Genomic DNA, 288,358 nt, shown 5'->3' with positions numbered 1-288,358 from the left:
TAATGAAACGAAAGATGTGGAGAAATCCATAAATTATGTTTCATAAAGCAAAAACGCAAACTTGAATACATTTATTCAGTATGGAAAACATTCTACAGTAAATAGCAAGTTTTTTATTACAGAAATGCCAGAGGCACAAATATTGGCATCTCAAACAATCCCCACCAAAACATGTGCAACAAAAGAATTCATTTAACTTTCTGCTCAGTTTTAAAAAGGTCAAAAATGTATCTAGGAATTTTTTTTTACTTATTAATCGATGACTTCCAGTTTCCCTGGCTTGTGAATATTACATAGCACATAAGCCCACTTCAAAATGGGAAAGACAATTTTCTGTGTATTCAAATTTCTGTGGACTCCCCTACACTAGCCCATGTCTACAGTCATAGCAGTAATTAAAAACCCAAACCTGTGAAAAACGGGTTTGGCTGAGAACCCAGATTTATTTTCCCACAAACGATGATGGAGCAGTTGACAGGAGATGTAAAAGTTCCCTTTTAGAGAACTGCACCAAAAGGTGGCATCTAAAAACCACTGATTATCCAAAAAATAATTTATAGGAAAGCTTTCTATTCCTCTTTACCAGGAGCGTCAATCACAGTGGATGCTGATAAGACAACAAATTTACCAAATCCAAGTGAGAGCAACATGGTCTAATAGAAATATCATACACCACAAGCAAGGCCATATTTGGGATAGATGATATGTTTTATTTGGAAATGGATTTTTCCAAGCTCCCAGCTGGAAATACAACAAGAACACATACACACACAAAAAATAAAAATACAGAAGAAAAGTCAGACAGCCTCTAGTTCAATATCTAATATGGCTACTAGGGATATAAATTTTAATGAAAGGTCCATATATATACAATTTATTAGCAGCCCTCATGGTCTGTTTGTCAATAAATAAGCAGCGTACAGAGCTGTACATCATCAGTGAGTGAAGATGCTCTTGTAATGTTTGTAGTGCCACCAGTCCATAACAATCCCACTGGTTTTCCAACTCACAACTTTGGTGCGGTCTGTTTATACTCAGAAGTCAGATCTTTCAGGTTCCCAGTCAGAAATACATAAAAAAAAGGTTGGACTTTTGACAATGCCATATGCCCTCATCACATATAAAAACATGGTGAACTATTTTTAGCCCCTCTGACAGTTAATATGAAACCAGTGCGACACAGAGCACAACATCTCTGTGTCAACATGTTGCTTCAGTGCTTGAAGGCATACAATGGAACGAAGCACTGTTACCAACTTGTGCTGTCATTAGCTCGACAATTAGCAAATCTCACTGATTTTCCCCACATAATCTCCAGATTAGAGTCCTGAGACAATTGCACCACAAAAGTAACAGGAACGACTCGACATCAAGCTCTTCATGGAATCATTGGCCTCATTTAGGATCATTATAAACAAATCACTCAGTACACAAGATGGCTGGGTTGTTAGTGGTTCCTCAAGGAAACAAAATGGTGGTAGTTTTCATGGAACAAGCAAAGCTGCATCCAGAGCTGGAGTGTGTTCATGTGAGACCCTGCCAGTTGCTTGCTCCTTCATCCTCCATTAGGTAATTAGCATTTAAAGCTGTTGAATGTGTTGCTTTGCCTCACTGCCTCCACCACCTAATTGTTTCCATTCCTGTTAATCAAAAGGGCACGAAATATTGTGGTTGTGTGACAAAGAGGTTTTCTCAAGCCTTCCATATTCATCAAAAAGGCTCTAATAAAGTGGGAGTGGGCTTGTTTACACATTCAATTTAATCTGGGTTTGTTGTGAAAAAAAAAAAAGAAAGAGTAATATTATGAAATTGATTATTTTGGCTTATACAAAAACGCAGTGGGGGAGCAAAACCTTGGTGTGTCTGCCTGCTAGTGTGTTAAGTTAGGCAGGAACACAGCTTTGGGGCATTCTGTGCAAAAAAGGACAAATGTGCTCAACTATTTAAGTCAGCTGCATTAAACTGCCTCAGTGTGAGCGCTGTTTTACAAGCTAAATGCTTCCAATTTACTTTCCTTTTGAAGCCGGACAACTGCGAGACAAAAAGGTTCTGCTTGCTCATAAACCCCTCTGACATTTGGCTAATGTTCAACATAGAAATGCATGTCTGCCGCATGGCTGCGGTCCAAACTGCTTTCAGAAAGTAGATACAAGCACACTTTAACCTTGCCAGTGTGCCAACAGATGATAAATGCAGCCATCAGTCTTGCATTCAAGCAAGAGTGCTGTTCTCACTTTTGCTTTACTGTGACAATGTGGGAAATGTGCTTATTTGCTCTCTTGCCAATGGTAAAATGAGAGGAATATTAAAACTGAAGCATCTGTATGTTGAATTTAAAGCTAGTGACAAGAGCAAATTAGCTCAGCTCAAGGGAAATAAGGTAGTTCTACAGTTTATGTAAAAAGAAAAAAAGGATTTTTCTTTAACTTAAAATGTTTTTTATGTATACAGAAGTGTAGTGAATTAATAAGCAAATAAATACTTGGGTAGATTTGTGCATTCAATTTCTGCTTGACAAGTGTAGAGTAACTCTGCAAATGGAGAACCCATTAACTGGCTTCACATAATCTACAGTTCGCAGGGCTGTAATCAGCTTTTAGATAAAAACAACTGAGTTCAACAATCTCAGTTGTTGAACTGAGATTTTTGAATTGCAGGCGATATGTAGTTTCTGTGAAGGCTTAGCAGGTGATGTACAGAACTGGAGATTGCTGTATCCTAAATGCACAAAGGAGCGTTATAGCAGATCCTTCCTGCCAGCAGCTCTTCGACTCCACAACCATCGCTGCGCCCAACAAACTTAATGAGAGTATAGATCTTTGCTGGCATTAGCACAATCATTTGCAATATTTTTTTCTCATTTTAGTAACATTTCTGCTGCTGTTGCGCATCTGTTTTTTCTGCACTAACTTACTGCATCGTAAATAGTCAGTTGTGTTTTATAAAGTTCATTACTCAGGCATATTATGTAAAAAAAATAGCCAACTCAGATGCACATCCTTTGGATCATGACTATGATATTTCTATTCTAATAACTGCAGAATCTCTCCATGTTATAATCTTACAAAGCATAAACTACTACTATTGTTAATCTTTTTTTTTTCCACATATACTTTTTAACACTTCTGGAAGTTTTTGATGTTGTTGTTACATCTGATTTCCCCTTTTTGGAACAATAAAGGTTGTTTATACACATCTACTGTGAATTGAAACTGAAACCTACTAACAACTGGTGTATTCAGCTTCAAAACATGAAACTAGAAACCAAAACAACGGAAGGAGGTGACAGGTCTGTAAACCAGTGTACAGTAGTTGCCTTGTGTAAATGCAGAACAATAAGGGAAATGATCATCTTCAGAACTTCTACTGGTTCAATTAAGTGAATGTTCCAGTTTGAATTTTTCCAAATTGATTTGTTTTCATTCTGTTACCACTCATCTGTAAATATCGTATTCTACGTGCATCCAATCAACTAGTTGTTCGAGAAGGTGAGTCGAGACACGTTGCATAAATGCCAAGCATGTTTGGAATATGTACAAATCCACTATATGGTAGAGAATGGACAAAACCTCTATTCTGAATAACGCCAGATTCTGACAAAGAGAAGATCACATACTGCTCATTCATGTTTCAAAATACTCATACGCACACAAGAGTTTAAATGTACTTCACAGAATAGGCACAACATGAGTCCAGTTAGGTGAAACCAACCTGCAAAATTTCATTCGGTAAAAATAGAAACTCTAACAGTGTCTTCAAATAGTTCCAGTTTAATTAATATCCAACTATTTAATTTGCTTTGTTTAACCCTGAGGGGATTCAAAAATAACTAAAAGTGATATAATGATCATTTGAAAAAAAAAAAAAAGTAAAAAGGTGCCAGAGCACTAGCTGCTGGAAGAAAGCCCCTGGGCTTTAAGAGCAGGAAAAGAGGAAAAAAAGAGAACTAGCTACTGTTTTTACGATAATGTAATGGACTGAGCGTTATTGTTTGTCAGTTTTGCTTTCGAAACACATTGGCCGTCTGTTTTATATATTGCACAATTTACTCTCAGAGTGCTTTATCACAACTGGTATGTGCTGAGATCTAATAATAACAACATAGATCTTAATAAAAGGGACTGAACCAGAGGAAAGATTTGACAGCAAGAGCCCAAGCTTGTCAGCTAACAGCACAACAAACCAACACTGTTCCCTCTCTCCTCTCTCTCTCTCTGGCTCTTTTCTGCTACTGTCGGCAATTAAGGGCAGCAGAGACAAGTAATCTCCTTCTGGGCGACAGGGCCAGACCAGAACAGGCATGTGGAGTGGGCTGTGCAGTCAGGAGGGGGATGTGGGGTGGGTGAGGGGTTGAGGGACTGTAAGACTGGCCCCAGCATCAGCACTATAGCCAGGCCCTGCTTGGCTGCACTCAATCTCAGCCCAATAAAAAGCCCTTCATTGGCAGAGAGCAACTGAGCCAGACGGGCTGGGAGCATGTGGCTTTTAAAAATGAGGAGGGCGGATAAAGGAAGGGGGGGTAGGGAAGGGGAAGAAAGGGAACTAGAGATGGGAAAGTGACAGAGTAAATATGAGGAATACGATTCAGCAAGAAAGGTATTCTAATACGAGTCTAAGGCGACGGAGAAACACCAAGACAGAGATTTTGACAGATACGGGACAACAGAAAAACCATCTGTGTCTTCCCACATAAGACACTTGTGAAATAGTGTCTAGGCAGCTCTGTCAAGGCTGGCCTTACCCTGGGAATGGAGAAACAGATGGGTTTGTCTATGAGCAATGGGCTACATGTGAGAGGTGAAAGGCTGTTGTTGGGAAATGGATGCAACGGCGTCGTTCACCAATCGCTCTTTAATTCATCATGTTCCCCCAAACAAAACAACCTTGTTCCTGGCATGCATCAAGCCACAACCAAAAAGCACCGCTGCCCTGAGGAAACTCGGACTGTAACCCAATAAGATTCATGATGCATGAAGCGTGCATGCATGTGCAATTACAGATGTGCAAACACCGCACACACGACTAACTCTGAAGTTTAAATTACTTACAAGACATACAATGGTTGTTTTTGCAATTCACAGTGGGTCGTTATCATCTCCATAGCTGTAAGCTATAGGGTATTTTAGTAATTGAGCAATCTTATCGAAAATATCCTGAAGTGATCAAATCATCTGATAAATTAGTTTGTTCTTTAAAAGATGTGTCCACCTTTCACCATATTGTTTTTTTCTAACCCAGCCTTTAATTCACAGCCAGTTTAGTAATCTTGAAAAGTTGTATGTGCCCATTTTAATCTTTGTTGGGAACATGTATTGAAGTATATTGTTCCATAATATTAGTTTTACAACAGTATTTTATAGTGGTTTTAGTACAGAAAAATGTGCAACTTCAGACTAAAAATGTTACGCTAAGGTAACTCTGTTTACGATAGAAATTGTTCGTTTCTCTGTTTTGATACAGAAAATAAAGGGAATTGAAAAGGTTTTGTGTTTTTTTTTTCCCCCCTTATAATCTTCAATATCTCTTAGTCACAGTTAATATAAAGGCAAGGTGTGCAGCGATAAAACAATCATCTGTAAAAAACATAACTGCTTAGGGATGGGGGGGAAATAATACAAAGTTAAATGAAATAAAAATTATGTTTTTTGAGGAATTGTCACAGCCCTGTATACCCCTTTATCCTTTATTTATTTATTTATAAAACTGGGTTTAGAATCAGTTTATTAGTAAAATTGTCCATGTGTCCATAATTCCTGCTGTTTAGACTGTTTATATTTTTTAGTATGATGTCAATCAGCAACTGTGGTGCTGCTTTTACAATGTTGCTCCAGTTCTGTCATTACCCTAAAAACCTGCCCTCCAGCACAACCAACGAGCAACATATCATTACTTATAAATCTTGTCATCTTATCAGCAATAGGACTTTTCTTTTTTTTTTTTAAACAAGCCTCTGGCAACGGTACTGAGAATGAGTGAGGTGAAAAATAGGCAGTCAGGCTGGGCTGTGCAGTTGATATTTCTGCTGTCTCCACTCCTCAAGGGGACAAGTCAGCTAGCGGATATGAAGCAATTTTAAAGTAAAGCACCTGCTTTTTCCTAAATTGGCCTTATGCTTGTTATTGCAAATGATGCAGCAGCTGAAATACATCCAGAGATCGATTCTCAGATGTTTCATCTTCATGACAGCTTTGCTTACTAGCGTTCTTGTCAATTACGACTTGTTAGCTTAACTTACAAATATCAAAAAGTTATTAAAAGGGAAATTAGATCTTAAAGTTAATCTTCGTACTTTTAGACAAAGATTATATCAAAAAAACACACAACCAATAACCAAAAAACACAAAACAATAGGGGCTTGACTAGTCGCACAACAAGACAGTAGTTGTGTGCAATATTGACCAAAAGGAACAGACCACGAACCAATAAAGCTTTTATTCTAAGATCATTTTCATACTTTCAAAAGATTCCTGAGTGTTTACTGATTTACTCCAATCTGGCCTTTGCTGGTAATGCAAACTCCCTCTTCCATCTGCTTCACATTAAAAAGCCTGCAGCAATTCAGCAGAAATACTCATTCACGTCACATTTACTGTGAAACATCTGTGAAGCAAAGTGTTGAGTTTCGTTAGAGGCAACTCAAAATGATGAAACAACTGAAAAGCAGTGCTGATCAGAACAAATAAACAAATGTGGCTTTTCTATGAAAACCCCCCCAAAAATTAAAGTGCACGTTTGTCGAAAACATAAAATCCCGACAGCCGTAGCAGAGGATCGAAAAAGGTTTACAAGTGAACTTAAGCACTTTCTCTGTACTTTTAATTTTTACCGTAAATGAAACAGTCTTGTGTTCATTCTGATATGTGCAGTTAATTTTTTATTTAACTGCACATATCATGCACTGGAAATGTTTAAATACAAATTTTTGGAAATGTTCAAATACAAATTCTTTTCTTTAGTTTAAGCGTGTATAAAAGAATAAGAAATGAACAGCTCTTCCAAAAAAAGCAAAATACAGAAAACAAGCAAGACGTATAGTGACGTATAGCTAATAGCCAAATGATATCATGTATGGAAGAGTACTTGAATGCACCAAGTCAAGCATAATTTCATTACTTAATGAATAAGAGTTTTCTCTAAAATATTAAGTGTTCTTATGAGCTATACCGGTTCCTCTTGCTTCAAAGCAACCTCACTACATTATGCTGCCACCCCCATGTTTCATGGTTGGGACTGTGTTTCCAGGTTTACAAAGGTTCTCCAAATCTGACAATGGGCAATATGAACAGACAGTTCCACTTCAGTTTCATGAGAGCGCAGGACGTTTCTCCAATGAAAGTGTCTGTCCCAGAGTGCATCTGCAAACTCCAAATGATTTTTTATCTTTCTTTTAGAGTAATGGCTTCTTCCTCGATGAATGGCCTTTCAGCTCATGTTGGTACAGGATACGACTCACTATGGAAAATGACTCTGTCTTACAAGCTACCAACAGTCCTTAAGTCAGATCTCCTAATACAATATATATGTACAATATAAATAGAGATTTTTGTTTTTACAATCACATTTCCTGCTATTACATATCATTCAGTAGTATAGATTTTTTCTAAAACAGGTAGCAAGTGGGCAGATACTTTTTTATTTTTGCTAATATCAGGCATAGTTATTAGATCAAACAGTGACAACCCCCCCCCCAAAAAAAAAACCCAGCCACCTTTCCACATAAAACAGGGAGCAAATGTAACACACTCCAAGTTGCACGGTGGCACAATTAAATATTTAACACACTCCTTCACCTACCGAACCAACTGGTGTCAAGTTGGAGAGTGAACATTAATTATCCAGGAGTGTCCAACACCGGCTCCTGAATTTTTTTGTACATTATTAATATCCTCAACACAACAAGAGCCATGTCTCATTATTAGAAGTTCAGTACCAAGGCCACAATTTTCCAATTACTGCTCTAGTGTCTGCTCGACTGAAAAAAACATGCTAATCCCTTTTTAAATGCTTCTGAGCAGTTAAAAATGTCACGATTGGGTAGAAATAGAAACTTGGGCCTATTTTCTGCATTTCTTTAGTTAAAAGTAAAGTCAAAGTTTTTATTTTCTTTAACAATTTATAGTGTGCGACAATGAACCATCATGAATCCTGAAGGTTTAATGGCATTAACCACCTGTTATATTTGCACAGTAATATATTTAGTTTGAGAACACATCTGTAAGTCAAGAATTATAGTTATTTGCATGCAAAATATAGTCAAGTTGCCAGAGTTCCCTTCAAAACAAAAGCTGGATGAAATTAGGTTAAACTTAAATCTTTGTGCTTAATGTGCACAACAATCTAGCTTAATAGAAACAGTGTTGGGAAAGAGAAAGCCACACATTGGCCTATTTAGTCTGCACTCGTGCTGACAGGTGTTGTGAAGTCATGTGTCTTTGTAGGGAGATTCACACAGAGTTCCTCGCTTCTGCCAGTTCCACTTTCCCAGCCATGTTTATGACTTCACCTCCTGTGGTGGCCCTCTGGCAAGAAGAAAACAAGACGGCCTCTCAACAGTCAGAGCTTTTTAGACTCAACAAGCGAGCGGCTGGAACTTTCCGGCGAAAAGGGCTCCTATCTTGTGCTAACAACTGAGCTTCTGTCTGATGAGAGCAGGGGCCCTCACCAAATTTGTAAAAAAGTACGCTGATTTCTAACGTGTGGCACAGAACGGAGTTTAGAGAAAGAGACGGATTTTATAAGAAAGAGAGTGTGCGGTGAAAAAGGGGTAAAAAATTCAATAAAAGGTTGTGTATAATAGATTCTTGAGTAAAAGTAGATTTCATTGTTGGGAAATCTAAACAGGAAAACTGCTCCTCTGTTACAAAATAGAACAGAGAAGAGATATTTTGATGTCTGGCTTCAAAGAAAAGAAAAAAAAGAAATCTGGTAATCAAAGGCACTCAAACTTTTTTTTTTTTTCCACTCCAGTCTCTTTCATCCATGTCCCCTGAACACAGGTGCTGTCAGCAAAGCTACAAACCACTTCACAGTGGGCATTTGTTGTCATAAAGTGAAAATCGAGAAGGATGGTAAAATGTATAAAGATGTCTGTCTCTTACGGTGAATATTTGCTTTGATACACTGACACTGGAGTGCAACCCCTGCCATCTGTGTTCACTCAGTCACTGTGGGAAATAACTGCTCCTTCCTATGGAGGATGGCAGTCTGCACAGTTTAGGCGGGGGGCATCCAGGGAAGGCAGACCGTTGACTTTTATCCCGGGGGAAAGTTTAAGTTATCTTCATCCGTCTCTACACAAACTTACAACATATTAAGATAAACTGACTGATGTGTGGAATGGAGAAGAATCTGTTAAATTATGCTTTTACCTCCCACGAGAGCTCAGATTTTTAGAATTCTAAAAGCATGGGGTCTGGATAAATACTAGTGTATTAAAAATGAGACTTTTATTTTCATTGAGGGAGTAGAATTTCATCAACCAGACCTCTCTAATCTCTCCAGGCACAACTTTCATTATGGCAGTCTCTTCAGGTATTACACCAATGCCAAGAAGTCTGAATAAAACTCCCAAATTTGTCAGAAAATTGCCAAAATTGGCAAGTTCACAGCAGCCTCTCTCGCTCCAGGAAAAGGAAGTGTTTTTAAGTGGGCTTTTTGGTGGATATCCTTTAATTGTGTGTGGAAGAGACTGGATGGCTTGCTATGGAGGACAAGATGTCTGACTAACTCATCAGAAGAACTGCTAATAAAAACGTTATTAAAGTCTTAAAAGGCTTTGTTGTGATGACATGCTGGCGGCAAGAGCAGAAGCTTCCTAAAGAGATAGAGGCACATTTTCAAGGCTTTTAAATTGTGACGTCAAAGTTTTTATAATTTCATTCGGTAAAAATAGTTTTTATAGCTGACGGCAACATAGTTACTTAGTTGTGCTATGAAATGAAACTATGTGCCCGGAAAATACATAACGCTGCCCCTTTAAATTATAGAAGAATTAAGAATTCACTTTGATTTGATCCAAATAAAAGTGAAACACTTTTTCTGTGGCCTGTCTGAAAATAACACAAACAGGTTGAACTAAAGGCCAGGGAAGAGAATGGCTCTGTTGCTTTTGGGAAATTCCAATGTTATTACAGTGACATCTGGACTCAAAATGACTGAAGAAATTGCTCGGCAAAAGAGCTGCTCATTTAAATGGAAAAAAGATGTGTTCTTCCATAGTGATAACATGCCTGTTTTCCAAACACAAAGCAGAAAACACCTGGAATGCTATCCGTGCGGCGCTGACCACCAGCAATTTGAAAGGTAAGAAAATGGTGTTGCATGTAAATCAATACTCTGCTTCACACACTGAGCCTGCAAAAGCAATTCATGTCATATTTGCCCAGTGAAGCGTGGCAGGGGGGCCGGTGCACCAGAGCTTTAAGAGACTTCACTAAACGTGGGAGACGGACAAGAATGAAATAGTCATAGCTTTCATTCAAAGGAGTGAAAATGTGAGTTTTCTCTCCAGTTTCACCATGTGAAAATTGCAATATTGTTGATAAATAGAAAACAAGAATTTGCTTTCCGTGTGTAATGTCAGATTATCTCTTTTTCTGCAGTCTCTGTATCTTCATGTTTTTAAACTGGTACATTTTAGAAATCTGAATCACTTTATGTTTCACCAATGCTTTAATGTTTTTTCAGTAGAAAGCTTACTTCACTAAATCCTTATAGCAGTAGTAGTAATAAGGTTAGGTGACCGTCAGGTAACACAAACCAAAATATTTTAACTCAAAATTTTAAAAATGTCTCAAATCTTTAAGGAAACTTTAAAACGATGTATTTAGACTGCATGTTTTCTGTAGTTTTATGTTAGTATCCAGCAGTTCAGCGGCTTTCCAAGTATTAAAGCATGTCTTATTCATATATCACTCTCAAATAGTTGAGAATATGGGGCACACTATCTTGTCGATGAAACTGCTTTTACTGGGACAGACATATGTATGAAGAAACATTGCTTAAATTGAGAACTTTAATTGAGCCCATTTTTGGTGCTCACTTTTGCGCACCAAACATAAACTAACTCCAGTTTATGTTTCTTTACTCACAAGAGTAGCAGCCTTTGGGGTATTTTGCTGCGTCAAAGTTCAATGTGTTTTACTTTCAAAGACGGCATTGCGCCTAGCTTGGCTGTGACAACTGGTTCTTTGAGCTGCTATTCTCTTTGCATCATCGTGAACAAAGCTGCCCATTCTCCTCTGGCTTCAGAAAGTTGTATTCATCAATTGCTCTCTGCATCGCTTCCCTTTTTTGGATCACTTTCTGTAAATGGAAGCGATCCCGGTCGATCAGCAGTTTCTGAAATACTCAGAAAAGCCTGTCTGGCACAGACAGCCACGCTACATTCATAGTCACTTAAATCCCCTTTTGTTGCCATTCTGATGATTACAGAGTAGTCTTCACTACATCGAGATGCCCAAATGCAGTTAGTTGCTGCCATCTGATTGGCTGTATGTGTTCCCAGCACTTGAACAAATGTACATGGGAAAGTGGGCATTGGGTGGACACACACACACACAAGCACGCGCACTCGCATACCCCTATGCACACACACACCGTCATGTTTCTGTCCCCTTATATCCACCGGATTTAAAGAACTGGTTTTTATTTTTCCTTCAAAGAGCAAATTTAAAAGAAAAATGTCAAACAACAACAGCCCACTGTGCAAAGAACCCTAACTAATAATAATATTTATTATTCATAGAAGTCCTAATGACTTTTACTGTGAATGCCAGCTGAAAATAAGTCCCACTTAGTGGTTTACTGGACAAGTGGAGGCTATATTTTGCTGAACACAATGAGAAAAAGATTAATGGCACTAGAAGCACAGTTGGCCTCTCGCTCTCTCTCTCTCCATACTTTCCTCTCCTCCGCTGTCACTGGCAGGAAGTTGCTGAGCAGACATGTCACCCAGCAGAGTACAATTGAGTTTGTAATCTCTGACCCGCAGTGGCAGAGAGTCTCTCGCTCTCTGTCTTTCCAGTTCTCCCTCTTGAGAAGAGATTGTCGTTGTAATACTGCTGCTAGGCTGTAGCTTGGAGGGATAAACATCCCTCTCCAATGAGCACACACTGACTTACGTGACATTGAGCAATTGCATAAACACGCCTAGAGAACACAGAAACCCCCATAATTATCTAGATTCTGTGAGGGGTAATATCTGCTCTCACATTTAGAAGGGAAAAGGCATTACGCTAAGATCTTTTACAATTCCTGATAACATCATAGCAGGAAAACATGGTCGCCTGCTGGCTTTGTGCAAAGTACTTACAGACTATGCCACACAAGTTGACACAACCTTCACTTGTTTCCTTCTTCCGAAACACAGAGCTGGCACACACGCTGGCCTCATGAGGAGCCATTTTGGGGCATCGTCAACAAACACCAGATGTGAAGATGGGAGATAAATGTCAAACATATTGATTCCATGCTTCATTAAAGCTTATTATAGGGAAGGGGAGGCAGAGTTCTGCCTGCGGCAAAGCATTAGGAAGATCACAACATTAACATCTATAGAGGTCTTGTTTTATGCAAACATTGTTTAACATAGTTGGAGCTTTATTTCACAAAAAGAGCACAAACTGGCAACCCGAAGACTGTTTTCATACAGACAAAAACAAAACGGATGCTCAGCTGTAAAGTTAGGACTGGGCAGGGACTGAAGTGGGAGTCACCAGTATATCAACTACAGGTAAAAATATGTTTTTACAGCACTTGACTGAAATTTAAAACAAAAGTGTGCCAAGTGATACATTTTTCTTGTTTAACAACATAAAAACTTGAATTGGTTCTGCTTATACACAGTACTGATTATCACAGGTATATTATGCTTTTATTGTTTTTTCTAATTTAGATGCTTTCAGAAGGGAAAAGCATCCCTTTAACCATTTATTTACTTGATAAATAAATAGTTTTATTCATCAAGTAAAACTATTAATGAAGAGCAATTAAATACACAGGTTATAGCTAGCTCACAACTAGCTGTAGCTATGAAAAGAAAGCATTATCTCAATACAGATTCATGGTTAGTGCTGATTTAGTTTTCAAACCACAGCTCTTTTAGCAACCAGAATTATTTCAAAGTGGTCATAATGTGTCTCATATGCAGAAGAAAATGTAAATGCCTTGCTTAGGCAGCAAGCCAGCAGGCTACAGCAACTGATGAAGAAGCAGTGATGCGCTATTGCTTCCCACAACCAGAGAAAACTTTGTTAATTCTCACACTTTTACTTGGAAAGCTTTTTGAAACCTTGGCGTACCTTAATACCTGTAAGTGCTCCCTACTTATTTGGGACTACAATATCCTCAGCAAACTCAAGTATTTACAAAATACAATAACTAAAAATGCTGATATGCTTTAAACATTCATTAAAATTTCACCTGTAAACAGTTTATGCTGGTATAGTGAGGATATGTCGTAATGCTAATGGCATTACGTCAACAGTATGGAACACCCTTAATATTTATATAATTAACACCTGAACGCCCACTTGCACTAATTATATGATGTTATATGTGTATGTGTGTATATATACAATTAACTGATTCCGTAATATTTATAACACTGGTGGTGTTCCAAATTATTATCCAAGTGATATTTTCCCAAATTTTCTTAAATGGTCAATGCAAATGATGATCAGTATAATTTAAGTCATGAACTATTACAGTATAAATCAAATTTTACTGAACAAAACTCCCCATGAGAATAGTATATTTTTCAAAAATAAAAAACTCAAAATGTTCCAAATTATTATGCACAGCAGATTTTCTAAACATTTTATGGATTATAAAGAACTGCAAACGGTCATTGTTTGAATGTGCAGCATTAAGTGGTCACATGTACTAAAATCAAAAGCTATTTCAATCAAAAACATCTTAACAGACAGAGTTACATGTTAACATTGGACCTTCTTTGGTATCACAGCACAATTCTTGGTCCATTGAACTTGTGAGTTTGTGGAAAGTTTCTGTTTGAATTTATTTGCAGGATGTCAGAAAATCTTCCCAGAGCTGCTGTTTTGATATGAACTTCATGTCACCCTCAGATCTTCTGCTTGAGGAAACTCCAAAGGTTCTCAATAGGGTTGAGGTCAGAGGTCAGAGGAGGATGGTGACCACACCATGAGTTTCTCCCTTTTTAAGTCTATATACTTTACTGAGGTCATTTTCACACCTTCATGGACTCTGAAGGGGTCGACCAATGATTCTCTCCCCATGATTTCAGCCCAAAGCATGACTCCACCACCTCCTTGCTGATGTCACAGCCGTGTTGGGACGTGGTGGCCGTCCACCACCAATCCACTACTGCGTCCATCTGGACCATCCAAGGTTGCACAGCAGTCATCAGTGAACAAGTCTGTTTGAAAATTAATCTCCATGTACGGCTGGACCCACTGGGACCGGTTCTGCTTGTGAGTTCTGGTTAGGGGCCCAATAGTAGGTTCATGCACCACAAGCCTCTGGAGGATCCTCCACCTTGAGGTTCCAGAGGCACCAGCAGCTTCAAATCACTGTTTGCTGCTTTAAGGGCATTTTAACAGCTGCTCTCTTAATCCGATGAATTTGTCTAACAGAAACCTTCCTCATTTTGTCTTTATCTGTACAAACCGTCTTTGTTCTGAATCAGCCACAAATCTCTTCACAGTACGACAATAATGCTTCAGTTTTAGTTAAATATCAAATGTGTTCATACATTGTCATACGGCACTACACTATCTGATGATCTTCAGCAGCAGAGAGATCCTTTCTCTTTCCCATATTGCTTGAAACCTGTGGCCTGCTTAATAATGTGGAACATCCTTCTTAAGTAGATTTCCTTTAACTGAGCTCACCAGACAAACTAATCAACCAGCTCTCAGAAATTAATTATAGTGATTCAAAGAGCCCTGACACACAATACCATCTATAAATTTAATGGCACAACAAAAAAAATTTTATCTTAATGAAACTTAAATCCAATTTGCATAATAATTTAGAACATGGTGTATCATCACTGTTTTGGGACTAGCTTTAAATCTCATTGTACATGTGTACAGTGACAAACAATAAACTCTAACGCTATTATTTGGCTTGATGCATCAGCAATCTCCCTCATGCATAGATACTTCATGACCCAAATAATTGGCAAAAATGCAATACCAAGTAAAAAACATATTCAACTGCTCTGATTTCTAAATGTTGGATTTGGGCATATCAGTTGAGCGCCACCATCCACAAATATCAAGTTTATTAAGCCGACAAGACAACAAATATTTATGAACTTTATCTGAAACTCTAAAACCCAGAGCTGAGTTTTTGCAAACTAACTAAAGAAGATCTGCCATCACTTGTTTACCATCATCATTCCATTTCCTGTCAACAATCAATAATATCAGTCGACGGTGCAACAGTCAGGTATACCCTGCAGGCTTTCCTGTTTATAGTCTCAAGGACTGTGAAGGAGTAATGACTACATAATGACTATAACCTCAGCGCCGTTTTCCACTTAAGCAGAGAGAGACAAGACACTGCTATAGTTTAAAAATATCTGGAGGACGCCGTTTTTTTACACAAATGAATTAGTCAAATAGAAAAGATGATGAAAATGTTGAAATTTAGTCAACCTCTACACAGATTGGTGTTGAGTTACCTCTCCTTGAATACGAGTTGTTTTCATCAAGCAAGCATCAAAGAAAGCTGCCTGAAACACGTATGGTTTTCTTTATTGCCTCATATTCCTGTGATCAGCATACAGAACGGGGAACAAAGGCTGCTAAATGAGACCACAGCGAGGGGACCGATAATAAAGGGGCTTGGGTGTCAGCATCCCAAACGACAGGGACTGTGACATTTAATGAAGTGGTCTGTGGACAGCAGTAGCAGGCCATTTTAAGTCTAGCAGATGGTTCGATGTATTTTTCATGCTGTGGAAAACCTGCGACTGAGGCTTGTCTGGTCGCCGTCCAGTGCTGAGGGGGGCTCTTAGCTGAATGCATTCTACACACTGCTGCAGAATCACATGATGTCTGACCTCCCTGCCATGGCAAACCGCCCAGCGAGGAAGAGGGAGGAAGGGGAGGAATGTCAGCGTATGAACGAGGTTCACTAGAAAGGCTGAAAGATACTTGACTGACAATAAGTGTGCACGTCTGTTCAACAAACATAAAATGAATCGCCTATGAAGTTTAACAGTTTTACACCGATGACCTGGGGTGAGGTTGCAATGATAAATGGAGCAGCAAAAACGAAAAAAAAAAAGAAAAAAAGAGGCAAGTAGCCATCTTTACGGACTCGAACAACGTTCCAGACAAAAACAGGGGAAGAAAAAAAAAGGAAGAAATGCCTGACTTCCCTTCCATTGGAATGCATCCAATATATCCTGTGTGTGTTAGAGAGACAGAGTGCTCATGTGTGTGTGTGTGTGTGTGTGTGCGTGTGTGTGTGGGAGTGTGAGAGGCATGCTGGCAGGAAGGCTTTCAGCATATAAATATCACATTACCACACAAGGAAACTCAGGCATCAGTCGGAGCTTCCAGCTCGTCTAACAAGCACGGGAGCTCCACTGTGGAGGTCAGGAGGAGAGCGCACACAAATGGAATTCCACAGGAACCAGCACTTCTTTTAACAGATAAGTGGCTACGGGTTCAGAGATGTGTGATGTGGTCCTAGCCTGGCTCCAGTTATCTCACATGTGCTTGTGCGTTCGATCTTGCCGAGCTGCAAAACAAGAACGGATTAGAAACACGCGGTGATAAAGTATTATACCCAACAACTTACAGCCTTGTTAAAATTAAAGAACATTGCTCTCATAAAAAAAATAAATAAAAAAAATTATAATAATAAAAATGCCAGTGAGTGAGAGGGAATAACCCAGAACAAAACAAACCGTTTAAAGTATCCGACACACATACACACTCCGTTCATTGAAAAAGACATCTGATGATTCCCAGTTTAGTCTGCAGTAGAACAACTACGTCAAACAAAACCATCTCCAGCGCCGAGAAGAACGAGGAGTCGAACACCAGATGGCCTGGCCCAAACAAAACCCCTGATCTCATCAACACTGAGTCAATCTGGGATTACACTAAGAGACAGAAGACAATGAGACAGCCAAGATCCACAGAGGTACGGCGGTGCTGTAAATGGCCTACCTGCCAAAGGGTGACAACATTAAGGACTGATTTGATTCGGGTGTTGTGTTTTTGCATGTAGGTGTGTGTGTGCGTGTGTGTGCGTGTGTGTGTATTCTCCGCACTTTGCCTGACCTTATAAGAGGATTATTTCAAAACCATGCATGAGTGTAAAGGTTCTTCAATGATTACCAAAACAAATGACTGATAAAATCTTTCCTCAAACATTTGCGCTAAGGTCAAGGTCCAATCTTTTCATTTACAGGAACCGTGTGTGACAATACCAATGTCATTACTAAAGTGTTATGTTTTTGTCCACTTTTTCCATGGAAAAAAAGTTGACCGTTTCAATTGTTGGAAAAACCAAACATTCTTCCAAATGTTTCTTCTATCTGGAAGTAAGATTAATGTTTTGGAGTGACCATGCCAGTATTATGAATCCATGGAGGGAGACAAAGATTAAGGTTTTGTAGAGGAAGCTTTCCGACTTAAGATAAATCAGCAAAATATCAATGGTAGCATTCTAAAAGCGGATCAGCAATTAAAAGAGGTTTTTGACTGCTGTGACGCCAATAAAAATGTTTACACTGATTTTTCTTTTTGTCCATTTGCAGGGCATTTCAAAAAATATTTCTATATATAGACATTATTTGTTGTAAAGTGAAGTTTAATCATTTGACTTCTTTACTTCCATTTACTTTGTTCTATGCTCCAGTTCCACCGGCTGCTAAAATGACCCTCAGCAGTTTTAACCGCTATGCTCGACCGCTGGTGCAGCTTTCTTGGGGTTAAAAGCCTCCCCTACACTTCTGCAAACATACTTCTTGACATTGTGGCCAGACAGCTCAATTTCTTGTTTCGTCTGACCATAAGTCTTTTCTCCAGAAGTCTTTTGGCTTTTCTGTGCGAGTAGCTGCCAATTTAAGTCAAACTTGAAGGTACTAATTTTGGAGCAGGCACTTCTTTTTTGGTCAACAACCTCTGAGTCTATAAATATGACACACTTGCTTCACCGTGGACAGCAACACCGATTCCAGGTTATGATGGACTTAATTCTTAATTTCACCTGGGTTGATTTTTAAACATCCTGGCCATTTTCCTTTAATGTTAGCATGACGGCTGGGGTCAGATGGTTAAAACTTATAACACAATGCAATTTAGGTTATTGATATGGCGACAATTCACAACAAAAGTCGTCTCAAGACGCTACCAAAAAAAGAAAAAAATTATTTCTCTTCAATTACACATTCATTCCAATTGCTCATTGTTATTAAACTTTACAGTATGCTGAATTAAGTCAGCATGCTGTAATAAAATTCAATGTTCCAACAAGACAATGATTCCAAAAACATCTCAAAATGGGTTTTGGAATGGATAAAACTGACTTCTGTCAAAGGCTGTACTTAAACTGTACATTTTTGAGTCTATGCAAGCCTCTATATCTTTGATTTGATAAGAGAGCTCTTTTTGATAAGAAAAAAACGTGAAGGAAAAGTGAAGGAAAGGCAAAGCGGTGATGACAAAACTCTTAAAGAGACAGAAGGAAATTATTTCAAGGTGTCAGATACGGCTATGATGCTAAATCAAATTTCCTTCAAGTTGTTTTTGATATATACACACAACATTTTCTTAACAACAGAAATTGCTGTTGTTAGGCAGCATTTTAACAACTTAGCAGACGTTAACAACCTTTTGTTGACCTTGTTAACAACAGAAGGTAACATAGTTACGGCACTGTTTCCCTGGAGAATATAGAACGCCGCTGCTTTAAATATAAAGAAAACACAGATTAACAACTTGATTTGTTAAGCAAGAAGCCTGGCAATAAAAACACCAAATACCACAAAAATTGTCTTGGTTGAGTTTTGCTTCAAAATATTACAAAAGTGCACTGGGGTACTCCTTTATACATGACACCAATACAAGCAAACGCAATCAAAATTAATGGAAAGCGATTTATTTCTGAAAATGTTGTTAACTGGTCCCAGTCGGCGATGACAGTGACAGCAGGACTCTGAGCAAAGCAGCTAAATTGAAAACAGCTTTCTTTCTAGATTATTCAAACATGTGCTTATCCTCTCACCACAACCTAAATAATCTTCCTCCTTTTACTCCGTTCTGTTTGTTGTTGTTGTCCTCAGCCAGTAGAATAAAATTAGCTTTGTTCATGCAGCGTGTGTTTTAGAGGTCAGACGTGAGTCGACACCAGCTGGAACCGGCTGATGGAAGCCATTCAGAACAAGTCATTTCTCAAATATGTGTGTATCTCACATTTCCTCCCAGGATGGGGGGATGTGTTATGTCAGACTTCAACGCTGAGCACCTGTGGTTAATAAAATACATTCATGAGCTTATTCGACATCTGCGAATGATGCAAAACTGTTTCAGCATCATTTCATACTGAGGGTCTTTGGATAGTTACAAAAATCCCACTTGACTCTGCACAAAACGGAACAAAAAAAAAATAAATCACAACTTGTGCCCAGGCAAACCTCCTTTAAAGCCCTTCATGTGATCATCACCCTTTTCCAACAACTGCTGTCTTATTTCCAAATTTCCCCAAGCTAAAAGTCGGCTTCATATCATTAAAAATAAAAAAAACAAAGAGTATATCTCCAACCTTCTTTACTCTCATACCTTTAAACGAAATTACTTGGGAAGCCGCCTGACTGGTAATCACAGTCCACTTCTTTGTACTTTAATCTCAGTTTCTACATAGGTTTGAAGCAAAGTTAAGCAATAAACAAAAACCCAAGAAAATCAGCAAGAAGGTTCTGGAAAAGCTGCAGAGATCTCACAACTCAGCTGGGAGAATCTGATGAAAGAGTTCACAAATTTGGCATTTATGGAAGAGCAGCAACGGGGGAAAAAAAGCCATTGCAAAAGAAAACCAAAAGCCAATTTGCAGTTTGCCTTGAGGATAGATGGAAAACATGAATGAATGTGTTCCAAAAGGTCAATTTTTGTAGCCTGCATGCAAAACATGTGTGGAAGAAAACTAACACGACACTACCTGAAAAGCTGTTGACCGGAGTAGAAATGCACTTTAAATCACAGCAGTGACCCTAAACATGGAGCCAGAACTACAACAAATCAGAGCATATTCATGTGCTAGAATGGCCTAGTCAAACTCCAGAACTACATCTGTGGCAACATTCCAAAATGGCTCCTTCTAGATGCTAGCTATTCTATCTCGCAAAGAAGAATAAGCGTTCCACAGGTAAGTTGGTTCACACATGCCATACTTTTCAGATTCTCAATCTGTCAAACAAGGTTTAAAAATCAAATAAAACTCTGAATCACTTTTACACACTACCTTATGTTGGTCTATTGGATAAAATCCCAGTACAAAAAATTTAAACTTCGGATTGTCATGTGACAGAATGTGAAATCGAGGGTTGTGAAAACCTTTGCAAGACACTATATATTATCCCAAACCAACCAACCCCTGCCAGTCATGCCTCTCCACCCCGCTGCTGAGGGAGCAGTGAGAGAGAGGAGAGAGGCAGCACAGATCATAATGGCTCACAAATGATCAGTGCTAGTGGGGGATGGGGAGCTGGATGGAGTGAGAGATTATCTGGAGGACGGATCGATACAGCAGTCAGTTTCTAACTGGAGAAAGAATCGGTGCAAGTCAAATGAACGAAATCCCTGCTCAGCCGCAGGTTTGCTTTCTATACAGTCTTGCAGTTGTGGTGCTGATTTAAACAGCAGCGCCCCAACAGGGGAATGACTGCTATGGCACATGGATGGCATTAAGCAGTGATACCCTTTATAGCATTGCTTTTTTTCTTAAAACATATATAAATTTTTAGTGCCTCACTCGTGTCTTTCCTGATCTACCCACATTCTACTTTCTCTGAATACATTTCAGACATCACTTGAGACAGATTTAGAAAAGCCTGAAGAATAATGGCTGTTTGTCCTTCACCACCCCTCTTTTAACCACCCACAGCTGCCAGCTCAGGACAGTAAATCCTACACCTCACCCACTCACACTGCCTAGCAGCACAGATATGTGCTACTATGCACCAACACAACGCGCCTCCTTGGAACTAGAAAGGAAGCGAGATTAAAAGGCTAAATGGATAATAGATGCTACTTTTTCTACCAAGTTGAATGAAATGTGTGTTAACCTTCAGCTTAACACCATCGTTAGACGTTTGGTGGTGTTATTTCTCTCTGGTAGACTCTTTTTTTTCCCTTTTTTTAACATCTGCCTTGCTTTCTCTTCTTTTTTTTTTTTTTTTACGGGGGCCATTGTATGTGTGTGTAGGCGTGTGTGTGCGTGCGTGGGGAGGGGTTATTTATGGCCGCTCAGTGCAAGTGGACACATACGCACAGATGCACACACACACCCTTTCACGGGATGAAAGGGCAGTCACACAGCCTGCAAACATGATTTTACAGCCCTGGGTGGAATGAGCGGTGGAGAAGAGAATGAGAACGGAGCACAAAAGGGGGAAAAAAAGCCCTTAAATTTACAGGTCCCGGCAGTCAGAATGCAATCGTGTCGCAGCACACATTCTGAAAGCTTTTCAGGCAGAAGACAACCGGCTGCATGCAGAAAGACGCATGTGAGGGTGTGTGTGTGTGTGTGTGTGAAACTGGGTCTTAAAGACACATGAAAACACAAGTAGAACACGGCTCAAAGAAAACCAAGGATGATTTTTTTTTTTATTATTCCTTTTTTTCTTTCCCCTCCCTTGAGTCTGTTTTGCAACAAGAGACAATTTCCATATGTGATCTAATATAATAAACAAGTGTGTGCAAACATCTGTGAGAGAGCTGGTAGCTCTGCAAGACTGGAGTATATTTGTCCAACATGTTTCCCAGAAAAACGTGCCAGTACACAGGACCTTCACAAAAACACTATTAACCGCATAATTAAAATGAATTGCATCTGATTACTTTACTTCATTTACTGAAACTGTGGAAATAAAAACAAATTAAAAACGGTCTCCACAGTATTTTTGCATCGGTGTCAGTTGGTATTACAACATCAAACTTTGTTAGAGGCATAAAATAGAATACAGACAATTTAATTGGCTACTAATTTGATGACGTTTCAAGAATAGAATTTTGGAAGCCTTTTAGTGGATGTAAAACATGAAGAATTTAGTAGCTGACGACGCAGCAAAGGAAATTTACACTAGTCTTAGTAGCAGCATTGCTACTAAAGTCAATATTATTTATTCATTTATTTAAAAGGTCACAGAGACCACAATTTTCAATGACAAAAAAACTGTTGTTATGAATATTAGAAGCTCTTCTTAAATCTGTAATACGCATTCAATATATCAATGACGCATAAAATGGATGGAAAACATAGAAACTTTTAAACAACAACAATTATTTCAGTTTCAGACGCAAATCAGTTCAGATTAGTTTTAACTTGCCACCTGTGCCATAATTTATGCTAAATACAAATAAAAGCTTAAGGTCGCGGTTTGTAAGCTCTTGAAGGCAGAAAGCAGAATCACAACACATATTTGGAGAAAAGCCACTTTCATCTAATTTAAATACTTTTTTTTTTTTTTTCAATTTCCCAAACAAAGAGTCACTGTTGGAAGTACTGAGTGTTTAACTATCAGATTTTTATTGGTGCAGTGAAGAAGCTAGCTTTCAGTTCCTGTGGCGCATTCTGCCTCTGGTGGGTGAAAATATGATGTGGCAAATAAAAAGTAGCGCATGCTGACCTCTGCTGGCAGGACTTTATACTGCAGCCATCGTTTAAACATTATCACACTTTCTAGGTTAGTAGATCGTATTTTATTCTCATTATTATTATTATTATTATTATTATTATGGTTGGAAATATTTAGAGTCAAATCACCTATTTTAAAACTGTGCCCTTTCTGAAGCTAGTCAGAAAGTGTGAGAGACACAATTTTCCAGTCTGTGGTGTAAATACTGAGCATGATGAAACATGAGAACAAAATCAACAGTTCTTAACTTCTATCATGAAATAGTGTTCAAGTGTTGCTGTGCCTTTCAAAATGAGTATAATCAGAGGATGCGATTCACCAACCTGTTCTCTAAACTGCTCCTGAGACAGGCAATCGGTCACGTTAACGCAACCCAGAAGACATCCGGTGGGATAATCTTTGGGAAAGTTTGGCTCTGCAGAGACGAGGAGAGCAGCAACATCAGTTATGGACACGTCTAAAACTATTGTTCACACCAGAGTCAACCTATTCCCATCTGAGCATGTTGTCATCAGAAGGCCTAATAATTTGCTGTCTCACTAATAGGCACTCTCCAAAAAAAAAAAAAACAGTATGCTATACAGCATTCAAAAATAGCAGAACATTTTGAGAATTACTGAAATTAAAAGTAAAACATTAACACATTTAAAAAAAATTAAATAAAATCACGCTATTAGAGCTTTTGACAGTATGTGGAAAAGAAAAAAATTACTTAACATAACAACCCTCTGCTACATTATTCACAAGTATTTCTTTTTTAACTTTCCAGTGAAATAGTCTTTTTGAAAAACAAGTAGAAATATTGAGGTATAAAATACTTATCTACCTCAACCTTTGACCCCAATACAGTTGTGAATTAAACATGCTTCTACTGGTGTTTAGGGGCTTTTCAACATCATCTGTTTAAAGGTATACGCGTTTCTTTTGTTTGTTTTTTATTTTGCGTCAGTAGCTTTTTAATGATGCTGAACACAAACAGATTCTGTTAGTAATTATGATCAACTCGGTGTTGGTTGACTTACTTCTGTTGTAAGTTAGTCCTACCTTTCTTGTGGATGTGGCGGTACATTTGTTCCACCTCAGCGATCTCCTGAGCTGTGGGTTTTTTGGCCGCTGCAGCTATCCAAAGGCGACCTCTGTGTGACGTGTACCAGGTGCGACCTTCTACCCTACATTCACACAAAATGCAAAATCTTTAACATAGAGTGTATTCGTTTTATTCCTAAAAGGCACTAAATAAAATGCTTTGCCTATTTTGAAAGATGTATATCTGGCTTTCTGTCCTTGGTTACCTCTTAATGCCTTTGACCAGCAGTGAGGCCCACGGCTGATGCATACTCAGACACCAGCCTCCATCAGAAATCTCCTGCAGCTCTTTGTCTTGGAGTCTCAACCTGTGGCGCTCCTCTCCTCCTTTTTCTTCCGTCAAATTTTTCCTCTGCTCCATGGGTTGCTTTTGGCGTTCCCTGCCTCCAATGTCCACCCACTAGGTAAAAAAAAAAAAGAAAAGAAAAGGAAAAAGTGGCAAAATGTATTGCAAATCCTTCTTATAGCTTAAGAAGGATTTTTCGTGTAAGAGATCCAATGATAAATTGGCTGATTTTCAGTTTTATGAGGCCTGATTGATGATCAGCCAAGCAGAAACTTAGAAATCCCTTTTCTGCTCACTACATTAGCCATGTTAAGAGCTATCTGAGATAGCAACTCCTCTTTTTGATGCATCACCAAGGTGTTTAAAAATCAATACATGGGAAACATACGGCGTCTGCTGTTATGGCATTGAAACGGTTCAGCTGTTGCTTCCCAATGACTTTCTGATCCCTTGTTTAAAATCTTCTAAGACATTTAAAATGCTGCAATATTCGTGACTCACCAAACTTACAGTATCTCTGACATAGATTCTGAATGCATTGAACGCAAATAAACAGCCAATATTTATTGCACCTCAAGCAGCTTTACACAATATGCATCTTATCGAGCACACGGACCCAAATAACAATAGAGTGTGATACATTGTGCAATCAGAATCATCACTGCTTACCTGAACAAGTTACGTTTCAGGTCATTTTCTAAAAATATAAAGAAACAACATAACTGCCTTTATCTAGTTACTTTGTCCTTTTAATGCGACTTACTTCCGGCGCAGACTGCATAATGTTTGGGTTGACCAGCTCTCTGAGGTTTTGCTTTCCACTTCTTCTTTCAGGATGTCCAGGAGTCTGTGGTGTTGACCCACTCTTCATATTTTTGAGGTTCTCATCCAGCCTAAACAACAATTCCAAAAATGTTGAATCTTTCTGTTGTTTGGGTTTCAAGCCAATGAAAAAAACATTAAAGCCCAGTCGTACTTGCTGTAATACTCGTTCATATCGTTCCCCTCATCGATGACTCGTCTGCCAGCGAAATCCAGAGTGATCTTCCTGTCCTTGCGAGAGGCGTGGCGAAGTTCTCGCAAGTCTTCTTCCATTTTCCTCATCTTCTCTCTCTCATCGGGTGAAAGCCACGGATTGGACTCGGCGGCAAAGTAATCCGACTCATCATCCAGCACCTGCGTCCTCCTGACACTGCAGTTGAACGGGGCAGTGAATTAAAACAGGTAGGTTTTGATCAGGTGGCATGTATTTACAGCAGTAAACCTGCTCGTTTCTGAGCAGCAGTGCGTTTTAAGATACCTGTTCCTGTCAAATTCCAGCAGTTTGTCTTTGTGCTGAACTGCTTTCTCCAGCCCGGCTTTCAGTTTGGCTTCCTGATGCGGAAGAAGCTCCCTTTCTCCAGCATCTGGCAACGACATATAAAAAAGACAACTTGCAGACGACAGGACTTACGAACTTCATATTTCTGGAGCTTAATCTGAGAAGCTTGGGCTCTGACCTCCCATAAGCTTCTTTCTGAGTTTTTGACTTTTGTTGGAGTCTCGCTGTAGAATCTCCTGCTCCTCTTTAGTGCAGACCTGAAATAAAGACGCACAAAAACAAAATCGTTAACAAAAACTAAAAGCTAGGAAAGTTACTGGAGCTAAATTTGCTCACCAGGCTTCCACAGAAGAGGCAGGGTCCCGAGCCCTCCTGGTCACACACAATTCGCCCGCAGCTGAGGCAGTTGTTGATGAGCGCGTGCTTCTGGGCGAGGCACTCGCAGGCGTGCCGACCCGGAAGCAGAACAGCCAGCTTGTCCTGACCCTCTTTAGCGTAGAGATTGACGAACTTGGTTTTCTTCTTAGTTGAAGAAGTGTTGCTGTTTTCCTGGGCCTGGAAAGACATTGATCAGTCAACTGATTGCTAACCGTTTACCAGTTTTCTTTGTAATCTGAAGTAACTAAAGCATAAATATAAAGTATATAAGAAAACTGAGACGTGTGCTCACCCTCATCAGATCCATGGGGGTTTTTACTGGCTCTGGTTCAGGCTCTGTTTGGCTCCCAGTCACCACTTCCTGTTTGTTACGTCCTTTACGTTTGGACTTCTTCTGGGTATCTTTGGTGGAGTCTTGCATATCTGTAAAAACAATAATATAAATTTAAGAAACAAAAGATGTTAATGTTACAGGTTCTTTCGGTCTTTTTAATGAAACTGCAGGTTATCAGAGTAGACTTTTTTTTTTTTGAGAAATACGTTAACTGCACACTTATTGTCCTACCTGTTGGTGAAGCGGGCTCTTTGAGAAGGAAAAGACCGGCTGTATCTGCACTCTGTCTTTGACTCTTCTTCCATCTGAATAGGAGTTCGTCTATAAACTGGCCTTTTTTTCCATCAGTGCCCTGAAGAAGATCTCCCACGTACTCCTCGATCTCCTCAGGTTTTTCAATGGAGAGAATGTACCTGGGAGACCACAGAGATTTTTTTTTCCAAAAAGTTGATAATCTTCTCACAATTTCTTATTAAAAGTTATGCTTCCTTTTTTTTTCTAGAAAGTTCTGAAAGATTCATGAAGCAAGAGAGAATTTATACTGTATGTTATTATAGATATGCAAGGCAGAAGGGTATTTTTTTTCTCAATTAAACTTTGCGTGGTACGACAGATACATTTTAAAAATGTACTTGTAATCCTACAACCTGATTATCAAAAGAAGTAAAGAAATGTAGCTATTTCAAACTGTATCATATTTTATTTTTGAAGTAGAAAAGCCTAAACACTAATGACAGCAATACAGCTAGAGGGTACAGGATTGTCATTTACTGACATTACAGTCAATAAATGTTCATAGAGATATGAACATTCAAAACAGATTTAACAAAAGCCGAACTTTCAGAAATGAGGAGCTAACTGTTAGCTGGATGATAGCTAATAAACGTGTTAGACAGCTGTTACATTAATAAAAAAAAATTTAAAACATTAAATTGTTCCACAAAACATCTACTCACGTAATTTCCCTTTACATAGAATCTATTTTTATTAACAGGCCATATCAGTAGAGCACCATCATTCAATTAGCTAGCTTTCAGCTTGTGATAGACCGTCTAAAAGGAAATATTTAACACTTACTGGACAATGTCTTCACATGCCTCCAGGCCAAATTTGTGATGTAATTGGTCCACGCACCACTGCAGCAAGGCTTCGGACATTTCACCAATAACGCAGCTAAAGCGAGCTAAGAAATACCAAGAAACCAAAGCAAACGTTTATTTCGTGAACAAGTTTCCAGTCGGAAAGATATCGATGGCGCACACAGTGTCGCTCGCAACTGAGCCGACTCAATCTGATAACTTTGTTGAATATTAAAACTTGTGACCATCAAGTACTTTGGATTTTTGTCTTTTCTCTTTTATATTCCTTCACAGTAACCTCATTTGAATCTAAAATCATATTGGCATATATACAATACATAAACTGGGACTACTACATTTCTTTTTACAATAAATAAACACTAAATAAAATGAAAATGTTCCTGTACACGAAATGTTTGCCCAAACTATAAAATGTTTTTTTAACGAATGCTTAGTAAAATGGAAAAAAGAGGGGGAAAAAATTAGCAATAAACGTGTACTAGGGTAAAGCTTTCAGTGAAGACAATAATCAAGGCCAAATTACTTGGATCTCGGAAGCAGTCCCAATTCCCATCAAAACTTTCCCGAGTTTTTACCTAAAGATCGCCTTCCAGTTTGTTGGGTCACACGTGGAACATTTAGCAGTCTGAAACTTTTAAGACATTATAACCTAAGAGTATATTTTCCTTTAATGAGGATCCACAAACTACAGATTATTTAAAAAAACATTTTATGGTTGTATTTGTTATGTACAGCCACAAGATGGCAGGTTTGTTTCGCTAGACATTTTTTAGTGCCAATGGTATATAAACATTTTCTTTTAATCTAAGTATTTTAGATTTTGCTCTGACAATATACAGCACCTTTTCACACCCTTTGAAACAATTTACATTATAACCAGAAATTCCCATCAATCTGAAAAATTTTAGTTTTTTTTTACTCAGTTCCTAATTCATTATGACAACACCAAATTAGTAGACTGCTTGTGTGTTCTTTAATCTCAGTACAATTAAAGCTGTTATGTGAAGGTCTCAGAGGCTTGTTAGACAATAATAAATAATCAACAACATCATGGTAGTCAGGCCAGGGACAAAAGAGTGTATGATCTCTCATCTCAAAATGTCTATCAAAATTGTTAACTTTTAGTGGACATCTTAACTCTGGAAGATGATACTACTCAGATAACCTTCTGCTTTAATGAAGGCATTGTTGGAGTGAAATGAGTTTTGGTATATTGCTCTCAAAATGTCTCACTACACTGAAGCCTTGTTTATAACTACAAACAGGAAGAAAAAAAAATCTCACTTTCTTAGTTTTCCTTTTTCAGTATGCTAAAGCTCAAATTCATGGTTTAATTTCTATATGGAATATGGAGTGTAAATCCATGTCATTTTTGAAGGTACAGTACCAATAAAGGACTCCAGTTTCAAGACAAAAAAAATCACATTTATTATTAAATTGTTCAGTGAACAAGAGCAAACACTGAAATGTAATAATAAAAAAAAGGTCATCATTCTTTTGTCAATAAAGTCCTAGAATAAAATTCTGGTGAAGCAACAATTAAAAACAGACTATAGCAAGGAGCTTATGTATATAGAAAGGCAAACAACATTGCAATTTTTTCTTCAGTTTTGAATATTTACATGATGCAAGATACTGTAGCTTTTTTAGGTATCATATATCCAATGTTAAAGCTGACAGCAGTATGATTTAAAAGTGAGTAAATTTCACCATTCTTATAATAGCTATTATTTTCACGCACACAAAAGCATCGCAAACACTATTAACATTCTGCTTTAAATCAACTTATTAAGAAAAACATCAAATTTATTCTCAGTCTATAGAAAGTAAAGGTAAGGAACATTGAATCGTTTAACAAAAAAGCAGAGCCTGCATTGCTATTTAATAACTGGAATCGTACTCATTTTCATTATGTAATGTATTGAAAATGGTTGAAAATTAAGCTTTCCTGTGAATTAATGAGCTAATATTGAGCTCCATTTCTGCGGTTTTTGAAAACTGCTTCACATCAGTTTTTAATGAACAACCAACGTCTGGAACCAGTGAACAGCTATTTCAACCCAGGATGGTAGGACTCTATTCCACAATCTGACATATCTTAGTTCAATCACTGAAACAGCATGTATGATGTCACCCTACATGATTTTTGTTGAATTAAGGAGCAGGCATTGGGTTGGCTGTTATACAACATTATGTTGTTGGTTTGGGGCCATGAAGCGGCTGGTTTTACTGGTGTGTTTGGGGTCACTATGTTGTTGAAACATCAATCTCAAGGGCACTTCCTCTTTGGCAGAAGACAACAAAGCCTCTTCTAACACGTTTATGAATTCAAACTGATCCATGATATGCAGTGATGTGTGATCAACAGCCAAGACACCATAGTAAGAAAACATCCCCATAGCTTGATACCCAACCCACAAATCCTCACAATTGGTCTGACAAGCTTTCCAGACTCAGATGGAATGATGTTGGTTTTATCGGTTCTAAAAAAAAATTGGCGGCATTTTTTTTGGGGTCAGTCATCTTGTATTTCTGGCTAACTAATGATGAAGTCACCAGAAGTTGCTCATGATGGTTTTAGTCCATTCCTTGTTTAAGAAGTTGATTGGAGAGGGGATGAAGGCATATAATGAAGCATGGAAAACAATAAAATAATCTTAAAATGGAAACCAATATCAAAAAGACACTGAAGAGAACATAAAACTATTGTGCCAATGGACCACTGAGTAGACAAGGCAGCTGAGATTCAGCAAAATGTTCAGCTTCATGTTGGCTAAATAAAGCCTACCGTTAATTATGATAACTATGATAATCAGAAAACACCAATGTGAAGCCAGCTGCTTGTGAGACAAACCTTTGGGGGGTAAACATCCTGGGCTGAAGGTGACCCGACGGTGTCATGACGACACCGATGTCCCCATGGACCCACTGACTTCCACTTAAGTGTTTTTGGCGTGACAGTGAAGGGCTTTTAAATAATGTAACATACCTAGTAATACAAATGTTTCAAACCCGAATGGCGTCACTGTTTGAATGCAATCCCCACCTCCTCATCCAATTGCTGATAGCTTACACATAATCAACAGCTTGCAGGTGATGAGAGCTGCAGGTTTTCTATTACTCTTCTACACCTTCTGGTAAAATGCCATGAAGATATCAATATTTCTGGTCTTTAATGTTGGACTCATTATATTTTAGCAAAACTGTACATTACAATGAAGAAGTCACATAGCAAACCGAAGCTACATTTTTCACAAATTACACTGATGATAGCAATTGGATTTATAGTCAGACAGTACAAAGTGATAGCATTTATTTTCTTCAAAGCGTGGGGTGGTGCAACATTACAATGCAATGGATTTGTTTCCTTCTTTTCACACTGCAGACTGAGTTTTAATTTCACTTAGTTTTGAGAAACCGTGAACATTTTACCATAATACACATTTGTAAACAGAAGAAATGGCTGTATCCAGATTACTGCCCTGTGAATTTATATATATCATTTCATTAGCAGCGTGCCAGACTTCTATTTATTTATTTATTTTTTTTTACTTTAAAATTTAATTTCAACCTCCTCATGTAAAAAAGTCTTTGGAAATGGCTTCTACAAAATTGGGTGCCGACATGAGGATCCCGATGGTGCAGAGGATGGTGAAGAGAGAGAAAGCCATGAGGCAAAGCCTGTCGATGACAGACGCGGCAAACTTCCACTCGTTGCACACGGTCTCGTCCTCGTCTTGGTCACGAAACCTTTTGGCGATGTACCGCACCTCGTCCAGGATCTTGGCCAGCTCCAGCTCCATGTATCCCATGCTGGGGCTCTGACTCGATGGTAGGAGCAACTCGTCCTCGCCGGCTCGTCCGATCAGCCGCCCGCAGAGGACCCCGGAATCGGGAGAGGTGGCGGCCGTGGAGCAGTGGATGCTCTCCAGGCCGCGGACGCCGACGTAGAGCATGTGGCCGTTGGTAGACTGGGAGACGGAGCTGCTGGCGTTGAGGTCCATGCTGGTCAGGCTGCTCCGTCGGGTCTTGTTGTGGCAGGCTGAGCGCACTCTGTCTTCACCGGGGCGCTTCATGCGCAGGAACCAGGCGCACCAGTTCAACAGGATCACACGGGTCTACCAGATCACAGAATAACGGAGACAAACATTATTTCCTTATGCGTCGTATGGAATGACTCTGTTGAGTCTACATAATTTGTGTTTTTATTGACGACAGTGATGATGATAAGTGCCTGAGTCGTTCTCAGGTAGTGAAATTACATATTTTATTTTTTCTTTGTCAACAGCTGAAGTTAAAAGAGCTTAGTTAAAATGTAAATGTAATGATTGTAAAATAAATACCACACAGATTGCAAGCAAATATAAAAATCGCAAGACTCACCCATTTTGGCATCTTTCCTCCATCAGGATCATGGTGGTGATATTGCAGGACCAAAACAGTTGCAATTACAGACAGACCAACAATGACCATGGTTGTGGCAAAATATTCAGCTGAGGAAAGAAGAAGTGAAAACCCAGAAAGTTGCATTAGAAGCCAGCTGAGATAACAATCACAAGGGGGGGGGAAAAATCATAAAATGAGACTGCTTTGTGGGGAAATTAAATTTCAACAATTAAGAACCACACAATAAGAATGCACAACATTTTTCAGATTACTGTGCATTACATAACTGTAAAATAAATGTTCTCGTTTCACATCAAAGTTGAGCGCTTCTTCGGGTTGGCCTCTTACATTTTCAATTAAAAACAAAGTTTTGTGGTGGAAATGTGACAAACTGTCGAAAAGTTCAAAACCCCTTTTGTAGGTTAGATTTGTCTGGAGTTTCCTGAGTCTCACAAAAATGGAAAGAGAAAAGCTTTCTCTGTGTATTGCAGAAACATCACTTAGGATGACTCATCTCTATATCAAAGGAATGACCAAATCCAGGATGGCTGCTCAAATTGGCCACACTGTGATTTCAGAGAAACACACTCAACAAAAATCATTAAAAAAAAGATGACAGGGGTTTTCACCCGGGCCTTTTTATTGATTGTGGTTGACAACCGTAGCAGCTGCTTTCAACTTCAGCCGGACTTACCTATTAAAGGCACAGAGTCTGATGTGGCAGGCATAATCTCTGCAACTAGCAGCATAAAGACCGTCAGGGAGAGCAGAACTGTAATGCCTGGGAAGGAAAAGCAAATCTCAGTGCAAATGTGACAAAAAGCATTCAAACGGCTCTTGCAATGATGAAGGTGTCACAACCTTTTGAATTAGTTTTAAGAAGAATTAAGACCTCGGAGTTGAAAGCCTCATCTTGACTCCTCATGACATTTTACTAATTGTGCCAAGTAGCCACATTTATGTCATGTCTAACTATAAAACACGTCGCCAGAAGGTGTTTGATCTGTCCATGTGAAAAGCAGCAAATTTCAGTGTTTAAAGTTGAAGTTTTAAACACTGAGCTTGGAACAGAGACAACTTCTCTTTTCCTCAGCACCCTTTTAACCAGCAGTGGTGAGACACTGGCTTCACTGCGAGCAGAAGGATTGATAGTCCAACAGTCTGACAGATTAGAGCCTTGATGCTCCTCTTGGTGCTGTTCCTAAAAATCCAAACCAATTCCATTTCATTTGAGGTTGACAGCTTGGATCAGATTGTTTAAAACCTCACAAATTTTGAGTTTCAAAATGGTAATAATTGTTAAAGGCTGAATGAAGACAACTTTTGAATGGATTAACCAGGCTAAGATTAAGCTTTTGAAAAGATAAAACCCTCTGGGAAAATAAAGGGATATTCTTAAAAACCTGGGTTGGTGTGAACCAAGTCAAAATATCTGTAACAATAACTTCAAGAAGAATGTCCATCCATTTTCTGTTCACCCTTGTCCCTAATGGGGTCGGGACCCTTGTCCCTACGTTCCGGGTGAGAGGCGGGGTTCACCCTGGTCAGGTCTCAAATACACAAGCATGAATAATTTGGGCCTGTATTCTGATCTTGTGCATAGGAAACAAAAAATATATCATGCAAACCATTCCTCAAATCTGGAACAAACTTCCAAAAAACCGCAAAACAGCTGAAACACTGAACTCCTTTAAATCAAGACTAAAAACTCACCTGTTTAGATTTGCTTTTGTTCTGTAGTAAATGTAAATTTTACCAATATATTTGTGCATTGATGATTTCGACGACGGCACTTCGTAAAAACGTAATATCTGTTATTAGCTTCCAGCGCTGTTGACCGCATGATGTTTTTATGATTTTTATGTTTTCACGATGTACACAACTGCTAATGGATAATGATAATGGGACTGGTTTCTGATTCAAAGTTTTCAACTTGGTGTTGAACGGATAAAAGTTTCTGATAAGTTATAGTGAACAACTACTGGGGGAGTTAAGGAGCAAATGGAGCGGCTCGCCCCGGGGACGATTCATGCAGGAACCATCAGTAGCTATATGGGGTCGTTCTCATGGCTGAGTTACTGCAGCCATCACTCAAAAGTGTTCAAAATGTCCTAATAAAAATGCTATTGAGTCGGCAGGTTGATGTGTTGACGAGTAGACGTGCCAGCACGTAAGCAGGCAGCTTTAACATAAGCTTTAGCTCCTCAGAGATCCATCGTTTGAGATGCGGAGCTTTTCCAATGTGATCTGCATAATAGTCTATCATCAACTTCAAAGGGGCGAGTCTCATTTCATATTTCCTCCAGCAATCAACACATCAGAGGGAATGTGTATGAGGGGGAAAACACACACACAGGTTCGCACATCTGGCTCCGCAGCACAGTTAATGATGGAAACCAGCTGCAGGGTATTTGAGGAAGCTGCATAAGTCAACGCCCTTCTCTCCCGCAGACAGCGCAGACTGTACAACAAAATCACTATTCAACCACAAAACCTGCCTTCATGCAGCCTTAATCACTTATTCATAAAGCTCTGAGTTCAACTGTGACAACCGAGATGAGATTTCTCTGTTTTCCTGATCAGACAATTAAGTCAGGCAGCCAGCGTTGATTGTCTGCTCAGCTCAACAAGGCTACAAAGGAAGTGAGTGAATAACAAACCAGTGGTTCAGCCTGAATGGATGATTACCCAGAAGACAAGTAGAAAGGGATATTAAGATGTTTTCGATGGAGAAAAGAAAAATAAAAAGGCTCGGTTGTGAAGTCTGAAGTGCTCTGGTCATAAATGACTTAATCATTCGACTATTTTTAACCAAGAGGTTAGTAGCATGCACATGCCACAGTTATAATCAGCCTGGCAGGAGGCCAGGATAAAGCGGCGCCTGACAGGAAAGGAAGTAATAGGAAGCCTCAAAAGAGGGGAAAGGAGCAACATTGAGGTCTGGTAGGAGTAAAATGGATAATAAGACATAAAATAATAGTGTTAAAAAAAGCAACCTTGCAGGTCTGACAGGCTTAGAAAGTCCAAACATAATTATATTATAAAATGGATGTTTCTGAACAACATCTCGGTGCAGATTTTAAAAAAAGAGAGAAACTGTCAGAACTTTCAAAAACATGTCGTAGTGTCATACTTTACCAGAAAACAAACTTACCAATCGAGAAATGTTGTTTGAAGTCTTATTTTATCATCTAAGGCTTTAATGTCCCCATACAAATTCATTTGTTCATTGCTTGTTCTCTTCTTGCTCTTTATGTTGATTTTATACTGTACCACTTTTGGCTTGGCTCAAAAGTCAGTGAAATTAGCTTTTCTCACTGTGATTGAGAGAAATTTGTTTAAAAAAAAAAAAACTCAAGGAAACAATTGGATCGTAAGGATGGAAACATGCATGCTGCAGACTAAGTGTTAGTGTTGGTGTGTCTTTGGAGGAAGATGGATGGGACTGAAGGTTGGGGTTTAGTGGAGTATTAGTTTGCTTGAGTTGGGAAGGCCCAATAATGAGAGAAGTGGAGAAAAAGCAGAGAGAAATATATAATCTATCTAGCAGATACCTTCAGTGAAGTTGATCTAACCAACAACCAGTTTGCTTGGCAAAGCTTCAGCCTTAGTTCACACTTTATCCTAAAATAATTCATATTAGACCAAGTCTATAGTTACAGTGGATCAACATTTCTATAACAAAGTGATAACATTGTCATCAAAGTGATGACAATGTTATCAGGTACACATGTAGACATATACTGTCTACAATTATGTGGACAAGCATAATTCAATGAACAAGTTACCAATTATGAACACTAGAAGAAACACACAAATGCACAGAACTTTCATTTACAAATGAATATTTACTTGTTTCTCCAAGCTCTTTAAATCTGACCCACACCGATTGGACATAACATTACGACTTACTGGCCCGAAAGTGAGTTTCCTATTTGCTACCAAAACCGGCCGGAGTCAAAGAGGCATGCTTTATGGTGGAGCGCTCTATGATCCATGAAGAGTCCTCTGCTATCGGAGAACAGTGTGTCCACACCAGCAGCTATCCCACATGCAGAGACTGTGAAACACTCGGCATTGCTAAAGCCTTCATTCATAAACAGCATTAAATTCTTCCCCAGTTTAAGATCCAGTAAAATCTGTAGCTCTTTCATTGTTTTTTCAGTTTCATCCAGGAACCAGTTTCTATATATACTGACATCACAGGTTGGTCCTCGGAAACTAGCTCAGATCCTTACTTTTTTTTCTCCTTTTGACAAAAAAACCCCACAAAGGACTAAATAAAATATCTTCCTTACTAACAAGCACCATGATGAAGAGGTAATCAGTGTTATTCTCTTCACCTGTCAGTGATCATAATAAAAACATTGGTTGGCATGTCTTGTTCAGTGAGACAGTAAATGAACAAAGCAACAACGCGTAGAAGTAGCCCAATTAAAGGCAGAGGATGATTATGCACTCTGTTGACAGCGGTGTATATTTATGCCAAATATATATCTCTGAAGCGTCCGATATCGCATCAGGACATTGACTGGCCCTGCAGACATCGATACATCTGGTTACAAAACCGTCAGATAATAAACCTGTACACCCATTAACGCTGAACACAAACTGAACCCCAAGAGCCGCAACTTCAACTTGACTTAAAGAACTGACAGAAGAAAGAAAAACTTGTATCAACGGCTCTCTTCTGACAACCCGTCAACTACTGACTGTTTTCTCTGAATGACGTAGATGAAATGTGACTCAGGATGCAGCAGAGCTAAATAAGACATAGACTGAACCCACATTTTATTACAGCTCTGCACCAAAACAGCACTGACCCATAACACCAGAACAGAGGAGGAGCATTGGTTTTGCTTTCTCAGTCACTTCATTTCAGTGTCCTGTCACTCATCTGCTGACGATGACACGAAGATGAATACGAGACAAAATTGAAGCGTTTGTATTTTCTGCAGTTTCACACTGTCATATTAAGCGGAGAAGTGGTGTTACCTTGAGTTGTGCAATGAATAAGGTTTTCTAAGTACTTTCTCCTCCTCAAAACATCTTCAATATTTAGTTTGGTAGGTTATAAAGTTGCAGAAGATTGCAAGATTTAGTCAGGCTAAGCGTTTTCAGACAACTCTGCATAATTAATAAAAGCCAGCTAAACCCAAACTTGAAAGGCATTCGATAATTATTCTAAAAATTCAGCTCTGCACTTTCTTACAGTACGCGTTCAACATTTTAATGTTCCTCTGGAAGACGACAACCTGCAAAGGTTTCTAAATGTGCAAATCTGCACTATTTTGCTCGCATGTCTGTGCGAGTGTGTTCCCCAAACCCAGTGAGATCTTTTCCCCAGAGTCGGCCGGCAGGAGGAACACGAGCAGAGCGAGGGTGGAGATCAGGACGCATGGGATGAGCAGGTTGAGGCCGTAGTAGAGCGTCCGTCTTCTCATCACCACCGTGAAGGTGATGTCAGGGTAGGGCTCATCGCAGCATTCGTAAAAACGCTCGTTCCTTCGACCTGGTACCTCTGTGAAGCAAGAAAAAAACAAATGAACAAGCAAAAAATATATATAATCTGTCAAAGCAGCAGCGTGATTAAAATAATGACAAATAGGCCACCCTTTTACCAACAAGATCCCACTCTCCATTGGCGATGTAGCCAGTGATATCTGCCTCCACCATCTTCAGATCCAGGGACCAGCCTCCATACGTCCAGGAGCCAAACTTCAGATCACACCTCTGGACGTCAAAGGGGAACCAACGGACATCGATGTAGCAGGTGCTCTTGAAGATGCCTGTTTGTGGTGACGGACACAGAACACACCATTGATCTTGGACGAATATATGTACATTAAACACTTTAACTTGATATTCTCAGTTTCCTGGCTCACAGTTGTAAGCCAGGAAACAGGCAGAGAGAAAAGGAGAGAAGATGTGCAGCGAGGATCCCAAGGCTAGGCATCAAACCCCAGATGGCTGCGTCGAAGACTAATAGCCTCCGCACAGAAAGCGCCCGCTCTGCCGCTTCAGAACGTGTCGTCCCTCAACGCCTTTTCCTCCTTTATCATTATGTGTAACGTTTACAATTCAACTAGCAAACAAGAAAATCTCTTTGAGGGGAACTAAATTTCAAACAGAACAACATCTGCAACAACCTGGGTGTTTAAGTGGGAACATTTGTTTTTATTTCAATGTTTATTCTTCCTTTTACACCAAGGCCAGTGAATTTGATGAGCCTAAGATAAAATTCAAGGATGCTCCCAGTACTTGCTTGCATGAACAAGAAAATATGGAATTTTGTGATCTTTCTTTTTTTTGGCAGTCAAAATCACAGATTTTGTTGTGCTGCTTCAGAAATATACAAGTAATTTTCCTCTGTTATTTTTATTTTTTTTTTAGGTTTCTTCTTCTCAACTATTAAATTTTTTTTTCATTTGACATGGGTGTGTAAACTTTTGAGAGTCAGTATTTCGCACCACTCCCTGGCCTGATAAAACGCAATAAGGCAACTCAAAAAACCAAAACAAACAAACAAAAAAACACATGGCAATGCTACAACAATGCCAACAGGAGAGGCAGCAGAGAGTTTTTATTCCAGGAAGACATTGAGTCACAGTTTCATCCATCCAGTGAAGAGCCACTAAATTCAAATAGACAACAGGATAAAAAGAAGACTAATTCTTCCAGACAGCCACAGCAATTCCCATCCATATTTAAGAAAGATGAGCTGCTAGCAGTAAACAAGATCTCTTCTCTCGCCCACTGCAATGAAAACGAAAGAGATGGAAAGGAGATGAAAAGTGATGGGTGGCAAACAAGCAGATTCGCTGCCATAAAACCCTCAACAGTAAAAATAAATGTCAGGAAGCTTCAATGATTTATCTGCAGGCTTCGGGCCACATTTGCATACATTTGACTCATTTATTACAGCCACGCGGCCGCGTTCAGCGTATCATTATTTTGTGCCAGTTTTAAAAGAGGGTCAATTCGGAGTAAAGTTGAGAGGTAATTTGCTTTTGCCAGATGCAATCAATTCGGACTAGGTTCAGTGATGGAGCTATTTACGTTGGTATTGATTAAGATGCCGCAGCAGAGCAGGCCAAGGCTTTTTGCATTGTAAGGGATAAAGTGGGAAGAGGAGCCTGCCAAAGGGGGAGCAGTAATTACTGGCTGTGTCAGTGAGGCCTTCAGTTTCAGTAAGTTCCCTTATGTAAATCAGTGTTTGGGCATGCATGTGTTATTTATGGTTTTAGAGAGACTTGTATCTTTAACCAGTCTACAAGATATTGATTGGGAAAAGAGTTTCCTCACGCAGAGTATAGTTCCAACACTTCCTGTAGTGCTCCATCAAGGTGTTAAGGCTCTTAGAAGTTATATTACATCATGCAAAACTACACAGAAATAAAAAGCACATATGAAAACTTTGTTGACTTTAGTCCACATTTGTTATTTTATGTGTGACTCAAAATGTCACGAGGTGCAGTGAACTCGTTCTTCTGATTATCTCCTGTTGAGCAAATTAAAAGAAATACAATTAGTGTGGCAGAGAAGAGAGAAATAAAAATATCATCAGAAATAAACTTTCTATAAGCAAGTAATCATTTGAAGTAGCACAGCTATTTGTGATGGGAAATGAGAAAAGTGAGAGTTTTAAACTAACATGAGCCATTTCTGCAAATATTTTGGGAATAATTTATGAGTTGTTTGAAGACATGTTTGTGACATTTGGTAACAATTAGGCAGCTAATTACACTGGTGAGTGAACATATAAGGGAATTACGCAGAATTAGTTTGAGGAGCTTTCTCAGCAAATTTTAGCCAACATGAAAACAATTTGCCACGCAAAGACCAATATCCTGCCAGAGTTAAAAAATTTCTTCGAAATATTAATGTTGAAATATCTGAAATGTTTTTATTAGCCATGTTAGTTGGCGAGACTACTTGTCTTTTTTTTTCATCTTTGCTTTTGATTGTCTGTTCGAAATAAATGAATAAATAAATAATAAATTAGTCAAATCATTAGAGCCACATTTACCAAATTAACACTCCAAATTACTGTTTTTTTCTCGTATATAAAAAGTTGAAGTTCCGCTTAAAGTTCAGACAATATAATTATATAACACATGTCTGAAACTATCAGGTAGTCGGCTTCTATTCCAGAGCTGCCAGTACTTATTTCCAAACTAATTAAACCAATGTATTTAAGCTTTGCATCAGTATATAACTACAAGAACTGGCTTTTTAGGATCAGAACATTCATACTTGCTTGTGCATTTTATACTTTAATCTTTAAAAATGCAAAGAAAAAGTGGGAGAGAAAAAAACTGTCATTATTAAAGCTGCCGTTTTGTTTTTTCCCCTCACACTTTGGTTAGTTTTTGTTATATAAATTATGACATCAGAGGGTCAGTCTGATATATAACTGAACTTTGAACTCATTGGGGTTCATTGCAAACTTGTGAGACCAAAGTGAACTTGAATTGAAAAGAGAGGTAGAAAAATTATAATTCTCCTAGGTGGATTAACTTATAGCTGTAAATTCTGTACAGATAGTTTAAGTGAACTTTTATCTTTATACCCTTTCTTTTGTAAATAATGTAATGAAACAGCATAATTTTGTGAGCTGGATTCATCTTGGTTGACTACGTCAGAATGAAACATTTAAATATATTCTTGCATTCTGAGATCTAAGAACTGTAAAGAAGCACGTACTTTCCAGAGGTGACTGAATCAAGTGACAAGTTTTCTCTGTGAACTACATATTTGATGCCTTGTAAAGGGACGATTTTTTCAAAAATTTTTTTATCTTGAAGCGACACCAGTTAACTGAAGCAGAAAACAAAACTTAATGATCAAAACTGTGTGGATCATAATACATATTTGATGGGCCGCTTTATAATGCGTCCAACGATTCTGATGCAGCAGAAGTTCGCTTTGACGCAGTTTGTTCAGCAGTTTCCTGTACCAGGATCTAAACTTCTTTTTTTTTTTAGAAACTTTTTTCTCTCAAACTAGAGCGATAATTTATTCTTCCTCCTCCAAGTCATCATCTCCCAGTCCTTGTGTGCATTTTTTCCATCATAAGGCATGCAAAATATTTTTATAGGTGGCATTTCTTACAGGGAGTCAGCAGGTTTATTGCATGGAGTAATTTAAGATCAGATGTGGGCAATTGATTGCTTAAAACAAAAGGCTTGTAGAGAAAAGATGTCATATAGATTGCGTCATATTTTTCTTTTAACACCACATAAATCAGCTAGTAATAACACTTTGATCTAGCCGGCTTATCTGAAACCAGAGGGCACTACAGCACCTTATTTCACAGTCAAGCTGTGCATTAGAAGCATAATATAATGTTTAGTCATGGGTAAGCATAGCAAACTTATTTCAGAGTAATATTTTCACAATGATACATGAAACACCAAGGTAATAATGTCAAATTTCCGCTGGTGGTTAAGGTCTGACAACGAGCTGAGATTAAAATTCTCACCTGGAGGAAGATACGAACAAGCGCCTGAGGAGTTGACCAAAATGTTGGTGTGAAATGTTGCATCAAACCTTTCATCTGCACTGCACACAGGATACAAAAGAAACACAGTGACAAAGTCAGGATTTTCCAGAGTTTCACCTGAAACCAAGCCACGGCTTCAAACACTCTCAGTTGTTGAGAGCAGATGTTCGTATCTATACATCGCCGTGGGTACGAGGTGCAGCACTAATTACGGTTCTCTAGCGGTTATCCTCGTCACTTCTGAATGAACTCCCCTGACAATGACAAAATGTTAGGCCGAAGTTAAAACAGAAAGCAGCTTGACCCCAAAAAGTCTGACTTTGGACCACAATGAAAAATAAGGCCCGGCACTTTTTCCCCTTAGTTGAGTGCTTGTAATTTGGTTGTTCAGAACCTTTAAACATTGATTAATGGTGATCTCTGGTGCTCTTTCCATTAGGGACCTATAATAAAAGCCCCTCCTCCTATCTCCTCTAATAGAATTTTATTCATTTGTCAAAATGATTTACTGCTCCAGATCACAGATCTAGATGGTCCTGAATATATGAAAAGCTAACCTTGAATTGTAATGTTCTTGTCTTAAATGCTGCTTCCATAATGAGCGAGTCATGACTTTGGAAAATTAATTTTATGTTCTTAGTTTTTGTTTTTTATGTGTGCAAAACTGTCAACATGGAGCTTCTGAGCGCTGGAATGATCAGAGGATAAATAGAACAATACATCAGTAGGGTCGATTGATTACAAATGTATGTAGACCCGTCCGGTAAAAATGCATATATATGTCATGAATTTGTTCAAATTAAAAAGAAAAGCACAAAAATAAAAAGTAAAAAACACAACAAACACAACTAATTTGTAAACTATAACCTAATCAAAAACAATTGTTATTATTTGAGACCTTTCACAAGTAATACTGCAGTGGCATAACCTCACACTGAGGAAAAACAAATGAGAAAAATAATTGTTTTCAACACAAACACCAGCACAACTCACAAGAATTCATTTCACATAAACGTAACTAAAGCGTTTCTATCAATCTGAATTTTACTATTCTGGAGAGTGACATAGAATAGAGTGGCTAGAACATTTTAATTAGTAATCCGTGACTTCCTGTTCCCATGCTGTGTAAATGTGAAGTGACACAAATACCAATTTCTCTTCTTGGAAATGGGAACAAGACAGCATGTCATTCAAGTTATGCAAATGTAGAACCTTCATAAGAAGGGAAAAGGCTTCAAGGAAAATAGCTTCTAACCTAAACCCATAAAAGTTTTTTTTTTCTTTTTACTGGAATAAGTGGATCAAGGCTAGATGAAGATATATGTATCTAAAAAGCTCTGAACGGCAGCATGGAGAGGCATTAGGGTCTGTAAGGCTGCATAGCAACCTCAAGATGCCATCTAATTGCATCTAGAGGTTGTTTCGAAAAGCATGGCAGCAAAAAGACCTTTTCTGCCCAGTCATCAAAAAATGACTGGGCAGAAATGGAGTTGCATGGAGTTTGGTGCAATGGGGTCTTTAAATGGCACCGTGTGCTTTGGTCAGATGAGTTCAGAATGGAGCTTCCAGCAATACTACAAAAGATGGCTATGTGGGAAAAGTACCTCATGCCCATTGTGGTGGATCTTTTATATGGGGAGCCAATTTAGAGGTTAGTGTCTTTGCAAGAGCAGCACATTTTTAATAAAAATTTGGTGGCTGAAAACAGCCTGTAAATGGATATTTTTCACATCCAATGAACAAAGACATGTAAAAATAAATAATCATCTCTTTAAGTGAGCTAAAAAGCATTGGGCATAATCTAGAAAGTTGATGGAAAAACAAGATGGCCAAAACTTGCCTGCTCCAACCTAATTTACCCATACAGGAGATCTATCCTGTGTTCATAGTGTTAGCTGTCAGGAAGCCAGCGTCTAGCTTGTCATTTTACATTTTCATTTAATTTATTAAATGTGGAAATTGCTTCAAGCTCAAAATGTTACACAGTGGCACAACAACAGATCCTGACATTCTTTTGGTCAACCTCATCAATGAATCAGTCCCAGGATAATAAATGATGCAGCGCTAATCAACAAACTTCAATTTATGTCCAATTTGTGTTGCATCAATATTGTCTGAATGACAAACAAAAAATAAAAAAATAGACACAAGACTCAGCTCTTTCAAGCTTCACTAATAGATTTGTGAATGAAGATTAAACCAAAGTGCACATGTCCAGTGTTTACTTTGGTACACATATTGCCTGATGCTGATTGTGTTGCCATTGTGCCTCTTTTTAACTGGCTACGTTTGGGGTCACGACTCTCTTATATTTACATCTTTTTGAGTCAGAAGCTTGAAAGCTTGGGAACCGCTGATTTATGGAGCCACCAGACAAGCAGTGCGGTGTTTTAAAACCAACCTGTTGTAAAGCAGGATGTCTGGTTTCCAAATGAGATGGTCGGGAAATCTCACGTTGGTCACGCCTGGGTAGTCCAATGGGTTCCACTGGAGGTAATAGTCATTCCAGTACTGTGAAATGTAAAACCATAACATGTTCATCAGGCACATGTTTCCTCAACATTCTCTACATGCGCGGCTCCACTTTGATAAGCCTGGGATTTAAGAAAACTCTTCATACCGTAGTGACATTTTAACCCGACAGAAAGCGACGCTTGTGGGTGAATTTATACAACCAGGAGCCGGGTTTAATCTTCAGCACGGTGTCTCAGAGAAATTATGTTTGTCATTACGTACGCCATGTGAAAGGCAGTTGAGATTTTGACATAAAAACAGCAGAAGAAGGAAAAGTGAGGGGATGAATATAATTACTTTCATTCGCCGGGAATGTTTGCTGAGAGAGATTGGAGCGATCTTCTCCAAGCAGCTAAATCCTTTCACCCATAAATAACAACTGAAGTTCTAAACGGTGCCTCATGATAAAAACACTGATCCAAACCATTTGAGAAATTTGATCTAACAGAACGCTGCTCTATTCCGTCTTTTGTTTATACGGTCAAATCGATACGTTTAGGCAAAACCTAAAAGTCTGTAACAGGATCAGAGCGCAGCAGGCCCACTCGTTATTGATATTTCTTGAATTAATACCTTTTAATAAAGGACCTTTTTGAAATCTGCCCTGTAGTCCAACTTTAATTCATTCACACCACGGCCTTCAAACAATGGCTGTCATCAGCATGAAAGAACATAAAGGTCGGTGTTTAAAGGCTGAGTAAAGCACACTGAAAGACTCACTGGTCTGGTTTAAAAGCTGAAACCTGAAAATATCTTTTTTCACAGAGAAACTTGCTTGCTAAAATGCAATATTTTCTAAATACTTGCGAGTGTGTGATCCAATTAAACAAAATGCAGCAGTGCATTAGCTCAGAGACATTAATATTTAGATCTGAGTTTTTAAAAAAAAAATCATATTGTGTATTAATAAGCATATTATGGTAATAGATGAAGGCTAAGCATGCATTATCTATTTATGGAAACTCTTTGATCAAGTTTGAGCTTTCGGAGTTATCTTGTGATATTGAATGAATCTTTGGGAGATTCAAGTTTTTTCTCTTGGGTTTTTCACAAAGAATACTAAATCAGTGCCAACAAATTGTAGATCCAAAGGTTTCTGTCTGAGTTGGTGCTTCTGTGTATGGGTGCGGGTGTGTGTGCCTGTGTGTGTGTCAGACTGCTGCTGTGATTCCACAGAGTGATTTAAACCAGGCCAAGCAGCATTGGGAGAGCTTGCTGACGATGCAGCAGAGGGGAAGTATGGTGTCACAAAACGGACAAGCCGCAATAAAGCTTCAGTGTTCATACACTTCATTTCACCACACAAGGGAGAAAGGCTTTTATTGCTCCTGTGGAAGATGGACAGAAAAGGAAAAAAAAAGGCTGCTAAAATTTAAATGTGAATAATGCATTTAAGCAGAATTCATATTTATGTTCTAGTAGGAGAACAAACCACGTCTCTAAGGCTCACTGATTAAAACACCCAACGGATAAAACATCAATCTGTTGAGTAATTTTGCACCATAAAGAGCTATAAAGCCTTAAATGAAGAAGCAGAATTGTTCATATGAAATTATCTGCAAATAATTTAACAACTGAGCAGGCTGCAGCTTTCCCTCTCATCCTGTGCAAGCTCGGGTGGCTTCGGATCGCACAGCTACTCACATGATAATTGATATTAAGGAAAATTCTGATACAGTGCATAAGAGTTCACATCCCCGAAACATGCAGGGGAGGGGGATAGACCTAGAAGCAGCAGAGATCCGAAAGCTCCAATGGGACAATCAGGGAAGATACAGCAAACATGTCAAAGGTGATCTGGTAAAATAAAACTAGGATGACATGATAAAAGTTTAAAACAGAATTTAATATGGTAAAACAGCCTAGTCAAAGTCCAAATGCACTTATCCTCTCCACGCCAAATGACTGACCTTGAGCTATTTTGCAAAAAAGAACGGACAAAGACTTTCTTCTGTAGAAAACACGTGCAGCTGGTTTTTCATTAAAGTATTGCCTCAGGGCGCAACATAGCATAGGCATACCACACATTTTGTAAACAAAAAAAGAAAACACTAATTAAAAATTTAAAAATGGGTTGATCTGTCCCATAAAATCCAAATAAAATTCACTGAAGTCTGTGGTTGTAATGTGACAAAATTTGTATACATGTTGTTGCTGAATCATAAACATACACCTTATCTTTATTGTGACTTCTATGGATAAAAAATAATTTCTTACCAGCTGAAGCCAAATGTTGGTAGTTAGAACCTGGTTCTTTTCATCCTGTTGATAAATTAATAAATCGTTATTTGCACACGTTGCTGTTTGCTTTAATGTTTTCTCTCATTTCAGAAACAGAAAACAATAAGTAAGCATCCAGGCTAGCAACACAGATGGCAATTTTAGTATTAAAATGCCTCCAAGGGAAATTTCTGTCATATACAAGCTGCATGCCACAATTTGAAACTTGAAAATAACATTTCTCACATTTTTCCAGTTTCTAATTTATACATCAGAGTGGGTGTTAGTTGCTACAGATGACTATTTTAGGAATATTTTTTATTGCAACAGATCATTTACGCACCACATCCATGATCTGCATGAGGCTGAGGCCAAAGTAAACCGTGAGGCTCTGAGAGTCGTTGAAAACCGGTCTCTCCAGCGGGTTGTACCCGGTCATCAGACTACTGTACAATTTGCGCTGAGATGGACCTTGTTGAGAAACTGCAGAAGAAAAGAGCAAATAGTTAATCAAAACTCTCTTAATTACAGATGTTCCTTAGGGTCGCAGGCAGTTTTCCTTTTTAAGCAAGTATCGAATTTGCTTTCCATTAAATCCATATTTCCGTATTAAGATTTGATTTGATATAATATTTTGAATATTACATCCAATTTATATGTGTTTCACTAAATGAATTGAGAGGCTGGAATGAATGAACTTTCCAGTAATACTCTGATTTATTCACAATTACATAAGAAGTAATGCTGTTAAAGCAGGTTGAGTTGTCATTAGACCCTTGTGTAATTGACTTGGTGGTAATTTTTATATACTTTACTATATTCTGGTAACAAATTTTATTCATAATTAATTTGTGAGATGGATGTTTTCTTTTTGTTTTGTTTTTTGGATGTTTGGTAACTATTGAAGTAGACCCTGTAAGACTCAGAGCAAATTTTGCCCCAGATCATACCCATTTACCATGAGTTCAATGTTGATTTTGAACCCTTTAATTATTGTTTCACCAAATATATATCCCATAGTGGTTTTAGGATTGACCCAAAAGACAAATGTCGTCATATATTCAAATTTCTTTCGTTTTAGAAACAATGAACAATAAGAATTGTACTCCGAAAAGCTGGACTTATCAGAATTCTTTTTTGCCTTACGACAATAAATAAACGTTTAAAAACAACGCAAAGACCTGCAGATTTGTAACACTCCTCAAAATGAGTAACGTGTCTATGGTGTTGGTGGAATGGGATGAACAGATTTGAATATGGTGCTTTGTTCTTCATATTACATTCAGCAAGGATGAAAAGAGTAAGGAATCACTGCATATAAAAAGAGTAAACATTTAATTTAATTTAATCAGCTGTAATGTTAGTGTTGCTTTCATAACAGCTTTCTGCAGCATTTCTTCCCTTTCTGATTTATAACATTGCTTTTGGCAGGATTATGTACAGCATCGGATGTTTTGATTCACTTTCCAATCACGCAGATTGACATTTCAATGATTACCTTAATGGGAAAATAGATTATTTCTAGTAAGGCGGGAACGATTGAAAGCAATTTTCAATGTTCAACATCGCACAGAACTTGAGAAAAACCAGAGTAAGCAGGTTACAACAAAGGCTCAGATGATGCATACATTGACATACATTTATAAAACATCTACGCAAACATGATCCTTGGGATCTATTTACACTAAAGAATCCAAAAATGCTGAAAAGCAAGCATAAAGACACGAACGCGTCACACTGTCGCAGAAGGCCAACAGCACAAACTAAGTTATGTGGCTCAGACTGAGCTGTTCGTCCACGTTCAATCAATTTCTTTAGATCAAGAGCAAAAGCTGTCTATCAGAGATAAGAGGAAATGCATTAGCTACAGAAAACCTACTGAAAGGACTAAGCCTCAAACGTCATGAAGAGCAGAAGTCCCCTCTACTCTGATAACCAAAGAGAAATTCAGTGCTTCACAGCTGATCTGGGAAGGGCTTTGAGGATTTTTGAAGAGCATTAGCTAACAAACAACATCATTGGGACCAAAGAAAAATCCAGACATGGCAGAGGCGAAGTTGTGAAAAACAATTTCAGCAGAGACAGGAAAGTAGAAGAAGCTAAATATAGGGAAACGCTGGATGAAAACCTGTTGAGACTGCAGATGATTTAAGATTTCGACACTAAGAGCTACAGTCAGTCTCGTGGTTTAGATCAAAACATCCATGGCTTTGAATGGTCTAATCCAGGGGTCTCAAACTCCAGTCATCAAGGGCCTCTGCCCTCAGTTTTTAGATGTGCCACAGGTACAAAACACTGGAATGAAATGGCTTAATTACCTCCTCCTGGTGTAGATCAGTTCTCCAGAGCCTTAATGACCTAATTATTCTATTCAGAGACACATCTTAAAAGTTGCAGGGCAGTGACCCTCCAGGACTGGAGCTTGACACCTGTGGTCTAGTCAAAGACCACTTAACACGAAAATGTAAAACTGAGGTTTATAGATCCTACGTCCCATGTGGCTGACCTTGAATTAACAAGAAATCGCAGAAATTTCTGTCTCTAGATCGACAAGGTATGTAGACAACTATGTAGACAACCAAAAGTCTTACAGCTTTGATTCCAGTACATAGTGCTTTTACAATAAGATCTAGGCGGGTATGTGATTTAGATTTATAAAAGAAAGAGTGGAAATCATTGATGATTATTCTTCAGTTTCAGTTATCCACTTTGTGCTGTTCTGTTAAAATCTCAATAAAACACACTTTAAGGAAAAAATAAAAAGCTTGGCACCGGACTCAATTTCTGGTTATTATTTTGATCAATCCTATGGCTAAATCTTGTTGGATCCGCAGGTTTGGTTAAAACAGAAAAGAGAAGAGGATTTTAGGATTGTATTTGACTCAGAAGTTACCGACATGCAGCATGACTCTATATTTTGGGTTGTAAAGTTTCAGCGTGTGGCATATCCAAAGTGCAAAGGTCCATCAATGTCGCTATTGTCACATTCAAGGTGTTGAAACACACCCGGCCGAGGCAAAACCAATCCACCTCCAAAACCTGGATGCGATTCATCTTGCAGTGGAAACTCAAATCCGACCTGTCACTCATTTTAACACACTCTCGTTTCCTGTCCTGAGTTACGAAGTGTTTCTGGCACCGTCCTTTCACTTCACTAATGGCCACAGCCCAATTATCCGAAACCACCTATGAGAAGCGCATTATCCTGATGATTTGGCAGAGAATGCGCTCTTGGTAGACGTCTCTCCGGTCTCCCTTTTCATCCACTTCTTTCGTTATAAAAGATTCGCTGAAAGCTTGTGGGGGACAAAAGCCCAGTTCATGGTTCCTCCTCTCTCTGATCCCACCATAGTCAAGTTTCACCCTGAGAATCAACGAGGTGTAATCAGCTCGGGTTGCTGTAGTACAATGCAGAAACATTTGAATAGTTCCTAACTTACTATTACCTGTGATACGTTGCTGGAAATCAGCTCAAACTTAAAGGACAAAAGCAAATCATTTTGACCATATAATCAAATTCACCCAGCACAGCAAAACGAAAGACAAGGACTTTACTTAACCAAGACGTGCTCGGGCATTTATGTGTGAAGCAATGTGCATGCACTCGTTTCTTTCCATCTGCCTAACATTCAAGTCTGCTTGAACAAGAGCCAGTAAAGTATAAAATTGAAGAGCAACAATGGGTGATTGCCTTTTAGTGAATTGCTATTCAAAATTCAAAAACAAGTCAGTTTAAGAGTTTGGCTGATTTAAATACGTCCTTCTAGACTGTTCTAGACAGACATTGCAACAAATGACACAATGGAAGTTTTTTTTCTAAAACTTTCAATCTCATAATGAAGATTTGGTTGTTGTTTTTTCTAAGCTGGAGCTTTGCCGCTGTCTCTGTTTGCATCTGCGTTTCTGTCACCCAGAACACACAGGCCATCTTTAGGAAGATGCCGTGCTGACATCTTCAGACTTAGTGACTCATTGGTGTAGTCCTCTGCAGGCAGGCCCCTCTTTAAATCAGTCACACAGAGAGTGCATCAGCAGAAGTTGCAACAAGTTCGGTGCTGACAGACTGAAACTTACACCCACAACAAGCAGGAGTGGATTAGAAAGGTCATTAGAAAGGGGAAGACCTGATGGGGTTGGCACAAAAAAAAAAGGAAAAATGAGAAGTGGAGTGGCCTCTTTCCTGGCTGCATCACAGTTTCATCAGTTCACAAAAATAAAGCCAGGCTAGTGGCAAATTAACTTGTTGTGTCATTAATAGATGTTCTGCAATGAGATCAATTAAAAACAACAACAAATCAAATGCAATATTTACAACACTATAATCACGGGAAAACAGGATGATTATTTTTTTTTTTGGGATGAAGATCTGATGATGAATTTATGAAGATATTTAGTTTAAACATTTAGTCTTTTTTTTTTCTTGCAAATGCATATTTCCCCCCGTTTTTCCATTCTTCATTTGACTTAAATCCAGCAGGTCCCAAAAAAGGATGCGATGTATACAGTTGGAACTAACTCCCTAACGTATTTAAATGTTTTAAAATTCAAATTTACCTCTTAACAACGGGATACACTGTAGATAAAATAAGACACGCTGGCTGTGTTCAATAAGGAAATCAACCCAGCAACACTTTACTCAAAAGAAAAGCAGAAATCCTGGAGGGGAAAAAAATACCCACGATCATCTGCTTTCAAATAAATTTGTTCTCCATCTTCATCTCTGCCTCTGGAAGTTGTTAACTGATTAATGAGAGTGCCTACCTTTCACTGTGCAGAGGGAGATTCCTACAAAAAGCATAAAATTCAGCAGATCCATGTTGAACCGATCAGCTTTCCCCACAGATTATCGCTGGAGCTGCGGGAAGATGCGGGAATGATGATGATACTGAAGGTGGCGTGAGAGGGGGCAGCGGCTCAGAGACAAACTCCTCCTAATAAACTAAACGCGGCCGGACAGTTTTTGGATAAGATGAATCCTCCTTCGAGAGTTTGCCTCGCCTTTTAACAATCTTCTGAGGATGTGTGGGAAGTTATTTCATCATCAATGGAACCCATCAAACCACTTACTACATTACAACAAGTCCCGTAGTCAATTCCTCGTATAATTCTCTTTCCGTACTTCTTTAAAAAATTGCAATTGCACAATAGTAAAAGAAATATTAATGAACAAATACGTCGAACATCACCCAACACTTTTCTTTTTTTAAATTGACGCAATTTTGTGCAGTAGATGCCAGGAATGCAACGCATTACAGTCCTACGTTAGTGGAGCAAGGAGACATCTGCTGGACACTGAGAGTATTGCAGTCTGATCCTACAGATGTAACAGTAGTCCAAGACAGTCCACAAGTCTGCCCTTCGAGCCATTTTAAACGTTTTTATCAAGTGCAAATATACAGATTTTTATGGGCATATATATGTATTACGTTGGTCAAGCATATTCAGCATTATCTACAGAAAATATCTACTTTGGTGATTTTAAAAAATAGAAGAAAAAACACATTGCACCCTTAAAGTGAAGATAAGCAAAACAAACAAACAAACAAACAAACAAACAAACAAACAAACAAAACACAGCACTAAATAAAGTATAATATTATTTGCGTACTGCACGTTGATGCAGTTGGTAGCAGTGTTGCCCTGCAGGAACAAGGTTCGGGATTCAAATCCTGGCTTGGTGTCTTCCTGTTTGGTGTTGACATGTTCTCAATGTCCATGCATAGGTTTTAACTGGGTTATAACTTCTTCCCGCAGTCCACAAAAATAATGACTATTAGGTTAATTCAGGGGTCACCAAACTCGGTCCTCGAGGGCTGGCATCCTGCACGTTTTAGTTCTCTCCCTGGTGGCACCAACAACCTTTTCAGCATGTCAATGTTCTTCTTAGGCCTTCTAACGAGCCATAATTTGGTCCAGGTGCGTTAAACCAAGGAGAGAACTAAAACATGCAGGAGGCCGGCCCTCGAGGACCGAGTTTGGGGACCCCTGGGTTAACTGGTCTTTCTAAATTTTCCTTGAGTGACATTGAATGATGACCTGTCCATGTGTATGGTTACTGCATCATGCAGTTGTTGCACACCCATGATTTGCATCCGTCTATTAAACAGAGTTCATTTGACTGTGGAGGCAGTCGGGGTACAGAGAAATCAGTGTGATGTTCAAGAAATAAGTCTGCCATTTTTTTTTTTTTTTTTTTGCTGACATCTTCAAAGGATTTTTATCCACACAGCAGTTTCACTGAGCATTTCCTTAGTTTTATTGCCATTACCAGCAAATCCCAGTAAATTATTAGTTTCTGAAACAATCAAACCAACCTGACCAATGAGTCAGTGATTTGCAATTTCTCTTCAAAAACAACTGAACTGGCCAACCTAATAAAATGGCCAATAAGTGTGCATGTTGCTGTTTTTTTCCTGTTTTATTGAGTTTTTAACCAAAAGTCAACAACCAGGCAATTGCAGACGTCCACATTTGTTTGATCATAATGTGCTTTTTTCATGTCCAACTTTGCAACAAGCATATCTCACATAGCTCAGTCCTACATGAAGACAGTTAGGGTCTGACTCATGGATTATGTACTGCAGGCGTTTAGTGAACCTTACCCTCTGAATGGAACTGACCTGAAGGTCTTTAAGCATCAAAGATAATTGTTTACTTCCAATATGTTGCCAACAGATTCACCCCAGCAGACAAACCTTAAAATGAGCAGAAATATGTGATGCATATGGCGTAGCTGAATGTGACCCTTAAGTCAAACATTACTTTTCATCAACTTGTGACAAGGTTAAATAATTGCACTGCATATTAAATTTTAAAGTGACTGTTCTTTGTCACTCATGACAAAGTCTTTATAATTAAATGTTCACATAGGCCTGAAAGCGCAATAACTTATCTTTAGCTATATTCTCACGCTGTAAGGTAGAGATGTAAGAAGTATTAAAATATACTGAACCTGAATTGCCTCTCTGCAGCTCAGTGACATCAATTTTCACAGGCTAAATACACTCTGGCGTTGGAAAGTAAATTTAATTTTTCAGCTGAACTTTATTATTTATTCAGAATCATTAAACTTGGATTAACCCAATGCCAATGTTTCAGAACCACAGCACTCCAATAATGCTCTGACTACCAGTTGCCAGGAGTGGATAGATGGAATCATTTTAGAGTTCAAAAAGAGTAATAACACAAGGACTGGATTTTGGGTTTTGAAATTGAGCAGATAGCAATTTAATTTTGAGACGTAGAGTCTATGGAGGAATTTCTGGGATTTGAAATACCTGCAAAATTATAAAGAGATTAAGTGTCAGGTATGAGATTTTTTCCCCTCAAGATTTTATTATGCAAATCTGGATTCTACTGCTTACTGTGCCACAATATGGCAGAGCCTGGCCTCCCAAGAGAGCAGCCTGTACCCAGGGTTGACTTTTTTCTGACTCTAGTTTGGAACTTAGCTCTATTAGCACTGACCTCAACAGAGCAGAACAATGCGCTCATTACTGAAGTCAGTGGTTTCATATTTTTGTACAGGTCACGTCGAAGGAGTCAGTAGCTGTTTCCTGCTTGATGTAAACAGGTTCTAATTTAGACTGCTCTTTAAAAGATTAAACATTGCTAAACAAAAGATAGAAATAGGCTGGATTTCTTAAAATGTTGCATGTAAGCCAGATTTAATTTGGCATCATGGTAACTTCTGTGTGAGCAGAAGTCCTTCAACACGGTGACTTTCAGAATAATAGTTGATACTGAAAGCCTCACCGGACTGATTGAAAGCTGTAATTAGAGGCCTGCTGATCACAATAAAAGTTTTATTCTAGTAGTGCAGCAACATCAGGGTTTCTTAGGGTGTTAATTTCTTAAATTAAAAGAAAGTGTTTTTAGGAGCCCTACAAAGGTAAATAATCTCAGATGAATGGGTGATGTTGTGCAATGTGGTGAGAAAGGCATTCATAAGAATCATTAATAATTTTACCAACACCATTAGTGCTGTTCCACAAACAAAAATAGATGTTTGGATGCAGATTATTTATCTAATGGCTGATTCCTCTGAAATGCAAATAGCTCCACAGTGCCAATAAGTCATTTATATTTGCAAATTGTACTTCATGTGATGTTAGACGCCAAACCTTCCTAATTGGGATTCCAACTTCGAGGGGGGTTAATGTTGTATTTCCAATTATGAACTATGAAAAATTAAAATGCGGCATAAAGTCTTTCTCTAAACAAATACATACATTTCAGTTTAGGTGAAGGTTTGAGGCTAGGTGGAATTGATTAGATTAATATCTGGTCCAATTAAAATGAACATAGCTTTAAGTAGAAATCTTTTAAATGAATTTCTTCAAATTTCACTTATTAACAGCAACCCTGAAATAATAATAAAAAAACACTTTAAATTGCCATTACCCACCCACACACAGACAAACCTTATCTGCTAATTAGAGAATAAACTGCAGGTCTATTAAAACAACATATTTATCTGCTACCAAAATCACAAAACAGCCCACATTAGGTTTCTAACGGTTAAAATGAAGCAAACATTGTGTCCACCTTAGCTTAACTGTAAGGGCTAAAAATTATACTCAAAAACTGATGTTTTTTTTAGTAAACTATGACATTTTTGAAAGGTTCAAAGGTTGCTGAAAAAGCCTTCATTATGACTTAACACAATATAAAATAACATTTTACTTCAAACAATGATTGAAGTAAAATGTTTTTGCAGTTCTCTCGAGCTCTGTTCCTGGCCTTGAAAAATTTGCTGCAGGTTTCTTCTACTCTCTTTGTCCAGCTGTGAATAAATAAAGAACACAATTGCTACAAAAAAATAAAAATAAATAAATAAAAGTAAAATAAAATAAAAATAAAAAATTGACCTCGAATATGCTTCCGTTCATCATCTTCTTCCTGAAAAATTTGCTCTTCTGTTTTTGTTTCCACCTGTAGTGGAGACAAGAATTAAAATTTTTCAGACATCGCACAAAAGATAATTAAAAATATATGCAAGTAATAACAACAACAACAACAACAACAACAACAACAACAACAACAACAACAACAACAACAACAACAACAACAACAACAACAACAACAACAATAATAATAATAATAATAATAATAATAATAATAATAATAATAATAATAATAATAATAATAATAATAATAATAGTACGTTTCTGCTTTTATTTCGAGTTTAACAAAAAATCTTTTGCTAATTTTATACCTTCACAGTAGAAATTCTTTCTTAAATCCTCCCTTTTTGTGAAAGCTGAGCTTTTTCAGGAGAGCTCCGTACTTTTAGAAGTGGGATCCAGAGCAGGTCTGTGATTGGTATTACTTTATCTGTATAGCTATATAATGCCCATTTATTAATTAATTATGTGTTCAATACATTTTTGCAATTTACTTGAAGTTTTTTTGATTTGTTTTGCCTGCTCATTGGCTAACGCTGCTTTTATCATTTTATTTCGCCGCTACATTCTGATTGGAAGATTGCAGTAGCTAATGGGCGGAGCCAAGAGGAAAACAAGGAAGTGAAACGTCGGCCATCAGAGTTTCAATGAATTTAAGTTCCTTTAATCTCTTGCCGTTTGGACATTGGTTTGTTTTATGATTCAGTATATAAAGAGGGGGAGAGTAGACGGAACTGGCAATGGAGAATGTGCGAAAGCGTCGAGGCAGCGACTTAGACAGGTTTGAACCGTCTGTGGTGTTGTGGTTTGCTTTATCGAAATTTCTTGACTTTGGAGACACATAAAGCTGTATTACATAGTTCAACTGAAAGTCCGTGGTGTTGTGTTGAGTTGTGTTACCCCGTTAAGAGTTTTCCACACGGGTGCGATGTGCAGCCGCGCGACCCTGGGTTCTGAATCTTGAATAAAAAGGGGTTGCTCATTTACTCCGTGTTTTATGGCATGGTACAGTTACACATCGGAAACTGGAATATCCATGTGCAAATACTTCTAAAATGATCCAGATGATTTTTTTATTGCTTTCAAATGCTTTGTCACCCTCATTCAAAAACCTCACAAACATCACGAATCAAGGGGCTTCACTATTGTTATTTTGTTTTTATTAACTGACCAAGCTTAACCTATAACCTCCAGTCTGCTCCATATAGAACCGCTGTTAAGCGACAAAGCAATACATTTGAATCACGATATAAAAAAAGTGAGTTTCTGAAATTCGATATGGATTTAAAAAAAACAAAATGCCCAAATTCAGTTGCAGCTTCAGCATGAAAAACAAGACAATTTCTATGTCCACTTATCAACTCAAATGTCAACTCAACAAAAAGGGATCTAACTTATATCTAAATGTACAGAATACAATTTGGTACAAATTCAGATAAAATCGATCAATGTTATTTAAATGTCGTTCGAAGTCATTTGTATACAAACATACACAACAATTTTGAAGATCTTTTAAATGTTAGCTAGCATAGAGCTGACTGAAATGTTTGTATAATTTACACATTGAATAGATCCAATACAAAACAGTAAAATTACTTAAACTTTAATTGTTTTTTGGTAACATTTGTGATTTTGACAAATAAAAATATCATTGTGGAGTTATTTTCTTATCAGTAATGCAGTATATAAGCTGTAATTAAATGCAGCCTGGAGTTGGTAGCAGCCATGAAACTGTAAAGCAGCATAACTTGTCAGGGAAACTCCTCAAAGCAGAAGTTTCCCACAAGTGTAGCAGTTAAAGCGGGTGTCCAAAGTACTGCTGGAGGCCAATTCAAGTCCTGTGAATAGTTTTGTTCAATTCTCCTGACCACAAGTTTACACCGTGTTCCAAATTATTATGCAAGTGATATTTTCCCAGATTTTCTTAAATCGTCAATGCAAATGATGATCAGTATAATTTAAGTCATAAACTAATCAAATTTTACTGAACAAAACTCCCCATGAGAACAGTATTTTTTTTTCAAAAATAAAAAACTCAAAATGTTCCAAATTATTATGCGCAGCAGATTTTCTAAACATTTTATGGATTATAAAGAACTGCAAACGGTCATTCTTTGAATGTGCAGCATTAAGTGGTCAGATGCACTAAAATCAAAAGCTATTTCAATCAAAAACATCTTAACAGACAGAGTTACATGTTAACATTGGACCTTCTTTGGTATCACAGCACAATTCTTGATCCATTGAACTTGTGAGTTTGTGGAAAGTTTCTGTTTGAATTTCTCTGCAGGATGTCAGAAAATCTTCCCAGAGCTGCTGTTTTGATATGAACTTTATGTCACCCTCAGTTCTCCTGCCTGAGGAAACTCCAAAGGTTCTCAATAGGGTTGAGGTCAGAGGTCAGAGGAGGATGGTGACCACACCATGAGTTTCTCCCCTTTTATGCCCATAGCAGCCAATGACACAGTGGTATTCCTTGTAGCATTCATTGTGATGCATGAAGATGATTTTGCTACTGAAGGTTTGGCTCTACTTTACTGAGGTCATTTTCACACCTTCAGGGACTCTGAAGGGGCCGACCAATGATTCTCTCCCCATGATTTCAGCCCAAAGCATGACTCCACCACTTCCTTGCTGATGTCACAGCCGTGTTGGGACGTGGTGGCCGTCCACCACCAATCCACTACTGCATCCATCTGGACCATCCAGGGTTGCACAGCAGTCATCAGTGAACAAGTCTGTTTGAAAATTAATCTCCATGTACGGCTGGACCCACTGGGACCGGTTCTGCTTGTGAGAGCCCTGACAGACAATACCATCAATAAATTTAATAGTACAACAAAAATTTTTATCTTGATGACACTTGAATCCAACTTGCATAATAATTTGGAACACGGTGTAGAATCCAGCGATCTTTATTCAAAGCTGGCTTGAATGGCGAACGTTTAGTGGCTTTCTATGGTTTGATTTTGACTGTCATGGCAACAAGTTTAGGCACCACTGAGATGAAGGCTGAAATCTTTGTGGTTAGGTTACGTAGTTTCATTAAGTTTGTGTTTGTCATTAATTGGCACCTATTTACAGAAATGCAAGTTATGAACTAGTGCATTTCTGCTATATCTTTGTTCTGTTGAACTAAAAATATAGCAGTGTTTGACCTCATGTTGCACAAGTGCAATGAAACATCCAAGATGTGAGAAACTGTTTTTTTTTTCAGCACTATAAATGCAGATAAGTGGTTTGTTTTTGTGGCAGCTCAGAGTTTTAACCCTCCGTGTAGAAACAACAGATATAAATATGTAATAGGAAATTTAGTCCGACATTTTTTATTTTTGAAAACAATAAAATCACATTTGTATGTATCTGTTCTTTATTTGAGCAGTTTCAGCTCAAACTCACTTGAACTGTTTTGTGTGGATTCTGAAATTTAAAAAATTAGATTCCATCCTTTCCTTTTCACCAATTTTCTAAATATTCCTAGGTGGGAACCAAACTAGAATCTTGCCGACGGTTCAAGTGAACACCACCTGTTGGACATATATTTAATAGATTCTCTTCAATATCTTATTGCACCGACTATGAACACTGAAGCAGCTGTTGGGTTAAACCAGTGACCAGTCAGCAGCCCTCTGTCACGCTGTCAAACATAACCAACAACACACAAATGAAACATCTGTGAGTTGGTAAGTGCACAGATGGAGCGTTTACTCACAGAGAAGATCAACATCTTCGGAGTCCGTCCACATTTCCCATCATAACACAGAATACAGGTGTGAACAGATTGAGGACAGATTCAGATTTGATTCTTTAGGCAAAGTTCAAAATGATCAAGGGTGCAGACATCACACACACTTTAAATTGAGACGTATTTTAGGTCTCAGAGATCTGACAGGATTCTGTGAGCAAAGTGCGCCATCACCAGAATTTCATTATCTCCATCTGCGTTTCTACGGCAGATCAGAAAGCTCCGTTGCTGCTGCCCAAGTGAATATACAATGCAGTTTTAAAATGTCTGATAATTTTATTTATTTTTAAAACGTTAACCAGATCAAGCTACCTCTATGTGAAAACAATTTTCACCTTCGGCAGCAGCAATAAAATGATTTTGGATAACTGGGAGTTTTTATAGCATTTTGGCCCTTTTTTTTTTTTTTTTGGCAGAATTAATTTAAATCAGACATCTTGGAATTTTTTCTAGTATAGATGCCCTGGTTATGGTTGTGCTATTGCATCAGATTTGAGTCTGGACGTAAAGCTTTTCTAGGTGTTAATTTTGTTTCTTTTCTGTTGTGGATCATTTTTTTTATATTCGGGGTCTATTTGCTGCTTGTTGAGATGTTTCATCTTAGTTCATGTTGTCAGACAAGTTCTAGTCCTGTATTTTGAAAGGTCACGTAGGTAATTAGGCCTGATTGTGCCTGGTGAAATTTCATTCGAATTAAAAAACAAGTTCAATTACAGTAAATTTGAGTTTTAACAAAGGAGGCAATTAAGCCTGTCACACTAACAAATTTGCTAGATGATAATTTGTCCCAGAAGTCGTTACAATAAATAATTTTTTTTTCTTGACCCTTTTAAAGTAGTATAATGGTGATGGCATAGTACCGGTAATGCAAGAACACATTCTCAAAGATCAATAAACTTGAAATTCTAATGAACATTTAACACTAGAACTGGAAGACATTTTAAATATCCCCAATAAATAAACAAAACAACAAATAAAATTGTTGTTATGAAGTCTCTGTAAAGATAATTTTCAGGCAAAGTTGAGACCAAAGCACCAGACTGAAGACGTTTGCGATCCAGATTTGGTAGAAAGAGAAAAGCATTAAATAATGAAAATGAAAATTATTGAGCTTATTTTAATTTACAGTTACTTTTTTCATGGGACCGGTGGGATTATGTGCCCCTTTTTACCTTTTTAATAATAAAATCATTACTTAAAGGAGTTTTTTAAATTAATGTGACACATTTTATTTAAATAGTGTGATAAAAATAGAAGAAATAGTATTTTGTGGCAATGTATTGGTAATCTAGTTCAGTTTCACAGACAAGCAGACTGTGATTCTTTGACATTGCTTAAGTCCTTGGCAGACAGGGTTGATTAGCCACTAGTGCATTTGTCTGTACTCACCCATTTTGGCACAGCTCTGTATTTGGATAGACAGAAACCTAAGGCCTTTTTTTCTCCCACGGCTCCTCAGGAAATTGCACAGCTGTTCACGATAAACATGGTAAATTGCATCAGTAAGCAAATCCACAGCTGAAGTAGCACTGTTGTACTTAAAGCCTGCAGGAACAGAACTGATAGAGTGATTGATATGAGGTCATTAATTAAAATTTTATGATTAAACGTGTATGTTTGTTGTACTTTGTGTTTATGAAGTTATGTTCCTCTAGTCTTCATGCTACTGCTTAACTATGCACTGTACATAAAACCAGAGGGCAGTAAAAACCTATCAGGGCAGCTGCTTAATCTGAGTTATTGCAGTAGTACATGCAGCAGTACAATGTAATCCAGAATGTCATCGGAATGTGAAATTTCCGTGGTTATTATTGGAATGACTTATTGTTATTGCAAATGTGTTTTCACAGTACTGCTGGTGTTTGCAAAGAAAATGCCCCAAAGAGGAAAAGGCAACCTTTTCACTTTGACCTTTGGCTCTGTCTGACTCTACAGAACTGGATACTTGACTTTGGAAGACCCATCGCCATGGTATGTAGATGTTTAAACTCCTACTTTGTAATTGACATGGTTGGACAGATGCATCCAAAGTTTAGGGATGAATAAAAAGCAAAATGTTTCCACATGTTTTGTACACTAGATTGCCCTTCCTTTGGAGTTGTTTCCTCTGAACAAGCCAAGTGTTGGAGATTATTTCCACATGATCTACAATGTTGTCACACCTTTCCTGCTGCTCAAGGTAAATCTTAGCCATATGGCTCTTTGATGATAATAAATCAGCCTTTGCAGGTTTGACTTAACATTCATGAAGAAATTTGAATCTGTCTCCACAGTGGATTCGGAATAATCTTTGTCGATGTTCTGCAGCTTTACAAATTAAAGCTTAACTCTGACAATTTTGTACTTTTTTGTTTTATCAATGCATGACAATTATCTTAAGCAAAGACTGATCTTTGCATGCTTGCGCCTTACAAAAACAATTTCCAAAATACTTTCTTTTTTTGATCAACAAGTTTTATTGCATACCCTTAAAAAGTCTTTAAATTCATGTGTCTAAAATTACCTTATATACTACACATTTGATTTAGTTTTCTTTTTATTGTTTGATTTTATTGTCATGCAAAACTCTGAGTTGCTCGCAGACGACATCATTGCATTCTGAAACTCCAGCTTGTTGGTGCTACTGCTAACTAGCTGCTAATATACCTTTGCTAGCTAGCCAGCTTTTTTATGTCCATCAAAGGTAAATGCAAATTTATTGCCACTTGACTGGATGATGTTCGTCTTAGCCATTGGCTCACTTCTGTTGCCAACCCATACAAATTATTTATTTGCAAATTTCTATCGTTCATTTCTGTTGAGATACAGGACTTAAATGCCATTCATAATGGCCTTAAAAAGTCTTATATGTGAAACCTGCAGAAACCCAATTGCAGGAAGTGAAAACTAACTGCAAGTGAAAACTAACATGTTAGTTTTAGTTGGACACTATCATGAACAGCTTGTCCATGCAGTGTTGCTCATTAGGTAAGAGGTGGAGTGCACCCTAGACAGGTTGTGAGTCGATCACAGGGCAGCACAAACACACACAGAACCACTTTGCACACACTCACCTCTGTGGGCAATCTGGAAAGACCAAAAAAAGAGACTCATAAGTTTACAGGACTGTAGTAATAAGGTAGAGTATCCAGAGAGAACCCATACATGCACTGGACCCTAGACTGTGATTTAACCTTCCTGCTGCATAGCAGCAACTGCTACAAATTGCTGCATCATACATCCCTGAAAAACAAACAATATCTTCTAAATCAACATAGTGCCTAGATAAGAACGACTACTGAATGTTGGTATTAGTAAGTTATGTAGAAATACACGGCTACAATCAATAGCAAAAGAAAAAGAAGAACATGTTCAGTTTATCTCTGCTGGAGGTATGTGACCTGTTTTGACTCACTTAAGGTGAGACCAGAAACTTGTGCCCTTTTTCTGTCTGGATTTGCAGCTTCTCTGGTTTATCTTTGCTCTGCAGGCGCAGCAGAGGACTGCATTGCCAGCTCTGCTGAGATAGTTTCCTGCCCTAACTTTGTGTTTACTTTGCCTTCTTCTTTTTTTTTTTTTTTTTTAAGCAAATATATGAGTTTAGTAAATAACGGTCTCCATGAATATTTTTGTGAGATGCTGAGATTAAAATAAGTACATTTTAGCATAAACACTAAAGCAAAGTATTTTTTTCCCTCTAAAATGAAGTGTGTAGATGTCCTGAACTCCTGAACTCAAAACACGCAGTTAAGTTTTGTTGATGTACCTGATGGCAGAGACTTCAGATCAGTAGGTTTTACGTTTATCAGTCGTTTTGGGAATGACTAAAAGTGATAATTTGTGAAAAAATAGACTATTTTTTGTAGGAGTTGATGACATAGTTTGAGAATTATTAGTATGAATTGAAGCCGGAGCTATATTAGAGAGTTTAATTGCTGTCAACAAGGTGACAGCCTGTTTGTTGTTGCCAGTTACATCGGCCTCTATTGGAAGAGGTGCTACACCACATCCACTACTGCATTCTCTGACATTTAGAAATTGTCAGAAAATGCAGACACAAAGCACACATAGAATAACTGACTTAAATTTAACCTAAAATGCAATAAACTAAACATTAAATATCCATATGGCCCTTGCTTACTGTAGAGAGATGAAACAGAACCAAAATGAATAAACCTGTAAAACTGTAAAGTCTTTTTCTTCCTGCCCTGACTTTACACATAGTGTCCTCTGTTCTTTTACATGGAATACAACAACATAATTTTTCTTAATGTTATAAAAATATCAAAGATGAGAGCACTCTGGGTGACTGGACTTGATTATCTGCCTCAAAGAGCTGTAAGCATCCTCCCCATGTTTGCTTTTCTCCGTGTTGTAGAACAAAAATCACTGCTGCTAATTAGGAGATTGTTTTTGTATTGCTGTTATTCTGCACGCCCTAACACTTGGAACAGAGTTAAAAAAGAAAAAAGTGACTTATCTAAAATATGAAGGCAGATGGAGTTTTAATTACTCGGTATCATAAACAAAGAACAGGAGAACAAAGAGAAAAGAATAGAAAACAATGAAGAGTACCTGCAATCAAGCTCGCATTTGACTTGCTCTTACTTTTGGGCTGGAGGTTTTCTTGTGAGACAGCGTTATTAAACCAAAAACAACCTCCTCGCTATGTATTATTCATGACATTTACGGCAGATGCTTGCTTGAAACAAAGGAAGAACCAGACGGCTGACAGTAAGAACAAAATCCAGTGGAGCTTAGTAGGAAAATAGGAGTGCTGCTTTCAGTAGAAAAGTCCAGGGGAAAATACATCACATTACCATAAAATTGTCTGAAAAGAAGCCACAGAAGAACTACTGTCCACATCGGAGCTCCAAAAGAACTTTTTTTTTGTTTTCCCTTAAATAAAGGGCATTAAATAAAGCAAGCTGGTGGTTCTGCTCCCTGCAGCTGATCGAGCGCGCTCCCAGGCCCGTTCCCCACACAGCCGTCCACCTCTGCATCATCACGTTTGTCATGGGGGCCAGCATCCACCTGGTGGGAGACTCCATCAACCACCGGCTCATCCTGAGCGGCTACCAGCTGCACCTGTCAGTCAGAGAAAACCCAATCATCAAAGACCTCAAACCGGCTTCACTGGTAAGGCGCCCGCAAGCTCCATCATATTCACACTGGCATTGAAATTGCGATGATTTGTGAGTTTTACCCATCACAGGTGTATCTGGTATCTGCGCCTCGTATAAAACTGGAAAGTGACTCTGGTTTTCCTCCCAGCTCAACGTTATTGTTTTCTCAAAGATTATAAAACGAGCTTGTTCGTCTCTGTCCGCCAACACGCTGCCCATCTGGAGATCAATTATGATTCATGCAAGTTTGTGCCGCAGAAGGGAAGAGCTTGTTTCCCCTCTGCCCGTCACAGCCATCTGACAGCAGGAGATGATGAGTTTGATATGCAATTACTCCTCTTGATAAGTCTGTGACCTGTGAGGTAACTCAGGACTCCTGTTTGAGTCTGTTTTCTGAACGTTGTTCTTCAGAGCATCGCTGTTGCTCTGACAACAATCAGAAATGAAAGTTGGCACTGAAGCACGCACTCCCATGAACTCACTAACAATCTGCTTGATTGATAATAACGCCTCCTTCTTGGAAGGTTTTTCAATCTCAGCGGCGACAGATTCTTGGAAATAACACAGGGCAGCGCCAGGAGCCATAATTTTATTGCGCCACGTCTCCTTGTGTGTGTAACAGCTCAGGAGGAGGGAAATTTTTAATTTAGTGGAGTGTTTTACCAGAGCAGGTAAAACACAGAGATAAAAATGATTTATATCATTTTTAAATCAGATTAAAAAGATTTTTTTTTAATCATGCATGAGGGTTCTGCTGACAAAATAAAAATAAAACCTGAAACTATTTTATTTTGACTCATTACAGTCACTCTTGGATTTTTTTTGATTGTCTTTGTGATTTTTATGCAGTCAGAATCAGATTATTTTTTTGTGGGTGCTACTTTTGCTATGTTTGCGCTTGCATATGACCGTGAATGAAATGTGACTGTAATGCGCCATGTAGATCATGTACTTGACATCAGGTAAGGCTGAGGGATCATAGTGGAAGACGGGAGTCACTTCAACCTAATGTTTGTTTTATAGATTTTGCTGAAAATTTGCAATAAACACACAATTAATTAGCTTAAAAAATGTTGATTTTCAAAATTTCCAAAATCGTGAAATTGAAAAAAAACTGAGGGAACTTCCATGAATAAGCTTTTTGATAAATAAATAAACTTCAGTCTCCGTAGAGCCTCTGTGGCAATAACATCGACTCTAGTCAGACAAACCCAGAGGCCAGTACTTCACTTAGTGTTGGTACGGCAAGCTGCATGAAACTAAATGTTTAGTAGCCTTCATTTAAATGGAGGCGATCCATGTATATCTGGAAACTTTTACAACTGTTAATGGTTTTTGTTTGTTTCACTAAACACATAGCAATCTGCTTGTAAATCATTAATCCCTTAATTTTCCCCAAATATGCTGTCACTGAGAGTACAGCAGCACATCATTACTGAATAGCAAGAGTGCATCAAAGCATTAGGACATTTATAATTGCATGTTTTTAGGAATTATAGCCAGTTATGTCAGCAAGAACTATAAATAAAATGGCTATTTGGCCACCCAAAGGTTAGAGGGGGGAAATTGTAAAAGGATAGCTGGTTACGAACAAGAGAAACCAGCTTGACTCTACATGAAATCATGACCCCTTTCCTCCCCCCCCCCCTTTTTTTTACAAGTAAATATCAGATTGCAGAATATTTTTGTTTACTTAGGTTGCATTTCTTGATGATCTTAAACATCTAAGTGCCACTAAAAAGCTGGACGATTAAGAAAAACAAATCAGAGGCATATTATAAAAAAAAAAACAACTAACTGCTGCAATGTGTGAATTGTTTTATAGTTTGCTTAAACGCCTGATGGTTTGTTTGTTCTCCCACAGGCTTAGTTTGTGAAAAATCGCAACACGAGGGGCCAACTATGACTTGTGATGTCCTCCTAATTAATCCCCTGTGCTGAAAGAGTGTGCATCTGTCATCTTTCTTCACACTTTTTTTTTTCTCATATGTTTCTGCTCCCATTTCGTGTACTGTCTCTAAATGTGTTTCTGAAATAAAGTGCACAGCATCAGTAGGTGGCAGTGTTGCATAAAGCTGAAGCACACAGTTGGCTGAAGGTACTCGCGGGTTTTGGAAGGAGTTCCCATCTCTGATTCAGTGTTTTTGTCCTTCCTTTACAGATCGATTCATTTGAGCTGTTGTATTATTACGATGAGCAGCTGGGACACTTAATGTGGTACGTATTTGGGATAATTACATACATGATTTATAGAAGCAGTCAAATGGCGCAGGATATGTTTGAAAGCAGCGAGTCATGATTTATTTTCCCATTACTGTTTAAATGTATTTAAGATTACAAATTTGGTTTATAAATAAGCAAGAGTTCAAACTCTGAGAATGTTTTAAACAATTCTTTAGCTCATGATCAAACATATCGCAGAAGCTATTGTGATCTGCCACCATTCCTTACATATTATGTTATTTCCAAAGGCTCCTGGCCGAGCTCGAAGTAGGCAGTAGCATTTACATTTGCCCTAGTCCTGAGGAGAAATTAAAGGGAGGAATTTATTATCAAAGGCATGTTTTTATGCCTCATCAAAATTCAGTTATAATCTCTGCTGGTGTGTCCACTCCCATGTGTGAAATTCAGCAAAATTCTACAAAGTCCACTCATGGTTAGGAGTGACAAACACAGTTCTTGTCAAATAGGTGGGGAAAAATGTTTTTAAATAAGTTGAATTTATTTTTATAGTTCAAGCACATTCTAAAACTTAAAACTAAGCAATGCTCCTAACTTACATCTGAGTCCCATTATCCAGTGAAATAAGATGTGATTCAGGTTTTTTTTTTTTTTTTTTTTTTGAACCTTTTTATTCAGATTTTCCAGTGCATGTCACATCTCACACGTCTTACAGGTTACATGTATAAGTACATGTTATCTTTTTAAAAAAAAGGTTTTGTTTGTCCAGGGTCTTAAAGAAAAAACAAGAAAAAAAGATAAAAATAAATAAATAAATAAATGAGAAAATAAAAAATAAATAAATGAAAAAATAAATAAAATGAAAATACAGAGGAATCTCCCATTCATTAATCGTAATTTCCATCAGTTGGGTTTGAAATGAATGCTTGAATTGAGGACCATTTTTCTATAAAGATGTCACTTTTCATCTGAAGTTTTGCCGTAATTTGTTCCATATGGTAAACCTCCCTCACTCTATTCTTCCATTGGGAAATCGTTGGGGGCTGAGGCTTCAGCCATGAGACCGTAATCATCTTCTTTGCGAGGACAAGTAAGATCTTTAAAATGTAAATCTTACTGTGATCTTGAATTTTATTCTGGAAAATACCTAGTATTATAAAGGATGGTTCTAGGGGGATTGTAATGCCCAGGCAGTTGTTAATTTCCTTTTGTATTCCTTTCCAATATGTTGATCATTTTGGACAGTCCCAAAATATATGAGTGAAGTCTCCAATTAGTCCACAACCTCTCCAACATTTATCAGAGGTGTGGTTAAATCTAGATATAAGAAGAGGAGTCCTAAAAAATCTCATTTTGATTTTCCATTCAAATTCTCTTAACATTGGGCTATTTGATATTCTATGACCTTCCTTAAACATTTTTTCCCAATCCTTATCATTAATTATGATATTCATTTCCAGTTCCCATTTCCCTTTGATATCTTTTGTATCTGTTATTACTTCCTCTTGCAATATTTTATAAATATAGGATATGAATTTGGTGGTTATATTTCCTTTTATTACGGAAAGAAAGAAACTTTCTATATTTGAAGGGGGCATTTGTATGTTTTCCCATTCCTTATGTTTTTGCAGGTAGTGTCTCATTTGTAAATATTTATACAAGTCATGGGTTGGAAGATCATATTTTTGTTGAAGTTGCTGAAAGGACAATAGACTTCCGCCTTCGAACATTTGATTTATTAGAATCAATCCTTTTTCAACCCAATTTTGTAGTCCAGATGTAGGAAGAAATTCAGAATTATGGTCGAGCCTTATAAGTCTACACAAGGAATTGGGTAGATTTAGTATCTTTTTAATCTTTGCCCATGTCAATAGAGTAAACTTAACCCATTCGTTATTAATTTTATTTTTTGTCCATGTGTTTTGATTAACAAATGGAACAGTATCAAGAAGCAAGTCCTGGGAGTCACCTTGTTCCATCCTATACCAAATCGAATCTTCATCTTGGCGTATCCAGGTTATTATTGATCTAGTTTGTGCGGCCCAGTAGTATTTTTTAAGGTTTGGTACGTTTAGTCCCCCGAGTTCTTTAGAGCACATAAGAGTTTTCAATCTAATTCTGGGGCGTTTGTTTTGCCAGATAAATTTCGAGAGCCATTTATTCAGAGTATTAAATATGGACATGGGTATTTTTATAGGTAATGTTTGAAACAGGAAGAGGAGTCTTGGGAGGATGTTCATTCTAATGGTTTCAACCCTTCCTACTAGTGAAAGGGGTAGAATGTTCCACCTCATAAGGTCTGTCTTGATCTCATCCATTAGTTTTCCATAGTTAGTTTTAAAAAGTTGTGAAGTTTGATGAGTTATGAAAATTCCTAAGTATCTAAATCCCTGATTAGATATTTTAGGTTTAAATCTATCAGTTAAATTTGCGGGTAGTTGACCGTGTAATACCATCGCTTCAGATTTGGATTGATTGATTTGGTAACCCGAAAGTTTACCATATTCTTCTATGACCTCCATGAGTGGGGGTATAGAGTTCGCCGGATCGCTTATGTAGGTCAAAATATCATCTGCAAAAAGTGAAATCTTGTGTTCTGTATAATTTTTATCTCTAATGCCTTTAATATGCTTGTTCCTTCTAATCGCTGCCGCCAGGGGTTCAATATTTAGTGCAAAGAGTAGGGGACTAAGGCAATCTCCTTGACGAACTCCTCTTTCAAGCATAAAAAAATCAGTGATTCAGGTTTGATGTGCTTTTCCTACATGTTGTCTGATGTTATCTGTGAAAAGCGCTACATAAATAAAGTTTTAAAGCTTAACTCAACCCCCTTGTTGAAGCATGTGGGTACAGTTTCCTTATCAGCTTATATTTTAAAAGGATTTAATATGAAATAAATAAAAGGAGAAGGAAAAGTAACCCGATGAAGTCGCAGGTTGAAGTAAAGTTCTAAATTCCAGCCCATTGAACGAGATGTACACCCACCCTGCTGCACATTATTCAAGAACATCACAGAACTTTATTCAAGAACATCACAGAACTTTATGTTCCCACTCCTGCTGTGAGCTTGTGTGGTTACCTAGCTATGGGGGTGAAGGGATTCTGGCCTCAGGACGGGGTCGGCCTGTGCTCTGCGTCCCGTCCCCTTATCTGTTTGGCCTCAGGGGTTCATCACACAATTAAGATTCCATCCCCAGGTTCGCTTTTCAGAGCAAAACCGCCTCGGCACATGCAGCCCACCAGCCTCTTTCACATGGTACGCCTGGAACGCAAAGGCAGGATGCGGAAAAAAAAATACAATAAATATAAACTGGAAAATGAGTGTTATAAAGCAAGCCTTTTGTCCTTGTAGATAATAATCCTTTTATTTAATTTTCATTACACGGTATCTAACTGCAGACTGACTCAGCCTTCATTACAAACCAGGCTGTCATCGCTGAAAACGCATAGTGGCATGTAAATTCACTTTTTTATATAATGAATGAGTTAGCAGGACTCTAATGACACTGACTGTGAATATCTCCTCAAGTTGACCTTTAGTATTTCATTAATTACCTGACATTAGGTCACACTTTTCAAAGATGGGAACAAAAAGGAATAAAAACTCTGAGAACTATCATCTTAAATTTTTTAGAAGTCCTTCTCCTTGGCCTTAACGTTATTCACAATTGGAGGGTTATTAGGGTTGAATATATCAACTATGAGCCTATACTTATCTTTAAATAGAAGTTATTGGAAAACATATATATATAAGAAGTGAACCAAGGCGTGTGAATATAATATCCCTTTTATTATGTTTGAATAGATGGGAGTCGATTTGGCAGGTTTATAACTGTTGTAAGAGCTGCATAATTTCCTCTCAGCAGGAGAGATGTCCGACTTTGATGTTTCAGAGAGCAGTGATCGGTATGAATCTGTGTTTTACCTGTGCTTAAGAGTAGTTAGCATGATTTAATTCCCAAAGTTGCAAAAGCAATAACTTAGAAACATTCATTCAAGACAAAAAAAAAGTTAATTTCTGATTATTTTTATTGTAATATCAGTTTATACCAAATAAACAGATATTATATACAAAGTATTAATTTAGAAACATCCATTCAAGACAAAAAAATACTATATTTCTGTATATTTTTAATTTAATATCAGCTTATGAAGACTGGACAGGTTCTGCTTCAAAAATATTGTCATTTGTTTTTAAGCCTGCTGAGTTTATTTTCAGCAGTTAGTCGTGTAGCTCCGCTCTCCCTGCTGTTTAACTTACAACTCAGGAAGGTTGCTGCTGAATGAGTTTAGACAATACTTGTGTAGATGTTTCTTTTGAGTAAAGTATTTAAAAGTTTCACTCAATGCTGACTAAAAAAATAATGTAATTTAATGAAGGCTTTTGGTACATGCTTTTTATCTTGCACTAATTGTGCTGCAGCTCTGACTGACGGATTAGTGTAGTGGTGTGATGGGTTCATTTGGTGAATTTATGTGAATAAGATATCATACTAACACTACTAACCAGATCATCTCTTTCTGAAGCAAATATGAAAAGATAAAGATGAACAAATGTAGTTTATGACGGAGTCTGCTTCTTTTTTCCAGGTATATTCCATTCTTCATCATTGTGCTGATCTACTTCAGTGCCAGCTTCTCAGACTCTGAAGATCAGGAGAAAATGCCTCTCTCTGGTTGGCTGTTACTGGGACCCATCTCTCTCTACTATTGGTCAGTTTTTTTTCTGGTGATAGCTTTCTAAATCATTCACATTGAATATCATTTTAAATGTATAAAATTAATCTGCAATGTTGCATGAATTAAAAACAGATTGTTTTTACATTGATTCATTAGCCACATGAACTATAAGTGTGCGAGAGACTAAATGTGTGTCATCAGTTCATCTTAAAATGAGACTTGTATCAGGTTGATTCAGACTGACATATTTCAAGCTTTTCATTACATTAATTATGATGATTCTGGTTTACAGCTAATGACAACCCATAGGAGCAATGAAAACATTAAAACGGGAATGTCTGAAAATTCTGGCCTTGTGCTGAACGGTATATAGTTACAAGTTGTGCAGCATCAATAGAGTGTGGCATGGAGCAGACCAGTCTGTGGTTCTGCTGAGGTGTTCAGGAATCCCAGGTAGCTTCTCTATTGAAACCTACAGACATTAAGTCTGCTGTCCTTCATTTGTCCCTCGACAATTCCCCATAGGTTCTCTCAGGCTAAGGTCAGGCCAGTTTGCTGGCTAGTCAGTCACATTGTCCTTAAAGCCGGTATTGAGACTTAAGTTTTAATACTTCGGCAGGTATCAAGTCTGGCTTGCAAATAAAATCAGTCTCTCTGTGAGATGACTCAGCAGTAGGAAGCTTGAAATGCTTCGAAAGTTTTCTGAAAAATGCCACTGCTGACAATAGACTTGATAAAACTTTGTGGCACACGTGCTCCCCAAGGCAAAACTGACTAGAAACCTCTCACTGGACTTCATGCAGCTTGGATTCTGTTCCCCTTCACTCTTCCTGCAGCCTCTGGAGGTTTGATTTCCAAATGAAATATGAATTTTGCTTTGATCTGAGGAGTGTACTTTGGACCTCTGAGCAACCAGGCAATTCTCTTTCTCCTTAGACCATAAAACATTTCTGGTCCAGGGGTGTCATAACACAAGAAATATGGCACTAGTAGCCCATTACTTGTATACATTTCTGTCTAGTGGCTCCTAAAGCTGCAGTACACAACTTTTGAATCTTCCCAAAACTTCTGAATGGACTTTGCTTGGGCACATATTCTCGCTTTTGTTTTTCCTTCCACACAACTTTCAATTAATATGTCTGGACAGTATCTTTAGGCTTACTCTCCTCCTGATGGGGAATAGCATAACCTTAGCATAAGATTTCTGTATTGAAGTTATGTAATATTTTTGTTTTTAGAGGGACTGAATTTTGCATTTTTATTTATGTTTAAGCCATATTCTTCAATAAATGACTTTTTCAATAATATTTTAATGGAATGAGCTGATACCTCGGTTAGACTTTTAATTAAATTAAGCTTATCTCATTAAAGAATCCGCAAGAAATACCGCACTTCATACACACTTCAGACACTTGACAGAGCATACCTCCCCAGGAAGACGCACACTGACTCACAAAGGGAAATGTTTATGGAGACAAATGCAATTCTATTTGCATCTTTTTTGGATTTCTTTGACTTATGCAGATGGAATAAGTTTATGCAGCCAAGCTCGCATGCAGTTTTCAAAATGTGTGGAGTCGTTGGAAATGATGCCGAAACTCAACTTTAAGCATAAAGAAGACGATTATGTCAGATTTCATCACGAAGGGACAAAAGTTGTAGAAGGACATTCAAAATGTTGCATAAAAAGCAGCAACAACACCGTCATCTCACTATTTCTCTTCATCACAGAGTCCAGTGATAACATCTGTTTTTTTTTTCTTCTTTTTCCTCTGCTGTGAAATGAAGCCAAATAATAAACAGCACTAATAAAATTAGAAATAGCTCGACTGTTTCTAAATTTTTTTAGGGCCGCCTGCTGCAGTGACATGCGTTACAAAACAGTTCAAACACCAACACAGAGTATCAGAGAATTACGCCAGCAAACAAGCCTGTTGCATGTGAATATTTACGCACCGTAAAGCGATTTGATGTTTTGGGAATAATTTGGGACAGTCTTGTAAAGCAGAAACGGGCTAACAGCCCCTCGGCTTTTACATCTGGTGCTTCTCGCTCTCTATAACGTACTTCATCTCTCGCCAAGAGTCATGACTGCATGTCGTAACGTTGCGACATAGAAACGTACATCTCCAAAATTGGCCGTGACAAACATGTTTGTAGTTCCCGTCGCAGTGGCTCACGTCGGGGGGCCACATAATGGTGACACTCGGAGATGCTGCTGCCAAACTGCACTCTGTGAAAGTGACTTTTCAGGATAAACAAACGGGGCGTTTGTGGACACCATCTGCTGACATAATGGTGGGGCTCTGCAGCTTAGATGGAACGATGTAGTTGGTGCACTTTGCTGATGTGAGTAAAAAGATTTCTTATCGCTTTGGAGGACCATCAGGAACAGCAACTTTTTATCAAGAAACTTTCAGACTATATTAATTAAAAAGTAACAACAGCCAACATGGCCAGGTCTTGCTGTCGAAGCAAGTTCATCCTCAAAGTGGATTGCAAGACATTAAAAGGAGTGTCCAAAAACTCTGCAGAGGTTTAACTTCTGTGGGAAGTGTGCAAGGAAGAGGCCTTTGATGTCGATGGGAAAACATGCAGGCGAGACTAAGGCTTATCAGGGAGGAGTGAGATGAAGGCCAGGACTACTGGAACGCACTAACTTTACCATAAATTATGCTTTGCGTAATAATTCTCCTTTTAATGCAAAGAAAGATTCTTCATAAAGTGATAAATGAAAGCCAGGGAGCGAGCCGCCGGCGCAGGGGATACAATGCTTGTCCATTATGAGTGACGGAAGAGATGAATTTAACTTTCTCCTTCTCTATTTGCTCTACGCTCCTGGTTTAACAAATTAAAAATAAGACAATAAAATGAGATTAAGCAAATAATACAAAAATAAAGTTGGAATGATATGAAAATAAAGTCATTATGAGAGAATGCAGTAATGTTATGACTTTATTCTCATACAACTTTATTGTTGTATTATTTACTTAATCTCATTTTTATTTTATTTTCATTTTAAACTTTATTCTGGTAATATTATCATTTTTTTCATTTCTTCGTTTGGTCCTAATACTCCGTCATACTCATCAGCTACTCGGTTGTTAAAAAAAAACCAAAAAAAAAACCGATACCCCAACTTTTTTTCTCAGCTAGGAAAAAACATTTAAGTTTTTGGGGTGTAATCATTTTACTTTTTTTTGTTTATTTAATGTTTAATTTTTTTTTTTTTTTTTTTGCCTTATTGTGGATCCAATTTAAACTCCCTTTTTCTTGAGCGCATGTTCACCAAATCTGTTTTGGTTTATAATAATTGTACCTGTAATTAGGAGCTGTTGCATAGCCTATGGAAAAACAAATGAGATTTAACTTATTAAATGTAGCCATTTTATAGCCTTAAACAAAAGTAACTCCTGCTGTTTTTCTCTTTTTCGTCCCAAAGGTACTTGGCCACCGAGGCTCAGATAACTGGACTGTTCCTCCTTGCTTTCCTCGCCATGTTCACAGTGATGATTTTCCAGCAGCGTAAAGGCCTCGCCCCAGACAGCAACGGCTCCTTTCTTTTTTATAGCTTCAGCGTTGCTCTGCTGCTCGTGTCCCTGTGGGTGGCCTGTCTGTGGGACGACCCGGTGCTACGCAACAAATACCCCGGGCTGTTTTATGTTCCAGAGCCCTGGTCCTACTACACCTTACACATAAAGGAGAGCCACTGAACCGAACGTTCAAATTTTAAATGCAGGAGCAACCCGTGTTTTTATGATGTGACTGATTATTTCTGAAGCGCAGGTAAAGCCTACTCCCAGTATTCAGGTAATCCCAAAAGCCTGCTGTGCACCGGCTTTCTCCTGGTATTTTTAGGTTATGAGAAACAAACACTTGTGTGGAGAAAATGTTATTTTTCTTTTTCTGTAAGATTTTTGCATTTTTTAAATGTTTTTTTTTTTTTTGAGGCCTGTTGTGCTTTAGTCTATTAAAGTTAAAGAGTATTTACTCGCTAAAGAAAAAGGAGGATGCTCCCGTTCCTCATTAATCTGTGTTGCTCATTATCACAGTTGGTCTCATCCGGACCTGAAGCCTACTGTATGTTTAATGTGTTACTGACATTTTCTGATGATGCGTACCACCATGAGAACAATACATCAACTCGCATTTTTAAGTAAATGTATTCAGCTGCTAAATCTCGCACGTCTTGAAAAACAGCCTCATTAACTAGAGTGTGAGACAAACAAAGTCTCACCTCAAAGGATCCTATTATTCTCTTACTGAACCCGTTGATATAAATCTTTCAGCATCTCAGAGGAAACAGGGCTGCTTTTCTGTGGCTTACAAATGGGAAACAAAAGGGATTCCTGACACATGTAAGGAAAATAATATGCATACTTTGTACCGTTCTTGCTGCAAAACATAAAAATAAGAGTCAAAGGGTACGGGGGACATTTTTTTCCTCCACACCATCTGTTTCAGGTCAAACATTTACTAGGCGTTAACACAGAGGGTAGTCGCTGTGCTTGGCGTTTGACTGGGAAGCCGCCTGTATTAATGTGCCGCTTGTATATCCTCCACTGCTCTGTTTTCACTCGACGCACCAGATGTCGGCGGAAGGGATTTAGTAACATTCAACTTGTGTTTCTCAGAGATGTTGCATAGCAGAATGCAACATCTCTTAGCATTCTTGGAATAAGACGAAACTAAGTTGAAAGTAACTTTTCAGCAAGATGTAGAATCATTTTCAACAATCAGGAAGTCAGAAGATTAGGATGTCTGACGACTTCACACGACTTGGAGGAAAACATTTGTTCTCCTGACAAACTGGTCCCTAAGTTGACGGAAACTCATAATCCCCTGACATATTGCAAAAATGATCAGTTAAATAGGGCTGCTTCTGACAACATTGTGTTTTCAGTGTGTGTAAAAAAATTTACATGAAAGACATTTAAAATCAAATGTTCATGTTACTAAATGTAAACGACCCCAAAATATTACTTTGTGTTATAGAAGATTTCTAATTACTTCTTAAAAAATGTGATGCACAATGCTTACAGTTTGAATATTACTTCTTTCACTTTTTGTTATTTATGTAGACCAGACTGTCCATGTCACTTTTTCCTCACTGCAAAAACACAAAATCTAATATTTTCGGTCTAATGTTTAGTGCAAATATCTTAGTATTCATGAAATAAGAAGAACCTAACTTGAAAGTAACTTTTCAGCAAGATATAGAAGCAATTTTAAAAGTCAGTAAGTCCTTGATATTGATGGAAAAAGTACTTGTTCCATTGGCAGATATTTTCACTTAAAATGTGGGAAAAATGAAAAGTACTTTTTCCATCAATATTAAATATTTAGTGACTTTTAAAAAGCTTCGATGTCTTTCTGAAAAGACACTTGTAAGTTGGTTTTGTCTTCTTTCAGGAATTCTAAGATATAAAATATAAAGCAAAAATAGTTTTTTTGCAGCAAGCTAATATTATAGCTAAACAACAGAAGAAAAAGAGGCATCCATTTTTTTATTCATTTTTTTTGGCTTTAAACAAAGCACCCTCACCCCTTCATTTTGCAATTCTGCCATGTTTTAAGCTTCGGCTAGAAGACGGGAAGTGTTTTTCATCAATGCATTCTGTCACTAATCCCTCTCTGTTGGCCTAGTTTCTCTCCATTCCACCTGCTGTACGGCTGCAGGGGTTTGGAGCCTACAGCAAGCAGCAGGGTGCACAAACCGCTGGGATAAGACTTGGAGACAAACAGCCCTTCAGCTTCTCATCCCGGGTTATTAGTAATGTACCTTGATTTGAATGAGCCTTAAGCATATAAGCCTTTGTTTTCCCACATAGTCATCCTTTCATGTTGAAGTATTTGGGGATTCTGTGCTATTGCTGACTTCTTCTTTATGTGGGAGTGGTAAGGAAAGGGCCAGTGTGGCATGTTGGATCTGGTATCAGCGTTTCCACAGCAACACGTATTAAATTGCACTGCAGTCCATCGCAGCTGGACTTTAGACAGGTGGAGGCACAGGTGACGTTGGTAACAGAGGGCACTCTTCTTCCAGGAAGGAAGCGCAACAGCTTTAGAAATGGTAAGAGAAAGAAAGTATTTCCCTAAATCCTTCTTGTATTTTTTTATATGAATCAATCCATCTTGTTTATATGACAGCTGACACAAAGCTGTTGTTGTTCTGCAGGCTAAATTCTTCACACCAGCTCAAATCAGCGGTAAGAGCGGTTTGTGTTTTGTTTCCCTTAGCACTTCCTTATACAATCATTTCACCGTCTCTTGATACTTAAGGATCAAATTCCACCGTTAGCTAAACATCTTTACTCAAACCAGCTTCTTTGCTTCATTTAGGAACACATAGCATCATTTCTACCGTTTTCTCTTTGCAGAGTTCAAAGAATGCTTCTCCTTGTACGACAAAAAGCAGAAGGGTAAAATCGAGTCAAAAGATCTGATAACAGTTATGCGCTGCCTGGGAACAAGCCCCACGCTTGGCGAAATAGAAAGGCATCTTCAAGTTCAAAAAATTGGTACGTACACTGAGAATAAAGATCAAAATGTAATGTTTAACAGTTAACCCTTAAGGTGCTCCCCTCACGACGCTTTGGTTGGACATGAAAAACTAACCTTCTCTTAAGCATGATTCGATCATTGTTATTCACATTTTTGCTTCCTATTACTCACACTTTCTCAGAATACGCAAATGTCGTCGCTGTCTGTTCTCCAGGGTTTCATTAGTTGCTTTTTCCATGTAATTTTGAGTCCTGACCCAGACTATTTTAATAAGCTACTGAAATTAGACCTTAAGGCACTTTGCTCCCAGCAGTCGGTCTCACAGATCCTAAAGATTTTGCCCAATTTATCAATCAGGAAACAGGATTTTATAACCAACAGTGAGAGACTAGCTGGAAGCTTGACATTTCTCAGGCTCTGCTTTGATTCTTTATTATTATATTTTTTAAATCCTTAACTACATAGCTTTCAGGTAAGGTGCTTTTAAGGTGGAGCCTTCGTAGCGTCTTGGTTCACTTTTCTCATTCTTTTGATACATTTAAAAAGACCTGTGTAAATCCTGGAGAGACATTGATCAAAACCACATGTGGGTGGTTTAAAATTCTGTTGAAATAAGAAAAATGTACATACACACATGCACATAGCTTTGTAACACTCATGGTTCGACTGCATCTAGTTAATGAATATAATGTCTGTTTAGGAAAGAAAGACGAGGTGGACTTCTCTACCTTCCTGATCATGATGCACAGGCAGATGCAGCAGGAAGACCCGAAGAATGAAATCCTGGAGGCCTTCAGGATGACGGACAAGCAGAAGAAAGGACAGATCCAGGCAGCTGAGCTACGGGCCAAGCTGACCACCTTAGGAGAGAAACTCACAGACAAAGAAGGTAAATTGTTCTGGAAATCTGACTCATGTTGAGTTAATTTGGCCAAAATCCTTTGATTAGCAACAATAACATGCTGATTTCACACGTCACTGTAGTACTGTAGCAGTGTGTTGTAATTAAATTGACTGTTGTAAGGTAACGGGCAGGCAAATTTAACAATATTGTTTAAAGTGGTTGGTATTTTTGAACATTTTGTTCATCTGAGTGAAAAGCACAGATATCTTTAAAACTTAAATCCTGCCAGAGATGGGTTGACTCAAAGGACTGATCAAAAAGTGTACGCCCTCACATTTCCTTACATTACTTTAGATAAGACAAAAATAATATTAGTAGTAAAAGTATTAACTTTTTCCAGACTCCCTCTCTTATCTAAACTGACAATTCACCACATTTCTGGACGCATTTATTGTATCTTCATCATGTTTTGTAATGACATAAAAAAAAAAAGCGATCAGAATCAGTTTGGCTTTTGAGTTCAGCTCTGTGACTCCCAGAAAACTCGCAAGCTGTTTGCCTCAATTCAAGTTTGGAAATGTTCTTTCCCCAAACAACCTCGGTGTCTAAAAAAGGAGGTTTTTCTATCAACCAATTATCTTTTTTTTAACTGCAATTGGATTTGAGGGGCTGCGCTCACCATGTCATCGTGGTGTTTTCTGATGGATACGCCATCTGAACAGAAGCAGCAGCAGCAAATGGACGTTGCATTTTTTTTTTCTTACAAGTTCAGGCACCGACAAAAGTACTTTCATCATATTAAAACAGCAACAAAAATAACAAACTGAAAATGCTGATTTTGCATCTTGGTTCCTGATCATGTTGAATCTTGAATTTTTGCTGCAGGAGGTTAGAAAAATAGCAGTTTATTGCAGCAGTTATATTGAGAAATGTTCAATACCGATAGATTTCTGCAGAGAAGTCTGTGGTGCTTAAATAAATAAAAAAAGCACGTTTTATAATTTTTTTGTCTTTTACACCAAGAACTTTTCTGTGTGAACCTTTATACCTGATTTTCCCACATTTGCTGAAATAGAAAGACATTTATTTATTGTCCTTTGCAGTACAGTAAAGACTGTTTTTATTCTATTTTACCTTTTTATATGGACTTTCTTCCTATGGAAGTGGATTTATTTATTGTCATTGCTAAAAAAAAAAGAACGACGACAATATTAATTCAAACCTTTTCATCAGTTCAATTCGTTGGAAGACCGGTCCTTCCTTAAATTTTATTATTTCCTTCCTTAAACATCTGCAAGGTCTGATTCCAAATGTCTTTTTGTTTTTACTACAGAGCATTGGTGCGTTGAGGAAAATTGAAAGTTCTACTAAATAAATTCATAATCAGATTAACCCAGTTTAAATATTTCTGGGATCTTGTAAAATATATGGATTTCTTTGCTGACTATTAGACAAGATAATGTTGAGCAATTTTCACACAACATAAAACAGCTTCGAGCGACGCTCAGGAAAGCCCAGCAGAACCCGTCCTTTCAGCAGCTCTCAAAATCACATTAAAAGCACAAACAAGCACATTTGCAGGATGCCACTTTGACAGCTTTCATCACCACAAATCCAGCTGGTTAAAAGCAAAAAGGTTCTTTTTTTTGTTACTTTGTCTTTATTAGTAATTAAAAGAAACCAGTTAAATTTGTTTCCAGAAAAGTGCCTTTAAAAACAAACAAACAAAAAAAGACTATTCTACTATTCAAACCCTAAGCAACATTACTTATGTACTTAAAATAAAAATGTAGTACTGCATTCCCACAACTGCCAAGCCATTATTTAAATATTTCCCTTTTTTTTTCTTTTCTTTTTTTTTACAGACAGTAGAATATCTCTTGTGTCATTTCTATTGGCAACAACTATGAATCCCAAGCTGTGAGGTTTGATGGGACGACACACAGAGGGGATGCTAAAGTCTGGGTAAATCTCCAGAGGTGTTCGGAGCCTTTCAAAGCCTTCTTATTCAAACGGTTGCTGGCTTCATGTAACTCTCAGCACTGTCGGTGGGTGGGTGTCACTGGGTGGGTGCCATGCACATTAAGCAGCTCACAGTTAAAAAGCCTGACTCAGTCTCAGCGGGAAAACAACCATCAAGTTAGTGGATCTCTGAACTGCTGAATATTAATGCCCCTCCACTGAAAGAGCAGACAACAGTGCTTTGGACTTTGACGAAAAAAAAAAAACACAAAAAAAAAACGGAAACAGCAGAGACAGAACTGGGTTCCTGTACTGCTATAGTGCAGCTGTTTAAGGATTCTGGACTCATTTGCAGAGGTTGCAAGGCTTTGTAAAAAGCCAGATTAGAAAGACTTGTGTGTCTTTTTTTTTTTTTTTGCATGTGTGTGTGTGTGTGTAGGACATGCTTAATCACTCCTTGGTCTCTTTTGATCATCCTGGTACAGATTATCTCCTGGAACATTATACGTGCAAAAATAACATATATGTGCAAAAATAACATTCCTTCATCTTGTAGAATGTTCAGATTAAACACTTCACACAAATTACCTAAAAAATTTACAATTTAGTCCCAGTTTCTAAGGGACAGAACACAGTGAGTTACTAGTCAGATTTGTGTTTGGCGCACAGCAGTAAATCTAATACCTATCCAACTGCTTTATCCAAAATACAGAGTATGTAAAAAGCGGTGGGTTCATTTTTGTAAAAAAAAAAAAAAATTGTTACATTGCTGTGTCTCCATTATTGGTTCATTTCTATGAAAGCAATAATTTTGTGAGACTAGAGGTTTATATGAGCAGAACTATAGGAATAATAGACAATTTCAGAGAAGTCATTCCTATTTTTTCTTTCTCTGTTTTGACATGGATTCAAACTTCAACTTTGCTGGCAACATAATGAACCGTAAAAAAAAAAAAAAATTAAAAAAAGAAACTAAAAAGCCTTACATGACTGAAATACTTTTCCGAGCTTGAACAACATTTTATTCTTTTCAATACGTGGCTTTGAAAGCTTGCTTGGTCTAAAAATCATATTTAAATCTGTTATTTCTCTTCTCTTTTCTTCCTTCAGTGGACGACCTCTTCAAAGAAGCAAACGTCAAGTCAAACGGCATCATTAACTATGAAGCGTTTACTCAAATGGTGACACTGCCACCAGTTGATTATTGACGATTTCAGCAAAAAATAAAAAATAAATAAAAAAGTGAAAGCGGTTTAAATCGAACTGGTGACACAATAAACTTGAGTTTTGCAACTTGTGGAAATCCTAACTCTTCAGTGCTTCAGACGGAGGCCCTTGATCAAATCAGAAGATATTATTTACCTTTACACTTGAGTATTTTCTTCATGAACTAGCACTGCATGCATACATCGTGATATTATCATGCTAATCTAAATTAACATGCTCACATTTGGTTTTTAAATCTGTATTTTAAAAAAAACTGACTTCTAATATTTCTTTGGGATTGGACATTTGTAAACTTACCATTGGATTTGTAATTCGAAAAGAACAATTTTTCTTAATGTCTTTCTTCATAAATACATTTCTAATGCACCTGTGAAAATGCCTGTGAAATAAATACAAATGAAAATAGGAAAAAAATAATTAGTTAACTGAAAAGCTTTTGCTCACCATGGCAGCTCAGCCGTAGCTCTCTCCTATGTGGACAAAATATACGCATGCGTTGTTCAGACAGCCGTTATTTTGAAACATCTGTCCTTTGTCCTCTTCTTTGTACTTGGATCTTCAGCTCTTGTTTTTTTTTGTGCTGATTTTCAGTTCCAGTCAAGCAGATCTTTAGTCCTTAGCTGTGGGTTCAGTATCACTGTATGGCTGAAGAAGAAGAACACAGAAACCTTTCATTTTCATATTTTAGCATTTAGCAGCAGAGTCTTATCGAGAATTTCCTGCTCAATGTTTCCACTCACCTTGTCTTTATTTACATAAAATCTCCCACTGGCATAAGCCAAAACACACAACTGATGTTCCCACGTCTTCACTCTCCTGTTAGTGTTTTTCTTCTGGTGGTAAGCAGTCCATTTTTCTCACTCTTGGTCCAAGTAGACCAACATGTAGTCCACTTTGAACTGCCTTGTTGCTGAAAATGTGCTATATAAGTAAAATTACCTTATGTTGCCCACTTGTTCTCCTGGAACTTCAAAAGCTTTAGCGAGATTTCTTCTCATCAGTGCAGTTCTGGATTGTTTGTTGGGAGTTCACAGCAGCTGAGGACACAACTCTCAGTTTTCCCCTTTATTGAGAGATCTTCATAAATTTCCCTGCAGGTGGTTCTTTGAATTATTCTGATTATTGCTTTGACTCCAAGCATGACCAGCTTATAGCATCATTGGAAAGTTGCACAAAACTGCTGAGAGAGCACTTTGAAGTTATCCATCCATCCATCCATCCATTTTCTTACACCCTTTGTCCCTAATGGGGTCGGGAGGGTTGCTGGTTCCTCTCCAGCTGCGTTCCAGGCGAGAGGCGGGTTCACCCTGGACAGGTCGCCAGTCTGTCGCAGGGCAACACAGAGACATACAAGACAAACAACACACTCACACACACTCACACCTAGGGAGAATTTAGAGAAACCAATTAACCTGACAGTCATGATTTTGGACTGTGGGAGGAAGCCGGAGAACCCGGAGAGAACCCACCATGCACAGGGAGAACATGCAAACTCCATGCAGAAAGACCCCGGGCCGGGAATCGAACCCAGGACCTTCTTGCTGCAAGGCAACAGCTCTACCAACTGTGCCACTGTGCAGCCCTTGAAGTTATCCATTATGGGAAATGACAAACCATATACATCACTTCCACATTAAAGCTCCGCAGTTTTTAGTAGGTGATAAAGTCGTTTAACAGCCTCTGTAATCCTCTTTAATATTTCACAAACTGCAAAGAAAAGAAATATAATGAACAGAAAAATATTTTACAGCATCAGCAGCAACGTCGCCTTTCCCATGTGGCATTCCCTCTGTGACACAAGATAAACTGCAAACACCAAAATGCTTTAATGCTGCTTAAAGAGGCTTTATAAGAGAAGATCATTACATCGCTGTAGGGGGTTAATAATTTGAAAACTCTTTTATGTTGGTATAAATACAATCTTTAGGACAGAATCATTCAGCACCTATCAATTAGGAGATTGTTTTAGCTTTGGTGTCAGTTTTTCCCATGTTGTGAACACTTTTGTAAATAAAAACTAAGCTTCTTGACCTTTTCTTTTTAAATCAGCTTTTTTTTGCACAGTATGAAAAATGTTGAACATAAACCCTTACGCTAGACAGGAGACAGAAAAGTGAAGTGTGGATCGATGCTGGGATATGTTGCTATTCAGAAATAATCAAGTTTTCAAAATGTGTCTGAAATTATGCCTGAAGAAATAATTCTCCACCATGTGAAAAATGTGAATTCTTGTTGAAACTTATTCCATCATTCAAATTACTTTCACAATCAATTGTACTTAATATTAATTGGTTGCAGATGATGGCGAGGTGGACGATGTGGTGGAAAAGGCGTCACAAAAAAAAGTTAATACAAATCAAAAGCAACTATATTAGTAATATTAAGAACCAACATGGGGGGAACAAATAAAGCCTGGAGTAAAATTTTACTATTTGCAACTCGGCTTGGTGAATTACATGTAGAGGACGCACTAATTAATAAACCAGCTGTTCAGACGTACATATATTTCACCCCAAAACACAGAAAACACCAGAACACCAGCAGTCAGATAAGAGGGAGACAATAAACGGGAGGATGGATGATCTCAGGTGTATTTCATAATAAGCTAATAAAGTGAAATGCAACTTAAACATGATTTAAACAATAAACTGACACTAATAATGCACTACTGAATTTGAAGTCAACTTTCAAACAAAATCTAAACTGATTAAAGGATAAATTTTTATCAAACATTCCACTGGTGTACTGAGTTTAAAGGGACTCGTTTGGTGACTTGACAGAAATTTGGTAAGGAAGACAAAGGAACTCATCGAAACATTAAACAAACTGAGTCACAGCATCGAGGATGGAACAGGAAAAGGTTTTTACCTACTGACGGTCACACGCTGCTTTTCTGTAGTCTCCGTCAGCTTGTCCAGGGCATTCTTGGGGAACGTCTAATTCCAAGTCACTTTTTGCATAATTTGGAAAAAAAAAATCCGGATCAAAGTTTATTCCTTCGGCATAGGTACTGGACGCACTAACAGAAACTTCTGCATCTTTCTGAACCCAACTCTTCTGAAGTATCAGGAAAAGGCTTTCTCTCTGCCGATGAGAAAAAGGGAGCTGGGTGTCTGGACAAAGAGGAGATCCTCTCTTGAAGATAGCATGTTTGCATTTTTTTTCTTTGCTTTAAAAAAGGAAAAAAGCACTAAAATATATGTTTTTGACTCTTATACAGGGTGTAAATACACTCCACGGGTTTAATTGTATTTTATTGAGTACAGTTGACTGATAATAGCACGTAGAGGCTAAAATCACATTTTCTCCATAATTTGTATTCTCCATGGCACCGCTTCACCTGAAGCGTCAGAAAAGAAAAAAAAAAACAAAACATGCAATACACGGGACAGTTTCACAAAAGGAGACGTTTCTTTTGTTTATTTTACAAGGTCTGTTGAAGATGAAAAAGGAGCACTGCTTTTATCAAGAATGATTTTCTTTTCAGAGGAAATGTTCATCTGTTTAGAGAAACCGTCAGTCACGCGTTACATCAAGTTACGTGAAGGCCGAGGTACAGAGATGTCCTGCGACGTCTAAGCGAGTCCGTCTTGTTTGACGTTGTTTACACTTTACATGTTAAAGAAACATTTGAAGGTACCGCTGCAGCTTCGACAGGATCAAACAAACATTTTTAAAGCAGAAACCAGAGCTTGTACATATATGGAGTACTACACGTGTTCACCCATCAACAGTTCTTATGTAACATGATAAAATCTAGTGTCTTTTTTTTTTTTTTGAGATGTTTGACAATCATTTAAAACAAGCAGTACTCTAACACACTACATTTACTTCAAAGTAAGAGCTTGACCAGGATTAAAAACACCAAATGAGTTGAAACGGCACTGGGCCCGCCAATACCTGAAACTGGCACCAGAACAAGTGGAGCCTGTGCAGCTCCTAGCACCAAATATACCTGTAGCTTCTATTTTCTTAAACATTTACTCTGACAGTTTAAAAGAATAAAAAACAAACCTGTGTGGTAAAGCCAAAGGGTAACAACTGTAACCTCTTAGACTATTTCATGTAGCCTTTTTTTTTTTTTTACAAGCTGCTGCAGACATTTAACAAGCTGAAGCGTTGATAAAGCCCACCCCTAGTCTGTCACTGCTCTGGTACATCTTCACAACCAACTGCTGTTCAGCCAAACTGAGAAAAACATGACAGAGACAGCGGCGTCAGGAACACGCTGCATGAAAAGGGCTCTGAAAAATAAACCCAGAGCATGATAAAGAAAAAAAAAATTAAAAATTGGGGCGTTTTGAACATAGGCATTCATTTCTGCTTCAAAGACTGCATATAAAAACTTTACAAAACCACCGAGCTTCAGAGATGAAGTCAGAGCAGATGTTTCTTTGAGTGCAAGCTACCCGATTACCTCCAACATTTCTCTGGCTTCTTTAGAGGTTATCTGCACCAAAGCTGGAAGCTTTGGACTAGAGGTGGAACTAAAACAGCTTTTCCTGAGGCTACTGTTGGAAAATAGGAACCTTAAAAGCTAAATTAGTTCATCATTTTCAAGACAAGTTACTCTTCCTTTGTGGCTGTAGTTGCCTGAATTGATCCTTTAGAGTCATACCCCGCAGCCGACTACGGGTGTTAAAAACTCATTTAGACCAAAAAGGAGAATTTATTTTTAAGGCAACTCTGATAATGAATAGATTTAAAAAAAAAAACATAACAAAAAACAAATAGTGATCCAGCTGAACCTCTTAGTTGAATGCTCCTGAGATTCTAAATAAACGAGGACTAAAGTCACTTTCAGCTTCGGTTCAATATGACTTTAGCTAACAGGTGCAGAATAAAGGTCTGAAATTCTTCCATTGTAGCTGGAAATTAGATTTTTAATGGCGCTCACCGACGCTTTGGTGGAGGTTCTGTTAATTAACAAGCCACATAAAACTCAATGTGTCAGGGCAAACTGCTTAGCCTCTATTGAAGCTTTCCAAAGGCGTCAGATTTTCACATGAAGCTGTTTGGAGGTTCTGTTATGTTCAGGTGACGCCGGGTCATTCAGACTGCGGAGCTGTGCACCAAGAGTCACGTAAGGATAAATCAGTCACGGCCGTTTTACCGAGACCATGAAATGTTTTGTTTCTGAATGAGTGCAAGCATGAAAATACAAGAGTGTTTTTAACTGTGGTACAAAAAACAAAAACAAAACAAAAAAAACCTCTTCATTAGTGGATTCCAGCTGGTTGATCAACACATGATGACTATAAGCCCAGAACATTTTTTTATTTCTTATCCAGACTATAAATATCTGGTGATTTTTCCCCTGTCGGCTCCAAACCAGGTCTGCTGAAGATAAGAAGCACCGACTCACACTGCGAGTGTTTCTAGCAAACTCTCGCTCAATGATTGAGAAACTTCTGTTGTAAAAGTAAAAACCGTGATTTTAGGCAATAAAACCTGTAACCAATGATTCTGACACAACAGCTATGCTTTGCAGCTCATGTAAAGTTACTACAAACTTTAAAATTGGCTCTCGTTAGAACTTTTCAATAAAGGTATCTTGGTAGGTTTTGTTCTATTGCTACAAAACCTACCAGTCGGAATTAAAACCTGGTTTTCTGGACATCAGCCTTGTGACCATTTCGCAGTGTTTAATTGTAAAACTGAATTAGTCTCTGCCAACCTGGAAAGCCTTAGACAGCAGAAAAAAAATCCCTGGTTTCTGCAAAAGGTTCTGGAAGTGGAAGCACGCCTTTTGAGTGTTGAACTTTGGCTGTAACTCGATTCATGTCTAGACAGAATTTGCTGATCTGATTAAAAACTTCAGCCTGACACATGAATACATTGTGAATTCAGGGGTTCACACGTTAAGATAATTATGCCAATTTTTGACCTGACTTCTCCCTTCTGTCAATCTTATGGATATTCCAAATATTATGATGGCTCTGAAGATAATCCTCTGATTTATTACAAACCAGAAAACCAGGTTTTAATTCCGACTGGTAGGTTTTGTAGCGATTGAACAAAACCTACCAAGATGCCTTTATTGAAAAGTTGTTAATCCTCCATCTTGGACTAATAAGGCAATCCAAGATGGAGGATAATTCAAAATACAGAAAGCCAGACCTCTGCCACGGCACACTAGAAAGTGCCATGGACGTCTACCGTGTTTTTATGAACACAAAACACTGTTAATTCTTCCTGGTCGGCCATGTTTGTTTACTCTGAACTCAAGTTTGATCGCGATTGGCTCTCTCAAAACAACTTTAAATCGTTTTGAGAGATTCCATGAGTAAAATTTCAGAACGCCACACACTGTATAATCAAACTTGATATAGCTGTGATTTTTCAATGTCTTTTGGGGACTCTGAGGTTTTGAAAACAGAGTTGTAAATTTTAACTTGTCGCTGTGTGAACCAGGCTTTACACTTAAGCTTTAGCAGGTAGGACATGCTTGATACAGGCAATAACACAGTTTCACTCAGGTACTATGTATCCGCACTTTAAGTCATACAGCAAAACATTTGAAAACGATTTTAGCAATACATAGCAATCTTTGGAAACCTTCTGAAAGACCTCACATTTTTGACCTGACACATGGCTCCCTTTTTTAAAAAAACCCTTAGTCGAGCAGGTACAGTTTGAGACCCGTAATGCAAAAGATTAGTGCTTAACAGAAATGCAGTGGGCTAAAAGCATAGGACTCAATGAAATGATAAATTATCAGCTATGCATCATATGTTTTGCTTCCCAACACAGGAACCACATATTAAAAGCTTCTGAGCTGCATATTTTAAGACTCCGCTGCAGTCATCAAAAATAAAAACAAGCATTACAACAGAAAAGATTAGCGGTTTGTCTAAATGTGTTAATGCATTGCCACTGGGTAGAACGAAAAAAAATCTCATCTTCTGTAAAACGACAGACGTCGTCAAAATGCGGGACGCACAAAGTGCAAACGAATGTTTAAGCTCTTTGTTTGTTGCAGTTCCGTCCTTCACACCAGCTCCAAGTGAACTCTGTCGTCTGTCAGTGACTTGATTGTTAAGCGTGAGCAGAGGTCCCGATGGTTGGCTCCCTGTAAAGGCCCGTGGTTTATTACCTCGTGGTTGAAGCAACGCGAGGAGAGTGGCACCTTAGCGGAGAGGCATGCCGGAGTCCCGACTGCACGTCTTGCAGCAGCGTGCCTGCATGCTTGACTGGTGGCAGTGACTGAGCGAGCGCAGAGTGTGACAGATGCGAGATGCCAGACGGTCGCGAAGGCAAACCGCTCCTGTGTGGATGACAGAAAGAGACGCGCTCAGAAAACGTCAGAGGTCGCTGAGAGAAGAGGCTGCATTGTTTATGGAGCAGGTGACCAGTAGAAAAACTGAACTGGTCAGGGGGATTTTCAGGATCTTGTAACACATGGGGCTTAGTCCAAAACCCAGAACTAGCTAAAGTTTCCAAACGACACCAGCATTATGTTTAGGTGATTAAAGTAGTTAATTAATTCTGAGCTAACTTTCTGCCCAGTCTAGGTTTTGTTTTTTTAATGAATGCAAATTAATGTGGCTGTATTGTGAAATAATGTATGTGCATATGAGCTACCCCTCACTATAACTCAGTTAAGTCTAAGTGAAAAACTTTAAGTGAAAGTAACATGGACAGAGTTAAGTCAGGAATCTGTGGAGGACAGTGAAGATCAGGATGACGGCAAGAAGGCCATCCAGCTTTAAAAACCTAGGAAAAAAACAGTTAAAATACCAGTAGAAATATACAAAACGTTGCTCTGTTAAAGTAGCTCAACAAACGAGACAATCAACTGTTGCTTTCCCCAGATTTTATATCAGTATATTTTTACTAGACTTCAGCAGATTTTGTGAGCTAGATGGTTCTCATGTGGTTGGATTGAGTTAAACATTGAACACCATTTGGGAACATTTATTTGCTTTGTAACTTTTGGTGGGAAGCCGACTGCTTTGATGGAAAGATATGCGAAAGAAATGGAAATAAAAAAAGAGAGATCTTTGCTGTGGAAATTAAATTGATAATAGCGAGTCCTGGAAAAGGAAACAAAAATAAATATGTAAATGAACCAAATTGGACATCTGCCACAGTTGGATGAGAGTGAAATTCAATTATCTTTCATGACTGATTTACTTGTGGGAAAAATTAAAATGCATTATTTGAGAAAGTGAACTCAGAGAGAACCGACTCGCCTTTGATGCTTATATTTGAGAAAGGACCTGGGGGCTGCTGAAAACCGCCCTTGAAAGACACCCAGAAATATGTGGAAAGCTCTGTGAAAATGGGCTTAGAGGCTTCCTGTATTCCTGCAAACCGGTGTGAAGGACGAGGTTTGGATGCTTGATCCAGCTGAAAGCAACATCAAAAGCAAACGGATGAATAGCATATTAAACATGTAATTCGGTCATTCAGCTGGAAGTCAGACTGTCTGGACTTCTAGAAGAGAGTTTTTTTTACTTCACTTTTCACTGTCAAACAATAAGCAAATCGAAAATTAAACTGTTGCTCAACAAAACAGTTGATGTGTGTCATTTGATTTTTTGCTTTTTGGGTGACATAAGTAGTCCAGAAAGTGGCAATGAAAGTGCAGCAAGGTGAAAAGACAAAACTGAAGAAGGCATCTCACTGTTTGCAAAACAATATTTACCCACAGGAAATTGCACATTAAATACTTCATTAGTTTTGCAGCCTTGCACAAAGAGCCATGATATGAACCACATTTTGCAAAAACAATATATATATATATATATATATATTTTTTTTTATTTATTTAATTTTTTTTCCAAATACTGACTGAGCTTAACCTTTCATTTCATCCTCCCTCCAGCTGCAGTCAGACTGGACTCGCTCCAATTGAAGTATTTCACGAAGGTGACCGAAGTCTTGGTCAGTTGTAAAATGCAATTTAAAGGTACAAAACCTTTAAAAACCTTTTTTTTTTTTTTTTTGTACATTCTTCTAATTCTGGAACTAGACATAAAGACAAATTTGCTTCTTAAAAACCGTCCAACCAGCACGCATGTTCTCTATGCAGTGACATAGAGAACATTTCTCTACATTTCGACAAGGCATTTTGCATGCAACAAAGCAATTTTTAAGCAAAGCATAGTGTCAGTTTTTAACTTGGAGGTTATTGTTGTCTCTGTCAGTTTGATTCAGAGTAATTAAGCTGCTCTCTTTCAAAGCTACATACTTCCAACATGGTGAAACTTCAATTTTAACGTTTCTGTGACAGTGCAGAAGATCTATTAATACATCATTTTTTTAGTATAGATTTCCGCTTCTTAAAGTCCTTCTGCATTAAATCAGTATTGGCACAGTTGGACTTCCACAATGGGAAACGTCTATTTTTGTCACTGTAAAAGATTTCTGACCTTCGCTGTTTTCAGAAAGCAGAAACAAAAGCAACAAACACCAGAAACCAAAAACCACCGAGCCACTAATGACACTTTTTTTTCAGACGTATGAAATCTTCATTCAAACCTTCTTTTAGCCTGCTAAGAATAGTTATTCTTATTCATCCAATTTCCTTCATTCAACATGACTCATGGGGGGGGGGGGGGGACATATTAAATGAATACAATATTGTTTTTAAACAAGACATAAGAAACAAAAATAAGTAAGAAACGTTCAGCAAAAGATTCAAAGAAATTTATTGCCTGTTTCTCCATTCAAAATTGTGAATCATTTTCACTCTTTTGGAGCTCAATCTGTCCTTGTAATTAGCACATTGTGTTGTAGGAGTAAAGTTTGTTTTACCATCTGATGCTCATCTTCGCTTGAGCACAATAAAAACCAGGCAAAAACCCACACTTTCCTGCTGTAATCCGATGATTAATAACACGCCTGCAACAGAAAAGGACTTTTAACAGACCACGTTTCAACTTGACTCTCCCTGAGCAACAGACACCTGTAACTCTAAGAGTGTCAAAAGTTTTCCTTTAAGTGAGCACGCTTTTAATCAGGCTAAATATTTAACCGCCTTTGTGCGCATCAAGAGCAGCATCAAATCGTCATCATCATCACAAAAGATTAAAATGTTTTCATTTGTAAACCTTGAGCTCCAGAGCCGCGGGAGACGGCAGACAGCAGGTGGCAAATGTTTGAACCATCTGTTTCAAAGGGGGAAGAGAAGTAAAGAAAAACAGAGAAATCGTCTATTTCAATAACTGTACGCACATAAGGAGGAAGCAAACTAGTAAAGACTGTCAATGTTTATGTTTTTTCAAAGATCTGCAAACGGTCTTAAAATGAATTCATCTTTCAGTGCAGAATCACCTCCTCATAAGTATGACCTTTAATTAAATGGGTGGTTTTTGTAAAAAAAACAAACAAAAAAACAACAAAAAAAAACAACTAATTCCCAATCATTAAAATATGCAAGGATTGGATTTTATTATTTTCTCTTGTATTTTTTATTTAAAGCTTGATCAAAGTTTGATGGAGCTTTTACTTACAAAAGTATGAGGCTTACATAAGATGCTATAGAAAGCTCCTTTTCTCAAAGCCATTTGTCAAAATGGGAGCACAGCATTCAAGTGCGGATCCACATTTGTTGATCTTCATAACTCAGGAACATTAAGATAATTACTCACCAGAATTTGCCCTTAAATATAATCTGAGAAACATGGCTTATCTTCTGTGGATCTTGCTGTGACTTTACTCCTCTAATCCTAGAAAATGTCTCCAGGTGATAGAAGGCCGACTTTGTTAATTATCTTTATGCGTTTCTGAACGGTCGGCTCTGAGTCCATCACCCAGAGTTCAGGCCTGATCAGCAGCTTCTAGCTTTAATTTCCACAGCATAGATCTCTTCTAGCTTTTGACATCTTTTCCACTGCTGGTAATAATCGCAGGTACTGCACTGCACTGCATGTTTTCAGACCGCCAACAAGGTGGCTATAAAAATGAAAACCAGTCAATTATTGAAATGATAAGAAGTAATGCTAAAGTTAGTTTGACAAAGTCCGACTAAATGTGGAGCGCACTCAAAGTCAGTGTGTTAAAAATTGAGTCAGCGATATAAAAAAAAGAATAGGAAGATTTTATTGGATACATTTTAACTGGATGCAACTGTTATGTCGCGTCAAGGACACATAATTTTTCCACATGACGTTCCCCAAAACGGCTCATTTGTTGCTGCGTCAACTGGTGCGGCTCACAAAGGGAGGTGGTAAGGCTTGGCTAATTCTCTTTCACCAAGTGAAAACACAACCTTAAGTTAGATGATGGACAGTTTAAATGGGGCTCTAAAAAAATCCAGGCATTGTTCAGGTCAAACTAATTATTTTAGAGCTTAACGTTCAATAAAAAAAAACACAAGCTTTAGCTTTGAACAGTGTCAGAAGACGTACTTTAGGATTAAACATCTTTTTTTTCACAAAAGGATCTTTATGAAGCTGTATGTCTGCCACCGGAATGATTGGACCTCTGTGTATTTTGTTTGTAGTTTATGCTTCAATGCATTTTATCTGTTTGTGACAGACACAACAAAAAGTGTTTCACAAAAAGAACTGGATAAGTGTTAATGCATTTTTATTTAATCCTCTCTTTTTCAGCCTCGAGTCTTTTGACGCGTGTCGTTAAGGGTCACAGACATTTAGAAACTAAAGATTTATCCAATCTTCCTTGGGAAGCAGCTCAAACTCAGAAAAAATACAGAGGATCAAGGAACAGTATACCGCACACTCTCAATGGGCTTTATGTCTATGGTTGTATAAAACATTGATCTGCTTTGATCTAAAGCTTTACGCTTGTGGTCTGAAATGTGAACTTTTGCCTTCGTTTTGGGTCGGTTGCCGTTTAACAGGTTTTATTCCAAGTTTGCCAAAGCTACTAAAACAAGGGCGTCCTAGTATGGCAGGTTGTTTTAACATAAACATTGTTTTTATTAATTATCAGTTAATTTAGACATTTAAAACTGAATTTTGACTCGACATGCCCACATTCTGGCTATCCTGAATGGTAATTTAGGATATCTGCATTTAAGGATGAACAGTTTAAGATTTCTGCCGTCACATTTTGACAAATCAAAAATGGCTTTCGAGATATCTCGACGACACTGATGGAGACGTGATTTGAAAGGTCTGTAATTTCAATCGAAGATATCTCAAACTTAATTGTGACAAATTGAAATTACATTTTTAAGATGTCTAAATTTTAAGAAATTGAGTATAAAACATCCCAGTGCTGCCACTGAGTTGTCCAAAAAGTTGGCTACAGGATTTTGGGTGGCTGCAATGACGCAGGATTTATTTGACCACATTGTTAGAGTTAAAAGTGCTATTATGAACCCATTTCTGTCCTTAAACGTGGTGTATTTTCAGTTTTCTTAGACATTTTCCGCACCTGTTAATAAGTCGCTTCAGATAAAACGCTTACTTACAAACATTTCTGGTTCCAAATATCTCTAACTTTTCAACTTTTGTGCTGCACTCTGATAAGCTTTTGATTCACAAATGTTCTTCTTGGTTTTGCAAATAAATTTATTTATTGGTAAATGAGGATTTATACATTATATGGAGGCCACACGTTTTACCTTTTTATTTGTGATCATTTTTAAAAGCATATTTGATTCTCATTTTACTTTTCAGTTATGTGTCGCTTTATGTCGATTTATCAAATAAAACCTTAACAGGACAGGATGTAAAAAAAAAAAAGACCTTCAACGTTTACTTTCACGTTTGAAAGGCAATGTCTATATTATTTTCACATATGTAATACTCAGAGAAAGGAGTTGGATTTAAGAAGAAATCCAACTCTGTTGCCTGAATCCAGGTTTAAATCCATGACTTGAAGCCTGAACCTGTTTGCTAAAAACCACTCAAACTTGCAACTTGCAATAAATATTTCTGGTACTTTGTGGGTGCAGGAGAGTTGGGCCCTGAGCACAAAAAATTTTTGGGCTGACGGTGACCTTGTTGGGAAACTTTTCCTTATTTAGGGCAGTTACAGATGCAGAGATCAGCGCAGAGTCCCTGGAAAAGTGCAAATGTCAGGGTTTACTTTCCAAGACCCGCTGGGTGAAAAAAAAAAGAGAGAGAGAGAGAGAAAAATAGTAAAAACATAAATAAATAAAAACCTGAATTGGATCAAAAACAATAATAATAATAATAATAAAAAAAAAAAATTTATATACCTGAATGTGAGCCTATGACTGCAGCTGAGCCTGACACAGTAACACAGGTTGTTGAATGAACTCCTTTAGGAATATGTGTAACATGACCACAAAGTGTTTTTAACGACAGTAAGCCAAGCTAAAAAGGTGAAAACCTGGTTACCATAAATCATATAATAAAACACAGAACCTCAAAGTCTCTCTCTTAGCAATAATACATGACAAAAGTCATTCCACATATAGCATATTAACATTAATCAGTTTATTATTGGTTGTAATAGAGAGCGAATTCACCCATTAGTCGTTTTTAAACTTCATTCAAGATGAGAACAAATGATAGTAAAAAAATCTTCAGCCTGGATTTCCACTAAAATGGACACATGTCCAGAAAGGACTGTTTGTGATAAATACAAAATATGAGTATATTTATTTAATAAGAATCTCAAAATACAAGTGTTTCTGAAAGGATGACGTGGGACCCAATTAAGCAGAAAATAATTTGCAACATTGCTGGTGTTAAATAAATGTCTATGCACTTTGGAAAAACCTGCTCCCAAAATAGCTCTTGCGGTCTGCGCTCATTTAAATGAGTAATTATTGATGCACTTAGTGGAAAGTATGCCAATTAAAAAAGTGGCACCAGTGCCCTTATAGACAGCTATCAAACAGGAAATGGGCAGAGAGAGAAGGACGGCATCTTTAAGCAAAGGTTGTTTTGTTTACATTAATAACAACCAGAATCTTTTGCTTTAGATTCTGGAGGACTACAGGTCTCATTTATAAAACATTATGCAGGATCTACAGTGGGCATTGACCAAAAGCTAAAAATGTTGTACATACAAAATTACAGTGATATAAACCCACGCGTACACCCACCAGAAAGCAATTTTCCTTTAAAATGTTCTGCTGCACCTCAATTTTTACGTACAAGGCTGTATGTAAAAATGTTCTGCCCCTACTCACCCACATTCAACCACAACTACTCAATGCAAATTACCTCGTGAATGTCGAGGTTCACTTAAGCGAGCCGGCTGACTAGTGTCATTTCCTGGAGAACAGTTGCAAACGTGGAGAAGGATTTAAGAAAATCTCGCAATTTTACGAGGCAGAAATCGTTGTGAGTGGGGCGGAGAGCCGAGCCGTGACAAATAAAAAAGGAACACACTGCCACCGGCATTTTAGGAGGCTGATGGCACGCTCGACAGTTTACCACGGAGTCAAGGTTACAAAAGCCTTTGGCTGAAATGCTGCAATGTAGCTCTAAACGTGAGGATATGCAACTTTTCGCCTGAGGACACAGACGCCTCACTATCACCACCAGAAACATCCTGAGAACTAATTAAAAATGTTTTCCTACAGCAAAAAAAAAAAAAAAATCCAGTTTGCAACATAGTTTATTTTCAATCCATAAAACCTGTTAAACAAAATGGCAGTGGGTGGGAGTAGATAAAAGTCAGCCTGAGAGGAAACGAACACGGCCTTCGAGAAACAGCCGAGGACAAATTAGACTAATCTCCTGCTTGTTTCTGTTTATTTCAGTGACTCACTTGTAACATAAGGTCCCTCATAGATGGATATTGGCAGCAATTTAAAACAAACAAACAAAAAAAAAAAACTTGCTTAGTTGTCCCCAGATAACCTGGAAGCAGAATGTCTTAAAAAAGAAACTAAAAATATCCAATCAGGTTTAGTAGATTCTGATTCAGCTAATCCAAAGAAAGTCTATCAAAAATTTTATATGAGACAAGTTATAAAAATGTCAATTTTATGAAAATTTAAATTGAATTTAATTACAGTTAAGTAGTCACCAGTGTAAAAACGTCTAAACATGAATTTGTATGTTATGATCATTTAAGCTTGTTTAGTAAGGTGTTTTATATTACTGATCCTTAATAAATGTATTTATGCTGAAAATAGGATGAGTAAATATTAAACTCGTGGCATAAAGAAACACAGAAATATAAAACAATTCAACAAATACTAAAATAATTCTTAATCTTCATTAAGATCTTTTTTAAAATATACATGCATCTGAATCACTTATCTTACCACATTAACCTCACATTTGAATTATTTCACTTTTCTTTAAACGTGTATTTAATAAACAAACATAAGAAATAAATATTTAAATAATTACAGACATTTATTTTTGCATACTTGTATTTCCAACCTGTGTTGTGGGGGGTATAAACACTCTAATTTACAAATTTGTATTATATGAATTAATGTTTAGATCTCCACACTGGCATCGTTAGGCTGCAGGGTCTGCACCTGAACGCTGAGGTGAAACCTGTAAATGCCACACAACCACATCCTCATAACATCGCGCAATAACTTCAAATCTAAATTTAACTCCAACAACAACCAAGACATGAGCTGTTTGGAAATCCACCATGCCGCCTGTAGCCACACGCTGCGTTACCGTCTTATAAAGTTGTGGGAAAATGCAACTTATTTTTAAATGCTCTGCACATCGTCTCCATATTCAGAGGTTCGGACGCTGCAGCTGTTTTCTTTGCGAGCTGAATATTCAGCTTAGACTTGCTGGACAGCTGCTGCAGAAAAAGCTCCGCTCTCCGTTCCCTCCTCCTCTGGTTGATGACGCAACGCTACAGAAAAGACCTGCAGCCCTTCTGGGACGCACCTGCGCAGATCATGTCTTGAGGAAAGTACAGAGTGGATTCCATTAAACCGCTTGTTGACTTCTAAGTGTTGTGTTTGGAGGCGTTAGTAGAATGTTGTGCTACTATTGAAGCAAAAATGATCCACAGGGACCTTCTGATGGGCAAAACCAGCTAACGGAGGGGAGGTTATACTCCCTTTGACAAAATACTTTAAACTCTGCATCAGGAAATGAAAAAAGAAACTTTATCCATGAAACTCCTGCTTTGACTGACGTACAGCGACCTCTGACGGCTCCTTTGTTTTTCACATACAAAAAAAACCAACTTTCTACTACAAACCATATAACCACATTCCACCTTTGTGTGTCAACATTGTGCTGCCTTTCTTTCTATTTCACATTACTGGCATGAAAACCTCTTTCAAATGTCCATAAATAAACTGGCCTTGATTTATTCTTCTTCAAAAAAAAATGTCCTCTCTGATTTAATAAAATCAATGTTGCAATTAATACACCATCCTTAAAAATCTTTTTAGAGGAGCAAAAAATATCATGACACGTTTACGCATCCAGCTTCTTCATGTGGTACACCGAGGCAGGAAATGTCACAGGACAATCAGAACAACAAAAAACTAAAAAGTGATATCAAGTAACGGAAGAGAGAAAATACGACTGCCAGGGAGATTTTTCTTCCCATTAAATTTGAGATCAACGTCAAAGAGGTCACCCGAAAAAGTGCCATAAAATACCATAAAATAACTAGAAAATACAGTAAAATGAATAAGAATGTGACTATTGACCTCTAAGTTAGAATTTGACATGTTTTGTAATACAAAGTTTTAGATTTCTTAAAATAAGAGGTAGCATTAGGTACGTGTACGTTGTTGCATTTGGCAAAGTGTTGAGCATTTTGCCAACGTGAGTGATGTTTGCTTGCCGACAGATTTCAGCAGCATAAGCTGCAGGGCACCGTTTTGTTTGGTTCTCATGCAATGAGAGAGGAGAACCACATCTTTAGAACCACATTAGAGCACATCTCTCATTTTACAAGGCTGTTCAAATAATACCTTAGGAAATGTCATTTTCTTTCAAGTCGGATCAGATCCAAATCCAGTCACCTTATTTACAGACTGTAGGTGGTTTTGTCGTTGGCCACGCTCCCAAAAAAAATCTCCTGTCTCTCCTTTTTTGCATCAGTTCCTGCTTCTCTTCTAAAAAGAGGGATGCACCTTTTGGAAAAAATAAATCCTTTGTCTCTCAAAAATCTTGGCGGTCATTAAAATGTCCATCCAGCAAATACGAGGTGAAAACTTAAATTTCAAATTCATTCGTCACAATTTGATTGTAAATTATTTGAAAAGATGCGAGCCCCTTTAACTGTGACAAAAAAAAAGCGCAGACCTAAAGGTAAATCAGTAAAGATGGCAAATACATGTTAACATCAATGTAAATTTGGCCAATGATTTGTTTATGTAAAACCACAGTTTGTGGGTCTGGATGTGATGACAGGATTGCATCAGAGGGAACATGGATGATAAACACTTCAATTTCGTTCAAGGACGCATCGCTATGCAGCTGAAACAACCATAAACTATGCTTTAAAAGTTTGGACTTGAGCTTATTGTGCAGTAAAGTGGAGAACTCCATTTAGTTAAGCAATTTACCTCTGAATTATAAATTATTCAAGAACAAAACCACTCCTAACTTCGAGAGATGAACAAGTGCCGTGTCAATACTCGGAGAGCTTTAAACTGGATCATTAACCATGTGGTGCTGGCAGCCGCAAAGTCAAAACTTTTCCCTCGTAAAATACCAACTCAGTTGACAGATGGAAAATATGATTTTAGTAACAGAGGTAATTTCAGCTGAACAATCTGGCATGCAGAAGATAATTTGAAGAGTGATTCATCTCCGAGGTTCTACTTCAGATATCTGCTCAATCTCTTCATTGTTACAGTCCTATATGTTAGATAGTGTTCAACTGTATCAGATTTGATTCCTCTTGTTTTCTTCTCTTCCTTCAATTTAACCCAAGTTCTTGGATGTAGAAAATAAGCAAAAGTCAAAAGAAAAACAATGACGTCTTCTTGAAGCCTCATGTTGTGCTTGTTTCCTTTATGTGGTCATCAGTGACCCGACGAGGATAATTCTCCAAAAACTTCTAGATATTTTCTAATGGACAGTTTTTAATGTTAAATTAAATTAAAATGTTATCAAAACAAATTAATCCCTGCATTGCGTCAACCTGCTATTCTGTAGAGAAACTGCAGATGCAAATACTAATAGAGGAATAATATCAGAGCTAATACTTTACTGCATGTCTCTTTAAAAGAGGCAGAGCTGCCAACCATGATTTATGCTGTTGAAAGAAATGGATTGGAAAATGAGACTTAATAGGTCCTAATAACCAAACTTAATGTCAGCAGTGGTGGGCAACGCTTTATTGACCTCCGCCTGATGCAAGCAGATGTTCAGTCAATGTGAAGAAAGCACACACAGTAAGCCTGCCTTTATTTTTTTAAACATATATGCATTTCAAAAGCTGTTTCCTGCCTAATGGGACATTAATGGCTTACTGGTCTGCTTTATTGTCTGGCTAAACAAAGATAAGTCCAGGCTTTACTCAACTGCATTTGCTCAAATTTTCTTGGTATTATAGCATAATGCGCATTACGTTGCATTCACGACACAGCTGTTGCTCTTTTGGCTGAATGACAATGCATCCTTATGGGTTAATTAAAAAAAAAAAAAAAAAAAAAACTCAAACAGCTGTTGTCTAAAAAGCTTTTAGAAATGTCGGAATAAGTTGCGAGCAGCAATGTTATTCTGACATAAACCGACCTAGACACGGAGAGGCGTGATGTGTTTATACACACCGAGTTTTTAGAAAATCTCAAGAAAGGTCAGAACCGTTATTGGCTCTGACATTTCATTTAACGGTATCTACGTATGGCTTTCAAAATTATAAGCAGAATTTTTAATTATTGGACAGTAAGGCTGGAATGAGAAATACATACAATGTTGTATGTAGACAGAGCTGATTTATCTTGTTAAAAACTAAGTGGTAGATTAATGGACGTAAATTAATACAACAGCAACTGCCTTTAAACACAGTTCAAAATGTGTGGTTTTGTAATGCAATGGGAGAAAGAGGTGCAAAGATCACCACTGATAACTTATTTCTTTGTATTTAATTATTAAATACTGTATTAATTTGGTGCTAATGGATGAGCGTTTTTTCTTTTTCTGGTAACAAACTATCTCGAAGCATAAATCAAATTTTTACTTTTGTGTTCAATGTCTGTGTACCATTGATGGCAAAAAAACATTTTCACTTTTCTCCAAAATTCACCAAAGTGACGATTTGTAAGTATTATAAGATATGTAGTGTTTCAAAAGAGCAGAGGAAATCTTATGTTTTTTGAACAATAACAATACTTGTTGTTAAGCAGTTGCTAAGAGATGACAGCGTTTTCTGGTAACCAAGGCCACAATGTAAACATTAGATATTTTAGTTTTTCAAAGTTTACCAACTCTAAATTTGTTGTCTAAGCATATAAGCAGTATTTCAAAAGAACTTATGTTTTATAAACAACAATAATATTACTTATTAATTTGGTGCCAAGAGATGAGCGTTTTTTTTCTTTTTCTGGTAATAAACTGTTGCGATGCATAAATGAGATTTTTACTTTTATGTTCAATTTCTGTTTTATAGTATTTCTACCATCAACAATAAAAAAAAACAAAATAACTTTACTGTAAAATTCAAAGTGACAATTCTTAAGTATTATAAGATACGTAGAATTTCAAAAGAGCAGAGGAAATCTTATGTTTTTTGAACAATAACAAACTGCCATGAAGTTTAAATCAGATTTTTAATTTTGTGTTCAATTTCTGTTTTATAGTATATGTACCATCAATGATAAAAAAAACAAAAAAAAACTTTACTGTAAAATTCACCAACTTGACAATTCTTAAGTAGAATAAGATGAGTAGTATTTTAAAAGAGCACAGGAAATCTTATGTTTTTTCAACAATAACAATATTTGTTGTTAAGCAGTTGCTAACAACAACTGCTTTTTGGTAACCAAGGTCCACAATATAAACATTACATATTTTAGTTTTTCAAAGTTTACCAACTCTAAATTTGTTGTCTTAAGCATATAAGCAGTATTTCGAAAGAACTTATGTTTTATAAACAATAAGATTACTTATTAATTTGGTGTTAAAAGATGAGCGTTTTTTCTTTTTCTGGTAACACACTGTCTCGAAGCATAAATCAGATTTTTACTTTTGTGTTCAATGTCTGTGTACCATTAATGGCAATGAAAACATTTTCACTTTTCTCCAAAATTCACCAAAGTGACGATTCTTAAGTAGAATAAGATGAGTCTTGTTTTAAAAGAGCAGAGGAAATCTTATGTTCTTTGAACAATAACAATATTTGTTGTTAAGCTGTTGCTAAGAGATGACAGCGTTTTCTGGTAACCAAGGGCCACAATGTAAACATTAGATATTTTAGTTTTGCAAAGTTTACCAACTCTAAATTTGTTGTGTCCAAACTGATGAGCAGTATTTCAAAAGAACTTATGTTTTATAAACAATAATATAACTTATTATATTATAATAAGTTGGTAACCAAGTTATATATATAAAAAAAATATATTAAGTTATATTAACTTATATAATAATATAACTTATTATATTATAATAAGTTATAATATAATAACTTTTATATTAAAAGATCAGTATTTAAAAAGAACTTATATTTTATAAACAATAATATTACAATAATTGGTGCTAAGAAATGAGCGTTTTTTCTTTTTCTGGTAATAAACTGTCACGAAGCATAAATCTGATTTTTACTTTTATGTTCAATGTCTGTGTACCATTAATGACAAATATATATATATATATATATATATATATATATATATATATATATATATATATATATATATATATATATATATATATATATATATATATATATATATATATATATATATATATATATATATATAAAATTAACTTTATTAAATTGGAAGCATCAGAGTAGACTGTCATCTCTAGTTTTGAAAAAGCACCAAAAAACAACTGGGCTTCATTAAGTACCTTTTCACCCACTGTGATTTTATTATACCTTTCTGTTAGACTAAATTTAATAGCATTTGAACATTTCTGTGTGACATTTCTGCATTTGATTGATTTTGATTGGATACATTGTTCTACATTTTGTGCATGAATTTAAGCAAGTTTCCTTGTATGCTGAATTATTATTTATTTTGACTGGTATGCACATGAGCTCAACTGAATCGAATTGAAAGGAGTTTAAATTAAACAACTTAGAAAAAAGCCGATCCTGCAATTTCCCATGTACTGGAAAACAATGTTCTTTAAGTATCAAAACACACAAATGATTTATTTACAAACTGCGAAAGTAAAATCTTAATCATGTGGATGTTGACTCTTGAATACCTCAATTTTTCCTTCTCAGAGACACGATCAAGGTGTTGATGCTTGTTGAAGCAATTAGTTTGTACATTTCTCGTAAAAAATGATTGACGTAAGCAAAAATGAAAAGCGTAATTTGAGAAGCCGGCCTTTGCATAAATAAACAAATCTTGTTTTCCACTACCCTGTCAGATGTAGGCCACCACTGTTCATTGGCATTTCTGCTTAAACCATCAGATATGAAATTAGTCTTCCTCAGAGGGCAACCTGCTGGAAACCGAATGCCAGCCTGGCTGACATTTTGAAAGCATAGAGGTATAAAAGTGTTATCATGAGTATGTGAGGCGTCTGATAGCAGCAAACGGCGGCCTGCGCTGTGCTTGTGTGTTCTGAGGTGATGCCTCTTTATTGGAGCCAGCTTGTGTCAGTCACAATTTAATTTGTATCATAAAGTAGTTTCGATAGTTGCATTTCTTTTTATATTTTTTATTTTTTTGGTAATTGTATTGGCATGTGTTGATGCCACAGGTCTGTGTTTGTTCCGCTATAACAAATCATGGTGAAATTAATAAATGGGGAGAGAAATGTTGAGATGACTGATGTCCAGACGACCACGTCTGAGGAGTTGCATCCCATCATACTTGGTAATGAATATTTTAATGTTCCCCAAACAATTGGAAGCGGTACAAGATTGTGCAATCTAGTGATTTGCTAATGAAAGCGGTTAATAAAAAAACTAATGCATACAGAATTAGCAGCTACCGGAGAATATTGTTTTTTGATCATAATTTCTCTATAATATGTAATGTGTAAGATGTTGTTTACGGATTAAACAAAGTATATTACGTAGTTTAGTCAAAGCCCTGTGCATTACTTTTTTAAACACACTGCATTTAATCAACTGGAAGTTGGCATTTTCTTTCAGTTCTCCCTGTTTATGGAATAAAAACATTCCCATTAGAAACCGAAATAATCTATATAATCTAGAAGGTTGTAAACCTGATCTGTTATTGACAGAGCTCAACAAGAGCCAGTTCATTTCACACAGGGTGAAAATGAATAGATCACATTCATAGTTCCTCACTGAAATACTAGGAAGCAATACCTGTACGTTCACTGTTAGGGCACTGAGAGGAAGGTTAGCAACTCATAATTGTAGGCCCATTAAATATTGTTCCAGAGCGTATAACAGGTCTTCCAAAGAAAAACATCAGTCAGATTTTTTTCTCCTCTTTGTTCATATACATTGGATTTTAAATTCTTAAGACATCTGCTATTATTTGCACATTTTCTAGCATTATTTGTCAGAAGGAACAATAAGTCTTAACATTTCGACAGAAGGTTTTGTTTGTTTGACTCCAGCCCACGCTAAGATTGAGGTTTCTAAATGATAAAATCTTGACTCCCATTAACCTGAACAATACCACTAATGTGAATTAAACATAACTCATCACCTGAACTCAGGTGGGCTCAAGTGTTGAAACAGAGTCTATGTACCATAAATGTATGAGTTGTAGAGACTCAGCCTTCAGTTTAGAGATTAAACAGAAGAGTTAGCTATGTGTGTGGGATACTCTCAACTGTCTTATCTGCAGACGTTCAGATGCATACAAACACAGGAGCCACCAAAGTCTTTGGCTTGAAAGTTCTCAAGTTCATCGTGTTAATTCCTTCCTCCTTGCAGGATTTCAATTTTGTGCCTGTAAAGCTTACAAAAAAGTTGCCCTGAATTACAATTTTATACTTTCATGTTGAATGTCTGTTTTGATGGCGGATCTCTAGGTCAGTGCCAGGACGGTCAGAAAGCATGCAGGCTTTCTGTCAACAAAAATCTGTCAGCATGAGGCGATTCAGTCATTTGAATGCGGTGCGTTTGACTAAAAGTTGCAGAAAGCTGGCTTTCGACTACTTCGATTGGTCTGTAGAGTCCCGGAGTGACCCCAAAGTGGTCAAATGATTATCGGCAGAGTTAATCAGGACCTGAAGCCATTTCAGCCACTCCTGGTGTTCAGCTTGTTGAAGTGAATAGGTCTTCGTTACTGCAGACGGCGTCAAAAACGTGGGATTCAGCAGTAACACTTATGCACCAAATGATGAAAATTTCAAAGCCGTGGAAAATGTTTGAAGTGTACAAAGACTCTGGGTTGCAATGTTCGTCCTGTACAATGTTTTTGTCATTTCAAAAAGAGATCAAATTAGATGAGCCACATTCTCAAATGCTACATTATTTCATACACCACTGGAACTAAAAGCATTTACATAATGGTCTGATGAAACCAAAATTCATAAACACTAAACCTCAGAAGCAAAACACACACAGTTTGTTGTTGGCATAATGTATGCAGGATATTTCCTCTGTATGCTGTGAAATATTTTTCCAAAAGTTGCTAATATTAAAAGCGGTATTCTTACAATTTAGAAATTATATTAATTAACATATTAAGCAATTCTAAAAGAAATTGTATCCCAGTTTTGCTATTCGTCTTTACTGCTTTAGTAGCGTTTCAAAGATGGGTAAAGGGCTTGTCTGTCAGGAATGAAGTTTTTTTTTTATATCTGAGTTTCTTTCAGCTTAATATAAAAGTGTTCGTGTATAAATTACTGTCAGTCATTAGCTTTCTGATAGACTTGTCTATTCATTCGTACTAAGTGATAATGGTTGAAAATAGGCACTCAAATGAACCTCTCCAGCAGACACATATGTTGTTTTTTAATGCTGAGGGAGGCGGACAGGGAGATGAACAGTCGGCACCGTGGCTGAGCATTTCTGCTTTGAACTGCAGCAAGGAAACGCAGCACTCCAGATGGTTTGCTCCTGAGAACCATTTGGAGAATCTACAAGGTGAGCAGCTTCAGGTTGATGGTGAATAATTGATTATTCTTTGGATATAAAGTTAAAGCCAAGCATCTGTCTGAGCAGAGGGAGCCGTACTTTAAAAAAAAATTTTTTATTGGATCTATTTTGCGAGAGCTGAAACTACATGTTTAGATCATAAATATTAAAGTAACGCTAACATGTAAAGTGGATGAATTTGGTCTTAATCAGCTTCCCAGTTTGCACCCAAATTATCTAGTTTCAGTGCAAAAACTCAGAAAAATGTTGCTTATTCAATTTAATTCAACCCTTTGCATCTGACAGTAAATGAGACGGCCATCTCTCAAAGGATACTGTAAAAACTGAATTACTTTTACACAGGTAAATCTGGTATATGTACATTTTAATAAAAACATTCAATGTCAAAATCTTGTTTGGGAATACAACAATCAAACCCCTCTGATAATTAATGACAAGCTGTTTAAACGGGTTTATCTTGAGTGACAGCTCCAAGTGTATTACTATTATTATTTTGTTATTTTTGCTTTTTTTCAGAAAAAACCCTCTTATAAATTCATTGATTTCTTTTGACTATTCCTCTGCCCCTTTCTTTCAGAAACAAACTTTTTGAGTGAGTGATCATTGATCAAAAAATGTCACTGATCAACAATTCGAGCGAAACTTTATCATACAATGTTGTAAGGAGTTGAGAAGATAATAGTATTTTATTGTTTGGGAAAAAAAATCTATTTCAAATTCAGTTTCAAAAACACAAAGGGAAATAAAATGTTATTCAAGGTTTCTCAAAGTTGTTGTTGGAGGCTGCTGACTGTGGGTAGGAAGGATGTCCTGTAGCAGTCTGTATCGCAGCAAATCTGTAGAAGCCTGTCAGTAAAGACACTGTGATGCTGAATGATAACATACAACGGTAGGTGCAGTACACCTGTCAATTGTACAAACATGAAGAAAAAAATTATGTCCTCCTTGTTAATATTGTGAAATTATGTAACATTTCAAGATATTTAAATGTAGTTAATCATACGCAAGTTATATTATTGCTTATAAAATATATGTTCTTTTGAAATACTGCTTATATGCTTAGACAACAAATTTAGAGTTGGTAAACTTTGAAAAACTAAAATATGTAATGTTTACATTGTGGCCCTTGGTTACCAGAAAACCCTGTCATCTCTTAGCAACAGCTTAGCAACAAATATTGTTATTGTTCAAAAAACATAAGATTTCCTCTGCTCTTTTAAAACAAGACTCATCTTATTCTACTTAAGAATTGTCAAGTTGGTGAATATTGGAGAAAAGTGAAAATATTTTTTTTACCATTAATGGTACACAGACATTGAACACAAAAGTAAAAATCTTATTTAAACTTCATGGCAGTTTGTTACCAGAAAAAAAATGCTCATCTCTTAGCACCAAATTAATAAGTAATATTGTTGTCTATAAAATATAAGTTCTTTTTAAATACTGCTTATATGCTTAGACAACAAATTTAGAGTTGGTAAACGTTGAAAAACTAAAATACCTAATGTTTACATTGTGGCCCTTGGTTACCAGAAAATACTGTCATCTCTTAGAAACAGCTTAACAACAAATATTGTTATTGTTCAAAAAACATAAGATTTCCTCTGCTCTTTTAAAATACTACATATCTTATAATACTTAAAAATCATCACTTTGGTGAATTTTACAGAAAAGTTAGTTGTTTTTTTTTATCATTGCGGTAGATATACTAGAAAACAGAAATTGAACATAAAAGTAAAAATCTGATTTATGCTTCGTGACAGTTTATTACCAGAAAAAGAAAAAAACGCTCATTTCTAAGCACCAAATTAATAAGTAATATTATTGTTTATTAATCATTAGTTCTTTCGAAATACTGCTTATATGCTTAGACAGCAAATTTAGAGTTGGTAAACTTTGAAAAACTAAAATATCTAATGTTTACATTGTGGCCCTTGGTTACCAGAAAAATGCTCTCATGTCTTAGCAACAGCTTAACAACAAATATTGTTATTGTTCAAAAAACACAAGATTTCCTCTGCTCTTTTGAAATACTATGCATCTTATAATACTGAAGAATCATCACTTTGCTGAATTTTATAGAAAAGTTTGTTTGTTTGGTTTTTTTTATCATTGATGGTAGATATACTATAAAACAGAAATTGAGCATAAAAGTAAAAATTGATTTATGCCTCACGGCAGCTTGTTACCAGAAAAAGAAAAAAACGCTCATCTATAAGCACCAAATTAATAAGTAATCTTATTGTTTATAAAACTTAAGTTCTTTTGAAATACTGCTTATATGCTTAGACAACAAATTTAGAGTTGGTAAACTTTGAAAAACTAAAATATCTAATGTTTACATTGTGGCCCTTGGTTAGCAGAAAACTCTGTCATCTCTTAGCAACAATAACAACAATTATTGTTATTGTTCATAAATCATAAGATTTCCTCTGCTCTTTTGAAACACTACGTATCTTATAATACTTAAGAATCGTCACTTTGGTGAATTTTTTAGAAAAGTTTTTTTTTTAATCATTGATGGTAGATATACTATAAAACTGAAATTCAACACAAAAGTAAAAATCTGATTTATGCTTCGTGACAGTTTATTACCAGAAAAAGAAAAAAACGGTAATCTCTTAGCACCAAAGTAATGAGTAATATTATTGTTTATAAAACATAAGTTCTTTTGAAATACTGCTCATCAGTTTGGACACAACAAATTTAGAGTTGGTAAACTTTACTAAATTAAAATATCTAATATTTACATCGTGGCCTTGGTTACCAGAAAATGCCGTCATCTCCTGGCAACAGCTTAACAACAAATATTGTTATTGTTCGAAAAACATAAGATTTCCTCTGCTGTTTGGAAACACTACTCATCTTATTCTACTTAAGAATTGTCAAGTTGGTGAATTTTGGAGAAAAGTGAAAATATTTTTTTTTGTCATTAATGGTACACAGACATTGAACACAAAAGTAAAAATCTGATTTAAACTTCATGCAGTTTACCAGAAAAAAACACTCATCTCTTAGCACCAAATTAATAAGTAATAATATTGTTTATAAAACATAAGTTCTTTTGAAATACTGCTTATATGCTTAGACAAAAAATTTAGAGTTGGTAAACTTTGCAAAATTTACATATTTAATGTTTACATTGTGGCCTTGGTTACCAGAAAACGCTGTCATCTCTTAGCAACTGCTTAACAACAAATGAAGCCTAGGCGCAAATTCAAACTGGAAGACTCTTTAGCCCCACCTGGCTCATCCTATCGGAGCATCCGTCCATCACCGCTGTCCTATCAACGCTGGACCAAGCCACGTCACGTCCAATCACCTTCCAAGGCCCAGCTGAAAAGGACCTCCATCCATGGCGTCTTCCGCTTCCCAGTCGCACTCAACCCTCCTCCACCCCTCCTCCACCTTCCCTCGCCCGGATCCTCAGGCTCGCATCCTTCTCCGATCTCCACCACCAGTGTCGGGTCCCGGGGGGATGACATTCCTATCCTACATCGGGAATGCTCATCCGAGCTTATTGCAATTCACAGTTCGATGACCACAGCCGGGGCCCGAGCGCCACAGAACTTTAAATTTATGTCTGTCAATACACCTTTCTAATCGCTGTTCATTTTCTCCGTCTGAGTCTCTCCAGATTGAAATATTGTTATGGTTCAAAAAACATGATTTCTTTTGAAATACTACTCATCTTATTCTACTTAATAATTGTCAAGTTGGTGAATTTTACAGAAAAGTGAAAATGTTTTCTTACTATTAATGGTACACAGACATTGAACACAAAAGTAAAAATCTGATTTATGCTTCGAGACAGTTTATTACCAGAAAAAGAAAAAAACTCTCATTTCTTAGCACCAAATGAATAAGTAATATTATTGTTTATAAAACACAAGTTCTTTTGAAATACTTCTTATATGCTTAGACAACAAATTTAGAGTTGGTAAACTTTGCAAAATAAAAATATCTAATATTTACATTGTGGCCCTTGGTTACCAGAAAACGCTGTCATCGCTTAGCAACAGCTTAACAACAAATATTGTTATTTTTCAAAAAACATAAGATTTCCTGTGCTCTTTTGAAACACTAGTATCTTATAATACTTAAAAATCGTCACTTTGGTGAATTTTGGAGAAAAGTGCAAATGTTTTTTTGCCATTAATGGTACACAGACATTGAACACAAAACTAAAAATCTGATTCATGCTTTGAGATAGTTTACCAGAAAAAGAAAAAACGTTCATCTCTTAACACCAAAGTAATACAGTATGTTTTAAGCTCTACCAGCTAAAATTGTGACTCCTGGAGCTCAGCGTTTGAATCATGCAGCTGATCTGGTGGTTACTTTGTGCTTGGATTTCTCCATGCCAATAAACTATTGCTGCCTTCTTCCTGCTGTTAACTTTGAGTCAAATAAATAAGTAAATGCATCGATATACACAGCATGCGAGCTGGGTGGTATATTCATCCTACACAATGGATCCAGTAAAACCCTCAGTAATCAGGGTATCGCTCAAAGCATTTACCTGAGCTAAAGAAAACGTCAAACCTTGTGCACAAACAGGAGCTTTTTAAAATGTATTTTAGACTTCAAACATCCATCCACATCAAAGCCAGGAATGCACTTAGCTAAAGTTCAACTTGTACATCTGTAGAAAAGTTTCTAGCACACACACACACACAGCCTGTAATTTCACTGTTCTAAGTAGTCGCCTTGTTCACACCGTTTTCCTCATGCAGAAGAACTTCAGCTTATCAAACGCGGGCCTCGTTAACAATGAAGCTCATTGAGACGGATCTAGTCAGCTCCTCCTCTGGTCTTGTGATGTGGCCTTTGAGAGCAAGAGCGGCTGGATTCCTAAAGATAGCAGTAATGTTGAGAGCAAATGTAACAGAGTTCATGCAGTTAAAATGCATAAGATAATCTTGCTATTCCTAAAGCTCAGATTCAAAGTACTGTTGTTGCACCCAAACAGTCCTTCCAGCACCACATTTTTGCAATTTTTCATATCGTATGTCAATTTCTCGGAGAAGAAAGACGAACTGCGTCCTTTGAATTATGGAGGTTATCTTTTACATCCTGCTTGGTGCTTTTGTCACTTCAGCCGTTAACCATAACAACTTTGATTGATATTGAAGGAAATTGCTTTTTTTTTACATTTGCTTTATCATGCCGAGGTGCATAAACATTTAATGTTTCCTTGGAATGTTAATGAGCAACAAAACAATTCATCAGACCACAGCGTCTTGTTCCACAGCTCCGTGGTTTAATTCTGATGCTTCCTGACCGGTGCGTGGCTAAAGCAACCATATGTGCAACAGACTGCGATGCACCTTCTATCAGAGCTCGTCGGTGCGATCGAACAGCACAGGACAGCATGCACTCTCCCCTCCATCAGAGACCCTGGAGTTGGTTCACCTACAGGAGACCACCCTCACAAGAGCAGCAGCTCCGGAGATGCTGTCCAGTCTGCCCCTTTGTCAAACCTGCTCAAACTTACATTTCATTTTACCTGCTCCTGACACATCAGATCCGTAGAGTAAATGATCAGTTACTGTTTGAAATACCCCACCTTTTAAATATGCCACAAAGAGGTAATCAAAGTTATTCTCTTTACTTTCGGTGGGAGGGATTTTTATTTTTTTTTTTGTCCAGACATCCATCACAAGTAGATATCCTATTTGTGGACTCTTGTATAGCCTTTAATAAAACACAATGAAAATAAGCAGGAGATGGATTATTTCATGAATGCAAAAGTATTTTGTAAATGTTGCTGACCTCGGGCGATAGTGAGCAACATGGGGAAAAAAAACCAAATGTCACTGATTTGATTTCAACCAAAGCAGCATCATAAAATATCAAGCCTCCTATCAGGGGTGACAGGTGAAAATGACAGAACGTGGAAAAAAAAAAAAATCACCTTATGTTGACCTTTAGAAACAAATTTTCAGGTCAAAATCAAGCATAGAGAACAGTAGCTGCTGGTAGGTAATTTCTCCACATCCTCTATTGTTTTGGAAAAAAATATAATAGAAAAAAAACAAAACAATGAAGAGTCTTCTCAGCTCTCTGTGATGCTTAAAGCAAACAGATTACTGAGAAAACTCCAGAATCCATCTGTAGGTTTTCCACTGTTTGAAACTGATGTGAAGTGGATCATTTCAGATGCCAAAGGATTTCTGACCATTTCCTCCCTCTCTCTGCTTGTCTTCCCATCCCATGACACAAAATGCAATCAGTGACTCGAGATCACATATTGCCCAGAAGAACTGGATGTTTTGTCTTTTATTATTATTATTATTATTATTATTATTATTATTATTATTATTATTATTATTATTATTATTATTATTATTATTAATCTACAGAGTCGGAGTTCAGCTTGCAACAGAACAGTTTCTTTCACAACCAGGAGAAGTTATTGTGAATTGGATGATCCCTCTTATGTTAAATAAGGATTAATCTGGAGGAGCAGAGCTCTTAAGTGCCCTCAGCTGCTGGCATAATGTGTACAATTAAATTCAATTCTGTCCACCTGAATGATTTTCTTGGAGTGAAAAATTTTCTGCAGTGCAGGAGGTAAAGTAACAATAGAAAAAATTAATAAAATTATAATGTGATTTACTCACCAGAGGGATCACTCTTGCAGTCCCCGACGTTGCACTTTTTGGTGTCGCTAGGCTTAAGCTTGTGGTCACACTGAACCTGATCCACCTCCTCTGAAGCCTCGGTCCTGGTGTCGACGCATTTGATGAGCCGATGCTGCAGTCCTCCTCCACAAGAAGCTGAACACTGCACGCGGAAAGATTTCACAAAATTTTCACAAAGCGAAATAATCCAGTTCACTTTTTTTCTCTCTTGTTCGAAATGGTCAACGTTGACAATTTATCATTTAGCTTTGCAGCGTGATTTCCAAAGTCAGAAGCTTGAAACCGTATTATCTCTAGTGTGAGCACTTTTTGTTTCCATTTAAATTGATTCAGAACCAGAATTTACATAACACTGATCCTGAGTGCTTTAGATGATGCAGTACGTCAACTGAGGAAAAGAGTCTTCATCTTCACAAAAAGAATGCTGGTGAAATAAATTATTACTTGTAATAAAAATTTGCCATGTGAACCTACAACTCTGGGATTAAAAAGATAACATCTGGGGAAAAAGAAAAAAAAAGATGTCTCTAATAATTATGTTTAGATATTCGGGGTTAATTTCAACAGAAGGAAGACATTATATTGAACAAAACACTCTCTCTTCAGTGAGAAATCACTTTACCGTGCAATGAAATGTAAACCGTGGACAATTTTGAGATCAAATTCTAGACTTCTGAGCAAGAAGGTTTCACATTTTCCAATCTAGCCTCGAAGAAAACGTGTGCATGTGTAGGAATATTACAAGATTTACCATCTTCTACATAAAATGTTCATGGCAGAGATTTTGTTTTTTTATAAAAAAGGACAGAAATTACAAATTCATTGGCTAATATCCATGATGTCAAAAAAGGGATTCTTCTGCCCCTTTAGAATTAAGAAGGTATCAACAATAAAATTGCTCTTAGCTGAAGTTGGACTGGATATGGCGTTAGAGTACCTGTCCCCACGACCCAGTGAGCCACTGAGCACAAGGCTGGCTGTTGCAGGACTGAATGGCGCTTGGCTGAAGGTCTTGGTCGCATCGATCATCCTCTGGACAGGTGACGATGCGCTGCTGCTCACCGCCTCCACACACCTCAGAGCACTGAGAAACACACACCGTCAGACATGAGTAGTCGGAACACATTTGTGGTTTGGGAGGAGTGATCAATTTGTCGCCTGACCGTGAAAAAAAAAATAAAAAATTGAGGTTTTAAAAATGTATTGCACACACGTCAAACGGACAGGAAACCTGCTTTAACTCCTCGGTTCGATAATAAAATCTGTCTCACAAAGAAGAATCACCAACGTCTTGCATGAATGTGATTCTGCTTCTTTTTTTTTTGTCTCCCTCCATCGGGTTTTGGGAGGCATCTCATGGAAAAAAAAAACAAACAAAAAAAACACACACTGCAGCTTTTGTTCAAATCTCTGTTTTGAAGTCACACAGGAATGACTACCATGTTTGTGCAGGAGAAAGAAGAGAGATGGGCTTGTTACAGAAAACAATTTCTAAACTTCTAAAGAATACTTTTTCTGCAACATTTATAAAACTCAGGCTGTGCCTCAGGACTTACAGCAGCTGGAGGAGTCAGAACCTTGCATACCAGGCGTCTTTGTTAGTCAGACAAAGCAGAAACATCACTCTGTGGTGAGTTTGAGTCTTTATCGAAACCACTGAAATCTATAGTGTGGCGACACATTGTTCAGTGTAAACGCTAGACACAGACTGAACCACAGAATACTTTATTCCTTACAAATAGAGAAAACTTCAAACTTGCCCATGAAGGCCAAATTGCAATGTTTTGTGACCAAAAAACATAAAGCACAGTTAGTGAATGAAAAAAAACAACAAAAGTCTCCCTTTGGTGGCATGCAGATATGAGACAGAAATATGGGGGATATTTTAATAGAGATCTGTCTATTGATTTATAGATTGATAGTTTATTGTACTTGAATCAAATGAAAGTTCGAAATCGAATTCACCTCAAATTTAAAGTTAAATGGAGTCCCTATTAACTTGAAGCCTCCAGGCGTTAACACTGACTAAGATTGAAAATAAAAAGTATTTATAAACATAAAGAAGAGATAAGACCTTTTTAGACAAAGGAGTTGTTTATGATGAGTAAAATATATTTCTTATATTTCAGAAGACCAAGGATATTTCAGCAGTAGTTTATAACCAAACACGCATTTTTTTACGTGATTGTTCGGCTTAATTTATTTTGTAGTTATGATGTTTATATATATTTTAATTTTAATTGTAAATTTCCAACACTTGCACATAACTTTAGACTTTTTGTTCGTCTGATGAGTTCATTTCTGAATAATAAATCAGATGATCTGTTCAATTACTTTAGTACGTCAAATACTTTTTGTTGTATTAATTATAGATCAAAAGATTTTGCCACATTAGTTTATTCCTTTGTATTTCCTGAATTTTGTTCTTTGTGCTTATTTTATTCCTTTTCTTGGTTTATGATGTCCTCTTCAGTTTTTCTCTGCCTCCAGGTTCTGTTGCATCTACTCTCCCCTTTTCCATCCACTTCTTTATCCCCATGTGTTTCACCTGATCTGCCTCTCATAAGAGCTCTTGATTCTTCCCTGTTTGGCGCCGGATTCTCTGTTTTCATGCCCAGATGCACATCTATTTCTTTGCTCTGTTCCATATGTCGTTTTTCCCGTTGTGCTTATTAAATTTCATGCCTCTCATCAGTGGCTGTCTAGGGATTGACGCTGTGTCTTTTCACCACAAAGCTTGACAGGTTGTCATGGTGCTTCTGTGTGCGAGCGGAGCGCTACAGGATGGGAGTGGGAATGTGTGTCTTTCATGCTGTTGTTTGTGGTTTTATTTATTTATTTTTGCACAAAGTGCAGCTGTAGGAGGAGCACAATGATGGGGAAACGCAGACTAATATAACACCTGTTATAACTCCGGAAAAATGTCTTGGTACGCACCGAACTTTGGGAAGAAAAAGTCCTGGAACGGTGAGGGATAATGCAAACCGGTGCATGCTGACCCACTTAAAGTAGCATGTGTAGCAACTGAGAGTTACATTTGCTAACAATTTAGGACCATTTGATTAAAGCATCTCAAAATTGGATATATTATGATGATACAGGTGCAGGTGGATGTCAAAAATGTTAAGGCTTCACAATCTGAGTGAACTGCAGAGAACAGTCCTCCACAGTCACAAGGCAAGCTGAAAAAGGTCACTGCTGGACAAGCTCACTGAAATAATGGAAAATTGAGTGAATGAAGGCCAACAACCAGGGTTAAGATGCAAACCCCAAATAAGACTTTGGGAAAGATTCACCAGGTGTAGGCTGATGTTCTTCAAGAGTCACCACACAGATGCAACCAGGAAAAGGGCAACAAATGTTGCATTTGTTGTGGTAAGCTAATCCTGAAGCAGAGACGTCATTAACTTCAGCTTACTAACGAGAACATCTCAGCTGAGCCACAGGCTTATTGCATGCATTCCACGATAATTCACGCAGAAGAAACTCAGAGTGTGTGTTCTGCACCGTGCATAGACAAGGGTCCATAGTGCTGATTTGAGAAATATTTAAGCTTTTTTCCAACATTTCAAGACATAATTTTCTTGTCGAGCTATTAAAGAGGCTCGTCTGGACACGCTTACGACAGCAGTGACTGTGTTGGAGCTGACGGCACTGTACTGAGTCAGCTCCCTGCTTTTCCACAATGCCAAATCCCTCACAAATGCAATTTATTTCATCCTCTCCAAATGAACACACACACACGCACACAGCAAAAGCGCCAAGCAACAACAGCATTCTGACAGTTCAGCATCCGTCCCGTCTTGCATCAGTGTAATAAATGAATATTCAGGAATTCCCAGAGAAAGGTTCACCAAGCTAAAACGGATCTGACAGCAGTGTTTCGGCAGCGCAGCAGTTCAGTGCTTTACAAAGATGAGAATGTTAGCGACACAGAGGCAATCTGTGTCTTATGTAACACTGTGCAACAAGGAAACAAGCAGATTTAAATATAGCTTAAGGGTCTCCAGGTATATTTCAATCAAACCATAAAAACATGCAGATATTTTTTCTATATCATAAAATACCATACAGTTTTTGATAGATTTCCTTCAGAGGGTTTTCTTTTTTTTTGAGAACTTTGATCACATTCAACAATTTTCAGCACAATTCATGGCCATGACTGCATATTTTCAGCTTGTTTTAAAAGAATGGGAGAGGTGGAAAATAATAGAAGACATCTCATCTGCAACTGATGAGCAGATGATTCTGAGAATTGCATCTTTCATAAAATCCAGCAAAGATTTACTACAAGACCTGACAGATGAGTCACTTGCTCTTCATCAGCTCTGAGAATCCTGCTCCATGTTTGTCTCTTAGGCCCTTTTTTTAAATCTAGATTCAGCTGAAGGCATACGGATAACTTCTCTCATTCTGACAAGCTGCTAGGAACACAGCTTCTGAAGGAACCGTCCAATTTAAAATTGGTTACATATAACTTCAATTCTGAGTATTCTGAGTCTTTTTAGCCCGAAGATTCATGTCAGAGTTAAGAGGCTGAAAGAAAAAGTTCACTCTTTGAAATAGTTGGGTGACTTTGAAAAAAGATGTTTCCGTAATAAAACAATGACGGATATTGTTGCCTCTGTGAAAACATCCGTAAATTCCCGGCTAATTCCAAAACAGATTGCTTACATTACACAAAATAAATTGATTGGGAAATGTCAGCTGGATGTGTGAGCGCTAATTAGCAACACAGAAGAAAGATTAAGTGAGCATTTTTGCTACATAAATTATCCAGAAATCATCCAAGAATAATAAGTGACTATGATGTAAATGCGGAAAAAGCTCTTTGCCTAAAACCTTCTGTTAAGACGCGTGCAGGAATTTGAAATCTGGGATCACAAGAAAAAAAAATAAAACCTGAGAAGAGGATGCAACTCAGCAGCCAAACCATCCAGGGTCCATTTTTGTGTCCTCAGGTAAAAATACTTTTGTTTCTGCCGATTGTGTTTTTAAAAACTCCAGCAACAAAATCTTCCTGCATGTGAATCTTCAGGGCCCAAACATGTTGAGGGAAAAATCAAACTTTAGCTCTACTTATAGAGTTTAAAATGGATACCATTTTTTCGAGGGGTAGCTGGACAGGACAAAAAGGCTGATAGAGAGAGAAGAAGAAGACATGAAAATGGCCCCGGGGACGGGAAGCAAACTGGGCACCAAAAAGTAAAAAAAGTATAGTTCTCCTCTGTTCACTATAATATAATACTACAGCCGCTATATGTGGTGCAGCTGCTCCAACAATGAGCCATGTGGAGCCCCAGTCATCGCCGATCTATTGTTGATAATCCATCACGAGTGAAACATGAACTGATTATGTAAAGTGAGCCTGGCTCAACCACTTCCGACAATAAAAACGTGAAGGACCTCAGACGGGTCTTTTCCTGTCTGAGGAGTTTCCTGTCAAAGCCCTAACGAGGACGTTGTGCTGAGGACAGGTGCAGCGGCTCATGGAAACTCCGTGTTTCTCTTGTGGTTTGCTTCCACACTTTTCTGCAGCGCGATGCCAGGAACCAGAGTACTTTGAAATATCTTACTTTTGGACAGTATGCTGCTCTCCACCAATTATCAGACTGCTCTCACAACATGTCATATTTTGTCTAAATATAACATTTTCTTTTAATTATTATTATTTTCTTTTACATCTAAATTAAATCAATTTTTTATTTCAATCATCTTATCAGAACCAAAGAAGAAAATATCACTTCAGTCTCCAAGATACTGCTCTTATCAATTTTTATTACTTCTTTCCTCTACATATATTATCATAAAAAAATACATTTTTTCAGATGACATTAGATTTATGTATTTTTCTGTCACTACATTTGTCTTAGGTGGCCATTGAACTATGCATCAAGATCAGATATCAATGTTTCTGCTGCCTTCAGCTCATTTTTTTCCTCAATTTATAACACAGAAAGGAAACCAAGCATCACTAGCAATGAGCCTGAAAACATTTAAAAAGGAAGAAATGAGTATATGATTCCCTTAAATGAACTACTCGATTACCAAAGATTCGACCAAATAATGAAGTATGACTACATTTCATAACTCTAAACAGTCTCGTTATTTAGCTCACCTGGCCCCAGGAGGAAGTGTACCAGTCCAGGCATGTCTGAACGTTGCAGGGCATTTGTGTTAACGGCCTGGCGAACATGGCCCGGCAGTGGAAAGGTCGAAGAGGTCGTTGGTTTCTCAGGTCAAAACACTGGACCTCTCTGAATCTCATTCCACCTTCACAGTTCTTGGTGCACTACGGGGTCAGAAGGGAAGCACATAAACCAACGAGGCATGAGAAAGCAGGACGACTTTTCCTTCCCGACAATAATTAGTTTGGTGAAACCCAAAATGTGATGGTTCAGAAGTGAAAAGTCCAACATATGCAGCGGAGTTTCATGCCGTCTCACCCTACTCCACTCCCCGACCTTCCACGTGGAGCACGGCCTCAGGTAGCACTGTCGGGCAGGCGCAGGCCTCTTGGTCTGATCGCAGTCAGATTCTGAGCCCGTACTGCAAACCAAGGTCCTCCAGACGGCACCCAGACCACAGCTGGTGGAGCACTGTCCACAGACAAAGTCATTTAAGAGAGAACAAGTCTGAAAGCTTAAAACCAGAGAGACATAAATCACATTTCCCCAGTTTGTCATCTACACTCCACTGGTTTTACACTTTGAGATTTAAGGGGTTAGAAACATTAACCACACCAAAAAGCAAAAGAAATATGTTTGAGGATGAAGGTTAAAAACTGTATGTCGTATTGGTCTATTTATACATCAAACATTTGATGTTTTAATTGTCATTACTGCACGATTAAAACAGGTAGAATGTGGAAAATAAGTCAAAAATACGCACGGTGCTCCAGTTACCAGTAACCCAGAAGGCGGGCCCGCTGTCTGACATTTGGACTGGATGCAGCCACAGGCCCGGCGGATGGGTTGGCAGAGATCTGGGCATAGTCGATTTTGTGCGCTGGGGAGGAGCTGAGCTGAATTTAGGAACGGCCGATGTGATCATCGACCGGTATGAAGGGTCAGGGTGACTGTTGCCGTGGCCCTGCGTCACTGAGGGAACGGATATTTCATTGTGGTCAAAATCGGAAAAACGAAACGAAGGAGGCTGGAATGTGGGGTCTGTTCCAGTTGTCTCGGAGTGTAGAGGTATCTGTTTTACATCTGGAGGAATATTTGTAGCTCCCTGAAGATTTTTATCCGACCTGACTTCTGTTTCAGTTACAGATATGGAGTCGTCAGATGTGCTTTGTGTACCTGAGATTAGAAGGAGAGGAATGGCAGGAGGAAAGGGTTCATGAGAGGGAAGAGGTGACCGTGTGCCCAGCTGGTCCCACCAGCCATCATCACTCGTGGCAACATTATTCTGATTCAGCATCCAGTCCTTTATTGTGAAAGCATCTGGTGTAGCTGTGTCCTGACTGGCTGTTTGAGGTATTTCTGATACATTACTGTCTAGTTCAGTCACAGCATGAGTTGCCTTCTCTGGCAACGGAAAGCCTAAAGGTTCTGAACTCCCTGCGTTTTTATCTGCAGAGATGTAGAACTCGGCCTCCTCTCGAGCGTTCGATTTTGTAGCAACAGCAGTGGTTTGATGTCTGGCAGCAGGAGCGCTGTGTGTTGGACTCACGGCGAGACGGTTTAAGTGATTTTCCTCTTCACTGAAAGCGGTGCCGTTATTTTCCACCTCCTCTCCAGATTGACCCCATGTTTCATCCTCCGCAGGTTGCTTTGTGCTGAAAACCAGACTCTGCATTGTGCTGGCGCCTCCAGGCCACAGACTTTTGCCTTTTTTTCCCGCTCGTGTATGCGAGTTCTTGGAAGGCGGCGACGGTCGGGTGGCAGACACAGGAAGGAAGTGATCTTCGTAAAGGAAGTCATTTATTTCATCTTGATTTACCTCCTCAGACTTCGCCTGTGTGTCATCTGTTTTTGTGCTTTGTGGCTCTTGACTTTGCAAGAGGTGGAGCTCTGTGATTGTCACAGCTGGAGAAGTAGCGGTGGGAGCTTGTGGAATCTCTGTCCAGGCATTTGCTGTCATGCTGTGGGTTGGCTTGGCTTCCTGTGGAGAGTTGTCCTCCTGCTCCTCCCCGAAGCGCCCAAGTTCATTCGATAAGTCTTCATGAAAGTTGATAAAGTTGTAATCGTAGTAAAAATCATCAATGTGAACACTGGTTTCATGAGAGGGCTCGTTGTCGTCAATGAAGCGGTTATTCTCAATGTTGTTGTGGTAGTGAAAATCATCCTCAACCGCATACTTATGGTCGTTCTGACTCCTCGGCTGACCTTTGGTGATGCTGAACTTTGGGGGAGGCTTGGCTTCAGGTATGGTATTTATTTCATTCAGCACTTCTTTGCTCGACCAGCCACTGCCGGACCATTCGATGTCTCCAAAATTACCCAAAACCTGGAGACAGTCCTGAACCTGGCAGCCCGTGACAGATGACGGTTTGTTTAGAGGATCACAATCAGCCGCGGTGTTTCTTGAGCAGGTGACATTGCGGTGGCGCAGTCCAGGACCACAGGAGACCGAGCACTGCAAGCAAGAAACACAAGACATATGGCAATTACGAGCATTTACATGTGCAAATTCAAACTGCGATTCAAAATAACACTGTGGAACCAAAATAGGCTAAATGGTGGATAAATGGGTTGCACTATTGCCAAGCAGCAAGAAGCCCTGGGTTTGAATTCCAGCCTGGCATCTTTCTGCAAGAAACTTGCGTATTCTTCTCATGGGTTCTCGCTGGGTACTCCAACATACACTCCAGAACTATGACTTCTAGATTAATTGGTCTCTCCAAAATTCACTCCTTAAATGCGAGTTTATGGCCGTGTGTCTTGTGCTGTACAACACCTCTCACTCACTGACCCTGGAGATAAAAACCTGGGACCCATCCGTCCATCCATTTTCTAACACCCTTGTCCCTAGTGGGGTCGAGAGGGGTGCTGGTGCCTATTCCCAGCGAACGTCTGTCGCAGGGCAACACAGAGACAGACAGGACAAACAACCATGCACACACACGCTCACACACCTAGGGAGAATTTAGAGAGACCAATTAACCGAACAATCATGTTTTCGGACTGTGGGAGGAAGTCAGAGAACCCGGAGAGAACCCACGCATGCACTCTGAGAACATGCAAACTCCATGCAGAAAGACCCCGGGGCAGGAATCGAACCCAGGACCTTCTTGCTGCCAGGCAACAGTGCTACCAACTGCGCCACTGTGCAGCCAACCTGGGACTCACTGCAGGACAATAGACAGACAAGATCTATATAGATCTATAGACATCCATATTTTTCCTTTTTTTTATTTCAGTCATAATAATGGGATAATATTCATATTAAATGAATCTAAGCAGTTTTACGTAATACGTGCCGTTCTTTAATCGGGCCAGAAAACATTCAGTTATTCAGTTATTTGATTACAGTTTATTAACTGTTATCAAAATTTAAAGTTATTATAAAAATGTTTGTTTAACATATCGCAATCTTCTAGATAATTAAAGTAATGAAGTAATATCGTACTGCCATACAATATTTAGTAGAGAAAAATAGACCCAAGGGGCAAAGAAGAGCTTCATATTCATGCTTTTATATCATTGCAAATAATTATTTCTGTATAATGCTATAATGGAATATTCAAATTAATTCTTTTAACCAAGAAAATTATGACACCCCTAGTCTAATTACTTTATTTAAGATAACAAATAAATCACATTATGAAATACTGGTTATTATGCTTTTCCAGAAATAAAAATAAACATTTGGGAGGAGCCCCAAACTTTTCAGAAAAACAATTACAAGCAAAAAAAAAACAAAAAAAAAAAAAACCAACAAAAGTGCAGGTATTCCTCTCACTGATTGTTAGACTACCAAAAAAATATATTTTTTAACAGGCAGAATGTCTTTTTGCTTGTAAAAGTTGACGGTTTAACGTATTTTCCCTATAGATTCTCCTGTTAGAACTAAAAATATGTTTACATTTTATTCAAAAGTTCACTCACAACCGCAGGCAAAAACAAAATGAATAAATAAATAGTTCAGCATGTGGGCAGGTTTTGAACATTTGGGAATCCATAACCACATTCAAGATGTTTTGTACATATTTAATTTATTTTACTGTAAGGAAACAGTTATGTAACTGTAATAAATCAGCTCTAGCAATAGGATGTTGCCTAATATGGTTTTAAAATCATTCAGTGTGCAATGAATTATTGCACATTATTCAATGTAAGATAACATTATCTTATTCTTGCAAATGAATAAGATATTTCTAAGATATAAGAAATGAATCATATTTCCAAATGATTACAAATTAGTTGAGTTAACAAGTGTTCAGTTTCAATCAAATTAAACATTTAAGGTACTTGTGCTGGAGATCAAGAAATAAATATTTGAATTATTTTTCATTATATTTCAGTTTATCCTAACGTTGTGGTAGAATATAGGTTTTATGTATTTGTAAATGCCATAAACACATCTTTTAATCACTTGTTATAGTCACATATGATTAAAGCCATTTACAATTGTATTCAATTAGGAAACACAGATATGGAGAATCTGGGAATAAAGAGCAAAACGGCTGAGGTTATGACCTGGATAAAATCCCTCAGCTTAGCTTTGAGTTATCTGTATCCCTGACAGGAGGGAAATGAAATACCTGAGCCATTTCTCTGGCATTTTGAAAAGTTTGATGTTTGAAAGCACAGAGAAATATGAATTAATGTGATGCACAAGCAAAGAAACAAATTTTGCATCTTTCTGTCTGCCTGCGGACAGTAAAAACTGACCTTTGACCAGCTGCCAGCATTCCAGTCAGCAGGGCAGGGGATGTGTGTGTTGCAGGCGGACGTGGACTCAGGTTTGGGGATGTGCTTGCAGTCACTGGGATCCAGAGCTTCCTGCTCCTCCGCACTGACAGCTTGAACACAGAGAACCGTCCTTTTAGCCTGGCCCAGGCTACCACAGCTTGCTGAGCACTTATGCCAATCTCCAACCCACCATCTGCACAGACGACACAAACAAAAGCAACGATTTCCAAATAATCAATCCGGGATGAAAATGACTGTGCCTTGCCGTGGTCCTAATGTGAACCCGCCAATTCGGCAGTGCAGTGAAAGGTTCTGTGAGTCGCTTTCATTGTTCCCCACAGAAAATGTTCATAATGTGTCAGGCAAAGGGTAAAAGAAAAGCTGCTCAAAGAAAAGGATTCAAATTTTGTTCAAGGAAGGAGGCTTTTGCCCAGATGATGAACACATATCTTTCTCCACATTGTGGTGAACTGAAATGGTAAAAGAGGAAAAAATAAATAAAAAGGATTTTCACTGCAATAAATGGCAGTGAAAGAGAGGAGGACCTCTTAAAGGTTTTCTCTTCCATATTTTCATGCAGGTGTCAAAAGAGTAAGAAAATGCAACACATTCTCACTCCCTACTCGTCATATATTGACGACTTGGGATGACTTCTAAACATGCGTCACACGTTTACACATCAGGTACCCCCTTCGCATCAATAATTGATGATTTGGGAAGGTTCCCTCAACGTCACATGTTTTCCTTCAATTATTGACGCAAAGGGTTCTCTCAACTGCTCCCTAAGCATGCAAAACCCACGATTTGGTTAGGTTTAGGGTAAAGGTTACGGTTAGGCTTAGGGTTGAACCCCTTGTGTTAATTACTGGCGCAAAGGGGGTACCCCACGCGTCAACATGTAACGCTGAGGGACCTTCACATGCGTCAATATATGACGAGTAGGGAGTGAGAATGGGTTGGCAAATAATATGGGTTGGGTTAGCATCAAAAACAAATAAATAATGGCTTAATGTTATACTTGCAATTGACGGAACGTATAAAAACACGAAATGTCTTCAAACTGAGAGCTGTAACTTTGGTAAACACACTAAAGTAAAGGGAAATGAAGAGCTAATCTATTTCAGCCACATAACTCTTGGGTAAAAATATGAAATCCTCACTAAGTCGGCTGTTTATTTCTGTTCCAAGCAAATCTATAAATGAATAATTTAATAAGTGAAAGAATGAATATGGACACATGAACCGAAGGAAGTACTTAGTAGTGCACCCATAGCTTTTCTAATAATACTTAAGGCATGGATATGAACAGAAAACAATGCCAGTTCCAGCTCTGTCGTGTTGGCGGTGACAGAAAAAACTTTTGGCCAATCAACTGGGAAGGTTTCCACCAGATCCAGACTCTTTGGTAGGAATGTCATTAAGTTCATTTGCTTTCCCTCAATAAAAGGTTCAAAATCTTTAGTTCAGCCTGAAGAAACACTTCCCTATCAACACAGCTGTTACTGACTGCGGGAATGAGAAAAGTCTCAGAAACTTTAAAGTCCGTCTGTGTCCTTTCCAACATGGGTAATTGCTGCCATCTGCCCCGCTCCTCTAGCTGAAACACAGCTGCATGTCATCAGCAATGATGAAAATGTGCTTGTCAAATTTTTATGCATCACTGCCATGGCAACAAATTAATGTTCCCACATGATTTCAGGGGCAATCTCAGAGTCAAGAGTCACAAAATCATCAACAATCTCTATGTCTGCCTCCCTTCAGGACACTGAAGATTGTTTTAGCTTGATTTTTCAAATATATATATAAATTTTTATTTTTGTTTCATTTCTGATCATTTTCAATTTTATTTCTTCCAATTTCTCTTCAACATCTGTGTACATTTTCTACTTCAAAGAACTTACTGCCAGGCTGTGTTGACGTCTTTATTGCACATTTTAAAATCTAAACATTTTGGGGGTATTTGGTGCCAACTTAAAAAGCAGCCAGCCAAGAACGATCAACATCTTTTACTCAATTCTCTAGATTCATTTTCTTGAATGACTTCTACAATCTTTTAATTTGTTTCAGCATACAGATAGAATTTTTTTAGGCATGTTTTTTGTCATTCACCGATAACAGTGGTGATTCCATCATTCATTTCTCTTTACACAGAATGACTCTCTAATGTTCTCCTCTGCCTTGCCTGTAAAAGAATATAATTTATTATTTATGACAACTCAGAGAACATTCTGTAAGAATACAGATTGTATATTTCTCTCAGGAATCGTATTGATCTTGAAACGTTGTCAACGGCAGAAAAATCAAACTAACTGCAAAACACAGATAAAAAGCCGAGTTTCTTGAGTGCAGACTTCAACAGGTAATCACAAGGGTAATAATCTTTGGAAGGTAATTTGACCTTCTAAATAAATGCTACAATCGCTCTTTCTTTGGTTTCAATTGCAACACTTAATGTGTGAGAAGCCCTCGATGTCATTATCCGTGCTCTAGTTAGCTGAGAAGTGAAGCAGGTGAGATGCGTCACTCCTGCCTGGGATCCTCAGATGTAAAAAACAAAAACTGAACTCAAACTTATGATGAACTTCATAAACAAGACATGAGAGAGAGAGAGAGAGAGAGAGAGAGAGAGAGAAAGAAAACAGAGAAATGAGTGAAATGGGGACAATTAGTGAGTGCGAATACGTAGAGACTAAAAATGAACAGGTAACAGGAGCTAGAAATGGAAGCGGCTTAAAAAATACTGATGACAGGGAGTAAGAGGCAAATCATACCCCAATTTACATAAGGTTTAAAATCAAATAAAAACACATTTAATCTCCAAAAGGTTAAGACGAGACCTACACAATCATGTCCGCAGTGAAAGCAAAGGGGATTTCAGTTCAGAGCTACTTTATGTTTCGAGAGAAAATGGAGTTTCTTTTCTGAGTCTACCAAAGTTAACAAGCTACACTTTGGTACCAAACAGTGTGTGGAAGTAAAAAAGAAGAAAAGAAAAACATGTTCTCTGATCTTGAGTTGTATGGTCCATTATGAAGTAAGAAAACCTACATTGATGGTGGAATGATATGCTTTCAGAAATAACCAGGGCTGGTTTCACGTAAACGTGGACAAATGCTACAGAAAACCTTCAGTTTCAGAATCTGATGTTAACAGAGTCATAAGCTGATTTAAACATTTCCTCTAATCTGAGCGAGTGGGAAAGTCTTTTCGCATTGACCATCAGTGAGAAATAATGTTTGTGTTTGCTCCATCAAAGCATGTAAACCCTCCATGTAAAGTGTTTTTAAACCCCTATAACAACCAGCTGAGTGTTATAAACAACATTTCATTATGTTTAATGAAATTTTATATATCATTAAACATAGTGTCAGATTGTGAAAGTATTTTCCAGAAACTTTTCAGGGTAACTGCATGTCATTTTCTCCTCACCTTACTAAAACCAGATCATGCTTTCTAAAAATAAACAGACAAAAATGAAAGAAAGTACTTATCCTCTGAGATCAGGGAATCTTTATGGAGCTAGGATGAAAGTTGTACATATATATATTTTTTAAAAAACTAAATATAGTACCTCAAGTATTACTTCTTTTTTACAGTATGAGTAAGGTGCTCTTGTCTGGCAAGACATCATATCACATAATATAATTTGTAGTTGGGCTGCCATGTAGATGTAAAACAAGTTGTGTTACATGCAGAAGTCAGGAAGGAAATGAATGAGGGATGGATAATCTGAAACGGATTCTCCTCAGGATGGCATACAATCAAAATACTTATAATCCTACTTCAAAAGCCAAAGCGATAGAATGATTTACATTTCGCCATTAACGCCATATTAATACAGATTCAGGCTTTTTCTTATTTTCAGGGTAAAACTATAGAAGCATGGAAAATGCAGCAGGAAACAAAACGTGCCCCGTTTGTCTGAGAAAGCGCAGTGTGTCGTAAGTTACAGCATGCCTGGATGGCCGACTCACATGGCCGGGCACGGATCTCTGCGACAGCTGGTTTGGTTGCCATCAAGCCGAATGGAGGGGTCACAGAGATGCTCCTCAGCTATCCCGGTCGTCTTTTCCACACAGAAAACAATCTGCCTCTGCACACCTGGAAAACAAGTGGGAGCAGAACGAAAAAAAAAACTTTTCTGACTGGGCCGTGACACGGAGCAACAGCAGTATGCTTTTAAGTTACAGCCATGGGAAAAAGAGATTCCCATAGCAGTACTGGCAGAAAAAGAAAGTAAAAAAAAAAAAAAAACCCCACTAAATCAGACACTGCTGCTACCATATGCCATTATATGGCTAAGGGGGGAGAATGGCAAGTACTTCCAGTTAAAGCGACGAGTAAGTATCTCGGGTTTTGGCAGCAAGCTGGTCTGCAGTGTAGAGACGTGTGTTAGCACAGTGGCAGGAAGGAAAGACATCATCAATTACTCCAAGGAGGAAACCATTGCTGCCTATGGTGAGAGAATCCTTCATGCCCTCTGGTTGGTGCTTTTTACGCTCCTGCTCGGAAAGCAAATAGAAATGAAAATTTCTACTGCCATCAAGTTGGTGAATGCTGAAGGCAGCCTGTGGCAAACAATGATTTTGAATTATTCATTAAGCTTTTAGAAGAACCTTCCCCACAAGGTCCAGGTCATGCATTTCCTGTTTCGGTTATTTAATTGTGAAGCCTGTCACTGGAGTAATTTAATCTGCCCTATGTGTCACTGACATCTTGCATTCCCAGATTCTCTTCCATCCAAGAAATTTGCAAAGTCATCAGTTGCCACTGAGCCTTTCCAGATTTTGTATGAAGGATCATTTGCTCTCCAAAGCCTCCGTTTAGAGTTTCCAAGTATCATTTAGAGAGAGTTAGGTTGATTAGATCAATTCTGTTTTATGATTTGATTATTCTTTACTACTGAATTCATGCTGCTACTTAACCCCGCTAACCATATGCAATTCTAGATAATTTGAGGACGTTCAATTATTTGAGTGCACGGTTCATAAATTTAAAGGAGGTACTCAAAGACAAAAAGTTTGTAAAACAACACCACTGAGTCTCCTTGAGAGTCTAAATAGTACCTGGCTTACAGTCCAGAGCAAGTTGTCAAATAGAGGTAGAATGACCAGCAACGGGTGAGATCTGTGAAACCTAGCTGACATTTCTTTCCAAGACTTTTCGTCTAAAGCCGTTTTTGCTAAGACTTTTTATTCTGATACCATTTAGTCAGAGCTCAGATGTTTTTTTTTTTATGGTCTGACATCCGAGGATGTTTTCCTGAGAGCTGAGGATGTCCTCATGTACACCGTACAGCTGCAAGTGTTAATCTGTCACAGAAGGGAGTAAATTAGGTTAAGATCATACAAAGTAACTTGGCCTATAACTACTATGAAAAGGAAAAGTATTATTTTATGTTTAATTCAAGATACAAACATTTTTCTTCATACGCATCAAACAGACAGGCACTGCCCAGCATCAGCAGATATTTCCAATATGCTCACATTTTTGAAAAAGACTAAGACATGTTGGGGAAATGCTTAAAAAAAAAAGTTATGAAAATATCCTACATTTACATTGTGGCAGTGGTGATAGCACATTTTTTTTAGATTTTCAAATCTAAATGTAATGCACATACCCTCTAAATAACAATAAATAAAAAAACTAACATTTTTCTTAAAGTATAAATGCTTTTCTTTTTAAGCTAAAGCAGGAGCTGTGACATTTTACAAATTAAAAAAAACATTGCTTCAGTTAATAAAAATACATTTCAAAGCATTATTATTATTATGAAAAACAATCTTAATTCAGTTTTGTGGACAATGTCACAGTTTTGTTAATGTATTTTCCCCCCCCTTGTGTACAGAAATGACTTAATTATTTTCAAGTAATTTAGCCTGGCATTTCCTGCATTAGAGCTGTTTGCAGAAAACACTGGTTTGCTGAGAAGAAAAAAAAAGAAAAGACAAAACATAATAATACATACCAAACAAATGATAGGCTGGCCAGAAACACATTTCAGTAACTAGCCCCCTTTTAGAGAGCCAACTATGAACTATATTACACACAGCAGTACATCTAAGGACACCTCTCCTTAAGCTCTGACAGGTTTATCTCCAACTCCATGCACATTTCCTCTCACCCTCCAGAGGGTGAGAGGAAATGTGCAGGAGATTTCACTCTGCAGGAGCAGGAAACAACTAACAACCCCCCGTTCTGATCCTTCTCCAGGCCAGAGTGCAAGTCTGATAGCTAATTTACAAACAGCAACTCCCAAAATGTCAATAGGACCAGGTTAGACTGAAAGCCAGACAGAGAAAGAGAAAGGAAAACAAAACAACTGGAAGATCTTCTTGGGGAAATGTTTATTCAGAAATACATTAAATTCATTTTGCGTGAGGGTACAGTCAGTTTTTTTTGCCACCACTGAGAAACAACCACCATTTTTCTCTCTATGAAAAAAAAGAAGTCCAGAGAAAGAAAATATGGTTATTATAATTTGTTTTAAGAGAACAAATCTGGTTGGATGCAAACTCATGTATTTAAACATTCTTTGTCGCACACTGACGCGCGGATAAGTGCAGGCTCCCCTCTGTATCACTAATGTACCAATTTCCCAAACAACTATTTTAATATAAGAGTTTAACAAAAAATTTACACCATTTGCTGCAAAACACTTCACCCCTTCAACCTCCAAATATTTAGTGAGCCTCTCATAAACCGCCTACATGAGCAATTTCAATCAGCACAAGACTTTCATGACTGATTATGAGGAGGCTGCTGAGGAGAAAGACTGATTCTTGCATAGAGTGATAGCTTATAAACAACAGACCCTCTCTTTTAGTTTTAAAGGATTGAGAAAATAAAAAAAATAAAAAACAGTCTAAATCACCACAGGAGGTAAACCTGAAACAAGACAATCATATTTTGTTTATATATATATATATATATATATATATATATATATATATATATATATATAATTTTTTTTTTCTTACTTTCAGTTCATGTTTTACTCGCAGGGTTAAACGGCACAACAGTAATATACAGACAATAACTGTGATTGCAAGAACATACTACTTAAAGTCTATATATAAACATCTGCATGTCTGTGGAAAAAATGAACACTGACGCAAATTTAGTTCCCAGCTGAAGTCGATCCCCTCAGTCATATGAAAAACAATTGTAAAAAAAACAAAAAAAACTACTTTTCATGGCTAAATATGCAAGGACTTTGCTTGAAGAGATTAGCCACTGATTTCCTAAATCTGTGGAAGTTGGGTGATATTTGTACTAACAGAGGAAACAAAAAGTAAAAAACTGATCTAAAAGAAAGTACTAAGGTATGTTGTTGTTTATGTGATAGAAAATCCTACTGTCTTGCTGTTTATTCAAGTGGCATTCATGCATGTGGTACTCATCGTTGCTGCTTTTCACTGAAGTCTTCGAAGGCCTGTTTGTTTTCAAAAAGGCATTATGAAACATTTTGTTCTGTATTTTTAATTTTTTTTATTAATTATTAATTTATAATTTATGAATTATTTATTAATAATTTCAATACTTCTGAGGTTAATGCCTCTAAGACATATTTGAATGTTAACGGCAGAAATAAAATTAGTGCACTATGTCTACAACAGACAGGAAATGAATTCATTAAACTGACTTCATGAAAGCACACACAAAATGCATTGATTTTACTTATGTGCACTGGAATGCATATTTTACCAAAAATGTAAAGAGACACAAAATGAATGAGAACATGATGGGAAGCATTATGGAAAACTAAATGCTATAAAACTGGTTACATAACCGCATCTAATTATAATCATGGTTTAATTAAGGTTTAAAATCAAGTCCCACATATATAAAAAAAAAGATCTGATGGTTGCAGCTAAGATGGGGCGTAATTATCTAAAATATGGTTATGAGCTGCTCCTATTCAGAGGCAACTCAATATCTATTTCTGTGCTGCTGGATTAAACAGAGAATCCCCCCAAGGTGCAGAGGGGGACATGTTACAAATACTGACTGGAAAAGGCCTTTTTATTTATTTTAGGAGCAAGTAGGGTGAATGCATCAAAGTAAAAACAAATCAAGGACTCCCTCACAATGCGGACAGCTTGCTGTCTTAGTGAGCACGGGCCCAATCAGATTTGCCACGGCTGAACTGGTCAAGCTGGACGGGGGTCCTTGAAAAATCCTCTGAAAGTCAGAGTCACCAAACAGATTAGATTTCACTGCTTCAAAGTACTTTGTTTTTTTTTTTTACTGCTGCGTCTTCCAGGAGGAAAACGTGTCATTTGGACAAGATTTCATGTCCATCTAGCAAGGGAGGTTTGAAAAAGAAAAAGAGAAAGCACCGCACTTTTCATCTTCGCAAATCATCTTTTGAGTCATATGTTGTTTTCTTTCCACTTCACAACTGGATATCACCTTGTGTTGGTCTTTCACATTAATGTCAAATAAAATATATGCATGTTTGTGGGTGTAATGTGACAACATATGGACAACTTTAAGGGGTATGGATACTTTTGATTCATAAAGCCTGTATGAATCTACAGAGAATGGATTCTTCTCTGGATTAAGATTTCTTTATGGAAAACTCACTTATTTGAGGCTTATTTCACAGAGTGCATTTAAAACATTTAAAGGAAAATTCAGACTGGGAAGGATTCAAGTAAGAAATGTAAATACATCTATCCCTGATCTGAAGAATTATATAATACAAAAAATGTATAGCCTCTTGAATCATAAATTGTCAAAATGACTTAAAAAACCTGCAGGAATAAGATTGTTCTGTAGGCTACAAGACAACAACAAAGAAATAAAAACAAGCCACAAACATCTCAAACACTCCACAATTACTTACTATGTACGTAGAATGGTTTGAAATACAAGATATTTTAAAATTGGAGAAGCACTTTAATCAAATGTGACTCTGCTTCGTCTTAGATCATCTACAATCTCAGGCAGTCGCTCGCCTTTCACCTTTCTGCAGAGGTTGTTTCACAATGAGATGATTAAACACTAGTCGGAATCAGAAATGAGTCATCATCATTCGTTTATATCCAGATTTAAATAAAATAAATGGAGAAAACCGAGAACGAATGTACAGGAGTAGTCTGGGAAAATATGGAAAAAATACTTAAAAAAAAAAAAAAATTTTAAGGGGTTTTATGAAAGTTTTCAATAGATGCTACTGCAAAGTTACCGCACCCTTGTGAGGATCAAACTAAATCTCCAAACAGCCAAAGGCACTTGGTGAGAAGACTTATCTGCTCAACGACACAAGCAACTCTTCTTCATGTCTCCACCTTATAGCAGAATTAGGCCAGTAGCTTCTAATATTTATTTCTGGGATGTACAAAAAGAAAAAAATACAAACAAGGGCCCAAATGAACATGCTTCTCTCTATTTAGGTCTTTGAAAAACTCTGCAGTAAACAGAGTAAAATGATGCAGCTGGTGACGCAGGTTTGATGACGTAAAGCTCCTGCTTTAGTGTGATGTGAGAAAAAGGCTACTCTTTTTTTCTTTTTCTTTTAAGGTTCATGAGAATATCGGCACAGGATGTAATCAGGCCGCGTGCAACAGCAGGTGAATATTACACGAGACATTAATACCTCAGCACAAAGGCGGATCGGTGATCAAGTCGTCAGCAGCACCAAGTGGAGGAGCTGATGTGGTCAAAAGAGTCTCCTGTTAGACTTCTAACAAGTGGCTCTGCGCACAGGGAGATAGTGCTGGAGCAGATTAGACTGCACTCTGCAACCACCATCAGCAACACAGCTGATGAGGGGAGCATTTTTATAGAAGGAATTTCCAGCCCTTCATCAGAGCATCAGAGAGTAAGCTGCTTTGAAGCTGAAGGGTCACCAGGACACATTTTCTCCTGCGTTTTCTAGTCTGCATGAAAGCAATTTCTGGAGCAATCTGTGTGGATTTCTGCCCGACACTTTGATACCTGACATGTTGCAGCCAGCGGATCAAAGGCGGCCCTCAGATGTTCGTTTTCACACACCACTCGCCACCTGTAGCGCACGTAGCTGTAATAGGTCCATACTTAAAGTTGCCGTAGTCGCAGCATGCAGCGGTTAGGTTTGTGAAACCCCCCCCCCCAAAAAAACAACATAATTTCAAATGCAGCACAAGTTTTTTTGTTCTAAATTCTTGAGAATGAGTCACATATGGAAACCCCCCCCCCAAAAAACACCTGCAGGTAATCTCCTCCTCTCTTTTTTAATCTAGCTTTTAAAGTCTGAGGCTAAACCTAATCTTACCTCTTCCACAGGTAACACTGCACTCAGTCCACGATCCGTATTTCCAGAAGTAAACACGCCCGGGACTGTCGCCATCCTCTGAAACACTTTGACTGACTGTGTACTCATATCGCACTCCAGGATTGGTCTCCTGGAACAGAAGCTGGGACACGAGGCGGAATCGTTACAAAAGTCTGCTGTTGGTGTAACCAACTATTCTAAGCAGCACAGAACTGAGGAAAAGTAAATGACACAAAACCAAAATGAAACAGAGATGCTGCGCCTTAAAACACACAGATCTGAGTTAGGAAACTAGAGATATTCGAGTTCTTCTAATAATCTTAACCTAGAAGTTCGGATGCGGCTCATTTTCCAAGAACTTTTAGAGCACAAAATAAAAGTAATAAAAGGAGTAAGAAATGCGTTTCCACCAGTTTTTCTGTTCAGCTGCTGTTGTAACCCCATTCTTTATCTCACCAACCTTTGCTGTCAATTTAAACAAGGATAGCTGGAGGTAGCAAACAACTGTCACTTCCAGGTATGATTTTAAAAAGTTATTACTTTTGGTTTCCTGGTACTGATCAATAAGTGAAAACAGAAAAAATAACAGTTGAAGCACTATGATCGCTTCAATGGTTATCCATCAACAACAAACCTGCAAAACATTTTCAAGGACATATTTCTTTTCGACTTAAGCTAAATTACAGTAAAGAGAACCGAGTTAATTCCAGGTCCAGAAAATTAAAACAAGAGGTAAATAAAACCTGATTGACTGCAAACGGACGGAAAAGAAAAGAACACTGAAGATTTTGTGAAGTGAATGTGTTTGAAAACTTTTGTATTCCCTCATCGGAATATGAACAATTGAGCAAAAAGTTAAAGTAAAAAAAACCCAAACAAAAACAAAAACAATTTGGCAGTAAGCAGAAATGCAGAAAATGGGATAATATTTTCAATTAAATTATCAGGTTCAACTCATTTGAATTCCATAATGCAGACTGTTTCACAGTCATTTATATACAAACATATTACCTTGTGCCAGAAATTCAATTAAAATACTTCTATCACAAGGCAAATATGTGATTTGCTGCTGAATTGATAAGTTTGCACACTTTAAAGCAGAGGGAAGACATTGTTGGATACTTTATGAGGCATTATCAAAGTACAACATATTGCCAACTGTGTTCATAACATTCAGATCAATAACAACTTCCTCTGGTGTAGCTTTTCATGATCATCCTCTCTCCATTAGACCACTGCCAACTGATTACTCCATCAGCTTTTATCTTCTCTAAAGCTTTAAGGCAACATCCCAGAAACTTCCCGACTTGTGTTTATTTGCGTTGCCAGGTCTTTGGTCCCGTCATGATGGCAGCGAGGTTGGAACTCAAGAAACCGATTCTGTGGACCGATGAGCTGCAGAAGTGAAGCGCAGGAGTTTCTGTACATGATCAGCCGAGTGATTTGTGTGAATCAGAAACGTCCGTCCACAAATCCAAATAATTTAACAATCATGTTTCTCAACTGTAGGAGGAAGTCAGAGTACTCAGAGAGAACTCTGTGAATACAAACCAATTCTTAACTTTTACGTGATGCATCTTGTCAAAACCTTTCATGGACTGGTTCCCTGTCTCTGCATCCGAAATAGATTTGAACTCAGCATTTACATTTGAAAGTGAGAAAACTGGGAGAATCAGCTCTGAATGAAGGCGGCGAATGGTAGTTTAGTCATGAATTGTGCTTTTGTTGGTGGAATAGAAAACTCCAACATGCTAGATGTAATAAAGGAATCAATTAGATACAAGGAAACACATTTTCCCTCCATCTGATACCAAATATGAAAATAGAATAGCTTCTTTAAGAAAATGGGGGAGAAAAAAAAAATCCCCTCCAAATTCACAACAAACGGCATCAAGAAAAAGGGTTGGAGGTTTTGCCACACCCCTCCACATTAAACGGACTGATACACCACCTCAAAAGAGCAGCGCGTGCAAAATAGTCGAGGAAGCTCAAAGTGTTTTGCAAGAAGCAATTCTAACTTGCCGAGGGCTTTGCAGCTGAAAAACATGGAGATGATTTAATCTGCTGGTTTTTTTTTTGCTGCCCTCGGTAAGTTTTCAGCCAAACTTTAGTGCGCCGCTCACTCCAAGTTGGAGAGAACTGTCACAGGAAGAAGAAAGACGTAAATCTAAGTTGTTTTTCTTGTGGTATGATTTAATCAGTTCCTTAATTTTGCTATGAAGAAGTCTTGGCTCACTCTTCTTCCCTTCACTTTATTAAGGCTTTCAGACATTCCTCAATGCTGAACTTTTGCATTCCTTCTGCACCATTTTAGTTTGCAATGTACAAATTAATCGGTCAGAAAATCTGGGCCAGTTTTCCTTAATCCACCCAGATTTTTCCGTCCATGATCATCGGTTCAAACCTGGAAAACGAAACACGTGCTGCTACACCCTCCACCCAGAGGAGGCTGAGTCTTTGCAGCTGAAAATACATGTTCTCCTCTATGAGCTCTTTATTGTCCAGAATGATCTTCTTCACAGTTACATACGAGAATGTTTGACTCTGACCTTTAATCGGTTTACAGATTGACGACTATTAGCAATTGCTTCTCTAAGGTCATTACTTTCTCCTCAGCACTGTCTCGGTTGACAACATTTTCCCTGACTGTAGGAGCAAAAACAAAATAATCCATCTGTTGCTTTTATCTATTGACCTGCAGCGCTCTAAACAAACAGTGCACTGATTTTAAGCATTGACATGAAGGGAGGTGTTGCCTTTTAAGGGACAATCCTACCTGGATCCACAGCGGCTCCATCGTGGGCCCAGGAGACGTCAGGTTCTCCAGCTGCCCCGTCCTCTCGTAGGTGAACACGGCTCCCGCCGCCTTGTATTCCCCGTTCCACTGGATCGTCCAGCCTCCATTCAGAAAATACTTGTTGGGGATGTCACTCCGTAGCGCCAGGAAGTTTCCAGCTTCAGTGACCTCTTCGATTAGGATGTCCCAGGCTCCCTCCGGGATCAGTCCAATGTCTACATAGCCTAAACAGCAGCACGTCTGTTAGATTAAACATTCACCAAGACATCCCAGGAACAAATACGGACAAATTAAATGAACATGCAAGGGTAGGAATTCAGAAAATTTATAAAATATATAGTGTGAGTTTTAGTTTAAGCAGAAGTTCATATTTCCAGAAGTTATTTTTCCTTCTTTTTTGTTTTTTTATAAATTGTAAATTTGCAACTGTAAAACAATGCTGACCAATAACATATCAGGGGTAAAATAAAAAGAAGAATAAAAAATCTTCATCAGTCAAATAAAATCCACAGAAGCCTTTTCCTTTTTAATCATATCGTACAAATTCACCCTTTTATGGCGTGTCAAAGCATCCTAATCTGTAGAGAAACATACCAAAACCTTCCCTCTCTTCAAATGTTCTCCTGACGGTTGTGCAGGTGGAGCCGTTGCCGTTGCAGACGCCGCAGCGATCCTCGACAGAGCTGGAGTTAATCACATAATCGCAGCCGATGCTCTGCAACAAAACAGGCCCAAGAGGTGTCAAACGGCATCCTATCAGACTTGAAGGGAGTGGGAGGCAACATTTACAGTTTGTCTCTAGAGAGATAAGCTCTTGAAAAGGATCAATTTATACTTACTTTACCTAGAACATGAAAAAACCCCAAAACAAAACAAAACACAAAAACAGCTCATTCTGCGTCATTGAGAGCGTTGAGTTCAAGAGGAGAGCAGACACAAAGGAGAACGTGTAGTTCTAGGTTGTTTTTTTTTCTGTGTTGCTTTGCTGTTTTTATCTCCCTCCATGCAGAGTTGCTGCTCCCACCAGGTGCAAAAATGATTTAAAAAAAAGGCACGATATTTAACAAAACAGAGAGAGACGCTCAGCGGTAGACGTCAGTTCATTAAATTAAATTATACGAGCAAAATATTATTTTAATACAGTGCGGATGTGTTCATGCTGGTTTCACACCATTCCAGGTGAAGCAAAGATAATGAAACTAAGAAGCTTTTAAATTAGTCGATCAGGTTGTTTTTGATGTGGGAAAACCAGCAAAAAAGTATTTCTGAAGCGCTTTAATTCGATTTTTTTTCTTTTTTTGTTCAAAATGTCGGACTTGTTTAAACCTCCTTATCTGTATATGAATAAATAACAGCGGCAGGTCAACATGGCATTTTAGAAAAACGGCAACAAAAAGTTTTCAAACTTTTTTCCTGATTCAACCCTTTAACATCGCTAAGAAAAACAAAAACAGATACACGTCATGCAACTAAATTGCAAATGCAGACGCTGCCTGGAGTATGCTGAACTGTTTGTTTTATCTCCAACACATTTTTAATAATTAATAAACGCAACTCAGAAATAAATGAATAAAGCTGTAAAATGGGCACTTTTAACAAAAAAGAAGCTGTGAAGTTGATGATTAAAGTAGAAGAAAACAGGTTATCCTAAAACTGCCTTAGGAATGTTGCAGTCTTATTTTTCCACAACAGAATAAAAGTTAAGAGTCTCATTGGTTTGGAGACACTGATCTCAGTCAAACAACGTAAAGGAGGAATAAACGACGCACACAATAAAGATCATTCTTTAATATCGCAGTGACTTTTCCGTTACTAAAGCAGGCAAGTCAGAGAGTATTTGGGTGAGTGACAAAAAATGTCACTAAATGTCAAAACGCCAGGTCTGACTGGTGTCCACTCAGCATACAAACATCGTCTATCAGCGGCTGGCATTTTAGCCCGGGGTGAAAACACCATGTTGCGCTCTCACCTATCTAGACGGATAACGGCGGCTCATTCTCCTATCAGCATGCTCATCGTCACGCGGAATGTCAAATACGCCGCATGTGGCCGCAGAGAAAACGAGGTGAGGGTTAAATTAAAGGCCTGCATAATTAATGTTGCGATTCTGTCGAGCAAAGGAGATGCTGAAAGCTAAATCTAAGCAAGTAAGGTTCAACAAATGCAGCTGGGGTTGGGCTAAAGCGATCAGTCAGTAAGGAAAACTAATCGCCAAGCAGCAGCCATTGGACAGACACTTTATGTAGCTCCCGTATCAATATGAATGCAACATTAAGGTTAAGGTCACAATGAAAACAACCAAGGCAAGATAAGAAGTTTAATGCTGGACTGCTTGGTAAAACACAACTGGAAAAAGTAGAAATAGTGATGCAAACTGGTGTTAATGGTCAATTTAGAATTTCAGAATAAGTAAAACCTTATAGCAACATCTTTGTGAATCTAATATTTCAGTATATTACAAATATGCTCTTTTAAAAAAAACTATTTCTCCTAGTATTACAAGTCTTTTGCAAGAGAAATGCAACAGAAAGTACAGGATTGCTGAATGGTGCTGACAGTAAAGCAATAACTTTCCCCAGTCTGCTGCACTCTGCTGATTGACAGAAGGCTGGTACTCTCTTCTGTTTATTACTAAAAAGACAAATTTGCTGCTTTTGAAATATTTCTGATCGGAACAAGAAATGAGAGTTATGCCATGGAAACTCCAGGCTGGCATCTAGAAACATAGTTTCTGTCAGGCACAAGACTACAGACGTCATCCTAGCAAGGACACAGAGAGATTTGGGATATTTGGATGGTATTTATTGTAGATGCTGCTTTACTCTATATATTAAAATTAATTGATAAATGTTACGGGCAACAACATAATAATCGCTGATTTGTGTTAAACATAGTACACTTTTTTGCTTTCTTTTTCTGCAAATACTGTGAAATCCCCCCCACTATATTTTTACTCAAGGTTATCAAAACTCTACCATCTCATATCCATCCATACCCAAAGCAGAGAAACAAATGAAACCAAAGTGGAGTTTAGAACATGTGGTTCATCGATACCTGACAAACGCCATTGATGCACATGTCTCTACTTTTGTTGCCTTCGTAACACGGAGTCCCATCAGCGACGGCGTCTCGCATTTTCTCTGAGAAGTTTTCATTGAAGGGCCGGCAGTGAAGTTCACAGGGGTTAACTGTCAGGGGGAAAAAAGAGCCAAACACAAGAAATACAGGGGCATTGCAAACATATTCTAGGTGAGTTAAGATGGAGGTATTGCTAACAAGGTAAAAAAAATAAAAGAAAATGTTTCCAATGATAACCGTCTTATGCACATCCCTCAAATTACAATGATTTATTGAGGCAGTTTAGACAAAGTTTCACATTTCTTATGTTGTGTTTTGCTTACAGAATAAAAATCCTGCAGGCACTGGAGAATAGAAAGTAAGAAAATTATATTTACATCTATAAAATATTTATTCGGAAATGTGTAAACAGGTTAACAAATATGTTCATGTGAGGCTTTTCAGCAAAGCATTTTATTTTTTGGAAATAATCACAGTTTGGGACACCAGGTTAAAACTGAACTTATGCAGTAGAAAATATTAGATTATGTTTTTTTCAGGCCCACATTTCGTTCATTTAATCCAATAAATAAAATCAGACTTAGGGACACCGGAGACAATGATCTTGAATAAATAATGAATAGAAGTTTTCGACAAGGATAAGGCCTTTGTTTTAGGCATAAGCGGGGGAAAAAAAAGCTAATCAATAACCAACCTTAATTATCCAATGCACAAAACAGGCACAAACCATTCGAACACAAGCTTGTTATGAAAGACAATGGCAGCCAAAAGATAGCAACACCAGTTTGTGTCTTTTTAAAAATAGAAGGAGGAAAAGTGAAAGAGCATACCTTTCATTGGACGAACTCACCTTTGTTGGTAACTGCCTCCCACTTGTAGAACTTGCCCTTGTAGGGCAACGTGTTGAAGTGAGTACACTGAATATTTCTGAAGGAAGGCCAATCAGCTTGACACGGTGTGGTGTTACACAGCCTGTACCGCCGCCGCTCTCCCAGACAGTAGTTTCCTCTGTGCTTTGGACTGTGGGAAATTTAAAGATGTGTTCATATTGATGTTTTGACAAGGAGTTAGATCTGCGCAATTTAGAATGCAGGCATTATAAAATGTCAGATCAGCATGCAAGAAAATGCAGAAAATTATGATTGTAAATGACCAAACACCCTTATTAGAGGAAATTACCGGTGGTATTTTAAGACAGGACTTTTCCTACATTCCATTATACAAGTAGAAAAGATCTGCACTTTTTTTAGTATTGGGGTTGGAAGTCAACTCTGACAAGTGAGACATATGCCTAAGGCAACTAAAATGGAAATCTCCACAATATGTGGCATGTCAGACCTTCACAGGTGGAGACGGGGAAGCTGAATCACTTATTCTGCTTGGCATTCACAACTATTTTCAGCACATAGTTCTCTGTTGTCCAGAGAGTCTTCTGCCTGTTACCAATGATTAAACAGGGGAGTTTGAGAAATGACAGAATGTGACAAATGTGTCACTATTTGTTTTAAATATCTCAGAAAACAGCTGAATTTGCTTACATGCCAGTGTAATAAATTAGCTTTTAAAAAAGCAGCTGTTTTTGGAGAGAGCTTTGGCTTTATTCCAGTATGTTTCTTTTGAAATATTTTTTCTTTCTTTTTTGCAGCAGACCAAATAAAAACTGAGATCTACAACAATAGTAAATTTTTAATGTCTCAGGGAAACATAGGACATTTCAAATTTTATTAGTCGCATCCATTGACATCTTGTTCACCTTTCAAACAAACACCTTTTGTCCAAGATAGATCTACAAAATTTGTTAAAAACTTTGAACTCTCAATGTTGGCTTCAAAAACAGGCAAAATGGTCTTAAATGACATCCGAATGAACAGAACCGAGCCTTGTGATGAGCTGTGACAAAAACAGTTTTCCATCTGCAATAAGCAGTGATGACGAGAAAGAAACCAAAAGTAACCAAACCATTTTTGTATCTTATTGCGTTTCATCTCAGGACATGAAGGCACAGGTAACATAATGAACCACACAGATATGACCAAACGAGTAAAATACAATCAATACACTACGGATCTATGGAACTGCATTGTTCAACTCTTGGGTTATAAAACCTGGTAACCCAAAATTTGTTCCCAATCATTGTCAACTTTGTAAGCCCAGCGGAAATGACCAGCTGGGCTTACCATTGGCCTTTGTGAGGATCCTTTGGTGCAACTTGGTTAAGGAAAACCCAACAGCTGGGTTGGCCAAGTCCAGTTCTAAAGAGCTCGCGCAACTCTTGCATGAATTACCTCATCAGCGCAACATTCAGTCCTTCTAATGAGGTATTAATTAGATTATTGGTGTGTTGGAGCTGAAATACATCCAAAATCAAGTCCCACTTGGACTTGGCCAATCTCCAGGATTGGACTTGGCCTCCCTTTATGGCAAAACTGATCCATTGTAGGATTTTTCTCATAATCCCACTATCTGATTGAGCTGGAATGCACACGGATTAAAGCCGCCATTTTGGATTGTAGAATCCCTAGTGTCCCACCTTCATCCCCGGGGGAAAGAGCTAAAACTGAAGCTGCATCAACAGAGTCACTGCCATCACTGAGGACCTCCATCAATCAACCAATCTCACTTGCAGAAGAACAGAAGTACGAGCTGAAAAACTTAGAGGATGCTTAATGGCATTCTTCGACAAGATGGAGGACTGATAAACGGGAGTGTGACTCCTCAGCATTCCCTGCATACGTACATCCAACCTTCAACACCTCTCCAAAGGGTTCACAGTAAATAATCTGTCAAGGTGAAACAACTTCACTGCGACTGTAAATCAACACACAAGGGTGAGTCTGTATTTAATTTCTCCATAAAACTTCTGTGGTTTTATTTATTACACAACAATAGTATTTCTTCAGCATCTACATTATTAATATCTAGGTTTACCTTACAAGTTAAAATGATTATAAATTTAATGTATAGCGGATCTTATATTTAGTGAAATGCTTTCCAGCTGTCATAAACTCTGATTTATCCTGTTCTGACATTTAATTTTTCATTTAGTCTTTTTTTTAAACCAGGAAAATAAAATCCTGAAGGAAATGTCATGGGCTACACAATGGCAGAACAATATAAAAACCATTCCAATCTTTAGACTCGTAGATACAACATTTGACTTTATCAAAACAAATCCCATAAAACATCTAGAGCCAGAGATTGTTCACCAAGAACCCTTTAAAACGGCTCTATGAAACCATCTCTATCTTTAGATCTGTTTGCAATTGGCTGCAGAAGTTAGGAGCAGCATTTTTAAAAGTTTTCTTTCCCCAGTTGTTTCCTGGCCTTTGGTACACACAGAGAAAAAGCCTCGGACCAAAGACTGTAACCGGTTGGACTTTGCCTTTGGACACGGTCCTGAAGAAACGGTCTTTATAGATTCAAACCCATCAGCCTGCGAGAGGACAAGTCACACCATCTGACAGATGAATAGGGTTTGAGGTTTGAGACGAGTCTTAAAGCTCCATGGTAAACTGTGTCCAACATTTTAAGGCCAGGTGATGAAGCGTGCATATGAATTACAAGCATAATCATAAAAGAGGCAACCTTCTTATTGGTATAAAATAAAACACTTAGTCAGAATTTAAAAACAAAACCCAACTTCAGCTTTAGTCTTTTTAATAACCGTTGAATTTATAGGGAGTCATTGATTGAAAGTCCAACATACAAATGACAAAACTGCTTTAAGATCAAAGATCAGCAATTATTTACATTTTGTTCTACTCAAAACAAAATAGATCATGAAAAAAATCTTGTTGCTTTATGATTCGCTAAAATAAGACGGTTTGGTTTAAGGAAGTTATGTCTCTCTGACAGTTCCAGTGATGCAGTCATCACTGATCTCATTTGAAGAAACGAATCCAGTTCTATAATTATGAGGAGTGTTCATGATTATGAATTAACGCAGATTGTTTCAGTCTCTTCATATGTTTTTCTCTAATAAATGACACAGAAGGATGTAAAATGATGTGAAACTGGCTGGGGCCAATTCCATCCAGGTCATTGTCACAGTAAAGACAGACCTAAAAGCTACTAAACCCAGACAACTGACTTGTCTGGACGGTGGGCTAAAAGATCATAGTGAAATGAATAAAATATTAGAACCATTTGACCAGAGAGGAAATCATGAATTAGTAAAAGAAATCTTTTTTTTTCCTCGTTGTCTACGGATATACGACTGTGTAAGAATTAGTCAGCATGGAGCAGGAACGAATTCAACAGATCATTGGAGAAGGAAGAGTGCGTTCAGAAAAAGATAAAGACCTCTTGGTTAAGGTATTTGAACCACTGACACAAAGTAAGAATATTTAAGTAATTTTTTTTTTTAATGAGGTATTATGATTGTCTTTAGGAGGGCAGGTACTGATGAAGTGCTGACTGAGTAGCGTCAAAGGTCAACGGTCACGCCGATTCACTGCAACTTCGTATAAATTTAATGTTCAACTGGTTAATTTCTGATGCTATCCTGTTTCAGTTGCCGCAGCTTTCAGCGTTAGTGACCAGGGAGCAGTCGAGTGCAATTAGCAAAAGCCAGCCATGTGTGAACCCTCTGTTGGAAATAACTTCAAGTCATTGATCATAATTAGATGTGCGTTACAGGGTGAGACCAGCAGCTTTGTAAAGAAACACACACAGAGGCAGTTGAATCTCAAAGAGTGCGAGTGTGTGTTCCACATCTCATCCTTTGCTCCACAACCTCCGCAATTCACGTCCTCCACCATAGTTATATAATGTATACCTCATGAAAATGTGCCCTGGTAGCCGCTAACAAGGACAGCTATTATCGGACCTTCTGGTGATAAGACGAGGGATAACTTTGAAGTTACGTCTCTTTGACCGAAAGTAATAAGAGCGCAGCCTCTCTCACCCTTCATTAGTGGGCAAGTTGCTCTGCCGTCTCTTACATTTTTAATTTCTCCTGCTATCCAGGGACTTACAAGCTGAGAGTGAAGAAAATATGAAGTAGAGCATTAGGTTTGATTTCTCTAATAAAATACACAGTATTTTCATACTCTTACTAGTATCACCAGATGCTTATTATGTTACATTTTAACTTGAATTAAAGGAATATTATTTTATCTTTGAGTATGTCAAAGTATGTCACTGCATTTAATGAGAGCAGGTCAAAGTTCATGGTTAAATCCAGTTGACAATTACTGCAAAGTTATTAGAGACATGCACATACAAACAAAGCAATTGCAATTATAAAAGTGGCTTCACAAAGAATCGATGGAGCTCATTACATGTCCGTACTATATTTTCTTTCTTTTGTTCCTGTTTTACTTGTCTCCTACAACTTATAGATTTGTCTCTGCTTCGACACACCGTGTCAGATAATCAGTTAATGAGCAAACCTATGGAGAACTTGACTGCTTAGTGAGGAGGTAATTCAGTCATGCTGGACCAGAGACACACCTAATAGTTGCAGGACACCGGAGCTCAAGGCCTGCATGTGAAGAACCCTTTTTTGGAACACAAAGTCTCTCAAAAATGACAAAGTTTCCTGCTGTAACGTGACAAACAGTAGGAAATGTGAGGGATTCAAATCATTTTGTGTTGGTACATCAAAACAGTTTTAAATCTGATTCAGAGCAAAAACGAAAATCCAAGTGGAATAGTGAAGATAGCAGATTTTACAAGTTTAAATTTTTTATTTTGTAGAGGAGAATAATTACTCTGCCGGAGTTAAACAGAAGCAGTCAAACTCACACAGGATTGTCACAGTCTCTCTCTGCACTCTGGACACCAGCTCCACACGTCCTGGAACAAGCCGACCACTCGCTCCACGAAGCCCAGCCGCCGTGAACACTCTCCGGCCTGAGGCCTGACGGCACGCACTCCCCATTGATGCACCACTGAAGGAACAAACCCATGTTTACATGAAAGACAGACCTCTATAATCTTTGCATTTTACCCCATCTACTTTCAATTTCCTGGGAAATGAGTGCGGGTTCGTTTTCATGCCGCGTGTGTCTGAACTGGGTGGGTTTTTACTCCAGAGACAGATGAGGTTGTCTGGCCCTATTTTAAGTTATAAGAAAAAAAAAAGTAGAAGAAAATACAAGGAATGCAGAAGTTGAGATGAATCGCAGACTTTGACGAGAAATGACAGAGCTGCTATCGCTCGCGTTCATTTACTAAATTTGTAGTGGCAAGGAATGTCAGGCTGGGACGTGAGCAACATACTCAGCACAATTCTGGTGGGAATCCAGAAAACTTCCAATAAAACGCTTTCCTAGAAACACAAAGTATTGCTCTGCTTAAAGGGGGATTGTATTTCGTTTAATTTAGACTTAGTTTAATAACAGAATGACAAGATTTATCTCAAGTATTATGTTGTTGAAAGAGACCGGTCATTTCAAACATGTCAAAGAATCTTATTTTAGGTGTCAAAGTAGAATTATTTTCAGCTGATGTGTAAGAAATCTCTGGGGATTCCTGTAATCTTCACACAGTGTAGCTTCCAGTGCAACACTCCTCACTTCGAAAAAAATAAAATAAAAAAAGATTGAGCAAAGCATCCTTTGAACTAGAATAGTTCCCTGTAGAAATAAAAGATTGACATTTTTGACTAGCAAAGCCTTCAGATCTGTTTCGTAGTCATGAATCCGAGTATTTACCTTGTCCTCCCCGCAGCTTGTTCCATCCACGGCGCCATCCAGCTTTGAGTGGCAGGTCGTTCCGACGGTGCACCACAGAGTGCTGCACACATCCTAGGAAGGCAGAGAGTGATTAATGTGTCACTTCACAACGTGCTGCTTAATTAGCTCGACAACACGTCTTTGTGGGGTTGCAGATTTCCATAATAAATCTAAAACTAATTTAGATTAAGCTATAGTGACTATATGTGATCAAAGCACAAAAGCCAAGCTAACTCATCAAGGTGTAAAGTTACTCCTAAACTGTTTTTTAAAAGCACCCATTATTTAAGGCTGACCATATTCTATAACAAGTAATTAAGAGTTGTCTCTTAATAAACTAAAAGTGCTTCTAATAGAAATGATTTTTTTTTCTGTCATGTTGATCTAAACTTTTTCTTCAAATATATATATATATATATATATATATATATATATATATATTCACATGAGATTAGAATGTGCAGTGAAGAAACAGTTTGGGCTTTTCCTCTTGGCTGACCAGCGTTAGAAACCGAGGAACGGAAAAAAAGGGATTCGAAATTTCAGCTTGAAAGCCTCAATGTCAATTTAACACTGTTTATTCAACTGAACTGCAAAAAAACCCAAAAAAACAAAAGTTGGTTCCATACAGTTTCTGATATCTAGTATACTTGGTGTACTTCAAAAAACTAAAGTCAGCAGCAATACTGCTAGCACTTCCACCATGTAGTCCTCCAAACCATATTCCCACTACCAGGTTGGAGATGTTTGGAAAGACGTTTGTGAGTGAAATGAATCAGTAATAAATAGGATTTGTTTCACGCAAGTGGAAGCAAAAAATATATAAATATTTTAACCATGGAGATGCCAATAAACCAGATGGCATCAGCAACTGTTGAAGCAGAATACTGAAATAAAAACCAACATTACTGCTTGTGTGATACATGGACCTGGTTTGGGAACCATCCATCATCTGTACCACTTATTCTTAAAATGAGTTGAAGAGGGCAGGGTACGCCCTGGACTGGTCACCAGTCCATCACAAAGCTTGGTTTTTGAGTCTCAGGCTCTTTTTGTTGCCTTTCACAGACACCGTGGTTCTGTTGACAAGCTACAAGCTTCCCATGTGCACTGGAGAAGTTTTGAGCCGAGTGTGAAGTAGCTGCTGAAGTAAGTCTGATGACATTCTTCTTAATCTAAAAAAAGGTGGATTGCTTCCTCTGAAGATGGAGGGATAAACTTCCCCACTGGCCTGAGATTGCCTTTGGGATCCCCTAGAAATATCTGCAGAAGGATTTCTGGTTTTCCTTCCTGTATTTGTTACCCCCAGTGACCTGACCTCTGACGAGCAGAAGACAAAGAAATGATGGCTAGAATAGCTCAGAAAATAAATTTACACGTCTTGCAGTAAGTTAAAAATGCTGCAGTTTCCAAACTATTGCGCAATATATACATACATACAAATATATATATATATATATATATATATATATATATTTATATACATACAATACATAAGGACTATGCCCAGCAGCGTTACCCCTGCCGTCAATACTACCGGTGATATGTTTTGTATTGAATTTCAACAAGAATACTAGTTTTATAAAACCTTATGTCCCTGAAACAAAACACAAGCATAGATGATAATTGTTCACCTGTGATGAAGTTTATTCAGGGGACAAAAAAAGAAAAAAAAGAAATCATCATTTGCAAAACCTTCTACAGATAAAAGATGTTTGAAATAAAATTAAAAGTTAGTTATTCTTACCGTAGGTCAATATTTAAGGTTCATGTTTATTCAAAAAGTACTTTGCACAAATGTGCTTACTTTACACTACCTCTCATACTAAAGTGTTGCTATTAAACCAAGAACCTTGGACTTAATGTACGGTACTCCTTTTCCCACGCTGTTGGCCTTTAAACAATTCGTTCTTAAAATGAACACAGTAGAGGTTTCTAAACATGCCGCTCTCTGAGACATTAGGTTTCCTTTTAAAGGGAGATAAGAAGAGACTCAACAAATGAATGGTTGCCAGCCAGAAGTTAATTAGCTGCACTTAATCGGCAAAGTAAAACTGAGTTTGGTCACAAAAACAACCTTTACAGGTGATTGATTTACATTTTATACAGTCCTTGATCTTTGCTCAAGATATTATGTTTTAGAAGACCAGTTACTTTACTGGAAAAAAAATTGTGATATTTTAATTTTGCTTGCTACTATTCATGTTTATTTTAAGACTGCTCCGTTTAATTTGCTCTTAATATTTACTCTGCATCAATATTTGATGCAATACCGTAGAGATTCAGCTTCATAGCAACACCAAGAACACCAAAGAGCTCGTATAGATTTTATTCCTCCAAAGAAATTTATAAATAAAAATGCCAAAAAATATTTTCCATTCAATACTTGTTCTGTGGTTTCGAACCATAATCTGAGCCTCACTTCATGTTTTCAAAAATCCCCAGCACACAAACTGACCATATGCAAATGAGGCAAATTCAAGCTTGCTTAAAATTTCTCTGTTTTTCAAACTTTTCTGAGGAACGTAAGCCAGTTTTTGTGCAAAACAAAATATTTAAAATTCACAGCAACTGTTCAACCCCTCCATAAAAACACTTGACTCTGTTGGGAACTCTGGGATTTGTTTATAAAAAGTTTCAGTGCATCTGCTTAAGACGGTTGTAAATCTGTTGAAGCCCTGTATGAACTTTATAGAAAAAGTGTACAGCTAAGCTCTACTACACAGCGCATGGAAAAATGGGCTTAGTCTTAATTGGTGCGGCGTTAAAAACATCCACTGTTCACGTCCCAAATACTCTATGTGCTTTATGCTTAAAGAAACACTGACACTGAGTTGAGATTTACTGGGAAGAAGCTATGTTGGCACAAAAATCTCCAAAAACATTTAGTATAGCTTTAAGACTCCAAAGAGAGTCCACCTACAGAAGACTTTAGTCAGATTACCTCAATGTCAGTGGTATTCAGTCAAAGTTAATTTTCCATGACAGCTCTAATCGCTTATGCAATGACTAATACAAGTTAGCACAACATGCAACAAAAGATCTGAGGCTAACTTGCAGAAAGAGTTTTAAATTAGTTTAAAATCCAGGTCATGTCATATGATTCATAGAAGTCGGAGGCTCCATGTCGGGCCCAGATGAAGTAATTATAGATACAGAGGTGGCAACAAAGCCGTAGGCTGTTTTCAAATCCACAGTGACTATAAGGCACAAGTAGATCCCATTAGATCTTCCTGTCAGGTGGTCAGAGAGCTTCAGAAACTCTCATTACCCTCACCTTTTAGAAAGTGGAGAGAGGGATTATTGTAGAAAATATTGCATCCCCGTCAAACTCAGGCTGCGATTTAAAGATGCAGGCCGGGTTGGAACATTCAGTCATTGTTTAAACTAATTCCTGGCACACATGTTTCTCTCATTTCCTGGAAGCATGTAGAAATGTTTTTGACACTCCATAACATCCTCCTATTTACACCATGTATACGCAGAGCCTCTTCAAAATGCAAACATTCACAAGATGCAAAATGCTGCCCGTGCCAATAAGCATTACTCCTGAAGCTTAATGTGTCCCTACTTTTGCTACACAGGTACTCCTGAAAGAACACAGATCTGGCTGTTAACACTGAGAAAGACTAAAATATATGAAGTTCAACAATATTTTTTGGCAAAAAGTCAGAGTGAGTCACTGTTTCTGACAGATAGCAGGAATATCCAAACATTTATGGCATTTTCATTAGTATTCTTCTACATGCCTAGTTGCAATTGATTTAGTCTTCTTGTTTTTTTTCCCATCTATGATGGAGGAATAAACAATGGGGCTCAAAGCAGTTGTTTTTCTGTTCCCTTTCCCACAATTGCACTCAGTTAGATTGATATGTTCCTGTAATCTGTTCTATCAAAGTCCCACAACCGCCGTCACCGCTGAGGCCTTCATGTCATATTCCTGCTACGTCTTTGTCCTGTTGGTATTTCTCAGGTTTCTATTTGTTCCTCTTTTAAGCATTGCCGTTGCCCTGGATTATTAGATCCTTTGCATCCTACTTGTTTGGATGTTTTGTCATCATCTGTTTGTCAGTCTGGATGTGGAAGTCCCACTAGATCTTACAGTATCTCTGTTTCTCAACCCCTGTACATGTTTGACAGAAATACTGGCAATAGTGCTTCATGCACATTGAATGTGGTGCCCTAGTTAAATTAAACCATTTCTCCATTGTCAAGTTTTACTATAACAATTGTCGGTGTGGTTCAGCTCTACCCCAGTTTACAGCAAGTTCTGCACTGTTGTGGCTGTGGTCAACTCTGCGAATGATTGTAGCAACAATGGGAGAATCTTGAGGTTGTGGTTTTGATGGACTTAAAAAGCAGGGATTTTTAATTTTGTATTATAGAAATTTATTGCTGGCCCAAACATAAAGAAAACAGTCCAGATCATCTCCTTATTCAAGTGCATGTATAAATCATCTTCTGTCATGGTAGCAACATCCGAGCCAATGGCTTAGAAATTTTTTTTAACAAGCTGAAAATAAAGGGTTTCTCTATGCTGGGTACTGATTGGAGCCAAACAATCCAAGTGGGGAAAATTGATATTTTTTTTTAAACATAAAAAAAACACAAAACAAAAAAACTACAGGGATACAGGGCAAAATGCCCCGTAATCCTGTTTACGTATATTTACATAAACGCCCTGAAATAGGGCCACAGATAATTACAACTGTTTGCTGTTCTTTTTAAGAGGAGATGTCACAATGTGGTGCATGCGTTTTGCGTAATGATGGTGAAGCATCTTGTGTTCTTTAGTCCTTATAGATAATCAAACCAAACCAGGTTTTGGTTGCAGGTTAGAAAAGCCTGGAGAAAGAGACAAAGTTAGCAACAAGAGAAAATAAACGTTTGTCTCTTTATTATATGTAATGGAGAGCTGAAAGACCGACACAGGTTGTACGTCTGTTTTTCATAGCAGAAGTTTCTCTGTTCGAAAGGCTGCAATATTGAATTTGTGGGCAGTCAGAGGGATTGAGAAACCTCAATCTTCCTTCCATAAAATGCTAAATTCAGAGGCGATTCCTGTTTTTCTCCACTTACTTCTTTGTATATAAAGCTGCATTCTTTAGTGTCTTTTTTTCCCCTTCCAAGAAAGTAAAAATTCATAAGAACTACTATATAATTTTTTGGACAAAACAGAAAACAGAAAAAGTTCAATTCTTGCTGTATTGCCGTTTGAAAATGTGTTGACACTATGAATGAACTAGAAAACCAACTCTGAGAAATAATATTTAATGCAATGCTCTAATGAAATTAAAAAGCATATATTTTCTATATAGGGTTTAATCTTAAATTACATGTTTCTCTTCAGATCAACTAATTTAGTTTCCATCATTATCTGGAGCCCGGAGCCAAAGTTGCTCATAGAAAGGCGGGGTTATGCTCTTAAAAAAGTCCAAGCTTGAAATTCTGGATAAGCCTTAAACCTTTGAAATGGTAATTATTCACCAGTCTCTGTAGAAATGCACATTCTGAGACTCCTACCTCTTCTAAAACAACACCACACCTGGATGTATGTCCAGCCTGACAGAACTCAATATTATTGTGTTTCTTGGTCAGGACAACTTGTACAACTTTAAAAATGTATTTATTTATTTTTCTTATTTGGGGTAGCAAAACCATGACAGAGGCAGCTTGCCTTTATCGGAGAGCCAATATTTGAAAGGTCACAGCAAGCTTTGAAGGTCTTATCTGGACAAATGACTTTATGAAATGTAGTGAAGACGAAAAGCCACGCATTAACTTTGATGGATAGGCGAAAAGAGAGGATCAAGAGCTCCCACTTTTCATTTCTGTAAAAAAACAGGAATTATAAATGCTAAGGCTCCGATCAGAAAAAAATAATAAAATAAAAAAATCATGTATTACCACTGCTGTGACTGAAAACATGTCAAATGCAGAGCTTTGAGGAAGCGACACAACAATAATTGGTTCAAGAACAAATAAATTCAAACATTATTCATCCACAACAGAAAATGGGCCTTCAGTGCTAAAGGGTATTAAATTATGTACACATGAGAAAAAGATGCCTCGTCACACACATTCATGGCTCAATGCAACGCGGGGCTGACATTCGGTGAGCTGCAGTTTGGAATGAAGACTGGAAGGAGTTGATTTCTTGCGGATATATGAAATTGAAATGCTTTTGAAAAACTTCATCAGGAGGTTCCTTCACATTAGTAACTTGTGTCTCCTTTTTCTCTTGACTTTAGTTTTTTTTTTTTCTACCGATGGAGAAGTATATTTCACACAAAGTCGCTGCAGTTCACTCAGAGCGATCGGCTTAAAGGGAGGCAGAAAGAGAGGAAGGGAGTTTTTTTTTTTGATCATTTCTCTGCTGGACTTTGCTTCTGTATCCTTGTCTGAATGTATAGAGTTAGACTTTCCTGATACATCTCTTCTTCTAATGAGGACAGGGTCGGTATCACTTCAACCATTTCCAACACTAATAAGAGTAAAAAATTACAAATACCGAAGCCGTCTTTACACTGGTTATTTAAAATTCTTACCTAAAAGTATTACTTGGTGCTTGCAATCAAAATGTTTTATCAGAGACATAAAACAGACTGCAACATCATAAAAGTTTGAACAAACCCCCAATGTGGTAGATGATCCACATCTATTTCATTAAAGTGCATAGGGTTACACAGAGACTTATATTTTACATCTCAATAAAACAGAATATTAATAAAAAGTACAGCTGATTTAGTGACTCATTTAAAAGGGAAATTAATAAATATTTCATGAACAAGCTGTTATATTTCCAAAATGTTTTTTCCTCTTTATTTGGATAATTATGGCTTGCAGCCAATACCCATTACCTAGTCATGACTCCATTTTGAATAATTTACTGCATCATCGCGGCGATCAGCCTGTGGCTGTACTGAGGTCTTAAAGTTCAGAATATTTTGATTCTGGCGATCGGGTCATCGGTAATGTTGGTCCTGGTGTCTTCCTATTCACAATGCTCAAGGGAATATATGGTGACTAACCAGGTTCTTGGTACTTTTGTGTTTATGTTTTAGTTTAATCTTTATGAATGTTGTTGTACGACCCGGATAAGTAATGTTTTGATTAAGCAAAAAAATAAAAAAAAACAATTACGAACAGCAACAACACAAGCAATTTGGGGTTTGGATTTGGTGTCAATCATAATCAAAACAAACAAAAAATGGCTGCTTGAAATATATTGCTACTATTCGTGGATCTACATTAAACAGAAAAGGATTGTAATTTTCTGATCAATTGATCAACGTTTGTCTGTGTTGTCGCTCGCACACAGTTTTCATCTTACATCCACGTCATCGCAGAGCCGAGACCCGGATCCGTACTGCAGGCGACACTGATGGGCCGCGCTGTACAGCTCTCCAGGAAGCATCAAGGTCAGAGACAGCCCGTCCTTCACCGGGGCATCGTCAAGACACCAACCCCAGCCGTGACTGTGAGGGCAAAATAAAAAGAAAGGGTTGATTTTTATTATTATTATTATTATTACTATTATTTCGGAAAGTTTTGAAATGTCTCCTTTTCGAGGAATTTGCTCAACTCCGAAACTTTTTCGGCTTCCACTCTCTGCAGAGCAGCTTCCAGCCTGAAAACCTACAGAAGTGTTTTAGAAATGAAAGCAGAAGGCATTTAAGAGTTTTCTATGAATTATTCAGGAATGCTTCAAAAGGTTCTCCTTGAATAATCAGCAACAAATTAATAAAAAGAATTTCTTCACCCGCAGGCAATTACATACGACACAAAACAAATGTCCTTATTCTTAGTCTATCGAAACAATAAGTGGAAGATACAGAAATGGAACAGAAAACCTCAAACTTTGTTTTTTATTAAACTGTTTTACTAGATGCGGTTCTGTAAATAGACAGCTTTAAAAAAATTCCTTTTATGAGTGAATCCACCTTTATTTTGCCAGTGAAGACACACAAATTTGTTGTAAATTCAAACACAAAGTGGAGCTTGGTGCCATTGGGTTTACATTACTGCAGTCACTGGCAGATGGAGGTAATGAAGCAAAAATCACAGCAAAGTGCCAGAAACAGCGAGCAAAACAAGCTCACGGCTAAATAGTAATGTAAAGAACACGGATCACGTCTTTTGTTACAAAGTTTGAATAAATTGCATGTTAATGCCCTTGTTGAGGGGCGCAGAATTCAAAAGAAGTGTAAATACAGCCATAAGAAAAAGAAAAAAAACGGAAAAAAAAAAAAGAAAATATATGGCACGTCAAAACAGCAAAGAAATTCTTTCACTAACAAGATAAGAACAAGTTGACAAGAAACTAATTCGGATGTCTTGTCAAGATTCAATACTAAATGGTCTTAAACTGGAGGGTTTGCGTATTAGCAAGTGTGTGACAGGACTCATGGATGTTTGGATAGTGCTTCGACATAAAGGATCTACTGCAGGGGTCTCAAACTCCAGTCCTCGAGGGCCGCAGTCCTGCAGTTTTTAGATGTGCCACAGGTACAAAACACTGGAATGAAATGGCTTAATTACCTCCACCTTGTGTAGATCAGTTCTGGAGGCCTGGAGTTTGAGACCCCTGAGATTCTACTCTGATTACACCAAAAGTTAGCAAAGTCTTTGTGCTCCTCTGCCTTTGACCTCAGCTTCCAGAGAAAACTGTGGAGCTCTCCTATCTGCGTCCACAATCAAAGACCTGTCGTTTATCTTAATCTGCTTTCATTACCTCCACAACCTAATAATCCATATACAAACAAAGTTGGAGTGTTTTCAATTCAAGTACATGAATGCCAGTCTGAACAATTCTTTATCTCTTTAAGATTAATTGCATAGAAGTAGCAGATAAATATATGACTAACAAACAAACATCGTGTTTAGTTTTGGAGGCTTTCGACATCCATTAGTTTGTAATCTAGAAATACCATTGCTCTTCAACGGAACATTCTTAAGGTCATTTTTTGTTTGTGTAGTAAAACCAATCCATCTTGAGAAGATGACTGATTAACCCAACAGAAAGGACAAACCCAAACTTTATTAGTCAATTTGTTTTTTCATAATGGTCCAACAACTACACAGCAAATTAAGAGAAAATTTTCCACTGAATGAAAAAGAGTTTGTTTTGTATAAATTTCCTGTTATTTGCCAAAGTAGGGAGCAAAAAAAAAAAAAAAAACCATAAAAAATTAAATACCATAGTCGATAAAAGGTCGAGTCCACAAGCCGTTTTAAAGCACAAAGCCAAAATTGTTTTTTCAGTAAAAATTATATTGTTAGTCTCACAATAGAGACATCAATTTATTATCCACAATGTATGAAACACTTTTCCTGTACAGAAGTATATGGAAGTGGATTTAAAAAAAATTATAACTGATGCAGATATTAAAATAATGACTTTCTGTATCATAAGTATAAAATTGTATTGATTGAGTTTTGTTTTCTGTAATCAACAATGTGCGCTTGTTTTAGTAGGGAAGAAATGAGCCATTAAGAACTCTGATCTGACGAAGTGAGGTAAATTCTCTCTATTCAGGGTTTTTCTTTTTCCTCGTTTTCAGCTAAAAACTGAACAGCAGAGCGAACTCTTACCGATGGCTTTACCTGTAGGTTATATTTTGATTTGCAGTTACTGAACATTTTCTTCGTGGGTCCGAGGTATTCTGGCTGACCCGATGAGAGTCATTATAGGAGGCAGAGCTGGTTGCTGCCTCCTCGACAACGAAAGGCCTGCAGTTTACTGTGGGTTGTTATTTTTCCATTTGTCAGCCGTTCAATCTTAGCAAGTGGAAAAGTTTAAATTGGCTCACAATCTGGGTACATATGCTGGATAAAATATGTGGTGAACTAAAAAAAAGCTTGGTAAATTTTAGCTGAAGCAGCTCCAATTGGTGCAAAACATGGCGTTGTCTAAAGTGATCGATCATAGTGACCATTTTGAGACGGATGGATTATGGACAGATTTGTCCAAATGGACAAAATGGATACAGTTCCAACTGAGAAGCAGTATGAGAAAGTATTGTGCTGTTTTTCCATAAGTAATTCTACATTTGTGCAGTCTGTCTCAGTGAATTAAGGTTTTATTGTACTCATCAATTTATAGCTTTTCAATCTGCACCAACTAATGAATGGTTGTATGATAAAAGTTTACATCTAGTCTGGTCTAAACATGGAAGGGTGTCAGGGTATCAGTAGATTTATTATTAGGATAGGGGGAGACAATCCTTTATACTTTTTTTTTCTTTTCTTGAAAATGATTTGGTACTTAGTTTAACTAATTGTAAAAAATCATTTTTGACATGATAATATGATGGATATTAATGAAGCAAATTAGTCAGTTACCTGAAACAAAAAGTACACGATGATGTTTGGATGGGTTTGCCTAATTTTAAATAAATAATTCAGAATAACTTGACCAGGTCGATATTTTTCACAGCAGAAACGGTGATTAAAACAAGTAGGTATAACTATATAACCAGCTGGCTAAAAGGATGGTTCCCATTTATCTGCTGAAACAGCCCCGACGCATCGTGACAAACTCCAAAAGATCCCTGAACATGATATTCCAACCAAAATGTTGGCAACAAATCCTTTAAGGTTTTTAGTGAGATCTCTGAGGGTCTGACGTTTCCTTCCACCACATCCACAGACGCTCCCCGGAATGACATAGAGGAGAGTTTGAAAAGCAAGTCCACTACTCACTGTATTTTGGATGTCCCCCTGAAACCATTTCTGAATGGTTCTTGCTTATTTTTGCTCATCACGCAAAAATCTCAGAAATCCTCACATTTTCTTATTTTACCTGCTTCTAAAAAATTACATTTGGGGGCAAAAGAGTCACTTGCTGCCCAGTTTATCACTTTCAACAGCAGATGCCATCATGAACAGGTAACCAATGAGACACACTTCGGATATCATCCCTGATTGTTGTGCAAGTAGCTTGAAATGACACACATTTTGACATAGAGAATATCAATAAAAATCTTTTCTACAGCCATATTTTCTTCTTTAATGATTTAATAATGACTAAGCTGGTTGGTGTTCCATCAGCTTTTATCACCTTTATTAGATTATTCTATCAAGCGATTATGAAAAAGCACTTAATGCACACAAAACCTTTACTAAGGCTGGAATTAATCAGCTGCGGTGCATTTAAGCATCAAGGATTTGTTGCGATCAATGTTTTGCTCTCATAATGATAGTAACATACGAGATAAAGCAAATTGAATAGTTAAGCGTGCCTACAATTTTAACCAATCCTAAAAGTTTCACAAAGCAATTTCAATGCAAAGTCCAATTTTTTTCTCTATCAAAAGGAAAACTTTAGAAGGCCTACAGTTTGGCAACTTACATTTTTGTGAGTTGCCAAACTGTAGAAGGGGCTAACACATACAAATCTGTGAAAAAATATGTACTCCCTGTGTGGAATTTATTCTGTTTATAACACTTATGGGCCAGGCAGCTAACTGCAGCTACAAAAGTAGCATCAGAAGAGTGTCCTTTTAAAGAGTCTGAGGAGTGAATGAAAAACAGGAGGCAGTACTTTTAGTTTTGGTGTGTGTATATATATATATATATATATATATATATATATATATATATATATATATATATATATATATATATATAGAATGGTTTGAATAAAAAACAGACAAGAAATGACTCAGAATAAACTAATTCCAAAATTATAAAGTCCATAGTCCTTTTTCTAGCTCGCCATCTTCAGATCCAGATGAGGATCTGATCCACCAGGAAAAAAAAAAAAAAAAACGACCTAAAAGGTCAGAAGAACCCATTAAGTGTTTTATCAAAAACAATCATGTACAAACATGCAATGAAAAAATTATTAAATGAAGGCATATAGTTTATGTATATTAAATGCAAATGCAATTATTAAATTTCTAATAATTATGCATAAACATTTCAATAATCAGGTTAAATTAACCATAATTTAAATAAAGTAAAACAAAAAGAGAATCAATCATATTTCAAGCTAATCAATTTAAGGTTAAATGCACTTTCAAAATATAAATCAAGAAAAATAAAATAAACTGTCAAATACTCAGAGTGAGAGAAAGAAAAAAAAACAAATAAATATACTGCGCAATATCAAACTTAAGTGTAGCTACATTCTGTTTTGATGAATTTCATTTTAAATTTCCCTGCCTCTGCATCAATATAAAAGAGCCAGAGCTCACACAAAATCAGCAAACAAGTTACCTTCTCAAAGAGAGTGGGCCGTACTGAGCCACAACCAGCTGTGACAGAATCCCGGTGACGGTCCAGGCAAGCAGCGCCGATAATTCTAATAAAACAACGCTCCAATGAGCAATAGAGCAGAAGTTTCACATGTAAAAGCAATACTGCTGTCAGATAACAAACTCACCAGGCAATCAAATCAGCAAAGATTTGGGAGAGTTTGTTTGGAAGACGCCAGCAGCAAGCCCCAATCACAGTGGAAACAGGTGAGGATGTTCAAACCGCGCTCTGGAGTTTGGGGCCGGCAGAGTTTGGGGCAACACAGGAAGTGGGCCCGCAAAAATAAAAGCACTTGCTTAATTGCGGGTTACATGTTTCTGATTTTTTTTTTCTTTCAATTATTCTGAAAGAGTTGGCAAACCAGTGTTCAGGTTTTCTTCAACTGATAGAAACATCCAACCTTATTCAAGTGACTCTAAAGTGTTTTTCAAATTACATGTCTGAATTTCTTAAATACCTGGCTAAGGCCTAAGTGAAAGTCTTGAAGGAAGCGAGGAGCCAGAGAGCTGCCTTATCGGATGGAAAATAAATAGTTATTTTGGGTCAAACACTATTTACTTTCTGGGATCCAAGTTGGGCTTCTGCTCCGGGTTCCCTCAAGTCTCTTGGCCTCGTCTCTCTTCCGATCGTCTCACACACAGGTGCTGCCTGACAGCACCTGACACAACATATCTGACTGAAAAATTAAAGGATGTTTAAGACAGCAAAATCAAGAATTGTGACCAGGATCGTCCAGGCTTAATCCGTCTGGGACGGATGTTGTATTTTGGCTGATCAGAGATGAATCACTGTGTTAATTTTTAGCTCCGTCTCCCATCTGTACTTCATTACTCTTTATGTCTACCTTCCAGACTACTTCACTGACTCTTCATTACTTTACATCTGCTCTCAATAGTAAACAGAGAATGTTTTTGCCACAACTACATTTGATAGTTTGAAGAAAATTATATTCCACTGCGATTTTCTAAACTCACTTTTTGTCCTTCCAAAACATTTCCTGACATGGCTGATAAGAATATCACCATCTGGAGACTGTGTTCCTTCCAGGTCGAGAATAAAGAATAAAGAGAATACCTTTTGACATTTTTTAAATTAAAAAAAAAAAAAAGACCATTGCATTTTGAACAAATCAGTAGCGCAGTCTGAATTTAACACCTGCAAGTGTTTTTCCAACAGGATATTTAAGGGGTTTTCATCAAAGTATGATAAATTATGTTTGAGGTCTTTTGTATTCCTTAATGCAAAATTTCACAAGAACATTCCTGACATTCCTGGAAAAACAGCAGATCTCTCCACACTGTAGACTTTTTCTTTTTCTCCTCACGATCTAACATTTGTTTTCTTCATCTGCCGCGTGTCTGGTGCCGTCCTCTGACTGAAGTTATTAATGTTTCCGCCAAAGCAGACAGACAAAGCAGACGAAAAATGGTGCTGCGTGTCAAAGGCTCTGTGGACAATAAGGCACTAGGATGTATGAATTAGGCTTAAAATGTTTCAGTCAGACAAACTGTCTCAGAAAGCAGGTAGAAAGATTAGATTTCAAATTATGATTTTGTTTTTTGAGAGAAAAATAAATAAATATCTGAACTAAACTGCTTCCATGTGAAAAAGTAAGAACTTTCACCTTTGTCCAAACTGAACATTCTTCTGTGAAATATATATATATATATATATATATATATATATATATATATATATATATATATATATATATATATATATATATATATATATATATATATATATATATATATATATATATATATATATATATATATATATATATGTATATATATAAAATAAAAAGATTAAAAATTATAATAAAGTAGCAACTCATGAGGTTGGGCTGTTTTCATTCATTAAAACAATTACTCAATTACTCTTAGATGTCTTGTCAATAATAATATGTGCCACTGTCCTGCATCTAAATCCCTCAAGTTACATTCATAATCAGTGCATCACATTATAAAATATATTTTAATTTGCATAGTGTGCCCAAGTTTTCCAGTTCCTAGGGGCAGTGAGTAGAAGAAGTTGGCCTTTATGGCCAGTCAGACGCTGGAATGTTGAAAATTAAAGGACGGCTCTGTTCACGCTCAGCCATTCCAAGCGATAATATCAGCCCTCAGCTCAGCATGGCCTCCCACACTCCTGATGACACCTACAGATCAAACCTCCTTGTTAGCATGAGTGGTGGGCCTTGTCCTGCACCGAGTGGCACAGACCGAGCAGAGAAAAGGGAGGCGAATACGCAGTAGCGTGGAAAGATGTGAAAATATAAGTTGTGGACCCCCTGTTAGCCGCCAAAATCCATTGCTGGTTGATCAGCCCCCTGCAACCATTCCTGTTCTGGAAGATGCATCTGCTGAGAAGCTTTGCTATATTCGAAAAGCACAGCCAAACGCTGAAAAAAGATTTTTCAGAGTTTACGAAGGGCAGAGCCAACCCACTGTGACACTGTTTCGATCAACTAGTGCAGACTATGGCTGGGACAGATATTTTCGTTTGTACACTTCTGTTTTTTTTGGTTAGACATGCAAGACTTTGTCTTCATTCTCTTGTTTAAGCTTCTGATAACCATTTTTAAAAGTTTCCTATGCATTGAAAAGCTATATCTGCTCCAAAGAGTGAAAACCTCCAGACAGTCAAAAATGCAGAGGAAAAAGAAAAACTTGAAGGCTTTATATTTCCTGTAGGCAAACATTTAGCCAGCCAAGCAGCCAAGAGTTGGAATCTGACCTTTGCTGGCAGTTGTGGAAACATGCATCTGGAGAACCCATCTTAGCTGCAAAGACAAAGGTGATCAGCAAAATGTCCTGAATTAAAGTAAATTGTCCTGTCGATTATCTGTGAGTCTACTGCAATCTGGCCTATATTTAAATGAGTTTAAAACACCAAAGTTATGCTTTAAGACTGAAAGCCTTTTTGTATATTTTAGTCTAATCAGCTTTAATTATTTCGGCCCTTTTTCAGAAAGCACTGTGCAGAATTAGTTTTTCTGTTTTATTCAATAGTTGTTTAGCTCTACTTTCATTTGTCATCAATTTGTAGCTAGCGAAGCAGTAGCAGTCAACTAATTTACAGTATATGTAATTCTAGGTTATGGTTCATATTAAAATTGATCTTTTTACTCTAAAATATTTAATTAATCCCAGGAAAACAGAATTCTTCAACTTTTAAGTACAAGTGTTAACAGAGAGAGAGTTATGAATTATAACTCTCCTTATTCAGAGAAATTTCTGACAGATCATGAGCTTGTTTTATTTATGTACTCTTGTCAGACAAATTTTCTCCAGTGTGATTTTTTTTTATATCACTGTATGTCAAATTACAAAGAAATGTGTAAAAGGCTTTTCCATTACACATATATCCTATCAAACCAAGTTCCACATGCAGCTACAGCATTAAAATACACCAGAAAATACTTATTTTTACTACCAAATATTTCACCAATACAATTTTGAGCGTAATGAACAGAATTCATAAGCCGTGTTTCCCAAGTATTTCTGCCTGTTCCAACTAAAACGTTATTCCAAACATCTCAACAATATGCTCAGACAAGGAGCTTTTGTGACTCCCACATGTGTAAATATTACCCTGCAACTCTGTTCTCCACCTCTTACCATGGAGTGAAGAGCTACCATGCTGTCAAATAGCTGCGCAGCCTCTGAATGAATTCCAGATGCTTAGAGCTGAGAAACTGGGGCAACGATCCCGAAACATTTCAGACAGTCGACACTTGTGCGGTGGAAGCCAGAATCAGAACTTTGATGTCAGCAGCTGACTGTATAGCTGACAGAGATACAAACCGTACCCTGTAAAAATAGATAAGCAAGCGGAAACATACTCTGGGTGCTCGGCTTTAGTCGCTCCTCTGAGGCGAAGAACAAATGCAGCATTAAACAGATTGTAATATTTAAACAGATTGACTCTACAATCAGTTTTTGATCAAAACTTTGACCTCCTTTAATAATCAGGCAATTTGGCAACTGAACACTGTAAAGCTTTTGCAAGCTAAATGTAGAACAACAGAGAGGCATTAATCTGGTTGGGAATTTGAACAGCTTGAAACTGGTAACTCATTGGAGCCGCTTGATTATGCAGAATAATTGAGTCTCATTTGATATAGTGAACATGACAACTTGAATTTGCACGTTTGTCCCATTCAGCTTGTGCAAAGGTTTTCCCATCTATCAGACAGATGTCCGTTGTCTGGAACCCGCCTGTATTGTTGGATGTTCATTGGGGAATTGTTCCACTTTTAGACGTCGCTGCGTCACTATTTAAACGTCACTAAGATCTTGTTTGAAAAAGGGTCAGAGACTCCAAACAATAGTGATTTCAGTTCTCACAGAAAACCGAAGTCGGGGCCTTTGAACATATCGCCCGTGTGCAACCTTCGTTACAGTCTCCTCGCCGATGTACTGGCTAGGCTGGGCCATTTCCAGCACTGAAATATCTTCTGGTAAAAGCCATCTCTTTCTTGTGATGAGTGTTTGCACAATCTAACTGTGTTGCTGGGAAATTAAATCTCTCTTAATCAAGCAGAAACGTCAAGGTCTTGGGTTAAAACATAGTGCTCTAAAAAATATATAACATTAGGTTGTATCTGAATTAGTTCCACATCATGGCACAGACCCCATCACGCTTCACTGCATACTTTCATTGATGCCTTGTGTTGAGATTGAGTTCATGTTTGGCTTCATCACATTACGACACATTTGTCCACAAAGTTTTGGGAGATTTTAGACAGGATTCATCAGCTGACAGTTGTCACCAGTCATGCTATGTATTTTTTTTAACAACCAGAAGTGATTTGCACAACGAGATTTTTTAAAAATCTTGCTTAACCTCTCTGCAGCTTATCACTTCATGTTCACCATACGCATTATTTACGACAGATTTGAACTCAAAGAGGTTGACGGCAGAAATTGAATCTGAATTTGTGCAAAGCTTTGAAGAATTTCTTGATGTTTTGCTTACTATAGGTGGAAAAAGCTATAAAAAATGTAATTATTGTGTCTATGTGTCAAAAATTTTGCATTGATTTTGAGAGGTTTGCTTCAGTTACAGAAGATAAGAAAAACTATACAAACCTACAAAACTCCAGTACTTTGTAGTATAGTAAATGATTTCAAGACTCAAACAAATGCCTGATTTAATGCAAGCATAAAAAGAAAAACATTTGTCTCCAGAAGTCTGAGTGGAAAAAAAAGCCTCCTCATTCCCTTTATCAAATGAGCTACAGATGAAATGAAGACTGCAGAGATTTCACCCAAATTAATTTCAAGCAGGAGTCCCTGAACCGCCGCTGAGTGACATCCATGCTGCTCTATTTTGAAAGGTGTAGACCTCCATTGTACATAATTTTATGCCACAATGCTCACGAGTAAAAGGCTTTAAGATATCAGAGCCACAGTGGGAACATTTAGCAACAACAATAGTTTATGAGAACAGGATGTGCATATTAAAGGTTTCCCACTGTCTCTGTCGTCTACAGGGGCATGTACCGTACTTGTTGAGTCATGATGAAGTATCAAAGTGTGCTATTTTTACCAAAGGATTCAAAGACAGTTGTCAATGTTTTGTGATAAACAAGAGGATGAGTGTTCAGAGAGCAAACTTGGAAGTATGGTGAAGGAAATACTTCTACTTCTGTGAGGTAAGCAGTCATCATCTGTAACTCTGCGTATAAGAAGACTTTTTATTTCACAACCTGAATGGATGAGCACGTCAGCTAAGGTGTAAAACATAAGCACCATTTCACACGTTCATCTAATTCAGGTGGCAATAGTTCAGTTTTTACAAAAATGCACAATAATTTCAATAGTTTTGTTACTAGATGTTATTAGATTCTGACAACAAATATTTGCATATTTGAGGGGGGGATAACCCTCATGATGTATTTTTGTGTCACCAAACAGATTGTTTTTAAGAAAAAATTTGTTCCCATGAATGTTTGGGAACACAGCAAGCATGGATCACTGTGGTTTTCACGACTCATTTTAATCTGTGCTGATGCAATTCAACAACATTAAGTGCATCTAGCTTGTGTGCGTGTGTGTGTGTGTGTGTGTGTGTGTGGGTGGGTGGGTGTGCACTCGCATGTGCAGAGAAACTGAGTCATTTAGCCCTCCCTTAATGTGTAGTTTATAAGCTGCACTGGTTCTAGATGAGCATTTACTTTGAGCTGTTGCAATTGGTGTCAATATCGTTAGTTTTATTACATATATTTCAGAAGTTTTTCTCTAAAAGCAAGAGGTTTAAATCTTGGGTTCCCTAAAAAGTTATCCCAAAACAAAGTTTACTTGCAGAAGTGCAGCCATCTTTTGATTTCGTGTTCAACAGAAGCAATAGCCCGTTACATTCCCTCAGCAGCTAGAAAACTCCAGTTATTGGTGAACCTATGGGGAAAGAAACGGAGGTAACCTGCAGGGAACCAAGCTACTACACTCCTTATTTGCCAAGAAGAGAAATTCTGAACATCAGAAACAGAAAGTTGCTACATTTCTTCTCTTCCTTTCGGAGGACCTATTGATGTCGATTTGGCCACAAGCCCACACACTCAATCACAGAAACTTAAAGACTCCACAGTAACCATATCGTTTCTGGATTTTTAAAATTGTTCTAACTGAATTAACATCTGCTGTACCGTATAAAAAAGTAGTGTGTCAATATTTGTGTACATGATCTGTGGTTTCCTAAAGCTTTAGGTTTTTTTAAGATACCTCTACAGAAGTCATAATGATAAAGACTAGGCCACAAACCAAGAGATATTGAAGACAGATACTTTGTTTCTCAGTAAACAGTTCCTTGTTTCCAGTTAGAATATTTATTTTGTTGATACTTAATTGTATTAATTACATTACATCTGCTAATAACCTGACTCTCCTTTGGTCAGCAACATGCTGAGGCAATTTACTGCACTTTTGCGATGCCTGCTTTAAAAACCCCCGGTGAAAAACAGGGAACCCCCACTCAGTCTGGCATCGACCTCAGCAGCTAGTCTGGAGGGGCTGAGAGAGAAGTGAAGCTCGGCTGGCGGCTGAAGCTCTGAGGAGGAGCTTTGGGTACGTAGGCGGCGCACTGCATGAGCAAAGGTTCAGGCACCCCAAAATGGCTGCCAAGGCAGGTTAAAATATTTCTCAAAGATGTGTGAAAGAATCAAAGCAACATGTTTTCGATGAGGGAATAAGATTACAACATGATATAAAGCTCAAAAAGTCCATTTCACATTATACCCCACTTCAAATTAGGTACATAAGAAGTACCTATGTACCTAAATGTACCTAAAAAGTTATCCCAAAACAAAGTTCACTTGTAGAAGTGCAGCCAACAAAGTATCTTGGATTACTGTGTTGTTGGCAACAAGAAAGTAATCCAAGACTTCCAAGCAAGCAATTTATTCCACAACTTATGTTATAGATGCAAACAAAGCGGAAATATTGAGCAGACTTAAGAAATCTATAAAATACCTTATTATAAAGCAGGTTTTGGGGGGTGATGGTACCTGTAATAAGATTTGTGTGCACTCTCCACAGTGTTGCTCATAGTAGATTTTGAACCCATGAGCTGTTTCTTTAAATCTCAAAGGTTCTGGGGATCCATTCCATGCAACCTGATCTTTACTTCTTTCCGTAGATTTCCAGCTGGATGCCATTCAGATGGTTGAGAGAGGTCCACTGGGAGTTTTAGTTTTTTTGTTTAAAACTAATTAAAAGTTTCTTTGGCTGCAGGAGTGGGATTACTGCCCGGAAACACATCCGTCTACTTTGAAATTCTCATTTTGTTTTATGAATGCCCATATGCTTTATGATAACTCACATGAATTTAAATTTGGGCATGTTTGATTTTGTGTGTTGGGATGGTGTGAAGAAACTTCCTTTCTCCAGACATGATGTGCGCAAATACATCAAAAATAGTTCAGCCAAGGTCATTTGAGCTGATTGTTTTCTGCCAGCTTGTCAAAATCTTCTGCACAAACTTTAAAAAGCTTCAACATGTTTTTTCTTCAGGAGTGGAGAGTACAGACCAGTGAATGACGATAAGATCTGTTATATTTAGATAATCTTTGTCGTTTTCACAGGAAAAACTGAGTCTGCTACTTTCAGGTCTTTAAGACCTTTGTGAGTTTTCCTTAGGGCCCCTGACCTGAGCTGATTTATAGTGAAATAATGTTATTTCCACCTCTGCATTATGGCTCCAATGGGACTTAATGAAACGGTCAAAAGTTCATAAAAACGGCTCTCAGGCTGGTTTCAACTCTTTTTGTTTGCTCAAGCTTTCTTCCAGTACTACTCCACTTTATTTCACATGTCACATTTGGACTAATTATACATGTTATATCTTAAAGCGATAGAATTACTTGGGTTGTTACAGACATCTGACGTGAAATATTAGAAAAGAGGTAGTGAGAAAAATGCTGAGAGGTTTAATACTTATTTTACCCACTAATTGAAGTGGGGCAAGTGGAACATAGGAGATAAAAGGGAGGTGAAATATTGAAGGAAGAAGAGTTCAAGCACCAGATATCAACAATCTCAGATGAAGATGGATAGTTTCAACGGTGAAAGTGAAAGTTAGATGTGAGATGTGCCATGATGTGAGCTGTTGGAGATTGCAAGTGTAAGAAAAATACGAGAGGCAGAGTAGATATCAAGAAATGTTTTGAGGCGTTTCCCTAAATAGACAAGTTGAGAAGTGAATGAGTTGGATACACGGGACAGGCTGAGCCGTGGGGAGATAATTTGGAGAGACTGGAGTTATTGAAGACATGCTGAAGAAGGAAAGTGCAGGACTACACAGAAGGTTAAAGGATGAAGTATTGCTGGATATGTAGAGGATTGGTGTGACTTAATGTTAGGGAGAGAGTGAGATGAATTTATATGACAAGGTGAAGAAACTCTGAAAGAGCTGCTGGAGGAAGACGTAAAAGCAACCCATCATGCTATTCCATCAAAGCTGAGATAATGTTTGAAACGCTGTATTGTTTTTGATTTCTTTTTTTTTTTTTGCACAATATTGATTACAAGAGTTATTCATTGGTACCAGCCCCTACTGAGTCAAATAATGAGGTCATTAGCAGGACTCTGGAGAACCTGACTGCACTGAGGAGGTCATTCAGCTGTTGGATTCAGGTGTGTTGAAGCTGAGATACATCTAAAAGTTGCAGGAGACCGGCTCTCGAGGCCTGGAGTTCCCTACCCCTGCTCTAGTGGAAAAGGGCCGTAAAATACCCCGGTGTGACTTAACATGGGTAGAAGAGAAAAACTTTTTGAATCACAAAACCTTGCACATTCAGACAGATGTGCGGTCAAACATATCAAGCAGCACTCACTCTAGGAAGCGGGTGATATACTGACGGCTGCAGCGGGACCACCGGGGCAGGAAGGTGCCGTACAGGAGCTGTGGAGACATGACGAAAGGTCGTTTCCCAATGGGTTCACAGTCATTACCGTTGCCATCATGCTGAATCCCAAAGCTGCGACATAAAAGCAAATCCCACAAAAGGGGAAATTAATGTGAGTGGGCATGGCATGCAGTACATACATCAACATAAAGCTACTTTTGGTAACAAAGGAGACACGTCTGTCTGTCTGTCTGTCTGCGAACTGTTTGGATTCTGCAGCTTTGAAGTTAATGTTTAATGTTCAACTCATTTACTGTGGAAGCAGCAGTATTGACTCCGACAGCCGCTGCAACAAATAAAGTCTGTGCAAACTGGTGATATACACGAGCCTATTTGTTCTTCACATTGTTAGCTGCAGCTCGTTTCTATCGAAAGACTTTCAAGAAAAACAAGGTTGCCGTCACATTACAGGTGCAGCTGCGCTGTGCTCTTCTTGAGGATAAAAGGCCAACAACAAGAATACGCCCTTCAGAATTAAGTTTAGCCCGGCGTATCTATGGTTTTTCTGAAGATGCTCCTTGAAAGGAAATTCTAAATATATGCGGAAAAGCCAACTCCTCTGAGCCTAGTGCATATGTTTCATAATCTTTAACAATTCTTACCAGTCTCACAAGATTAATTTATTTTCATTTAGGTGCTTTATCACCTGGCGCACAGCTTGCTTTGATATTCAAACCTTTGTAGTGAATTTCTACAGAGGAGAAACGGGGTAAATTTCCCTGCTTGCTCTGCTGCATGTACACTACAAAAAGTTTCCAATTCAGGGAGCAAAATCGTTTTATTAGTATTTAAATGAAGCATACTATTAAACTAACATCTGTCACAGTTTAAAACTTGGCCCAACTGCAACAACTGTTGTAAGAAGGAGCCGAGATGCAAGGAAGCGTCTGTGAGGTGAATAGGAAAGTGTTTAATGATTGTTGGAATCTACTAAGAAAGGCTGAGAAGGACATCATCACAACACATTGATTGCTGTTAGATGCTTCACTTTATTCAAACTTCATTTTCTGCATTTTTGCTGCCACAGCCCTTGATTCTGAGGTCAATACTAAGAGTTTGAGGCAGTTTCTAATGTACTTAAAAAGCCAAAAGCTTTGAAAGATCGAGCGCTGCACAGGTTCACTGGTGGAAAAGGTCAATGTTTCATTGCAGTTATTTTTGAAAGACTGACCCCTAAATGCAGTGTAACTTTAAGACTTTCCTTTTAGGGTGTGCTGCCATGTTCCACAGGTTTTATTTACACAAATACTGCTAGATAATGTCTTAAAGTTTGTAGCATTATGTATTTTCCAGGCAAATAGTGTCATTTTATAGCACAATTAAGTACCTATGTTACCTTTAGTCGTTTTAAGATTTCCGTATATATCAATCATAACTTAGAATTTTGATTTCGCACCACTGGGTGTTTGCCAATCGCTGCTGTTGCTAATCCTAGAGAGGCTGTGCAGAGGAGGCATAGGGGAAGGGTGCTCTGTCAGGCAGAAAGTAAATTTTGGGTAAATAGGCAGTGCTTGATACGTCTGAATGGCTCCTATGGGTTCAAGGATTCTTTAAACATTCCTAAAAGAATCAGAGCAACACTAGATATGTCTTTGATGAGGGGATAACATTATTTATAACATGATATAAAGCTAAGGAAAGTTAACGTTACATAATACCCCCTGCTTAATATTTTGATTTGCAATGATAGAAAACAACAAACTAAATAGCAGACAATGATGCTTAAAAAGCCATATTCATGCCACAACTTTACAGGAGATGCACCTCTGCCTAAATGTCTTGTTGGTAGCAACACTGACTTGCAGACTCATTTCTATTTTCATTTGGCACTTTAGCAATTTACTTAGCTCACGTTTTCAAAAAAAAAGCAACGAGTTAAATGAGATGATGGTAATGTAACAGGTAAAATGTGGAGGTTATTCATTTTGAAGTGAATGGGCAGAACAGCTTTTTCTCACTTCTTTCTACTCTGATGAAAATAAAACATCTCATTTCACACACGAATACAGCTGACATGTCAGCTATATTTTTTAATCCGACTTTCTTTCCAGTGTAAATAAATGTCTGTTTTTATAATACCATCAGATTGCCTAATTATAATAAAATAAATGTAAAATACATATGAACAAGACTGGCCTCACTGGGGTTTCAGCTGTAAAACATAATACGACAAGCAGAAGAAGAAAGGAGAAGGGTAGCCAAGAGGCAAACAGATGTTAACAAGTTGACAGTGTAGCGCAATTACATCGTCTTTTGAGTCACCATCATAACTCATGAAAGCACTCTTCACATTTGTTAATGTTAATGGTAAATATGTGTAGGTTCAGGAAAATGAATATCAATAAATAAAACTTTGGTGGTTATTCAATGCAGTTGACAGGACATTTTTCAGAACCCAGAACAGAGCTGCAATTAGGGAGATGGAGTGTGTTTAGGGCGGCTGTAACAAACATGGACTGCAGTCACTGCTGAGAGTGTTGGGCACATCCAGGTTTTTAATGGTGTAATAAGCCTAATTTATTCCACACAGTCGAAAACAGGGTTTTGCAAAAGGTCCGCTAGTTTGACAAATCCAGTTTGTGAAAGGAAATGGATTAATTAAGTTTATTAATTACGGTCACCGAGATCCACAGTATAATTCACTTGGCTTGTCTTGTCATATTAAATCACGTTTCAACACACATATTGAATCACATATTGGCTTACTCTCAAATTTCTGAATTGATTTGCATCTCGATATAGTGGATCATCTGATACTATATACGTATTTTATTCCATCTGTGGATATAAAATGAAAGATTACTGCCGATGTCTCAGGATACATTTCACACACAGAGTTTTGTTTTTTTTTTTAAACAAGATGCCATACAACGTGTCTGACTAGATTTTTCTCCCACCACCTGTTGCTGAGCATGGCTAGTCACCTGGCTAAAAGACAGTTATTACACTTTTCTCTTGCTCTCAATAAAGACATTTTCAGACGTTGGGAAATCTTTCTTCTTGCTAAAAACACAAAACACTACAAACACTCTTAATTAGTATAATGCCGTTTTAAATGCTGGCAAGTTGAGAGCAGAATATCTGTACAACTGCAGAATCCAGGCTGGCTACAGCAGCAGAGAGCCTGACAAAGCATTCAACTAACAGCAGATTAACTCTTCTAGTGTTGAAAAGTCAAGTCATGATGAGTCTATGTAAAAATAAACATAAAATATTATGCTGATAACATTGTTACAATAAGTAGTGGGTTGAATTTTTCTTTGCTTCGGGGAAATAATTCTATATGTTTCAAGTAAGATCAATGAAATTGAAAACACTGATATAAGGAAACAAAAGTATTTCCATTTAAAACCATCTACCATAAGAATCCCATAAGGGCACACACACGCACACACACACACACATATATATATACAGCCCTGTAAAACGAACACTCAAAAAGATTTACTTTTTTCGACCTTTTCAGACGTCTTTATTAGGGATTCATGAAGGATATTTTAATAAAGCATTTATATTCTGTCAGAATCGAGATTTGTTTTTTTCTTGATATTTTTAGTTTGAGGCGAGGTAATAAACATTTTGCATATAAACACAGTTGGCAGCTACCTCATCAACCTTCCACTTATGCAGTGAACCAATCAGATAGTAAAACAAAAAGCTTTTTGCACACAACAACAGGCAGCAGGTGTCATAATGTTTTTAGTAACCATAGACAACCCAAAGGGGAAATGAGAATCCAAGCCGAACCGATCGTAGCTCAGTGTGTTTACCTTTTTCTTTGCAAGAAAGCTTCTTGTACTGTCACACTTTCAACCTCTGAATAACAGTTTTTGACTGTGAGCCCACTGGAGAATTAATGAATACATTTTCCCTTTTTAGAAAGGCCCAGCATTCACAATTGGCTTCTGTCAATTCAAGACTTGGTAACACGTTTGACAAACACCCCAAAGATTCACGCAGAACCAACCGTGCAGTTGGAGCGGGGAAAAAAAAAGCTTCTTCTTAACATATAATCAAGGGTAAAGTGCTGAAGGTGACTTTGAGTAAAGTTTATAGTGGCAATCCAACCACAGCAGGACCTTTGCACAACTAAAGTCCTGTTTGAGTGACTGAAGGTCACGATGCAAAAAGACAGACTCATGAAGTGCAGCCAACGTTTTATTTAATTAAGGTTTCATATAACAAATTAAATTTGTTTAAATCAATATTCATTTGAGTAGATAATTGGTTCCTAATTCATACTTTATTACCAGTTTGCGCATACCCACTGCATAATTGAATGAAACTGAATGATTCATAAAATGAAAAACTTTCATGCAAACAATGTTGAAGTTTTTAGAGCACTGCTGTTGTCATTGGGTTGTTTCTCCTGTAAGTGGAGGATTGGATGTTTTTTTTTAAAGCTAAAATCTGTTTTTAGTCACTTCAGGAGTAAAAAAAGAAAAGAGACCCAATCTGAATTAATGTCATAAAATCTAATGAACCAAGAAGGAAAACACTCAGTGAAATAAAGTGGAATACATGCAAATGAAATAACCAAACCCTCAATGGTAATGGCTTCATTTAAGAGAACATTGAGAAAATTTGGTGCAACAGCAAGTTCATGTGGAAATGGAGAAAAAAATAAAATAAAATAAATCCCATCAACATCATCATTAGGAATGTGGACGAAGCAAAATTACAAGCCCCCTGAGTAACCGCACTCTGCAAATAAAACCAGGCTTCGTTCTCTGAATAGCTGAATGCCCATTTGTGGCGGAACAAGAAAAGTAAACGCCACAGGAAAAGCAAAAAGGCAGGTGAAAGCAATTCTTAGACGAAATCATTTAGACAAATAGTCACTTAAATGTAGACTGAGTTACTCCACAAAGAAAATTGCTTATTGCAAGAATGATAGTGCACAACAAAAGCCTTACTTGTGTCCCAGCTCGTGTGCCACAGTGAAGGCCATGGGGAGGCCCGTGTCTTCGCTAATGCTGCAGCTGCGATGAGGCTGACACATTCCCCCCACATGAGACAGTCCCAGAGTCTCACATGGCATGTTGATGGCTGCACATATGTCCTTCCTTTGAGAAGCAGAGAGCGAGGGTTAGTCATCCGCCTCTTCACCCGCCAGCTGAGCCGATTTATTCATTCAGCGATTACATGCTAAGTGATATTTTTATTTCATTCAGCGTCCAGATAGAAAACAACATAATATGTCAATTTAAAACGGAAAGAAATGAATGCTGCTGTTGCCAAAAAAATTTTTTTCAGCATGCAGAAAAGGTGACTCAGTCAGGGCAGAACACGGCGTCGAGAGATTTAACGCATTGACCTGGAAGTGAGCGAGGACAGAGGTGGCATCTCGGGTGATGTGAACATCGGGCGGGGGCGGGAGAAAAGTTAAGCACGAACGACATTATCTTAGAGCTGAAGAGGGAGATGAAAGGACGACATCAAGAGGAAAGGACTCAGAAAGGTAAGATCTCATTTATTTTTCGCTAAACTTTGATCTTTCTACAAAATTCCCCAACTTTCTCATTCAATAGGTTTGCTACCTTTGAGTTAAAAATCCAGTAATTGGCATCCTCTCCAGTTGGGTGCCAATTTTCTTGTTGCTTTGTTTCTCTAAGACATTGGCTCATAATTTTGTCTTCAATCCAACTAAATTCTGTTTTCAATGCAGAGCCCCAGAGTAAGCTGGTGAGCCACTTTTGTCATGCCGTTTCTGACTTTGTAATTGTTTTCTCTTGTGACATCAGTAGCAAGGCCATTTGCATAGGTGTAAAATTAATCCAGCTGGATTTGGACATTTTAATATCAAGGTTGAACCTGGTTGTAACTTGCAATTTTGAACACCTTCAGCTAGAGCAAGAGGCTGAGTCACTACAGAGTTTTTGTCACTGCTCAGAAGTTTACATTTAGTCGCTACGGACACAAAAATCATTAATTTGGGGCTTTGCAATGTGATTAAAGACTTTGTTGAAAGGTGTAATAAATATACAACTTAAATTTTTAAAGACAAATTTGGGTGCACAATTTTGAATTTTTCTTGATTTTCTCCAATTCACACAAGGGCATATTTATTCAAAAAAGGCTCAACTTTGTGAAGTCATATTCAATATATTTGAATATTACTGAAAAGTTAAGTTATTTCAATAGGTCAATTAACTAAGTGAGGCACAAAGTAAATTACACAGACTGATGTTTTCAAGCGTTTCTGTTAATTTGCAGGTAATGAAAATCTGACATTTAACAGAATGGCAGTCATACAAAAAAAACAAAAAAACATTTTAAGTACAAAAATGTGGTCTTAATAGAAGATTTAATACCTGCTCCAAGGTTACTATTTTGACTTTTAATTTAACAAACAAACCTCATTGGAAAGCACATTTTTATTTACTGAATATGTCTTGCCAAGTTCAACTCAAGTTTATTTTTATAGCAAATTTCAGCTACCAAGCAATTCAAATTTGCTTTAATTGACTGGCCGTACGCCTCCTCTAACATCCGGGTAACTTTTACTCCATACGTTGTTTCATCAGGAAGCTTTTTAAATAATTCTGGGCGGACAGATTGGTCGGCTCCTGGCACAGATCTGGCTTTGAAACATCTCAAAGCTTAACATAGTTTGACTTTTTGGAAGCCCGTTCTAGAATATACAACATGGGATCCAAAATTTAGATTTGTGTTTGGGATCACAGCCCCGTTTGACTGTCTCAAAGTTTCAGCAATTTGACCTGAACTGTTACTGCTGGTTGAAGAGAATTGGTTGGGATGTTCAAGCAATCCAGGAATGATCAAAGCTGAATCCGTAACTTCTGGAACAGCAGACGCCATCCACTGTAAAGAGAGTTCACCACCAGCATGGACAAAGACGATTCTAGAGAACTACGTGAGAAGTCCATTGCCTCAAAAACCACACATTCAGTCTGCTTCAAAATGCCCAAGTGCCCAAGAGCTGAGATGAGCAATTTTCCCACAATGACAAGAAAAATGCTTGGATGAGACGAGGGGAGACCAAACCAAACTGGAAAATACTCAACCAATTGTAAAACAGTTGGTTGACAAGGTGTTTGTTAAAAGTAACTGGAACGTGAAAATATTTTAACACCTTAAAATTAACCCCAAATAAATGACAAGAGGGTTAAAACAAGAGACACTGCATGAGTACAAGGAGATCCCAAATTTAATACAACTGAAAATGAATGAACTGCGTTAAAAAATCGTTAAAGGCAGAAAACAATACTTAAAAGAGGGGTGCTTAAATATTCAGAAGTCAAAAATGACAGAAGCTTGTTAATGGCCGCCAAAATTGTGTTAAATCTCTGTAATTTACAAATGGATTGTCCTGAGTTATGGTATAAATATTGTACATTTGAGCTTGAATGTGCATATTTTGACCAGATGTCTTAGTGAATGACAGATAATCCACTACAAACTTTGCAAGCTAATTTGAGATCATATTTTTATGCTTCCCCAGAGGAAAGAACCGCTGAAGGCATCAGTAAAACCTAAAGAAATAATCTAAACAAATTTATTTCTACTCATCTCTGAGTTGCATTCAGAGATAGTTGTTGAAAGGAAAATTGTTAGGTTAAACAGGGTTTTACAGAATTTCTTTCCTGTATGTTTATAATCTCTAAAGTCTATAAGAGACACTTAACCTTTGTTATGGTTGCTAATTTGCAAGGCTGACTTTCTACTCCGTATGTTCTGCAGTAGTCAATACAGAATCTAATTACTGTGGAAATCTCAGTGGCAACATCTTAGATAACCATCCAGCAGAAACACTCTGTTCTTTGAAACGTTAATGAGGATGCTGTTTCTATAAGTCAGGCAGAGACACATTTTTCACTTTCCTTTGGTTTGGGCAGTGACCCCTGAAAAGAGATGTGTGAAAAAAAGACTCATCTCAACCATAATGTGAGTATTGCTCGCATGCAATTTCTTTGAGTTTGCATAGTGACAGGTAAAAAATAGTCAAGGAGAGCGGAAAACCTAAGAAGAAATTCATCTGAGCAGAAGATGCATCCCTGTAGTCTCAGACAAATGATTTAACTTTTGAAGTCAGCCTTAATGACAAACGTTAGTTGTTCATATTTATACCCATGTTTCATTTTAACGCCAAATTATTGCTCTACTTCAAGAGATGTCGTATGCGTAATGCACAATTTTTCATCTCAGCTTTTGAAGGATCATATCAAGACATAAGATATTACATAAAACGGCTCTAAACGGAGGGCAGAGATGTAGAAAACTACAGAGACGCTAAATCACTCAGTTCCTACAGAGGAAGGCAGAGCTTTCAGTTAGAACTAGAGAGACGCCACCTTGGCAGAGCACTTACTACAGACAAGTATATATGTTTTATAACCATATATATATATATATATATATATATATATATACATATATATATACATATATGTTTTTTTTTACTTTTCTGCAAAATTCACCAACTGCACAATTCTTAAGTAGTAACCCCGGCGTAAGATAAGTATTATTTCAAAAAAGCAGAATAAATCTTACGTTTTTTGAGCAACAATATTTGTTGTTAATCTGTTGCTAATAGATGAAGTAAACATCTGATTTTTACTTTTGCAAAATGTACCAAGTGTAAATTTCTCGTGCCTAGGCAGATAAACAGTATTTCAAAAGAGCTTATGTTTTATAAACAATAATTAATTTGATTTTAAGAGATGAGCTTTTGTTTCTGCCAACGAACTGCCACAAAGTATAACTCAGATTTTAACTTTTGTGATGAATGTCTGTTTTATATTTTACCACAAGGCTTGACAAATTTTATTTTATGAAAACGTTTATTTCTCGGTTCATAGAGATGTTCCATATGAAATAATGAAATGAAATAATTCCCTACATGTTCAGCCTTTATTGGTAATCCTATGCTTTTAAGTTTTTGCTAACCTTGGAATTAATAATGAAAAACCTCAACATCACATTGGCCTTGAAAAGTGAATATCTGTCACCCCAGGCAAAGTCTGAAAGATGCTTTTATGCATTAAATCAGGTTTATAGAGCTGAAGGCAAATTAGTCAGATCTAAGACTAATTCAGATCACTGAAAACAACACTTTATAATTTAGTCAACCTCAAATATGTGCAGAATGCATTGTGGAACGAGAGAGGGAGGGAGAAGGGCATCTGTGTTCTCTCTGCATCTCTGCAATTAAAGGAATGCAGCAAAAAATTCAAGAAATCCAGTGAGTGCAACACTAATGAGTTGGGTCTATTAACCGAAAGGCGTCAAGAAGAGTATCTTTTAAAGTCATGTATTCAACATATATGTACATAGCAGTGTTTTACTTGTGTCCGCTCGAAGGCGAGAATAAAAGTTACTCTTAAACACTTTATTAACTGGGACAACCCAGATCTGATTGCTGTTTTCTCAGCCATTAATTATTTAGGGCAGACTGGGACCGTGGCAAATGTCTGAAGTTGGCCGGGCAAAATGACCGCTGACACACTCCCACAATAATATCACATTACAGATCAGCCATAATTAAGCATAAAGAACTCCCTAAAGATCACGAGGCATGCCAGGCTCCCCGCTGTCCTACATAGGATGACATGAAACTGATTTTATCCATGAATGAGCTGAATAAAATCTCTTGACAAAAGGTCAATATAAGAAGCTGTTCAGTCTGACACGGGTGTTCAATAACAAAATCATTCCTTTTTCTATATTTTGGAATAAGGAGGGCTGAAAACAAATCCACATCCTTGTTTTTGTTATAAAAAAAAATAATAATAATTTAAAAAAAATACTTTTCATCACTACCTTTCAAAATCCATAACTACTTTGTGTTGGTCTATCAGATACAAATCACCAAAAACACATTGAAGTTTGGGGTTTTAATGTGACTAAATGTGGAAACATTTCAAAGGGAATGAATGGTTTTTGCAACCTGGTTCATCTCTAGAAGTACAGTTATGGGCATATTTTCTGTTGATGCTACAAAAGACACACTTCTCTGCAAAGCCTTATTACAACCTGCAGCAACACTCAAACCGACAGTGAAGTTATGGTCAAAATCTTTCCTCCAAAGTTAGCACAACACACCCGGCGGCTGACCTCAAGTATCTCCTTATATTGTGTGTTGTTTTATGTATGACGCCCATCAGAAGGTAAAGCAAAGTTCACTGCTTTCATGACTGCAGACATACTAAAGCAAAGCCAGCAAAAAAAACATATGCAAGACATGGTTTCGCCTTGTGATTTACAATATATTTTAGAGAGAATGAGTTCTCTGGGAATTACCTGGTGAGCAGAACAGCTACGTCATGGTGCAGCGGGTGTTCGTCTCCTTTCATGTTGAGTTTCTTCTGCCACTTACAGAAGCTGTTCAAGCTGTTGTCGGCATGGTGTGTAATCTTTAGGTCATCCTTTTAGGCATCCATCATAAGTACAACAGAAAAGAAAAAGAAAAAGAAGAGAACAAAATGTAAATATTCCTAAAACGATTCAAGTTCAACTAAACTACAGCAATCTGATACTTTAACAGAAACCTTTTGTAATTACGCATCATGGCAACTACTGATGTTTGAGTGTTAAATGCTCCAAACAGCATAGAAAGATTAAATGACTAAACTTAAACATACTACTAGAAGAGATAGTCATGGTTAATTCAGTCAAATTAAGCAGCGGCATACAATTAACTTTATCTGCGAAGGAAAAATGTTTATCCACGTCATTTTAATTGACACTATAAACTCTCGAACGTCTGAGGCACAGACTCACTCTAATTAACACCTCCGTGCAGATGCTTGTTGTGCATACATTTTTCATTAAATTATTTCTTTCTCATGGCATCAGACAGTCGCAAATAAATTGAAGCTCAAACAGGTTTATGTTCCTCGTCAGACACATTAAAATGGTCGTAATATCTCACACTTCTATGAGAACACTGTAAAAGAAAAAAAAAAAAAAAGAAAGAAAGTTGAAGGGAAGATGGATCTACTGCATCAGATGGGATTAGATGAGATAAATGCATCTCTCAGATGAGGACATTTATGTGCAGCTGCAGCCAATTAGAAATATTTATTAGTGATATGCGGGAGGCAAAACCACACCGCAAAAGTTAAGATATGCATTTATTTTGTACTTTAGTTAGGTATGTAGTTTAATCAAGTGAAAATGATAAATCCACAAGTGCACCTCATAATATTAAAATAAATCAAAACGAGTCAAAAGCAGCCTGAAGCAGGCACTGAATGTCTAGACCGCACAGTAAAAATGCATAACTTTTTGTGGGCCAACATATTTAAATGATCCATTTTTATAAATTTTTTTTAAAAATATATTATACATAAAGGCGTAAAATATTCAAATTCTCTGCGAATCTGAAATTGGGGTTTTATTGGTTGTGAGGCGGAATCATCACAGTTATTAGAAATAAACATTTGAAATGTATCAACATGTTTGCAGAAAATCTAAACAGCAGCGTATTTAACGTTTTAGATTTTAATAACTAAAACAATTTCCCTTTTCCAAAGATTTCGTGATTTATTTAGGCATGTGTATTTAGTGTTTCATGGTGGCCTGGTTTTGTGCAGACATGTATAGTGAAGAATTAATTTGGAGAAAATGTATCTGACAGCACGACGTGACTTAAACTAGTGGGAAGCTTATCCATAAATTTTAAAATGATAATAAACTAAAAAAAAAAAAAACATGGAAAAGCTGTGACGCTTTCCTCACCCTAATACGAGGTAAAGCATCCAAACCAGACCATCATCTAAAGCTCGCCAGGACTTTAGATGTCAAAACATTAATCTTCAGTAAAGATGAATGTTGATAAGTCAATGCTATCAAAGTTATTGCGCCATAAAGGGATCCATACCAGAAAATTCTGATGACGAAAGTCAACAAAATGTTTCTTGGAAAATTTGAACTGGGCTTTTGTTTTTTCCAAGACTCCAGGAAAGATTTTCTGTGGAGTTATGAGATAAAAAAAAATAAACTTTTGGGTCTGGTTACATCAGGTGTAAACTGCCACAGTACAAAGAGAACAAACATGAGAACAAACATGTATTCACAAAAGTTCTCTGTCTGATATATTAATAACTGAAGATCAAAAACATGTCGGTTTGACAAAAAAATAAAACAACAAACCCTGTGAGGAGGCAAATACTTTTTCACAAACCTGCATATTCATGTCTATGCAAAGAGATAAAAAAACAAAAACAAATTTATGTTTTCAATAATCTTAAACATTAAAAATAGGTTAGGAATTTAAGGAACAGTCAAATGGGGCAGTCCTATGTTTTCTATGCTGGCTTTTTAAACAAGCAAGGCCACGAGGTTATCAAATAAACTAAATTTAACTCGAAGGCTCTGAAATCCACGCTGTGACCTGCAGTGATTATTTTTAATTAACCATTTCACACTGCAATCAGTGTTGCCTTGTCAAAATAAGTTTAACCTTGTGCAATCTTACCATCCTCTCATCAAAGCACAACCAGGGCTTACCTCATCCTGCTCCAGAAGGATGAGACGAACAACAACAACGTTGACTGCATTCCCAATACTCGCATCTCTGAAGAGACCTGCCACCTAAAAACGAAGACGGAAAAAAAAAAGAACCACATGATTTCTTTCTACTACGACACTTGCAGTGATATCCAACCATCAAAACTCGGTTTATCCTACAGAAGGTCACATGCATTCTTCCTCAAATTAAACCCCAAGGACACACCCACACACACACGCACACACACACACACACACACACACGCACACACACCCATATATGCCTTTGGCATGTCACAGAGAGAGAGAGAGAGAGAGAGAGAGAGAGAGAGAGAGACAGAAAGGAGGAGAAGATCTACAAAGAAAAATGAAAGACAAAGTAAGCTTCATGCTGCTATGCTTCCTGCTGATCAGCAGAACACGTAAAACACGCTGCATGTACGAATGTGTTTACTGCATATAAAGTGTAACCTGTTTTGCTACATACAGTGCAACCATAAAATACTGACAGCACGTCACTTTTTCTATACTTTGTTGTTTTACAACCTTGATTTGATTTATTCATTTCAGACAGGTTTTTAAAAACAAGCATTTCAAAAACAAGCCTATCCCAAATTTCTTAAAATTAATCAGTTTCGTACCCCCATCCTGGCACAGTGGATAAAAGACTGGCATTTTTTAGAAGTAGAACAGAATAATATCTCAATTATTTCACATCTAACTTTCAAAGTTAACATAATGAGCCAGTGTAAACCCTGCACAAGTCGCCAGTCCATCACAGTTCACAGGATGAAAAATAAAGACATGCACACATATACACTCAATTTAAAGTGACTAATTACGTAATCTCAAGTTGTCGTGTTTTTTTTTTGTTTTTTTTTTTACTGTGGGAGTAAGACTGATTACCTGCAGAAAACACACACATGAATGGGGGAGAATATGCAAACTCCATTCAGAGTCACACCAGGCCAGGATATGGACCCAGAAACTAAACGCTGCAACTTTGTCCTTCCAAAGCCAGTCAGTGGATAACACCACAGAAACGTGCTGCCTTCCTACGGCATCCAGTTCACTCTATATGTATTCTAATCTCATTCTCTCTGTTTTTATCCATCATATACTTAATAAAACTATCTGAATTATTCAGAGGATTCAATTTCTTTGGGAAATTAAAAGGACAAGCAGGAGAGGTTTGGCATGATGCACATTGATTTGTTTTTTTTCCCTCCCCTAAATATTGATACACCAAGTCCTCATACCTTTCACTGTCGGATCACGTCAACATAGCTTGTTACATAATTAACCTTTCAGTCAGTTCATATCTGTTACCTCCAGCTCTGAGGCTGGAGCACGATGAGATGAAAGCTATGAAATCTTGAATGCTAAAAGGAATACTTGATTTCAGAATGAGATGATGTGCTCAGATGTTTGGCATTTTCTACTTTAAGGCATTGGGAACAAAGTGCTGTCGAAAACAGTACAACACCTGCTCAACCTACAGCGTCGACTGCGACATGTCTCGGTTTGAGGAAGGCTGTGGTTAGAAAGCTGCTTCAGAGGCTGCAGGAGGTAAATTGAGGCTATTCAGAGAGGAAAGGAGATGAATTAAATGCTTAGAGATGGGCGATAAAAATGTGAGCCTCAGCATCATCAATGCTCAGACGGCAGCAGGAAAGCTGCTGAACCCTCATCACAAAACCACCAAATTCTTAAGGACTCTTGTTTTTAATATTACATGCGTTACTGCAACATAAATTACATTAGATGACAGGTTTGGATTAAAAGTAAGTTCAGTACTGCAATAAAAGCAAGAAGCTTTTTAAGCTTTGTCGTGGAAAAAGTTGACATGCTAAACTATATTAGCTTAGATTTTCTTTCACAAAAACAAGCTAAATGTGCCACGGAGATATGAAAACTTTCACAAATTCTTAGGGTTTTTTTTTCTGGCCCAATCTAAGTCAGTTTACATAAAAAAGATAAATGAAAGCCCAGAAACTCCCTTGACTATGCAGGAATGTTTAGATACATTTTGTCGTACGTATCTAGTGACACATGGAGAACTGAGACAACATCTGCAGAATTACACACCGGGGCTGGACTGACATTTTTATAAAAGAGAACAATTGATCATGTTCTATCTAAAGAGGAATCATACTCCTAAAGCCTATGCAAACTTTTCCAAACAAACACCACAAATGTGCAGGATTGTGCTTTTTTCCCCTCCCAATTAAAACCACTTAAAATATAAAATTGTGAGGAGACCTATGTCTCTCTTGAAACATAAATGTTCTAGAACTTTTTAAAATAACCGATTTTAATAAATCAATCAATCAAATTTTATTTCTATAACACATTTAAGCAGCAAGGCATTTCAAAGTGCTTTACATCATAACAAACACAAAAACACAAAGTCATGCCACAAAGAATCAACAATCAAAACAACATTAAGTCAAGTGCCATCATTAAATTCGTAATTGATTACGTTTCAAATACAATCCTAAACAAGTGGGTTTTTTAGTCGAGATTTAAAGAAAGTCAGTGTTTCAGATGTCTTACAGTTTTCTGGAAGTTTGTTCCAGATTTGTGGTGCATAGATGCTAAATGCCGCTTCTCCTTGTTTGGTTCTGGTTCTGGGGATGCAGAGCAGAACCAGAACCAGAAGACCTGAGAGGTCTGGAAGGTTGATACAACAACAGCAAATCTTTAATGTATTGTGGTGCTAAACCATTCAGTGATTTATAAACTAACAACAGTATTTTAAAGTCTATTCTTTGAGCCACAGGGAGCCAGTGGAGAGACTTTAAAACTGGAGTTATGTGCTCTATGACTAAAGACGACTTGGTCAGGAGCATTTACATCCCCTGAAGGTGAAACTCTACTGCCGGTAGTCTAGCAGCTGACAGGAAACTTGTTTCACATTCAAAGCAACTTACCTGCCACAGGTTGATAAAAGAATACAAATAAAATCATTCACAAAACCCAGGAGAAAATTCTCAAAATGTATGTATGCGGACTGTAATAAAGTCTGTATTCAGATTCACCTTTATAGAAGACATCTAGCTGCCCTTCAGACTATATAACACTATAAATTTGTCTTCAAGTGTTTTTAGATACATTTCATCCAAATAGCTCAATTTCAGAGACACCACAGTACAAAGAGCTGCAATTTCAGTTGAGGGTATGCTAAACCTGGTGATCTGTCATGACCGTGACATTTTTGTCCACACTCCATAATCAACGCTGCAGAATAGTTTGCCCAATATCAAACAAATACAGAAAACAAAAAGTAATAAAACATATGTTTTAAAGTCCCCCAACATTGCTGAAGATCATAAACATGCAGAGTCGTATTGTTTCTTCATGTTCAGCACAACAAATGCAAGAAGCACATTTCAGTTGAAGAAATTGGTTTTACACTTTAATGGTGGAAATAAGAGTTTAAAAAGCAAAGTTGAATTTCATTTGTGCCTGCTAAAAACTGCAACAGATTCAATCCGAGGTGCAAAAGAGAGACGTTGATGTGGTGCAACCTATACCGGCATTTTAATATAAAAGAGGAGTGTGGTCAGTTATTCAGGAAGCGTACATTAAGTTGTTGAATCTGCAGCTCGAGACAGTCTGGACATAAATGAAGAAGTTAATCAAAATGCGGCTCCAAGCATCACAGTTATCCCACTCGAGTCGGTAACAATAAATGTGCATGTAGGCTATTTTCAATCCATGTCCACCTGTCACTGTTTCTATTGTTTATACGTTGAGTTTTATAACAGAGCGGAGGTTATTTTGAACTGGTTGAAATTTGTTTGGCCCCACAGCCGTTTGTACCTCTTAACCCAGTGGGCACGTTTTGATTGGGCCCAGAAACCATTTGCACTTTGGTCTTGAAGTCCACATCGTGTCCCAAGAATTTTTGTAGAGTCATTTACCTCAGCTGCCACTTTTAATTAAACATATTGATCCTAAACATCCTGGAGGGACTAAAATAATTAACCATCAGGTCATGATATGAAGGAAGTTGGTGAAAAACTCATTTGGTCTAGCCGCTGTGGGCACACAGGACAGCACGGCTCCAGAATATGGATGCGCTGCTGGTACACTCAAAGACAAACATCAGTGATGAGACAATGGAGCAAACTGTGTCGGAGGAAGATGATGACATTATTGTTTAGATACCAGAAAGAACTTGCTTCCCTTGAGGCTCTGCTATATTGTTATTGCAAAACAGGATTGTGCGGTGCTTTAATGTTCAAAGCTTTAAAAGACCTCAAACAAGAACCAGGAGAGGAAGTAGAGAATAATGCCTGCTTCCTCTGTGTAAAATTGTCTGCTAAGTCAGTTAAACCGTCTCCGTTTCATCAATGAATTCCCCTTCCTGATGTTCTCTCAACTCTTATATCAGCACTACAGTTTTTAAAAATATGAAGTGTTCGGGCGTGCTGTGGTGGCGGAGGGGATAGCGCGACCCACATTTGGAGGCCTTGAGTCCTCAACACGGCTGTTGCGGGTTCGATTCCCGGACCCGCCGACATTTGCCGCATGTCTTCCCCTCCCTCTCTCCCCCTTTCCTGTCAGCCTACTGTCATATAAGGGACACTAGAGCCCACAAAAGACCCCCTGGTGGGGAGAAGAAAAAAAATGAATAAAAAATGAAGTGTTTATAGTAATCCACTAGATGTTGTAAAAAAAAAATATATATATATATATATATATATATATATAGAAACTTCCCAGTAGATTAAATAATAATTGAAACCTGATATAGATTGTTGTTAAGACAACCACACTTGGATCTTGGATTGGCTACTTTGCAAATGCGTGTATAATAGCATTGCGCACAATCATGTCAGCTTTCCAAGCTGCATTTTCTATATTTAAGATATTCTCTGCGGAAAACCTCTACAGAAATGGATTTTCTGAAAATAATTTGGAGTCAAGTTCCACTGAACACGTCAAAGAACGGGGATCCACTGTTTCGGTTCGACAAGTTTTACTTAAAGATGGTGTATGACAGCCCAATTCAAGATGTCGCAGTCCAGATGCCTTCAAATACACAGGGGTGTATGTGACAGTGATCGGCAGCACGTTGCTTTCTTTCTCCACGCGAGAAGACGACCTCTTCAAGATCCTGCAAAGCTAATTATGTTCTAAATGAGGTCAACTATTTAAGATAAAACTAAGGAGTATTCTCAGTTTAATGGTTTCAAGGACATTCCCAGGAGACATAAATGACTGACTTGCTACATAAAATACAAAACTTTGAATGTTTTCCTGTTTTGATGTGACCTCTACTCCAAGCTAAAAACAAAAAGCCCTTACACACCAGTGTCATTGAAAATGTGTTGATTAACCTGAGAATTCAGGCTTTTAAAACCTCGATTTTTGTTGTTTGAACCCAGCCCTGTGGCTGTCTCTGCAGCTGAATGACTCTACTGGAGAACATTTCAAAGCAGCAGGTTTTTTTTTTTTTTTTTTGTTTTTGTTGTTTGTGTGCTTTTGTTTTTTGGCTGTTGTACGCAGCAGCTCTGCAGGAGAGGTCCGAGGAATTACAATCTGTGAACTGGAAAGTCTGCAGCGCTTAAGGCTTGCTGATGGGAATGCAGAATGAGGTGTGATCTCCGCTTTGTGTTCCAAAACAACAGATAACGAAACCTGTTGGTAGTAACTACTAGATCAGGCTCCTGTCAACAAAACATCCCTCCACATGAGCTGCAATACCAGACCTTGTGTGAAGATGTGCATTTAGGGAGATGAAGGCTGCCACTGGACTAACACCAGCTTATGGCTTTCTTAAGCAAGCCACAAGAAAGCAGAACTGCTGGCTTGAAAACTAAATTACATTAAAGTTCATATTCATTTTTTACATGGATTATGAAAACAAAAAAAAAACAAAAAAACTTGAAATTGCTACATTGGAGTTGAAAATGGCTGGAAAAAAATTATCTGGCAACTAAAATATTGAATTGCCTTTGCAAGTTTAAAGAACAGAGCTGCATGATTTCATTTCTTTGAAAAACAATGGATGAAAAAATTGCAAAGCCAATATCTATCAACCCTCTGCTTCTTAGTCAATAAACATCTGAGAATTAAGACCAATCCAACCAGTGAGCCATGTAATCAAAACGCAGTGCCTGAGACCTCAAATATAATATCCCATCAAATACTGCATCCAGTATGTCCTTTGAAGTAATTATACTCCACCCACCATTGCTGCAATACTGAATGCAATTCAACTGTATGCACCTCTGGTTATTTAGGTCTAGTATTTATTAAAACACTATATTTCTTACATTAACGTAAAAAAAGTGTAACTTTTATTAAGGCATGTCATAATTTTAAAGAGTCAACAAATTGAGGACCACATGAAACAATCTCCTTTACTGTGCTTCATAACAGAAGTACAAGAAGAAAGTACAGCCTCTTTCAAACATCACCTGAAGGAGGGATTTGAACACCATGTCATGGTGTCTGTTTTGTTCTTTTTAAAGTGGGTTAATTCAACCTGCCAGCGTTGCACGCCTCGACTCGCGTCGTAATCAGCTCGCTGCATCATTTGATTTATGATACGGTATAGTTGCTGTTGCACCTCAAGAGTTTGATGTAGTAATTAAATCTGGGCTGTGCAGCCAGATGGTCGGGGGATTTTATTTGAAAAGAAGGAGGAGAAGAAGGGGGAAAAAAGGGGCAAGACAACAGATCAGTGCTTGAAAATAGAAAAAAAAAAGAAAAAAATCCAAAAAAAAGTTTTATACACATTTATGTGTTCAGCCTTAAGATACTTCTTTGCCGTGACCCTGCCGAGCTCTACTCTGTGCCTCATTTAGTTTTACGATGGCGGTTCGATATCTGAAAGTTCGTCAGTGCTTGATGAGCAGCAGCTGAAAGAGTGGCTCTTCATTCGCAGAATGTTCTGCGAATGAGGCAATCTGTCATGACCCATAAATGGTGGTGGGTTTCTGTGTGCCTTCTTCTCTTTCTCCACTTCTTTCTCCCTTTTCTCCCTTTCATCTCTGTCAAGGGTAGAACTGCTCCTCCGTTACTATCCAGGGGTTGCAGCCATTTTTCTTGTTATGCATCCAGTCTTGAACCCTCTGCTACTCAACTTCTAGAAATCCCTACCAGGAACTTGGATTACGCCTCCACCAGAGCATCTCTTTGAGCTTTTATTATAGTTTAAAGGTGACCTATTATGCTTCTTTGAAAAGCTTAATAGGTTTCTGGGCTATACAAAAAAATTTTCATTACATTTTGTGTGCAAATCCATTCTTAGGTGATGAGATTTTAGTCTGACAATTTTGAGCGCCATTCAGAATGAGCTGTTTTAGGGCCTTTTGTCACTTTAAATCCAAATATGCTGCTGCTGACCCCTCCGCCCCCTCAGCTCACACATAAAAACAGTTGCATACAGTTGTGCAATTTTGTACATCTTTGAAGAGCAGAAGTAGAGCCTCCTGCATAACCAACAAGAAAGCTGCAAGCAATTTCTGGATGGTAAGTCAATAACAAAGCACTTGTCTTTTCCAGCAGTCATTGTACAGCGCATACAATGGTAGAACCAGCTGACCAGACGGGCTGGAGTTCGACTTGAGTTGCTAGGTAACTGGGGTTGCTAGTAACAGCACAGTACGTAGTTTGTGACTTAATCGGGAGGTTTTTGAAATGACTTACTTTCCAGACACCAAAAAAAAACAAAAAACTTTTTGCCAAAAAATGTCTGGGTGTTATTTTTTAAGCGCTTTGGAAGCTTTTAGATGCAGTTTCCACCCAAATAAAAGCAGAAACTAATTACTTGTAATCATATCGGGAAAATATTCCTTAACTTAAAATATTTTACCATAGAGTAACCTATTGGAATATGTAGTTAAATGCACACCAATACTTCTCGGCAAACAAAAGTAGAAAAAAAAAAAAGGCTATATTTCTCTGTTTAAAATATATGATAAGGAAAATACATTAGTCTTATGGACAATCCTTGGAAAGAGGATTAAGGCTAAATCACCTTTCTTTAGTGCTCCATCTCAAGTTCAATGAGTAAGTGCAACACAAGGCTATGATCAGTAGTACACTTTCGCACCCAGAACTGCTAATGTTGCCACGGTCATTCATCCTGCCTGTATTGACCAAAGTCCACATCCACAGACAGTGCAGTCTACTGCATTTCAGGGAGACTAAGCTCTGCCTGTGATGTGAGAATTTGTAACCTTAATGCCTAAAACAGCTGTGAATGTCAACACTCCCACATGTCTTCATTGCCTTTAGCAGTCCCTTTTAACTTCTATCATTTGTCAGATTAAATGGGCCAGTTTATCAAGCTGTTTAATTCTTGGGATTGAGAGCTATTCCTGCAGCTTCTCATTTCTTTCCCTCAAGGAGTAGCTTTTCTAATTCCTCTGTGACAACTTGACATCGATCATATCGCCGACACAAACAAAACTGATCAATGTCGAATTCATGTCTAAGGCCTCTTTTTTATTTTGGCCACCATCAGACCCTGGGAAGCCCTCCACCTTCCCGCCTGCACCTCACAGCGTTTTCCTGCCTGTATTGACCAAAGTCCACATCCACAATCTGTTCACCCTGCGCCACACCAATACCAGCCTCCAGATATAGAAAGGCGTCTGTTTCGATTGTGTTTATGTACAATTCTAACAGGAGAGGAAAACATGTGGCACATTAAGTGTTTATTTTGTTAGCCCATCTTTAACGTGGAATATCTTCCACGTTAATGATTAAGACAATACACACACTATTACAGTGATAATGATTGTGATTCAATATTTTGCATGTCTCTGTTAAAAACAAGCATGTAGATTTGATTCCACTGCAATAATAATTGTCCTTCAAAATTGGTCTAAAGTAAAAAAATAAAATAAAATAAACTGTCATAAACATCAGTTGTTTTTGTTGAATGATTGACCGACCTTTGGCCCCAACAGGATTCAGGAAAAGTATCGCACACCAACAATTTTTCAAAGGCCACGAGTCGAGGACTGCATGAAGACAGTCACTGCCCTTCAAAATGGATGCTAGCACATTTCAGACTACAGCCACCACCATAAAGGGAGGTATTGCTTTTTTTAAAGCACATAGTGCCATTTTCTAGCACAATCAAGCCACTGTATCACATTCAGCTGTTATAAAAATGGTGTCCATATATCAAACATGACTTCAAAGAAATTTGATTTCATGGCGCCTTAAAAATGGGCCTCTGTCTCTTTAAGAAGCTGTTACTCTTTCCAGCACTCCACTTTAAGGACAACTATATAATCACAACACTTCTCGTTTACAATCGTTTTAAGGAGCATTGGACTGAAGTTCCCATGATGAGCTCGGCAGATGCGTAGTTCCACCAGGTGTTTGCTAATTGCTGCTGCCGCTAGTCTGGAGGGGCTGAGTTAGGAAGGTGAAGTGGAGGGAAAGAAAGAGGTGCTCTGTGAGCTCACACGAGCAGCTTTGTGCAAATAGGCAGAGCATTGATGGGGGCAACCATTTAGGAGCCCCTGAATGGTTGCCACAGGACACTGAAAGAATCAAGACAATTCTCCACATGTGCTTCTGACAAGGGGATAATATTCTAATGTAATATAAAGCTCAAAAAGGTCGTTCTTACAGAATACTTCCTCTTTAACTTCTCAACAACTATGTAAAGAAATAATGACATAACTTGCTAAATGTAAAATAAGTTTAAATAATGCAAAGCGCAATTTTACATTCATTTGAATTTAAAGCCTGCTCTGTATTTACCATCTTAAATGCGGCAGGTGTGGCAACATCCTGAAGCAGTCAAAACAGTGTAAAATATACATCACACCTCTATGAGGCATAAAGCTGAATGGCTGTGGGTGTCATTTATCAAGGGAGGAAATTACAGCAGATTGCACTATGGGAAAATGGCAGAGCCTGAAGCTGCAGGCCACTTGGATTGTGGCATCTTGACAATGGCATTTTAATGTGCACCAATTATGACACAGAAAGACACTGAAGCATCAACACTACATTATGGGAACCACATTAGCCGATGATGGAGTCCCGTTTAGTTAAAATAATACTCCATGCTACGCTGCAGAAAACTCTCAATTATTAATTCAAGTGTTGATTTGACTGTGCAGTTCCCCTGAGTTCAATCTGACTAAAATACTTGCAGGGATGAATTGATTTTTACTGACGTTTCAGTTTCTAAATAACACTGAAGGCCTTGGGTGGTGCATTGACGAATGCTTCGAGACAATGTAGTTTGACGCACATAATCAAATTGTTAATTTTCCAAAGCACTAAATGTCATAACTGTCAAAATGTAAAATACTCACAATGTTCATGACAGCGAGGACATAGTCCTCCACAGCTTTGCTCCCGTGATGGTCCACCATTTTGGGGTCCGCCACCACTAAAGTCTCCACCCACTTTTCTCTGCTTACAGAGCGCTGATGAATTCTGCGCCTCCGCTTGTGATGGCGTCGTTCCCACCGCTCCCGCTGCCTCTCGATGTCCTCAAAACTCTGGAGGATATCTGGAGATGCAAGGATTTCAGAGTGTTCACACATCATCTGACATACGCTTAGCTGTTTGGGTTATTTTATGTTTTGGGACGGAAGAGTGTGTCCCACCAACTGAAGCAAGTTATGACAAAACATGGACATACTTTCACTACTAATATTTGAGCGACAAACAAATTAACTCACCTTTTCCAGGTTGAATTTAATAAATCCGGCTCAAAGTGGACACACTGAATGTCGAAAAATTATACACCCAATGGTTGAATAGGTTTCACAGCCTGCTTTTAGTGTTGTGTATGTAACTTTATTAGTTTCCCGCGTGTATGGAGTGTTTTCAGTCAGAGATTTTTTCAGAGTTGCTGTATTATAGACTGCTACAGGAGATCCTTTCTCCCTACAATCATCAGAATCCACAACAACTCTTTAAAAAAAAAAACCCTTAGATGGTGTATGTTACAACATTTAATTTCCCGTTGGGATCAACAAAATATTCACTGACTTTCCATCACCATGCTCAGTGGTTGGGAACAGGTGTTGGTGCAACCCATTCTCACTCCCTACTCGTCATATAATGACGCATGGCAAGGTCCGCCATCGTCAACTGTTGATGCGTGGGCGTCATTAATTGACGAGAGGAGTTTTATCCTGTGCCTTACCGTAATTTTTGCCCTAAACTTAACCAAATCGTCGGGTTTTGAAGGTTCGACAGCGGCTGCGAGAACCCTTCGCGTCAATAATCCGCGTAAAACATGTGACCTTCTCGAATCGTCAACATGTGACGCATGGTCAGTACTTGTCAATATGATACGACGAGTAGGGAGTGAGAATGTGTTGGTTGGTGAGCTGCATTTGGTTTTCCTCAAGTATTGTGTCATGTGTTGTGGCTAACCCGTCCATGTTGGCATCTACAGCCTTATTTGTTAGATAACCCCTCCAAACAAAGTCAGACATACTTAGACTTTTTTGTGATTGCCGTCTTGAACGCTGTCAAAAATGTCGACTGAGGACTTTAAACTTTAAAAAGTAGCTCTTGAGTTCCAATTAGGCTCAGCCTGTAGTGAACTTACAGAGAAGGTTGGCAATTGTCTTGAGTGTTTTCTATAGAGAACTAATCTCAAGTAATCAAGGAATCTGAAGTGATTGTGAAACGTCATTTCTACTTGGCATTGTGTAAACACACACTTGTGTGAACCAGAGAGACAAGCCAACCGAACTCCTCTTTCTTTAATAGCGTCAACTAATTATAGGTGTTCTTGATAGAAAATACAGGTACTTTGACTCTTATGAAATTAGATTTGTAAAGCGCTTTTCTGGACACTCAAAGACACTTTACAATTAAGCCTATTAGAGCAGAAAAGCTGCACTTAGTTTCTCTAGGAACAGCTTTGTTTTTGTTTGCTATTCAACAACAGTGTAGCGTGTGGATGCCTACGTCAGACTAAATTCAAATTATTGTATTTTTACAAATATTTTATCAAACAAGAAGATCTATATTTTTTTATTTCAACAATTAAAATATTTCATTGTAAAATACAATGATAGTGTATTTTTTTATATATATAATCGAAATAAAAATTTTTTTTTCTTTTAACCATTGTTTTTTTTCCTATGAGAAACCGGGTGATTTTAAGACTGAGCCTCAAACCTGAATTATCAGTAAAACCGATCAAAATACCCAACACCTTAGTGCAGGATGAATTTATTTATGAGCATGTCTTTTTGTGTTGATAGAAGTTCAACATCAAATGGAATGATTTACATATTTAAGGTATTTATAAACATCTCACCCTTTTCACGCTACAAAAGTAATTAATCTGTTTACTCTGTAAAGGGCACTTTCAGTTCATTATTAGCAAAAATGCTTCACACAATGCATGTAAATAGTCTTGGAACTGTTTGTGACCAAGAACGCCAGCATTACATCAAACTGCATATTTGGAATAAAATCATTAAAACAGACAAACAGCTGCAAGCGCCGCTTCAGGGATCGATGAGAACAGTACGGGCTCACTGAAAAAGTGATGCAGTGGAAATAAATCTTAAGCTTGAAGACAGATTTAGAATAACTTTGGCAAATAATATTTATAGCAAGACAGCAGCTAATAAAGTTATCCCTTTTCGGTGGATTAGTCAAACCGATACAGGTATGATGGCTTAAGTGTAATGAAAGTCAAAAAAGGGACTGAAATTAGATTTCCTCAGGGGTTTTACAAATCCTGGAGGTGGAAGCATCAATCTTGAACTGTTTGTTTTCTTTTGTTCGTGAGCCAGAGTGCAGATGGACTGCTGTTTTAAATGCAAACACAAGAGGAAAGAAATGATAAGCCTTACATTAATCCCATACTAGACTTATAAAGGATCTGTAAAAACTGTACGGACCTTCTACTTTATATGTAAAGTACATGTTTAAAGAGTTAATATATGGAAAAGTTTAAAATGTTTTCTGAGCCGAGGCTTCAATAAGGTAGAAAATTGTACAGAAACTATTAAAATGACCCAGACTTGACCATTTGCACACATGTTGAGCCACGTGGATAAACAGCTTCTAAACGCCATCCACATGATCCGTTTCACGGCTCCGTGTTCTTCTGGCAAGACACCTGCACACTTATAACATGCTTGATTCTGAGCAACGAGATATGTAAAAGTATAACCAAATGATCTGCGATGAAACGGGGTTGAAAAGAATGAAAATATGTAAAAAAGAAAAAAAGTCTAAGGAATTGTGAATCCTATTAAACAGTGTTCAAACTTAGAGGAGAGCACAGAATAAACCATTTTGAAACAAAGTCACAGTCGTGTGTACCAAGAGGAATTGCAGCTGAAATTGCTAGGAAAGTTCAGGATAAAAAGAGGCACACAAAAATCACTGGAATAAGAAAGAAAGGGCAATTTCAAGAATCAAAACTACCCAACACTTGAAGAAAAAAAGAGCCATTATTACTATGCCAGTGCCAGAGAGCTGCCTGCTGATAGCATGCCAAAAACCACAGAAAAAAGCAACAACAAAAAAAGAAACGCTAACCTCGACGAGTCAAATGTTTAGATTACGTTTGGAGAGAGTTTAACAAAATGCACCTCAAATAGTACACGATTGCTACTGTGAGAAACTGAGGGAGATCCACTGATGGTTTAGAGGTCTGAACCAAAAAGCAACCTTTTTGTAAAACTGACGGAAAGCAGCTGGAGAAAAACTTTCACACTTTTGACCAGACTCTGTGCATATGATGCATTCGGCAGTGGCGCAGGGGCAAAACACAACCCATGTCGGTCTTTGACCCGGTCATCACAGGTTCGAGTCCTGGCCTGATGACTTTTGTCTCATGTTTTCCACCTCTCTTTTTACCCTCTTTCCTGTCTGACCACTCTCAAATAAAGGCCACTAGAGCCAATAAAACCTATTTAAAAAAAGAGAAAGAGACAGTTTGGTTTTGCATGATTGGTTGAATACATGTGGAACCAAACTTTAGAGACAGAAAAAGGTATTTTAAATCAAAAAACAGGAATCCTGAAGAGCCAGTAGCTGAAAACTTTGCATATAGCAACAAGTAAATGACGATGAATCTCTAAGGTGCTGTGTTGCTGGATTTTTCTCTATTTTGCTGGAGGCAGTTTTTTTTTATTTTTAAACTCCAGAAGCTTATTTTATGCCGCACTTGTCCTCTACCCAAACTTTTGTAAGATTAAGTTGCTCAATATTGTGTTCAGGTCAGACAGAGGACAGAGGGAAAGCTGCCAAAATCAGACGGAGCGTTGTAAAAGCCTGGAGAAAAATTAACAATGATCACATTTGGTTATACATACATATATACATTTTTTAAAAAGTCTAGTTTGTGTGATGCATATTTTTAGAGAAATCATTTATGCAGCTGAAATTGAAACCCTGAGACGGTCAGAAAAAACAAAAGATCTTAAAGGAAGGATGAAAATGTTCAACGTCTTAAAGCAAACTCATAAAATTTTTACAAACCAATTCAGCTTTTGAAACAAAAAAAGACTCCCTGAATGTACTGGCTAAACAGTAATAAAAAAAAATCTGTTTAATCTTCCAAGGTTTTCAAAGCGTCCTTCAAAGTCAAGTTCAGCCAGCTCAGAATTTTAAACAGCAGATTTATGAGCGTATATATATATTATTCCTCAGACTGGAGCCAATTATTACCCAGGGAAGAGAGAGAGGATAAAGTAGGCATCCTTTTGATTCACAGATCAGCATCAGCAGATTAATCTGTGAGCAAAACTCTTTCTGCATAATGTTGCCTGTGTCTTTAGATTGTTCCTGAAACAATCCGGAAACATTAAAGTCTAATTTCCCACTGCAAATTCAAATGGGTGAAATCTGAATAATGTCAAATAAAAATGCATGCTGTGAGGGATGAGTCATGATTTACTTTGGTTTCCACAGGTGCCGTTGAGACCCGGTTTCCCTGAGATGGGCTGGACGACTGGACGGTGGACCGGAGGAGACGCGTGGCGTTTGTAGATGGCGTGGGCCTGAGGTGCTGAGGTCTCAGCGCTGGATGTCTCCAGAGGCTGAATGAAAAACTCCTCCTCAGACAACTTAAACAGCCCCGTCTGCAGAAATGAGAAAACGGAAACATTCAGGACATTAGGTTTTACCAGACCATTCATGAAAATATCTTACATAGCATCTGTGAGTGGAGTGTGTAATTATGCAAAAGGGAGGACAATTTGAGCAAGTTGAGTGTAATATTGAACCGGGTTGCCAAGAAAAGCTTGGATGGTATTCTTAGTATGGCATACGAGATAGAGGAAATGTGTTTGTTTGTTTTTTAACGATCCCATTCAATGAAAAAATAAACATTTATTTACAGAAATGACGGTAATTTTACATCAAAAATGTAATTTATCATTGTCACAAATAGCGTGTTAAGTTTAAAAGGAATATTCAATCAATGAAAATGTAAAAACATCACAACTCAGGAAGATTTAACATCCCAAAGGAAGTTTTTATTTTTTTACGTGTTTTGTACTTTAATAAAAATCTGACAATTACAACATAATCACTGTTCTGCATTGAATACAATCACTCTTGTCTACCTTTATGAAAATATTTCTATATATGTACTGATTTCCAGCACTATTTTCAAAGTTCTGCGCAGTTTAGACTATTTTCCTTTAAGCCTGATAACAGAAACGGGTCAGGAAGCTTGATGGAGTAATATGTTTAATCTCAAGTTGTGGCATAAAACCAGAAATGTTTTTGTTTTTTTTAATAGCAAAATATATCCTAATGTAACCTATGCTTTACAGAAAACCAAAATCTGTCAGAAAAAGCATTTCTTATCCGCTGGGGAAATGCCATGCTTTGAAAAGCTAAAACCTTGTTGTAAATTATTGACTTTGCCTTGAAAATGATGCACAGCGGCCATTTCTGTGAGGCTAAAAGCTAAGAGTCACCATTAAGTGCATCAGGCTTGAATGGGTCAATATGACAGCTAAGTGCAACTTAAAGTTCATGATCTTGACAGCTTTCAGGTTTTCCAGCCCTCAGAACCCAACTGGTGCCTTTACAGAACCTCCTCTCTTGGAAGGGAGAACTCAGCGGGAAATTGCACGTATTTGAGGGGTTTTAATGTTTTTGCTTTCTGTCTTTATAAAACACCAGATGAAAGCATTACTTCTTTTTCCATTTTGAAACTTGAATAAAATCATTCAGTTATTATTGTTTTTTTATTGGTGTTAACTAAAAAAGACAATTCCATTTTAATATAGGCAGTACTAGGAATAAAAAAAATAAAAATAAAAATGTTTTTATTTTAGAAAATAGATCTGACACATAATTATTTTTCCCCCCACAAAAATAACTAGTGCCAGAAATAATTTAGCAATTTTGGGAGTTTACCTTTTTTCAAGTTTAAATGTACCTAATGCAGGTCTTACCAAGATTCATCATATCAAGTAGTTCCCTTTCGACTGCCTAAAATCTTCAAACCTAACCTACAATTTGCAATAAAATAACATTTTCAAATAAGATATATATTTTTTTTAAATATGCCTTTTTAGTAACCTATGTTGCAGTCTTCTGACCCAAATAGCCAACTTATAGAAAGAAGTACTTGTTGAACACATGTAATATACAAATATATGGCAGGTATGCAGAGAAACAGTGGAAGGATGGGATGAAATATACAAAATGAGGTTACAAAGTGATAAATAAATAATAATAATGGCACAAATAAAATGTATCTGAAGCTTTGTTTGATTTTTACTTCACCTGCAGTAGTTGTTAGAAGTAAAGTTCGAACATTTGACTTGATGTTTCTCTAAGCTTTAACTTTCGTGTGTCAAACAGAATTTCTTTCAAATGGGAAAGACAGGACAGCGTGCAGTTAAAGTGCGTCAAAAGTATGTTTATTTTCTATAATTTATGGAATGGCTACCCTGAATTATGGACAAACTTGGCCATGTCTCCAATCAGTGTCATAATTACCAAGAAACTGTAGCAAACTAAGCTGGACAAAGACCAATGCTAATATTGGCTTCACAGACGGGCCCCGTTTAGTGAGTAGCCAGAGACCCCAAGATATTTTATATGAAATTGGCTGATGATTTGTTTCTCAACAAGTTAATGTTTCAAAGCATGAAAAATAAAAATAAATAAGCAGCAATAGTTCAGAAACAAATAACAACCTTCTTCCATAGCCATGTCAATCATCCCCAGAACTAAATCCTATAGAAAACCAGCAGGATAAGCGGAAGAGTCGCTGAGATGAGACCAAGGACCCCCTGACAATCCAGAGATTGTGCAAAGACAAACATTAGAACAGTCCCTCCATCTGTAAGCTCTAGCCCAGCATGACGTTCTGCTGGCAAAAGGAGGTTGTCAAAGTGACACTGGTGTTTCTCTACAGGAGAATTTGGTTTTCTTCCTAGTGTACTCAGATTGAAACCTGGATATTTCTGACACTTCCAGTGTCAGATTACAAAAGCACAATAAAAGATCTTTACCAACAAACTGTAAATATTGTCTTGTAAAAGCACCTATAAAGTAGAGAAGACCTGATAGCATGCAATACAGACGGATTTTTTTAGAATTATATGAAACTTTGCTAAGATGACAGTCAAAGCAGTACATAGAAAATAAAATCTATGTATTAGAATGAAAAGGTAGCTAATCCATGACCTGCAAACCCTGATAAAGAATGGAAAAGCACAGCTACAAAAGCTACTTTTCCACATCATACATTTCAGTGACGGGGACACCAGGAAACAATATCAATGGCCACTCTTTGTCTTTTCCTTCTGACCATCCTGGCCTTATATTTAACTCCCGTCCATCATCTGATCCGGTTAACTCTCCTTCAGCTGTCAAGGAGCTTCCGTGGAGCTCAGACAGGAGGGCTGGCATACTAAACGGACTACAAGGTGAACGCTGAACGGTGCGCCAGGGACGGCCACTCATGTCACCAACAGATTCAGAGACAGACAGGGGTAGCAGAAATGTAATACGAGCATGTGAAGAAGGTCATTTACGGATCTTGTGCAGTAGACAGATCAGAGGAGTAATTGTCCCTGGGTTTTTCAGAGCAGACGCATTTGTTCTCGTATTTAACCTACATGCCATCTAGCATCAGAAGATACTCAAGTGAAATAGAAAACATTTCAACATTTGTCTTAAAGATCAGGCTGGATTGTAAAATGAGTGTCCTTCTACCGGGCATGTTATGAGTTCCTCTTTTGGAGTGTTGTGTGTTAATAAGTAAAGACAACGGTTTAAAAAAAAAGAAAAAAAAAAAAGTATTTGTGATGCCAGGACTGATGCAATGAGCGACAGGTGAAATGAAATCATATCACATCTCCTGTGTGTAGACAAGCAGTAATGAAATGTTCTGCCCAGATTTACTGCAAACAAAAGATGCCTGAGTCTTATAATGCAAGTGATTTTATTACCACCAGACTTTTTTTGGATGTGCGGACTAAGGAAAATAAAAATAAATACCTTTGCACCCTGCACTTGTTGGTGTGCCACCAGTCTTTGTAAATTCTAACTTATCTCTGCACCGGTGCTGAAGTCTGCATCCCTCATTGTAGCAGAGTTCTTAGGAGACAGTATTCCTGGCATGACCCAAAGGTTGCAAGTATAAGCCATCTTCTCTTAGAAGTTCTCATTTTTGATGGAAAGATACATTTTTATAAGTATGGGGTAAACAAGAAAATATCCATGATCCATTTTTAAGCTGCACTGTCAACAAAATGCAAGTTTCCTAGAGAGGTTTGGGGAAATCTCTCCACAGTAAAGCTTTTCCCCTCGGTTATTGACCTCATGCGTGTTGCATGTCTAATTTTGTAATCCAGAACATCGATGCTCTTTGAAGGAATATAAAGTTTTCTGTGGAAAAAAGTGGGGTTTGCATTGCAAATGATAGAGCCTGAGATTTCCTGGGCAATTTTGAACCTGCACAAAAACGTCCAAATGGCGGCGGTGGCCACATCGGCAGACTGAAGCAGAACTGGGAACACTGGGCTCATGCCAAAGCTACAACACCATTACATTCAAACCTGTTGCACTGGGTTTCACTGAAAACCTTTCACCTGCACACTCTCATGCTAATCAGATGGCAACAATGCAGATGGATTTTTTTTTTTCCTTTTTAGGGCCAAGCCTGATCAGACTACAGAACTCATGGAGGTGCAGAAACGTCCCCTGTGAAGATTATAGTGTTCCCTCTAAGAGCCAGCCTGCTCCAGATGTGTTTTATCTGGTGTCAGTGCTGGGATGAAGAGAACAGGAAGTTGGCAAGGAAAACCCATTTTGATGATGGGGGGGTGCAGAAGTCATAATTGCCTTCACACTGCAATTAGGTTTTCACAACTATCCTGATGCCCAGACATATTTAAACAGTTTTAATGTCCTGAATCCTGTATGCAGGGCATAATTTTCTCAAGAAATGGCTGAAAATCAAATAACATTCTTTTTTACTTCTGTTACAAGTCAAGTTGCTAAAGCTGCAGTATGCAACTTTTATAAATATGTTTCACGTTGTTTTTTTTATTAAATGTTCTCGTTAAAACTGTCCCCATGTCGTTAGCGTACAACAGGAGGCAGAATCTGTGAAAAAAATAAAAGAGAATAAAGCTCCTCTGCCTCCTTCCTGTTTTTCTTGTATTACTGGAAATATTCAGCTCCCAGTCAGAAACAACCAATCAGAGACAGGAGGAAGGACTCGGCTCTGTCCACCATGCTCAGTGTGCTAATGGCAGAAAAATAACTTACCGTTACAGGAAATCTGTTTATCCACCATCATCGGTGGTCATGCTAACGAGCCTGAGCATCAGGCTCCTGTATGGGGAAGCAGAGAGCAATATGGAGGGAGTGAGCAGTGTGTACACGAGGATGATTGACAGTAAGAACCGTCTCCTGGCTCTGATTGGTTGTTTCTCTACCATAATCCTTAGTTGTAGCTGGGGAATAAGGCTATTTGTCAACCCTAGAAAATCACTACAGCCCTGAATAATTATTTTGTAGATTCTGTGAGCAATGGTCCCCAGCTGCAAAAATTCATATCAACGCCATTAAATTCTGCTACATACATTTTTGACCTAGTTCAGGATCTGGTTGGGAAAAGTTATTTGTGACCTCAAAACGTCCAAGGTTTACATATCACATATATTAATTACAACGCTGGTAGTGGTCAGGAGTCCTGGTGGTGCCAGTCTGCCCCACGGAGGCCGTGGCAGCAGTGTAGTTTACCACCATCAGCGCGTGAACGGGTGAATGCAGCGTAAAGCGCTTAGTGGATCCTCTGGCTCAGATAAAGCACTATACAAGTACAGGGCATTTGCCATTTAACACCAATTCATAAATCCACCACCCCCAATCCACCAGAACAATAAGCTGAATTTCTACAGTGTCTTAGGTAATGGAAAAACTGATGGCAGAGGAAAATATTAAAACATAGAAATAATAGTTAATATATTCTAAACCATATGTAATGTAGCTTTCAATCATTCCCACTTTTTATTTCCTACTTTATTTACAAAATCTATTAAAATCTGGATCTTAGACAAAAATGTCAACGTGACTATAGCTAAGCACATACTATTTCATACACTTTCTGCTTGATAGTGTAATATTAGCTTTTTTCTCCAACCTGGTAGTGGGGTTAGAGATGCAAATTAGCAACTTCACTGCAATTTCATATATTTACATGCAAATGTTAATGTGCCTTATCTCATTTTTTAATCCAGGATACAAGGAGCCTTAGGGGTTTCCTTATGGCCAGTACAAATACCTAAAATCAAGGCAGTTCTATTAGGAATTTCTAAGATCATTTTCTCTTTTTATTATTTGAGACTCGGTTTCAGAATTTTGTTCATTTCTTTGGACACAAAGCATGTACGCAGCAGCATACAGAAATGAAACGACCAAAAGCAACAGATTTATTTCCCCTAGAGACTGATGGCAGAGACGTTTCAGAAGATTTGTGTATTGTGTTTACGGATCTGCTCCACCTCAAACAAACTTACAAGAACAAAAAAACAAACAAAAAAAACCCACCCTGAACAGATCGTAACATCTGAGCCACCTGCTCTAAACCCCTCTGCTCATCTGATCACATCTGCTCACTAAGAAAACATCTGGCATAACTTTTCAGATATTACAGATAAATGTCAACTTTCTGAAAATTAAATCAAATGCTTTTTTAAAAACATGCTCTACTTTAAATTGTTCATTATAAAGGACAAAATGAAGCAACGTTTGGAGGCTATGTGCTGCTCCAGCTGGTGTTTTCAGCAGCAGCTGACAGTCTGAGACAGATGACGGAGGGTTAAAGTCTCTGTGTGTGAAGTTTTGTGTCGTATGACAAGATTTGAGTGGAAGTTGCTGAGAATGAATTTCCAGGTATGTGTGTATTTTTACTATCATCTCCCAGGCTAAAACCTGGCTTCAGAGTGGTTTTAGTATAAATCATCTGTCGTCCTCAGTGAGGTCAAATGTGTCCTCATGTGGGTTTTTAGAACCAGCTGGCAGTCTGAGCTCTGCCAGAGGAACAAGAGGCGAAGTAAACAAAGTCGAGCTATAGCTTATAAGTCACCGAGAGGCATTGGTCACACAGGGCTGATTACTGGCCAGCAGAGACAACACCAGAATCTAAACATACCGTGGAGGCATCTGCAGGTAACTTTACATGCTACTTAATATTCTGCAGCCACCTAACAGGCTGCAAATTGATCCAAGTAGGGATTTTAACCGTCACATTTGTGCTTTACGGTTTGATCGGCGTGCAAAAATGACGGAAAAGAAAAGGAAACTGAGCAACTGGAGACACTTTTTGATCCACCTCTATCGCAGCTAACGTATTACTTGACAATTATTCACAATCCTTTCAGCCCTAAACAGATGAGATGAAATGTTGTTGTTTTTTTACTTAAAGAGAGGCTGAAAATTTAATTCTGTCCATGCTTACAGCGTTTGAACAGTGGTCACCTCAATGCAACAGCTGTGGTTCTTGGTATTAATTACTACCACCAGTAGGATATTTCTAAGTTTCATTTTGTGGCGATGCCCACCACATTCACCTTTTTTTACTTGGAGCATCTGCCCCTTTAACGGTCTTAGTCCTCCTTCAAGTAGTTAAGACTCAGTCCAAAAGATGTTTTCATTTCGAAATAGCAATGATCGCTGCGACGGAGAAAATGCTTTGGACTCCAGGAAAAAACGAATTCACAGAACAATTGAGCAGAATGTTAAAGTGGGTAAGTCTGATTTTCAAAACCCTTCCCACTGGAACCGTCTTTTAAAAAATAAACCCAGGCAGCACAGACCCATTGTTAATGAATCTCTCAGGGAACTGGTTCCACGCAAAGTGCAAAGACATTTCCTCAAATAAATATAAGGAATCGATATTTTATCGACTACACACTTTATAAATGCGCCGAGCCCAAGCAACTGTAAGACAGACTATGAAATTACACATCACAGGGTGTCGGCGAGGAGCTGCAGCTGCATATGGTAGGAAATGTTTTTCTTTCAGGTTGAAATCAGGGTTTATTCCAATATAAATGCCCCGAGGCAGTGGAGAATCTATAAAATATCCAAACATGTTTTGGTTTTATATTAACCGATTAAGCAAATGTTTTTCTTAACTGACAACTAGCTTAACACATTTACCTAAACTTTAATAAACTGCAAGTTAAAAATAACGGACAGAAAACGAGGATCGCTCTCAAACAGGAAGTACATCTGCTTCTTACTTTGCTTTGAAGATCATTTCTAACAGTATGTTTGCTGAACAGAAAGTTTACACTCACGCGGGAGAGACAGGAAATAAAAATTAATATATTAAAAAAAAAGTTCTCACACAGTTTCCAAAGACTGGTTTTATGAATTAGCTGGTTCTTGGAATACAAGAGTTCCTCTAAACAACAACAATCTGGCAGCTGAAGCACAAAAACAGATAAAACAATAAGAACTGTACTGTGTTGTACAATTATAAGCCTAGCTCAGCATATTTCAATAAAAGACATTAAGAAAAAGGACAAAGGGCTCATAAAACATTTCTGAAATGGTTAACTAACATCCAGTGCAATGAATCGCCTTGAGGAATCCCCCATTAGCAAATAGAGACCACCTGTGCGTAATGTAATCTTACTATAAAACCAGATGTTTGTGGAGGTTTATTAGAGAACAGCAGGAAAGAGCAATCAAGATGAAAGAGCACAGCGGACTGCTCAGGGACTGTGTCGGGTTACAAAACCAAACCTCAAGCTCTCAGCACCTTAAAGCATTCTTCAAAACAGAAGAGTCCATCACGGTCACAAACATGCTAGACATGCTTGTCCACATAAACAGACAGGCCAGGCAGGCGGAGTATTCATCCGATCCAGCCAAGCGGTAACCCCAGAGGAGCTGCAGGGAACCACAGCTTAAAGTAGGACATTAAAGCACTTCACACAGTGCTTCAATGAAATAATGGCAAGAAGAAAGCCGTACGAAGTCACTCTGAAGGTTGGCAAACGTCACATGGAGCACACAATGTGCATCCAACTGAAAACCCCATTCTCAAGGCGTGGCCGAATCACGCTGTGGGGATGCTTTTCCTCAGGGAGAAGACGCAGATTTGATGGGAACATGGACGCAGCCGAGCTCAGAGGAATCCTGGAGGAAAACGAGTCAAAAGCAGCAAGAGCCTCGAAACCAGCTTTCCTCACGAGACCGAGGCGATGGATCCTGAACATACCACCAGAGCTACAAAGGAGCGGTTTAAAGTCAAATCATTTTTGTGTGATGAAATTGACCAGTTAGGATCTGAACCAAGTAAAGGATCTCGATGAAAACGGACATTCCCAGACACTATCCATGTCTGTCAGGGTGCTCAGTCATATTCAGTGAATTAGGATTTATTCAAAAAAATTGTACTCACTGAAACATTATGTAGGTTAATTACACACACTGTTTCTGTTAAGGATGATTTTCAGCTAATGGAAAATATGAGATTTAAGATTAGAATACCTCAGAACAATTACAAAAAACTGACAGGAGAAATGTGGGCTTAATGAAAATCAAACCAATGTTTAATAGCTGCTTAAAGGGTTGTTCTTTTAAACTCCTCATCAGATGGCATATTCTGTCATATTGATTGTCAGGAATGTATATTCTAATCATGGGCCGCTTCGTGTTGGTCAATATTACTCAAACAGCAATTACATTCTGACACATGTGACAAAATATATAAAAAGCTCAAGCAATGCATATTGCTTTCAGCTCACAGAGAGTAATACCAATTATTTTAATGTTATGCTTCAGACACTGTCGTAAGATCAGCCCAGAATATTTTACATTGGACATTTGAAGGCAGGCTGCATGAATATTAATAGCCACTGATAGCAGGTTTGAATCCGACTCTATAATTTGAAATCCTCCCATTTGCATGTTTCAGACAAAAATATGGAATAGCTAGAGGGCAGATTTAATAAGAAATATTATTACAGCATGACGATAATCCCCTGTCTGATCTCTGTATGCCACTTTCCGTCCACACCATTTGGGTCTGAAAAGGACTAAAGCAATAATGACATTTTTAGAGTATTTACTAAAATGTCTTTCTTAAAGGGATCAGAGAGCAGCTTCCCAACAAAGGTATGTGTGGACATTTGGGGGGGAAAAAATGAATACCTGGACTTGTGTGAATTTTTAATGGCTCTCTATCACTTGCAATCTAGACAATCATTAAGTTTGGTGTGGTTAAATTGCATGCAACCTTGTCTGCAGACATGGCGGTGGATTAAGTGGAGCAGAAATCACTAGCTGCATTTTGAATTAAGTTGATTTAAATTTAAAATGTGCAGAAAATGCCCCACGCTTGGCTTCCTACTCTTATCTTGCCAAACGCGCTGAAGGGTGTACTCACGTCAACTAAGCACCGTTTTATCTTTGTGACCCAAATGAAGTGAAATAATGTCAACATGTCAGACCATGAGAACTAAATGTTGAATGCTCTGAACAAAAAAAAAAAAAAAACCAAACAAACCAACAAAAACAAACTCTTTAAGATGGTGTGTTTGTTTCTGAGATGCAATTGCACAGTGGCGCAGTTGGTAGAGCTGTTGCCTTGCAGCAAGAAGGTCCTGGGTTCGATTCCCGGCCCGGGGTCTTTCTGCATGGAGTTTGCATGTTCTCCCTGTGCAAGGTGGGTTCTCTCCGGGTTCTCCGGCTTCCTCCCACAGTCCAAAAACATGACTGTCAGGTTAATTGGTTTCTCTAGATTCTCCCTAGGTGTGAGTGTGTGTGTGAATGGTTGTTTGTCCTGTATGTCTCTGTGTTGCCCTGAACCCCACCTGAACCCCACCTCTCGCCCAAAACGTAGCTGGAGAGGAACCAGCAACCCTCCTGACCCCATTAGGGACAAGGATGAACAGAAAATGAATGGATGGATGAATTTGGGGCTTAAAAGTCTCGTTTAATGTAACTCCACAGAATCACAATCAGATTGAAGTCTGGACTTTCATCGGGCCACTTCAGGACCTGAACTGCATTTTTATCTTGCCATTCTGAAGCGGATCTGCTGGTGTGCTTTGGATCGCTGTCCTGATGCTTAACCTGTGTGTCTTTACACTTCAGGTCACAAAGGCTGAACTCTACTTTGCAGAAATGGCTTTATAAACATTTTGTTTCAAACAGTTTGGCCCTAATTAATCTCTTTGAAAAAGACCCAACTGAAACTGAACCACTTACGGGAGATCTCTCATTTAAAAAGTGCAAACTATATTTTCACATTAGGCAAATAGGACTTGGATTACCTTTTTTTATCTACAAGTTAAGTCATATTTATATTATAGCTGATTTAACTTACTCAACTTTTTTTAAAGTTTGATTTAAGAAAAGAGTTCCACTAAAGTTTTGCAAAAAGTAAATTAAAATGTAAAAAAAAAACAACAACATCCAACCATTTAAAAAAAAGTCAAGATTTTCAGTCAATGTAAAACAATTACACATACAAACTGATGCTGGAATACAAAAGTTTCTTCCTTTTTTTTCAATAATCTTTTAAAAATATTTAACAAGTAAAACCAGCCAAGAATAAAAGAAGCAATCAAAGAACAAGTGTTGTCTTTCTTTGCCATTATCCTGCAGTGGGCTGAAACGTTTAGTCAACATAAGCCTTAGAAAACTGCTTCATTCAGAACATTGCAGATTTTTAAATTATTTTTTTTTAAAAGTAGCCCTAGTACTTGAAAAGTTGTTTAGTCAGACTGTCATTCCAATCCAAAAGTAGCATGCAGTGCTGAGCTGCTCTGCACAGTTGCAGATACTCGGCGCAATAAAACAATTTTTAATTAAGTCACAAAAAAAAAAACTAAAAAGAAATAATTTCATCACAGCCACTTCACATGGGGCTTTAAAACTTCTGACTCCAACTCCATCTGACTGAAGGTCTTATATAAATCTAAAATGTCTAAGCGCACTTGAGATTCTTGATTTATTAGAAACCGTCTACGCACAAAACTCTTGCATTTTTTAAAATGTTGGGTTCAGTTCTTTATGATCCTCCTGGTGGAACCGAGCAGTTGATGAGTGATTTACATTATACCTGATAAGCCTTCATATGAAAAAATACTGAATTAGATCACAGATAAATCACAAAAGAAAGGTTCTGAACAATGTTTAATTATATTTGATCAACCTTTACAGGCAGGACAAGAATAGAAGAGCCTGTTTGAAAAACGGATCAAGTTAAGGCACAAGGATGGGAGTCCGTGTCTTTCAGCGGTTACTTAACTAGAGGAATAATTTGAAGACAAAATTGTCCATTTGTCCCGAGTTTATCTTTCAGAGCTAAAAGGCACATCTTTAAAATGTTAATTTGCTGTATTTATAACAACAGCAAAATGTCTGTCGCCTGATCAGAAGTCTACATTCACTCATTGGCATAACCGCCTTTAGTTTAGGTCTTTTTCTAATTTTCTTGAGCTATTCCTTTTCTAAATTCGACGGACTTCATGACTGACAGGAGCAATAACTTTTACAAATATTTGCACGTGAACTGAATCTTACAAACAGATTCCAACTGCATTAGTTGAGGTTATTCAGAGATAATCACCTTAAACAAATAAACAACAGCATCAACACTTTCTGCTAAAAATCCTGTCGCACCATCATGGAGGATGCCAAGAGGGGGGAAAAAAACAAACAAACATCAATCTTTTAAATTTGATATCTCGGGGTTTGACAGAAAGCCAAAAGATTTCTGGAGAAAGTTTCACATTCGGTCGAGAGGTTTTGAACTGTCTTGGCTGCAGGCTTTCAAACCTCGTAAACCTGATGGTGGTGACGGCATCATGCTCCGAGGCCGGTTTGGTGTCACTGACGCTAGTGCACTGCACACAGTGGATGAAATATTAATAATGTCTGAAAAGACCTCCAAATTCTTCTACTTCAGCCTCAAATCTACAGCTAGGTGGTTGGTGTAAAGCAACAATGATCCAAAACATATCAGAAGTGGTTTTATAGAAAAGGCTAACTTTCTGTAAGCTCTGACTAAATTTGTTAATCAAATCTGCAGCAGGGATGGGCCTCCAGAAATAATTCTCCCAGACTCCAAATTGATCTCAGAATGGTAATCAACACAAAAATTAAAACATTATTGAATTTATGTCTCCAACAAGTGTTTTCACATATTAAAAAGCTGTAAGGGCTTATTTGCAAACTTTAATGTGTGTACAACGCAATAATAATCTCACCAAACATTTTGGTCTAGTTTGTAGTGCAAATATCTTAGTACACTTGAAATAAGACAAAAGTAACTTCCAAGTAAATTTTCATATATATAGTTGTGTGTTTTAAGTCAATAAGTTGTTAATATAGTTGAAAAAGGACAGGTTATATCTTAAATAATCTGCCAGTGGAAGCAGTATCTTTTTTTAAATCAATTTTAAATAATTGACTTAAGCTCCTATATCTTGCTGAAAAGTTACTTGTAAGATAATTTTGTCTTATTGCAAGTGTACCGATATTTTCACTAAAACCTAGATCTGTGTTTTTGCAGTGTTTGTGCTCCCATACATTAGACACAAACGCCATGCTTTGACTTTGCTTCAGATCATCGCATTACTCACCAGTCCATTGCATGTGCTTATCGCAGCACTCCCCTTAACGGAGGTCCTGTCCCACACCTCGCCTAGATAATGACACCTGGGGACTCCGGGCCGATGGATCTTGGCCCCTTCCAGGCCACCGTACCTCCTCTCTGTGGTGAACCCCGGAGCCAGCAGGTTTGGGTTAAGGGTCAGGTTCAAGTGCAAGCTGTGGCCGCCGAGCAAAAACTGGTAGAAGACTCGATCGCTGTCGGTTCTCTCCTCGGAGGTTTCCCGGCGCTGCACGCGGCGGGCATGGTGAGACAGGATGTTTGACAGGAAGTGGCCTCTGGCATCGACTCTGGTGGGGTGAACCACTTCATACGGAGGCAGGTCATGCAGAAATCCCTCTGTAAAAGCCACGGTGGGAAAGCATTATGTTTGGGAAGATGGGCTAATGTATCGTGGGAATGAAGAGGGTAATTAAACAATTAAGGGTCTGTAAAGCTGTAAATTAGACTCTGAAACTCTCACCCACATCTCATGACTGCATAATCACGTCATTTATGTGCTTGGATGCAGACGCAGTCCTTCATTAATGCTTCAAAACCTAATTTCCTTTTCACCATTTGCCTTTTACTTTCATGTGCAGTGGGTTAATTGTGGCTTTTAAAATTTGTTCTAATGAAAATGATCCTTAATTTCCTTCATCCTGAAGTGGATGAATGAGCAGGATCAAAAGATGAGTCTCTAAGAGCTCCAGAAGATTGATAAGAACGAAGGAATTTTGCCTTCAAAAGGTGACCTTCCAACTCCACAACCATATTGATATTAGTGCAATAATTGTACATATTATTCAACAACTCCTTTAGAGTATAGTGGGGGAATGTGGATTAGTTTACCCGACATGACATTATAATGTCTCAGAGCTCGATAAGAATAAAAAAAAAATAATCTTTTGGATCCATTCAGGTGTTGCAGGAGAGAAGATGTACAAGCTGCACTATCCTTAGTTGAACTCAAATCCTTTTGACTTGATCTGTCTGTAACTTGACCAATTATAATTTGCATATTTTTTAAGAGACATCATGCAGACTGCCTTAAAGCAATCAGCATATTACTTACAAAACACTGCAGTCAAGGTGATCCCAGTTTAGAGAATAAGGGAGAATTTGATATTTTTCTCATGAAATAGTAATTTAGTTGTTGTGGTACAACAAAAATAGCCCATTTTTATAATCTTTAAAACAGTCTTCATCAGGAGTAAACAATTTCAGACAATCAGATTCACTTTTATCTCTTCCCTCTCCCCCTCATTGCCCCGGATTAAAGGATATCAAGCTTTAAATAAGAGATTACACAAATACAGCCGGGATCCCCAGATCCCACCTGTCTTATATTAAAATAACAAAGCCGTTTTCTCCGACTGCAGCCAGATTTGTGTTTCTTGTGTATACGAAGGTAAAGTCACTGTAATATTTGCTGACAGTCTAGCAACAGCAGCTAGAGGGATACGTCACTGGGAAAAAATCCATCTCACGGTGAACAGAAATGAAATTCTTTACTGTCCCACAATGGGGTGACACAGCGTAGAGATTGAGAAAGATGGTATTGCTGCAAAAAAAGTTATAGTAATGAAATGAATACAAAATGCAGAAAACCTGCAGATTTTTATGTTCAGGTTTGGCACAAAAAGAAGAGACAGGTGGTTACGGCTGAAAAACACTCAAGGTCTGTTGATCTTGAACTTTTATTAGTATTCTGTTTGTCCACCTCAGATATGAGACCTTTACTTTTCTTTTCTTCCAAAGAAAGACTGAGTCCACAGAGAAAACACCTGAATCTGTTGTGTCACAAAGCCACTGTCCTTTAATTCTGATGAAAGAAAATGTTAGCACATGAATCTTTTTATTGCACAGCCCTGAACAAAAACTCATAGATGAGTCATTATGAAAAACATAGAGATCAAAAGTCAGTTTTTTATAATAACTCATCACTTATGTGCACCACGTCTGGTTTATTTTATTTTTTTTTACATTTTTCTTCCTTTAGAGGCCCTATTTGGGCTCCATAGCCGTCCACCGTCACCCTAAAAATCAAAATCTAGCTGAAAATGTTTAGGGGACGTTCTAAACCAACGCAGGTTTCATAAAATAGATGACTTGTTGAAGTTATTTTCACTACATGAAGCAACATTCCCACCCGTCCACGTGAAACATTCACATTAAACATGCCTAAACACGTTCTGAAGTGAAACAAGAACATCGCATACAACTGAGTCCTGCTGAGTTCTGAAACTTTTAAACCCCCGTGGTTTTATTATTTATTTGGAAACAAGTCTTATCAAGGCAGTGTGTGAGAGTTTACTCCCTGTCCTGACATGGGTTACTCGATATTGAGTAAATTTAGACTCATCACCATCCTTGGAGTCTGACTGAGCACACAAACCAATGTTTTTCCAGTGCTGCAATTTTCAAATGGATTACAATCCAATCCAAAATAATATTATAGCAGTGAAAATTGTCCTTCCATCACTGATAAAAGTTTTAGTAACTTTAAATGCAATACTTGTTTTTTTTCTGATTACGCTTCTTCCTTATATTTGGTTTTTCCAAAACCCAGGTTTTAATAAAAATGTCTGACATTAAAACATTTATATTTACAGACATTTTCTTGGTCGTTTTGCTGAACTGATGCAGACTAATAATTGAACCCTCATGATTCAGAGGAACAGCTTTCCCACAGCCAAGAGATGCGTTTGCTGACATTGTAGTTTCAGGAATGAGAAGATTCTGACTGTGTCAGCTTAGACGGAATGACTTGTTGCCAAGCTGAAACATATTAAATCTCTGCAGCCATTTCCAAAAGGTGGCTTCCATTTGTCTAGCGAAACACAAAGGGTGACTTTTTATTTTGGCCAGGCAGTCTGCACAGATGCATCCGGACAATTGAGAATATCTTTGAAAAGGTACTTCATTTCAGTTATTGAATCTATAGGAAATCAATCCAATTACATAGATTTAGTAGTAAAGTTTTTATTAATAAATGGAAAATGTATTAAATGTAAAACCTGTTATTCAACCAACTTGACAAAATGTAATGTTTGTTACTGGTTTCTCAGTTGGTGGATGTGTGTTTCTATGATTTATTATTTTATGTTTTTATGATGTAAAGCACTTTGAACTGCCGTGTTGCTGAAATTTGCCATACATATAAACGTGATCGATTAATTGACCTTCTGCATATTTATGACTGGAGCTCAAGTGGCAGCTGCTGACTTGCCTATGGTTGAATAACTACAAGTCTCGTCTTAAAACTGAATGGACATAATTTTAGCTCAAAAACTACAATAGAGACTGATATATATTAAAAAGAAAAAGGATTATTAGGGGGAAAAAAAGTATTTTATTAGATATCTGTACCTAAGTTCTTTATTTTAATTTTGGACAGTTTAAGACACTCTTACTTTACTATCTGAGCTTATTCCTTTTTAACTGTTAGTTAATAACTCATCTCTTATGTGCACCACGTCTGGTTTATTGTTTTACATTTTTCTTCCTCTAGTGACCCTATAGGGGCTCCATAGCCATCTAAAAATCACACTAGCTGATCTGCTGCTGATCTGCAGCTCATTTCCACCAGCAAAATGCTGTTTATTTATGTCATTTGATGCAAACTCCCCTCAGCATCACATCTTTGCCTTGAACCCCCCATGGTTTGTTTTCTGTTCGCTCTTCTGTTGTGAACAGAATTCAGTGCATTCAAACCAGCTTTGGACTCCCAGACCTTGGGAGAGCTTTAGCTTTTTGCATCTAAAACAATAAACTGAGGGAATTGCTGGGAGGACAGACGTGTGTAGTGGAGTTGGGTGGAGGGAGGGGGTGGAGGCGTGGGAGTGTTTCCGACCAGATATCAGATGCTCCTGTCTCCGTGCAGCAGGAGAGTGGGAACTGGCTCGCGCATAAAAATACTGTGCATATTGCATCCTGTAAATTCCCAGAGTAAAGCTGCCGTTTCCTGCTGCTGACATGAGAGGGTCAGAGGTCAGCGTCAGAGCAGAAGCGCTTCCACTAGGTTTTCGTGTCAGATCAGAGGGAAACGGACGGAACAGCACGGCTCATTATAAAGCAGATCTCCGGAGCGACCACAATGAGCTGTTATTGCTGTGGTCGGCTACAAAGTTTTGCGCACAGAGGTCGCAGCTGGCTTCTAGTCACAGAGACAGAAAACCACCCGTCTGGCTCTTGCCGTCTCTGGCTTTAATTAGACGCACTCATGGAGCAAATGAACCACCGCAGAGGTGCAAGCGCCGCGACAAGAGGTCGTGTTGATGTAAAAAGAAAGCACGACTCGAAAAGCCTGTGAGTAGGAGAGAGGGAGGTGGGGTGACCACTGACCTGGTTCGTGAGGGGATCCGAGAGCTTTGCAGATCTCCAGCACCAACAGAAGCGCGACGAGGACTTGAATGAGAGACGCTCTTTGTCCAGCAGCGTGGAGCCCCCACTCCGAACGGTTCATTTTGTCAGGACGGGGACCTGCGAGTCAGAAACATCTAATGTCTTCCTATAAAGCTCCACGACACTTAATTTAGATGAAGTCCATACGATTTGGATGCGCGTTCGGTGTCACTTGGACCATGCGCTTCGGCCGCCACAGTCCTAATAAAGATCTCCAACATAGGCCTGATCATCGTTTGCGTCCGCTGCTTGTTTTAGGTGCATTCCGACTCCAACTCTGTAACTTTTGTAAAGTCGGCTTTGGCACTTTTTTGAGGGGTCCTTGGTCTTTCTCCTGTCCTCCATCAGTCTCCTCCCGACGACCAGTGACAGCTTGAAAACTTTTTCTTTTTTTTTTCCCCCATCGGCAAACTTTTGCAGAGCCACCCCCACAGATGGGAGGACTCTCAGACAATAGGCTGGCTCTTCAAGGACCGTGCGGAGGCTTAAAGGGGAATGACCGCACCAAGAAATCGGATACAGTCAAACAATCCAGCCTGCATGCAAGCACAGCCCAGAAAGACTGAGGTCTGTCGGGTTCTCAGTGGGTCAGATGAGGACCCGCTCAAATGGGATGCATTCACTTAAAATCGGAGAAAACACTTTAGATCAGGGGGTCCACTTTGTGCAGCACAGCGACGGTCATTTTGGATTGAGGAATACTCTTTAAGAACAAAAAATAAAATAAAATAAAATAAAATAAAATAAAATAAAATAAAATAAAATAAAATAAAATAAAATAAAAAAGCCAAAAGGGTTTAAACCGGATAGTTTCACAGGAAGCTGTGATGGAAAGGGTTATATTGGCTCCATAAACGTGAATTTCCACAAGTGATTTTTGAGAACAGTTATTAAATTTGTAAACACGCAGCTTAATGTTATAAATTATTTCTCTAACTTGTTTATTACGGCTATTTTTTAATGCACTAATGTCATTTTTGAAGACAAAAGAAAATTAGTGAACAACACAACCTCAGTATTTGTGGGTTTAAAATTAACTTCCTTCTGTTTTTTTTTGTTTTGTTTGTTTTTTGTTTTTTTTGCACAACTCTGTACCACCTTAGTTGCCTATTTTTTAAAAATATTTAATTACTTGGTGAATTTTGCTTGAGTCTGATTTGGTTTTTCTCCTTATGCCTCTTAGGGTGACACAAAAACAGCAGCTATGCTCACAGTGACTTTGTGTTAGTCATTTGCAGTCAAAGGGTTCTGATTCCAGCTTGAAGGACAGCTGCAGTAGGACTGGGCCAACAATGGGTACTTTGGGACAGGGGCAGCATTCTGTGCTCTTTGACAAGAATAAAAAACACTACATGCTTCCATGGTAGACTACAAACATCGCCCGCTAACAAGTGTTCTTATTTCTAGCATAAGAATATATGAAGAATATGAAGTATAATTAGATTGGTCTCTGGTTGCTGATGTGTGCATCGCAGACACAGGTATCAGCTTTCCAAAAGTCTAGAAAATGTAAGCAGGTACAGGTAGTTTAGAATCAGTAGTAAAGTTAAATGTGCTAGTGGTTTCTTAAACTTTTCATAGCTGCTATTGTCGGGGAAAAGCTTTATTTAATACCATTTCAGAGTAAGTGTCAAAACCATCTGCACTCCACTTTATGTCTCAACGCAAACCAATTAGTTATTTTTAGCATACCAACCAGATGGGCAAAAATATGTCTATTTAGTTTATCAAAACTACATAGACACAGCAAAAAAGCTGAGGAATGTTTGCTCTGCCTTTGCAAAACTTTAAATGTCAAACGTCTCTAGGTTTAAATGCAGTTTACTTTTTCCACATGTGATCAGATTCAAATTATAGTCATCAGAAATGTTCATTTTCTATTCATCTATGCCGACTGCTATCTGGAACATTACAATGTGACAAAAGGAGAAAATGTCTATGAGACAAATAAAAACGAATCTTTTTGCCCCCTTTGGGAGCAAGGACACTCGGGGGAAAAAACAGGACTAATGTACTATATGCAAATGTGGCATATTTAACAGACCTTAGTGTGACATTTTTCACTGATGCACTTTAACAGATGATGTTGCTGATGACGCAGAAGTTGCCCAGAAGAGTGATGCCAAAATCTCAAAGCGCCAGCAACGGAATTAAGATGGACAGGTGGACATGTGCTGTTTGACATTAATAAAAGATAGAAAGAACAGACTGACAAACCTTTATCTGTATTGTACAGCATGCAAACCTGTTCAAAGTAATTCAGTAGCAGCTTAAATATTGAACAAATAGACATATAGAACGTCTATGTTCTAGAAAATCAAGCCGCATGCAGGAATTAAACTCAGTTAATAATCATTTTGAATATGGTCAAGATGGTCATAATTGCATTGATTGATGTAAAACATCAGTCATAATTCCGTGAGATCGTTTGTGCGGGTGTACGGGGTTCTGCCTGAGTGGAACGTTTTGAAGAGGTTTTGGTAGGTCTGTGGTGCCTATGATCCTGTAGGACCTTGTGTGCTCGGATGGATGCTGCCCATGTCTGGGAGGGAGGAGTTAATCCCCCCCCCCAGCTGCCCTCACACCCTTTTCTGCAGCAGTGCAGCTTCGAACCACACTGTGCAACGGTAACTTAGGACGCGTTCACTTGTGCATCGATAAATGTATCCGTGTCTTCTTGTAAAGTCTGAAGCGTTTAAATGTTGTCTACCATCATCTCCGCCGCGTGTTGCTCTTGTCAGTAACAGTAAAATTCATTGTCTTTAGTCCAAATCTTTGCATTTTCCTCTGGCGTTGCTGCGTTAAAGTGATCAGTTTGGTTGTTTTTACGCACAGCCCGAGTGCGCAACGATTCCAGTCACAGACCACACAAGCTCGTTTTGCATTAATGCAGAACATGGTGTCTTTTGTATTTACCAGTAAATGTCTATCATCTTTAGCAAGTGAATGACGGAGCTTTTCATTTCTAGCGCGGGACAGTCTGCTCCTCTCTCTTTCTGTTGACCAATCCTGGCGCAGCGGCGGAGCGACACACCTGTATAAAAGCGGATTCCAGGTCAGCTGACATTCAGAGGGGGAAGCGATGAAGATGACAGGGTGCTGAGGAAGAGCACAGAATCTCTCTATCAGATGGGGATGTTTTGCGGGGGGCGCGTTGTGCGTTTTTAAAGATGGACGAGCTCTTTAACCAAAGCGCAGCGCCGAACCAAAGTTCCGCTGGAGATGACAAGTTCACATTCGAGGACATCGACGTGAGCGCGGACGGCTCTCCCATCCTGAGGATATTCATATCGGTGGTGTACTCGGTGGTGTGCGCCGTCGGCTTGGTGGGGAACCTGCTCGTGTTTTTTCTCATGAGGGTGCGGCAGGGTCGCAAAAGGTCCACTATAAATGTTTTCATCACCAACTTGGCGGTGACGGACTTCCAGTTTGTCCTCACGCTGCCCTTCTGGGCCGTGGACACAGCGCTGGACTTCAGCTGGCCGTTTGGAGACGCCATGTGCAAGATCGTCCTGTCGGTCACCGTCATGAACATGTACGCCAGCGTCTTCTTCCTCACCGCCATGAGCGTGACCCGCTACCTCTCCGTGGCTTCAGCCTTGAAGAAAAGGTCTTACAGAAGGTCACGGTGCGTCAAGTGGGTGTGCGCGGTGCTGTGGCTGGCCGCCACCGCAGCCACGGCTCCCACGGCTGTCTTCTCCACCGTGACGGTGGTCGCTGGAGAAAAGCTGTGCCTCCTGAGGTTTCCAGAGGGACACGACTGGCTGGCCCTTTACCACATCCAGAAAATATTGATTGCTTTCGTCATCCCGATGTTCGTCGTTTGTGTCAATTACATGATGCTCCTGCGCTTCGTTAGGCGGAAAAGCATGGATGGCAGTAACCCCAAGCGGAGATCCAGGGTCACCAAGTCTGTCGCTATTGTCGTTTTGTCCTTCTTCTGCTGCTGGATGCCAAACCATGCCATCACCTTCTGGGGCGTCTTGGTCAAATTTAACGCGGCCAACTGGGACACGTCATACTACACGGTGCACACGTACGTGTTCCCGGTCACGGTGTGTTTGGCACACACAAACAGCTGCTTGAACCCAGTCCTTTACTGCCTGATGAGGCCGGAGATCAGGAAGATGCTGAGCGGCTTGTTTTGGAGAGTCTCCAGTCCCACTCAAAGCAAGGCTTGCGCGACGCGCTCCGTTACGCACATAGAAACCCAGGGAATGGTACCCCTCCAGATCATTGACAACACGGAGTACACGCTATCCATCATAGACCGTAAAGGTGCATCAAGTTCTAAGTCAATCCCATACAACCACTGAATAAAAAAACCCTGCCTTTATTTATTTATTTATTTATTTATTTTTACTCCGTCAGCTGGCATTGCTCGTGCGTAATGTGTTCACAAGTCTGAAAATCACAACATTCTATGTATTACGAGTCACATGGAATGATCATTTCGTGTGAAAACTATAAAACATTTGACTCATTCTGTGATTTTTCTATGAGACTAATCTTTTCACTCTGTAGTGACAAAAGCAAAAAGAGACTGGGACAGGACGGATCAGCCTGGCCACATGGAGAAAGGCGAATATATTCACTGTTGGACCCTAAAATATGACAATGTTTTTTGCCATAATATTCACCATGTAAAGCCTGACTGTAAATAAATTGCTTTTCCATCAGAGAAAAAAAATTTGGCTGATTATTGCTCCAAGCTAATTACATTTTGTGCTTGCTTTTTCATTTGTCTTTAATTATAATAATGACATTTCAGAATTGGCCAGGCTTTTGAATCAGTTCTGCCGTTTTGTGATGTAAATAGTGCACATATCTTTTAAGAGGTTTAATGCTAATGACATGGTTCTAATGCTGTGCCAAGCACCGCCGCCTTCACCTGTAAAACATATTTATTTTGATACTTTGCCTCCATTATCTGTTATATAACAGTGAGCTATAAAGTTACGTCTGAACTCCAAACAGCAATATATGAAACCAAACTTAATGGATTTTTTAATTGAAATGCCAAATGGCTACCCTAGATGCTACAACCACTACAAGCTAATAATGTACAGACTCATTCAATACAACTGAATATTAGTGAAAAGTCAATTTATTCCAGGAACTTTATTACCAAGTGAAACATTATATAGAATAGTTACTCCAACTGATGATTTCCAGCCTTTGTTTCGGTTAATTATGATTTTCTGCTGACAATGAAAACATGACATCTAATTACTAAAGACCAATTAAAGAAAATCATTTTAAGATACAGAAATGTATCTTAAAACGGCTAAGTTAAATGCTTAACTTAACTATTTTCAACTGGTGCTTTTAATTTGACAAATGAGCCTCATCAGAAAGTATATTCTAATGTTTTGAATATGACTTTCTTACCTGATGCATTTAAACACTGCAGCATGTTCATTACAGAAATGTGTGGATTAATAAGATGCAAAACAGACGAGTAAAAAAAGGTGCACATGTGAATTTTAGATGGTGGTTGGTGAGAAGCTGTCTTTCAGAAACAGAACTCTGCCTGATGAGAACCGTCTTCACTTTTACCTCAAACTTGCATAGTTCAACTTTTAAAGTAAAGTGCAATACAAACAATCCACTAAAGTTTTCTTCTACCTCTCAGCAAACTGAGTAAGCACAAGTCCTGTCACTCGGCTGCTCATAAACGCTACAAAGATGATGGTAGTTGGAAAACTTGGTGTTTGGTGGCGCTTGTTATAAAAGGTTTGAGAATGTTGTGCTTCCTGTGAGTAAAAAAAAAAAAAAAAAAAAAAAAAAGTAAATGTATGCACTCAATCTCTTCCTGAGCACAGAGTGCAGATGCTGATTTAAATACCTAACGGAGCGTCAGATTGAAGAGAACCGTTGAAAAATGTTGCACCTGAGCTGAACTGATGTGTTACCCAGAGGAGAGATAGCTCATAAATGTCCATCTGTCATCTTTTGGCTAAAGTGAAAATCCTCCACAGACAATTGAGGAAAGCTGCCCACCAGGCAGGTTGGAGGTGAGGGAGTCACCTGGATGCAGATGGCTTGATCGGCTTCCAGCTTTGTGCGCTGATGCTTCTCTTCTCCGTCTGTGATTCTTGTCCTCTGCTTCCCTTTGCGTTGCTATCGAGAGGTTTTGTGTGATCGCAAAATGCTGTGGTCAGGTCACTTTTTCCATTCTTCCTCATGCTTTTCCACAAATACAAATACAGAAAAAAAAAAAAAGGTAAAGCAGCTGGAAATCTGCCCATTCAGTGTGTTTAGGTTGTGTAAACGAAATAGGGGCTTCACAAGCTTTTAAAATGAGGGAAGACGTTTAGTAAGAGTGAACTCGAATAAGCTTAGTTTAATTAAAACGGCAGATTTAGCGGAGGATGACAAAGTTTTGGGCTCTTAGTCTCGTTTATGGTGCAGCTAATACCATTACAGAATACTTTTTATAGCATGTTGGCGTGTGTCACCCAGCCTCAGGCTGCCCTCAGTGAATGCTTTAGTTAGTGAGACGTCTACAGAACTTTTTATATTGACTTACAGCTTTTGATTTCTACACTTACTTCCAAGTAGACACAATGTCTTTAATATTTCAATGTGGTCTTGAGGCATTTATCTCCAGGCTTTCTGGATATTCTTAGCAGCTCAATTTCTGTCCAGTACCTAACAATCTTTATGCATATTTTGTTTTTGACAACTTAACACCGATTTTGAAGAGCTCAGTTTCATGCATTTTGCTGCCTGTAAAAACTTTTTATTCCCATTTTTGAATCTGAAGAAATGTCCTAAATAAGCCAGGTGAAGATGCAAAGGGCTGTTAAGCTAAAATAAACTTTTTTTTAGGTAGTTATCAACTAGTCTAATACATCTTATGGCAGATATTTTATCTCAAAAGATGTGATATATACACATCTAGTGGAGATAGTTTTTAGCCTCAAGCATCTTCTTTCAGACTGAAAGACATGGATTAAGAACGTGAAAGATTCCAAGAAAAAGACACGAGTTTCCTACGTATCACAGTCTCCCTGTTTTATTTAAACATTTCATTAAAATATTTGATTTAGACAACGAGTAAATGTTTGCATCAGAGGTTATTTGTAATCTAAAGACAATAATATCAGCACATTTTATGTCACATGCAAAATAACGCAACAACAAATACATAGAATCAATGAAAGGAGACTTATTTTCAATTGCACTGTGGTTCAGATGCGTTTGGTTAACACTGCCACTTACTGGTGGCTGCAGGTCAATACAACAAAATCCTCAGCGCATCGAACCGCACTTTTCAGAAGCATAGTGAATTTAAACTTCATCTTCATACGGACACATCCAAATTAATATGAAATGCTTATCTCAGCAATGCAACAAGTAAAACTGATTTAAATAAGTTCAATAAGCACATGGTGTTGTATTTAAGAAGTGAATTTCTGCTCGTTTTGAGTTTACCTCTAATGAAAAGAAATCCGTTTCTCAGAAATTGAGTAAATATTAAGATACAAAAGAAAAAGAAAAAGTATGTACTGCCAATTTTGAAACACAGCTCTACTGAAAAGTATGCCCATAAGCTCTAAGCCATTTGTTGAGGATATTTTTGCATGACTTGCATAGTGGCATGCAGACAATCAATCGGAGGTTCTGTCAGATGTTCAGGAAGTTCAGATTGCTTATCAGCCTTCTGCTCATCGACATCCAGCGGCTCCAATGATTTGGATGGAAAAGAATTGAATGCCATCACTCCACTTAATGTTATACAAACATAGGATATCACATGGGTGATATTTTATATAGATCTGTTGATCAATCGTTTTATTGTACAGAAATGAAAAGCAACCAAGCCAGTTGTAAATCAAATCCAAATTAACCAAATGCATTTAAGCAGGGCCGGCCCAAAGCATAAGCAAATTAAGCAGCCGTGTTTGATAACAATAATTAAAACTTCTCAATGTTTGACATTGTCTAGCAAAATGTTTTGACGTGAGGCTACATGGCTGCTACATGGATGAGCTACTCTGTAGTCGGGGATTTGTTGTTTGCTGCTGAATCATTTTGTGGCTAAAACAAATATTATTTTTACGTCAACTATGTGAAACTAATGTTAAAATCATTTGAAGGCTCAGAATCAGTCCAGTACCGGTACCGGTCCACATTCTGAGGGGAGAGAGACTCACCTGGTATAAATTACATTTTTAGCTATTGGCGTAAACGCTTAAGAGAAATTAATTTAATCACAGAATGTCATGAATATGTGTGTAGAGCTGCACCGATTGCAGTTTTCTGGCCGATCCCCGGTTAGAGCCTGACCTGCTGATTTTGATTTTGGCTGATATAATTTTTTTTGTCTGAAATGTTGCTAAATATAGCAAGAAAGTCGGTGAGTTGGCAACAGTGGGGTGAATATTGTTAACTGTAAACGTTCAGACCTGACCTGGTGGGTCTGTCAGTCACTCCTCTCACTGCAGAGCAGAAGAGGACAGAGATGATTTATAAACCTTTGCTGACGAAGATTAGATTAGGGGATAAGATCAGCTTCACATGTAAGTATCAGCAGATCACGATCCACCAAAATTAAGGAAATCAGCACCCAGAAATCAACTGGTCAATAAATCAGTTGGCCAATAAATGTATCTTATATTATACATGTATATAATGTAAACAGCACTGCCAGAGATGCAATAGGTTTATAGCAGGTGTATGAATGATCTAATGATCAGACTGCTGATTGCAGCCAGTCCACATTGTTAGCAGAACTAAAGGGCCCCTAAACCAAATTATGCTATATGCAAACCAAATGCTATATGCATTTCACTTAGGGCCCCAGGAAGGCCCTAAGTGAAATGCATAAAGCATATCCAGCGCGAGTCAGTTCTTCTGACTCACCCTGTGTGTTCATCCATGGGTTTACAGGTCCACTCCAATGCAAAAACAACAGCGTGCTGCGTGACAACGGGGCGAGTGTGACAGCTTCCCCATGTGCTAAACCACTGACCCGCTCACTCATCGGCCCACTGGGGAAATCCCCGATGGTCCCACATGCCAGTCGGCCCCTGGGACCAAGCATTTTTCAGTCTACTTCAAGTTTCCAACCGGGGCTGTCCTGTATTTGTCTCCATCTGTCTTCTTCCCAGATTTCCTTAACTGCTGAAGAAAAACATCCCCACAGCATTATTCTGCCCCTACTGTACCTCTTCACCTTGGGAATGATGTGTTGTTTTGCCCAGAATGGCCATGTCTTGATAACATCACAATTGTGCCAACTCCATTTAGATTTTTCAATCTTTTAGCTTTTACTAGCAAAATATTAAATATAATAATATAGAATCCCAATAGAATGGGATGTAGTTATTTTAAGGTTGTGGTGTGGCAGATTGCAAAAAAATAAAATAAGAAAACATTTAAAAAAATTCTGAAAGGATCTGAATACTTTTGCAAGGCAATATACTTGGTCCTACTTCCATGCTTGATCCATCTTCTATAAACAGGGTTTGTAACAAATATGAGGCCATGGATCTATTTATGTAATGAAAATTAAGCTGTTTAAAGTACATCTTAAATGATACTGATATGACATATGTAAGGTCATTTCAGAGCTTTCTCAACACGAAATGAGTAACACAAGTTTCAGTGAGTTTTTATAGTTTTTTTTTCTAAAATATTAAAGACTTGCATCTAAGCTATAGAACGGATCTGTTGTAAAGTTGTTCAGAAATAATCTCTGGACGTCAGTCACCAAGCATCTCCCGACCGTCTCAGCAGACCATTGTGATAACGCTTTAAAAAAGAACAAACAAATCCATTTCCACATCAATTTATTCTTTGCTTTTCGTTCAAATTGTACAGCAACAGGTACAAGTTTTAACGACAGAAATGATGTGAGAGGAGCATTTCCAGTCCATTTGCAGCCGAAACTCATTAGATAACCAATAAAGACAAAAATAAACGTCAACCATGTTTAATTTTTGACCATATTACAGCTTTCCACATCATGTCAACAAAACACATGGATCCATATGTGTCTTCTATGTTCCTATTTGTAATATCTGCTTATAAGTTAGTATTTCATGCACACCTTTTGCTCTGATGCAGTGCACAATAAAAGGCATGAAACCGTCTCATACTGTGATCATTCTGTAGCACAATGCTGCTTTTTTTTTTTTTTTTTTTGCTTAACTTAAAAAAAGGAATGCTATATATAATGTGGAAATATTATAAAAAAAATTATACTGAAATTGAATTTAAAAAGGTACTTGGTTATTTACAACTTCAAGTTCATTTTGTACAATGTCAAAAAAAAAAGTGCATCGAAATTATTTAAAGAGCATCTTGTGTTTGAGGATGTAGGATTCAGGTGCGTCCTTTTCTACAAGTAAAGAAAAGCGTTTGAAAGCTAAACATCATGCATCTCACTTTTCTTCTTTCATAGATTCTCACAAATAAACACAATGCAGATTATTACTATGTAATGCCTTGGCAGCGGCATCATCGGTTGGGTGGAGAGTCACCCATGAGGTGTTTTATTAGGTACAAACTTTTTTCTTCTTCAAGATTAATTAATGTTAAATAAATATGCACAAATAGGAAGTAGCCATAAAAACATTGAACCAAATTAATAGAAACAGTTCCATTCGCTTTTTCTTTTTTTTTTTACATTAAGCCAGGAAGAAAAATACCACCACAGCTCTAAGATCTGTGGCGGGACGGCACCACAGGCAGAGGAATACGGAGAAAAAGAAAAGTGGGACCGATGTTGTACCAGTGCAAGAATGCTGCGTGAGTGCGACAGTGCTGACTCGAGGGCCAGAGGCTGGTGACGCGGGACAGGTCCAGTGCACTGAATAAAGCCTTGCATCAGCGGACATGCGGCCCTGTCTGTGTGACAGCCACTGCGGGGCCGGGGAGCGGCAGGGTGGGAGGGGGTCGTTGAGGTGGTCCCTGAGTGTCCCTGTGGGAAAGGTGTCTGCAGGACTCACTCAGCCTGCGTTACCGCTCCTCGGCCACTTTGCCGTTGGCCTCCTGCTCCTCCTTGTCTTTCCGTTTCTGTCTCCGGAAGAAGCCGAGCTGCATGGACGATCGGTCACACGAAGAAACAAGGTTACGACTTCGTGCTGGAAATGCACGTCATGCATACGCTCTGACTTTGCCGTGGCATCAGGTGTGAACCAATTTCGGGATGTTTTTGAGGAAACAAACATTTTACGCAAAACAACGAGCGTAATTTAAACCACTACAACTCTCTTGTATAGTTTCATAGCAGGATCTGTTATTACATGCAAACACAGCTATTTCTTTTCACGAAGCCCACTGGAAAACTAAGAAGTTGATGACAAGGTGTAAAGCGGGACATGAGAACCTTACCTTCCACAGAGCCAGGCTGAGAAGAGCTAACAATAAGAGCCCCCCCAGTGTGCTGCCAACAATAATCCAGGTAGGGATTCTGTAATCTCCCTCCTTCCTGATCTCCAGGATTATCTGTCAAACAACATCAGAAACACGTCACTTCACCGAAAACACTCTGGTGTCTCAATGCTTCATTATATGATTAATAGAAATATTTCTTGGTGTCGTGTACATGATGCAATATGAGATGTAACATTAGCAATGTTTGACAGCAATCTATGGAAGATGATAGATGTTAATCAAGACTGAGAAGTGAGGGTGACACTTAGGGTTGGGATCTATGTTGGTAGATATATGTGTGTGTTTTATTCTGCAGACTTCTAAATGAGTGAGGCTGATTTGGTTAATGTCCTCAGCATTAATAAATCAGCCCTAGGTCAGTCTTCTCTTGGTTTCTTTCAGATTATTTTGTTTGTTTTTGAAGTAATCTCTGACAGCAGGCCTTCATGTGCTGCCTTCTCTGTGACCACAGCTGCCAACCTCTTAAATAAAAGTTACGTTTTTGCTCAAAATAAATACTGTTCCGTTCTGTTCGTTATTAAAACACAAACACACGACAAAGGATCGTTCTAGACCTTTGATTCACCGTTTTTAAATGTTAACGACTTGCACTTTCCACAAATCATAAATTTCAAATAATGTCGCTATACACAAATATTTACTGTTGCTTTAACGAAGAAATGGAGTATGACAATGATTAATGACCAGTAGATGGCAGCAAAGTTCAACTTTTAAGTTCATAGCTTGACAGCATGTGCTGCTGGTCCTTTCGGTCCCTCAGCACCACAAAGCAAATTCACTCAAACAGGGACATTCATAGAGTGGCTACACCTTTCTATAGTTATTGTTACAGTTAATGTTCAGTCAGTAAAATGTGTCAATGACAAAAATAAAAATTACTTTCTTTTGAAAATGGTTTTAAAGGCTGCTTTCCTGAAACAGAAGAAACCAAAAGAAAACCAAGACACAAAAAGCACTGATCATAGTCGGATGTTTTTAAGAAGCCAGATTGGATTGGGTCAAACCCGGGGCAGGAGCCGTTTCCAGCAGCAGTAGTTGTTGACTCACATGTCTGACAGGCTTTTCCTCATGTAGGAACATGGGGCTGGCGGAGGGGAGCTCCACTGAGGCACTCGTTATCAGTTCCAGGACTTTAAACTTCAGCTGGAGACAAAAGTCAAAGCATGCAGCCACTATTTTACCACCAAGTCTCACACAAGAGGTAAAACAGCCAACAGTGAGCTAAACAGCGATTTGGTGCTGCGTTCAGGGAATGCGTGTTTGGAGGTAAGAGCTCACTGCGTGTAACGTGTCTATCCTCAGCGCTCCTGTGATTCGAACCCCGATGTCTCTGTGGGAGGCTACGTTGACCGTGCACTGGATTGGCACGGTGAGTGTGTTGGACTGGTTCTGAGTGGAGAAACGAATTAAAGTTGATGACAAAGCTGAATGCTATTATTTGTGGTTGCAGTTTATCGTTGTTCTCATTTTACTTTACCAAGCGGGAGAAGCGGGACAGATCCTCCGGAGAAGCTCTGCTCAGCGCGATGTGCTGAGGCGGTAAGCAGCGTGTCCCGTCTCTCTGAAGGGGGGGGGGGCAATAAAGTAAAGGTGCATTCTTACATCATTGATGAACTCGTGTCCTGAAATGTTTGTTTACAGTGAGCAAAAATTATTTTCTTTTTTAGTAACCAATTTTTTTTCTGATTCCAGTCAAATCCAAGCATTTGAAACTCGGAACGTTACAAATTTAAACACAATCAAAGAGCAGCCAGTGGTGTATTTTGTTATGGAGGATGTGACTTTTTGACCAGGGCGGGCCTCTCTGTGGTAGGCTCTGTGTAAGCACTGGAGGAACAGCTAACTGTAGACCTGGAGATGTTTACTCTGAATTGGTGCAACACAAATCAACTGGATTCAATATACAACACCAAAACTGGTGTCTGATTCACATGTTGGATCAACCGAGGGTCTATATTGAGGTTTTTAAAGTCTGCATTGCACTTTAGCCTCATCTAGTCATACAAAAATCATACGTACTCTGACAAATTCACTGAACATACATTAATTAAGACACACAATCCAGATTTAATAGTTCTTTGATCTATTTTGTGGAAACTAAAGGAAACATTTAAACATTCAAAAAAGCATTTAAAGATAAAAAAAACAAACAAACCAATGCCTAACAGACAAATTAGAGTGTGCAAAATGGTAAGTCATTCCTTTTTCTTTATGATTTGCTTTAAAAGAACCAGAGTGTATTTTGTGATCTTTTAAAGTGGTCATGATCAATTGCCACCCCAGAGCCTTTAAAGATGTTTTGTTTTGCCTTGACATTCAATCTAGTTCTAGTAAGTGATCATGGCTTCATGTTGAAAAGTGTTTTAACAAACCAGCCAAGTGGTTAAATTGGAAAACAAAACAAGAGTCAGGCATAACTGAGGTCGGTCTAAATCAATCTACAGAGTCATGTTGTTCAAAACTTCTTCAAAGACAGCAAAAGTCCTGAGAGATGCAACATCCTACAGGTAGGTGTTTTACATTTTACGTTGATATAACTCTATGGGACTCACCTTGAAAGAAGAGCGAAGGCATGAAAAAAAAATTTCCGATTCACGGGTCAGAGTCAATTTTTTAACATTAAAATAGAATTTTTCTGCAGTTAGAAATGAGCAAAAAGGCAACAAAAACCCAAAGGATAATTTTGAAAGATCTTTAGTATTAAGCTATTTATCAAGATGAATCAATTTCTCTTTCAAGACGGTCTGTGTGTTTGAAACTAAACATAAATCCTTTAGGTTGTGTCAAAGACCGTCACATTTATTTGTCATTCCTAAACATTTGCAACGGCCATACAATTGTGATTTAGATGAAACATATTCACTTGCGTGTTGTGAACACACCTCGTCGATATAGAAGTCAAATATCTGCAGGAGCTGGTTCCCATTCCGTGTCATCTCTGGTATCTCGATGTTTAGCTGTAGGTCTCTAACCGGGAAATACCCAAGGTTCTGAATCTGAGAGTCACACAGAGACAAAGAGAGAGAGAGAGGTGAATGGTGTGAAATGTTTCCCAGTAAGATACATTAAAGATAAGGAAGCGACAAAAAATTCCTTCCCACCTGGAACGTGAAGTTAAAAGGAGGGCCGATAACTCCAGGCTCCTCCAGTGAGAGCTCTGGTTTGATCTCGTAGCGTGTCGGGTTTGAGTCCCTTTTGATGCAAACAGTAAAAATAAACAGAGGTACCCCACGATTTCAAGTATTTTTGTTGTTGTTTAAGTTTACATTCCATTTTCACTTGAGCTTAACAAATGTATTCTGTATTTTCTAAGTATACATAAGCAACAGCAATCTCTTCTGCAATGTTAACTGTTTGGTGAGACGTTAAGGAATTTGACAAACCTGGTAAAGAGGAGGTCTCCCTCATAATGCAGTGAGTAATAAATATCATTAACATTATCAGCCCTGTTCACTTCTTCGCCATCGCTGTAGAGAGAGCAAGTACACGGCTTTTGTCTTTCATAAAGGTAGAAAACAATGTTTGGAAGAGATCCGTTACATGGAGAAAGTGTATAGTTTGTACCTGCTGGCCTCCAGCAGGACTCTGAGGTGGTCCAGGAAGACGGCACGACTGAACTCAAACTCCAGGCGAAACAACACCTACAGCAAGGAACAAACAAAGATGGTTCTTTCTAAAACCCCGTGGATACAAAAATGCATCAAAGTAAAGTGGATAAAAAGTTGAAAAGTTAATCCCAGCAACTTCACTCAAGAAGTGAAACTCATATTCATGACAAAGTGATGCACGTCAAGCGTTTATTTACCATTTTGAAGATTTATACAGCTAATAAAAACCAACATTTATTTTCTCTGGATGTTCAAATATCGCAGAAGTCCAGTCAAAAACATACGACCGAAATGTCGGCCTTTTCAGTTCTATGTACTGAACACTATATTACATAAGACCAGCAGATGACCTGGTTTCACAAATCACCACCGACTGTGGAAGCTTTTCCCTGGTCCTCAGTTTGGATCCTGTGCCTTTTAAACTCTTCCTTCAGACTTTATGTTCATTATTTTCTAGTGCATTACACATTTTACATCGACCTCTCAGTGTCTGGTTCAGGAGTGGCTTAACTCGGCTCTTCCCTTACAAAAAAATCCCATGAAAATCACATGTGATTACATGTGAATCACATGTGACTTTCACATGTGATAAAATGTGGTTCACACATGTGAATCACATGTGAAAGCACATGAATACGTGTGATTTTGGAACATTTTGTGGTAAAATCGCACATTTCCACATGTGATTTTTACATGTGAAAATCACACCAAAAAAAATCACGTTTTCACATGTGAAAATCATGTGATCACATGTGGAAATGTGTGAATCACATGTGGAAATGTGTGAATCACATGTGAATAACATGTGATTTTACCACAAAACGTTCCAAAATCACACGTATTCATGTCCTTTCACATGTGATTCACATCATTCACATGTAAAATTTGTGTGAACCACATGTGATCACATGTGATTTTCATGGGATTTTTTTTGTAAGGGTTAACTCTTGGCTGGGCTTGGTTGTGTAACTTTTATTATTTTTTTAAAAGACTTTTTCCTTCCACTAAATGTTCCACTAATATGGTCGAATACATCCTTTGGTGAACAACCAGGTTCTTTCACAATGACCCTTTACTGGCTACTCTCCACCCATTGGTGTCTAATGGAGAGGCCGTAGTCGTCGTCATGATTGTGTCGGTCAAACCATGGTCACAAGATAACATTTATGTTCGTTTCTTTTTTTTTTGTTGTCATATTTAAATTTTTGAAGTTGAATTTGGGGTTTTCATCAGCTCTAAGTCGAAAGCATCCAAATAAATAAAGATAAATGCTTGAAGTTTTCACTCTCTGTATACTGAACGCTAATATTCTACAGTCATTCCCTTTGGAAATGGATCGTTGATACTTTTGATAATTTTCTGATTATTGAAGCACGCAGTAAATCAGAAATGCCTCCTCAAGCTATTTTACAGATCTACACTTCCCAGTAGTAAAGGCTCTGAATTATGGATTTAGCACAAACACAGCAATAACCTGCTGTGCTCTCTGGATTTAACCCCAGGCCGTCGTTTACACAGTCGGTGCCACTTAAAGACAGCAGGGGGAAAATCCCTTTAGTTCAGGGCCTTTCAAAACTCTTACAGGGAACAAACAGAAACAGAGACGGAAGAAGTGAATGATTAGAATATGTTCCCTAAAAAAAGCAAAACCAAACCGGGGTCTGTGAAGCAGCGATGGTATGATCGGCACACGGAGCAGGAGCGGAGTCGAGTCGAGTCGAGTCGAGTCGAGCATTGTTTACAATCCTCTGTGGCATAATGAAATCCTGACGGATCCAGTCTGACCACAGAGGAATTCACAACAAGGTTACCGGAGCTTCCCTCCTCCACAGAGAGGCTCGTCTGAGGAGAAGAACCACAGACACAGCGCGGAGACGGTGACCTTATTGTATTTATTAAGACCAAACAAATGTGACGAGCACGCTATGACTGATGATACTCTTCATGGGAGTGAGTTATGTTACGTCTTAAAAAAACCCAAAACAACTTGAAATGAAACACGCAGAAACAATTGCTATCTCGGTTTCCTCCCACAGTCTGAAAAACATGCCGGTCATATTAAGGGGAGACTTTAAAATCGGCTCTAGCCCTGTTTGTTTGGCTCTGTGATGGACTGCTGACCTGTTTTCAGGCATCACGCCCCCGAAAAACCGACAGCAATGATGGATGGATTTGTAACTATGACACGTCAATAATGTGTGCAGTGAAAAAAGAAACTGTAATGAATAATGAAATGAACTGATTAAAACATCCCTTTGGATGTAATTTTGTTATACGTTCAGAACCTTTTGGGACGTAAATAACGTGACTCCATTATGTAAACATATTAGGTCGCCTTACAAATGTACTAATACCCCCACGAATCTTTCACTCTTTGGCACATTGCAAAACCAAATCGGAATTTCATACGACTGACCAATCAGTAAGTAATGTGCTGTTGGGAAGCGGAAGGAAAACTGTATGTTTCTGCCAGTTTTGGTGCAAAAACCACCTATAGGGAGTTTGAGGTCTGTAGCAGAACATCTGCAGGATCTCAGTGTTTTGGCGATTCTTCTCGGCAAAATAGCTCAAACTCAACAAATGCATTTACTGAAAGGAATGTGTGAAGATGGTTTTTCAAATCTCTGTGATATATGGGTTTTGACTAGACCATTGTAACAATTAAACCAGGAGTTAGTAACCAGCAACATTTGGTCATGATGCCGTTTGTTCATTAATGTCCTGTAACAAAACTCAGGGATCGCTGCAAACGTTGGTTTTTATCATTAAACATTGCTTACTTGATCAAATACACTTGAATCAAATAGAATACATTGATGCTGGTTGCTGACAAAAGCGTTAAAGATGTTAAAAATGTTGTAATATTAGCAGTAATAATTTGGTTTATTTTATGTTTATTGTGTAGGATGCCCATTAGAAGGGTTTTAAACACAGCTCCTCTTCCCGAAGTCCATCATTAAAACACACATCCAAGAGCAAGTCAAACAGATATACAATGGATGACATATTAAACATACATAGCAATGAAACATTAATTGCAGGTCATCCAAAAAGTTGACAAATACATAAAATCTAAAATAATTGACCATTTTAACTATAAGTAGGTTGCTCCTAAAAACCTTCTTGACTTCTTTTTAAAAGCTGACTTCTGTTCAACTTTAACTACAGCTAATGGTAGAGAGATCCGTCTTTCATTGCTCTGTAAATAAATATGCATTTGAGAAAAATTGCCGTTGCCCTGGGAATATGAAAATGTCTTTCAGCTGCATGTCTCGTGACATATTCATATGAATTTAAATTGTTCTGTAACTGAAAAAACAAAAAAACTTGGACCTTGAAATAATAAAAAAACAACAACTTTCATGTTGATGATAGTAGCTAACACCCTATCATAGCCAGTCTAAATTAAAATGTATGGGGTCTATGCTAGTCCTGTAGGAACAATTCAATACCAAACAGCTTTATTCTGCATCAGTTGATGTTCATCTAAGTCTTTGCCTAAATTATCTGACAACAGTCAAGCTGGGAAATAATTAAAGTTCTTACTACTATCTTAATCCCATCAGCTGGCAGAAATCTATCTTAATAAAGCCAAAGCTCTAACATATTCCTTACAACAGCTTCTGTGTCTTGACCAAGACAATTTGTTATCCGTGTCTCTTTTCTTTTTTCTCTTGATTTCTTTTTTCCCCACTGGTCTCTTTCTTGTTTTCTTTTCTCCAGCCACAATGCCTCCGAAAGGAGAAGGCTGACCAGCATTGTGAAGATTCCTGGGAAATCTTGGGAAAAACGAAGCAATCTCTGTAATCAGGACATGAACTGGAATAAAACATGCTGAGAGGAAGCTTAATTAAACAAAGACATCAACTAGTGAGCACCAATGGGTACAAAACATAAAGAAAACTAAGAGTGGATCCACAAGAAGCCACCAACATGTGCACAACGTAAAGGCCTAAAGTTTACAGTATTTATTTTTGTATTCTGCAGTGGAGAGAAGCAACCAAAGAAGGCAAAACTGCCTTTTTCCTAAAAAGAAAAAAAAAAAAAAAAAAGCTTGCATCAAAGTTCCTATTTTCCTTCAGCGAAAGAGTGGTTTGGACTGGCTTGGCAGCTGCCCAGGTGTACAATCATCCTTGTTTAACATTCACCACATTTTTAAAAGGAACTTGACCAGAGCGGTCCAGCTCTGTGGCTCTGGACGCTGTTCAGGCTGAATGAGCGGGTATGAATCACTCTGGGAGATTTAAAGGGTGGCCGGGTGCTCCAGGTTCAGCTGCTGGAGAGAACCAGCACGGAAATGCTGGATGTTGTGTTGCCCGGGAGACGAGCATTGTTTGTTATAAATACATGGTTAAGCTTCTTCCTTTTTTTTCCTCACACAAAATTTACATGAATGTGGAAAGCGAGGGAGATTATTGTCGGGACATGAACAGAAAAGACGAGTTTTTAGACTCAACAAGAGGGGTTTAAGTGCTTTTATATAAAGGGCGAGATAAAAGACCAACGTCATCCTTATCTGGGTTCACCCAAACATCACCTTCTAAATAACAAAGTTAAGTCTCTTCCCTTCAAAACAAAAAAAATAACAGAACAATGTGAAGTCCCATAAATAGTGCTGACTTTACAGCTGAGTGGAGAGGGTTTAGAAACAGCAGAATTGATAGTGAAATCAGAAACAGATGAGGGAGAAATGAGATCTCCACCTTTTTCTCTCCATTTCACCTGGTGCACCAGTGATGAAGCAAAGGGGAGAAATTTTTTTTTTTTCCTTTCTACACCAGGTTAGTGTTTGTAGGGGCATGGAGGACTGGCCAGGAACATCATAGCAATAGGAGGGGCGCACTAAGGACAGGTCGACCCATTCATCGACTCCGACACACACCGCACAGAACCAGTCACACAGATATTCACTGCATGGGGAGAACATAAAAACTCCATGAAGAGAAGCGAAAAATAATTAAATAAAAATAGATAATAAAAAGCTTTGTGAAGAAAAAACAAAAACTAAACACAATCCACAGTTTTCTAGATTGCACAACCACCTTTAGCAGCATTTACTTGAATTAAGTATTTTGTGTCTCTCTCATTGTTGTGGAGACGTTTTGGCTCGCTTTCCATCCAATTGTTTACTTATGTTCTTCGAGGTTTGCAGACATTCTTTCTTGCTGCCTACATTACATACAAAGAGTTTCCAGGGAGAGGAACAACTTAATAGAGAAGTAGAGTTAAAATCACTCAAATTTTCACTTAAACTGCTACAATATTTGTAATTTTTTTTGCATAATCTTTAGCTAACTTTTTAACTGAGCTAAACTTCTTCAGTTACTATGACAGGAAGAATTTAACCTTATTTTACTTTCATACTGTGCTGTTTTTATTCACTTCCTGCTTGCATGGAATTTCTCACTTGTGGGACTAAGAAAGAATTGACTTGCCTTATCTTCATTTCTAAATCTATAAACTGCTATCGCTTTTCCGTAACATAACAGGTGTTTAGTTAGAAAACTGGTCGCTGCAGCTCAGTATGGTTAATATCCACTGAAAGATCACAACCTGCAACTTATGGCTGTTTTCTTTGTTTAAAAATCCATCATTCATTTGCTAAATCAAGATGCCATTTTTTTTAAAATGATTTCTTTTTAAGTCTTAGCTGTCTTTATTGTAAAGTGAGTGGATACGGAATAGAGAGGAGAGAGAATCAGAGACATGCAGTGGACGTCCCTGAGACCTGGAGTCAAACCCAGGACACACTCTTATCAACTGAGTCACCAAGCGTTCCCAACATGCCTTTTTTTAAGACTCTAGTCTTTAAAAAAGGCTGACTCTTTTGCTTCCCTTTTGTTATATAAAACAAGTAGTATATTTACTGTTCATCAGCTTCTTAACAGACCACATTTTGGCAAGACACCACTCACCTATAAACAAAGCTAGACTGACGAATCCTAGCCAGGAACTTCTAACACTTGAAAGGTCATTTTGGACAGAAAAAAAAAAAAAGAGCAAAAACTGCTGTCTAATTCTAAGAAATGTTTAAAATCTCTTCAAGGCTTCGTTTTTTAAAGCCGTAATTGAAATTTTACTGTCCAAACTTCTTGATTTCAGAGCCGACTGATTTTTATTTGCTTAACGTAAGCAATTCCTCCTCTTGCTTTGCGGTTGAACTTTCAGATTTAGAGTTCAAGCGGCTACAACTGAAGTCAGGAATTAAGAGCATTAGGGAGAAAAAGGTATTATGTTGCAGCAATTTAACAGGGTTGTGAGGGTTGCTATCTACTCCCAGGCCTATAAATAAATCCACCTTAAATTCATTCTGGATACAAATTAAGATATGAATGCTGATTGTAATCTTGAATGTGTTGTTTGGTTTAATCGAGCCGTTAACACAGATGTAATAAAAAGAAAATGCAGATGAAGGCCATCTTAAAGCTGCAGCTCATGTTTTCAAAGTTGTCATCTCTTACAAAATTATTAGTGTTTAGTTTTTTCTTTAGAATGGAATGCGATCTCAGAGTAATTCACTTTGCGTTTATCTTACCTGTGATTTGGCTCGCATGAATGGTGCACTGACATTGCAGATCTTCTCATTTCGCTTCTTCTCCTCTGTGTTGCAGTCGATTTTGATTTCTGAGGTGTCCTGAAATAATAAACATCAACGTCCTGATTTTATTGCACGAAAGACGAAACTGCAGACCAGGTTACAGGTCGAGGCGTACCTTCACTATGAGGCTTGAGAAGCGCAGATTGGGCGTGTATGTGATATTGACCAGGGCGCTGTAGGCGTTCTCTCCTCTGTTCTCCAGTCTGACGTCCACCACCATCTTTCTCTTGTTCCCCTCAATGACCCTCAGCGACCCTTCTGACCCTGGTCCGCCCTGATGGCGGCAGAAAACGCCACGAGACTGCACAGGACGAGCACAGAACTGTCTGGGAGACAGTGAAAACAGAAGCCAGAAGTTGAGTTTACCGAGTGTAGGTGGGTGAGAAAAGGCTTTTTTTATTTATATGCATAATTGTGGCTATACATTTTCAGACCAACAGAGAGCAGACTTTACTGCTTCGGTGCAGTTACATATTTTTGTCAGTGTCTTGTTCTAGTTTCTTTTTCAATCTTTCAGCCATCTTGGCAGACATCGTCAGCTTCTGATGGTCTAGTCCTCATCAAGCTCTGATGTTTGTCACAATTATTTGTCGCCTTGCTTTTTGAGGATTGACCACTAAAAGGAAAGTTTTTAGGCCACGCATCCAGAAGTTTAATGTAACTTAAGTGTGTCATCTTTCTATTAGATTTTTTTTATGACGTGAAAATTATTGTTCATTACCGACTTGCTGTGGATTATTGGGCTAAGGGGCTTTGATCCCATTTATTCATGGAGGTATTTTTTTAGAACAGTGAGTAAGCAACCATTAAAAAAGATTGTCCGCTGTTGCTGACTCAGGGGTAATGGAAGCATTCATTGTTCCTTCTTTGGACAGATGTTGCAAACAGTTTGACCCTCCCGCATTCTTAAGAGACGGGGTCATTTTGACCTCACCAGCTTTTTACCCTGTGTCCTTTTTTTACAAGGGTCTTCTTTTTGTAGTTTCAGGAACCGACGGTCTGACTGGACTCCCTCCATCCCCCTCTTCCCCGCAGTCCGACTGTCACATCTAAGTCACGGAGAGCTACAGGATGCATCGCCTGAGAAAATAACTCCCCGCCCAAGTCTTTCAAGTCAAATTTCACGACTTCCTGCACAGTCCTTGATGCTTTTCTTTGTGACAAGAAGCTACTTTATTGCCTTTCTTTACAGTATGTTAGCCTCCAAAAAAAAATGTCTAGGAACACTCCTGAGCAAGCTTTGCCCTGGTGGCAACCTTTGGCCAAATCATTTTAAGGAGAGGATCCTGGACCTTCCTGAACGTTTTCATTCAGAATTTCATTCACTTTTCAAACTTTTGCACACTTTCACCCACTGCTGCATGTGCTGTGATTAATATAAGTCTACCCACTTTCGAGTCATCAGGTCGTTTGTGCTCTGCAGGGACAGGTCCGGCATGCAGCGGTCATCCTCATCACAGCCATTCCAGAAGGGCAGCTGCTCAGACAAATGGATCCTATTGTTAGCAGTTTTTCTTAACTGTTCACCAACTTAAAGGTACCCTCACCTCAGTCTTTACAACAGCAGGCCAGCTGTCATCTAGAACTGGTCCCTGGTCTGGATCTTCCAGTCCTACTTGCACAGCAAACAGTATGGGTCTTGCATAGTCAGTGGTCTCCTATATATAAATAAGAAAGCCAGTTCACTCAAACAGCAATCACTGAAATAGGTCTGTCACTGCAACTATATTTTCACTATTGCCTATATTTTGCCATAGATTTTCAAAAGCATCTCTGAAGGAATAAATTGGTTGAAATTTCTTTTTTGATCTCAATAATAACCAAAAGTTAAAGCTATTTTTTTATGAGTGAATTACATTTATTACCATTTTTATCTGAAGAACGAAAACAACTGAGAGAAAATGCTGGGTACGTGTTACAATTGTGATTGGCCATAAAGTGTAGGAAAGATCAACCAATCAAATCCTTCATCAATGTGGGTGGGTTTTATAATCATAATCACTTCTGTCTTTGTAGAGAAAAACAATTACAGTTGAGCCTGAGGGCTTCTTCATTGCAGAGTTAGCCGATTTCCCTCAGCAGCAGAGAGGCTATATTAGCTATAACAACAAGGTTGCTGAAGCCGAACAGCTCAGTGAGGCGTTCTCAGTCACACTTTTAACACAATGTCAGAATATATGGCTAGAATAAGACTCAGCACAATGCGCAATGTAGAGCAGATACACATGCATTTGAGTGGCTTTTCAGCTCTTCAGCCTGCGTTGCAGGAGGAATTTTAGTTTTGAAAATGCATGCTACTTATTTTGGAAAAACTTTGCTTAAGACATAATTTCCAATTAAATTAATGGGGCTACGCACTGAAGTTTTCCTAGCATTTACAGACTGTTAAATGGTAAGCTGCTGGACTACTGAGAGAGATTCACAGAGACTCTCATCAGTAAAGGCATTAAAGGAGACATTTTACTGCAATGGACATATAAACAAGATAACTTTTACTTCTATTTCTAAATTGTGAGCAATTTGGATGCAGAGCTACTCCAAATTGCACTTATATAGGGATCTGGAAATCACTGTGGAGCCAAAATATTAAAATAGGTCTTGTATATTTGCCTTACCAAAAGAATGGCATGCAGTTTCATTACTCATTTTTAGGTGCATAGTTTTCTGTTTTGTTTTGGTTTTTTTTGTCTAAAAACGTCTGTGCTCAGCAACGAGAATGGCATGAAGGCCATTCTTCTTTGGAAAACAGAACAGAATAAATGGGTGCGCCACATTCTGGTTTTAAGTCACAGTCCTACAAACTGCTGTGGACCTTCTTACTATGAAATTAAAATGAAACCACAAAATGTGACTAATGAATGACTAATAAATCTCTATCTGAATAAGTCGTCTAAGTTGGAAGGGAAAATGTAATATTCTTAAATTGCGGTCGAGGACAGCGCAAAATCAATCGCATTGGCCCCCAGCACAACCTTTGGGTAACCTTTTAGTAAATCTTTGTTTCGAAATAAAGTGTGGCTTAGACTTCATAGATTGTTGTTTCAATCACTGTGAAGAAAAAAAAAAATCTTCCAACTTCCCAGCTCCTGGTTCCTGTTAGCTTTCTTGTGCTTTGTGTGGATGGTTTTGTGTTTTGTGTTACTGTCTTTCATTCTGCATTCAACCAAAGAGTTCCTGAGTGTGATAGTTTGATTAACGGTCAGAGGATTTACCACAAACACTAGAAATGTATTGTTTTTTTAGGATGTTAGTTTTCTTTTGTGAATGAATTATTGGACTTATACAACAGGATCTGATCTTGGTCACTGAGCCACCAAGATCACTGTACCACTGTACTTTACTAATGACACTGCAGGAGTACATCATATCCAGCTACGTCTACTAGCTACAAATAGCAACCATATGTATCAGAACCACTTTAAATGATCTAAAATATAAGAACATCAGAACTTTCCTTACGAATCCTCCTTGACACAAAATCTTTGACTATCAACATGTAATATTTAGATGCAATAATCAAAAACATGACAACAATTTTGGCTTCATGCCTTCATGTGACTTTGGTTTCCCACATTTTGAGCCTCACCATGACATGGAAGTAGATGTGTTCGCAGGCTTCACTTCCAGGAAGCAGAGTCAGGTTTTGAGGCTGCATCTTGCTCGGGTGATCCAACACGGCCCGAGGATTGAAACGTCTCTCCAAAATGGAGACATTATACCTGATCCCTGTTTAGACCAGAAATGGGATTAGTAGCAACCACTTCTATTTTTATTCGTAGACGTTTGGCTGATTGAATAAAGTTTATGGTGAATAATATCACTGCCGTACTGCAAAAAAATTAAAAAAAATGCTTGACTTAGTGTGTTTGATCAACGTGTGACCATCCCATACAGGAATCCCCAGAATCCCCTTTCCCCAGAACACATTGTGCTAGATGTTATTTGCTTATGGGCTTATGTTGTAATGGAATGAGGAAAAATCTTAAATAATTCATGCATTATGTTTGAGGTCAACAAGTGAGTTGGAAACCTGCAGGACTCTTAAACCAGAAATTAAATTCATATGTAGAGATATCAGTTATAACAGTTTTGGTTCGTTGTTTTTATGTTACAACTCTAACTTTAAAGCCAATTTCTGTTTTAAGAAATAAATAACAAAAATATGGGTCTTTGTTTTGTAGACAATGCTCAGAAATATTGTAAATAGATAAACATAAATGAGATTAACTTCGATCGAGGAAGAATAAAAATTCGTCAGGCCGCAGGAACCTCTCCATCACCAGAACATCTGCCATGCATTACTTGGCAGACGTGACGAAGGGAAAAATCAAATAAATGTGTTCCGCAGCATTCAGCCACAAAGGGCACGATAACTCCCCTTTTCTCTTCCTCTTTTCTGTTCTGGCACGGCCAGCAGATTTGATAAAGATGTTGCTGGGTCAAAAGTTTAACTCCCCCTGTGCACAATGCAGCAGCACTCTGATGCTCCTGCCGTTTAAACAAATGGTAAGTACAATAATACCGCTTCATGTGGGTCACTTCTGGTGGCACAACACTCTTCGTTGTAGGATTACTCCGATTTATCGATTTATTGGCACCAATTTCCTTAATTTTGGGAGATAGGTGATCGGCCAATGCTTACACGTGAGGCTGATCTGATTCTTCAATCTTATCTACCTCTGCACAGATCTAAGAATTATTTGCTCTGCCAAGACATAGGTCTGACTGGGAGACTGGCACACAATGTCACGTCTGTACGTTTGGAGTTAACACTAGTTAGCAATTGGTGCACCCTTACTTCTTTTTGCGTCCTCTGCAAGAGAGTGTTCAACATTTCTTTATTGTGAATAGAAGCAACTGGAGAAGCAGATTCGTACACAGTTGAAGAAACATCTGAATGTGCCAAAGTTGTACTGACGTAGCAGTTTTCAAGGCCGGAGGTTCATTTTGCCAGAGAAGAAGCCACGAGCCCAGAATCCGTTACAGTTTTTACAGGCAGCCAGAATGCTGCAGGGCTTTGCAAGACTTTAATAAACTTATTTAATCAGTTTAATAACCTAATACGATTTCTCAATTTTGAAACAATTATATCTAAATTGTTAAAAGGATTTCTCGATCCTAAGGCTCATAAAAGAAGTAAACAGATCTCACAAGTCTAGTGGTTATGTAACTAAACATATTTCTGCAACTTATCTTTGCGTTTCCGACTGAATTACAACAAACAGCTAAAGGAGTATTACATAAAACAGCTTGGACAAATGATACAGAAGGGAAGGAAGTAGTAAACTGCAGATGTTATCCCTGCATATGATTGTTTTTGCTGGCTTACCCATTTCCTGTGTGGGAGGAATGGCCGTCCTGGCAGTGATGTTGAAGCACACAATCGCTGACATGCAGGTCACGTCTTTGCCCCCTCGCTGACAGTCTTTCACAAAAATATTCACCTTGCTGGGCTCAAACCTGACGTTGGCGTATATCCGCACAACGCTCCTTGACCTGTGAGGGTCACAAAGGTGAGACTGTGAGGCTAGAGTGCGTTTCTGGAAAACAATGTGTCTGTTAACATTTTCTGGAGAGTTTAGCATAAAATGATAATTGCACTAGCAGAGTTATGTACAGACCAGAGGAGAACGGCAGCACCGAGGGAACCCACTGCCAGGTCCACTAGACCATCGTCATTCATGTCCATGGTGCCATGGATACTGCGGCCAAAGTACTGCAGGCCCGGAGCCAAATCGACCGCTGCTATTCTCTGGACGACACAGACAGCAGATGAAGCATGTGTTTAAATTATTACAACACCAGCTTACATTCAAATGAAGAAAGTTTTATGTGTGAAGTAACAAGAACATAATTTCCTAATGATTATTATTATGTGCATTTAAATATCGCCGGCATCTTGGAATGTCACATTCTAATTTTAAATTGAGGACATTTAAACTAATTTTCTTTCAGCAGTCTGTAAATTTAGCAGTTTTTTATTACTTTGGTCAGTGTGATTGACCCCTCTTCAATAATACTGACTGAATTATTATTCTGCATCTCCTTTCTGCATTCCCTCTGTTGCTCAGGTTTATACTATTGCTACTCCATATTCCAGCTACATCTCAAATTTTTGCTCCGGTTTTTGTTTATTTTTCAGTGGCAACTTGTATTTAATTATGGATTTAACTTCTATAGACTAAAGGCCACAAGCCTCCATTTGATTCTTCAGATAATCAACAGTGATAAAAACTTACCACTATGCAGCGCTCTGTTAAGTTTGGTGTTAATCTGTTTTTTTACTTGTCGACACTTAAAAAGATAACTCTTTTAAAGCCAAAACATTAAATTCCAAAAAGAAATGCACCAATTTATTAATAAAACAAAACACAACTCTGTTTTAAATGAAGGGTGTAAAATTTACAGTGCACTGGGCCTTAGGGATAGATTGGAATAAGTTTCTCATGATGGTATTATTTTTCTTCCTGGGCTGAAGTTGAATGCTCCATATATCAACGAGCGCCTCAAGTGGTCGAATGATTATTGACTGAAACAATCATGAAATAAGTCAACATCCCCAGCTGTGTCAACCACATTCAGCATCCCAAGGTGAGTAAATCTTCATCAGTGCAGACAGAGTGTCTGCTGCATATTCTATACGTCACCATATTCAGGATATGCGGTGACATTTTCATTGAACTTGTGTAAATTGTCCTGTCCAGTTCCACTGAGAATACAGTAAACCTTTGCATTTTGTGGTAATAAGTATCTCTAAGTTTGGTGGCTTCCACCATGCTGAAAATGCTTTGATTTTTTTCAACAAACTGAAGGTAATATGGTACATTATTTTAAATATGTAGATGAATCACAAATTAAGAAATGTTTCAAACTCATAAAAAAATCTCAGTTCAAGGAAATCCAATCTAACTCTATGTGAACAACATTATTTATTGTCTGTTATTAACTTGCATATTCACAGATACTTGAAGTAATGTCTGATAATGTCAGGCTCATGAATGTATTTTAGGCATTTCAAATTCAGTAGAAGTGTAAAATGGAGACAAAAGCAAAATATATAGAAAAATTGTGTTCGTCTGAAATTTTTAACGAATGCCCTACCTGTTTATATTTTCGTAGTATTCTGTTGTGCTGGCTAAAGAAAACGTAAATGGCGCCTTTGTGGTCGTCTTCCAGCGGAGCTCCCACCACCAAGTCGTTGAAGCCGTCACCATTGAGATCGGGGACAGGAGCGAGAGACGAGCCAAAGCGAGCGTTCTGGCCGCCGTTGTGGATCTCCAACGCTCCTTCTGGGATGAAACGATTCTGAGCCAAGAAGCAAAAACATACATGTGTCAAACACGTCCGTACAAGCCCCATGTTATACAAACGCTGTGATCACACAAAATCCGTTTTTGAAATTTTAAGAATAGGGTTTTTGTTTTTCTCAAGTGAACATCGATAATAAGGAATTTTGAACATCTTTAGCAATTCACTGTTCGCTAAACGTCTAAATATAATATAAAAATATACCCTGTTTACCATTAGAGAAATATTGTCCACCATTGCTATCGATTGTGGCACAGTTTTAAAAAATATATCATTAGATCAACTAATAAACTAGCTGACTTGAGCAACATTTGCTTTGGACATAAGCTAAAATGTGACTTAGATGCCCTTTCTTTAAGAATACAGCTTGCACTTCTATGTCTTTTGAATGTTTCCCATCAAGGGTTTTGTCGTCTGCATGTAGAGAAAAACTAGATTTGTGCTGTGTAAAAGTATCTTGATAAGCAACAACATCAAAACCAGGAGCCTAACAGGTTGCAGCTTTTCTTTAGTTGTGACTCGTTGAACTCTAGACGATCTCTGTCGACGTCCTCTGGTATTGTACAGAGGATCTTACCAGTAGATCCTTTAAGTCTTGTCTACGATATGGAGCCTACGTAGAACGGATGTTCCAGACATGTTGGAAAACATTCAGATGGTCAGAATTAGGAGGCCAGCTCAACACCTCTGACTGTTTTTGATGTTCTGCTAAAGAGCGGAGTAGTTTCAGACATCCTGCCGATGTATGACACCGCTGCAAAAAGCAACGTTTGGCTGCTCTGAGATTTAGACTGGTCAACAAAAATATTTAGGTGGGCACCAAATGAAAAAAAAACTAACCTAATTTGTCTTAAAAGTTCCATAAAACACGCCATCTTTTCTACAACCATTGCTCCATGCAAAAATGTCACTCATCACATTCTAAAAAACTATGTGAAGTCTGTATGTGGCGCCAAAATGTAGTCACTGAATCCCTGGTAATAACCAGCTTTGCACTTACAAGTTGCTAAAATCAATGCTGATCCTGCACCTCACCAAATTTGTTTCGGTAGACTCAGTCTGCTGTGAACAAGAGTCAACATGGCCTCTCATGAACAGCAAACTGAACAAAGAGTAATTTATGCTGCTTTTCGTGCTATATTCTTCAGCGAGAAGGTAAGCAATGTGTTTTACTTCAATCAGCAGACAATCATAAAAACAGACCCAGATGTTGCAGATTAAAAACAAAAATCTCACATACTGACGTCTTTTTAATGAGGACACATGATCAATCGTGAAGAGGCTTCAAAGATGTGATGGTAGCGTCACAGATAAAACGGGGGGGAAGCATTTATTAAGTTTATATATTAGAAAAACATATATACCCAAGTAAAGCAGCAGGTAAGCTCAACTGTAATCACTTGAGTGTTGGCCAAGAAAGATGCTTCAAAATAGCATTTTTACTATTTGTTTCTCAAAGAAAATTATATCCTAAATATAGGAATCGTATTTGTTCTGTTTGTTTCCCAGTGATCAGGACCCTCCATCCTTGGATTGAAACTTTTTAACGAGTGAAAGAAAGTTATTGTGCTCTGCATTCATTAGAGTTTATTGCATCAATTATCTTCAAACCATTGCTGATACAGAAAAAGTAGACCACTTATTTTCTATGTTTTTCTTTTTAAACAGAATACAGAGTTTGGATTAACATCTGTGTTCTGCACATAACTCTTTGTTTTCCTTTTCTTTGAACTGAAACTTCAGGCACTAAAAAAGAAATCTAAAGAATCTTACCTTTGGGTTCTGGGAGGAAAAAAAGAAAGCCTTATAGCTAAAGATATTTATTTGAAGTTCTATTCTTAGGAAGTGCTAAGGCCCATGGAAGATAGCCGTGACTTCAGAGGCAAGCAGACTGCTGGAAAAAGTTTCAGACAAAAGTCTGAGAAAATGGAACCGGAGTCCATTAGTAGTCATCCATATCTTTGCTCTATTTGGCATCAAACAGTCGTACAGTAATAAAACTCTGGGCTGCCAGATTAAACATGAGCTCAATTGTTTTTTCAGTCGTGTGGATGCAAGCAAAGTTGACTTAAATGGGGGTTTTTACTTCTCAGCTACCTGATGCGAGGATATGTGACAAAATGGGAGATTTATAAAGAAACAGGGAAACATAATGCTGTCTAATTTGAAACATATGGTTTGTGAGGAGGCACCGAAAGGTCACGACCGGTCCACAGCGAGACAGCTGTACGTGTCAGAAGATATAATGTGTAGAATATTATTTTTTATCCACTGCCAGATTTCAGGACATATTGTCCAGCAATTGAAATCGACTTTTCTGTACCTGTCCTAAAAGCTCCCTCTCTACTTCAACCTCACATTTTCTGAGGCAAGACATATGTCTCAATTGGGTTTCCCCACTTCAATACTCCTTATTTGCACTGACAAGTCAACACACATGATTAAAATTTTGCAATTTAAATCATGTGTGGTTAAGACGGACTGGATCAGAATCACAAATACATACAATATGAGGCAGATAGTGCTTTTATTAATCTTATAAAAACATTATAAGATTAAACAAAGCTGTAATTTCTGTATCTAGACTACAGCTTAAGGTTGCTCTACACATTTTGACTGAAATGAATTGAAAACATATGAATAAAGTATTTTTTAAAACCATACAATTTTCCTTCAGTTTCACAACTTTGCCTTGTTTTGGATGCTCTCTCACATAATTTCCAAGCTAAATGCAGTTATGTTTGTGTGTTTACCATTAATAAATGTAGAAAAGTTCCAGGGGTATGGTGGCCAAGATGCAGCCAAAAGAATCATAAAAGATTTAGAGACCTTCTGTGAAGAAGTGAGGGACAAAAACAAAGTCTTCATGGATGTGTGAACTAGGTGACTAACTAGTACGAGACTCAACACTCTGCTTGCCAGTACAAGTTTTTCAAATAAGTATTGATTCCCATTTTGCTGGGAGATCCAATTTGAATGTGAATTTAACACATGATTTGGAAACGTCCCAGAGTACAGCAATTCAGGTTGCTTGATGTCTAGGTATTTTCCAGTCAGCGACGTTTTCAGGAGTCGTGTCATCTTCTGTTTCTATAATTCCACTGTTTTTACTCAAAGCCTGTTTCAAATCGATTGGCCGGCAGAGTTACCCGACGTAAATGCTGTGATGACTCTATTGGACTATTGTAAAGAGGCTGATGAGAGACACCAGACTCAATGCAGATTAAAACAACCTGTGTCTTTTATATTTCCTATAATTCCAATTTTCATTAATTGTAAGATATAATCATCTTTATTAATCCAAATTAAATATACCACTCTGTATAATGCATCTAAAAATATGTAAGAGTTTAATCTTGAACAAGAAATAAATTAGCTTTTAGGATATCTTCTGATTTATTGAGATGAATAAAATTCTTAGAAGATTGTTTTGTGGCAAATATTTCTGTATGGATATGTCTAGACTATTTAGAACAAAAATAACTACAACACCAAACAAAGAAAGCTAAAAGGAGTTGAACTGAACTCGTCCAGAGAAAAGCTAGAAGGCCTAATGTGAACAAAAATTGTAAATATTGGACGTAGCAACTCCAATAAGCAAAAAGTACAAAACTAAGAAAAAGAAAAGTTTAGTCATCAAAAGGCTACGTAGGTAGGTTTTTAGCGCTAATTACCAATGTGTCAGGACATTATCTAACCTTAATCTGTGGAATCCCTGCGCACTTTCCAAGTATTTAATATGACCACAGAGACGTATGCAAGTGTATTTCCAGAACCAATTCACAAAGCAGCATCTCAAGCAACGCCTGAATCAACCACATCATTAATATTAACTGCTCTGAACATGTGGCATTTCTGTCTTAATGATCAGACACACTGCTAAGGTATGATTTGTTTATGTTTTGCTTGAAAGCTCAGACTTGACACCTGTGATGTGGTTTTGGCCACGACAGACATTTAAATACCTCATCCATGCCTGCTCTCTGAATTTAAACCAGCTGAGGACATTCATTTTCCCAACAAGCGAGACAGACCTGGAGCACTGGGAACATTTTTCTTTCTGAAGACGCTTCTCACGTCCAAAACGGTGTGCTGGAACTGAGCTCGGAAGGGGCAGAATACTTTCCTCCTGAGTTCACTCTCCACATCCTGTAAAGTCTGCACGCTGGCATGAAGAGGTTTTCCCACTCGACCAGGAGAAGGTCATGTGTCAAACCCTGATTGTGCCAACAGGTGTGGCCTAAATAAAGCTCGGGACATCTGGTTTGGAGCAGGTGTTGACCCATTTTTGGGATGTTGAGTGGTTTCGCCAAAACTTAATTCAAACGGTCCTGTGTTCTGTGCATTTAAAGAGTCAATACCCACCATCTCGGTGACCCTGTAGATGTAGACCTTCCCTTTTTCCATGCCTGCACTGAAGAACATCGGGGCTGCCACCAACAGGTTGTCGGTAATGCCATCTCCATCGATGTCCACGGGCGCAATCTCACTGCCGTAGTAAGAGCCAATCTGAAACAGAAGCCGACATGCGTCTTATTTTAACTACACATTTCCACTTGAAGGCATATTTTTTTTAAACTCTACATCTGAACTTTTCTTATAACGACTACATTTTCAACACACTTTTTTGGATTTCATGTTAGAGACCAACACAGCTATGCACTTAATTATAAAATGGAAGAGAAAAGATGCATTTTTTTAGGCATTTTTATGAATTCAAATAACAAACTTTTACTTTATGGCATGCTTTTATAATCAGCACCTGTAAGGGAATACTTTGTAGGACCAAATTATAGGGGCATATATGATTTGATCTGAACCGTAGCTCTGGCTGTATGTTTGCAGCCTCTCCAAGGTTTCCTTCTAAGATTGTCCCGTGTTAAACTTCATCCATCTTTCCATCAGCTCAGCTTCCATGTCCCTGCTGATGAAAAACATTCTCTTAGAATAATGCTGCCACCACTATGTTTTACTCTCGGGGTCATTTGCTGTGTTAGTTTTTCCTCCAGATTTACTGTTTCCCAAGTAGGCCACAAGGTTCAATACTAGCCTCCCTCCATTTTTCCACTTTTTTGTCTTGTGCCCAAACAAGTTGTGGCGAACTTCTAAACAGATGTCTCACTTTTTTGTTTTCAACAGAAAGATAATTCTGGACTACTTTATTTTGGTTAATCACCCAAAACAATAATTAAGTCAAAGTGAAGTAAAATGACAAAATAGGGATATTTTTAAAGAGTATAAATACTTTTGCAAGGCACTTTATTTGTATAATGCTACACATTGAAATGGTTCTTATTAGTTTAATGAGTCACTGATGGACTTGAGTGTTTATTGAACTTGAATGTTGAGCGCATGAGACGGCCTATGATGAGTCACAGCGAGTCGTGGATCCTGATGCTTTTTAGGCTTTTAAAGTTTTATAGAGTCAGAATCAGATGCTTGAATAAAGGGAACATCATCTAGTTCTTTCGAAACAGATTGGAAACATCTGGCTATAAAATGATACGAAAAGAGTTATTTGTTCAAGAGCTGTAAGTTCAAGGAATAGTTCAGTCCAAAAAAAAAAAAAAACAACAAACAAACAAAAAAAAAAAAAAACATCTGCTGCTCTGGATAACTTGTTGTTGGCATGTTACAATGTAAGCTGAAGCGACGGCTTGCCTTGCAGGCTTGCAGGCTGTGAAGAGCTGCCAGGTGTGAGTACACTGACACAAAAAACAGCCAGCTTCACAATGCTGGATTTGAACTTGGTTTTCTGCAGACACTAATATTCAACTTCAAGATGCCATCTGCAGCTCTCTGGGAGTCCCAAAAATAATTGCACTTGTGTCATAATGCAGTTCGATATGCTGCAGGACTTCTGCAGTGGATCACAGACTTTTTACTGAGCTCCAAAGTCAAACTTAAATTTCCTTCTTTCAGACTTTTATTTGTATTTCTGTAACTTGCACTGGATACACAAAAGGAAAATCTGCAATTTTATATATAAATGATTTGAACATTATTTCTATAAATACCAAGTAAACTGTAGAAAATATAGCTTCTAATGAAATGTCCAGAAAGTAAGATTTATATGAATCTATATTTTGCCTACAATTAAAATAAGTACACAAGACATACCCTCTTGGGTACAAATAGAGAACAACTTACTAACATTACCTTTGACATCCTATCTTTACTCAGCAGATCTCAAACACCTATTAAAAAACACCAAAAATCCTTTTCTCAAAAACACAATATCAGTTTGGCACCACTCGCATTCGGTTTTGGATGAGGTGTCTGAGCTCTCATGTCTATCACCTATCTGGGGAAATAACAGATTCAAACCAGGAAGGGCAGACAGAGGATTTAGAATTTGGTTGAATAAAGGCTTAAATAAAATAGGGGACCTTTATAGTGAAGGAGTTTTGATGTCCTTTGAACAGCTGGCAAATAGGTACAGTCTGCCTCAAAAACACTTTTTTAAGTATTTACAGATGAGGAGCTTTGTTTTTGCGTCACTGAAATCCACTACTGAACCCCCACTCTCTACCATAGAATATATAGCCACTCAACACAATCAGAGTAGGGGTCTACTTTCCAAATTTTATAATATCTTGCTTTTAGCCTTAAAAGAAAACAGTCTCGCATATCTACAAGCATGGAAAGGAGATTTGCAAACAGAAATCTCTGAAGACGAATGGAACAACTCTTGTCTAATAGCACAGACACAAACGATTAACACAAGGTTTAGACTATTACAATACAAATGGTTGTTTAGGACATATATCACTCCTATAAAACTTCACCATTTCAATTCAAACATTCCTGATGTGTGTGTTAAATGTAATATAGATAAGGGTACTCTTTTTCATTGTATGTGGCAATGTGTGGAACTTCAAACTTTCTGGAAGGAGGTTATTGTGTTCACCTCTCGTCTGATTGAACAGGATGTTTCAATGGACAGTAAACTTTGCCTACTACACATTTATCCAGATGGACTTAAAGTACCTACAAAGAGAAAGAAGCTTGTGAATTTTTGCCTTTTGCAGGCTAAACATTTGATTGCTTTGAAATGGAGGAACCCAGAAAGACCAAAGATAAATGAATGGATCAAACTACTGAGCAACAACCTGGCAATGGAAAAACTGACTTGTATAACAAAAGGAAAACTTGAAGACTTTTATGATATTTGGTCCCCCTTCCTATATTTTATTGAACAATGTGACATGTGAACTTAATCTTTTCTTTCTTTTTGTGTAGATAGTGAGCCCTGGGGTTTTGTGTGTTTTTCTTTATTATTATTATTTTTGGGGTGGGGGGAGGGATGGCATTGTGTTAATTTTTGTGTTGTGTCTTTTTTTTCATGTTCTTTTCTTGTAAGTCTATATAGCAGAAAATTCTAATAAAAATATTTTGGAAAAAAATAAAAAAAATAAAAAAATAAGTACACAAACTGGGTGAAAATTCCCATGTTAAAAGAAAATGAAATGCATTAAAATCTTTGAACATTATCTACTTTCCACCTAAAATAATTCGCCTGACTCTGGTGATTTCATAAAAACATGTTTTAAATGCCAACTTCTGCAACCCAGAATCGGACCGCCAGGGCGCCTTCCGTCGGCCACCACCCATCCCACACTGCACCCGACCCCTTTGGCCCCTCCAGGGGTGCAACTACATATTGGATCAAACATCTCACCGGCGACACCCCCCACCCCTCCCAGGACATAAACTTGTAGAAGTGAGCCATAGAGCCTGTTAGCCTGTGTCTAGAACCTCCTATGAGCTGCAGGTCTGAGGTATTTTGTTAGCATGTTTTCTATCATTCTTATAGCTTGATAGGAAGCCTTATCCAAACTGGCAACCCACATTAATAAAATGGTGAAATAATATTGACCACAAAACACTATTTACAAAAGATATCAACATTTTTCCTACACAATCCTAACAAACGTTATTGATGTTCTCTTCACAATATTTATTTATTTATTATTAATCTATGTGTATGATTTGTTCATTAAATTGCCATCTATATTATTTTTTGGACTCAGGAAATGACTGAGGGATAAAGAGTCTGATGTCTGGTTCTTTAGGTTCTGTGGTTCCTCTCCTGACCCATTCTGTCTGATATCAAACCCACTGGGTGCCACTGAATGTCGCCGACACATTTATTTTAATGCCCCTATTAAACTTCACTGTGATTGTTTAGCTTGTGTCTTCCCACTACCGTCTGTATTTTTGCCAGAGATTTTAAGGACTTTAAGGACGGTGTAGTATCGGGTGGACATTTTAAAAAGACACTGGTTGATAGCAGCTCACTGCGGCTGTGTAGTGTCCGCTAGGTAACCATGACAACAGCGTCAGTTCGTGGAGTCCTCTTTAGGTCCCGCAACAACAATTTAGCTGACCCTAATATTTCGTTAATATTTTGTTTTGGTCATTATTATTACACTTATTGTTGAGATGTGTGTGATCGGTGTGTCTGTCAGACATTTATAGCAATACGGAATAAATCGCGTCCCGTATTGGTTCAAGCTAGCCTGTTATTTTAGGCTAGCTTAAGCTAACCTGAATATTTACAACTCTCTTGTTGATACACTGACATTACTTACCTTCTGTCTTTCAACCACTTTGAAAAGCTCTTCTTCGTCTCTTCAACATCTTTATCCTCCCCCCTCTTCCGTTTTCTGTTTTGTGCCCCGGGGTTTTTTCTGCGCCCCATCTTTAGCTCCCTGTTGTCGAGGCATTACTACAAATTTATAAGGAAAAATCGCGCCTCTCGAAGGGCCGCTGCCCAAGCTATCTGTATGGGAGGGGAGAGCGGCTGGCAGGAAGGGAGGGGCGCCTAATCAGTGCTGTTCCTCTGTTATTGATCATTTCATATACAAACAGCTGTTAAGTACTTAAAAGGCTGACTAGAAAATAAATTCCTGCCTCATTTTTGCGCCCCCTCTAGTGCAGCGCCCCTATGGGTTGCATGCACTGCATAGCCACCTTTTGCACCACTGGGCCCCCCCACAGGTGGTGAGCCCATGGAAAGGGCCCCCCATGTCTCCTCCTCGGGCAGAGCCGGGCCAGGCTCCATGGGTAAAAGCCCAGCCACCAGGCGCTTGTCATCGTGCCCCACCTCCAGGCCTGGCTCCAGAGTGGTGACCCGCGTTGGGGCGAGGGAACACTAGGTCCATTGTTATTGTTCATCATAAGTGGTCCACAGGGAGGAGGCCCAGAGAAAGACCCAGGACACCCTGGAGGGACTATGTCTCTCGGCTGGCCTGGGAACGCCTTGTTATTCCCCTGGAGGAGCTGGAAGAAGTGGCTGGGGAGAGGAAAGTCTGGGCCTCCTTACTTAGGCTGCTACCCCTGCGACCTGACCCAGGATGAGTGGAAGAAAATGGATGGATGGGTGGATGGATGTTTTAAATGCTTTGTACCTCGGTTATACCGTATTTTCAGCTGCAAGCTTTTTTTAAAATTTGTATTTATATTGTGAATCTGGTCAACATTGATCAAATTTCAATAAAAATCTAGCTAATCTACTCTTACATCTTGGTGGTTGAATGGCTTAAATTTATTACTTGTTTATTTAAAATGGCACCAGTTAATCTAACTTTTTCATAATGTTGGTAAAGTGGTGACAGCTGCTGTACCTGGTGGCCTTTGAGTGAGTGGAGGATGGTGAGGTTCCCCGTGTTCTTCAGAGTGAAGATAATGACTTTGCCCGTGTGGTTAAATCTTGGAGCTCCTGCCACAAGGAGACGGCCATTTCTGGATGACACCACAGATGTTACGGTATACCCTGAGGACGTAAAACAGTCACACACACGCACACACACACACACACACACACATAATTTAACAACGGTCTACTCCCAGACTGCAAGTCTGTAATGCCCTGGTTTATTTTAGGTTTCCTTTCTCTCTTTAATTTCTCATATCAAACCCACGATGTAGCTGTTGGTTGTCTTCTCCATTTCTCAATTGCAAATTCTGTATCGTTTTATTTAAGTTTACGTTGGTTACTGTTGCCAAGGCAAACATTATAACTACCTTTAAAAGAAAGATTAACACTTTTCTATGAAAAGTAAGTATAGTATAGTAAAGTATAGGGAAAGACTGAATCGGTTCTGTCGTTCTGCTGTTTAAGTTCCTGGAGAACATTTTCACATTTTGGTTGTTATTAATGCTGTGTATTCTTAGTTTCTCAAAAGATGTACCAATCTTTTGTTTGTTCATTTGCTTTGTGTCCCCTTCTTGCTATAAACTAGTCATTTTGTTTGCTTGCTCAGCATGTGGGATTTCAGCAAAGTCTGAAATCAGTTTTGACTCCAGAGATTGATTAATTTTACCAAATTACATTAGCGGACCAACTGTAGTGCACTATGATATATTATTGTTAGGGCTGAAACGATTCCTCGAATGATTCGAGTACCTTGATTACTAAAATTCCTCAAGGAAAATTTACCTGCCTGGAAGCTTTGTTAAATTATGTAGTTGACCGTGATCGGCCCGGATCATTATTTGTGGTGGGGCAGCGCTCTTACTTCTAAGAAGCGGTTCTAAATCACTGGTCCTCCCCTTCAGCATAACTCGGTAAAAAAAGTAAACACAACTGAAGGCTCCAGGAATTAATGGGCAATTTAAGGAATCTACAAGCTAAACAAAATATTTTACTTATCCTGCATGTTATGTTGCTTCTTGATGTTTTCCTTGATTTATCTTGTGACACTGTTTTGTTTTGCCTTACCTAAATATGCACCATGGTTTTTGAGCTCTTCAGGAAACTCCTGCGTGTAGGATGACTTTGGAGGGATCACCTTCCCCTGTCGTGTTTCCTTCAGCACCGCTCCGTTCCAGTCGTAAGCTCCAACTGCACCCACCAAAATCCCATCCTGAAGGTGAAACCCAGGAAAGTGCTTACACGTACACAGCATAGCATCCCTGTGCAACAATAAAATGGCTTACTAATTACTGTGTGTCATTACTGACTAGAAATACACTATAGTGAGTAACACGCTACAGTGTATCACTCACTAGCCACCAATCTGGAGTACAGCAAGAGTCTGATTTACTGTGGTGTGACTCAACTTGTTTTGAAAAGGGATGAACAAAAACTTATGAAGTGGCTTCACAGATTTATACAGACATAAGGAAAAAAAATTACTTGTTTTTCTCAGCACTCAAGCAGCATGTTTTTGAAACATAATGCTAAATGACAAAAACTGAAGACATGTGCACTAAGTAACTTATCAGCATCATCCTGAAACTAGATGCTGCTGAGTTTAGCAATGCTCTGCAGATAGGGGCGACCAAAGCATGAACATTGTTTGAATTTGTCATTGTGAATGTGTATGTTTTTTATACTGCACTCCTGTTAATGTCTATGTTTTATACATTGTTTTATTTTCTACTTTTTAATAAGGAAAAGAGTTGGAAGATCAAAGGTAATGATGTTATTCCTTTTTTGCAGCACTTGATTCCAGGTTAATGCACGCCAACAGAAACTGAGAAATATGATTAGTTAATAAGATTTTGAGGGCCAAAAATGATCATTTCTGCTTTTCCAGAGTTCAAATGAGGATAGTTAGTCATTGATGCGTTCAATGCCATTAGACAGACTTGTGTTTTAGCCATTTTACTAGTCAGGCTAGCCGAAAGAAGGTTGTGAATGATTTTTGTACTTTGATGTACTAATGTTTAAAATTCATCAGGAAAGAAGTGCAGGAATCATGCCACTGTCTCCGCTCATTTTATTTTGCTCGATGCAAGAGAAAATTAGCTAGACTAGTTGAACAGAAATTGACACATAACTGTCTATATTTAGATTACATTTTTAAAAAAATATTTTAGCAGACCCCTAACCTCACCAATGTCTCATGTCATGATGTTTTTGTTTATAATCTTGGATTCTTTATGATCACACACAGACTGATTAACTCATTTTACAGCCACAAAATGTGCTCCACAACCTGGCAGTGATCCAAACCACAGCGGTCTTTATCTGTTCAATCGCTATCTTAAACAGTCAAGGAGGGAAAGAAAGCAGCGTTTGCAGCATTTAGCTGTGAACAGCAGGAGAATTGGGAAAAATATTTTTTATGTTCCATGGCTCACCATACTTTGTATGCCTGACACGATAATTACAGGGTTCCCGTGCATAATGACATCAGTATTTTTTTTTTCCTCGTTGCACACCATATTGTCGACAACACACTTTCCAGCATGTGTGCGGGAGGACTTGCGATTTCCTCTTGAAAGATGCGTGCTCGCCACACTCGCACGACGTCACTCTTTAACAGCAACGTTGTGCCAGTGTGGTCGTCGGCTTCGGCCAAAATGGTTTCTCCATGGCAAATGGTTGAAATCCCAGAGCAGTTCGGCCTCATAAATGAGTGACCTATTTCTGCCATAGTTATATGTATGGACTTATGACCCGTTTTGGTAAAAAGTTCACCTGGTTGCTGGTATTTAAGTACTTCTATACCTTAGATGGTGAAAATACAGTAAGTGCTTCAAACTCACTCAACAAACAAAGAGTGAGTCCTTTAAAGACAATCTAACGTCAATACAATCTGACAAAAAGGAACACGTTTGTGTCAAAGCTGGAGCCTTTTTATTAATCTTCAGCATTAGTTAGAGGAAAATGCAGTGAGAGAAGGCTGGCTGTATGGAGATGCATGAAACATCTGCAAAGTATATGATAAAGCCTCATTCAAAGTTGACACTAATTACACTCAGTAAAACCATCTGGGGCCCGAGGACTGTTTTTGTCTTTTAAAACATTCTTTCCAAAACGTTATCCTACTTTCAACACTCAGGCTGGTGTTGTCGAGAATCTCTGGAATCTGGCCTTATGGACACAATTTCCAGCCATTCTTGACACCCAGCTGCAAATTCTCCTGTAGTTTTTGTATTCTGAGTTGGATATACGTATTTTCCCCTTGACAAAATCCAGTGGGAAATAAACGCAAAGTAGCTGCATTAGGATTTAAGTCTAGGGCCAGAAGGAGAAAAATTAAAATCGGAATGAAGAAGCAATACAGCAGAGGAAACTTATCTTTCTTCTTCTTCTTCCAGCTGTCCTGCACTAAAAGCCAGCACACCTGCAGCCCTTCACTCCGAGATGCTTGAATACAAGCAAAAACTTCTAGGAAATTTCAAGACGAGCGAGTCATTCTGTGGTAAAACTGTCTCAATCCAGTAATAATCCTTTACCAGTATGTTTCCCTTGGGGATACAAAGCATCTTATTTCTCATCACAGAGTAGTTGAAGTGGAAAACGTCTGTCTGTCTGTGTGTGTGTTCCTCTTGCGTCAGTGTGAACTTTAACATATGGGCCCATGGGATGCAAGTGATAAATGGCCCATTTATCACTTGCGGCAGAAATCGAGACAATGTGTATTGTTTTACACAGTGACAGACGGCATGAGACAGCGGGGTAGCATCAGTCAGACTCACCTCCACGTTGTGTGCGGAAAAACCTGCCTGAGACATCTGGAGGCCAAACGCCGTCCCGTTCTTACTGGTTCCTGTGTAAACAAGACTATGTAAACAAGAAGTGTCCTGAAGCACTGCTGCCACAGAAAACTTCACTTTAAAGCAAAATTGCTTTCTAAGAGCAGCACATTGTTTAGCATCTGACTCAGAATTTGATGCACACACAAAAATCTCTTTTTTTCTCTCTGACATTTAACAAATAGAAGAAGTGATTTTGGTCATCCTAAATACTCTAAATCAGAAAGCTTTCAGTCTAACTAAATGTAAACGTCTGTTGAGAGCTGTCTATTTAAACACTGTGCACAAGTTAAAAAGAACACTAATACTTGATTTTTCTTTAACGTTATTTGCTTAGTAGAGGGTTGTTTTTTTTCTTGCACGTTACCTGAAGCAAACTTAAACTCAAAGTTGACATTTAAAATGAATCTTTTACCAACCTTCAAGGCTAAAGATCCGCTCCCCAAGAGCATCAACAATATCTTTCAGAGCTGACTCGTCTGTCACATTAAAGAAGTGCTTGTCATCGGGGTCGCTGGCGATGTACTTGATTTCATTAAGGAAGGTCTCTGGATTTATTCCTCTGCGGTTGTAGTAGCCAAGGACCTGCGAAGGTAAGATTTGACAAGCTGTCACATTTGAGGCTATTCCAAGGTTTCTGACTTCTTTTCTTTTTGCAGACATTGATAAAAAGGGCTTTGACCTAAAGAGTTTAACGGGGTCTAAAATGATTTACATCTGACCTCAACGAGAGAATAGAAGAGACACAACACTCTTTATTTATTAACCCTCCTGTGGTCTTATGAGATGAGGTCATTTAGGCCACACGACCTTTTCACTGTGTGTGCAGCCCGACAGGGTTGCACTGACCCCTCATGCACGTTTACGATTTTTAATTTTTTATGTGTAGTTTTGGGAATTGACAGTCTTACGGAAATACCCCCGGCCCCCTCCCAGCTAAGACCACGGGAGGGTTAAACAAATTTCCATTACATTTCTATACTTTCAAAGTATAGAAATGTAAATTAAAAAAAAAGGAAAAACACTAAAAACAAAACAAAAAAAATATTTAAGAAGCCAGAGGTTGAGTCAATCATAAGCTCTAACTCCAGAAGAAACACGTTTTGTTGAGGTACACTGTTAACCACACAGAGTTTATAATACTTCAAATGGGTTACCTACACAAGTGCCAGTTAATGTCACTGTTTCCAGCAGATATTCAGCCAACTGACTTTACTGTTTTCTGTTCAGACGGTGACAGAACGCTAAGCCGCAGTAAAAAAATAGTAGCCCCACCAGCACTGGCACAAGCCACTGAGCAATGTGGTCTGGGAAGGATCATTTACACCTTTCAACTATATTTCCATACAATTATTGCTTTGGATTTGGAGAGGCTTTTGAATGGTATTACGAGCGATCTTAGCCAAGAAAATGGTGCATGCCGAATAAACCACGCAAATAATCGAAGTAGCAGACTCACAGCAATGGCATAGCGGGTGATGCCATCCTTCTCGCTGTCTTCGATGGCTTGCTGGAGATCTGGGCTGTCGTGTGACTCTCCATCAGTGATAACAATCATTACCTTCTTAGCGCCACGTCGACCTCCTTGCTTGAAGGCTTGTGAGCTGCGAGAAGGTAAATGTTTGGTTTCAGTCACATAAGATGCACAAAAAGAGCTAGCTAAAAAGGTTGATGTGCGGACAGGTGCTGCACCGCGCTGTGCTGATGCCAAGAGCTGTGTTGGTCTCCTCTCCGCCGCGCTGATCGATGCTGCGTGCCCTTTTTACCACCTCCTCCACTGATTTGTAGTCACTGAGTTTAAATTCATGAACCACCTTCTCACCATACTGGACAACTCCAACCTGCATAAAATAAGCATCGAGTAAAATAAGGAGGAAGGCTCAGTCTGGTTGACATAGCTCAAAATAAGATTGATCTGAGTTTCTCCATAAGAAGAACTAAAAAAAAAAAAAAAAAGGAAAACTCATTCAAATGTAGCGTTTGAAAAAGTTTTTGTTCCCTGACAGATTTCTTCAGTTTTTGCTTTTCTATAAACAAGCGATTAGCCTCAAAAATGTTAAAATCAGACTAAGATAAATTGTTGTTTTCATAATAAAAATTTTGTTATCAGTGTTTAAAATTGAAATATTTATTGAGGAAAAAAAATTATGTCCAAACCAGAAAAGTTAATAGCTCATCCTTCATGATTTAATTGTGATTTACCACATTTTTCAAAAAACTTAATTCAAGTCACTATCTAATTATTAAGTATCTAACAGCTTACTGCAATCAGGGAATTAGGCTAAAAGATTTCAAAAAGCCACACCTGATTCACCAGAAAATATCTGAAAATAGATTAGAAATGTCGAACAACTACCAAACTAAGAAGGGCTACAAAGCCATTTGTAAGGTTTTGGGACACCAACAAACCACAGTGATGAACTTTAGCCACACATGGAAAAAATAAAAAATAAAAAATCCAAAAACACAGAGCACATCAAGAGTGGATTAAATGCTGATCCAGGATGTCGCATAAGATCAGAATCTTACAGGTCACAAAAAGTCATCAGTGTGACAGCTCCAAGATGAAACACACTGCTGAGCAACAAGAAACACAAACATCCATCCCACATTTTCCCAAAAATGTGAGACTATTTTCCCAAGACTTTTGGGAAAATATTCTGTGGAAAGTCGAGACAACAGAGGTACGTTTGCAAGGCGTACATTAAATCTGGACTAAAACCAAACACGGTCCTTCAGAACAATAAACATGACTCCTGGTGTTGGTGTGGTAGTGTCTGGAGCTGCTTTGCTGTGTCAGGACAGAGGCAACTTGCTGCAATTGATGAAACCACGAATTCTGGTTTCTTGTAGAAAATCTTAAATAAAAATGTTTACCAATGTGCTTCTGAGCAAACACACCAGCAAATCCACATCTGAACTACTCATAAAGCCAGAAAATAGATCTTAGAGTGGCGTATTTCTGCACTTAATTCTAATTGTGAAGCTATGAACAAGTCATTAATTTGCCATATCAGAGCTTTAAATCCTGAACTGTACCACAAAAGGCGTTCCTTTAAGAACTGCTCCTCGATGACGTAAAGGACACAGCGCCAGTTGTAACGACCATCTATGCTTGATGCCGCGAAAGTGGCAAAAATCGGTTCTGAGGTCTAGAAGGCAGTTACTCGTTCTCAAGGGCCATGTTGGTTTGGATAGCTTTTTATCCCTTAATAACTGTAACCTTCATTTGAATGTTGCTTTCCATAAACTCAGCTTACTTTTGTCAGATCTTGAAATTTGTTTGATCATCTAAAAAAAAAAATCAAAAACTGTTTATATCTGGTAAATACTTTTTCGCAACACTGGAGGATTTAAAAACAGACATTTGATTTAATTCACTCTGGGTTTCCTCTTCTATAGTATCTGCACTCTAATGCTGTTTTCTGATTATGCCCACCTGTATTTGACCTGGTCCAATGTGGAACTTCTGGAGAATGTTAATGAGGAAATCCTGCACTTCATACCAGGGATAGATGGAGTTGGAGCCATCAAGGACAATGACTATGTCCATAAAGGTTTCACATCCTGAACATAAAAAAAGAAACACATGTTCATGTGTGAAAATATAATCCCCCTGCTGTGATTTAGAGCCATCAGTGGATCTTTGTCAAGCACAAAATATATTCTAAAGCTTACTCTGAAAGGCAGGGATAATCGTCCTGGAAAACTTGAAGCTTGCATTAACTTTGGAGCATAGTCCAGTGCTGTAGTAGGAGCTGCCACACTCATACGACCATAACGGCCCGCAAGCCTGAAATGTAAAAGAAAGTGTTTATACAAGCAACAACTAAGTGCATTCTGTAAGAAGAAACTCAGCAGTGTAACCGTATAATCAAAAGACAATCTTGTGGGCTTGGCCTTTTTTTCTTTTCGTCAACTGCCATTTCAATAAATATGTTTCAAGGAAGCATGGCTTCGTTTACAGACCCACTCACCACAAAGCTGCTGTCTTTAGGGTTAGACACGAGCGTCATTCCCAGCCTCATCTTGTCCTTTCGTTCTGATACGTTGGTCAGAGATATCTTTCCTTGAAGGAAAAGGAATTTCACTGAGAGGATCTCAGATGCACAGATCCATGCATGCACAGTCCTACAGAGAACAAACAGAGGCTCCACCATGTGGGACTGCAGTTTGTTATTGCTGTCTGGCCAGGCAAAGCAGTGTCCACATCTTCAGATCTCAACGTTTACGCCACTAAACTGCAAGTGATTATCCAACCAACATCACATGTGCAACTCGTATGAATAGGGTATGCAGTAAAGACTGCAGTGTGGTGAAATACACACATGGAAGTGTACATGAACCATTAAAAAGTGGAGTGACTGGTATGGTACCCAGACTCTTGTTTCACAGAGTTTACTATGTCTAGCATCACACGTAACATTGATAAATATATTGATTTTGGTCTTGGACTGTCAAATTGTGATACAAGTATTATGAAAATCAAAAGGCTTTAATTGTTATTGTACAGAAGCACAACAAAATTCATTTCTGTATATTCCATTCAAAAACAGGTGACTGACAGTGCCGCCATTTATTATTGCTGGTACATGGGCTGTTATTGGTGGCTACTTAAAGAAGCAGTATGTTACTTTTAAGTTACATAAGTCAGATAATCTGTGAAAAGATCTCCTCCCCCTACTCCCTGAGCTCCTATTGTCATCTGCAGAAATACACCACTCCCAGTCAAAACCAGCCAATCAAAGCCAGGAGGAAGTTGTTAGTGCTGTCAATCAGGCTCATATGCACGCTGCTGAATGTGCTAATGGCAGAGAAATAACTTAAAGGAGAGGGCTACGACCCTTCTCCTAGCTCTCATTGGTTGTTTCTAATTAGAACTGGGAGCACTGGGAGAAAGCAGACGATTATCTGTCTCACACCATACTGTCACGTCATAATGACAGTTTCAGCAAATATGTGAAAAATATTTTTTTAATAAAAGTTATGTCATGCAATTTTTATTATTTACAAGGTAAATGAAAATATATTAAGTGTGCTTTAGTGGGTGAACATGACCCAAGAACAAGTGCTGGTGACTTATGGTGTTACATTTCCTCTCAAGTCCAAACTTGGATTTGGGTAAGGCACTAAACCCAACTTATTTTTACTCCAGTACAAAGTTATAAAATAATGGGTTTTGCTAAATAACAGTAGGCTAAATCCTAGCAGGTACTTGTATTTTAAAGAGACAGTTAGGATGATTTCATTTCTTTGCAGTCTATCATGTGAAACTTTGGTGATGAGCTGCTATACTTTACCTAAATTGAGCTTTGAGCAGCTGTTGCCGCTGGTTCTCTTGTTCAGCGCGCATTTATATACATCCCCTGTTTGGTAAGACCCAGTCATTTCATACGGCGCACCCACTAATAACCTGGAAACACAGAGAATTCATACAGTTAGAAATGTGTGACTGTGCTCTGCAAAAAGCCTTCAAATGCTCCTTAGAGTTTGTAAACAATACACAACTTCTCTCATTCTCTCTTTCACTGAGCACAATGTCTGAACTATAACCAGCTCTCTGAGGGAATATGACCAGCTATTAAATTCAATGACCCACACTAAACACCTGGGTCGACTCAGAAGATTTTAAACCTCTTTTTCTAAGGAAGTGACTTTGTTTATTTACTCTGGCCAGCAAAAGCCTCATATTGAAGAACTCTTCCACAGTCACACCCAGAAGCCACTTCGTGCTGGTAGTTCAAATTAACTTCTTTGAAAAATCCTATAAGGAACCTCAGGAAGATATGTGTATTAGAAAGGCATGTCTATCAGAATATAAGAAAGAGTGTTTTACAATTTTTTCACCCACAGTAGTTGAGAACATTATTATGAATACTAACATATCTGTCTTTATTATTCCTAAAATAAATATAGACAGATGAGAACAAAATTATATGATCATCGGTGGTAAGTAATTTTTCTCTGGTTAGCATGAATGTCTCCAAAATATTTCTGTCTATTCTTAAAAAGGGTTTTGGCAACAGATGTAAATGGTTTTATATGAAATGACTGAATATACCCAGATCAGGCATTACATTATGACAGTATAGAAGTCATCTTTTGCTGCCTAAACAGCCCTGATCACTCATGGACTTTCTTTACAAATCAAACCATGTTCCTTTGAGTCTGACATGTTTGTCTGGCAAAAAGACAATTTGAGACAGAATTTGGAGGTAAACTCAAAATTTCGAGCTGATTGTTTTGCTCCTCAAACCGAACTTTTTGTTTTGTATGCCTTAGAGGTGGGAGATGGTACATGCCAAATTAACATCAGACCTCATGGGACAACTTCTCATGAGACAACCACATGAATGGATGACCCTTAGCTGCCCATGACCCTCTCACCGGTTCACTGCTTTTCATGCATGTTGACTGCGGCAGACCAGGAACACCCCATCAGATATACCGTTTTTCTTGAGATCTTTAGACCTGAGCTATCACAACTTAGCCTTGATCAGCCTTACTAAAATTCTTAATCTTCTCTGTCTTTCCTGCTTTATTTCACATAAACTTTGACGGTTAAAAGTGAATTAGTTGTGTAACATATTCTAATACTAACAGGTGCCATAACGAAGATATGATCAGTCTTATTCACGTCGCCTATCGGTAACTATTATGTCATGTGTGTTCAGTGGTAATTGTGCATCTGCTTGTATATTTAGTTCATTTTTTGTAAGGTACCTGAACTTCCAGTCAGTGTTGTGACGAGACATTGGAATGTCTGAGAAAATAACATTTAGTCTCATGCAGGCTCTTAGATCAATAAATGAAATCAGAGGAATTTTGCTACCACAGACCACCAAGCCCGCCCGCTGCAGATGTCTGAAGTCCTCAACGAGTAGTCCTAAGAGCTGGACACTCTCTTTGGACTGTTTCATGTGTTTGCACATGAAAATACTTCTCGTCGAGAGTCAGTCTCTGACGAGAGGTCAGGGTGCTCTCATGAATGTCTTCCTCTAAAGTTTAACTGACCTAATGTTACGATGAACATGAGTCAACGTCCGAGCAAATTTAGGGCATGAAGACCAAATGCTTTTCAAACATAAGATTTCTTTGTTCTTTGTTCCCCTTAGGTTAGACTGCCAGAGTTCTGAGGTGTTTCATGTTGCAAGTCTTTTGATGTATAACCAACTCATTATGCTTATAGCTCATTTGCAAACTTGAACTTCTCACAGCTTACTAATTTAATATAAAGTTGGTTCCACCAGCGGTTTTTCACCCTCCTGCGGTCTCAACACAACACTGAGGGGGAGATGTTACTGTCAGATAGCGGGGAAGCAGGAGGGAGTTTGTCCAGTCAGACCGTCAGTTCCCGAAACCACATAAAGAAAATTTTGTAAAAGCGCCCGACCCTGTCTCTTAAGACCACGAGAGGGATAAAAAAAAATCTCACTCGCACAGTGCCTTCACAAGAAGTTATGCTGTTTAATTTGTAAATAGATGCGACTTAAAAACCCAGCAATAGGATTATGATCCTTGGATGTTCAGATGTCTTCAATTCTACTTCTGTCATTATGTGCTAACATTTCTTGTTTAGTTTAGTATTAAAGACACATCACATACGTCTTTGAAAAAGGTTGTGCAAAATTTTAGGAAAGAGAAAAATTATATTATTAGAATCTAGCATTAATAGTTGTGTCAAAACCCAGCCCCCTCATAGTGAAGGGAATTACATGAACAGAACTAACTGCAACCAAATCAGAACTTTACTTTCAATGCTTTACGTTCCCAGCTACATCACAGGCACAAGTCTAACAAATTGAAAAATTACATCGCACTCGGTTTTTATAAACGTACCACATAACTGAAACAGATCGTGTACATTTTTAACGTTGTTTAAAGTAAAAATCACAGGGAATGTGGCAGTTATGGAATAACTATGAGTTCAGTGGTACTGTAAAGAAAGACATTTGACACCACCTTATGGGAAAAGCAGACCGCAGCCAGACTTTGATGAGGTCAAAATCTAACAACTGCTGTCAGATCCGCAGGTCAAACTCATTCATTTTTTAGAAAAAGTGTGTATAGATAGGAAAATATGGTTAAATTCAGCACTGTGAAAGCAAAAGCAAACAATAAAAGGATAAAACTTTTGTATATTGTACAGTTTTGAGTTCAAGTCAAACCAACGTTAACACAATGAACAGGCAACAAATGCCCAAAAGGATATGGGTTATCAGACAAGAAATACTAAACTGTTGCTGTAAATTGTGACTAAATCTAAGATTAGATCATTTTATAGCGCTATCTAAAGGTTTTAAGACATTTGCAGAGTGCTACTGTGTGGCCGTTTTGTCACATAAACATCAAAGAATGTTTTAAGAAGCATGTCTGAGGTTTCTCAGCAGGGGCCCCAGCTCCGAGGCACTTCACAGTGAGACATTTTCCATCCGAGATGCATTTTTACAACCTGAAATACTCTGGAGAGGAGTTCGATCAGATCACACAGGGAACGGTGAATGTTGCTTTATGTATTCATTGGAAACCTCAGTGTTCAGTTTAGGCTGTAGGATACTGGACAAAGCTCCCCGCGCGTCATGAGAGCTTTGAGCGGTGGATTTTCCTATGCATTAGCAGATTATTCCACTCCATTTTTGCAGTTCCGACTGCTGAAAACATCTGCAAAAATCTGAGGTCTCTCGCTGCTCTAAAAGTGTTTTAGTGTAGCTAACAAATCCTCTTGATTATCTAATAGGATAAAAGACAGTAAGGTGGTATCTGGCTCCGATTTCTGGTTTGCAGGCCTTTTTCTGTAAAGACCCTGTGATTGCCTGAGAAAGACCGCCATGGAAAGAATGACTGAGAACTATTACAGGCGGTTGCATTTGGATGATCTTTCTATTCAAACAGTTACAGAAGCAGACTCTTTAGGGGATTTTTTATTTTTTTTAACCGGTTATGAGCCAACATATTGCAGCAACAACAAAAGAAAAGGGGAAATGTTCAAACCGTTCATCACTGGACATGAAAGAGTGACTCATATGGAAGCAAGAGTGAGTGTTATTGTTCTTGTGGCCAATTTTTAACGTCTCGCCGAATCTGGAAATCATCTCATTATTATGGATCCAACGGTGCGCATATTTTCATTGCTATTAATATCATGATTATTACCGCACTCATTGGTTTCTCCTATGTGTCTTCGGTTCAGTTCGGGACAGATCAACCCCAATGGAGAGAGCGGGGGGAAAAAAAAGGAGGGATTGCTGCCGTCGAGTTAAATCGGATCATTTTGTGGAAGCGATTAAGATTTTATCAAAATGGCAAAAATGGCCATCTAACACGTACAGTAGCCTGACCCAAAGTAAATGCATGAGCATTTCTAACCGTGGTTACCAGGAAACACAGGATTTTTAGGGTTTGAGGAAGTGCCATCCCCAAACCCAAGCTGCCATTAATGTGGTAATGTTTTTCAGAGTTGGAGAGGAGATGTATACGCTGTGAAACCACATCCCTGCTCCAAACAAGAGCTTCTGCCTGATGTCACGCTCTCCCATAACATTCCATCCATCTACATTAACAAGATAAGTGGGCTTTTTTTGTTAACGCTGTCTTATAAATCAAGTGAATTGTAATGGGGACGTTATTCTTTTTTAAAGACATTTATTTAGTTTGTCCAGAATGCCCGAGAGCGATGGACAGACATTCATGGGAAAATGAGACTCATGATGCAGTTAAAGGCAAATACTGGTTACTGCAAACGTTTGTCACCAAAGAGACCTTCAGGTTTTCTTTTTTTTCCTTAGGATAAACATTTCTGGTCATATAATTACAGGTTCATCAGAAGAAGGGCCATTGAAAAAAAGCACTGCACCATTTTTTCCAATGGATGAATACGACTGGCACGTGTATATATGGGTCCCACTAAAAGAGCATTATTGCCCTTATTAAGTGCTTTCCTTTTATTTTTGGCACAATCAGCATGAGATATCTGGAGAAAATTGTCAAACCGTTTCCATGAAACACAGAGGAAACTCTCTGCAGACGGGCTTGGATGGCACCACTAAGAATATCAGGATCTGAGATCAGGAAGACAGCTCAGTTTGATGCATCCGTTTAAACTTATAAAGCTGCTTGTACTACTTCTGCAACCGTAACTTGTTATCAATGCACAACTTTTTCTGCACAGACAACAGTTCAATAACACTATATTCCCGATTATCTTGCATCCTAAAATACGCTCCAGTCTATACGTATAGAGATGTGCTTTCTTCCTCTTTTTTTCTAAAAATGCCTAAAAATGATTTCTAGTTCATGTCTCTTGCTTCCAAACCTTAAAGCTCATTTCAATAATGTAACGGATTTGGCAGTATAGTGTTAGAAAACTTCTCTCTGTTGAAAGAAAAAACATCGGATCCAGAGTCAAAGGAGAAACTGGGATTTACAGCATCCTCCACATTTATTACACCCACCACATTGTAATTAATAAAATGAGCTAATCCCTATAAAAAGTTTTAAATGCATGGATCAAATGACAAGTTGATTTAGATTTAAGCCATCACCACGGAGTCGGAATGGGTAAACAATTGCTAAATCCAGTCTTAAGGATTTAAAATGGTGGAATATATTGACCGAAAATACAACCACAATATCATAGAAAAGGGACTTACTAAGAGATTTTACACTGAGGTCTGTCTGGGTGAAAAAGAAATAAAGTTTGATAGTGTTGCAGTAGAAAAAGGACACTGTCATCATCATGCTCTATTTACCCAAAGAGCTCTGTTTTGGACCAGACAGTTAAAAGTCGCACAATGTGAGACAAACAGAAGGTTAATAACAATTACGTTTGGTGGGAAAACGTCCCATTTGGCCTTTTGTTTTAATTCAGCTCTACTCCAAAGGCATTCAGAAATGCATGGTGAAAACAGAGTTTAAAACAGTTTTTAAATCCTTTGTTTAGATGGGAAAAAAATTTGTAGTCCACTCCAGCAAACAAGTTCAAATAAAGGAGTCCAGCGGCAAACGACTTCATAGACTCCCTGCAGTGCTCAGTGATGTGCAGCTAATGAGCAGAGGTCAGGTCTCAGCTGAGTACGACTGTAGAAAAACAAACAGTGGAAGACTGAGTGGGAGGCTTCTGTGGAACAGGGCTTAAATATGCAGGTTTAAGTTTCCCATCAGCTTTGACCCAGGCACTTATCTGGAGGCCTATTCTCAGTTCTGGGAGGAGAGAGAGTCTGCACTGGCAAAGTGCTTAATAGACCAAAGCTTAGTGTAGATATGTAGGGAAGGGCTCATTGATGACTACATCAATGAGTGAACCTTAAATGTGACATTTTGATGTAAACAAACTGATTAAGTTCCAACTAAATTTTGATCTGCTAAAAAAAAAAAAAAAAAAAAAAAAATGCCAACGACTTCCTTGCTTGGAAAATAATTTCCTATTTCAGAGAAATTGATGAAAATTCCAACTCTACTTTCCCACTATCGAAGACCTCTTTGAACTCACCAGCATGTCTGCCTTTCTTTGGGTTCAAGTCGTAATAAACCACTTATTTTAACAGACCTGAATTCCCAGCAGGGAATCTGCTTCTATCTAAAAAACACAAGTGTTTCCCGGATGCCAACAGCTCTGGAAATGTTGAGTGTAAAACTATTTAGCATAGATGCTCTCTGCCAACATCGTTAGCAGTAGTAATGGTGATCCATCTCAAAGCTCGGTTAATTTGGGAGCAACATTAAATGGAAAACCGAGTTTGGAATGTTAAAAGGTTGAGGATTTGACGATGGGATGATTTATGGCTAGTCAGGAGCTAAATTAATTATAAATATTAATAAACTGCATAACCTGTAAGACAATGTGACGGCTATCACTCAGCCAGCTGCAGGACTCTATTAAAATTAAATATTTGACCTAATTCAAGTCTTGGTATTTCAACTCTAATCTGGAGAAGATCTTTAACTTAGCCCTGAATGTGCAGATTTGTTAGAAGCTAACAAGTTTTGCTATTAAATTTGTAGTTCAGTCAATTCGTTTTTATGCTGACTGCACTGCTAAGATGTCAATGCATTGAGGTTTGATGGAATCTTAACATTTTGTTTTTATTGCAGTACAATCATTTTACCTTAACAAACATCGGAAACAAAATTCACATTTCACGTGTCTGTATCAAGACACAACACGTTTATACGGCAGAAAAATTTCAACTTACGAAATTGGATTTATTTTTAAATTAATTGAACTATTAAGTATTATAAGATTATGGAGTTGTGGATATCAATAGTTTCCCCACTGGTATTTGTGTCAACATGTCTGTCTTAATATGGATTTTTTCCCTGGCAAAAAAAAAAAAAGGTTTGATTTTTCTGAAACACCCAGTCCTGGATTTTTCTGCTGCAATAAGAGATGAATTTACTTTAAAGATTGTTTATACATCATTACCACTCATGCCAAAAGGTGTTGGCGTTTCACCATCGCCAACACCTTGGCGCCAAGAATCTTTTGAATCTTTTCAAAAGATTCAAAGTCTCGTCTTGCAAAGTTTAGATGAAGAAATACTTTTTTTTCTTGCTGTTCTCCAGCTGAGAACCGTCGCACTCGGAGCCGTGTATGCCCTCAGATGAGCAAACAAACACTGTCTTGCATGAGCGAGCGTACAGCTGTTGGTCCAAACGGCAGACCTCCGTTTTAAAATCTACAGGATGACAGAGCCACCAGCTTGAGAAACAGACAGGCCGAAGTGTAACACAAACAGGATGCTCAGCGCTGTTGGCTAGAACCGGAAAAACACTTGACTAGAAACAAACACCAAAAATCTGTAGCCTTTTAATCACATTAATCTTGTTCTTTGTTTGCTTTTTATTTTTATTTTGGGAGGGGGGGGTTTATAAAGATATTCACGACCTATTCATTGTATGAGCAACTAACAGAGGGGCTCATGTGTATGAAGGTATCGACAATATCTTTCCATTAATATATATGCTGCAGGAACAGTCTGTACAGAGCTATTCTTCCAGTAAAAGAATGTTTCCACTTCATTCTCAGACATTTACCTCGGTTCAGGCTGCGTCTCTGGTGTCCTTCATTCCACATACGTCAGCCTCATCAGGCCCTTCTCACTTCTGGTATGCACAGTTTCATTTAAAAAAAAAAAAAGTTTCCTTTTTTAAGTGTAATGGGTAGTGTTCAAATTGAACTGGCAGCTCGTGGAATCCCTCCCTCAAGACTATTTGAGGTCTGGGGCAGCAAGAACTACCATGCCTCCATAATCACAAACTGAATAACCACTAGGATCCTAACTCTACCTTCAACATTAAGTTCCAGCAGATTTAAAAAAAACAAAAACAAAGAGCTCTTTCATGCCCCAAAACAATTCACTATCTGTGAAGACTGTTGGATCATAAACGCCCCATCAGCGTTGCAGGATCTGGAGTTGTAATTCCTCAGAACCGACAGAACGTCAAGTTTTAGTTCCAGTTTCTTTAGATGAACATGGTACTCTCACACTTTTCACATGCTCCCTTGCATAAAACAACTCAGGCCTCATATTTCAGGCTGCTCAGAGGTCAAGGAGAACGGAAATCTTGCCAAGAGGGACACTAAAAGTTTTTTAGCATGGGAAAACAAGTTAAACATGGAATTTACAACTACAAGTACAGAAGTATGAAAACACTGGTGATAAAAAGCGTATTTAAGTAATAAAAATTGCATTTCTCCGTTGTTTGTTTGAGAGTATTATTGTTACAGAACCTTAATTTAGTTTACAAAACCCAAAAAAACTCTGTTGGGATAATTGGTTAATGTTGGAGTTGGTACTAAGGAATATTTACATTGCATTGGAAAAGCTGGACATGACCTTGTCAAATAGTAGCTGAGGTAATTTGCTGCAGGACACTTTATTTCATCGATCTATTGCATCACTGAAACCTTTTGCATTTGTCCAGCTGGTGAAAAAATAGCTGGGGAAAAAAAATAATTATAAATATGCACAGTTTTCATATTCCATTAAATTTTCCATGTTACCACCACAACATCACTGTATTTTACATGCAGTGATGCTGTACTACAAAGTACTCTATAATTATGTAGTGGAAGGAACATTTCTCAAAACTTTCCACTAAAAAAGAAAAAAAAAAATCCAACCCCACAGCATTCAGCCCCTTTTATTTTAATATATTTAAAGTTTTAGACCAAGGAACAAATCAGACAGTTCAGCAATAAAAAGCTATGAAGTTATAAAACGTCATTCGAAGCTTTGGACATCGTAGACAGAGCATTACACAGCTGGAAACCTACACAACACCTTAAATATGCAGCCACAGATGTAATGAAAAGGTTTAGATTTGAGCACCTAACTTGTTAGAATGGCTTAGTCAAAGTCCTGATTTAAATCAATTTGAGAATCTCTCCATCCAACCTGACTGAGCTTGAGGTGTTATTTTATTTTTTTTTATTTTTTTGGTACACAGGAGTTATACTAAGAGGTTGAACTAAGTTTGAGTTACTTTTTAGGTATTTTTTTAGTATCAGGTATTAAAAAATACAGAATTTAACCGGTAATTAATAATGAGGCAGTAGGGTGGAGATGAGAAAAATAAAATACAATTTAAATAGTTTCAAAATGACAAGAAAAAAAAATGCTGTGCAGTTTCCTTTAATGCTATTGGTGCAACTGAGACGTTTGTCTTTCATAAAACTGGATCCAAACTTTTTCTCCAAATACCTAATAAAATGAACACAGAAGCTTTTTAAAAGTCAAACTAAAAAAAAAATATATGACATGATGGAAGTTGAAACTTCACAAAAAGCCAGCACAATGCTTGCCAACAGACTCTGGGAATGCCAGAATCTAATTTTGGCCACCACATGGAGCCAGTGGACCTAATAATAGTGTGCAACAGGAATCAGCATCGGTTATGACGTAATACGATGGATGCAAGGAATTCAGGTCAAGGCTACAGTCTGTTTCGCAATTTTAGGTAGACGGGAGAAAACTTTGCGCAGCCCAGGAGAGGAACAGTAGATCACCGTCTTTCCAGGGAAGGAAAAGAAATGAGACATCCAACTGTCCTGCCGCCAGGTCTGACAGTATTTCTGCACTACGGCTTGTCAGCATCTGCTTCACAGTCATAATGTACTTGATCTCTGGATCTTAGCCATCAAACCCTTAAGGTAAATTTAACATGACAAAAACTAGGACATAAATCGGCACAAAGGAGTTGAAAGTTTGAATCAAGACCATCCAGGTGGATTCCTATTGCTTACCAAAGCCTAGAAATATGCACCGCAGCAAAAGTAAAGATATTTTTTAATCACCAGATTATTAAAATCCAGTTCTCAAAAAAAGTTTACATTGTAAGCAATATGAAGCTTTTTAATAAAACAAATAAACATTTGTGCTTATTTGGAGGAATGTTGACATGGATGTTTGATGAAAATGCAAACAAATTGACAATGAATGGATTTTACTGAATAAGCATGAGCAAACTTATAGAGTTTTAAACTGAAAGGTATTATGACACAACCGTAAACATGCAGGAAGAAATATCTGTCTCTTGTAATTTTAGAAGCGCTGTATAAATTGCTTCAATCCCTTACCATTTTTCTCCTCCTGCAGCAACATGTTGCTGAATAGTGTATCCAAATTGGGTTTGCTTCGGACCTTTGATGATTCTGGGCTTTCTTGAGTCAATATTGAAGCAGTCATGGAACCCTTGAAAAAGAGAGAAAAAAAAGAGAGATTCAATGTCAATGGAGTACAACCAGTTCTTAGAATAAACTTTTGCTTCTTCAAGTCGACACAAACATTTTCTGCATGACTTTGTCTCACATCATTGTGGAGGAATTTATCCCTCCCCACTTCTTTTCCCTACATTTCTTAAGTTCAACAAGGTTGGAAGACATTATTTCTCAAATCTTAGGCTGACCGCTCTTCATAAAAATTGGAAGTCGTACCTTATCGTACTATATATATATATATAAATATAAAGTTCATGTACCTATCCTCCACAAATTTCTCCGTCTCTCATTTTTAGAAATATGGCAGATAAGGGATTATTATTTTTTCGATCGTTTTCATTCTTTTCGATGCGCAGAAGAAGAGTACCTGTTGCCTTTTGTGCAAATGGGACACAACACTGTCCTCTATCGGGGATAGACTGAACTGTCTCCCTCCTTCGCATTTTTACTACATGCGCAGGTGAAAATGCGCTTTTAGTGAGTGAATACTGAACTCACGTTCATTAAATATATAAGATAGACTGTGAAACTTCAGAATACATAGAACATGTATATTTAAATGATTACACTGGCAATAACAAGAGAGGCAGCAATGGGCATGCGCCAACTGCCTGCTTCAAGTATGTTTGGCACAGCGCCACCAGTGGTGAGGCACTGCATCATCCTGGACTTCCTCCATTTGAACAGGCAATGCGTAAACTCAGTGAATTTTACCATAAAAACTTTGATATTACCAACAAAACCCATCTGTTTCACTTCCCATGCAGCTATTTTACTTATCAGGCTTAGAGGTGAGGGCTTCCCTGCCTTCCCTGACCGCAACTGTGGACATAGAAAATACCAGAAGAAAAAAAAGATTTTGCATAGATCTTTTTCTAAATCTTTGCATCCTATCAATGATAATGACATAATTTCCCTTTTACATTTTCAGAAATTGAGATTTTTTTTTTTTATGATGGTATGAGATAATTCTTTTTGGGCAAAACAGTTTAAGGTTCACTCTCCTATTCTAATGGCCTCAAGGTGTTGATTTCTTTCAGCTCCTGTTAGTAGAAAAAAACCAAAAAAACAAAGTATTTCAAATATCATCTCAAACTGAATAGGGATTTAATGAGACTTGTGCTTAGTGAGCCTCAGTGATCTATATTTGAGGAAATTAAGATGAGAGTAAAACAGTTTTCTCACAGTTTGTGTTGCACAGTGAAGCTGAGAACACAGAGGCTTCTGCTTTCGACCACCACAGACTTCCCACTGCTTTTATCTCTATGGTTCTGCTCCTCACCCTGTCGGTTTATTGAATCTCCTGGCGTCACGCTAAACATCCCCACTTACATTCTCAGTCCAATCCCCTCTGATCATGTTAGACTTTTTCTTCCTCTTGCAAGGGGAAACTGAGCAAAATCTAAGCCATGAGGTGAAGAAATGCTCAGCAAAAGTTGGACACATGTCGCCAATTAATCTACAAAGAATAACAGAGCAGATCTAATAGCAGACGAGAGACTCAGCTGTGTCTCTTTTGCCAACCGGGATGGCGAATCAGCGCTTGTTTTCACCTTGTGAGTTCAACTTCCTCTCTACACGTGGTCTTCCAAAATGTCCTCCTGATGATACCAACTGAGGCAGGAAGCACCACAAATTGTTTTAACATAGTTTAACATGTAACTACATGACACCAATATGATGCTGTCACATTCAAGTCTTAGTCAGGAAGAGGATGTGGTCTTTTCAAGGTGTCAGCATTTGGTGAAACTCTTGCTGCAAAAAAGAAAAATGTAATTCTAATTGCACGGCATGCATTTATTTTTTGTTTTTTTAAGATCGGTCTTACTTTTAAGCATATCTATTTTTTGTCTTACTTTCTGAACAAATCTATTTTTAGCATGCCATTGGAAAACTTTGCTTAGAGTCCTTCTCTATGTCTTGCAGTCCTTATTCCTTTGCTGTGTCAGTATGACCACGGCAAATGTATTTATTAGAATCAAGAGGTCTGAAGCAATCGAACTGATGGACAAGTATTAAAATGTATTTAAATAATTGAAAATGGTAACATTCCTGAATCTTAATGTCATTTAAAGGTCTCATAACGCTAAAACTCTGCTTTTCATGGTTTATCAGTAGATAAAATTTGTTTCTGTGTGCAGCTGTTGGCATTATAAATGCAGATCATGATTACAAGGCAGCTGTATTCCTTGAAGGAAAATGGCTCATGGACAGAAATGGGAAATTGGCTGCATTCCTTACATAGTGAATGTTTAGGAGAGTAAATAAACTGTCCAAACACACAGATAGTTAAATATCTGCTTCTGCTGTTTCTTTCTTTGCACGCATTTGTAAATTCCAGGACAAAACTGGGTGTTTTATGACAGCAGGAGTTGTCAGAAACAAGCCCAAACCACAATTTATGATTATCAGTTGTTTTCCACTTTTTGTCATTTCACCGCAAGCACATCACACCTTGATTGCCACGAGCAGAGACAAACGGTTCTGCTTCACATTTGAAATAAATACGCATCATGCCAATGCAAACATTTTCTGTAAACATTGAAACAAACCCATCATTCCCCATTTCCTGTTGTGTGAAGGGTCCACGTGTTTCTTTGTCTGTCATCCTGTCTCCAAACATCTCTCTGAAGTTTGACTTTGCCCAGAAAGATATAAAGGCTGACTGAAAATAGTTGGTCAGAAACAAATAGGTGTGTGCAAGAAATAAATAAAAATCAGCATGGCCCTTCTAACTATGTATCACAGGAAATGGAGGGCAGCGATCTGCATCAATTTTAAAGTGTAGCCATTCGGAAAAACCTAACTGTCGACTTTCAAGAGCAGAAAATAAAAGTGTCCCAACATACCATCTCTGCAGCTGAAGGTTTCTCCAGTTCCCATTTAAAGCTCCTGATGTGCCAGAGAAGTGTAATATTCTCGGTAATATCAGCAGTTTTGAATGCTGGGTCGGAATCTTGCCGGGTTTCCTGTGTACCGGCTTCAATGCCTAGATAAATAAACCTCAGGCGGGGGCCGCCGGTGTGAACCACACAGTCCGCTGCTGCCTTTGGCTTGACACCAAGCTGCTGGAGTCGCACCACAAACCCACTGACACAGAGCAGCCGAGTGGACGTGTTACGCAAACAGCTGGCTCCTCAGATCATCCACGCTGGATGACGTTTTTTTTATAACTTATCACATTTATTATTATTATTATTATTTTATTAACATCCCAGTGTCCATAGTGAGTTCTGATTGTAGGCGTTGCAGACGTATGTAGCTCATCCGAACACGTTTTTGACGTAAGAAAGAAATTTTGCAAGTAGCAATAGAGTATGATGATTTTCCATCGATTCCCGCTTGTGTTTCTTTCCAATATTTTTCCTCTGGAAAGATACTCTACTTCACAGTGGACAATATACTTTGAAACATTTTGGCACCCTTCCTCATGCCAAAGTAAATACTTTGAGAAGCATGGGGTGTCAAAAACCAGATGTTCTCATCCTGTGACAGCCAACTAGGCACTGCTTAACAAGCTGTTAACCCTCAGAGCCAACAGAAAGCCTGAGGGGATTTAAGGTCTCCGTGGCTGGAGAACATAGGATATACCAGCAGCTGTAACACATATGCATGGCCGAGTCAGAGACCTAAAGCTTGAAATTTGGATCGGCAGATTCTGCTTATTAGTGATTGATGTAATTACCGTAATTTAGCACTTCGAATTCAATAGCCCGTCAATTAAAGACTGGGATTCAAACGTTCGGCTTGTCTTTCATCCCACCTCCGGATGTCTTTTTGAAGTTTCCATTGCGCCGGAAAGGTATAAATGGTGAATGAAAGGCTGATGATAGGGAGCAAACATGCATAAGAACATAAATCCATTTGGGAAGTGAGGCATAATTTGAAAATGCAGCCATTTTTAGTTTAAAACACTTAAATAGCTATGATCTGATGACATATAACAGAAACATACACAGCTATCTTACAGAAGTAAGATAACAGTAATACAGAAGTTAGTCAATAATTTGTTATATATTTGGAATTTTATATATATGTGTGTGTTTGGGGGGCGGGGGGGGACTGTGTGTGTGTGTGTGTGTGTGGACACTTACCTAGCTGGGTGTGTGTGTGTGTAAATAAATAGTATTTGATTACTTTATTTAAAAAGTCATTTCTATGGTTATTTGTCAAAGTTAAAGATTGATCCATTTGATGCACACATCTACAATTTTGTTATAATTACCAAGAATAAGCATCAACCTTAGGCCACTGCTTGTTTTACCTGTTTAGATTTTATCTCTGTTGGGCCAGAGCTTCTTTTAGTTCAAGTTGTGCAGTATATCTTTATTTTTATCACATCCGCTCACCGTCAGCCACTAATCCTCCAGGTGCAGCGGTAATCTAAGCTGTTAACTCTTTCATAAATATATATACCTTCAACTAGCAGATACACCTCAAATCTCTGACAGAATCTGCTAAATTTGTTTGAGGCACTAGAGCAGAGGACACTGAGATGAAGGTGAGCAACACCTGCAGTTCTAGGCATGTTCCTCAGGTGAAAGAGCTCAGTAAATCAGTCACTTTATAATAAATTGATGGAGCTGCAGAGCGGGGAGAGTGGGTTTTCTGCAAGGAACCTTAAATGGGACCACCAGCGACCCCGTCTTCCCCTTCTGCCAGCAGCCATGTGGAAATTACAGTCACTGAAATGCTTCAAAGACAAAAGTGAATTGGGAGCATTTGCTAGGTTGCTGCACTCTAAGATGTGATTAAAGACTAGGTTAGAGTTGGCAATTATGACATCATGGTTTTCAGATAGTCGCATGCAAATCATCTTTCTAAAATCCAACAGATTTATAAAGTCATGGCTTAGGTTGCTGTTGAAATTTAAGAAAAGTTGTAATTGTAATATCAACTCATTAAAAAAATGAAGCTTTGGGTTTGAAATAAATGCTGCCCTAGGCAACCGGCATGGTACATCCCAGCATACATCGCTGTTAGCTACAAAAATCCTCCCAAACACTAGCAATGAAGAAAGGCGTATTTTAAAGTTCTAATATATAAAGACACAATGTAAGAGCGTGAAACAGTAATGAACTATGTGATGATTTACTGATGTTTTAATGTTTTTACCAGAGCAGGTAGCCTCACTGCCTCTTGTGTCTCACGTTTCCTGCCTTAAGGTCTTTGCTTTCAGCAGCTTGTGGAAGTTTGTGCAAATGAGTCTCTTTTGGAAGAAGGCAATTTCTAACCTCTTCTCCAGAAATAATACGAGAATAAATAAGTTGACTGCACTGTAGACATGCTTGTACATGTACTTACATGCCTTCCTTATTGTCATCAAGTTAACTTCACTTTTGTTTTGATCCTTTTGATTTTTTTAGGTTGGATCCATTTCAAGGGAATACAAAAGATCGGATTGCTCAAAGGAAAACTATTTGGGAGATTAAGGACGCCTCAACAGTTTTGCACTGTGTATAGTCAATCCCAGTCCTCAAAATCTGACTAATGACAACAACAAAATATATATCTAAACTCTTGATTTAAAAAAAATATATAAACATATAAAGAAACCTCTGTGAAAGTATTCCATAAACAAAGAAAAGTTGTAGAGTTGTAGATGAAAAGTAAATGGTGAAAAGACGTTCACATAACAATGTTGAAAGATAGGTCAGGTTGTTCAAATGAGTTAAATAATCCTGACTGTAAATATTTGCATTCATGCTTAATCTGGACAGGACTAATGGGCTAAAAACATCACACTTGCAGCATATTTTACTAGCTAAATAAATAAAACAGCTTGTCAGCCTTTAGCATTTCTTGCTGTTGTCATGACAAAAAAGATACAACCACATCTCTTCTTACTCACAATGCCTCCTCCTTGGGTTTATTTGATCACCTCAAAATCTAAAAGTCCAACTTAAAAGCTTTAAATGACCTTATCCTTAAATATTGTGTATATACACATGGCTACATGACCTGAGGCAATAACATTATGACATGGTCTAAAGCTAAAAATATATGTTTTAGCATAACCCCACTATATAGCAGATGACCTACAGCATCAGTCATCTCCAACTGTTGCAATTGATGACACTGAGTTCACTGCACCATAATGCCTTCCATTATCACCAGATCTCAGTCAAGGCAGCAGGGCTCCAACACAGAATAAGCAAAGTGTGCCTAATAAAGTGGCCAATGATTCAACATAGCTTTGTGGAATGCTATATTGACTCATATATTATAACAAGAAATGGAATATTAAAAATTAGACTAATAGGACATATGTCTAAAATTAATTTGAAAATAAATCTTTCACATTTTCTATCACACCAACTACAGTTCCGCTTATTTAATTATTCTAAGTGGATTCAGACACATTTTGTGCAATGATTCCACATTAGAATGGCCATGTCAGCTTCATTATTTCTGTCACATGCACTTTGTACCCTGTTCAAAGACATACAATTTATACTAGAGCCAGGACGGCCTGGTTTTCTTCATGAAGAGCTCAAAGTAAATGTCCATCAAGAGAAAGACATTCTAAGTTCACATTTGAGTTGACATTTCTTACTGGGATAGTGATTATGAGACTAACCCTGCTGTCTCCATCTAATATACAGCACATGTTCTCTTCACTCTCACCAGATTTCCACTCTCACTGCTATCTGGACAGGATCTTTGCCCCTGCAGTCACGGCAATCCAAGAGCGGTAGAATAAAATAAAGCCTGCCTTTTCGCACTCTTGCCAAAACATCCTTCACCACAGTCAGTGTGAAATCATACTCCACAAACTCCAGCTTGCAAGGTCACGCTCTCCCCTAATGTTGCGCTGCTTCAAGAACTTCCAAAATCAAACCAAATATTTATAACAGACTTCCTCCCATCATCTTCACAGCCTCGTACCATTTACATATAGCCTGAGCTGAAGATGCACTGAATTTTTCTTTCTGGAGAAGTTCCAGCTTTCCAGACTTCTAATAGGTTAATAACACATTTCTTTCTGCAAATAGCAGAATTAAGTGAAAAACGTCTGCAATGGAAAAATAAGCAGCCCATTTTATTTTATGGAAAACACGCAGAGATTTTAGAGTATGCAATTACAGTGCAGAGTGCAGTGAATTCAAAACCTACGTATTGTGCACTACTCTGAAACTAATTGCAATACATTTGAAGCAGTGTTGGATTTAATTATCTTTACTGCATGTGGCATCTCTAAATTTGTTTATGGGACTTCTTTAATGCTTTGTCTTTGAAATAATCTATGAAACGTCTTCTCGGTTCTTCCTATTAAGTGTTTGTGGCTTTCTTCTTCTAGCTCTATCTAGATGAGGCACCAGTGATGGCGCTCTTAAACGACCACAAATCTGGCTGTGCACCAAGCGTTTCAAGGCTTCTCGACAGACTATCTTGGAGACACATCAACTTTCACTTGGCAGAAATTGCATGTTTGCAGTGTCCGATAATGCACCACTATAGAATTTTTACTAGCGAATAAATATACCTTAATCCGCCAAGCATGCTGTGACTCATACAGACACTCCTGCATTTTTGAAACTGAAATATTGTGACATTCATAATATCATGACCTAAGTTGGTTTTTTGCTAAAAGTGATTTTTTTGTTTTTCCTAAATAATCATTTTATGGAGAAAAATAAAATAGAGGTGGTGATTGTTTTATATTTGCTGAAATCACTTTTGGCAAAAAAGAAAAATGATGTAGGTCATTATTTTAGGGAGGTGACAATATTCTCACCTTCCTAAAGATCAAAACAAGCCTGTTTGATCTTGAAAACTGAATATTAACAACATCAACCAAAAAGTTACACGGACTAACCTTTGAAAACATTTGCATCAAAGTTAAAATATTCAAAAGTGCATTCCTGAAGATACATAAAGTGCAAACAAACACAGTATGAGATACACAACTTTTACTCACCTAAATGTTGGCTGCAGATCCAGAGCAAGAGGAAGCAGTAGTACTCCATATGTTTACTGCTGCAGGCGTGGAGGTGATGGCGTGTTGGAGTAGTGACTGCTGTGAGGGTGTGCAGAAACCCAGTGGCAGGCACAGTTAAGGTTCGTTTCTGATTGACTGGAGTCAAAGCCCAGCCTATATGAGGAGAAGTAGGAGGGGACTGTGGGAAGAGGAGGAGGATGAAGAGGAGGTTCACTCTTCCACAGCAGGAGGAATACTCTGTCTTTTAAAAATGTGTTCAGCTCAGTTTAACTTGGCAAATAGAGGGAAATTACTTACTTTTAAGAAACTTTTTATTTTTTGTGTGTGGGAGAGGTTTTAGGAAAAGAAAATCAGGATTTGCATAAAGCAAACACAGTCTAGGAAATGATCAAAACAACGCCAGAGCAATACAACAGAAGGGCGTTGAGGGTTCATTAAAGAGACAAGCATGTGTGAGACATTAGACAGTACCAGGGTCACCGGAGTGGTAACTCTAAAAGGAACACTGTGGATCAGTAGCACCACAGTTCTTTTTCTCATTACAAACCAATCTGACTTCAGCTTGAAACTAAATGCCAACATACTATCATCATGACTCCTAACCACAAACTCACCAGTGTGTTAACAGCAGAACATAAATGTAGGATTTGTACGTTACCTCACATTCCTGCTGGTGAGCCTTCCGCTCCTGGGCACAAAATTTATAATGATCCCGTTTATCCTTAAGACGTAGTTTGTATGTATTGGCTCGCTTGAAATCAGCTTGCGGTGACCTGGTGGATCTCTTGTCATCTGCGTTAGACACAGCATGTCACAGCTGTTCTTCACATTTTCTCTTTAGTCTGGAGATAAAATCATATGAATTTAATTCTCTTTCTAGCACTCATTATTTCTTACTTTCTTGTGTCCATTTTTCTATTTTGCACAAAATGTCAGTTACTTAACACCAATGAGCAGCGAAATGCTTAATCAAGCCAGGTTTATGTCAGCGGTACTAAGTGCTGGGCAATGTGAAAACAGATACGGTAACCAATAATGCTTTGTATTTTACCAAATCCCATCAGTAAAATCATCAAGAATAATCCTCATCAAAAATACGTCAAATATGTTAATCGATGTTCCAGTTATTAATTAACTGGACTAAGACTAAACATGTGGGTCTTTAGTCTTGACTTAAAGAAACTCAGCGTTTTTTTTTTTTTTTTTTTGCAGTTTTCTGGGAGAATTAGAAATGAATGCTGCTTCTCCATATTTGGTTCTGGTTCTGGGGACACAGAATAGACTAGAACCTGAGTGATTTGAAAAGTTGACACAGCAACAGATCTTCAAATCATTTTGGTGCTGAGTCACTCAGCGATACAAAAGTATTTTAAAGTCTATTCTCTGAACCACTAGGAACCAGTGGAAGGACTTCAGAACTGGGTTTATGTGCTCTATCTTCCTCGTTCAGTAAGAATGTGAGCAGCAGTGTTCTAGATCAGCTGCATTTGCCTCATATTTCAGACAGACCTGTGAAAATACTGTTGCAGTAATCAATGAAACTACAAAAAAAATTTGCATGGATGAGTTTCTCTAGATTTTACGAGGACAATAGTCCTTTACTCCTGGAAATGTTCTTCAGGCGATAGAAGGCCGACTTTGTAACTGGCTTTATGTGTCTCTCAAAGATCAGATCTGAGTCCATCTCTACACCCAGAACTCGGGCCGGGTCACTAGTTTCTCAGTGAAGCTGTATGCTGCCTCTAGATCGTTCATTTTTAGTGCCACAGATGCAAATTTTGTCTCTGTTCAACTGAAGAAAGTTACGACACATCTACACATTGATTTATTCTAAGTGTCTGTTCAGTACTTGGAGCTATATATCTTGTCCTATGCTGGCAGCTTAAAGCCTACTTTATGTTTGACAAAAGTAAAGAATTTTTGTCGAGCACAAACATTAACATTGCACCAATGTCTTGTCATTGCATCGTTGGCTGTAGTTTGTTCTTGACACATAATCTGGGTAGAACTATTTTTTTTTATGGTACTTGACAAGGACTACAGAAACATGACAGTGGAAGGAACCTATGAGGACTTTTCAAGAATTCTTCATCTGAATTTTTAGTCAAAAGCAATGTTGTTGTGGTTCTTGCCATTTTAGAGCACATTTTTATGGTGGCATCATATGTACTAGTCTTTACTCGTGTACCTTGATGTCGCCATTGGTTTCACAGTAATGTTATCTTAAAGAGTTGTGATGTGCTTCTCTAGTCTCAAAAAGTATATCTACTGAATACAAACATTTTCAGAGTTGACTTAATTGCTTAAGTTTCTCTATTATTTGTATTTCTTCAACCAGCTGAATGGCAAACTGCAGCCAGCAAGATTTTGGGGAGAGAGCGCAGAGTTTTGGGGGAAAATTTTGCTCATTCCGTGTGCCTCTTTGGGATCTCATTAAAAAGAATTTAGCTCAGTGTAGAACTAAATTTAAGTGGTTTGGAAACCACTACTTATAAAGCCCTGTTAGAGCTTGATTCCAGCTTTGAAACTGCATGGCTTTGATGCAATTTTTGAATTTATTTTGGGAAACAAAGAAATGTAAATTTCACATCTAGCCATGTGACGTTTCTTTGGGTGCAAGTTAAAACTTCCATTATGAATCCAGCCAAAATATAATCGTCAGCAACAAAGCACCACAGGGTCTTAATCTCTGAATGGATTGTCGGCATAAACCTGATCTCCTATCCCAGGATGATGTCAGCATCTGTAGCCAATAGGACTTTAATAATGAATGAATGAATGATTTAAAGGCAAAATATATATACTTTTAAAAAAAAACTCCACTCTAAAAGTAACTAATAAAAGCCTATATTGGTCAAACCGGTAGCCAAAGTCAATAGAAGCATCTGAAAGGCTATCAAAATGCAGCCAAAAACAAAACAGAGTCGATCTTTCTCTGATGGCTGTCCAAAGAACCGACATTTATCTGAAAATCTCTCACGTTCTGAACGAAGCTCTTTCTGAGGCTGCAATCAAAGCCCATTTTTTAATCACAAAGAAACCACAGATCACCAAAAATCAACACAGCGTGTGTGCTGAACCTACCAAGCCCCTGCAGAAAATAAAAAGAACCAGGACTTGCTTTCATTAAGGGTGCTTAAAAGCTCATTGGATCTACTCCTTCTTCACCACTTCTGCTCGGTGAAGTGCTGTCCTCCTTCCCTTCACCTCAAGTCAGGAAATTAAGCCCTGTGCCTACTGTGGGACTGCCTATGTGAGTTACGTGTCTGCATAGCACATCTGATAAACATCTTGAAATGACTGTTAGGTGAGTAAAAGTAAGCAAAGTTCCACGGTTAAATACAGAGCAAACATCTGCATGTGAAGTTGCCGTTCTCCCCGTCACCTGAGCTAGAAAAATATCAACATGACATTCATGTTGTGAGTCGCACCGATTCTAAATTGTTTAAAGAGGAAAATGACGTGTACTTTGTCACATTATAAGCACAAAAGTAATTCTGCTTTGCGGGATAACAAGACAGAACAAGAAAGGAGCATTTTCAAGAAGCAGCATTCCCTGCTCTTCAAACAACATGGGCATAAAACATTTTCAAAATTGAAGGGGAAACCAAAAGAATTATGGCGGTTTGGTAGTCATTACAACATAACAGGTTCTCCATAAACATGAAGTCTTTCATAACAACAAATGTTTCATTCAGGATTGTGGGTGCACTCTCATTGCCGAAGAATCTCCTACTGTCAAGCTGCAAGACAAACGATGGATCTGAGAGGAACCTGCAATTAGTATTAAGTCTCTCAATGGAGGCTGGGTGCCAGTTCTGTTTGCAGCTCAAGAGGGTGCTGAGGACGGTCTCCTCTTCTCTGTCAGTACCTGAAATGATAACATTTTATTTACTGTCTTTAAGCAGCAATGGGGGTTTGAATCAGAACAGGCAATCTAAGCAAGGTGTGAATGGTTTAGTTTTATCAGTGCTTTATTCCTTTTCTTTTTTTGAGAAGTTTTAAATCTGGGGATTTAAAAAAAACTATATACTTTATACATATACATTTACATATTTGTATGATAATCATTGAAAAACTCTTGCTCCTCCCAGAGCTTACTACAGAAATACACAGCTTGAAATACAAGCTTGATCAGAAACAACCAGTCTGTTGCGCTACAGCTACCATCAATGTGAATGTTAAGGCTAATTAGCATGGCCACAGAAAACAGCAGATAAATAGTTTTCCTGGAACGGAAAGTTACTTCTCCCCCATTAGTACAGTTAGTAGCGCATACTAAATGTTGATAGACAACCAGGAGACAGTTCCTTCTCCTGGCTCTGATTGGTTGTTTTTGACTTTGTCATAATGTGGGTAGTGATCGACCCAATTGCATCAGGTTTTAGACGTAGGACGGAGTAGAAGATTTAATAATAAAAATGAAGAACAAAATCCAAGGGAACAAAGAGAGAACAGAACCGTAAATCAGGGAGAAGTAAGCTGGGAAGTAACGGGACTAGAGAATCTGGCTAGGAGTGATTAAGGAAGAGGTGTTTAAGTACTGGGGAAATTGAATGCTGAACAAAAGACCAAGGCTGATGAGCTAACAAGTTGCAGCTATGAGGGGAGAGCAGGAGGCACTGAGAACGAGTACAGTGGGGATGAGGAAATAATTCTAACAACAAAGAATGACTAGACTTAAAGAAACATAATTAAACTGCAGTAACTAAGAATAATCAAAAACAAGAAATAAACATAACTAGGAACACTAAGAAGAACTGAACTAAAGAAAAAATGGAAACAGGACCAAAATAATCAAAGAAAAGACCAAGGAACACAGAATAATAAAACTAAAATAAATAAGTCAAACTCTAAAACACTTAACCAGGGATCCTAACAGACCTGAAGAGGTGCATGTCTTCAGGCAGTAGCAGTAGTACTGGGATGAGGTACCATACTGTCACAACATGACAACAGTTTTACAAATATGTAAAAATCTATTTTTGCATATGTATAACAGTTACAAACTGCAGCTTTAAAGCCTTTTAAAGTCCCTCTGTGTGGTGCAGCCTGAAATCAGAAATGCACAGGAGATGCGGTTACTTCACCTTTTTCCGATCCCTCTTCAGCACAACTGTAAGTAATTACCTCAATCACCCCTGGATTATCAGTTTGGGATATATGATCCTCCAAGGCAAGAATTGACAAGTCCCTTGGGATCAGATGTCAAAAAGCTCATTTTCATGCTATATTCTGTTCATGCTGGCGCGGTGCCTCCTGTTGTGACCTGGAGTCCATCACTTATCATGCTGTGGTCAAGTTTGAGACCTCCAATGTGGATTTTCAGGAGTTCCTGGCAAGTTGGTTCAAAATGCTTCTCTCTAAGCTCTAAGCTCTCCAGCTTGATTTAAAAGAAAAGTGAAAAAAGTAAAATGTGACATATAAATGGTAAATTCTTTTTTTCTTTTTGCTAACATTTAAAAGCAGATTCTGGCTGGATGTGGTATGAAAAGACACTTAACCCTTTGTACTCAGTTTGACATGAAATCACACTTAACCTCTCCTGCTTTAGGTCGGGTAGGAAAACCAACATAATTTCTGTTTGTAAAATATCAGAATCACAAGAGTGAGAGAATGCTTTGAGATGAGGATACCATGATGCAAACAATTCGTACGTGACTTATTGTACGAGAAGCTCACAAAGACATGGCGTCATCATGTGGACTTCAAATTGTTTAAATGTATAATTTTACTGTATGTTTTACAGCTTCTCCAGTTATTCAGGCATTCAGAAAATAGAAATAATAACTGATGTCAACCAAAAAAGGTTTAAAATGTCATGTCATAGAGTGAGGAAAACATAGTTGTCTCTATTTTTATTTTTATACCATTTCAGTAAATAGCTGCCTTCGTGTTTCTGCCACAGAAACACAAACTTGTTAGAAATATTGTTAGAAATATCAGTTCAAGACGAAGACAAGATATCAATCCGAGATGAAACGCATAAGCACTTTGACATATTCTCCTGTGGTTGTGTGGGTGATATAAATTTTATAAAAACAATCTTTGAACATCTTTGGAAAGACCAACCCTAAGACTTTGATTTTAAAGCCAGGGAGGGAGAAAAACCTTTGTTATGAATTAAATTTCCCTCTGCGACTCCTCTTTCATTTTTCCTTGGGAAAGACCTCCCCGACCAGCAGGGTTCTGAAAAATCGAGACAATGAATGAGTGTTCAGTCAAAATGGTGAACCGACTGGGACAGAATGTCCAGATTGTCGGGGTGTGAGGTCTCCTCCATCCTCATATTGCATGTGCCGTCCCACTGCCCATATACTATTGTCAAAACCAACTCCTGTTATTTCTGGTACTTCCTGAGGATTTTCTTGGTACTGGTTCTTTAAACATTCAAGTCCACAAAGTGAAAGTTATCGCCCGTGGAGATGTAACTTTCCATTGATCACAGCCAAGTAAGCCAAAGGCAAGATGAAACAATGAATGGGTTTTAGGTAACAGTGCACTCACTAGCAATCCTCCAAGGAACTTCTTCAAACATGCTGCTGCTCCAGGAGCTTGTTGTTGATCTGAACAATCTGCTGTGGAGACAGCAAGGGAGAAACTGCAGCCCGGTTTCCGGCATGTACTCCTGGATAAACCATTAACCTGGAGAACGTGTTGGGGAGAGCTTCCTCTCAAGCGATATGGGAGGTGGAATGATGCATAATGCAAACAAGACAGTAGAGGGAATGCCATCAGATGAGAAGAGATTGGCTTTTAAAAATAGGACTTGTTATGAAAAGTGGAACTTCTGACAATATTTTATGTTCCAAGGCAGCATTAAAAGTTTCAAAGAAGACGAAATTACTGCTGCTCCCATTCTAGCATGAACTTGTCAGGATTGGCTTCTATTGGACAAATAAAACAAAGTTAAGGGCACTGGTCTTGGAGTGAATGAAAAATAGGAACTCAGGAATATGAATTTCTTACAGCATGCAATATGAGCCGATGTGAATGAGGTGAACTCGGCAGAGAGTGACAGGATCCAGGCTGGAAGAAATGTTGTGGGTTTTGTGCCGGTTTGCAGAAAACCTGTTCCTTTACAGCATGGAGACTGGTATGTGGATTAACTTTTGGTTTCAAAATTCATCCTGAAATGCTCTGACTGCATGCTATGTGCATGGATGCTTCACTGGATCATTCTTTTTATTTTAGTAAAATGGGTTTTGTCTGACACGGTAATGTTTGGTTGGATGTGAGAAAATCGTTTTTAGCCCTCCTGTAGGCGTTTATGAAGGTAGAATACTGTGTAAATAATCAGATGTACAATATCTTTATAAAGTATAAGTATCAGCTCAATAACAATGGTAATAGTGACGATGAGCTGATCAGTTCTGTGACAGATTTTCAAGGCTCAGGAGGTTGTTTTCTATTCTAATCTAGCTATTCCACAACTTTATCCCTGATCTGTCAACAAATTATTTCTAACCAAGAAATTAAAGTAGGGCTGGCAATTATGGCTGAAAAACATATCACAAAATAAGCATTTCTTATCAGTTGATTTCGATAATTATTGATTTTTATTTTTGTAAGTGTCTGAAATACTGCCAAACTATTGGCATGACCTTTCCTGTTTAATTCAAAGTTTGCTCTCCAGATGGTTTTTTTGGATGCTTTTATATATATATATATATATATATATATATATATATATATATATATATATATATATATATATATATATATATATATATATATATATATATATATATATATATATATATAATTATTCCTTTTAAACAGTTATGAGGCACCATGACAAAACTTGCTGCTGCACAAGTTACTCAACAAATTGTTGCTAGGTAACCAAAAGGCAAGTGAGTTAGTTGATGCCACCCAACTGGATTAGCTAACTGTGAGGTCAAGTGGCTAAAGTCTTTCCTCTGCCTTCATCCTGGGAGTTCTGTGAGAATATAGAAAATTTTATCAGACGTATTATGTCAATCACATGTTTTTCATGATATAAAGTGTCATTGATTTTTTTTTTTTTTTTTTTTTTTTTTTTTTTTTTGCCCAACCCTAATTAAAAGCATGTATTATTTTGCCTTATAATTCTGAACTACATGGTTATAGTCTGTCACGAAATCGAATAAATACAGAGTAGGTTCAAGTTGTAACACTTTTGCAATGCACTGCATAAACACGCGCATCCCAAACATAGTGGTAGACAAGTAACTGGCACCAAACTAGAGCATTCTGCATTTGTACCAATGCACAAATAGTACAAATGGGGATTATCTGGATAATACAATAAAGAGGGGAACTTCTGAACAGAGCTCAGTCCAGAATAAATTTAGCTTTTCTCTCATATCAATCTATTCATAACTTTGGGCAATGTCCCTAGCTGATTGTATCTTGGTGTTTCAGAGTATTGCTTTTGGTGGGAATCTAAGCTTATTAAAAAGAAATTGAGTCAATAATTTCCAACCTGAGGTGTGTCTTTCAAAATGCCCAGAGAAATCCTAATTTGTTTTGGTTTATTTATGTGTTTCCTGGAAAGGAAGGTTGCAAAACTAGCACTTTGCTTTAAAAATAGCTGCGTAAGGGTATCAGTGCAACTTGGATGGCACTAACAACAACTTGGATGGCTTCCTCCAAGCTGCAGGCCAACCTCTGACTTAACTGGAAGAACTCCAGGCTCCTCTGCCTTTAACAACTTTTTGAAGCTACATAGTAAAACTTTAGTGACTGAACTTACAAAAAGTTGGTATTATTAACTTTATACTGATGATAAAACCTTGGGAAATCTTTTGATAAGGAAAATAAAAACTGATTTGTTGTAAATCATTTCAAAATTGTTGACATCCACTGCAAGCAGTTTATGTGGCGTTTTGTGTTGTTTTGCAAGTGAAACGACCTCATTAGTGGTTGATTACAAATGAGAAATCACAACACGTGGTTAAAAAATAAAATAAAAATAATAATCTAGAAGGGCCTCATGCGGAGAATGAAAATAGTAAATGTGTCTGCCTGACTTGAGTGAGTCAGTCTAATATTTCCAGATCCCTGGCAGAGTCTTATGCAGGTTTAGTTGTGCCAGTAGCAATAGTGGGTAACAGACTAATGTGGAAACTAAAGCCACACGCCACAAGATGAATGACAAAGGAACGCCGCAAAGCTCACACATCCAAATTCAGAGTAAAGCTGTGTCTCTCGTCACCCAGCTTAAGCAGAAAATCTCACAGCTCATATAAAGTTACTTCCATAGTCGCAGTATTGCCCTGAATGTCACGAAGGATTTTTCTCTCTCCCCCCCAGTTTGTTTCTTGGTTATGGGTGCACTATATTTCCAGTGGACAGGCAGCAACCAGCATGATCTCTATAACATACAAGGCATATTTCCTTTCTAACATGGTCACACAAAAAAACACATTACTCACCACATTCCTACAGCCAATCGTTTTGTGGTTGAACATAAACATCTTCCTCCGTCGTGTCTTCTTCATCAGAGCACACTCGCTCCATTGTCACTGCCTTTTGCTTTATATGACTTCTTTTTTTTTTTTTTATAGAAGGAAAAGCTTTACCACTTTTTTTCTTGGGTCAGATCTCAATGGAAAAGCAAACACTGTTTAATTTTGAACTTGCAATTTATTTATTGGATTTTATGAACATTTTACACGATCATCTGCTGCAATTAGACCCAGCTGAACACCAAATAAGGCTCAGCTCGGCAGACACAGCAGTTCCAGTCCTTGTGACGACAAATTAATGCTCAATTCAGCAGATCTTGTGGCATGTAACTTCCAAACGGGAATACAATTGAGTGTAACATTTTTACACCACTGGGGTGTAAAAATGTTATTTTACACCCCAGTGGCTTCTGTTCCAACCAGAGTCCACTATGTTTACTATGGTTTCCAGCTTGGGAGTTCGTTTGCTCTGGGCATGAGAGATTGAGTTTTCCTAACGATGTTTGTGATTTTGAAAGAACTCTTGGATTTGGTGTGATGGAGGTGAATGCTGCAAACAGGCAGCAATTTCATCTTTTGATTATGAGGAAAAATATCAGCTGAGTCGTGGATGCGATGAGTCGACTCCAGTCTAGACTGGTGGCCCATGCGTCTCAAGTCTGGCTCAGAACCAAACGGCATC

At 38.1% G+C, this 288,358-nt stretch overlaps 7 protein-coding genes across 13 annotated transcripts in view; 3 read left to right on the top strand and 4 right to left on the bottom strand.

The window, feature by feature from the left end:
• Nucleotides 1–27,549, bottom strand: part of trip4 (thyroid hormone receptor interactor 4) — an 80,622-nt gene extending 53,073 nt beyond the window's left edge. The window contains exons 1-12 of one of the 3 annotated variants that reach the window (XM_044143357.1): nt 27,344–27,514; nt 26,498–26,679; nt 26,225–26,355; nt 25,891–26,109; nt 25,733–25,811; nt 25,534–25,639; nt 25,210–25,425; nt 24,997–25,126; nt 24,154–24,347; nt 23,906–24,030; nt 23,185–23,276; nt 690–1,640 (exon numbers count right to left, since the gene is read on the bottom strand). In XM_044143357.1, coding sequence (XP_043999292.1) covers nt 1,581–1,640; nt 23,185–23,276; nt 23,906–24,030; nt 24,154–24,347; nt 24,997–25,126; nt 25,210–25,425; nt 25,534–25,639; nt 25,733–25,811; nt 25,891–26,109; nt 26,225–26,355; nt 26,498–26,679; nt 27,344–27,423 — 1,614 coding nt within the window. In that variant the 5' untranslated portion in view covers nt 27,424–27,514 and the 3' untranslated portion in view covers nt 690–1,580. Of the gene's footprint in view, nt 1–689; nt 1,641–23,184; nt 23,277–23,905; nt 24,031–24,153; nt 24,348–24,996; nt 25,127–25,209; nt 25,426–25,533; nt 25,640–25,732; nt 25,812–25,890; nt 26,110–26,224; nt 26,356–26,497; nt 26,680–27,343 lie in introns of those variants that run through there. The other 2 variants (XM_044143346.1, XM_044143338.1) reach the window with 2 other exon arrangements.
• Nucleotides 27,550–28,866: 1,317 nt separating this feature from the next.
• chrna7a (cholinergic receptor, nicotinic, alpha 7a (neuronal)) lies at nt 28,867–51,844 on the bottom strand. Of its 2 annotated transcripts, none has more exons than XM_044095787.1 (10): nt 51,600–51,844; nt 46,335–46,474; nt 45,989–46,033; nt 43,659–43,768; nt 41,237–41,316; nt 37,374–37,541; nt 37,079–37,273; nt 32,447–32,533; nt 31,750–31,859; nt 28,867–31,484 (listed from the first exon to the last, which is right to left on the bottom strand). In XM_044095787.1, the coding sequence occupies exons 1-10, from the start codon at nt 51,706–51,708 to the stop codon at nt 30,942–30,944; spliced, it is 1,587 nt and encodes a 528-aa protein (XP_043951722.1). In that variant the 5' UTR covers nt 51,709–51,844; the 3' UTR covers nt 28,867–30,941. The 2 variants fall into 2 exon arrangements, with proteins under 2 accessions (XP_043951722.1, XP_043951733.1); XM_044095798.1 differs by lacking the exon at nt 51,600–51,844 and adding an exon at nt 50,753–51,098.
• Nucleotides 51,845–55,499: 3,655 nt separating this feature from the next.
• cln6a (CLN6 transmembrane ER protein a) lies at nt 55,500–75,830 on the top strand. Its single transcript, XM_044095809.1, has 7 exons — nt 55,500–55,678; nt 60,493–60,613; nt 60,723–60,821; nt 63,572–63,760; nt 65,909–65,964; nt 70,519–70,641; nt 74,051–75,830. Exons 1-7 carry the CDS (start codon nt 55,638–55,640, stop codon nt 74,319–74,321), a joined length of 900 nt encoding a protein of 299 aa, XP_043951744.1. The 5' UTR covers nt 55,500–55,637; the 3' UTR covers nt 74,322–75,830.
• Nucleotides 75,831–75,974: 144 nt separating this feature from the next.
• Nucleotides 75,975–82,408, top strand: calml4a (calmodulin-like 4a). Its single transcript, XM_044098960.1, has 5 exons — nt 75,975–76,681; nt 76,787–76,817; nt 76,989–77,129; nt 77,813–78,001; nt 81,029–82,408. The coding sequence occupies exons 1-5, from the start codon at nt 76,679–76,681 to the stop codon at nt 81,124–81,126; spliced, it is 462 nt and encodes a 153-aa protein (XP_043954895.1). The 5' UTR covers nt 75,975–76,678; the 3' UTR covers nt 81,127–82,408.
• A 3,602-nt stretch (nt 82,409–86,010) lies between these two features.
• On the bottom strand, nt 86,011–212,708 carry LOC122847118 (A disintegrin and metalloproteinase with thrombospondin motifs 7). 2 transcript variants are annotated; one of them, XM_044144489.1, is made up of 25 exons: nt 212,295–212,707; nt 212,088–212,225; nt 207,733–208,100; nt 194,544–194,727; nt 189,970–190,169; nt 179,666–179,749; nt 177,455–177,579; nt 172,108–172,257; nt 167,120–167,263; nt 152,855–152,999; nt 145,501–145,593; nt 144,590–144,735; nt 139,692–139,861; nt 138,818–138,951; nt 136,358–136,478; nt 135,743–135,987; nt 132,967–133,108; nt 126,680–126,806; nt 122,685–122,898; nt 118,735–120,426; nt 118,290–118,442; nt 117,962–118,135; nt 112,781–112,927; nt 111,823–111,985; nt 86,011–88,412 (listed from the first exon to the last, which is right to left on the bottom strand). In XM_044144489.1, exons 1-25 carry the CDS (start codon nt 212,326–212,328, stop codon nt 88,276–88,278), a joined length of 5,430 nt encoding a protein of 1,809 aa, XP_044000424.1. In that variant the 5' UTR covers nt 212,329–212,707; the 3' UTR covers nt 86,011–88,275. The 2 variants fall into 2 exon arrangements, with proteins under 2 accessions (XP_044000424.1, XP_044000434.1); XM_044144499.1 differs by lacking the exon at nt 86,011–88,412 and adding an exon at nt 109,758–110,050 and having other exon boundaries at nt 212,295–212,708.
• A 2,537-nt stretch (nt 212,709–215,245) lies between these two features.
• On the top strand, nt 215,246–216,816 carry LOC122819731 (relaxin-3 receptor 1-like). Its single transcript, XM_044096704.1, has one exon. It carries the CDS (start codon nt 215,318–215,320, stop codon nt 216,461–216,463), a length of 1,146 nt encoding a protein of 381 aa, XP_043952639.1. The 5' UTR covers nt 215,246–215,317; the 3' UTR covers nt 216,464–216,816.
• A 5,127-nt stretch (nt 216,817–221,943) lies between these two features.
• On the bottom strand, nt 221,944–278,351 carry itga11a (integrin, alpha 11a). Of its 3 annotated transcripts, none has more exons than XM_044097499.1 (30): nt 278,204–278,351; nt 270,142–270,256; nt 259,865–259,977; nt 258,542–258,633; nt 258,243–258,357; nt 258,004–258,131; nt 256,257–256,405; nt 256,024–256,168; nt 254,984–255,149; nt 254,508–254,578; nt 251,797–251,941; nt 250,700–250,848; nt 245,436–245,579; nt 240,864–241,067; nt 239,384–239,514; nt 239,092–239,258; nt 237,349–237,488; nt 235,310–235,420; nt 235,154–235,239; nt 233,878–234,088; nt 233,700–233,798; nt 227,121–227,197; nt 226,940–227,023; nt 226,658–226,748; nt 226,439–226,552; nt 225,034–225,117; nt 224,835–224,945; nt 224,604–224,699; nt 223,494–223,607; nt 221,944–223,196 (listed from the first exon to the last, which is right to left on the bottom strand). In XM_044097499.1, exons 1-30 carry the CDS (start codon nt 278,250–278,252, stop codon nt 223,119–223,121), a joined length of 3,579 nt encoding a protein of 1,192 aa, XP_043953434.1. In that variant the 5' UTR covers nt 278,253–278,351; the 3' UTR covers nt 221,944–223,118. The 3 variants fall into 3 exon arrangements, with proteins under 3 accessions (XP_043953434.1, XP_043953442.1, XP_043953450.1); XM_044097507.1 differs by lacking the exon at nt 278,204–278,351 and adding an exon at nt 270,543–270,628; XM_044097515.1 differs by lacking the exons at nt 270,142–270,256; nt 278,204–278,351 and having other exon boundaries at nt 258,542–258,628; nt 259,865–259,926.
• Between the last annotated feature and the right edge of the window lie 10,007 nt (nt 278,352–288,358).

This window comes from Gambusia affinis, linkage group LG02 (assembly GCF_019740435.1).
Source record: "Gambusia affinis linkage group LG02, SWU_Gaff_1.0, whole genome shotgun sequence".
Lineage (NCBI taxonomy): Eukaryota > Metazoa > Chordata > Actinopteri > Cyprinodontiformes > Poeciliidae > Gambusia > Gambusia affinis.
This window is presented reverse-complemented; position numbering and strand designations above follow the sequence as displayed.

Bases quoted from the DNA above. Each gene is read 5' to 3' on its own strand.
- chrna7a (XM_044095787.1), bottom strand. From the start codon at position 51,708: ATGGACATTGAGAACATGTCAACACCAAACAGGAAGACACCAAGCCAG. The intron at 46,475-51,599 runs GTACGCAAATAA...TTTCTTCTGCAG, and splicing joins ACCAACTGCATCAACGTGCA to TTTCTCAACAAGGTCCATCT. The intron at 41,317-43,658 runs GTTGGTTTTAAA...TCCTGTGTGCAG, and splicing joins GACATCCTGCTTTACAACAG to TGCAGATGAAAGGTTTGATG.
- cln6a (XM_044095809.1), top strand. From the start codon at position 55,638: ATGGAGAATGTGCGAAAGCGTCGAGGCAGCGACTTAGACAG. The intron at 60,614-60,722 runs GTATGTAGATGT...TTTGTACACTAG, and splicing joins TTGGAAGACCCATCGCCATG to ATTGCCCTTCCTTTGGAGTT. The intron at 63,761-65,908 runs GTAAGGCGCCCG...CTTCCTTTACAG, and splicing joins ACCTCAAACCGGCTTCACTG to ATCGATTCATTTGAGCTGTT.
- calml4a (XM_044098960.1), top strand. The intron at 77,130-77,812 runs GTACGTACACTG...ATGTCTGTTTAG, and splicing joins TCTTCAAGTTCAAAAAATTG to GAAAGAAAGACGAGGTGGAC. The intron at 78,002-81,028 runs GTAAATTGTTCT...TTCTTCCTTCAG, and splicing joins GAAACTCACAGACAAAGAAG to TGGACGACCTCTTCAAAGAA.
- LOC122847118 (XM_044144489.1), bottom strand. From the start codon at position 212,328: ATGGTCCAAGTGACACCGAACGCGCATCCAAATC. The intron at 208,101-212,087 runs GTCAGTGGTCAC...TGGCTTTTACAG, and splicing joins CGGATCCCCTCACGAACCAG to AGGGATTTCTGCATGACCTG. The intron at 138,952-139,691 runs GTGAGTTCGTCC...TCCCCCTGACAG, and splicing joins GGAGGCAGTTACCAACAAAG to TTAACCCCTGTGAACTTCAC.
- LOC122819731 (XM_044096704.1), top strand. From the start codon at position 215,318: ATGGACGAGCTCTTTAACCAAAGCGCAGCGCCGAACCAAAGTTCCGCT.
- itga11a (XM_044097499.1), bottom strand. From the start codon at position 278,252: ATGGAGTACTACTGCTTCCTCTTGCTCTGGATCTGCAGCCAACATTTA. The intron at 256,406-258,003 runs GTGGGCATAATC...TATTTTATGCAG, and splicing joins TTGGACCAGGTCAAATACAG to GTTGGAGTTGTCCAGTATGG. The intron at 234,089-235,153 runs GTGGGTAGACTT...ACTGTCTCCCAG, and splicing joins AACGACCTGATGACTCGAAA to ACAGTTCTGTGCTCGTCCTG.